At 42.9% G+C, this 288358-nt stretch overlaps 11 protein-coding genes, 2 long non-coding RNA genes and 1 pseudogene across 22 annotated transcripts in view; 11 read left to right on the top strand and 3 right to left on the bottom strand.

Annotated features, from left to right (window-relative positions):
* Positions 1–2169, top strand: part of LOC127907295 (uncharacterized) — a 2487-nt gene extending 318 nt beyond the window's left edge. Inside the window, exons 1-5 of one of the 7 annotated variants that reach the window (XR_008064086.1) lie at positions 1–831; positions 871–936; positions 1007–1084; positions 1176–1421; positions 1459–2169. The exon at positions 1–831 is cut by the window's left edge and continues 318 nt beyond it. This is a non-coding gene — a long non-coding RNA (uncharacterized LOC127907295). Of the gene's footprint in view, positions 937–979; positions 1085–1148; positions 1422–1458 lie in introns of all 7 variants that reach the window. The other 6 variants (XR_008064087.1, XR_008064083.1, XR_008064089.1 and 3 more) reach the window with 6 other exon arrangements.
* The window catches only part of aebp1b (AE binding protein 1b), a 25433-nt gene extending 7497 nt beyond the window's left edge, over positions 1–17936 (top strand). Inside the window, exons 5-23 of the mRNA XM_052461796.1 lie at positions 2183–2266; positions 3636–3713; positions 4631–4687; positions 8585–8662; positions 8797–8906; positions 9332–9471; positions 9803–9887; positions 10040–10184; positions 10289–10380; positions 10655–10778; positions 11033–11229; positions 12766–12942; positions 13375–13559; positions 13672–14175; positions 14481–14611; positions 14839–14978; positions 15885–15984; positions 16245–16411; positions 16501–17936. Coding sequence (XP_052317756.1) covers positions 2183–2266; positions 3636–3713; positions 4631–4687; positions 8585–8662; positions 8797–8906; positions 9332–9471; positions 9803–9887; positions 10040–10184; positions 10289–10380; positions 10655–10778; positions 11033–11229; positions 12766–12942; positions 13375–13559; positions 13672–14175; positions 14481–14611; positions 14839–14978; positions 15885–15984; positions 16245–16411; positions 16501–16878 — 2972 coding nt within the window. The 3' untranslated portion in view covers positions 16879–17936. The remainder of the gene's footprint in view (positions 1–2182; positions 2267–3635; positions 3714–4630; positions 4688–8584; positions 8663–8796; positions 8907–9331; positions 9472–9802; positions 9888–10039; positions 10185–10288; positions 10381–10654; positions 10779–11032; positions 11230–12765; positions 12943–13374; positions 13560–13671; positions 14176–14480; positions 14612–14838; positions 14979–15884; positions 15985–16244; positions 16412–16500) is intronic.
* A 12553-nt stretch (positions 17937–30489) lies between these two features.
* npc1l1 (NPC1-like 1) lies at positions 30490–41979 on the top strand. Its single transcript, XM_035786146.2, has 20 exons — positions 30490–30857; positions 32019–32180; positions 32326–33531; positions 33742–33965; positions 34127–34227; positions 34577–34749; positions 34989–35117; positions 35522–35704; positions 35940–36054; positions 36420–36685; positions 36802–36891; positions 37033–37223; positions 38769–38896; positions 39034–39163; positions 39360–39415; positions 39512–39662; positions 39811–40042; positions 40284–40397; positions 40551–40713; positions 40851–41979. The coding sequence occupies exons 1-20, from the start codon at positions 30801–30803 to the stop codon at positions 41021–41023; spliced, it is 4044 nt and encodes a 1347-aa protein (XP_035642039.1). The 5' UTR covers positions 30490–30800; the 3' UTR covers positions 41024–41979.
* A 1074-nt stretch (positions 41980–43053) lies between these two features.
* On the top strand, positions 43054–50623 carry LOC118394096 (cytochrome P450 2J1-like; annotated as a pseudogene).
* A 7745-nt stretch (positions 50624–58368) lies between these two features.
* Positions 58369–63358, bottom strand: LOC118393458 (synaptobrevin homolog YKT6-like). 2 transcript variants are annotated; one of them, XM_035786145.2, is made up of 8 exons: positions 63209–63358; positions 62656–62826; positions 62347–62429; positions 62158–62258; positions 61880–61984; positions 60627–60692; positions 60335–60436; positions 58369–60138 (listed from the first exon to the last, which is right to left on the bottom strand). In XM_035786145.2, exons 2-8 carry the CDS (start codon positions 62757–62759, stop codon positions 60103–60105), a joined length of 597 nt encoding a protein of 198 aa, XP_035642038.1. In that variant the 5' UTR covers positions 62760–62826; positions 63209–63358; the 3' UTR covers positions 58369–60102. The 2 variants fall into 2 exon arrangements, with proteins under 2 accessions (XP_035642038.1, XP_035642037.1); XM_035786144.2 differs by having other exon boundaries at positions 63122–63300.
* Positions 63359–74811: 11453 nt separating this feature from the next.
* LOC118393457 (hexokinase-4-like) lies at positions 74812–79997 on the top strand. Its single transcript, XM_035786142.2, has 10 exons — positions 74812–75000; positions 75591–75753; positions 76008–76162; positions 76303–76422; positions 76556–76651; positions 76802–76901; positions 77112–77295; positions 78112–78267; positions 78436–78669; positions 78775–79997. Exons 1-10 carry the CDS (start codon positions 74920–74922, stop codon positions 78920–78922), a joined length of 1437 nt encoding a protein of 478 aa, XP_035642035.1. The 5' UTR covers positions 74812–74919; the 3' UTR covers positions 78923–79997.
* Positions 79998–80967: 970 nt separating this feature from the next.
* Positions 80968–85050, top strand: LOC118393456 (myosin regulatory light chain 2, atrial isoform-like). The gene is made up of 7 exons (XM_035786141.1): positions 80968–81115; positions 83808–83909; positions 84081–84156; positions 84234–84338; positions 84431–84509; positions 84601–84649; positions 84839–85050. Exons 1-7 carry the CDS (start codon positions 81113–81115, stop codon positions 84941–84943), a joined length of 519 nt encoding a protein of 172 aa, XP_035642034.1. The 5' UTR covers positions 80968–81112; the 3' UTR covers positions 84944–85050.
* A 2840-nt stretch (positions 85051–87890) lies between these two features.
* LOC118393454 (glycerol-3-phosphate acyltransferase 3-like) lies at positions 87891–107102 on the bottom strand. The gene is made up of 14 exons (XM_052461799.1): positions 106902–107102; positions 100097–100264; positions 99343–99409; positions 95586–95734; positions 94228–94373; positions 93920–93994; positions 93688–93777; positions 93410–93503; positions 91321–91430; positions 89690–89745; positions 89324–89409; positions 89061–89189; positions 88882–88961; positions 87891–88715 (listed from the first exon to the last, which is right to left on the bottom strand). The coding sequence occupies exons 1-14, from the start codon at positions 106965–106967 to the stop codon at positions 88601–88603; spliced, it is 1431 nt and encodes a 476-aa protein (XP_052317759.1). The 5' UTR covers positions 106968–107102; the 3' UTR covers positions 87891–88600.
* A 6579-nt stretch (positions 107103–113681) lies between these two features.
* On the top strand, positions 113682–159545 carry LOC118393451 (A disintegrin and metalloproteinase with thrombospondin motifs 12-like). The gene is made up of 25 exons (XM_035786134.1): positions 113682–114023; positions 114345–114706; positions 140662–140845; positions 141057–141186; positions 142593–142686; positions 142813–142896; positions 143525–143649; positions 143781–143930; positions 144064–144207; positions 144378–144522; positions 144599–144691; positions 144816–144961; positions 145100–145269; positions 145510–145643; positions 146339–146459; positions 149316–149560; positions 149679–149820; positions 150183–150309; positions 152564–152774; positions 153585–154844; positions 155648–155800; positions 157778–157954; positions 158089–158235; positions 158427–158577; positions 158762–159545. The coding sequence occupies exons 1-25, from the start codon at positions 113909–113911 to the stop codon at positions 158875–158877; spliced, it is 4926 nt and encodes a 1641-aa protein (XP_035642027.1). The 5' UTR covers positions 113682–113908; the 3' UTR covers positions 158878–159545.
* A 16726-nt stretch (positions 159546–176271) lies between these two features.
* LOC118394095 (fibroblast growth factor 10-like) lies at positions 176272–188568 on the top strand. The gene is made up of 3 exons (XM_052461798.1): positions 176272–177414; positions 185340–185443; positions 187984–188568. The coding sequence occupies exons 1-3, from the start codon at positions 176925–176927 to the stop codon at positions 188173–188175; spliced, it is 786 nt and encodes a 261-aa protein (XP_052317758.1). The 5' UTR covers positions 176272–176924; the 3' UTR covers positions 188176–188568.
* Positions 188569–191366: 2798 nt separating this feature from the next.
* On the top strand, positions 191367–207548 carry LOC118393452 (polyadenylate-binding protein-interacting protein 1-like). The gene is made up of 11 exons (XM_035786135.2): positions 191367–191803; positions 200436–200584; positions 201064–201261; positions 201392–201504; positions 201660–201771; positions 204053–204178; positions 204388–204494; positions 204652–204766; positions 204981–205035; positions 205117–205198; positions 205914–207548. Exons 1-11 carry the CDS (start codon positions 191614–191616, stop codon positions 206002–206004), a joined length of 1338 nt encoding a protein of 445 aa, XP_035642028.1. The 5' UTR covers positions 191367–191613; the 3' UTR covers positions 206005–207548.
* A 400-nt stretch (positions 207549–207948) lies between these two features.
* Positions 207949–215489, top strand: LOC118394256 (uncharacterized). The gene is made up of 4 exons (XR_004827704.1): positions 207949–208124; positions 208277–208594; positions 213898–213965; positions 214524–215489. It is a non-coding gene; the product is annotated as an uncharacterized LOC118394256 (long non-coding RNA).
* Positions 215490–223046: 7557 nt separating this feature from the next.
* Positions 223047–251694, top strand: LOC118393449 (rapamycin-insensitive companion of mTOR-like). Of its 3 annotated transcripts, XM_035786130.2 has the most exons (39): positions 223047–223204; positions 223331–223378; positions 225098–225195; positions 227835–227899; positions 228117–228248; positions 229070–229133; positions 232464–232590; positions 232687–232856; positions 233606–233673; positions 233781–233848; positions 234111–234193; positions 234308–234395; positions 234532–234622; positions 234869–234935; positions 235057–235137; positions 235341–235441; positions 235534–235699; positions 235805–235906; positions 236015–236061; positions 236158–236293; positions 236470–236669; positions 236911–237037; positions 237184–237348; positions 237549–237625; positions 237852–237930; positions 238497–238606; positions 238915–239002; positions 239085–239177; positions 239411–239517; positions 239595–239824; positions 242493–243525; positions 243874–244041; positions 244292–244360; positions 245595–245854; positions 245978–246196; positions 246287–246436; positions 246581–246704; positions 247648–247786; positions 248132–251694. In XM_035786130.2, exons 1-39 carry the CDS (start codon positions 223156–223158, stop codon positions 248210–248212), a joined length of 5370 nt encoding a protein of 1789 aa, XP_035642023.1. In that variant the 5' UTR covers positions 223047–223155; the 3' UTR covers positions 248213–251694. The 3 variants fall into 3 exon arrangements, with proteins under 3 accessions (XP_035642023.1, XP_035642024.1, XP_035642025.1); XM_035786131.2 differs by lacking the exon at positions 244292–244360; XM_035786132.2 differs by lacking the exons at positions 243874–244041; positions 244292–244360 and having other exon boundaries at positions 223048–223204.
* LOC118393450 (elongation of very long chain fatty acids protein 7-like) lies at positions 251695–267935 on the bottom strand. The gene is made up of 8 exons (XM_035786133.2): positions 267751–267935; positions 258929–259017; positions 258384–258574; positions 258049–258129; positions 257660–257716; positions 254787–254892; positions 252556–252692; positions 251695–252426 (listed from the first exon to the last, which is right to left on the bottom strand). The coding sequence occupies exons 1-8, from the start codon at positions 267768–267770 to the stop codon at positions 252163–252165; spliced, it is 945 nt and encodes a 314-aa protein (XP_035642026.1). The 5' UTR covers positions 267771–267935; the 3' UTR covers positions 251695–252162.
* Positions 267936–288358: the final 20423 nt, after the last annotated feature.

Genomic DNA, 288358 nt, shown 5'->3' with positions numbered 1-288358 from the left:
ACATTAAGAACACCTGCTCTTTCCATGACATAGACTGACCAGGTGAATCCAGGTGAAACTATGATCCCTTATTGACGTCACTTGTTAAATCCACTTCAATCAGTGTAGATAAAGGGGAGGATTCAGGTTAAAGAATGATTTTTAAGCCTTGAGACAATTGAGACATAGATTGTGTATGTGTGCCATTCAAAGGGTGAATAGGCAAGACAAAAGATTTAAGTGCCTTTGAATGGCATATGGTAATACGTGCCAGGCACACCGGTTTGTGTCAAGAACTGCAATGCTTCTGGGTTTTTCACGCTCAGCTGTTTCCCGTGTGTATCAAGAATGGTCCACAACCCAAAGGACATCCAGCCAACTTGAAGCATTGGAGTCAATTCGGGCCAGCATCCCTGTGGAACGCTTTAGACACCTTATAGAGTCCATGCCCCGACGTCCATGCGCAACTCAATATTAGGAAGGTGTTCCTAATGTTTAGTATACTGTGTATATATGCAGTCTATGGATGGAATAAATGAATGAATGTAACAAAGGCATCAATGACAAAAAATTACAATTTCAATTAACTTTACTAACTACTTCAAAATTATTATTATAAATTAAGTATTTTTTCAAACACTAGCTATTAGTTTAAACGTGTACTATAGGTGTATAACCTACCAGCCCTCACAGTCTCTCGTCTTAATTAGATGTCCATCCATTTTTCTCAAATGTTAAATTGCTAAGTTGTTCCAAATGTTGAATTTCGAAGTGTTAAAGGTTAAGTTTGGGCATTAACTCCAAATTCTTAAGGTTTGGCATGAACTCTGAATGGTTAAGGTAAGGGTTAAGGTTTGGCATGAGCTCTGAATGGTTAAGGTAAGGGTTAAGGTTTGGCATGAACTCTGAATGGTTAAGGTAAGGGTTAAGGTTTGGCATGAACTCTGAATGGTTAAGGTAAGGGTTAATGAACTCTGAATGGTTAAGGTGAAGGGTTAAGGTTTGGCATGAACTCTGAATGGTTAAGGTAAGGGTTAAGGTTTGGCATGAACTCTGAATGGTTAAGGTAAGGGTTAAGGTTTGGCATGAACTCTGAATGGTTAAGGTAAGGGAATGGTTGAATGGTTAAGGTAAGGGTTAAGGTTTGGCATGAACTCTGAATGGTTAAGGTTTGGCATGAACTCTGAATGGTTAAGGTAAGGGTTAAGGTTTGGCATGAACTCTGAATGGTTAAGGTAAGGGTTAAGGTTTGGCATGAACTCTGAATGGTTAAGGTAAGGGTTAAGGTTTGGCATGAACTCTGAATGGTTAAGGTAAGGGTTAAGGTTTGGCATGAACTCTGAATGGTTAAGGTAAGGGTTAAGGTTTGGCATGAACTCTGAATGGTTAAGGTAAGGGTTAAGGTTTGGCATGAACTCTGAATGGTTAAGGTAAGGGTTAAGGTTTGGTGAACTCTGAATGGTTAAGGTAAGGGTTAAGGTTTGGCATGAACTCTGAATGGTTAAGGTAAGGGTTAAGGTTTGGCATGAACTCTGAATGGTTAAGGTAAGGGTTAAGGTTTGGCATGAACTCTGAATGGTTAAGGTAAGGGTTAAGGTTTGGCATGAACTCTGAATGGTTAAGGTAAGGGTTAAGGTTTGGCATGAACTCTGAATGGTTAAGGTAAGGGTTAAGGTTTGGGATGGGATGGGGTTAAAATTCAATAACTTTTTATCTCTCGATTTCTCATCTCGATCCACTCTAAATCGAACCCTTAATGATATTTGCCAACTGGACCCTTTAACCAATGAGTCAGGTTTTCCACCTTATATGATGGAAATCTCATCTCATGTGAAGGTTTGTCAGTGACATTCATTGCAAAGCTCAGCTCATCTGAACTTTGTGGGATAGCTGCAACAGGTTTTCATTACTTTTGCTGTGTCCATAACTCCACTACTGTTTCACTCTACCATTCCTCCAGCTTTTCACTCCTACAGTATCTCACTCTCCTGCACCTCTCCATTTCTCTCTGTTCTCACTCCACCATCTCTCTCCATTCTCACCCTCTCCTTTCTCTTATTTCTCTACTCTTACTTCTTCATCTGCCTCCTTCCTTACTCTCATGTGCCTCTTCGATCTTGCTCTCTCTTTTCTCTTTTCTGCTCTCTTTCTTCTCTGAGATCTCCATTCTCACTTTCTCGTTTTCTCCGTTCTCCAATAACAGACGAGATGCCCGAGAATCTTCCTTTCCCTGATGGTACAGAGGTCGTCCCCACAGAGAAAGATGACTGGAGCTATGCTGTTACAGGTGACTTACATCTCAATTAATCAATCAGTCAGTCAGTCGGTCAATCAGGCAGTCAGTCACCGTTTAGAGGGCCACAGTGTATGCTGCTATTCCTCCTTTCTAAGAATGAAAGACAACCCCTGTTTTAGGGTTTATAGTGTGGAAGTCGATCCTGTAAACCATACGCTTAGACCTAGATTCACTCAGATCAGTTGATGTTTTGTCGGTGTCTGAGGTGTACAGCAGGGGTAGACAGCAGGGGTTCAAACTGTAGAACCCAGTTCCTACATTTTAATATAAAAATCGATTTTATCAAACAAAACTCTGCTACATTTTATCTCTGGGACCATCAGGAAGACAAATCAGAGCAAGATTACTGAATGTAAGTACATTATTTACCTTCAGAGTTGAATGTATCAAACCAGTTGCCGTGATAAGTGTTTTGTTGTTGTGCACTCTCTTCAAACAATAGCATGGTATTTTTTCACTGTAATAGCTACTGTAAATTGGACACAGGAGTTAGATTATACAGAATTTTTTAAGCTTTCTACCCATATAAGACATGTCTATGTCCTGGAAAGTTGTCTGTTACTCACAACGTCATTCTAGTAACATTAGTGAATGTTAGCAACAACCGTCCCGGTTTAGGGACACCGATTCCGTAGAGGTTAATGCAACTCTGTGCAGCCAATGCCAATGTCTGCTTTAGATATAATGCCTGGAGACGCTTGTAGATTTGATAGCTCTAATGCAGTTCCACCTCCAACGCCGTCAAAACAACCGCTACGCTGATGTCGGCTAAAGCGGATCAGATTGAATAGAGCTCTTAGTCCAGGGAATGACAGAGTAGGAGGCTAGATCATCACCCTGTTTTTTTAGAGGAGAGTGAGTGGGTGAGAGTGTAGTTCTAAACAGCCAAAGGCTTTTCATGGTTTTGTTTTTGAGCGAGAAGCCTTTCACAAGATGGCTGCTCTGGGATATTCCTTGTAAACTTAAATGAAACATTTAACTAGGCAAATAACAGGCAGCGTGTTATGCTAGCTTTATGTGGGTCCAAACAGAGTGTCTGTTGTCGCTGCAGAAATAAAGGCTCTGTTCCACCATCACTGTAGTGGAAGATTACTGTATTAATGTTTTGAAACTACATACTGCATTTCAGCTTCAGAGAGCTTTGGAAGGCACACATGAAACCAAAGAGACTCTCTCTGTGATGTTGTTTAGTAAAAAATAGATTAGTACTACTAGACAGGCTGCAAGTCTGTTTCTGCTTGAGCCAGGTTGCTGTGGCTTTGCCATGGCGGTTATGTACTGTTGAATCAATGCAGAAACAGTGTGCTACTCAATCTAGGATACTGTAATGATGGGTTTGTGTTTTCTCCTTCCAATACAGAGGAGCTTGTTACACCACCACCCACCTATGAAAGCCCATGGTACGAGGAGTATGACTACGGGCATAGTGGTGGACAGAGTACGTACACACACACACACTGTCCTTGTGGGGACCAAACAATTGATTCCCATTCAAAATCCTATTTTCCCTAACCCCTAAACCTAAACCTAACCCTTAACCGAACCCTAACCCATGAACCTAAACCTAACCCTAACCCCTAAACCTAACCCTTAAACCTAATTCTAACCTTAACCATAATTGCAACCCTAAACATAACCCTTAAGCCTAAAATAGCATTGCGAAATGTCTCCACTTGTCTGTATTGTTCTTGATTTACTATCCTTGTGAGGTAAAACCAAAAAAACACACACACACACACACTCTGCACTGTAAAATAAACCCTTGGCCAAATCTTCAATAGAAATATGTTTTTCATTTCAATGGGACCCTGTGGTGAAATAAAGATTAGATAGACACAATAAAGAACTGGGCCTTTACCACCGAGTCAAAAGTAATTGGGCCAACACTTCTCATTCCCCACAAGAATGAAAAAAAAAGAAGTGTATCCTGTTTCAATTATATGGTCTGTTGTCTAAGTTTGGGTTAAGCAAGACTTTGGCAGCTGATGTTCCAAACTCCCAAGTAAGAAAATACCAAGTAACTGGAACAAACAACAGTCAGATCAAGATTATTACCCCCTTCAAACACTTTGTCATGTTTATCATTTGGATATTGTGGCAAACCTTAAGAAACACCTGGGCCTGTTCAGGAGGGGGAAACTTTACAGAATGTTTGTGTGTATTATGATTGGTTGTCTGTCAGGTACAATAGGAAATCATGACGTTATCTTTTATTCTATCTGCAACGTTCTAAATGTTTCACTCCACTGAAAACACCCCACATACACGGTATACTGGTACATGTAATGGGGAGGTGGGGGAAAGTAACCTCAAATTCAGCCATGATTGTTTTTTTCCCTCCTTTGTTTACCACAGCGAAAAAACAGGAGGAGAGAGAGATCCAAAGGAGAGAAAAGGAGAGAGAGGATAGAGGTATTGTGCACAGACTATTTTTCCATTATGATCTGAATGACAGTGATCTATCTATCTTCAGTTGTAGATACTTCACATATACAGTAACATTTACATGTTGGTCATTAAGCAGACACTCTTATCCAGAGCAACTTACAGTCAATGCACTGACAAAAAAAATGCTGGGTTAAAAACAACCCAATTTGGGGTTTTTGGTAAATATGGGTACATATTGGATAGAACACACACTGGGTTATTTTGACCCAGTCAACCGATTGGGTTGCGTGAATAACCCAACATGTTGGGTTGTTGGGATTACCCAAACATTAATTTAACGATCAGTCGTTTAAAAAGAATTAACTTTCATTTTGGGTTGACGAGCAATTTTTGGAATCACGTTGTTGATTTTCATAACAAAGTCCACGAGACACAGAACTCCCTTTTGCAGAACAGAAAATGCGTAGTCAAAATGTAGTTGCCGTCTCAAAACGTAAATACATTCATCAAAACGATATTACACCATCGAAATTGCAAATACATTCATCAAAAGGAACACAACTGTCCTGCAAAAAGATCAACGCAACCACACTTCTGTCCAAACAGACAAAACAGAAAGTTAGTCTTTCTTTTAAAAATCCCAGTAGATCAAAACATTTTCTTTGCAGTCACTAAATCATGATGATCAAAATTGGAAGTACAAAAGTATACTAAAGTGCAGAATTATGGGCAATTACTCTCCTTTTATGCATATTTCACCAAACAATTTCATATATATCAAATCAAATTTGATCCCTGATTAAAAAATAATAAAACAAGCACATTGTGCAGCAGTCATTCATGGGTATCATCACAATCCATTTCCATCGTTTTTTAGTTTCCAATTGGGCACAGAAACACAATCCCACATTAGAAATAGGAAAGTTGAATACAACGGAGGAACACAACTGATATGAATGTACAGTATAGGCCTCAATCCACATCAAAGCAAAATTCTATAATGGAAGGTCACAATGTAAAAAAACACGAAAAAAAACAGTGACCCAATGTCTGCAACCCAGCAGATGGGTCAGCCAAACAACCCAGCAGATGGGTCAGCCAAACAACCCAGCAGATGGGTCAGCCAAACAACCCAGCAGATGGGTCAGCCAAACAACCCAGCAGATGGGTCAGCCAAACAACCCAGCAGATGGGTCAGCCAAACAACCCAGCAGATGGGTCAGCCAAACAACCCAGCAGATGGGTCAGTCAAACAACCCAGCAGATGGGTCAGCCAAACAACCCAGCAGATGGGTCAGCCAAACAACCCAGCAGATGGGTCAGCCAAACAACCCAGCAGATGGGTCAGTCAAACAACCCAGCAGATGGGTCAGCCAAACAACCCAGCAGATGGGTCAGTCAAACAACCCAGCAGATGGGTCAGTCAAACAACCCAGCAGATGGGTCAGCCAAACAACCCAGCAGATGGGTCAGCCAAACAACCCAGCAGATGGGTCAGTCAAACAACCCAGCAGATGGGTCAGCCAAACAACCCAGCAGATGGGTCAGCCAAACAACCCAGCAGATGGGTCAGTCAAACAACCCAGCAGATGGGTCAGTCAAACAACCCAGCAGATGGGTCAGCCAAACAACCCAGCAGATGGGTCAGCCAAACAACCCAGCAGATGGGTCAGTCAAACAACCCAGCAGATGGGTCAGTCAAACAACCCAGCAGATGGGTCAGCCAAACAACCCAGCAGATGGGTCAGCCAAACAACCCAGCAGATGGGTCAGCCAAACAACCCAGCAGATGGGTCAGTCAAACAACCCAGCAGATGGGTCAGCCAAACAACCCAGCAGATGGGTCAGCCAAACAACCCAGCAGATGGGTCAGTCAAACAACCCAGCAGATGGGTCAGTCAAACAACCCAGCAGATTTGATTTCAGATGGGTCAGCCAAACAACCCAGCAGATGGGTCAGTCAAACAACCCAGCAGATGGGTCAGCCAAACAACCCAGCAGATGGGTCAGTCAAACAACCCAGCAGATGGGTCAGTCAAACAACCCAGCAGATTTGATTTGATTTGATTTCAGATGGGTCAGCCAAACAACCCAGCAGATGGGTCATTCAAACAACCCAGCAGATTTGATTTGATTTGATTTCAGATGGGTCAGCCAAACAACCCAGCAGATGGGTCAGCCAAACAACCCAGCATTTTTTGTGTCCATTAAACTAAGGTAGGTAAAACAACCACATATCAGAGTCATTGCAAGTAAAACTTAGTAACACTGCGATGTCATACTTTGCACTGTCAAAGCTCCCAGTCAAGCAGATGAACATATGACCATGTCACTCACAGATTCATAATGTAGTGGAGGAATATCAGTCCCTAATGGTTCATGTTTCCGCTTAAAGGGAATGAGGAAAAAAAACACAGATATCCGTCTCTACCTGGGCATTGCAAACATGTAGCTGTGAAGCTTCAGTATGGCTCCACTTGCTAAGACTCTATCTAGAGCAGGACAAATCTGAACCATAGAGATGTGTTGTGAGGGAAGGTAGGGAAGGAAAGGTCGCTGGTTCGAATCCCAGAGTCAATTAGGTGAAAAATCTGTTGCTGTGCCATTGAGCAAGGCACTTAGCCCTAATTGCTTCTGTAAGTCCCTCTGGATAACAGAGTCTGCTTAATGACTCAAATGTAAATGTCTTTAACCTGTATTGGTGCATGGAAGAAGCTTTGAGCTGGAGCAGAAAGAAAGGAAGAGACAGGACAGCAGAGAGAGGTTACAGAACATGCTGGAAGGAAAGATGAGGGGGAGAGAGAAACAACATAAGGGATAAAAACAGAGTAGAGAGTCAAACAGTAATGGAGGGGAGAGATGTTGAAATCATGAGCTTAGAATGAAGATCGAAACACTCGTGATAAGAACCAACAGCTGTTGCCACATGTTCCATTCTGTACTGTACCTCCGAGGAGAGGAGAGTAGAACCAGCTAAATGTATCATCAGAATGGAACCAGGGACTTTTGTCTATGGGAGATTACACTGAGTCTACAAACATTAAGGACACCTGCTCTTTCCATGACAGACTGACCAGGTAAAAGCTATGATCCCTTAGTGATGTCACTTGTTTAATCCAATTTAATCAGTGTAGATGAATGGGAGACACAGGTTAAAGAAGGATTTCTAGGGCCTTGAGACATGGATTGAGTATGTGTGCCATTCAGAGGGTGAATGGGCAAGACAAAATATTGAAGTGCCTTTGAATGGGGTATGGTAGTAGGTTGCCAGGCGCACCGGTTTGTGTCAAGAACTGCAACGCTGCTGGGTTTTTCACGCACAACAGTTTCCCGTGTGTATCAAGAATGGTCTGCCACCCAAAGGACATCCAGCCAACTTAACACAACTGTGGGAAGCATTGGAGTCAACATGGGCCAGCATCCCTGTGGAACGCTTTCAACACCTTGTAGAATGGGGGCGGGGATACTCTGTCCACCACTAGCCGTGATTGCACATGTGTATGCAGAACAAAATCACATTTAATACAAAATGTGACAGCTTTCACATCCAGTTAGAGATAGACACTTTAAGCAGGGTTACCCATAAAATGTGACTGGTGGTTATGAAAGTTCGGATACAACAGTGTGCGGCCTGTCTTAGATTTACTGAAGAAAAAAAGAACAATCTGAATTTAATCGGCACATTCCTGAATTTGGAGAAACATAATACATCTGGTTTCCTGCCTATCTGCAATGTGGATCCTCTGAGGCATTACTGCAGTTGTCGATAAATACACACACACACACACACACACACACACACACACACACACACACACACACACACACACACACACACACACACACACACACACACACACACACAGAGAGAATCCATTACTGGAATTGTAGTTAGTGATTGACTATGGTCCTGTTTGACAGAGAGAGCTCAGCAGAGGAGGGAGGAGGAAGAGAGGGCCAAAGCCAAGAAGAGACCACACGTATTCAAGGAGCCCAAAAGTAAGTAACTTGCTACCATCCAATGATACTATACTCAGTTAGTCAAAGTTTTAGCAAGAGCTTCAGAGGTTTTCCATTGTGGTTTGAAGTTTTTGTGATGTGTGTGTGACTGAGATGTTTTCCCCTGGTGGCAGAGTGTCCTCCCCTGGGTATGGAGTCTCATAGGATAGAATCAGACCAGCTGCTGGCCTCCTCCATGTCTCACTACCGCTACAGCCAAGCCAGGGCACGACTCAACATACAGGTAACCCTAACCCTTACACACTAACACTAACCTTCACACACTGACCCTCACCCTCACCCACTAACCTTAAGACACTAACCCTCACACACTGACCTTAAACCTTCACACACACACTAACCTTAACCTTCACACACACTAACCTTAACCTTCACACACACTAACCTTAACCTTCACACACACTAACCCTCACACTCTAACCTTAACCTTCACACACTAACTCTCACATGCTAAGTCTAACCCTCTCACACTAACCCATAACCCTTATACACTAACCCTAACACATTGACGAACCCTAAGTCTCAGTACTGCTCCAGCCAACACAGAGCATGACTCAACATGCAGGTACACTCCTCACACTAATTTGAACCCGACGGTAAGCCCCCTTACACTCATCTCCAACAATGTATGGTTTCCATGGTTTCCAGGCTTCGGATGATGAGGAGGACATGCATGGTGGGGCGTGGTGTCCTAACCCAGAGGACAATATTCACTGGTTTGAGATGGACGCTCGCAGATCAACAGAGTTTACTGGGATCATAACACAGGGACGAGACTCACGCAACGAGTAAGACACACAAGCACACACACGTTTATTTTACTATCCTTGTGGGGACCAAAACATGAGTTCCCATTCCTATTTTCCCTAACTCCTAACCCTTAATCTTAACCCTGAAACTGAATCTAACCCTAACAGATCACCCTAAACCTAATCCCTAACCTTAATCCTAACACTAAAATAGACTTTTTACTTGTTTTACCCTCCTTGTGAGGACTTCTGGTCCCCACAAGGATAGTGAAACCAAACCAAACACACACACACACAGTGAATTTCAGAAATTATCAGAAACATCAAAGACAAAATGGTGACAAAATGTGTGCGCGTCTTTCTGTTTCAGGAGTGACTTTGTGACATCGTACTACGTGCAATTCAGTAATGACAGCAGAGAATGGAAAACCATCCATGACGGTTACTCTGACTGGGTGAGTCTGTCAGCCTCGCTGCTTCAAATGTACTTTGGTCCCAGGGTTCACTCTCATGCTTTTTTTAATGGGGCACAAAAGTTCACCATGTCAAATATATTTGTCTCTCCCTCTCTTTTTACCCCCCTCCTCCCCCCTCTCTCTGTCTCTAGTTGTTTTTTGGTAACTCCGATAAGGATACCCCTGTGCTGAATCAGTTAGCTGAGCCCATACTAGCACGCTACATCAGAGTTATCCCTCAGAGCTGGAATGGTAGTTGCTGTATGAGGCTGGAGGTACTAGGCTGCCCACTGCCTGGTGAGTGACACATGCACCCACCCTACTAGACTTCTGGTCCCCACAAGGATAGTAAAACGTAAAACACATGCAAACGTTCACACTGTGCATTTTTATTTCCTCAGACCCCACCAGTGCCTATCAGAGGCTGCAGAATGAGGTGACTCCAGTCCAGTACCTGGACTTCAGACATCACAACTACTCAGACATGGTCACGGTGAGACGGAACACTCCCATTTCAGGGGACTTACATTTACATTTAAGTCATTTAGCAGACGCTAAGGTCATCAGTGCCACCTATTTGAACTTGAATCAGGTGTAATGTTTTGTCTGACAGATTGTGACAACTGACTTCAACTCTGTCGTGACTCTTTGGGGATTCATTTAATAAGATTTGTTGGGCTTGAACAAAGACTTGCACAGACCCCACTGAAGGTGTCCCGGACCAGGGTTGGTAAATGCTGCTTTCCCCTGTGCGTCTCTTCTGGTAGATGATGAAGTCCGTGTCTGAGGAGTGTCCCAACATCACCAGTATGTACAGCCTGGGTCGCAGCTCCAACGGACTGGACATCCTGGCCATGGTGATATCAGGCAACCCCACAGAACACGAGATAGGTAGGATGAAACAAATATTGTGTCTGTGTCCACAGTTTTCAGAACATGCACCCATTAGTTATTCCAGGCTAACTGCACCCATTAGTTGTTCCAGGCTAACTGCACCCATTAGTTGTTCCAGGCTAACTGCACCCATTAGTTGTTCCAGGCTAACTGCACCCGTTTGTTATTCCAGGCTAACCTTCATAGAAAGCTCTGTACTCATGTCCTCTCAAGCATGGAAAGACAATGACAATCTGTGTTTTTCTCCTTAGGTGAGCCGGAGTTCCGCTACACGGCCGGTCTCCATGGAAACGAGGCGACGGGGCGGGAGATGGTTCTTCTTCTGTTGCAGTACCTGTGTAAGGAGTACAATGATGGCAACCCCAGAGTGCGCCGCCTGGTGGAGGGAATACGTATCCACCTGGTGCCCTCACTCAACCCAGATGGGCAGGAGAAAGCCCTGACAGTGGTCAGTACTGGATATAATAATATAATAATATATGCCATTTAGCTGACGCTTTTATCCAAAGCGACTTACAGTCATGTGTGCATACATTCTACGTATGGGTGGTCCCGGGAATCGAACCCACTACCCTGGCGTTACAAGCGCCATGCTCTACCAACTGAGCCACAGAAGGACCACCGATATCATACGGTTCATTCTTGGATTGCGGTGGTAAATGTTGTCCCTTGACTTTGACACCATGTAAAAACAATTAAAAATTACCAAAACATTTAAAATAATACATTCTAATTTTATTTCATTGTTATTTAATAAGAAAACATATGTGAGTCCTTTGTACTGAAAAACAACTATTATGCATTGTTGAAACTACAGGGGGCTAGCAAATTGGCTTGTCCCACTGGTGATGTGTAGGGGTGTAGTGACATGTTTTGGTGTTTAGAGATGCTGTATCTATTATTTTGAATGCTAGACAGTAAACAAAAGTATTTCATATACTTTTGATCTCCCAAACTCAACTCTGGACCTTGAAGTCAGTTCTACTGTATTGTTTCATTGTTCCCCTCTAATCAGGGATTGATTTAGACCTGAGACACCAGGTGGGTGCAATTAATTATCAGGTAGAACAGAAAACCAGCAGGCTCTGGACCTCGTAGGGTCAGAGTTGAATAACCTTGCTGTAGATCAATAAAAACACCTATTGTTTTACTAGTAGATTGTGTGTCCCTCAGTTTTATGTCGTTGGTGTTACCACTTTGAAAATCGCTGATTACAAAGATATACCGAGACCTTGAGCATTTTCTCCCGTGGCAAACTGTTATTGAGGGAGGGTTCTATATTAAAGAAAATTATTATCTTATCACGACCTTTCAGTATGTCATACATTTGAGAATTTCATGTATCATTTTGTGTCAGCCAATTTAAATAAATGAAATAATGAATCACTTCAGTAAATTATTAATTTAAGGATTAACCTTAAATTAATTAAATTAACCTTAGATTTGAGCATTTGTGGCCTCCATTTCACAAAATCCTCATTGGTGTTACTACTCCACTGGTGGCACAATGTTAACATAATGGTAAAACATATTTTAAGTCATTAAGCTACCATATTAGTTGATTTAAATTGGGAAGATGTACCCAACTACATTTCAATGAAAAATCAAGTAATTATTTTCCAAAATGCCATGCCAAAATGCCATGCCAAAATGCCACCGTTATTCAAGAACGACCCTTACAGGGAAATACAGCCTGTATTTATACTTTACACTTCCAGGGTGCAAATCTGTTTTCTTCTATTAAGGAAAAGGGGTGCCAGACAGTTTCTGATTTAGCCAACTTGTTGTCCTGTAGGAAAGTATTGTTGTATGCAGGAACAGTCTAGCACCCAACTTTATTTTCCTCAAGAGAAGAAAACATGTCTCAAGTCAAGACTAGAGACATTCAAACAAATCCTAAGACGTTTGGTTTTAACACATTGATATTACTGCAGTAAAAATGCAGCCCATATCTCCATAACATCCTGTCCCATTGACACCATAGGGTTCCGAGCTGAGTGGTTGGACAACAGGCCACTGGACGGAGGACGGCTATGACATCTTCCAGAACTTCCCAGACCTGAACAGTGTTTTGTGGGAGGCCGAGGACAAGGGCATGGTGCCCAAACTGATCCCCAATCACCATGTCAAGATCCCTGCAGATCAAGAGGGGGATGACAGGGTGTGTGGAGGAAGGAGGTGGAGGGAGGGAGAGGGGAGGGAGGGAGGGGATGGTAAGGGAGAAAGAGAGGGGATGAAGACAGGAGGGGAGAAAAAGGAGAGAAGGAAATGTAGATGGTGTGAAGAGCAGAGACAGTACAAGCAAGTCCATTTCTCTGTTTATCAACTTAACAAGGGGACCCGAGAGGCACAGTGGTCAAAGTCACTGCATCTCAGTGCTAGGGGTGTCACTACAGACCCTGGTTCGATTCCAGGCTGTATCACATCCAGCCATGATTGGGAGTCCTATAGGGCAGCACACAATTGGCCCAACATCCTTCGGGTTAGGGTTTGGCCGGGGTATGCCGTCATTGTAAATAAGAATTTGTTCTTAACTGACTTGCCTAGTTACATTTTAAAAAGACGGCTGCTGTTTGTTCTTCTTGTTCTGCAGATTGCTGTGGAGACTCGAGCCATCATCTTGTGGATGGAGAGCCACCCATTCGTACTGGGGGCCAACTTCCAGGGGGGGGAGAGGTTCGTGGCGTACCCATACGACAATCACCACCTAACCAAGACCGCCGGCACCAGCACCAGAGAGGGCAAGAGAGAGAGGGCACAGAGTCGCAAGAAGAGACAGTACGAGGCGCTTCTTCTCTCTTTCTCTTCCTGCACTCTTGGTATTTTTGGCAGGAATAATAATGATATGAAACCAAATAAGCAATCAACTCCATTTAAATCATTCTTCTAGGTACGAGGAGTTTGACGTGACGGAGTGGGGGAGGGACTACGACCGCGAGGAGCCGGAGGAAGACGATAGAAACAGGGGATACCAGCAGCCAGAAGAAGACCAGTGGAACAGGGGATACCAGGAGCCAGAAGAGGACCAGTGGAACAGGGGATACCAGCAGCCAGAAGAAGACCAGTGGAACAGGGGATACCAGCAGCCAGAAGAAGACCAGTGGAACAGGGGATACCAGCAGCCAGAAGAAGACCAGTGGAACAGGGGATACCAGCAGCCAGAAGAAGACCAGTGGAACAGGGGATACCAGCAGCGAGAAGAAGATCAGTATAACAGAGGATACCATCAGCCGGAGGAGGAGTGGAGGGGACATGGCTATGGCCACAGGGAAGAGGAGGATGACAGAGGGAGAGGGGAGGATGACAGAGGGAGAGGGGAGGATGACAGTGGGAGAGGGTGGTACTCAGAGCCTGAGGATGAACCCAGGGCCACAGCAGACGCCTCATTTTTCAGGTGTGTAGCATGAAGTAAATGTTTTTATTTAACTATGCAAGTCAGTTAAGAACTCATTCTTATTTACAATGACGGCCTACACCGGTCAAACCCGGACGACGCTGGGTCAATTGTGCGCCGCCGTATGGGACTCCAAATCACAGCCGGTTGTTATACAGCCTGGATTCAAACCAGAGTGTCTGCAGTGACACCTCTAGCACTGAGATGTAGTCCCTTAGATCTCCGTGCCGCTCGGGAGCCCAAGTTAACCACAGATCTAGGATCAGATTACCCTATCTGACTGTGTGTGTGTTTGTGTGTTATAGGTGGTTGGCCATCTCTTATGCCTCTACTCACCTGTCGATGACATACACTTCCCAAGGCTCCTGTCACGGCAATGACATCACTGGAGGCGTTGGAATCGTCAATCGCGCCAAGTGGCAGCCCGTCACAGGAAGTAAGGACTGACAACATCCCTTTTTTATTCCATTGTTGTCTGCTGTTCATTAAGCCATTTTTTATGATAGTCGACATTACATACAGTAGTTCAAAAAGGTTGAAACCTGTAATGTAACATTGATTAGAGTAAAGGACCCAGTTTTGGGGATAATGGCGCTCTCTGGTGGTTCATCATTTGCATTGCGGGTTCTCACCTATCTTCTCCCCCTCTCCCTCCATCCTCAGGTATGAATGACTTCAGCTACCTGCACACTAACTGTCTGGAGCTGTCAGTGTTCCTTGGCTGTGATAAGTTCCCCCATCAGAGTGAGCTGGTCATTGAGTGGGAGAAGAACAGAGAGGCCATGCTCACCTTCATGGAGCAGGTACACAGAGACACACGTATGCACACACAGAGAAATTATTAACACATTTTGAGAGTATACCAAACACACACACAGTCCTGGAGTGTGGCCGTAGAGCAGTGGTATTCAAATCTGGGGTCGCCAAAATGTAATATTATGTATATATACAGTGCATTCGGAAAGTATTCAGACCCCTTGAATTTTTCCACATTTTGTTACGTTATAGCCTTATTCTAAAATGGAATAAATAAAAATGTTTCCTCAATCTACACACAATACCCCATAATGACAAAGTGAAAATATTTTTTTTTTGCAAATGTATATAAAAAAATGACCTAACTTATATAAGTATTCAGACCCTTTTCTATTTTTCTATGAGACTCGAAATTGAGCTTAGGTGCATCCTGTCTTCATTGATCGTCCTTGAGATGTTTCTACTTGAGTGGAGTCCACTTGTGGTAAATTGGACATGATTTGGAAAGGCACACACCTGTTTATATAAGGTCCCGCATTTGAATGTGTATGTCAGAGAAAAAAACCAAGCCATGAAGTCAAAGGAATTGTTCGTAGAGCTCCGAGACGGGATTGTGTCGAGGCACAGATCTGGGGAAGGGTAACCAAAAAATGCCTGCCGCATTGAAGGTCTGAAGAAGTTTGGAACCACCAACACTCTTCCTAGAGCTGGCTGCCTAGCCAAACTAAGCCATCGGGGGAGAAGAGCCTTGATCAGGGAGGTGACCAAGACCCCAATGGTCACTCTGACAGAGTTCCAGAGTTCCTCTGTGGAGATGGGAGAACCTTCCAGAAGGACAACCATCTCTGGGATCGCAAGAAATTGTGGGAAAAATGGGGTCCCCACTGAAAAAGTTTGTATACCACTTCTGTAGAGTGACTGACCTTTTGAACCCTGGTTTTCACCCCACTCAGGTGCAGCGTGGGATCAGGGGCGTAGTAAAAGACAATGAGGGGAACCCCATCGCTAATGCTACAGTTTCTGTAGAGGGGGTCAACCATGATGTCTCTACAGGTGGGTACAGTGTCTGGCTTTGTGTTAACCATGTACCATAGCCTACTGCCCTTGGCATTCTGACTGCTGTGCACACATGAATGTAGCTATGCACTGTTATATTGGTATATTCATTAAACTACAGCTGGGGTAGATATTGGTAACAACCTGTTGTCCCTTCCCCCTGAACAAACATACATGCAGTGGATGTCCAGGAGCCTGCAAGTGCCATCTTTAGTGAGTGTGCAGTCTAAGCCCTCTCCTCTCTGCTCCCTACACAGCTGTAACAGGGGACTACTGGCGCTTGTTGAACCCAGGTGAGTACCGTGTGACGGTGCGGGCAGAAGGCTTCGCCCCCCTGACCAAGCTGTGTGTGGTGGGCTACGAGGCAGGGGCAACTACCTGCAGCTTTAACCTGGCCAAGTCCAACTGGGACCGCATCAAACAAGTGGGTACTGCTACACCCGTAATTATATTGCCTATTAGCCACTTTAGAGCCATTGAAGCACTATATAAATGCCATCTATTCATCCACAGATCATGGCCCTGCACGGCAACAAGCCCATACGCCTGCTCAGCCACGGCAACGGCGGAACAAGACAGAACACGGTCTCCAATGGCAACAGGCATGTGGGGCATCCCGACAGGGTCTCCGCCATAGATCCTAATGTGCGTCGCAAGCAAATGCAAAAGCTAGAGCTCGACCGCCGTCGTCGTCTACGGCAACAGAGACTGATGAGATCGACAACAACGTTGCCCCCGACGACCACGCCAGTTCCCACGACAATAGAGGCGGAGCCCACCACTGCTTGGTACGACTCCTGGTTCATAGGAGAGGGGCAAACGTCGGCACCGGAAAATTTCACGGACTCCATCTTGGATTACAAATACGAGTACAAGATCGACGATTACTAAACTAAACACCAAGGCCTTGCTCAAATACAGGTATTTGAACAGGAACAATGTCATAGTCCTGAGCCCAGGCTGTTAACTCAATTCTTAGAGTAGACAACTAAGTGACCCCTTAAAGGGATATTTGGCAATGATGCCCTGTATCTACTTCCCCAGAGTCAGAGGAACTCGTAGATACCATTTTTATGTCTCTGTGTCAAGTATGAAGGAAGTTCGAGTTAGTTTTGCAAGCCAATGCTAACTAGCATTAACACAATGACTAGAAAGATGCTAGCAGATACCCATAGACTTCCAGTCATTGCGCTAAAGCTAGTTAGCAATTGCGCTAGCACTAGTTAAGAACTTCCATCAAACTGCACACAGATACATAAAAATGGTATCCACGAGTTCATCTGACTCTGGGGAAGTAGATAAATCCCAAAGTATCCCTTTAAAGAACTGACAGGTTCTTGAAACTCCAATAACTCTGGAAGCCCCCCAGCCATCCATTCTTTCAGATCAACAAAGGGGCCACAAGAAGTGTTTAGGTATATCTGCAAAAACTGATCCAAGGAACAATGCAGTGTTGAATGCAAAAACAGTCAGGCACACAAGCTAATGCCAGTGGTCTGTATAAATGCTCGAGTAGGTATTTTGATACAACGTTAACACACACAAAAATGTCAGTTTCGAGTAGAAAAATAGAACCACTGATATCTGGAAAACACATTTTATACCAATTCAATTTGAAAGGTTGTTGCAAAGCTTTCCTGGAGAATGTACTTCAGAGATCATGTAGATCTGGTGGTTGTAGATTACGCACATGTTTTACTATCACCTCCCACCCTTGAAGAGTCAAAACAAAGAATCAAAGTTTCTATTTTTCTTATAAATTGTGGATTAATGTACATTATTTTCACACATTGACAGCAAAGTCATAATATCGACATACAGTAACTTGACAAAAATGTTTGTTGAATAGTAAGAGAGAAATCAAAAGAGATTTCCTGAAATGTTCCTCATAATTTAGCTGAGGTAGAGGAAAGACATTTTTTCAATTAATAAAGGCTTGTTTACATACAGCATTTGTGTTTTGTTCTTCATGTCCACACTGAGCAAAAATGTGACCGACCCCCTCAATTTGGTCTTATGTGGCAGAATTGGAATTTCTGTTTTTTATTTTATTTTTTACATTGGATAAAAGTAGAGACTCAGAACTAGAAAATGGTATAGCATACACTGCATTTGAGGAATAATGGGAAAGTAATTCTGCTTTGAAAGTTGATAAAGTTGGTCCTTGAATATTTTGGTATACTTACTGGAGAGCTCTGTCTCCACCCATTCAGCATCTCTGAAGCCTTAGCCCCACCCATTTCTGTGGGTGGGACTAAGGATTCACATGTGAGGCCATGTGCTAAACAGAGTGCGTAGTTTAGTAAACAACCAAAGATTAAGACTAAAAGTGGTAAAAGTAGTAGCCTGCAATAAGGAAAAACCCAGGTAAAAATACACTTTCTCGTCCTTGGCCTATATCCTAACATGACTTTAGTGCAGGTAATGTTGTTCTTCACATTACCGTCTCTGGTAAACACACACTATATCAAATAACATCTAAGTTTATTTGTCACATGCACAGGACACAGAAGGTGTAAGTAAACTGCTCAGTGAAATGGTAACTAGCATAGTAGCAATAGCAAAACCAGAAAGTGTCTAGGTAAAAAATTGTATAATTATTAGATTAAGCTTCTCCGACACACTTGTCTAAATTGATGGGTCATGTGAAGAAAATTCTATAACCACCCCCAAGCCACATCTAGCAGATGTGGATGGGTCACTATTGTCTAGAGATGTACACATGTTCATGAAATACATTAGATGGCCGTAATCACCCCCAGATACAACATGCTAACTTGATGGGTCATGTAATCATCTGGCGAAGTGGAGACTTTTGTTAGACTAGCTAGTTAGCTAAACAACGAACCGGCATAATCCCAACTCATACTACTACCAATACAAACATTGTCATAGGGATAGTATGAATCTGCAGGTGGCTAAAGCTAACAACTAGAGTCAACATTAGCTAGCTAACATTAGGCTATAACTAGCAATCCAAATGAATTTCTGATTTAAATAATATTACTACACAGACACATACCATTATCTAGCGAGCCAGCAAGCTAACGGTCGCTAGCTAGCTAGCTAACAGTACGCTTTAACTTGCAATGAACATGACTGAGTAAATTAGAAAAGTATAATATCTGAAAATGTAGCTAGACATACTCATATACATGGATGAATGCTTTACGGTAGACTGGAACCATTTAACTCAGTTTTGTTTGTAGCTACATCTTGTTTGGACAGCGTTGTGTCAAGTCACTCCGGTTCACACTGACCATGGCACGTGGACAAGCCCATCACTTTTTCCAACTGATCTGTCGATAGTGCATGCTAAATTCAAGGCCTCAATGTCTTTGAGAAAAGTAGCAATACTTTTGTAGTTCTTGAGGACTAACGTTATGTCTTTCAAAAACGGCCCGGTAGAAAGGACTATCAACACATACTGAACAGCTCATGTTATAGACAGACAAATCCAAACTCATCTCCTGATATGTCCAGCCCATCCATTATCTCAGCCAATCATGGTCCCATGCTTCATGAGCTGAAATAAAATATCCCAGAAATTTTCCATAGACACAAAAAGCTTGTTGTGCCCAATTTTTTTTACATCCTTGTTAGTGAGCATTTCTCCTTTGCCAATATTAATCCATCCACCTGACACCTGTGGCATATCATGAAGCTGATTAAATGGCATGATCCTTACACAGATGCACCTTGTGCTGGGGACAATAAAAGACCCCTCTAAAATGTGCAGTTTTTGTCACACAACACAATGCCACAGATGTCTCAAGTTTTGAGGAAGCACGCAATTGGCATGCTGACTGCAGGAATGTCCAAGGTATCTGAGACCAACAGATGCATATATGTATTCCCAGTCATGTGAAATCCATAGATTAGGGCCTAATGCATTTATTTCAATTGACTGATTTCCTTATATGAACTATAACTCAGTAAAATCTTTGAAATTGTTGCATGTTGCATATATATGCTTGTTCAGTATAAATTGGGAACCATGTGTTGACAAATACAGGAGTCTGGGCACTGGCACAGATACAAAACACTTCATTTGAAATGAAGTTCCATCACAATCCTGTTCACACCACACACCTTTCATTCATAAGATCTTTCAACTCAAACCGTACTGGGATACTGGGATGACTGCAGAGCATTGTTGAACTAACATATTCACTAAATACTTGTGTCATTGCTTGTCTTTGCTGATCAAGATAAACCAACGAGAGACTTCAGACACTATGTCCCAGTCTATGAAGTCAAATGCATTTCGAAAAGCTTTCTGAACACTGCAAGGAACATGTTTCAATGTACATTATCTCTCTGTCTGTGGCTTCTGCCAGGGCATTAGATATGAATTCTCTGTAAAACTTGTGGTTAGCCTTTGGTCCAAACATCGAAATTTGTAGGAGGTGAAACGTGTTAAGTTTATCTGTCAACACTGTGAAGGACAGTCCTTTGCTGAGCCATGTCCCATGAAAGATGAGTCCAGGTAGTGTGTGGTAACCTTGTTGATTGTGGGGTTTAAAAACCTTACGTGAACATCCATTTGCTTTAGCTTGTTAGGTTCAACATTTTCAGAGTAAATAACTCACGGACACTAGAGAAGCTTAACCAAGTTTAATTATTCCCAAAGGGTCGTTACAGATGTAATTCAGACAAAAAAAACATTTTTCTCACCATCACAAATATATATACTCCACTTTAGACACCCCTCCTTCTCTCCAATCCTCACATCTTATGGTTCAACAGTAAGAGGGTAACAGGATAATATAACAATTATTTCTCCCTTTGGGGGATCTGACCTGACCTCCTCAACTCAACCCCTCCTTCACCTAATCCACAGATGTCCTCTCGTATCACCAGTCGCACTCGGTGACTCTCTCCCGTCCACCCAGCACATTCCACAGCAACTGTCTTTCTACAGATCACACTCCTTTATATACTATGCGTCTGATCTGTCATGTCTTTAATATCTCAATGTTCAAAGTTTAGCCCGAATCCAACAAGCTGAAGTGGCTTGTTCTGCGATTCGTCAAAAAGCAGCACATTACAGTCCCGTGTGGCTCAGTTGGTAGAGCATGGCGCTTGCAACGTCAGGGTTGTGAATTTGATTCCCACGGGGGACAGTTACGAAAAATGTATCCGCTCACTACTGTAAGTTGCTCTGAATAAGAGTGTCCGCTAAATTACTAAAATGTTAAATGTTATTTTGCAACTTGTCCAGGAGGTGGTGCCGCAAGTAAGGTGCAAGACTATAATTGATCTTGTAGGCTCTGTTTGATCTTCTCCCCACAGGCATATTACTTTTCTATTATACTGTCTGGAAACATCGAGTGGGAAATTGTGGTGTTGTCATCTGAACTTTTGCAAGAGTAGTGGGAGACCACACTTCATTGTCCATAGGATCTCTGCACGCCATGAAATCGTTGTTTCGGATTCATGAAGAGAGTTTTGAACAAATCAAAATCAAATCAAATCAAATAAAATTGTATTTGTCACATACACATGGTTAGCAGATGTTAGTGCGAGTGTAGCGAAATGCTTGTGCTTCTAGTTCCGACAATGCAGTAATAACCAACAAGTAATCTAGCTAACAATTCCAAAACTACTACCTTACAGACAAGTGTAAGGGGATAAAGAATATGTACATAAAGATATATGAATGAGTGATGGTATAGAGCGGCATAGGCAAGATACAGTAGATGGTATTGAGTGCAGTATATACATATGAGATGATTATGTAAACAAAGTGGCATAGTTAAAGTGGCTAGTGATACATGTATTACATAAAGATGCAGTAGATGATATAGAGTACAGTATATACGTATACATATGAGATTAATAATGTAGGGTATGTAAACATTATATTAGGTAGCATTGTTTAAAGTGGCTAGTGATATATTTTACATAATTTCCCATCAATTCCCATTATTAAAGTGGCTGGAGTTGAGTCAGTGTGTTGGCAGCAGCCACTCAATGTTAGTGGTGGCTGTTTAACAGTCTGATGGCCTTGAGATAGAAGCTGTTTTTCAGTCTCTCGGTCCCAGCTTTGATGCACCTGTACTGACCTCGCCTTCTGGATGATAGCGGGGTGAACAGGCAGTGGCTCGGGTGGTTGCTGTCCTTGATGATCTTTATGGCCTTCCTTTGACATCGGGTGGTGTAGGTGTCCTGGAGGGCAGGTAGTTTGCCCCCGGTGATGCGTTGTGCAGACCTCACTGCCCTCTGGAGAGCCAAACGGTTGTGGGCGGAGCAGTTGCCGTACCAGGCGGTGATACAGCCCGACAGGATGCTCTCGATTGTGCATCTGTAGAAGTTTGTGAGTGCTTTTGGTGACAAGCCGAATTTCTTCAGCCTCCTGAGGTTGAAGAGGCGCTGCTGCGCCTTCTTCACGATGCTGTCTGTGTGGGTGGACCAATTCAGTTTGTCTGTGATGTGTACGCCGAGGAACTTAAAACTTACTACCCTCTCCACTACTGTTCCATCGATGTGGATAGGGGGTTCCCTCTGCTGTTTCCTGAAGTCCACAATCATCTCCTTAGTTTTGTTGACATTGAGTGAGAGGTTATTTTCCTGACACCACACTCCGAGGGCCCTCACCTCCTCCCTGTAGGCCGTCTCGTCGTTGTTGGTAATCAAGCCTACCACTGTTGTGTCGTCCGCAAACTTGATGATTGAGTTGGAGGCGTGCGTGGCCACGCAGTCGTGGGTGAACAGGGAGTACAGGAGAGGGCTCAGAATGCACCCTTGTGGGGCCCCAGTGTTGAGGATCAGCGGGGTGGAGATGTTGTTGCCTACCCTCACCACCTGGGGGCGGCCCGTCAGGAAGTCCAGTACCCAGTTGCACAGGGCGGGGTCGAGACCCAGGGTCTCGAGCTTGATGACGAGCTTGGAGGGTACTATGGTGTTAAATGCCGAGCTGTAGTCGATGAACAGCATTCTCACATAGGTATTCCTCTTGTCCAGATGGGTTAGGGCAGTGTGCAGTGTGGTTGAGATTGCATCGTCTGTGGACCTATTTGGGCGGTAAGCAAATTGGAGTGGGTCTAGGGTGTCAGGTAGGGTGGAGGTGATATGGTCCTTGACTAGTCTCTCAAAGCACTTCATGATGACGGAAGTGAGTGCTACGGGGCGGTAGTCATTTAGCTCAGTTACCTTAGCTTTATTGGGAACAGGAACAATGGTGGCCCTCTTGAAGCATGTGGGAACAACAGACTGGGATAGGGATTGATTGAATATGTCCGTAAACACACCCGCCAGCTGGTCTGCGCATGCTCTGAGGCGCGGCTGGGGATGCCATCTGGGCCTGCAGCCTTGCGAGGGTTGACACGTTTAAATGTTTTCCTCACGTCTGCTGCAGTGAAGGAGAGTCTGCATGTTTTAGTTGCGGGCAGTGTCAGTGGCACTGTATTGTCCTCAAAGCGGGCAAAAAAAGTTATTTAGTCTGCCTGGGAGCAAGACATCCTGGTCCGTGACGGTGCTGGTTTTCTTTTTGTAATCCGTGATTGACTGTAGACCCTGCCACATACCTCTTGTGTCTGAGCCGTTGAATTGAGATTCTACTTTGTCTCTATACTGACGCTTAGCTTGTTTGATTGCCTTGCGGAGGGAATAGTTACACTGTTTGTATTCGGTCATGTTTCCAGTCACCTTGCCCTGATTAAAAGCAGTGGTTCGCGCTTTCAGTTTCAGGCGAATGCTGCCATCAATCCACGGTTTCTGGTTTGGGAATGTTGCTATGGGAACGACATCTTCAACGCACGTTCTAATGAACTCGCGCACCGAATCAGCGTATTCGTCAATGTTGTCGTCTGACGCAATACGGAACATATCCCAGTCCACGTGATGGAAGCAGTCTTGGAGTGTGGAATCGGATTGGTCGGACCAGCGTTGAACAGACCTCAGCGCGGGAGCTTCTTGTTTTAGTTTCTGTCTGTAGGCAGAGATCAACAAAATGGAGTCGTGGTCAGCTTTTCTGAAAGGAGGGTGGGGCAGGGCCTTATATGCGTCGCGGAAGTTGGAATAGCAATGATCCAAGGTTTTTCCATCCCTGGTTGCGCAATCGATATGCTGATAAAATTTAGGGAGTCTTGTTTTCAGATTAGCCTTGTTAAAATCCCCAGCTACAATGACTGCAGCCTCCGGATATATGGATTCCAGTTTGCAAAGAGTCAAATAAAATTTGTTCAGAGCCATCGATGTGTCTGCTTGGGGGGGAATATATACGGCTGTGATTATAATCGAAGAGAATTCCCTTGGTAGATAATGCGGTCTACATTTGATTGTGAGGAATTCTAAATCAGGTGAACAGAAGGACTTGAGTTCCTGTATGTTGTTTTGGCCACACCACGTCACGTTAACTATAAAGCATACGCCCCCGCTCCTCTTCTTACCAGAAAGATTTTTGTTTCTGTCGGCGTGATGCGTGGAGAAACCAGCTGGCTGCACCGTCTCCGATAGCGTCTCTCCAGTGAGCCATGTTTCCGTGAAGCAAAGAACGTTACAGTCTCTGATGTCCCTCTGGAATGCTACCCTTGCTCGGATTTCATCAACCTTGTTGTCAAGAGACTGGACATTGGCGAGGAGAATGCTAGGGAGTGGTGCACAATGTGCCCGTCTCTGGAGTCTGACCAGAAGACCGCTTCGTTTTCCCCTTTTTCGAAGTCGCGAGGCGGCCATCTCTGTCGGCGCCGGAAATTAGTGGAGGACTCAGGTTGAGGATTCTGCATGCAAGAAAACTAATAACAATTCGGAACTTTTCTCAGTATTACCGTGGTGTCTCATTCTTTCTGAAAAGATGTCCACAACACAATACTTTCCGAATGCTCTGTATCAACCATACAATGCCCCCGGACATTGCAATACAGTACTCCCCTTATCCTGTTAATTGGTGTGGGGTCATGACTTTTCCACTCTATCACACCAGAATATCTCCACACAACTTTCAGATCTCCCATACAGGTGAAGTGTGCCTGCGATATTAGGTATCAGATGAGCGATGTTACCTAGCTATCTAGTGATTAGACCTTTACACTACACAGATAGACAGAGCCAGGGGTCCTTCTATCTCTGCACAGACCACAGGGGTCTTATATCAGTGGGTTTACACATTGTTCAATTTGATCATAACAATTATTGGATAACCAGGCATTTAGAAGTATAGGCTGCTTGTGCTGCAAGATTGCATGTTTAAATCAGGATTAGTTAGGTTAAAGTTATCATTGAAATAAAATATTATTTGTGATACAATTGGTTTTGTTGATGCAATTGGAACAAACATTTCCTAGTGCAAGAGGAATGTTAACTTGTCAAGCATATAAAAACCATAGCGTAGAATAGCCTGGCCTGACCATAATAAAGTTATGTTAATTATGATGTTTAATTTTGTATGTGGTATACTTTTAGATTGGCCTGTAGGCTGTTCAAAGGCTACTGGCTGCATAGGAGATGAACGATAGACTGTAAAGTTTATGACTTTAGGGCAGCCACAGTATAGGTACTTTAGCAATAAACCGATTATTATGTTAGAGTTTTCCTATCATGGGAAGTAAACAAATATACACATTTTTGTTTGGAGACTTATGTATTACATCACTTTTTTAATAGAAATTATAGCTAAGTGCATGAGTAATTGTGTGTGAGTGTGTGAGTGTGTGAGTGTGTGTGTGCATCCGTGCAGGCGTGTGTCCATGACTTACCATTGAAGATGTCGGCCTACACAGCATCACGCTATCATGATTTCTGTGGGATGATAGGAGCCATGACGCTGTTTAGAATGAGAAAGAAAGGAGTGGCCTTCACAGTTGTGCTCTAAAGGACATGTGCCAGGGTTGTACCTTCTCTCACACACGCACACACTGGCAGGACGAAGAGGAAATTGTTATATTGCTGATGAGAATGGTATAAAAACCCGAAAGATTACTTTGGCATCAAATTGTGTTGGCCAATAAAGGATAGTCACCCTGTTTAATGACTTTTTTGCTCTGTCACCCTTCTACTCATTCAACTTTTCTTAAATATTTGATTTATTATGAAATTAGTTCACACTTTCAAAGTAAAAACATAATAATGGTAACACTTAATTTTACAGCCCACTAATTACCTACAAACTATAACAGTGTGATTACATAATTATTACTCGATAATACTTAATAATAGTATTCACATCGAACACCAGAAAGTACCAATTGTCACCAAGACGTTACCAAATATTGTTGTGTGTTTGCATATGGGGAGTGTGCCAGACAGGGCTTTCATAGATACAGTATAAAGAGTGTGTGGAAAAAGAGCCCCATAAAGACAACAATATAAGTACACTGAACCCTGCTCAAGGACAAGCCTGCTGAGGAAAAGATAGAGCGAGATAAGAGGAAAGCAATATAGACTACAATACCGCTGGATTTCACACATCAGTCTTGGGATTTCAACCGAAAACCCTCTATTAGGCTCTCTAGCCTTCTGGTATTTGTAGTTCAGCACAACAGTGGTACAAGCGGCACTTGTGTCAATGAACCCTAATGAGACCAGACTAAGAGCAGCATTTGTAAAAATGTCCCTTAGTTGTTCAATATAGGGACCATTACTATGAAACACTGCACCTGACATCACCAGTGGACTGTCCCCTATATCCACTGTTGAGGAAGAACTATCTCTGGCAGATCACCTCTTGTCTGATAACCCATATCTGTGTATTATCACAGAGAGATTGAAGCATCTTTTGGTTCCCCATAGCCTCAGTCATGGAGCTGCAGAGGCTGTACCTCACAGATTACCTTTACATGTAACAGTGATGGACACAGTCCAGGCAGGCCAAACATAAGCATAGATCTTATGATGAGATGACTCTTGTCCTGTTATAATAGCACGATAGGTTGCTACTGTCCTTTGGTCTAATTACCTACCTGAGAAGTGAGTGATAGATAGTGATCGCCCAGTTCCAAAAACATCCCCTTAGCCCTGAACCCTTGGCAACTCAAGGTTTGATAATGTGATGATTCCTACCTCCCACTTCAGATGGCTTGCCAACATTTTCATCAGTCATTTTTGAAAAAGAACAGACCCCAGTATTTTCTAATAAGAAATATGTGAACCACCAAGTAAACTGAACCATATAGTGAAGCATGAGCGCAAACACAAGTGCAATCGCCGCTGTGTTTCTGGGCCATGTCATGCGTCTCTTTCTGCTGATATGTTCTGCTACCCTGTGAGCCTGAAAGGAATGCCCTAACTGATAACAATCTAACATTCCTGCCCCTTTTTGCAGCAGCTCAGGGTATGACAACCATGTGGACAGAGAAAGTAGTCTCTGGCCATCATTATTACTTGATTATATATGGGTGAGAGAATAACAGACTAAGCTTTGTCAGACTGTATAAGGTGTGTGCAGAGAATGATCAGTGATCGCCCAGTGTCATCCCTCCCTCCTCTCCCACACAACGGGCACTATGGCCGGGAACAGGAATGGGACCTTGAGCCTTCCTCAGGCCATGGTCTAAGGTTCACACTCTTGGAGTAGAGACCATATCCCAAGCAGGCCCTGATAAGATTCATGAGAAAGGCTTTAGCTACACTAGAAAATCAAAAGTTAGGACACACCTACTCATTCCATGTTTTTTCTTTATTTGTACTATTTATACATTGTAGAATAAGACATCAAAACTATGAAATAACACATATGGAATCATGTAGTAACAAAAATGTGTTAAACAAATCTTCAAAGTAGCCATCCTTTGCTTTGATGACAGCTTTGCACACTCTTGGCATTCTCTCAACCAGCTTCATGAGGTAGTCACCTGGAATGCATTTCAATTAACAGGTGTGCCTTGTTAAAAGTTCATTTGTGGAATTTCTTTCCTTCTTAATGCGTTTGTGCCAATCAGTTGTATTGTGACAAGGTAGGGGTGGTATACAGAAGATAGCCCTATTTGGTAAAAGACCAAGTCCATATTATGGCAAGAACAGCTGAAATAAGCAAAGAGAAACGACAGTCCGTCATTACTTTAAGACATAAAGGTGGTCTAGGGCACTGCATCGCAGTGCTAGCTGTGCCACCAGAGACTCTGGATTCGTGCCCAGGCTCTGTCGCAGCCGGCCGTGACCGGGAGGTCCGTGGGGCGATGCACAATTGGCCTAGTGCCCTCCGGGTTAGGGAGGGTTTGACCGGTAGGGATATCCTTGTCTCATAGCGCACCAGCGATTCCTGTGCCGGGCTGGGCGCAGTGCACACTAACCAGGTCGCCAGGTGAACAGTGTTTCTTCAGACACATTGGTGTGGCTGGCTTCCGGGTTGGATGAGCGATGTGTTAAGAAGCAGTGCAGCTTGGTTGGGTTGTGTTTCGGAGGACGCATGGCTTTTGACCTTCGTCTCTTCCGAGCCCGTACGAGAGTTGTAGCGATGAGACAAGATAGTAATTACTAACAATTGGATACCAAGAAAATGGGGAGAAAAATGGGGTAAAATATATATTTTTTTTACAGATAAAAAAAGACATAAAGGTCAGTTAATCCAGAACATTTCAAGATATCAGAGGGATTCTCATCACAAAATTGTCCAAGTTCAACTTTTCCCCTGATGCCTTGAGATGGATGAAATCATACCTTGAAGGCAGAACTCAGTGTGTCAGAGTGAGCAATGAGCTGTCGCCCACTCGTAGCTATGATGTGGGCATGCCCCAAGGGTCAATACTGAGGCCCCTCCTGTTCAGCCTGTACATTAATGATCTGCCTTCTGTCTGTACTGGGTCTGAAGTTCAAATGTATGCAGATGATACAGTGATATATGTGCATGCAAAGAGCAAACAACAAGCTGCACAAGAACTCACTACTGTAATGGTCCAGGTTACAAAGTGGCTCAGTGACTCGTGTTTGCATCTCAATGTGAAAAAAAACTGTTTGCATGTTCTTCACAAAGAGGGCAACAGATGCTACTGAGCCAGATGTCTATGTGTCAGGGGAGAAGCTCCAGGTGGTATCCGATTTTAAGTACCTTGGCATCATACTTGATTCCAACCTCTCTTTTAAAAAGCATGTGAAAAAGGTAATTCAAATAACTAAATTCAATCTAGCTCATTTTCGATTTATACGAAATTGTTTGACTACAGAGGTAGCAAAACTGTACTTCAAATCTATGATACTCCCCCACTTAACATACTGCTTGACTAGTTGGGCCCAAGCTTGCTGTACAACATTAAAACCTATTCAGTCTGTCTACAAACAGGCTCTCAAAGTGCTTGATAGGAAGCCCAATAGCCATCATCATTGTCACATCCTTAGAAAACATGAGCTCTTGAGTTGGGAAAATCTTGTGCAATACACCGACGCATGTCTTGTATTCAAGATCCTTAATGGCCTGGCTCCCCCTCCACTCAATATTTTTGTTAAACAGAAAACCCAGACATATGGCAGCAGATCCACAAGGTCTGCCATGAGAGGTGACTGTATAGTTCCCCTAAGGAAAAGCACCTTTAGTAAATCTGCATTCTCTGTGAGAGCTTCCCATGTCTGGAATACACTGCCATCAGACACACATAACTGCACCACATATCACACTTTCACAAAATGCTTGAAGACATGGCTAAAGGTCAATCAGATTTGTGAACATGGTCCCTAGCTGTGTGTTGCCACTTTCCATGTTGTCTGTAGCTTGTGAGGTGTGGAAACACTTTGTTGCTTTTATGAATTTTGTCTTGCTGCTTTTTGTTCTATGTTGCTCTGTCTGTATGCTATGTCTTGCTTGTCCTATGTTGCTATGTTGCTATGTCTATGGTGCTATTGTCTATATTGTAATTGTTTTTAATAACCTGCCCAGGGACTGCGGTTGAAAATTAGCCGGCTGGCTAAAACCGGCACTTTTACTGAAACGTTGATTAATGTGCACTGTCCCTGTAAAAAAAAAAAAATTTAATAAAAAAAAAAAAAAAAAAAAAACAAACACAACGTTAAACTAATCTCTGATACCACCTGTCCAACTGTAGGTCATAAAGTGCTCTGGAATTGAAGCTCCCATCGACCCAGAAGTATTTACATTCAGTTAAACAAACACACGTGCTCAGGAGATGGACATCAGCCTAGGAATTACAGCAACTCTCTCTCTCACTACCCCTCTCTCTCTCTCCTAACTTTTCACTCTTTCTCTCTTGTAAACTCCTTTCCGCCACCCTCTTTCTCTTTCTCTGTTTCTCCCTCGCTGTCTCCTTCTCGTTTCCTCCCTATTCATTGACACAAATACAAGTGAGGCAAACCTTGAGTTAATGGGGTAAAGCTGTAATAGGGGTAAGGGGGATAAGCGCAGGGGTTTTGTGGGCCGTAGAGGGCGGTGGCGGTATGTTTGTTATTTTGTTTTCCCAGTTTCTCTGTCTCCTGGTAACATTCTACCATCCTCATTGCCCCAGTTAATTATCAATCAGATGAATGTCTCTTTGCTCGTTCTGATTGGCATTTGCTGCATCAGGCCAGATAAAACAGGTGACATCACACCACTGATACTAGTCATGGGGTGGGGTGGCTGATGGCTTCGCCTTTTCCTGCCCCTGGCTGTCACCCCTGGGACTTACAGACAGACAGGCAGGCAGACAGACAGACAGAGAACGAGAGAGAGGACTAACACACAGAGGCCTCTCTCACTATATCATCCCTTCACTGGAAAAAAAAACATCTAATTTTTGTTATTTATTCAAGTGATCGTATTGAGATTAAAACTCTCTTTTGAAAGGGGAGACCTGCAATAGTACGACGGCAACTAAACCGACACTACATCCTAATATACCTGGAGTTCCAGGCTCTTTCTAAGCTGTGAGGTGCTGTGGAATAGCAGCATGGGTAGACCCACTATGAGCCGTGCCACTGCCCTGCTCACACTCCTGGCCTGTCTGGTAAGTCCTTCTGTTTCTCCCCGATGGCTGTTACCCAGAGGTAGAGACGGAACATTTTGTGTTGATGGCGTTTCCATTTCCACCACTGGTGTTACAGGGTGTGCTAGTTAAACAACTTGCAAGTGTCTACGTTGCCATTCAACACTAACAGAATCACAATAACTCAGAATCCAGTACTCGAATGAGACTATATTTCTTTGAATATAATAATAGACTTAAAGGAAAGTGTAACTGTAATATCTACTGGGATGTGTTTATGTTAATGCAAAGTTTAGGTGTATTTAATATTATACAATTCATTGTAAAATAGAGGGACTGTAGTTTTTATACTTATTCACTAAGGGGCGACCGTCATGTTTACTTAGTGGTCATAGTCCAATAACGTTTGCTCTATTTTTATAAAACAGAGATGCCGGGAACTTGACTGTATTGATGCAGACGAATGGACTAATTGAGGGAGTGAAGATATTCTTTCACTACCAATTTATTGCCACCTTACTAAACAAGGCAAACATATAATCCAGTGATTTAGCCATGTTGAATGCAGAAACAGTCAGGTACTCAGAAATAGTGAGCTGATCTGACATTTTGTTTCCTTCTGTTGAAAATTGTCTCTCTATTCCTGTACATACGAATACTATCTGTGCTGGTGATTAAGCCTTGAAACATACAGTAACTTACTCTCTCCACCCCCTTATTGTCATTACGCACAAACAGCAAAGAGCAAGGTAAAAAAAAAACAAGGCGAATACAGAATAATATTTGTAGGCCAGAAATCAGTTGAAAAATAGATAGTGGAAATTAGAAGAGTATCCCAACCAGAAGGATGAAAAGGTGAAAGTGTATTATGGCTACACCACCACTATCTCCCCTCAGTCATACTGACTCTGTCATTTCACTAGGATCTTCATTTGAGCCAGTTTGCTCCAGCAGGAAATAATCCTCCAGCAACAGGAAATGTGAATTATTATGTGGATTATAATTAATGGACATTTTTGTAGGGCTTGATACACTTTTCGTTAGGGCAAATCAAGTCAAAGTGGTAATGACAATATTTTTAAAACTCAAATACACTACAAGTTTGCATTTCCTGCTGTGCAGGACAATACTCAGCAACAAATAGTGATCAAATTGAGATCCTACTGTGTATGTCTCCCCCAGGTTGTTTTAGAGGCCCGTCATGAGCCAGGATACTGTGCCTTCTACGAGGAGTGTGGTAGAAACCCAACGGTGGTGGGATCCCTCCTCCCCCCCATAATCCCCTGCCTCAACTACAGCCGTGCTCGAGCCCTCGAGGGGGAGCACTACCAGCAACTCAAAAAGGTCAGTGGTTCTGGCCCAGTAACTCTCTGGGTGGTTCTGTCTGTTTGCTCTGGAGAGCGCGCGCACGAGAGAGAGAGAGAGAGAGCTGACATTGGCAGTGTTTTAAAGCGACAGGTAAATGACCTTACTGTTGCTATGATTCTAGGTGTGCCCCATGCTGGACTATGGAGAGGGCAGCACCACCGCCTGCTGCTCTATAAAGCAGCTCAAGTCCCTGGAAATGAGCCTGATGCTGTCCAAGGCAGTGCTCATGCGCTGCCCCTCCTGTGCTGACAACTTTGCCCACCTCCACTGCATCAACACCTGCAGCCCTGATCAGACCACAACCATTAACGTGACACGCACCATCAACATCACCACGTTGGGGATTGTCAAAGAGGCTGTGGTGGGTTACCAGGCCTACTTGTCCACCTCGTTTGCCGACAAATCCTTTGAGTCCTGCAAGAACGTGAGGATTCCCGCCACGGGGGGGTATGCCATCGCTACCATGTGCGGACGCTATGGCGCAGCACTGTGTACGGCTCAGCGCTGGTATGACTTCCAGGGAGACTCCAGTAATGGCCTGGCCCCATTGGACATCGACTTCAGGCTGATCCCAGAAGGGGTCACCGAGGGGATACCCGATGGGGTAGTGCCTTACGCCGGGAGGGCGCTGGGGTGTAACGAGATGACCCCAACAGGGGCAGAGGTTTGCTCCTGCCAGGACTGCCAGGCCTCGTGCCCGGTCGTACCCTCTCCCCCACCCCCCGCAGAACCCTTCACCATCGGGGGGGTGGACGGCTACCTGGTGCTATGTGTGATCTTCCTCTGCGTTCTCATTCTAGCCTTCCTGCTCTTTGTGCTCTCCACCTACCTCCTGAGGAAGGAAGAGGGCAAGGACTCTGAGAAAGGGAAAGGAAAGGGGAAAGGGATGGATAAGAATGGGAACAACGTGAGTGAGAGGCTGATTGAACCGTGGGAGGTGACGTTTACAGACAAGAACAGCCTGGCTACTCAGGAGTTCCTGGGTTCTGGGTTCCGGGCATGGGGCACCCTCATGGCCTCACACCCCCTCAAGGTGCTGCTAGCGTCGGCTGTGGTCACAGCTGCCTTCGCCACAGGACTCATGCACATTGAACTGACCACCGACCCGGTCCAGCTGTGGTCAGCCCCAAACAGCCGTGCCCGTATGGAGAAGGACTTCCATGACAAGCACTTTGACCCATTCTTTAGAACCAACCAGATGATCCTAACAGCGCCTGGCCGACCTGGTCACTTTTACGACTCGTTGCTGTTCGGGAAGCAGAACTTCAGTGGAATCATTGCCAAAGACCTGATCCTGGAACTTCTAAAGCTGCAGAAAAAGATTCAGGTAGAGTAGAACAGACACCAACACTAATGGCACTACAATTGGTATTTCTGAAATATCATGAACATTGTGTTAGTAGTAGTTCTACCAGTTCTATGATAGAGAACATGTGATTATTGACATATTGTATTTATTCTTAATGATTGTGATAATCAGAAATCACTAAAGTAATGCAATACTAAACTCCTTTATTGTTTCAACTCTTATCTGCAGAACATTGAGTTCTGGTCGAATGATCTGAACCGTATGGCAAGTCTGAAGGATGTGTGCTTCGCGCCCCTCAACCCCTCCAACCCCTCCCTGACTGACTGTGCTGTCAACAGCCTGCCCCAGTACTTCCAGAACAGTGTGGCCAACCTCAACGCTAAAGTCAACATGACGGAGCTGGGAGTGACCAAGGAGGTGGACTGGAGAGACCACTTCATCTACTGCGTCAAGTAAGTCTGATTTGTGACGTGCCTCCCTTTCTGTCAGTGAAAACACAATCAGATTCTAGGGCCGTTTTTAAATATTCATTTATCGTTGTTCAAATATGTTTATATCATTTACAGTAAGGCAGCTAAATGAAACATGATCTTGTATGCCCCATTCCCTGCAGCTCTCCCCTGTCGTTCAAAGACATCACTGACCTGCAGTTGAGCTGCATGGCTGATTATGGAGCACCAGTCTTCCCCTTCCTCGCAGTGGGAGGATACAAGAGTAAGTCTTCATGTCGTTTCATTTTTTTGTAATAATACTTTAATTAGTCCCTAGATTGCATTCTCCTTTGGCTCTGCTACCAATCCCGCAGAACAGATGCCGACACTAACCTAGTAGCTTGACGACACTTCATAGACTAGGTGACTAGTGGTTCTCCATAGCTCAGTCGGGTCGAGCATAGCACAGCTTTGGCGCTTGCAACGCCAGTATAGTGGGTTCGATTCCCGGGACCAACCGTATGTAAAATGTGAGTCGCTTTGGATAAAACCATCTGCTAAATGGCATTTGTTATTATATATCAGATGAATCCTGTGTATTAACCAGGCTTTCGTAATCTCCCTCCTCTCAGATGAAGGCTACACTACAGCAGAAGCTCTCATCCTGACATTCTCCCTCAATAACTACCCTCGAGACAACGTTAAGTTCAAGGTGGCCCTGGAGTGGGAGCAAAGGTTCCTGGACATAGTCCAAGAGTACCAGAAGAGTCCAGGCAACCCGTTCACCTTTGCGTACATGGCTGAGGTATGTACGTAAGCACACAGCCAGGGATATCTCCCATACAGACAGTCTACTTATTGATTACCTGCTATTTACCTTGGAAGACATTACATGGTCATAATATTGAAATACATTGCTTTATTAGCCTATAATTACCTCTCTCTGTTCTCTACCCTCTCTCCTTTTCTTTCATATCCTTCTCTGCCACTGCTCTCTTCCATCTCTCACCCCTTCTCCGAACCCCTCTATTTCTCTCTCTGTAGAGGTCACTGGAGGATGAGATTAACAGGACGACAGCGGAGGACATCCCCATCTTCATGATCAGCTATGCTGTTATCTTTGTGTACATCGCTGTGGCTCTGGGGGATTACACCTCCTTCAGTCGAATACTGGTGAGACCGCTCTGGGAAATACAATGTGCCAATTTGCCTTTCAACTGCTGCCATGTTAGCCGGACACACACAGAAAACACTTGGCCCGAAACAGAAAGTCAAATCAATAACCTTAGTAGTTACACAAGGAAAGAAAGGAGGAAACGACTGTATAGATACAGCATGTCCAGATGCAGGCAGTCATATTCTCTAAAATTGCAGATTCTTATGCCTGCTTAGCCTTTTGGAGGGCAAGATGGAACACAAATGGAATTCTCCGTAATGTCAAAAACTGTAACGCTAGTTTGTAAAATAGATGAAGCCCTGTACTGTAAATGACTAGAGTGGATTAAAAGGTTTTCCTATGCCATACAGGAAACTGTGGTCAACAGGAGCTGCCCCTGACCTCTGTGGTGTCCCTACAGGTGGACTCAAAGTTCCTGGTTGGTCTGGGTGGTATCCTGGTGGTGGGCTGCTCTGTCCTGGCCTCCATGGGTTTCTACGCCTGGATCGGTATCCCCTCCTCTCTGATCATCCTCCAGGTTGTCCCCTTTCTGGTGCTGGCCGTAGGAGCTGACAACATCTTTATCTTCGTCCTGGAGTACCAGGTGTGTGTGTTTTAAACCTGCTTATCACTCATCTGGGCATGGCCCACGGTCTCATACTCCTACTGCTCAGCTGCTTTGAGTGTGTGCGTGCGCGGCTGCGTGTGCGTGTGGCTGTAAGTCACTTGACTGTTTTGGTATTCCACAACGACCGGTTGTTCAGTTGGTTCACTCATAATGTTCTTCGTCAGGTGGCAGTATTTTCTCTCTCCGGTAATAGTAAAACTCTCTCTCCCAGAGGGACGCACGGAGGCCAGGCGAGAAGAGGGAGGAGCGGATCGGACGTGTCCTTGGAAATGTAGCTCCCAGCATGCTCCTGTGCTCTCTCTCCGAGTCTGTCTGCTTCTTCCTGGGTGAGCTCCCACTGGCGCACTCTAGAACATAGGAACAGAGCACACAGAAAAGACACGGGTATTTCTTGTCCGAGAGACCCTAACCCTGTAGTAATTCATCAGGTGTGCAAATATGTAGACCCGTCCACCAGCCGACTCGCTCTGTCAAACCTATGTGGTAGCAATGAGCCTGGGTACAAGGTTAGCAACAACGTGTTCTTTCAAAAGTCGCCGTCAATGGCAATGACAATAGTGGTCTATACATACCAGGATGTAGCCGACATTCCATCCGTTTAATCAATTCCATACACATGGCGCCTGCGAAGGGGGTTTACATACTCTATGTTAATGACTAACCACTCCTGTTCCTCACCTCTGTCCCCCAGGCGCTCTGAGCACCATGCCCGCTGTCAAGTCCTTTGCTCTGTACGCTGCCCTGGCTGTGCTCATGGACTTTGTGCTGCAGATGACGGCCTTCGTGGCGCTGCTGTCCCTGGACGCCAGGCGGCAGGACGGGAACCGCTGCGAGCTGGCCTGCTGCGTCACCGTCAAGACCACGGCCCCCTCCAAACCCAACGAGGGTTTCCTTCTGCCCGCCATGAGGAAATACTATGCCCCTGTCCTCCTCCACCCCGTCACCAGGGTCATAGTGGTAAATAAACGATTGTCTTTTGACCTTTTATACACTGGTGTTCCCTCCAGTTAGCTCAGTTGGCTGGTTTTGGTTGCGGTTGTGGTTGAAGTCCTCCTCCTCTCTCCCTCTGCCAGATTGTTGTGTTCATCTTTATGTTCATCTCCTCCATCTACCTGATGTTCTATGTGACAGTGGGTCTGGATCAGGAGCTGGCTATGCCCCAGGTGAGTGACACTTTCATTCATTCATGAATAACATATAACAACAGTACAACAGTATGGACGACAGGAAACAGCCTAAATAACAGTAGATTTCCATCCATGTACTGGCCACGTGACACCTTCTCCTCTCATCCTCTGTCTCAGGGTTCCTACATGTTGGAGTATTTCAAGTACCTGTATGCGTACTTTGAGGTGGGCGTCCCAACCTATTTTGTCACGACAAAGGGCTTTAACTTCACCAGCATAGCGGGTATGAATGCAACCTGCTCCAGTGTGGGCTGTGACCCCTTCTCTCTCACTCAGAAGATCCAGTACGCCACTGAATACCCTGACCTGTGAGTAGTCATTAGATTTTAAATGAAATATAATATAAAAATAATAATAATAATTACATTTAGAAAGCTAGTTATTTTCACCTGGTCTCAAAGCACTTTATATTGGGTGTGGGTAAATTGGCTTGTATACACTAAGTGTTCAAAACATTATGAACACTTGCTCTTTCCATGACACAGACTGACCAGGTGAACCCAGGTGAAAGCTATGATTACTTATTGATGTCACTTTAATCCACTTCAATCAGTGTAGATGAAGGGGAGGATACAGGTTAAACTTATTTTTAAGTCTTGAGACAATTGAGACATGGATTGTGTGAGTGCCATTCAGAGGGTGAATTGGCAAGACAAAAGATTGAAGTGCCTTTTAATTGGGTATGGTAGTAGGTGCCAGGCACATCCGGTTTGTGTCAAGAACTGCAATGCTGCTGTATTTTTATGCTCAACCGTTTCCCGAGTGTACCAAGAATGATTCACCACACACAAAAAAAGTGCTATCTAAAACATTAAAGGTTTCTTCTTCAGCTGTCCCCACAGGAAAACCCTTTGAAGAACCCTTTTCCGTTCCAGATTGAACCCTTTTGGTTCCAGGTAGAACCCTATTGGGTTCAATTTAAAACCCTTTCCCTAGAGGGTTCTGCATGGAACCCAAAATAATTCTAACTGGAACCAAAAAGTGTTCTAACTGGAAACAAAAAGGGTTGCCCAATGGGGACAGCTGAAGAACCCTTTTGCAAAGGACATTCAGCCAACTTGACTGTGGGATGTCTTGGAGTCAACATGGGCCAGCATCCCTATGTAACGCTTTCGACACGTTGTAGAGTCCATGCCCTGACGAATTGAGGCTGTTCTGAGGGAAAAGGGGGGGTGCAACTCAAGATTAGGAAGGTGTTCTTAATGTTTTGTATACTCAGTGTATATTCAAACACTACTTCCTTCTAACGGTGTTGTTGTTCTGTTTCCAGTCTGTCTCTCTGACTCCTCCCTCACCCTTTTCCCCACTGCACTCAACCTTTAACTTATTGATATCCGCAAGGCCACCTCACACACAGCCAATCACAACGCTTACTGATCAACCCAGTTACGCAAAACACATTCAAGAATAGATCAGAGTCTAGATGGATAGAAAGGCTATATCATGACAACTGATGAGCAAACTATTCATTCTTAATCTAGGGTTAGGATTTAGGTTAATGTTAGGGGTAAGGGTTAAGGTTAAGCTTAGTGGTAAAATAGCCTTTGTGGTCAGGTCAGAAAGCGCCACACTTCTGTCCTCTCTAGCATGGAGATAAGGTCTCAGGGCTGCTGGTATCACCACCTCATTAATGCACCTTCATTTTCGATTTGCCATATCAGCAGCTGGTGTTGTAAACGTAAAAGGTAGTACTCCAAAGCCAAAGTTCGGCTGACTCTGGGGGTTTGCGTGAACGTTGATGAAAGTGAAATAAAATAAGGGGGAAGTTCGTAACGATGCCAGAATGATGGGTACTTTCTGATACATAACGGTGCTTGTTTTAATGAGTCCCAACTCATTGATATGATTAACAGATCTTACATGGCCATCCCAGCAAACTCGTGGGTGGACGACTTCATTGACTGGCTAAACCCTGGATCCAAATGCTGTCGGCTTTATTCCATCGGTCCTAACAAAGGGAAATTCTGTCCCGCGAGCGAATGTGAGTACCAAGTACCTCAGAGACAGCCGGACAACGGGGACTAAAAACAAAGAACATTATCCTCTCTGTTTGTTATGCATGAATAAAACATAAAGAAACATGTATCTAACCTGATGTATAATGTGTTGTGTGCGCAGCGGCCTTCCTGTGTGGGCAGAAGTGTATGAAGAATCCCAATAACGGGGTACTGAGGCCCGACAAGGAGCAATTCAACCGCTTCCTACCAGACTTCCTGGGCAACAGGCCCGACCTGCAGTGCCCTAAGGGGTGAGTGTCACACACACACACATACACACACACACACACACACACACACACACACACACACACACACACACACACACACACACACACACACACACACACACACACACACACACACACACACACACACACACACACACACACACACACACACACACACACGTGCATGTGTGTAATGGTCTGTTTCTCTTCCTAACAGAGGTCTTGGAGCCTATGATAAGGCTGTGATCACAGATGAGAGTGGAGAAATTATAGGTGAGGAATACTGGATATTATTTATCACATTTTAACCTAATACACAGACAATAAAGCTTCAGAAGTCAAAGGTGACCTGTGTCTCTGTGTTGTTAGCCACCAGGTTCATGGCGTACCACACGGCCCTGACCACCTCCAAGGAGTTCACTGCAGCTCTAAAAATAGCCAGAGAGCTGGCCCACAACATCACCCTCAGCATGAGATCCATACCTGGCACATCCCAGGACTTTGAGGTCTTCCCCTACACGTATGTTAGCTCAGCGTCCTCCTCCTTTCTCCTCGTCTTTTTCTCCACTTCTCACATCTTTCCGTATACATCTTTTCCTCCTTTCCCCTCTGGGAGAGGCTGTGGACAAGCATCAGTTAATCAGACTGTCCTCCTCCTCTCCTTCCAGGGTGACCTATGTGTTCTATGAACAGTACCTGACCATTGTGTCTGAGGGACTGTTTAACATCTCCCTGTGCCTTCTGCCAACCTTTGTGGTGTGCTGTCTGCTGCTGGGCATGGACCTGCGCTCTGGCGCTCTCAACCTCCTCACCATCGTCATGATCACCGTGGATACCGTGGGCGTCATGACACTGTGGGGCATCGACTACAACGCTGTGGCTCTTATCAACCTGGTCACGGTATGGAACCAGAGCACTACTTGTGTTGGCGCGGGTGCAACTTCTTGCAACGTGTCTCAACTTCAGCACCAGTTTGAAACCTCATAAATCCTGTTTGTAAACGTGCTGTAGATAGTGTCCCCTATCTTTACTCCCTGAAATGGACTATAAGCCACTGTCCCCACCCAAGTTGCACTTGACATAAGCAAACATGCGTTTTTACACCCTAACCCTCCCCCTTCCCTCTCTGTCTGGTCCGCAGGCGGTGGGTATCTCTGTGGAGTTTGTATCTCACATGACACGATCCTTTGCCATGAGCATCCAGCCTACACATGTAGAGAGAGCCAAGGAGGCTACTGCTACTATGGGCAGTGCGGTGAGTCCAAGTGCCAGACCACACAATCCCTGTACAGCCATTAGATACATGGCCTTGTCAAAACCACAAAGATATATGTGGACACTTAATGGACTTTATTTTTACATTTTTTATTTACGCTGAACGTATGTTTGTCCCTGTGCGGTTCTACAGGTGTTTGCTGGCGTCGCCATGACGAACCTGCCTGGCATAGTTGTGTTGGCATTTGCCAAAGCCCAGCTCATCCAGATATTCTTCTTCCGTTTAAACCTGGTTATCACTCTGCTGGGCATGGCCCATGGCCTCATATTCCTGCCTGTGCTGCTCAGCTACTTTGGTAAGAGTGTGTGCGTATGTGCGTGCGTGTGTGTGTAGGCGCGTGTCAACCAACAGATTAGTCACTGAATGAAGGTTTTTTCACTCTGTGACCTTTTTTGGACTGATACCTTTTTCCCAATCCTGTGTGTCTCTCAGGTCCTGGAGTGAATAAAGCAGTGTTGCTACGGCTACAGCAGGCCAAGGCCCAGGAGCTGGAGCTGAGTAGCCATGCCAAGAACATCTACGACAACATCGGCTATGAAGACCAGGAGAACAGCCCCAACCCAGACACCACCCCCCATCACCCCGTACGAACCCCGCACCACTGAGAACCGCAAAAAGGTTGTGATAGAAGAGACAATACCCCCCTCCCCACACAGAGACAATCTCTGAGGAACAGCTGGATAAAGTGGTGAGAGTGGGCCATTTCTGAACACCACCACCTAACCAACTGTTTCCAGTTTATCTACATATACCTCCATAACCATAGGAACCGCAAGAGCCCGAAGCAAGGACAATGTATGTGGCAAAGCAGGGTCTAATAGAGATTCTATATATTGAGCCATATGTGCAGATCTTCATTTATGGCACTAGCGGCAATATCCCATTATTCAGGAAAGGCAGGACTGAAGGCCGCAATAGACACGACCGTGCAATATCTACTACCAGATGAACTGTGTGGAGTGGAGATACATAAAACACGTACTGAGCTGAGGGACCTATTGGTCGTTCAACAGAGACATCACTTATAATAGTATACTGTGTAATGTAAACATGTAGTCTCTCATCTCCATATTCTGTATGTGACAGTTTCTGCCTGGGCAGGAGGAACTGGCAGGATGATTTCTGCATTGCAAATTAGGCAGGCACAAAGTGGTTCCTAGTGAGAAATTACATACAAATATGCTAACAAAATTATTTTTTTATACTATTAGAATTGTTTTGTGTCAGTTAAATGTAAATGTATGAACAAAATCTGTTCATCAAGTATTCCCACGAATAAAAAAGAGATGTGATCGTGTCTGAATGTAATCAAGGTAAGAAAGTATAGTTATTTTCAAATACAATCTCTTTTTGGTTGTGGTCAATTTGCAGTGTACAAATTATTATGATTATGTTTCGGTTCCCCTACCATCCACCCCGACAAAAATTCGGCCAGCAGCTGAATCTAGTTGCTTTCCCCTAAATTACAGTAAGAGAAAACACTCCAGTAAATAATTATTTTCTGTATTGTTTGTAAAAAAAAAAATTGTGAAATGACTATTAAACATGTCTGTAAAGTATGCGTGACTTGACTTTGTAGGCTGTGGTAAACCCAGGAATAAAATGGCATAATGTGTACCAGTGTACCTACCGTTTCCAAGTGAAACAAGCATCTATAAAAACAAATGTCATTAAAAACAACACCATTGTCCATGCACTGTGATTTACAACTTGATAAGTGCTATTGATAAGAGCAGTAAACGAGTAATCCATTTGGATCAGGGAATTGCAAATATAAATTAATCTTGTTTTAGATATATTTTACCTTATAATCGCTTAAGACAAATGTGAAACCAGTCATATGGCATTAAACTGACGCATATTAACACATCAACTTTCCGACATTAAGGTTTATGAAATGCTGTGCCATTATGCAGAATTGAAATTGTACGCCTATTAACATTCAGGAATGGGAACTCTCGAATGTCTTAATTATAGGCTACCCCCGATTTTTTTAATATCTTAAATATTAGCCATTATCAGTATCGACCGTCAGTAGGCCTAATAACCACACATATTTAACTCGTGGTGGTTCCAAACTTCTTCCATTTAAGAATGATGGAGGCCACTGTGTTCTTGGGGACCTTCAATGCTGCAAACATGTTTCGGTACCCTTCCCCGGATCTGTGCCTCGACAGACAATTCTTTCGACCTCATGTCTTGGTTTTTGCTCTGACATGCACTGTCAACTGTGGGACCTTATATTGACAGGTGTGTGTTCGCCTTTCCAAATCATGTCCAATCAACTTAATTTACCACAGGTGGACTCCAATCAAGTTGTTGAAACATCTCAAGGATGATCAATGGAAACAGGATGCACCTGTGCTCAATGTCGAGTTTCAAAGCAAAGGATCTGAATACCTATGCACAAAAGGTATTTCTGTTTAGAGTTTTTTTTATAAATTTGCACACATTTCTAAAAACCTGTTTTCGCTTTGTCATTATGGGGTTTGTATTTAATCAATTTCAGAAGGCTGTAACGTAACAAAACCTGGAAAAAGTCAAGGGGTCTGAATACTTTCCGAATGCACTGTAGGCTAGTTAACTTGTTATGGAGTGGAGCACAGACCAAGCTGTAACAGTTTGAACCCGACCCATGGCGCAGTACTTTGCCATGTCATCACAAACGTCCATGGTTAGTGCAGGCAACTGGCCTACTATTGTACACTGTTCTCCCTATTATAATTACATGTACACTAAACTTCCAACATTACCATGGGTTGAAGACCTGAATGTGGCAATTTTCTAAATTAATCAAACCACCTTTTTCTTTCTTTAGTGCTTAAAGGCTCTCCAAACCAGTTTTTAATGATTCACAAAAACATTCCTATACCTAAATAATCTACAAGATCAGGGTATTTTTAAATCTACCAATTGATGCTGAAACTGAGACAAATATGCACATATTTAGATGGCTAAGTCTAAATACCAAATACTGAGAAGTGCGCAGGAAAGACATCAATCTCTGTCTGAATCGTCCCCAACATCAAACATTAAATCAAATGTTATTTGTCACATGCGCCGAATACAACAGGTATTCAATTTCACCTTACAGTGAAATGCTTACTTACAAGCCCTTAACCAACAATGCAGTTTTAAGAAAATTCCTAAATAAGTAAAAGATAAAAGTAAAAAATAATTAAAAAGCAGCAGTAAAATAACAATAGTGAGGCTATATACAGGGGGTACCGGTACAGAGTCAATGTGCGGGGGCACCGGTGTCGAGGTAATTGAGGTAATATGTACATGTAGGTAGAGTTATTAAAGTGAAAATGCATAGATGGCAGGAAGCTTGGCACCAGTGATGTACTGGGCCGTACGTACTACCATCTGTAGTGTCTTGCGGTCGGAGGCTGAGCAGTTGCCATACCAGGCAGTGATGCAACCCGTCAGGATGCTCTCGATGGTGCAACTGTAAAAACCTTTTGAGGATCTGAGGACCCATGCCAAATCTTTTCAGTCTCCTCAGGGGGAATAGGTTTTGTTGTGCCCTCTTCACGACTATCTTGGTGTGATTGGACCATGTTAGTGTGTTGGTGATGTGGACGACAAGAAACTTGAATTTCTCAACCTGCTCCACTACAGCCTCGTTGATGAGAATGGGGGCGTGCTCGGCCCTCCTTTTCCTGTAGTCCACAATCATCTCCTTTATCTTGATCACGTTGAGGGTGAGGTTGTTGTCCTTGCACCACACGGTTAGGTCTCTGACCTCCTCCCTATGGGATGTCTCATCGTGGTCGGTGATCAGGCCTACCACTGCTGTGTCATCAACAAATGTAGTGATGGTGTTGGAGTCATGCCTGGCCATGCTTAGGCCATGTTTAGTTCCAGGGTCCTTAGCTTAGTGATGAGCTTTGAGGGCACTATGGTGTTGAACACTGAGCTGTAGTCAAAGAATAGCATTCTCAATGAACGTGACATACCAGCTATAGCTGTTATATAGCTATGACTGTAAAGATAGCTGATGTGTGGTGAGCTTCGTAGCACAGAGTCATCATCCAGTTGGGTGTTACACATATGAGCTGAGATCCATTGCTTTAGTATCTGGAAAAGCTCAAATCTTTATTACGTGAAGTCTCTTGAATTCAGACTGTCACTCTCTACCTGCTCCTACCCTACTAAGGCGATACAATGTATAGTGCCAGACTCCCAGGCTTTGGCAGCTGAAATGTATTTGACGGGTGAAGTTACAGGCAGGTTGCGTCAGTCAGCCCTAAAAGTAAACAGTGAAAGTCCACTGTGGACTTAGTTGAGCTGATACATGACTAATAGTTAGTGGTACCTGATGTGGCTCTATGATCTTCAGGTGAGTCTGGATTTTGTTTTCCTCTTCCTCCTCATCGCTGACATCAATAACTTCCGACAGGAGTTGGCTCTGGTAATTAAATATGAATGCTGTTTGTCAACCTTGTATTTCCAAGTTTCAACAACAGACAGCTGTAGTAGTGAGCGGACGTTTACTTTTTATTACAATCGCCCTTCTCCTTCTACCCAGGTGAGCCTTTTGGCCCTGTGTCTCTCCTGAACTATTGCTATGTCTAATATCAGCTGGAGTTTGGGAGGCGCAGTGACTACAGCGACCACAGCTTCCAGACCCTGCTACACTACCTATCTGGGGCCATGCTGATAGTGGGATCCCTATGGACCCAGGTTGGGCATGATCAGTAAAACACCAGCAGTAGAACACAAACAGTAGGACACTAGCAGTAGGACCTGATCAGGTAGGACCCCAACAGGTTGGACACCATCAGTAGAACAGTAACAGTAGGACACTAGCAGGTAGGTCCCCACCAGGTAGGACCCCAATAGGTTGGACACCATCAGTAGAACAGTAACAGTAGGACACTAGCAGGTAGGTCCCCACCAGGTAGGACACCAGCAGTAGAACCGTAACAGTAGGACACTAGCAGGTAGGTCCCCACCAGGTAGGACACCAGCAGTAGAACACTAACAGTAGGACACTAGCAGTAGGACCTGACCAGGTAGGACCCCAACAGGTTGGACACCATCAGTAGAACAGTAACAGTAGGACCCGACCAGGTAGGTCCCCACCAGGTAGGACACCAGCAGTAGAACACTAACAGTAGGACTCTAGCAGTAGGACACCATCAGTAGAACAGTAACAGTAGGACACTAGCAGGTAGGACCCCACCAGGTAGGACACCAACAGTAGAACACTAACAGTAGGACACTAGCAGTAGGACCTGATCAGATAGGACCCCAACAGGGAGGACACCAGCAGCAGAACAGTAACAGTAGGACACTTAGCAGTAGGACCAGACCAAGTAGGACACCAGCAGTAGAACAGTAACAGTAGGACCCGACCAGGTAGGACCCCAAAAGGTAGGACACCAGCAGCAGAACAGTAACAGTAGGACACTTAGCAGTAGGACCAGACCAAGTAGGACACCAGCAGTAGAACAGTAACAGTAGCACACTAGAAGGTAGGACCCCATCAGGTAGGACACCAGCAGTAGAACACCAGCAGTAGGACACCAGCAGGTAGGACACCAGCAGGTAGGACACCAGCAGTAGGACACCAGCAGTAGGACATCCACAGGTAGGACACCAGCATTAGGACACCAGCAGTAGGACATCCACAGGTAGAACACCAGCATTAGGACCCCACCAGGTAGGACACCAGCAGTAGAACCGTAACAGTAGGACCCGACCAGGTAGGACCCCAAAAGGTAGGACACCAGCAGCAGAACAGTAACAGTAGGACACTTAGCAGTAGACCAGACCAAGTAGGACATCAGCAGTAGAACAGTAACAGTAGCACACTAGCAGGTAGGACACCAGCAGCAGAACAGTAACAGTAGGACACTTAGCAGTAGGACCAGACCAAGTAGGACACCAGCAATAGAACAGTAACAGTAGCACACTAGAAGGTAGGACCCCATCAGGTAGGACACCAGCAGTAGGACACCAGCAGGTAGGACACCAGCAGGTAGGACACCAGCAGTAGGACACCAGCAGTAGGACATCAGCAGGTAGGACACCAGCATTAGGACACCAGCAGTAGGACACCAGCAGTAGGACATCAACAGGTAGGATACCAGCAGTAGGACACCAGCAGTAGGACACCAGCAGTAGGACATCAACAGGTAGGATACCAGCAGTAGGACACCAGCAGTAGGACATCAACAGGTAGGATACCAGCAGTAGGACACCAGCAGTAGGACACCAGCAGTAGGACATCAACAGGTAGGATACCAGCAGTAGGACACCAGCAGTAGGACACCAGCAGTAGGACATCAACAGGTAGGATACCAGCAGTAGGACATGAGTGGAAGGACACCATCAGCAGCAGTGAGACATGGATGGCATAGGCCATTATCAGTCTTCTTTATTTTCAGGGGCAGCTCCCACTCAGAAGAGTCTATTTCTGCCCGTAAAGTTTACTGACCGATTACACCTTTAATGAAGGTGGTGTCCTTCCTCATTGAGATAAACAATCCCACTGAAGCTCCATGTTTTATCCCTGTAGCTGTACGAGGCATTCCCTGGCATGATGAAGCACCTCCCAGGACCTCACAATGCCATCTTCAGCCATCGCAAGGCCATAGAGGCTTTCATCGGGGAGGAGGTGGAGAGACACAGGCGGGACCTGGATCCCAGCGCACCGCCTGTTACATTTGGGTCTTTTAGCAGACCCTCTAAAACAGGAGGCTGCTGAGGGGAGGACGGCTCATAATAATGGCCGGAATAGATCGAATGGAATGCCATCAAACCCACGTGTGTGATGTATTTGACACCATTCCACTAACTCCCCTCTAGCCATTACCACGAGTCCGTCCTCACCAATTAAGGTGCCACCAACCTTTAAAACCTTAATTTGGGTTTGAGGCCTTCACATCGTGAGATGATGAACCCCTCCCCCGACAGCACAATTTAAGGCTTGTTCCTGCCTGGCACAGAGACCACCACCACCCTGCTCCACATGATCACACACCCACACATACAGGGTGTGCGCCTGATAGACATTTAACTGACTATACAAAACATTAAGAACACCTGCTCTTTCCACGACAGACTGACCAGGTGAAAGCTATGATCCCTTATTGATGTTAATCCACTTCAGGAAGGTGTGCCTAATGTTTGGTATGTCTCCCTCATTGAGATCTATGCTAAGGTTGACAGTTATCAGAACTGAAGCTGATATTCCTCCACAGAGAAGGTCCTGAGAACCACTGATTGATTGATTTTGATTGATTGGTTAAGCCCTCTGTTGTGACACACGGATAAGGTCCAGGCTGAGATAGACAGCGATAGGCCTGTCCCTCCAGTCCAATATACACAGAGCCAAGATGCCCTTCACGGACGCTGTCATCCACGAGATCCAGAGGATGGGCAACATGGTACCTCTCAACGCACCCAGGATGTCACACAAAGACACTACGCTGTGTGGGGGTACTTCATACCAAAGGTGTGTATGTGTTGTGTTGTGTTATGTGTAGGGCAGTTTTTGGAGTTTGTTCTTATGCGTGTTTGTTGTTGTATTTCTATTCATTACCAAGGCAGCAGCTACTCTCCCTGGGGTTCGAAACACATTCAGGCACTTAAATCACGCATAAAAGAAAAGATAAAACAGTACATCATATAACATTATTACACCACTACATGTCTACAATACAGAATGTACAATACAAAATGTATAATGCCACCATACAACAATATTACAACGTACATGTGTGTAGAGTGCGTGTGATAGCACTTTTGTGCGTATGTGTGTGTCTGTAACTTTGTATGTGTCTCTTCACAGTCCCCACTGTTCCATAAGGTGTATTTTTGCCTGTTTTTTAAAATCTGATTCGACTGCTGGCATCAGTTACTTGATGTGGAATAGAGTTCCATGTAGTCATGGCTCTATGTAGTACTGTGTGCCTCCCATAGTCTGTTCTCACGTCTGGTGAAATGTCTTGTGGGGTATGCATGGGTGTCCGAGTTGTGTGCAAGTAGTTTAAACAGACATTCAGCTTGTCAACTCTTCTTACAAAAACAAGTAGTGATGAAGACAATCTCTCTTCCACTTTGAGCCATGAGAGATTGACATGCATATCATGAATGTTGGCTCTACGTGTACTTTTAAGGGCCAGCCGTACTGCCCTGTTCTGAGCCAATTGTAATTTTCCTAAGTACCTCTTTGTGGCACCTGACCACACTACTGAACAGTAGTCCAGATACGACAAAACTAGGGCCACTAGGACCTGGCTTGTTGATAGTGTTGTTAAAACCTCTTAAGGATCCACCCCTTTTTTCCCATTTTCGCCTAAAATGACATAGCCAAATGGATCTGCCTGTAGCAAGGATATGCATATTATTGATACCATTTGAAAAGAAACACTTTGAAGTTTGTGTAAATGTTTAAGGAATGTAGGAGAATATAACACATTAGTCTGGTAAAAGATGATACATAGAAAAAAACAACCTTTTCTTTCAATTTTTTTTGTACCATCATCTTTGAAATGCAAGAGAAAGGCCATAATGTATTATTCCAGCCCAGGTGCAATTTACATTTTGGACACTAGATGGCAGCAGTGTATGTGCAGTGTATGAACATTTCTGTTCAAAATGTTGCATCAAGACTGCCCAAATGTGCCTAATTGTTTTATTAATAACTTTTCAAGTTCAAAATTGTGCACTCTCCTCAAACAATAGCATAGTATTAATTCACTGTAATAGCTACTGTAAATTGGACAGTGCAGTTAGAGTAACAAGACTTTAAGCTTTCTGCCAATATCAGATATGTCTATGTCCTGGGAAATGTTCTTGTTACTTACCCCATGTTAATCACATTAGCCTACGTTAGCTCACCAATCCTGAATTAAGGCAGAGCAGCGCTTTATTATAGACAGACTTATCCCCATTTTAGCTACTGTTGTATAATTTTGTTTTGAACATGACAAATTTACAATCCAGAGTTACTCCAAGCAGTTTAATCCCCTCAATTTGCTAAATTTCCAAATGATTCATTATGAGATGTTGCTTCTAGGGTACGATGTTGATGACCAACCTGAACTCAGTGCAGTTTGATCACACTGAATGGGAGACACCTTCAACCCACAACACTTCCTGGATGCTGAGGGACACTTTAGAAGGCAGGACCCATTCATGATCTTCTCTGCATGTAACAATCCTAAGGTATGCATGTCTCCTCCTCGGGTACGTGTGTGTGTCTGGGGGAGGGTCTGGCCAGTACAGAACTCTTCCTATTCTTCGTCAGCCTGTTCCAGAAGTTTATTTTATCTTCACTGGATGGAGTGGAGCCGAGTCTGGAAGGAGCCACAAGAACACCACACCCCTTTAAGATCCACACCAGACCAAGATAAACTTCCCACTGTCCTGTAGGAACCCCTCTCCCCAGACACTGTGCACCCACACTGTGCTAAACACAGCTGAGACCAAATATTGACAACAGCCCTCTTTTGTTGTCTTTGAGGGACATGCTCCTTTAATTATAACAAGACAGTTTGAAGAGGACTTGTACAAGTATTGGTATTTGACAGAGCGAATTTGGAGCTGATCTGATTCACTTCAAACCTCTCCTTTCCTAGCACTGTTGGGTAATTTGCATGGTTGTCAATCAGTAAATGTACAATCATCAGAACCTTAAATAGTCTCTCTGGTGCAATTTTTCCAACTGTTAATGATGTTGACATGCAAAGCACTTTATATCTGTGGCAAATCATTTGAAAGATTCATATCTCCTCCTACTTACAGCACTAGGCTTAGGCATTTGTTAAGTTTTTAAATGTTGCCTTTTTAAAATGTATTTTATATATTTTTTATTTTACCCCCTTTTCTCCCCAATTTCATGGTATCCAATTGTTAGTAGTTACCAACTTGTGTCATCGCTACAACTCCCGTACGGGCTCGGGAGAGACGAAGGTCGAAAGCCATGCATCCTCCGAAACACAACCCAACCAAGCCACACTGCTTCTTAACACAGCGCGCATCCAACCCGGAAGCCAGCCGCACCAATGTGTCGGTGTTCCGTGCACCTGGCGACCTGGTTAGTGTGCACTGTGCCCGGCCCACCACAGGAGTTGCCATTGCGCGATAAGACAAGGATATCCCTAACGGCCAAACCCTCCCTAACCTGGACGACGCTCGACCACTTGTGCGTCGCTCCACGGAACTCCCGGTCGCCGCCGAATGTTGCCTTTTTGATGATGATCGGGACCTGTTAGTGATTGTTTTGTGATAACTGTACTGTGATTAAAATGTTGTAAAAAGAGTATGTTTTTTTCTAAACGTTAATGATCCCAAACGTCACCACTAACAGGAATATTTATGTTGGTTAAATTATATATATAATAATTATATTATACATACTGACTTATCCCACATTTTGTTGTGCCACAGCCTGAATTCAAAATGTATTACATATATTCTCTCACCCATCTACACACAATACCCTCATGAGAAAGTGAAAACATGTTTTTTTTTTGCACATTTATTGAAAAAGAAATACAGAAATCTACATAATTTACATAAGTATTCACACCCCTGAGTCAAAACATGTTAGAATCACCTTTGGCAGCAATTACAGATGTGACTATTTCTAGGTAAGTCTAAGAGCTTTGCACAGCTGGATTGTACAGTATTTGCCCATTAGTCTTTCAAAATTCTTCAATCTCTGTCAAGTTGGTTGTTGATCATGCTAGACAACCATTTTCAAGTCTTGCCATAGACTTTCAAGCAGATTGAGGTCAAAACTGTAAGTGCCATTCACTGTCTTCTAAGCAACTCCAGTGTAGATTTTGCCTTGTGTTTTAGGTTATTGTTCTGCTGAAAGGTGAATTGATCTCAGAATATCTGGTGGAAAGCAGACTGAAACGTTTTTTCCTCTAGGATTTTGCCTGTGCTTGGGTGCAATCAAGCTAATTGATTGCACCCAAATTGGCCATTTCAATTTGTTGAATTTGTATAACATTTAATAAATATAGTATCCAACATCCAATTTGGACAATGATTAAGACATGAGGATTCAAAATAAAGGGTCAAAAGCCACTCACGGATGCACCAAACCCCACACCAAGACCAACCCAAAGGCCAGTACACACTGAGTGAACAAACATTCGGAACACCTACTCTTTCCATGACAGACTGACGAGGTGAATCCAGGTGAAAGCTATGATCCCTTATTGATGTCACCTGTTAAATCCACTTCATTGTAGATGAAGGGAGACAAGTTAAAGACAGACTTTTAAACCTTGAGACAGATTATTTATGTGTGCCATTCAGAAGGTGAATGGGCAAGACAAAAGATTTAAGTGCCTTTGAACGGGGTATGGTAGTAGTTGCCAGGCACACCGGTTTGTGTCAAGAACTGCAATGCTGCGGTATTTTTATGCTCAACTGTCTCCTGGGGGTTGCAACTCAATATTAGGAAAGTGTACTCTCAGTGTACAGTATCAATTCTCCATGTTAGACAAGTAGTATGAAGCTGCAGCTTGGACTATTGTTTATTCATACTATGTAATGTGTTCCCAGTGAATTTGGTGATGGGGTTTATCTCCTGTTCGGAGAAATTAGCTTTCTAAGTTGCTAGCATTTTCCCCTCGAATGAATGTTAAAGCGTCAGGTTTTGTCCTCACAATTCAAGCCAGTCCTCCATGAAAACAATCCAGTTTGTCTTTCCCTTAGGCTTAATCTGTGTCCAGGAAATGGCCCCTTTGTGTGTGGTTTATTCACTTCAAAAAAGGTCTGGAATAGTTGGACCATTCCTGGTGAACATTGAACATGCAAACCATTAGGCCACAGCAGGTATAATGGTTTCAATGATATGGTCTCTAACTGTCTAACTAATCCGGACATATACAGTTGAAGTTGGGAGTTTACATACACCTTCGCCAAATAAATTCAAACTCAGTTTTTTCACAATTCCTGACATTTAATCCAATAAATATTCCCTGTTTTAGGTCAGTTAATGTGAAATGTCAGAATAATTGTAGAGAGAATGATTTATTTCAGCTTTTATTTCTTTCATCACATTACCAGTAGGTCAGAAGTAGGCCCATTCCTCCTGACAGAGCTGGTGTAACTGAGTCAGGTTTCTAGGCCTCCTTGCTCGCACACGCTTTTTCAGTTCTGACCACAAATGTTCTATAGGATTGAGGTCAGGGCTTTGTGAAGGCCCCTTCAATACCTTGACTTTGTTGTCCTTAAGCCATTTTGCCACAACTTTGAAAGTATTCTTGGGGTCATTGTCCATTTGGAAGACCTATTTGCGAGCTAGCTTTAACTTAGTGATTGATGTCTTGAGATGTTGCTTCAATATATCCACATAATTTTGCTTCTTCGTGATGCCATCTATTTTGTGAAGTGCACCAGTCCCTCCTGTAGCAAAGCACCCACACAACATGATGCTGCCACCCCCGTGCTTCACGGTTGGGATTGTGTTCTTCGGCTTGCAAGCCTCCCCCTTTCTCCTCAAAACATAACAATGGTCATTATGGCCAAACAGTTCTATTTTTGTTTCATCAGACCAGAGGATATTTCTCCAAAAAGTACGATCTTTGTCCCAATGTGCAGTTGCAAACCGTGGTCTGGCTTTTTATGGCAGTTTTGGAGCAGTGGCTTCTTCCTTGTTAAGCGGCCTTTCAGGTTATGTCGATATAGGACTCGGTTTTACTGTTGTTCTGGGATTGATTTGCACTTTTCACACCACAGTATGTTCATCTCTAGGAGACAGAGTTGTCTAAGTTGTCTCCTTCCTGAGCGGTATGACGGTTATGTGGTCCCATGGTGTTTATACTTGTGTACTATTGTTTGTGCAGATGAACATGGTACCTTCAGTTGTTTGTAAATTGCTCCCAAGGATGAACCAGACTTGTGGAGGTCTACAATTATTTTTCAGAGGTCTTGTCTGATTTCTTTTGATGTTCCCATGATGTCAAGCAAAGAGGCCCTGGGTTTGAAGGTAGGCCTTGAAATACATCCACAGGTACACCTCCAATTGACTCAAATGATGCCATGTCTAAAGCCATGACATCATTTTCTGGAATTTTCCAAGCTGTTTAAAGGCACAGTCAACTTATTGTATGTAAACTTCTGACACGCTGGAATTGTGATACAGTGAATTATAAGTGAAATAATCTGTCTGTAAACAAATGTTGGAAAAATGACTTGTGTCATGCAAAAGTAAATGTCCTAACCGACTTGCCAAAACTATTGTTTGTTCACAAGACATTTGTGGAGTAGTGGAAAAACAAGTTTTAATGACTCCAATCTAAGTGTATGTAAACTTCCGACTTCAACTGTAACATAGAGATGTTTTCTAATAATTTTATTGAAAAACATGGCTGGCAATGCAATGGTTTATAATTGTGTTATTTTAATTAGGGTTGTCACAACATTTTAGTCACTAGCCCATTTCTCCATCAAATTGTTTGGCCTATATTATCAGAATGGCACCATAGGGATAGCCCTCTCGGAGAGAGCTGTCACTTGTTGAGCTATTCAAGGAGAGTTGGGTTGAATGATTAGGTTGCTAAGAGAAGCAACAACTTAATGTATTTCCTGGAGGACTGGCTTGACCACAAAATGTAGTAACAATTGGTTTTCTACACAAAGTTGTAAAGGTCATGATGGGATACATTTGATAAACACAAGAGACTAAACAAAAGTATAAAAGCTGTGTGGCAGGATCTAGTGGGCAAAACTGGGGCACTTTCACATTAATTAATAGGCGGAAACGCCAGCAATTTCAATAGCTAATTGCATTGAACAGGGGGGGAAATCACCAAATTCACTGAGAATACATTACATAGTAAGAATATACATTACTCCAAGATGCAGCTTCATACTAGTTGTCAAATAGAGAACTGATACTGTATACTGGCCACTGGGGTGTGCTTGGTGTGGGGTTTGGGGGGGTCTGTGGGTGACTTTAGACCATTCATTTGTTTGGATTCCTCACATCTTAATCATTGTTTAGAAGACGTGTGGTACAAATCGGATGTTGGATACTATATTTATTGAATATTATATGAATCCTATCAATTTAAATATCCAATTTGGGTTCAACCAATTAGCTTAATTTCAAATGATCTTACAACAAAATAATGTTTCGGGAATGCTTGTCTTATCTGTTTCTAAGTACAGAAACCATTTCAGAACAATCTGAGATGGTGACTTGCTGAAATGAAATGGAACCCACCAGGGAAACATTGAGAATGTTCCAACTAAAAGCTTAAAATCAGATAAGAGGATAGCAAGAGAGAGACAGAAAGTGTGAGAGGAGAGGCAAACTGAGCTATGGCTTGTTTAATCTGCCTGACAGATCAATGCACCAATGAAACTGTTATCTTCGTCTCACATAGGCAACACAGACATGCCTTTGTCAATGCAAACAAGTGATGAGTGTGTGTCACCTGGGATGATGCCACTGCCTCTGGCCGGTGAGTCATCTGTGTTCGAGGGACGAGGAAGGGCCGTTGAACCTTGAGAATCTGAAAAAATACATACTTGAATAATATTTAGATGCATATATGCTGTGTGCAGGGCCGGTCCTTGCTGTTCTGTCGCCCTAGGCGAGACCAAAAAATGCTGCCCCACAAAACTAAGCAAAATGACGTTGAAAATATGTCTAAAAGGCATATTTTTCAGACGTTGAAATTCAGTTTGATTTAGGTTCTGAATGAAAGGTGAAGAGACGTATTTTCCGTAAGTTTGAAATACGTATTTTCCTGGACGTTGAAAATATATATTTTGCGGGTGTTGAAAAATAAGTATTTTCCGGACAATGAAATCAGGTTCATTTTCGGGTTCTGCATGAAAGTGGAAAATATACTTATTCTCCAGATGTTGAAGAATATCTATTTTCCAGATGTTGAAATCAGGCTCATTTCTGGTTCTGAATGAAAGTTGAAAATACAAAATTTATAGACGTCTATGTTTGGGCCAAATCAAGGCTGGACAAAAGCTGAATCAAACATAAAGTAGACGACTATGATTGGTTGAGATCCGCACTGGACCAAAAATCTATGACGTTGAAATCAAGGCCTGTCTAGACCGCACCAAATCTGAACCAAACATAGACATCTATGATGAGTTTAGATTTGGTCCAGACCAGACCAAAAACCAATGTCCGTGGATGTCGAAATCAAGGCCGGTCTGGACTGCACCAAAAAAAGACGTCCAAAAGGTGCAGTCGGTCAGTGCTTACTACAGTGTTGCCTGAATTTAATTATTCATTTTTTCCCTACTGTATGAGGTAAGCCTACCATTTGTAAAACACACAAAAAAAGACATCCGGTCTGGACAGGACCAAAAAAAGACGTTGGCTCGTACTTACTGGGGTGTAGCCTACCATGTCAGCCCTCAACGGAATTTTATGAATGCCCATCCATGTTGTAGGCCCACCATTTGTAGAACAGGCAGTTGCATTGGCTTTATTAGTCCTGATTCCTGTGACTGATAAATTTGGCTATTTAAGCTCTGAATATCAGCTACCCAACTTTATCATAAGTTATCGTGAGCGTTGCAATGTGATTACACAGTGATTGAGAAAGCATATAGGACACACAAACACAATCCCAGTACACACACACAAAAGTTCCTGGAAAAATCACACCAGAGGCGTTCAGTGACATCTTCTTGTTTGTCCATTTCATAGACTTATCCTCAACCTACACCACTCTGATTCAACTCGAAAATATGCTTACTTTAACTCCACCGACCCGTACCTGCTATATGTTTTTTGTCTAGAAGGGATACAGCTATTGTCAAAATGTACTTTTCATAACAGGTTTAAGAAAACCTACGCTGCAGGTTAGTAGAATTAACATAGCTGATTATGATCATTAGGATAAGGTTTGGAGAAGGGTTATGGTTAGCTAAAATGTTTTTAAAAAGAAGAAAGTTTTATGTCAATTTTACAAAAGCTGTACCCCATCTAGACATGACCTGCCATATTGGCAGTCAGAAGAAGCAGTCCTCCTTATGAATTAATGGAATTCTACAGTATTTAAATTAACTGTTTCAAAGATAAAATTGCATGTATATAAATATTTTTGTCGTGGGGACAGTAACACTATAATACTTTCAAAAAAATTATACTTCAAGAAAAATGTTTTTACATATGTTTAGTTCATAATATATACTGAACAAAAACATAAACTCAACAATTTCAAAGATTTTACCCAGTTACAGTTCATATAAGGAAATCAGTCAATTGAAATAAATTCATTAGGCCCTAATCTATGGATTTCATATGACTGGGCAGGGGTGCAGCCATGAGTTGGCCTGGGAGGGCATAGGCCTACCAACTGGGGAGCCAGGCACAGCCAATCAGAATTCTTTATTACAGACATAAATACTCCGTTTTATCAATGTCCAGTCTTAGACGATCCCGCAGGTGAAGAAGCCGGATGTGGAGTAGTTACACATGGTCTGCGGTTGTGAGGCCGGTTGGATGTACTGCCAAATTCTCTAAAATGACAGAGGCGGCTTATGGTAAGGAAATGAACAATTAATTATCTGGCAACAGCTATGGTGGACATTCCTGCAGTCAGCATGCCAATTTGGTACACTCCGTCAAAACCTGAGACATCTGTGGCATTGTTGTGACAAAACAGCACATTTTAGTTGCCTTTTATTGTCCACAGCACAATGTGCACCTGTGTAATGGTCATGCTGTTTAATCAGCTTCTTAATCAATTACCTGACAAGTGTGGCATGTCATCTTGGCAAAGGAGAAATTCTCACAAACAGTGATGTAAACAAGTTTGTACACAACATTTGAGAGAAATGTGCTTTTTGTGCATATGGAAACTGTGGGATCTTTTATTCCATCTTATGAAACATGGGATCAACACTTTATATGTTGCGTTTTTATATTTTTTTTGTTCAGTATAATTTTAAAGTATGCATTAAGGTAGGGATGGGCAACTCCAGTCCTCAGGGGCCTTATTGGTGTCACACTTCTGATTCCAATAATGAACTAATCATGATCTTCAGTTTAAAACGCAATTAGCTAAATCAGCTGTGTTTTGTAAGGCTGGGGGAAAAGTGTGACATCACTCGGCCCCTGCAGACTGGAGTTGCACATCCCTGCATTTAAGGGGACTGTAATAGAATAAAGGTGGCAAAAACAAATGTAGACATTCTATAGCTTAAAAACTATTTTTTACAATAGTGGGGGAGTGCCAAGATGGAGGCACGGTGGTGTCAAAACAGTGCTCCATCAGTCATCTAATGTAGCCTATATAAATCATTGGTTAACACCAAAAAGCAGGTTTAACAAAAACATTTGAGGAAATGAAAGTAGGACTGTGCTGCAGGTCGCGACTGTTTCGCGAAGATAAGAACTGGGCCAACCAAGACCGATTTTCCAGAACATCAGAGTGAACGAAATAGTCTACAAACTGCCTATGATTAATCTATTAACATTTCAATCTATGCAGCTAGTAGGAGACTTGTATAAGAATTGTCTGACATTTGTAGTTCTTTATGATAGCCACATTAACAGCTAATTAGCATTTCATTTTTGAGGGGTAAATACAGGTGGATGTATTTGTCACCTTGCCCAAGAGATTTACACGGTTCTCAAGACGCTATGCCAGGATAAGCCTACACTAAACACAGCCTAATGCTGCGTTTCTAAAATCCCCATTGGGAAAAATGATTGGTAGAAAAACAATTGGAACCATTGCCTTATTTGACCACTAGGTTTTATGAGTATGACGACTCATACTGCGGTACTCTATGGCAAATGTTTTTTTTTTCACCCATAGTTTATGCGTCCTTTACGCGCAAATCGAAACACTGAAGTTTCCAATTTGCTCATTTATACACGTGCCATGTTCAACTAGTTAACAAGTCGGACATTTTAGATTTCAGATTAGCACATGATAATTTGGAGATTACAGTTTTGAGAGTTTGACATAAGCACGTACAAGGGTCGTAGAAGTATCTTTCATTGGAAACACGGGTCAAATGAACTGTTTCCCTACTCAAATGAGAAACAGGTTTCAAGATACAACATTATCTGGAGAGAATATATAGTCGGCCTACGATTGCACAGACGTTGTGACGTAAAGCAATAAGAGCAGTTAAAGTCTGACTAATTATGCCTTTGCACACAGTCACAAACAATTACACATACACACAACCAGGTCATACACACAAAATAAGGCAGCAAGATATACTACATCTAAAATATCAAAGGCCTCTCTTTATCTCACATATCCGCTGGGGTCTGGAGACACAATGACAACCTGAAGCCATTTCTGCTAAAAAAAGAAAATCAAATGGGTATGTTTAATACTGATCACAACAAATGAGTGATCTGTGAGTGTGTTGTGCACACAAAGCTGAGGCTGTTACAGAAAACAGAATACATTGATAGAAATATTTGTAAAACGCACACGATTCAGTGTTATGCTGAAAAGGGAATCTTGTCTGTTCTATACATTACATTTCTACCTGCAACATTACAAGCATTGCTCACCATGAAATAATAACCTCCGGTAGTAATTTCCTTGTTCCAAAAGTGAAGTTAACTACCCAACAATGTGTTGTCATGATCATTCAGTTAAGAGTTGAAATCCAATCCAGATGTAGTATGTTCACACTGCCAACAGGGGGCAGAGCTGCAGAAATAAGGCTGCAGTAGAACACCTAATGGTGGAGCAAAACCCATTGGTGGGTCGTGGCTGATTCATTGTGTGCCATGGCTTACGCCTTTGTCCAGACTAGAAACACAACAGCTTTAGAAGGATTACAAAGTCAGAGTTCCCCTCCAATAGGACACTTTCCAAACACATACTCATACGTAGGGGGACTTCAATCTAACCCCATATTTTAATAAGGCTTTGTCTATCAATGAGAATCTGTAGACATCACTACACAATGCTCTATAAGTACAGGCCACCCCATTTTAGTTCAACATAAGTTCACCCGCTTGTGCTACAATACCAATAAACTTTTATGAATTTGAAAAACCTGGGAATGTTTCAAAGTTTTCACGTCTTCATAGAGAACAACAAAACATCAATGGGTTACATATTGTTGTTTTGATTAGGTTACATAATCAAAACACTACTCCAATTAATGTCCTGTAGAAATGAGCTTTGAAAACAAACTCAAGAGGATTTGATCATGGAGTTCTGTTGTCTCAGGCCCTGAACCACAAATGTGAGGACGTGTCATCTACAGGGCAGAGGAAATAAAATGTCACTACCAGACCTTAATGAGATCACCAGCATCCTGCGAGTTACTGCATTGAGTACAGAGGGAGATTGTCAGGGTTTCTTTAACGCCAAGCATGAGATAAACTCCCAGAAAGCTGAGATCAAACTCAGATTAAGACTCTGATACAGTCTGAATTCAGGAAACGGTTTAAGACATTTTGAACAACAAACACGTCCTGGCTGGCTATGAACATCCTCAAAACACCTTTTGAACTGTTACAATGAAGCCAATATGTATATCTTCCTGATGAAACCCCACCAGTCCCGCAGCCCCACATCCTCTCCTCTTCCCCAGTAAGCATGTAAAGAAATTCCAGAGATCCCACTTGCGCCCTCCCAGAGACTGAGTGGAGGCCATTCGGTCTCCTGGAGGCTGGGGCACGATGTAAGTTGTAGAATGAGCAGAAAGGCCAAGAGATATATCCAAGAAGACACTCAGAACATCACATGACCTCACAGCATGAGTTCTGCTTCCGTGCCTGTTGGATAGAAAACACAGACAAAGTGACTGATCAGCGATTACAATATCAATTTCACACTGAGAAGGATACATATGTAATAGAAATTAGCCTTAATAAAATGTGTAGCAAATTAAATTGGGATAAAAGTAGCCCAAGTTTAATCTAAGATGCTGTGATTATTTGAACTGGAGAGTGCAGTTCAGTCACCACTCACAGTCTTATAAAAGACTTTAGACTGGTTCCCCAAGTGTTCAGACTTCTGCACCAGGTCATCCAGCTTCTCCCCTCTCTCCAACAGAGACTCCATGGTGTTGTGCTGCAGAGACAATCACAGCCCAGTCCACTTCATATACAGCATCCTACCAACCACAGGCACTAACAGTATCAGACATGCAGTAGTGCAAGCTTCCTACACAGGGGGGAAATGTTCTAAGCTTATCTAAATCTTATCCCCATTATGGGAGATGTTTTGGAGTTGTACGCGAGTGTCGACTAAAGTGTCTCACCAAAATGATTTTTGTCTCGTCTAGCTCAGCCTGCACTTTGGTCATCGCATCTGCCTCTCTGGGGTTCTGAGGAGAGAACACAAATTCTGTCAAACTTTCACAATCATCCAAGAAGAAAACATGAAGGACTCAAAGTAGGGTTGGTTATTCAAGTGTTATTTTATTAATCTATGTGCAACGTACACTACTGTTCAAAAGTTAGGGTCACTTAAATGTCCTTGTTTTTAGAAAAGCATTTTTTTTGTTTATTAAAATAACATCAAATTGATCAGTAACACAGTGTAGACATTGTTAATGTTGTAAATGACCATTTGTAGCTGGAAACGGCTGATAAAAAAAAATAAAACAAATGGAATATCTACATAAGTGTACAGAGGCCCATTATCAGTAACCATCACTCCTGTGTTCCAATGACACACTGTGTTGATCCAAGTTGATCATTTTAAAAGGCTAATTGATCATTAGAAAACCCTTTTGCAATTGTGTTAGAACAGCTGAAAACTGTTGTTCTGATTAAAGAATAAATAAAACTGGCCTTCTGACTAGTTGAGTATCTGGAGCAGCAGCATTTGTGGGTTCGATTACAGGCTCAAAATGGCCAGAAACAAAGAACTTTCTGAGGAAACTCAGTCTATTCTTGTTCTGATAAATAAAGGCTATTCCATGAGAAATTGCCAAGAATCTGAAGATCTCGTACAACGCTGTGTAATACTCCCTTCACAGAACAGCGCAAACTGGCTCTAACCGGAATAGAAAGAGGAATGGGAGGCCCCGGTGCACAACTGAGCAAGAGGACAAGTACATTTAGTGTCTAGTTTGAGAAACAGACGCCTCACAAGTCCTCAACTGGCAGCTTCATTAAATAGTGCCCGCATAACACCAATCTCAACGTCAACAGTGAAGAGGCGACTCCGGGATGCTGGCCCTCTAGGCAGAGTTGCAAAGAAAGAGACATATCTCAGACTGGCCAATAAAAAAGAAAAGATTAAGATGGGCAAAAGAACAGACACTGGACAGAAGAACTCTGCCTAGAAGGCCAGCATGCCGGAGTCGCCTCCTCACTGCTGATGTTGAGACTGGTGTTTTGCGGGTAAGATTAACAATGTCTACACGGTATTTCTGATCAATTTGATATTTTAATGAACAAAAAATGTGATTTTCTTTAAAAAACAAGGACATTTCTAAGTGACCCCAAACATTTGAATGGTAGTGCATTTAATGTGTCTATTTCAGAGACAGGATGACATGTGTACCTGGTATTTGGCCAGGTAGATGTCCAGGGCTTTGTAGTTTATGGTGTCTGGGTTTCCAGATAGCCAGTCTATACTTTCCACTTGCCTGGAGAACTCCTCTAGCACCTACATGATCAAACATCAATCTAGAACAGCTGAAAACATAAAAAATAAAGCCGAAAGGGCCTGGCGAGGAGCAATAACTTTGGAAGAAACCTTGAGAGGAACAAGACCCAGAACAGAGTAATATTCTTCACTTGTTGCTAAGGAGGCAATGCACCTCTTGGCAGTGTACCCACTTTGTCTAGTAGTGTGAAGGCGACTCTTTGGGGGTACTCGCTGTCTGCTATCACCACTGCACTCAGACTGTCATTCCTCACATACACATGGCACAGGTACTCTAGAGGGAGGAAAGGGTAGAAATGATAGGTGTCCTCACATAACAAATAAACTCCCATATGCTATAGCCCAATGTATCAGGGCTTAACCTTGTTCTTTGACTGAGGCTCGGCTGCCGTGTGCAGAACGCTCCACAATCAAGGCGCTGGTGAAGGTCATGAACTCTTGGACACTGCCAAAACCAAACACAAACAATCGTGAAAACATTTTTGGATTTCTTGTCAATTCTAATGAAGTCTAAACCCATGACAGGTTTAAGATAGGCTATTATTAATGACAGGGGTGTTAACTTCTTCATCTGCCCTGATGTACAAGTTCAAATCAGTGAAGATGGAGGGAAGGAACCCCCTTCAACTATTGAGATGCACTTCAGCCCATGTGCCAAGAGGAAGACCCACCTGGAGCGCTGGAAGAAACTGAAGGAGGAGAGGTCATATGCGGATTTGAGGAGATTGGATTTAGTCGCTCCTTTGTGGAGAACGCTTAGGCTGTACAGCTTCATGATGACGCAGACAGTCCCTGGGCTATGACTGGCGTGTCCCCGCGCAGCAGCCGAGAGGGCTCAATGTCTACATGTCAAGAAAGGGACACAAATTCAAATCACGAGCCAAACCATCCGTACAGCCACACAATACATAAGCTGCAAGGTAGCTTACTGTCTACTACACACATACTCTACAATCGAAACGATTGCCGAACTAACTAACGCTACCACGATAGACTAACGTTTATCGACATGTAGCTACCGTTCTCGCCATATTTTTGTGCTGCTTGCTAGCTAACGTTAGCACAATTGTTGTTGTTGTTAGCTAAACTAAGTGCCAAGAACGATGGAGCTAGCTCAAGTTCCCTTGTCGTACTTACTTGCCAGAGAAGACTGCACTAAATGGTTTGTTAACTGTTGAGAATAAAATACCAACTGAATTATTCCATAATAACTTAGTGAACGACCTGTAGGAAGTTATCAGTATTATGACCAGTTCGTCTCTTTCTTGCCACACCAACCACGTCACGATCGAAGCAATGTCCCACAGGGTAATTGTTCCGGAATGCAACACGGCCTCATTACAATTCTGTGTACAGTTCCTACTTCCAGATCGCTTGTGCTTGAGTGTGAAAAAGTAAGCATAGGAAAATGTTGTGTTGCGTGTAGGCTTACTATCAGCATTTTTTTACGTCTATTTGCTGAGCGGTTCTAATAAAATACAATAAATACATGGGACACAATGTATATTTTGTTTTTATAACTGATTTATGCATAGGCCTAGTTTTCACAATTTCAGCCAGCAGCAGGTAGACTATTCTTATTACCCATATTATCTACAATCCCAGCCACACAACCAAATGTACAGATGTATTTGTGACTATATAATAAATAGTTTACTATAGGTACTGGCCTAAATTATGATGCCTAATGTTTTCATGTATATCTTTTCTATAGGCCTACTGTAACATGTCAACAACATAGGCTGCGGGTAAATCAAATCATCAAATCAAATTGTATTTGTCACATACACATGGTTAGCAGATGTTAATGTGAGTGTAGCGAAATGCTTGTGCTTCTAGTTCCGACAATGCAGTAATAACCAACAAGTAATCTAACTAACAATTCCAAAACTACTGTCTTATACACAGTGTAAGGGGATAAAGAATATGTACATAAAGATATATGAATGAGTGATGGTACAGAGCAGCATAGTCAAGATACAGTAGATGGTATCGAGTACAGTATATACATATGAGATGAGTATGTAAACAAAGTGGCATAGTTAAAGTGGCTAGTGATACATGTATTACATAAGGATGCAGTAGATGATATAGAGTACAGTATATACGTATGCATATGAGATGAATAATGTAGGGTATGTAACATTATATAAGGTAGCATTGTTTAAAGTGGCTAGTGATATATTTTACATAATTTCCCATCAATTCCCATTATTAAAGTGGCTGGAGTTGAGTCCGTGTCAGTGTCAGTGTGTTGGCAGCAGCCACTCAATGTTAGTGGTGGCTGTTTAACAGTCTGATGGCTGTTAAACAGCCATCTCTCGGTCCCAGCTTTGATGCACCTGTACTGACCTCGCCTTCTGGATGATAGCGGGGTGAACAGGCAGTAGCTCGGGTGGTTGTTGTCCTTGATGATCTTTATGGCCTTGCTGTAACATCGGGTGGTGTAGGTGTCCTAGAGGGCAGGTAGTTTGCCCCCGGTAATGCGTTGTGCAGACCTCACTACCCTCTGGAGAGCCTTTCGGTTGTGGGCGGAGCAGTTGCCATACCAGGCGGTGATACAGCCCGCCAGGATGCTCTCGACTGTGCATCTATAGAAGTTTGTGAGTGCTTTTGGTGACAAGCCAAATTTCTTCAGCCTCCTGAGGTTGAAGAGGCGCTGCTGCGCCTTCTTCACGATGCTGTCTGTGTGAGTGGACCAATTCAGTTTGTCTGTGATGTGTATGCCGAGGAACTTAAAACTTGCTACCCTCTCCACTACTGTTCCATCGATGTGGATAGGGGGGGTGTTCCCTCTGCTGTTTCCTGAAGTCCACAATCATCTCCTTAGTTTTCTTGACGTTAAGTGTGAGGTTATTTTCCTGACACCACATTCCGAGGGCCCTCACCCTGTAGGCCGTCTCATCGTTGTTGGTAATCAAGCCTACCACTGTTGTGTCGTCCACAAACTTGATGATTGAGTTGGAGGCGTGCATGGCCACGCAGTCGTGGGTGAACAGGGGAGTACAGGAGAGGGCTCAGAACGCACCCTTGTGGGGCCCCAGTGTTGAGGATCAGTGGGGTGGAGATGTTGTTGCCTACCCTCACCACCTGGGGGCGGCCCATCAGGAAGTCCAGTACCCAGTTGCACAGGGCGGGGTCGAGCCTCTATAACATTCTCACTCATCATCATTCACAATTTATTCATTCATGATTATCTGTAATCATGGCAGCATACTAGTGTTCAGAAACATATTCTATTCTTATTTCGAATAAAAGTGCGTCCAAAATGCCACATGATTTACCATTCATTTCTATTGGACACAATATAATCCGGAACACAACCAAAACAAACTGCAAATCCATCCAAGAAGTTTGGAGATGTATGTAATGATTGCGTGCTAGGAATTTGGGACCATACTCAACTTTTGACTGCTTTAATACACTACACTATAAGTGAATTTGTCCAAATACTCATAACACCTTCAAATGGGAGGGACTAGATACAAAACTAACTTTAATTTCTAAATGGTAAAACAGACATATATGAAAAAACCCTCAAATAAAAGGTGACATTCTGTACTATTGCCTCATATTAAACATTTTGTAACGGCTCTCTTCTATCTCGGACCAAAATGCAGCGTGATGGTGATTCATGATATTTTAATGAAGGAAAAACTATACATACAGAAACTACAAAAATAACGAAATGAAATAACGAAAACCGAAACAGCCCTATCTGGTGCAAACACAAAGACAGGAACAATCACCCACGAAACACTCACAGAATATGGCTGCCTGAATATGGCTCCCAATCAGAGACAACGAAAATCACCTGACTCTGATTGAGAACCGCCTCAGGCAGCCATAGACTACGTAGACACCCCACAAAAACCCCAAGACAAAAAAGACACCACAATAACCCATGTCACACCCTGGCCTGACCAAATAAATAAATAAAACACAAAATACTAAGACCAAGGCGTGACAGAACCCCCCCTAAGGTGCGGACTCCCGGACGCACCTCAAAACCATAGGGAGGGTCCGGGTGGGCGTCTGTCCATGGTGGCGACTCTGGGTCGGGACGTGGACCCCACTCCATAAATGTCTTAGTTCCTCCCCCTCGCGTCCTGGGATAGTCCACCCTCGCCGCCGACCATGGCCTAGTAGTCCTCACCCAGAACCCCACTGGACTGAGAGCAGCTCGTGACTGAGGGGCAGCTCGGGACTGAGGGGCAGCTCGGGACTGAGGGGCAGCTCGGGACTGAGGGGCAGCTCGGGACTGAGGGGAAGCTCGGGACTGAGGGGCAGCTCGGGACTGAGGGGCAGCTCGGGACTGAGGGGAAGCCCGGCACTGAGGGGAAGCCCGGCACTGAGGGGAAGCCCGGCACTGAGGGGAAGCCCAGCACTGAGAGGAAGCTCAGCACTGAGAGGAAGCTCAGGCAGGTAGTTGGCTCCGGCAGATCCTGGCTGGCTGGCGGATCTGGAAGAGTCTGGTTGACTGGCAGATCTGGAAGATTCTGGTTGACTGGCAGATCTGGAAGAGTCTGGTTGACTGGCAGATCTGGAAGAGTCTGGTTGACTGGCAGATCTGGAAGAGTCTGGTTGACTGGCAGATCTGGAAGAGTCTGGTTGACTGGCAGATCTGGAAGAGTCTGGCTGACTGGCAGATCTGGAAGAATCTGGCTGACTGGCAGATCTGGAAGAGTCTGGCTGACTGGCGGATCTAGCTGCTCTGGCTGCTCCATGCAGACTGGCATCTCTGGCTGCTCCATGCAGACTGGCAGCTCTGGCTGCTCCATGCAGACTGGCAGCTCTGGCTGCTCTATGCAGACTGGCAGCTCCATGCAGACTGGCAGCTCTGGCTGCTCTATGCAGACTGGCAGCTCTATGCAGACTGGCAGCTCTGGCTGCTCCATGCAACCTGGCAGCTCTGGCTGCTCCATGCAGACTGGCAGCTCTGGCTGCTCCATGCAGACTGGCAGCTCTGGCTGCTCCATGCAGACTGGCAGCTCTGGCTGCTCCATGTAGACTGGCACCTCTGGCTGCTCTATGCAGACTGGCAGCTCCATGCAGACTGGCAGCTCTGGCTGCTCCATGCAGACTGGCAGCCCTGGCTGCTCCATGCAACCTGGCAGCTCTGTCTGCTCCATGCAGACTGGCAGCTCTGGCTGCTCCATGCAGACTGGCAGCTCAGGCTGCTCCATGCAGTCTGACAGCTCAGGCTGCTCCATGCAGTCTGACAGCTCAGGCTGCTCCATGCAGACTGGCAGCTCAGGCTGCGCTGAACAGGCAGGAGACTCCAGCAGCACTGTAGAGGAGGAAGGCTCTGGAAGCGCTGAACAGGCGGGAGACTCCAGCAGCGCTGTAGAGGAGAAAGGCTCTGATAGCGCTAGACAGGCGGGAGACTCCGACAGCGCTGGAGAGGCGAGGCGCACTGTAGGCCTGATGCGTGGTGCTGGCACTGGTGGAACTGGACTGGCAACTCTGGCTGCTCCATGCAGACTGGCAGCTCTGGCTGCTCTATGCAGACTGGCAGCTCCATGCAGACTGGCAGCTCTGGCTGCTCTATGCAGACTGGCAGCTCTATGCAGACTGGCAGCTCTGGCTGCTCCATGCAGACTGGCAGCTCTGGTTGCTCCATGCAGACTGGCAGCTCTGGTTGCTCCATGCAGACTGGCAGCTCTGGCTGCTCCATGCAGACTGGCAGCTCAGGCTGCTCCATGCAGTCTGACAGCTCAGGCTGCTCCATGCAGACTGGCAGCTCAGGCTGCGCTGAACAGGCAGGAGACTCCAGCAGCGCTGTAGAGGAGGAAGGCTCTGGAAGCGCTGAACAGGCGGGAGACTCCAGCAGCGCTGTAGAGGAGAAAGGCTCTGATAGCGCTAGACAGGCGGGAGACTCCGACAGCGCTGGAGAGGCGAGGCGCACTGTAGGCCTGATGCGTGGTGCTGGCACTGGTGGAACTGGACTGAGAACACGCACAGGAAGCCTGGTGCGGGGAGCTGCCACCGGAGGACTGGTGTGTGGAGGTGGCTCTGGATAGACCGGACCATGCAGGCGCACTGGAGCTCTTGAACACCAAGCCTGCCCAACCTTACCTGGCTCGATGACCACTCTAGCCCGGCCAATACGAAGAGCTGGTATGAACCGCACCGGGCTATGCACCCGCACTGGAAACACCATGCGCTCCATAGCATAACACGGTGCCTGCCCGGTCTCTCTAGCCCCCCGGTAAGCACAGGGAGTTTGCGCAGGTCTCCTACCTGGCATAGCCATACTCCCTGTGAGCCCCCCCAATACATTTTTGGGGCTGACTCTCAGGCTTCCATCCGCGTCGCCGTGTTGCCTCCTCATACCAGCGCCGCTCCGCTTTCACCGCCTCCAGTTCTTCCTTGGGGCGGCGATATTCTCCATGCTGAGCCCAAGGTCCTTCACCGTCCAGTTCGTCCTCCCATGTCCAGTCCCTCTCTCGCTGCACCTTGGTGCGGCTGCACTCCCCTGGTTTAGCCCAGGGTCCTCTCCCGTCAAGGATTTCCTCCCAAGTCCAGAAATTATTGTCGCGCTGCTGCTGCTGCTGCTGCTGCTGCTGCAGTTGCCTGTTACCACGCCACTTGGTCCGGGTGTGGTGGGTGATTCTGTAACGGCTTTCTTCTATCTCCTCCTCTGACGATGAGGTAGAACAAGGATCGGACCAAAATGCAGCGTGATGGTGATTCATGATATTTTATTGAAGGAAAAACTATACATACAGAAACTACAAAAATAACTAAATGAAATAACGAAAACCGAAACAGCCCTATCTGGTGCAAACACAAAGACAGGAACAATCACCCACGAAACACTCACAGAATATGGCTGCCTAAATATGGCTCCCAATCAGAGACAACGAAAATCACCTGACTCTGATTGAGAACCGCCTCAGGCAGCCATAGACTACGTAAACACCCCACAAAACCCCAAGACAAAAAAGACACCACAATAACCCATGTCACACCCTGGCCTAACCAAATAAAGAAAGAAAACACAAAATACTAAGACCAAGGCGTGACACATTTGGGGTTCTATTTTGACAATCTTAATGCAATGGTAAATCTAAGCACTGGCGGTAGAGCTATAAATCAGGGGGTGTGTCTGAAATATGTTTTTGCTATTTGTACAGCCGGAATTATTAGCGCAATAGCTGGCGTTGGCTCAATGGTCAATCAAAGTGTTCCATGGCTTACAGCTGCATGTATTTGTCTCAAGTTCTCTAGGTTATTGACAGTCTTTGCATTGTCATCATCTCCAATTCCACTGGGGGCAAGGAATATTCTCGTCCTAGTCCATTGCGGATTAATACTACTGTTTATTAAATAGCATAGGCAACAGTAACGACTTGTAGAATGGTGCCAGAGGGGATAGTTGATGTTTTATGTGCTCCCAACCAACTGTTTTATTTTATTTATATTTTTGTGTTGTTTGTAACTTATTTTTTAACATATTTTTAAACTTATTTTGTACATTATGTTGCTGCTAACATCTCTTATGACCGAAAATAACTTCGGATTAACAGTGATTACCCACCACGAACTGGTAGCAGCTTTTTCCTTTAACAAGTCTGTAGGGTCCGACGTGAAGGAAAAACTGCTTTCCCGGGAACAGGCCCAAATCCTCATCATTTGCGTGAAGAGAAGACAATGAAAAAGGGGGCGGAGGTCGGGCTGCCTTCTGAGAATTTGTAGGCGACTGAGTAAGCCCCCACTGCCATATGTTCTATTGGCAAACATGCAATAATTGGACAATAACATTGATGACCTACGAGCAAGCTTAAACTACCAACGGGACATTTAAAACTGTAATATCTTTTGTTTCACCGAGTTGTGGCTAAACAACGACATGAACAACATACAGTTGGTAGGTTTTACACTGTATCGCCACGATAGAACAGTAACCTCTGGTAAGACAAGGGGTGGCGGTTTATGTATATTTGTAAACAACAGCTGGTGCACGATATCTAAGGAAGTCACAAGGTTTTGCTCACCTGAGGTAGAGTATCTCATGATGAGCTGTAGACCACACTATCTACCTAGAGAGTTTTCATTAAAAAAAATTGTAGCTGTTTACATACCACCACAGACCGATGCTGGCACTAAGACCGCACTCAAAGAGCAGTATACGGTCATAAGCAAACAGTAAAACGCTCTTCCAGAGGTGTCGCTCTTAGTGGCCGGGGACCTTAATGCAGGGAAAATTAAATCCGTCTTACCAAATTACTATCAGCATGTTAAATGTGCAACCAGAGAGAAAACAACTCTAGACCACATTTACTCCACACACAGAGATGCGTACAAAGCTCTCCCTTGCCCTCCATTTGGCATATCTGACCATAATTCTATCCTCCTGATTCCTGCATACAAGCCAAAATTAAGCAGGAAGCACCAGTGACTAGATCAATAAAAAAGTGGTCAGTTTAAGCAGATGTTAAGCTACAGGACTGTTTTGCTAGCACAGACAGGAATATGTTCCGGGATTCTTCCGATGGCATTGAGGAGTACACCACATCAGTCGCTGCTGCTACTCACTGTTATTATCTATGCATAGTCATTTTAATAACTCTTTAATATTACCTCGAGTAACCGGTGCCCCCGCACATTGACTCTGTACAGGCAACCCCGTATATAGCCTATTATTGTTATTATTATTATTTTTTCGTATTTGTTTATTTTTTTTTAACTGTGTTTTTGATTAGGGCTTTTACTGTAAGTAAGTATTTCACTGTAAGGTCTACAGCTGTTGTATTCGGGGCATGTGACAAATTAAATTTGATTTGACTTGACTGATAGCAAAAAAAATCCCTGATCTCAAATCCAAAATGCTGGAGTATATATCCACATTAAACGTTTTAGCTTCACTGTCCAAATAAATAAGTATAAATAAGTAAAGGAGTGTATAAAACCCCCACAAATTATTATTATTAGGCTTATTAGGACAGTAGACAGTGACCTTTCGATCGGGTATAGGCCTTGCCACTTCTGATTTCTCACCACTCTCATTTGTTGTTTTCCTAAGTAATTTTGCTTAATTTAACAATTTCCTCCTGGCCACTTAACTCGGTGCTAAGTGCTTTCCATACTAGAAGTGTGCAGATAAATTATTGACTCCCAGGGCAGCGAATTGAAAACGTTGGGCACGGAGACAGTGAAAGAAAGCTATTGTGAGCATATGTTGACAGGGTGGTTGTGGCAGGATAAGGGGTGTTTGCCCCCCCTTTAATTTGACAGTTTTGGTTGCTATAGATTTTGAGAAAAACAAATGTAGGCTAAGGGGTTCGGAGGTGTATGTGAAATTGTTTTCTCAAATGGAAAAGCAATACAACATTTATTTTTGGATATACATTGAGGTTACTTGGATGGAGATTATTTGAATGTTACTGCTACATTTTGGGATCTGAGGACCATGGTGAGAAGGACTTGATTTTATCTGAGGTTGAATCGTTTTTTTTTGGGCCAGTGCACTTCTGTTATTGATGGCCGCAGTGGATGCGTCATGAACTACAAAAGCGCACAAATGAAAAAAAAAAGTTTATTTTAGGACTTGCCTATACAGACTTTTCCAGGCATTTGAGTGAACACTTTTAACTGAAATAGTGTTTGTTTATTTATATAGGCCTTTAGTGTGTATTATTCGACAGAATAACTAGCCTAACAGCAGACAATGTTGTCCACTGAGGAACTGGTTGGACATAAATCATTTGGACACTCCTCAAACACATGTTCAATAGGCCTGTATTCACAGATGAAGATTCAAGACCAACTGCTACTTTCCAACCTGCTCTCGTAGCCCAACTGGACAACACGCTTACTGTTCCACAGCAGACAGCACCCATGACCGGGCAGGACATGTATGATATGGATCCTCATAAGATGGATAAGGTAAAAAATATTGGGATGATTTTATCCATTTAATGGAAGATTCCCTGAAGGGCCGCTTTAAGTTGTCTTATTTAGAAAGTATCCTTCCAGGGCAATGGAAAATCCTACTTTCTAGCAAACTGAGTTTGCATAAAAATAAATCACTCCCAAAGTCCATGAAAGCATGAAACAGGGTATCAGATAAGGTGTATATGAAAAATGAATTATCAGGCTATTTATATTACTTGCCTACAGTATTTAACATTCTAAATGTGGCATTGTACAAGTAGTACTATTTTTGCTTTACTTTTGAGAGATGACTTTTGCAATTTTTGTTTTTTAAGAAGGTGGATGTGTTAGCTGAATGACTGTAGACAGTTGTTATGAATAAAAAGTGGGTGGTTTTATGTGGTCTCATCTGAGGAGTGAGGCAGGTGAATGGAAGCCTTGCCCATCAGGCCATCTCAGCAAACAGCCCAGTAGGAGAGCTCTAACTGGGTTAAATTAGCCGTCAAAGTCAGCTATGGAGAAGTACTTGGCACACATTCAAGTTCCATCCATAAAAGGACCTGACACCAATCAAACATGGATGGATTTGTCAAACAGCATCATGCATGTGTGTGTGTGTGTGTGTGTGTGTGCGTGTGTGTGCCTGTGTGTGTGCCTGTGTGTGTGTGTGTGTGTGTGTGTGTGTGTGTGTGTGTGTGTGTGTGTGTGTGTGTGTGTGTGTGTGTGTGTGTGTGTGTGTGTGTGTGTGTGTGTGTGTGTGTTACAGTAACACCTATAGCATCATTGGAAGGTTGAATTAAGATCCTCACCTCTTTTCTGATTTATGTTGCACATGTGCATGTTGGGGGGGGTGGCTATTCAATCAAACTTTACACACAATAAAACATATTCTTCATGTTTGAATTCATAATACAGTACAATGATTTATTACACAAGATTATACTGATAAAGAATATGGAATGTTTGAATGAACTCAATCTCTTATTATTGTGGAAACAGGCCGAGTCAAATATAATCTGGACTTGTGCCAGCCTCTACTGAAGATCTTTGTTCATGCAGTTGTGTACATGCGTGAGCTACCAATTAATTTAGCTAATTCAGTTTCTATCTTTGAGATTCTCCCTGTAAGTGCTATATAAACTAAAGCGCTATTTGAATTAAATCCATGATTAATCTCCCGATAAGGCAAGTTGTAGTTGACAAAGTGTGTGTCAGCCTGTTGGTAAGAGTTACTGTTGCATTTATTCTGAAATCAGGAGAAAGGGGCACTCAGGAAAGGGTCACCACAGCTATTTTTGGAGTTGTTTTTGACAGTACCATTGGTCATGTCTAAAATTAAACCTTTTCGGGTGATAAGCACAGGAGACCTTTGCCTACAAAGCTTCATTATTGATTTTAGCGGTCATTCAACTTTGCAGTGCGCTAAATTTAGATGCTTTGACATCTAATATTGAGCTAGTTAAACAATGACTAAGACTTTGAATACAGCAATATTACACACTTTATACCAGTGTCTGATCTGCCTCCCTATGTGAAGATATATTAGTACTGTAGGTACATATATACATATATATATATACCTACTGTAAATCATGTTCCTGTGAGAGGCTTCTGTTGAACCCAATGAAATAGGTCACACCTTTGCCACGTTTTCTAAGCAAACACAGTCATCTATGAATGTCAACTACTTCTATGTCAATGACTAAGCTCAAATGACCATGTTACCTGTTCTACTAACCAGACAAACTTCCAAGTCTGGTCATTCATGCCATCAAATGGATATAGAGTGGAAATTAATGTAGGTTACTTGTACTAGAAATTCTGTTAAATAGCAACAGTAATAGTTAGCTGTATGTCTTTTCAAAGGTTTTAGTTTAGATCAACCTTACCCTGTCTGATTAAATGTCTTTTTTGCCTGCTTTTGGGTTTGTCATTACGCATATGAAAGATTTTCTCACTGTAATACTTTGCTGTTCAAATTGACCTGTGGTGATAATTCACATTCTATAGCATAGCAAGCTACAGTGCCTTCAGGAAGTATTCACACCCCCTTGACTTTTTCCACATTTTGTTGTGTTATAAAATGGGATTGAAATGGTTTGAATTGTATTTTTTTTTTGTCAACAATCTACATAAAATACTATGTAATGTCAAAGTGGACAATGTATGAAAAATCAAACCCTAATACATCTTGATTAGACACGGTAAGTATTCAACCCCCTGAGTCAATACATGTTAGGATCACCTTTGGCAGTGATTAGAGCTGTGAGCCTTTCTGGGTGAGTCTAAGAGCTTTACAAACCTGTATTGTTCAACATTTGCCCAATTCTTCAAGCTCTGTCATATTGGTTGTTGATAATTGCTAGACAACCATTTTCAGGTCTTTCCATAGATTTTCAAGCAGATTTAAGTCAACTCCGTAACTAGGCCACGCAGGAACATTCACTGTCTTCTTGGTAAAACCTCTGTCCTCTGAAAATGTGTCCTTGTGTTTTAGGTTATTGTCCTGCTGAAAGGTGAATTCATCTCCCAGTGTCTGGTGGAAAACAGACTGAACCAGCTTTTTCTCTAGGATTGTGCCTGTGCTTAGCTGATTCTGTTTCTTTTTTATCCTGAAAAACTCCCCAGTCCTTAACGATTACAAGCATACCCATAACATGATGCATCCACCACTATACTTTAAAATATGGAAAGTGGTACTCGGTAATGTGTTCTATTGGATTTGCCCCAAACATAAAACATTGTATTCAGGAAAAAAATTGAATTGTTTTGTCAATTTCTTTTGCAGTATTACTAGAGTCATATTGTCTCAGAAATTGTAGATATAATCTGACCACATGCCCTTGGCTAGATGGGGTGAAGGGTTAGGGGGTGGGCATTTGTGTGGGCCTCCATCTTCCCCCGGCCAGCCCCCTTTACCAGAGCATAAAAACAGCCGAGGTCCTCATTCAACTACATTTACAGTTCACTGACTCTGCATACACACACACTCATGCCAAACACACACTCACCACACACCTAGATACACACACGAGTGATTTAGAGAGCTAGACAAGATGCTGTGCGTCAGCTCCTTCATGGGCCAGATGGGGAAGATGCCTTGTAGCCTCAGCTCTGTGCTAGAGACAGTCATCATGGTAAGACATTGCCTTAACAATGTTATAATTTGACTTTCTACTCTGCATGAATGTTGTCTGAATTAACTCAAGTCTTCACACATATACTGCTCCATGTTGTTTGAGAGGAAGTTATGGGTGAGAAGGTTTGTCAGACGTTCAGTTTACTACTTTGTCCTCTTTGTGAAATACCTGGATGAAACTGTGTATCTTGGTGGCGAAATGTATTTCAGAGCCACCATAACACAGAGCATACAGCATGACGCAACTTATATGTCTGAAATTATTCAACTTTTTAAAAATTGGTTTTCAAAGCTTCTGTTTCCGCAGCTGATATTTTAGATGAATAAACATTAGAGAGAGAAAGGGCTGAAGTTAAACATGAAATAGATCTTCCTTATCCTTACCCTTACTGTCATTCTTCACACTTTCCTTTACTGTGCTTTAAATTCTGTACTCTACTCATGACGTGCGTATGTAAAGTGTCCTTGGACTTGAGAAATGCCACACCTGAAGTTCCGTTGGGTGAATCATGTTATTCTATTCTCAAGGTATTCTAGGAATGAATATTATGATGGTTACTTGTGAGGGCTCTGTCCCTCCCTCCCCAGGTGGAGCAGATCCTGTCGGAGTTCAGGCTGAAGAAGGAGCAGTTGAAGGAGGTGATGAAGAGGATGATGAGGGAGATGGACCGGGGACTGCGTGTAGAGACGCACCAGGAGGCCAGTGTCAAAATGCTGCCCACCTACGTCTGTTCTACCCCTGAAGGATCAGGTAGAGGCATATACCTCGTTTATATCATGCTTTCTTGTGAAATAACAATGTAAATGCATGATACCTAGGCTATTTGTACTAAATGGGTGATGGCACATGAAAGAACATGACATTTCTTATTAGATTTATTTGACATTCAATTTGTAGTGCTTTAAAAAACAAAAAATAAGATAGAACAATGTTCTTATTCCAGAAACCCCTGCTGTGTGTGTTTGATCCTATATGACACCGTTCTGTGTGTTGCGCTGTGTCAGAGGTGGGTGATTTCCTGGCCCTGGACCTGGGGGGGACTAACTTCCGTGTGATGTTGGTGAAGGTGGGGGAGGATGAGGAGAGGGGATGGAAGGTGGAGACCAAACACCAGATGTACTCCATCCCTGAGGACGCCATGACAGGCACGGCTGAGATGGTGAGAGTGCAGTGTACTTAGAAGTGTTCACCCAGAACTGCACTGTGTCGACTCGTGTAATCAGTGTCCCCCATAAATCATCATGACTCACCATCCTCTCTCTCCCTTCATCCTTTTCCCTCCTTCCCCTCTCTTTTCAGCTCTTTGACTACATTGCTGAGTGTATATCAGACTTCCTGAACAGACAACACATCAAGCACAAGAAGCTTCCTCTGGGATTCACCTTCTCCTTTCCTGTACGACACGAGAACATAGACAAGGTTGGAGATGGACTAAGTACAAGATCTGCACAGGGCACAGACTTCAGATTATTTGATACGCAAGTGACTATCTGAGTATCTGAGTTAGTGTCTGAGCCCTGCTACCAACCCAAACCCTCTGTGTTCCTCCCAGGGCATCCTACTGAACTGGACCAAAGGGTTCAAGGCGTCTGGAGCAGAGGGTAACAACGTGGTGGGACTACTGAGAGATGCCATCAAGAGGAGAGGGGTAGGATTTTCACTTCAGGATTAGGATTCTATGTTTATGATACATAGAATAATAGATATGTTGTGATGGACATGCTATGGTACATTTGTAAAACATGCGTATTAGATTCATGCAAATAGAGCCGGACTGAAATGTTCCTTTACTCTTCAGGACTTTGAGATGGACGTCGTTGCCATGGTGAACGATACAGTTGCCACCATGATATCCTGTTACTATGAGGACCGCAGCTGCGAAGTGGGAATGATTGTGGGTAAGGATGCACACGCACGCGCGCACGGACGCACGCACGCACGCACGCACGCACGCACGCACGCACACACACACACACACACAGGTTTATCAGCAATTTATCTCATGTTACCTACCAGCTCTCTACCTCTCCTTATAGCCTACTATGTTGCTATTTGTCTGTAATACGACACACAAATCAAATGTAATATGAGCATTGTCCTGTCCTCAGGTACTGGGTGTAACGCTTGCTACATGGAGGAGATGCGGACAGTGGAGCTGGTGGAGGGGGAAGAGGGGAGGATGTGTGTGAACACAGAGTGGGGGGCCTTCGGAGCCAACGGAGAGCTGGTGGAGTTTAGATTGGAGTACGACAGGGTGGTGGACGAGACATCACTCAACCCTGGACAACAACTGTGAGTATTGGGCCTTACACTGTTTATCTCAGCACAATAACCTAATTAGGCCTTCCAAAGTTTAGGAATCTCCACTGGTGATAAAACTACCTTTTAACTGGCATAAAATGGCTAAAATAATTGATTACTTTCCAGGAATTTGCAGAAATTTGAAAGTAGTACCTAGTTTTTCTTGTGCAGTACTGGTTGCATGTATATCCAGACATGTATAAATGTGTCCATTCTTAGAGCTCAAAGTATGTGAGAGTCAAGTTTCTGAAAGACCTGTACTTTCCTGTGACACAATGCACATGCAGCCTGAGGATGAGTACAGGTGAAAATGTGCCTCTCTCTCTCACCTGTCTACAACACTCACCTGACACTAACCTGCAGCCTATGTGTGGTCACTAGGTAACCCTCTTGTTTTCCAAGTCGAGGCTAGTGGCAGCCCAGTCACTACACATCAGGGTCAGATTAATGAGCTCCTGTCCAGCGCTAGCTAATGTCAGCCAGGCTAATGGCTGTTTACCGTCTACTCTGACAGGCCCTTGACACGGGCAACCGCTGAGCTGAGCCTCACTCACCCTAGCACTTTATCTCTCTCTCCGCCCCACAGCGACCACACCGAGAGATCGCTCTCCTGCTTTTCAATCTCTCACTTTCTTGTTTCTCCCCGGCCTAGCTGGGAAATGATGATGACAGGGATGTCGGTTCACGTGTTGTGTGACGCACAGCTCTTTTTCTCTCTTCCTCCATCCACTTGCTCTGCCCCGCTGCTTCCCTCAACTCTCCTTTCTGCCCCCTTTCTCTCTTCCTTCCTCGCCATCGCTCCCGTAGCTATGAGAAGCTGATCAGTGGGAAGTACATGGGAGAGCTGGTGCGGCTGGTATTGTTGAAGCTGGTGAACGAGGAGTTGCTGTTTAACGGAGAAGCCTCTGACCTGCTGAAGACTCGCGGCAGCTTTGAGACGCGCTACGTCTCCCAGATAGAGAGGTGAGGGGTCACGACACAACAATGACATTAGAATTACAACTGTCACCACTATTACAATGCCATCGACACAGTTCCAACTCTTTGTGTCAGTGACTGTCTTCTGTCCGAGCCAGTCAAAGCTTCCCTCACTAAGTCTAAGCCTGTGTTCTCTCCCTGTGTGTTCCTCAGTGACTCTGGAGACAGGAAGCAGATCTACAACATCCTGTCTACGCTGGGCGTGTTGCCGTCGGAGCTGGACTGTGACATAGTGCGTCTAGCTTGTGAGAGCGTGTCCACGCGGGCAGCACACATGTGTGGGGCGGGGTTAGCCGGCGTCATCAACCGTATGAGAGAACGCCGCAGCCAGGCGGTGTTGAAGATCACTGTGGGCATCGACGGCTCCGTCTACAAACTCCACCCCTGGTGAGGAGGGAGGAGGGAGAGGGAGTCACCAAGTATAATGTTAGTCATATCTAGCGTCAATGTCATGTTTTTTATTCTAACTCTGACATTAATCTCCCTCCACAGTTTCCAGGACAGGTTCCACAAAGTTGTGCGGGAGCTGACGCCTCACTGTGACATCACCTTCATCCAATCAGAGGAAGGGAGTGGCCGGGGGGCGGCACTTATCTCGGCAGTAGCCTGTAAGATGGCAGCGTGCATGCTGACACCCTGAGAGTCGTAACAGCCTCCCACCTATAGGGGACGATGCAGGTGAACCAGGCTTAACTCTGACCTCATACAGTAAATTATACCTCATCTACGGTGATCCAGCTCTGGCCTCCTCTTGAAGCTTTCACAGAGTAATCTGTAACTCCTCATTGGTGAGAGAAGCAATACGGGTGTGGATAACTCACTGTACATAGAAATAACCCCACCACACAGCACACACAACATGGGAAACACAGAGACAGATTCAATCATCACTTTTCCCAGTGTACAGTATTATACAGATGTCTTTTTGAACTGATGAGCCTCTGAAAATTCCCTGCAGTCCCACAATGCATAAGTGGTGAGTCCCAGAAAGTAATGAACCCTTGTTTAAACATGTTCTCAAGCTTCCACTGATTGCAGGTATTTAAAGCTTGATTAATAATGTAACATAATGTTAAAGGGAAAAAGATTGGCATTGATTTATAGCATCAGTATGTTTTTTAGTTTGATGCTTTTTGTTTAATCCAGAGATGTTACCGTATATAATTTAAAACTAAGGGATTATCCATTTCAAATGTATTGCAGTGCAGTCTTTCACTTACTGTTCGTGGGAAATTAAATATTTCTTTGATAGTGTAAAAGTTCTGTATCTGTGATGAGCGTAAAGGTCTTAATTCCTATTATGTATATCTAAGAATGATAATGTGCTTTGTAATGTGACAATTTTTTATTGTTGTAAGTAAAGTTGCTGCAACATACAAATATTTTGTTGTGTGCCTATCATCATTTGAAATTGAAGGGGCCAAATAACTGAAGTGGCTTTAGTGTACATGACCACATCCTGTCATAAAAACTGTCAAGTTTCTGTTTCTGTTTAGTAAAGTGAGCAACTCAACACAAAGTTTCCCAATGCAACTAAATAGGACTGTAAACTACAGTCATACTCAGTGGTGTAAAGTACTTAAGTAAAAATGCTTGAAAGTTCTACTTAAGTCGTTTTTTAGGGTATCGCTACTTTACTTTACTATATATATTTTTGACTACTTTTACTTTTACTTCACTACATTCCTAATAAAAATGATGTACTTTTAACTCCATACATTTTCCCTGACACCCAAAAGGACTCATTACATTTTGAATGCTTAGCAGGACAAGAAATGGTCTAATTCACAAACTTATCAAGAGAACATCCCTGGTCATGGCTGATACCTCTGATCTGGCGGACTCACTAAACACATGATTCATTTGTAAATGATGTCTGAGTGTCGGAGCGTGCCCCTGGCCAGTGGCGGATTTAGGCAGCCGCCCAGGGCAACATCTTGCCGGAGGAAGGAACGGGGCGCCTGCACTAAAAAGAAATGTGACATTTGAGCAATCCGTTTTCTATCGCTCATTTGCACGTTACTTCAATGATATCATGTCACCTTGTGGGACTGTGGGTCAATTAACCTTGTCGGAGTGGGCACCCTGATTCTAGTTTGTGAGCTAGACTGGCTACTGCCTGGGAAGGTCTCCCACTCAGAAGTACGACATGGGGAGGGGGGCGGGGGTAGGTTGACCTCAGCTCTCCCAACTGGAAGCCCGAGGGAGAATCTATCAAATAGCGCGCCTTTAACTTTGTACAGTGCTAATACAATTAGTAAAATCAGTCACAATACGAAATGTTACCAAATAAACCACAATTCATTCATAATATTGTGAATATATAGTTTCACAGACATATTGTTGCATTTTTTTCTGGTTTGTGCGAAATCTTTAAGAAAAATCGCTGAGGAAGCCTTACAAGGTAGAACCGCCACTGCCCCTGGCTATCGATAAATAAATAAAAAACAAGAAATTTATGCCGTCTGGTTTGCTTAATATAAGTAATTTTAAATTATTTATACTTTTGATACTTATCCCATATCCCACTGGCTCCTCTCTCACACCATTTTGTCCAAAGCCACCTCCCCCTCTGTCTCCCTTCTCGTCTCTCCTTCTCCCTATCTCCTTTTTCCACCCCCAGTGGAATGAGAGAGAGAGAGAGAGAGAGAGAGAGAGAGAGAGAGAGAGAGAGAGAGAGAGAGAGAGAATGAATATGGCCATGTATGAGACTGTGGTACACACTGCAGGCCTATTATAAGAGGGCAGAGGATAACATGAGCCATACATAAACTCTACCCAGCATCACACCTAGTCCTGGGCACAGAGAGCCACTATACCACACACAGACATGGTGAGTACTAGAACAATGACTCAATATTATACATCATTTGCCATCTTTATGTAACGTTTATCTGGAATTTATTGTTTAATCTGGAGTTCATTGTTGTGATGAAATATTAGGGTCATTCCACGAAAAGAGTGCCCTTTGCGTCCCTTTGATATTTTAAGTAGAAATCGTGCACTGATATTGGATTTTAAAAGCCTGTTATATTAAATGAAGTGCCCTTTAATATACACCACATACAGACTTCAATAAATCAGATTTGATATAATATAAGAAATATTTTACATGTCCTTCTGTCAACCCTGTGTCAGTTCTAGGAATTGCATCATTGCATCATTACTTATTTTGTTGCTTTGACAAAGTAACTTCTGAGGATTCTGAGCATTTTTAAGGTCAACTCTGATAGGTGAACTTTACTCTTGTTTTAATATAGTGAAACTACTTGTTTGTTTTTTATTTTATTCAAAAGAAACATTGAATAATAAAATCATAGAGCTGGTTGTGCTATTTGCAGCAATTATTTTGTATTTTGTGATGGAAAATTGTGGGTGGAGCATAAGACCTATCTATGGGTAACAACCCTGTTTGTTACCCATAGATAGGCTAGAAATGTTTTAACAATTACATTGTTAAAACGTGCATTCAAGTGCACATTCAATTGCCATTCCCTGTTGCACACAACAAGCTTCCATTTCCCCAGTCACAACCCAATCGCACAACCCTGTTACCTTATTTGGCACTTAATAGGCACTTCTATAATCCTTTTTAAAATGTATTATTATTTAACCTCTTGAAAAACATGTTTTTTTATGAAGTTGAACATGTGCTCTTTATGACAGAATGTTAAAATTAGGTGAAATAATAAATAAATAAATATTTGACCAAGTTACACTTCTCAAAAGGCACTGAATTGGTGGAATGACCCTAGAATGTTTTTAACTGTAGAGAGAAAGCCTAGATTTAGGTTTCAAATTTTAACTAAAAAGTATGACTTCGACAGTCAAAAACACGTTTATAAACTCAGCAAAAAAAGAAACGTCCTCTCACTGTCAACTGCGTTTATTTTCAGCAAACTTAACATGTGTAAATATTTGTATGAACATAAGATTCAACAACTGAGACATAAACTGAACAAGTTTCACAGTCATGTAACTATCATAAATGGAATAATGTGTCCCTGGACAAAGGGGGGGTTCAAAATCAAAAGTAACAGTCAGTATCTGGAGTGGCCACCAGCTGCATTAAGTACTGCAGTGCATCTCCTCCACATGGACTGCACCAGTTTTGTCAGTTCTTGCTGTAAGATGTTACCCCACTCTTCCACCAGGGCACCTGCAAGTTCCTGGATATTTCTGGGGGGAATGGCACTAGCCCCCCCCTCCGATCCAACAGGTCCCAGATGTGCTCAATGGGATTGAGATCCGGGCTCTTCGCTGGCCATGGCAGAACACTGACATTCCTGTCTTGCAGGAAATCACACACAGATCGAGCAGTATGCCTGGTGGCATTGTCATGCTGGAGGGTCATGTCAGGTTGAGCCTGCAGGAAGGATACCACATGAGGGAGGAGGATGTCTTCCCTGTAACGCACAGCGTTGAGATTGCCTGCAATGACAACAAGCTCAGTCTGAGGATATTGTGACACACCGCCCCAGACCATGATGGACCCTCCACCTCCAAATCAATCCTGCTTCAGAGTACAGGCCTCGGTATAACACTCATTCCTTCGACGATAAACGCAAATCCGACCATCACCCCTGGTGAGACAAAACCATGACTCATCAGTGAAGAGCACTTCTTACCAGTTCTGTCTGGTCCAGCAACGGTGGGATTGTGCCCATAGGCAACATTGTTGCCGGTGATGTCTGGTGAGAACCTGCCTTACAATAGGCCTACAAGCCCTCAGTTCAGCCTCTCTCAGCCTATTGCAGACAGTCTGAGCACTGATGGAGGGATTGTGCGTTTCTGGTGTAACTCGGGCAGTTGTTGTTGCCATCCTGTACCTGTCCCACAGGTGCTATGTTCGGATGTACCGATCCTGTGCAGGTGTTACACGTGATCTGCCAGTGCAAGGACGATCAGCTGTTCATCTTGCCTCCCTGTAGCGCTGACGTAGGCGTCTCACAGTACGGACATTGCAATTTATTGCCCTGGCCACATCTGCAGTCCTCATGCCTCATTGCAGCATGCCTAAGGCACGTTCACGCAGTGTCTAAACAACCGTTCCACAGGTGCATGTTCATTAATTAATTAATCAACAATCATGGGAAACGGTGTTTAAACCCTTTACAATGAAGATCTGTGAAGTATTTTGGATTTTTTACAAATTATCTTTGAAAGACAGGGTCCTGAAAAAGGGAAGTATCTTTTTATGCGGAGTTTAGTATGTGTCCTATTTTAATTAGAAATTAGAAATGACTAATCCCTTAGAAAGTCATTAGTACTTATTTATATTGAAATCAACTCCGGATGACCTTGGTCAAGTAAACCTGGGTGTTTTACTGTAAAACTCTGTGTTAAATGTATGTGACATGTGACCTTATTACTCATTTTTATTCTTTCACATAGAATACATGGTTTCCATTGTTACGTGTTGACGTGGTTATTATTCTTTTGGATTCCTCTGTTCTCATTCGTTTACGACTGGTGGCAGTGATATGGCCATGTGTAACATCCTGTCTATTTTTCTGGTTTCTCAGGCCAGTAAGACGGCTGCTAATAAGAGACAGAGAGGAGCCCAGAAGAGCTGCTCCAATGTCTTCTCCATGTTCGAACAGTGTCAGATACAGGAGTTGAAGGAGGTGCGCGGCTACAGTACACTTACACTGGCTGGTCCATAGACATTAGACAGAGGAAATGGCTCATAATATTAGACATAAATACATTTTGGATATTCGTTATTTATTTTACGATAAAGGTACAATTCTGAGGGGGGAATCTATTAACAATGGATGCACTGTGTTTATCTCCAGGCTTTCGGCTGTATTGACCAAGACAGAGATGGTGTGATCAAAAAACAGGACCTGAGAGAAACCTATGGACAGCTAGGTATTTTAATTGTCTCACTATACAAAATGTGTGTATGTGCATGCGTGTGTATGTCGATTTATGTTTTTGTCTACCAGGGAAGTTGAACGTTAAGGATGTGGAACTGGATGAGATGTTGAACGAGGGGAAGGGTCCCATCAACTTTACTGTGTTCCTCACTCTATTTGGAGAGAAACTCAACGGTAAGACCCCATCCCTCTGCTTCTCCATCCTTCTGCTGTATGCGTCTTTGGATTCGGTTCATGTTAACGGAACTATAACCCTCCCTTTACAGGCACAGACGCCGAGGACATCATCCTCGCTGCCTTCAAGCTCTTCGACCCAAACGGCACAGGTTTCGTCAACAAGGATGAGTCAGTATCATTTGAACCTATACACAGATTGCCAAAATAGGCAATGACAATGTGGTCAATTAATTATTCATTAGCTGTGTATTCTTCAAAGGTTTAAACGGTTACTGATGAACCAGGCGTATAAATTCACAGCAGAGGAGGTTGGTATTCTTTTTTCTCCTTTTAACCTACCTTTTTTCTTTAAAATAGTACATTAACAAATCACACAGTTGACATTACTTGGGAGAGAGAGATAAACCATCCTATCAGCAGTCCTCCATAGAAAGTAGGCCTTTGGTCAATTCACATTGTTGCCTTAATCCCTCTCTGTCTTCTGATGAAATCCTCAGGTGGACCAGGCGTTCTCTGTGGCGCCAATTGACGTGGCCGGCAACATCGATTACAAGTCACTGGGTTACAACATCACCCACGGAGACGAGAAGGAGGAGTCCTAAAGGCCCTCAGCAAAAAAACCTGACCCCCCTACCCATAGCCCCTGAAAGGGCAGAATTGGAATCTCCTCTGGTTGTCTTTTGCCAATCCAGTAAAGAAATCAAATCAACACCTGTCCGTAAAATGTTTATTTGTGGTTACATTTAGAGACAGTACAGTTAGTATTTGTACTATCACACAGTTGAATGAAAGTGTTGTCCTCTTTACAGTCATACAAACTCTTGTTTCTGACAGCTGTCGACAGCTGCCGATACTGGGACCAGAACACTCAAACTACACTTAACCACTACAAAACATGTTCAAGTCAACCTAATTACCCCCCTCCCCCCACATCCATCTCCCCTCAAACACAGCACGATTTAGATTAAAAGGTTCAATGCAGCCATTTTTATATCAATGTCAAATCATTTCTGGGACACAATTAGGTACCTTGCTGTGATTGTTTTCAATTAAAATGGTCAAAACAAAACGTTCCTTAGCAAGAGCAATTTCTCAAGCAATAATTTTTTCTAGGACTGTCTGGGAGTGGTCTGAGTAGGGAGGGGAAAACTGAAAACTAGCTGTGATGATCTGCCTGGTGATGTCACCAAAACAGCCAGAAATGCCAGGCTCTTACACTAAAAGGGAATTATTATCATTTTCACAAATTATTCCAACCTCAACGAGGATTTACAGTATATCTAAAACACAGACAAATCATATTGTTAACTGCGCTGGGCCTTTAATACCCCAAATGTGATCTGTAAGGTGCATCCAGGAGAAAGGGCAGACTGCAATGAGCCTGTGTAGTTCCAGTCAGAGCTATGCATTTAGAATACAATTCTAAATATATGGCTCTGGTTCCAGTCATTTAGGCCTCGGTTGCCGTGGATACAACAACAAACCCGTTAACTCCACTGCCAAACAGCCACCGCATCTATTGGTCAAACAGAGCTAGACAGACAAGGTTCACCCAAATTTGTAAGCCAGGCTGGGGATACAAGCTACCTAAGTCCCTGCTTCTAAGTCCCTACGGTTAGGTGTTTGTAAGATTTTTGTAGTTTTTTGCCGTGTGAGATGTAGTTGTTGCAGAAGAAGCAGAGATGCCTATATCTTCTGGAGCTGAGGGTAGAGTAGATGTGGGGGTAGATACATCCATAGCGTGGACACCAGATGGGGTGAAGAAAGAGGCAAAGCCGGTCAAGAACTGTGATTCCTATTTAAGAAGGTGGGTGGATTGATCTTTACTCTGTTGAATTAAAGTGACATCTTGGTTGAAAACAAAATGTTGCATCCTCATGAAACACACCATACTGTATTCATGTCCATGTGTCCACTACAATTAACATTAAGAACAATAGTAAAAAAATATATATTAAAAAAATGTAATGAATTAATGCATCACATAATTTTAGGCTATTTCAATAACTTTGCTGTTATCATCTGAAGGCATTTTATTGCTGGTCAACAAAAGCTGTTTTAGTCTCACCGTCCATCCGATAGTACCCTCTCTTACATGTGAACTATGCAGCAGGACGTAGGAATGGCAGGCACGAAACAGGCTCCTTCATGTTTCAACTGGCCAAGCTCTTCCCTCAGACAATGATACAATTTCTCTTGCACAGTGCGTCTTCAATTACTTGTGCACCTTGGTTGGACTGCAAGGTAGCGACAGTCCACTTACTCTGAAATGCAATACGTTTAGTGAGTCTGATCTGATGTTAACAGGCATCTGGAAAGCCAGGCACGGAAGAAAGAGCACAATAGCACCATTTTGGGGGTAAGTGTCATCATTGTTAATAACAGGCCAAATATACATTTATACATGAACTGATGCAATACATCAACACGTTAGATGTTGTTCTGTGTTTTCGCGTAGTTAAATAACATTTGCTTAGATGTTGTTCTGTGTTTTCGCGTAGTTAAATAACATTTGCTTAGATGTTGTTCTGTGTTTTCACGTAGTTAAATAACATTTGCTTAGATGTTGTTCTGTGTTTTCACGTCGTTAAATAACATTTGCTTAGATGTTGTTCTGTGTTTTCACGTCGTTAAATAACATTTGCTTAGATGTTGTTCTGTGTTTTCACGTAGTTAAATAACATTTGCTTAGATGTTGTTCTGTGTTTTCACGTCGTTAAATAACATTTGCTTAGATGTTGTTCTGTGTTTTCACGTAGTTAAATAACATTTGCTTAGATGTTGTTCTGTGTTTTCACATAGTTAAATAACATTTGCTTAGATGTTGTTCTGTGTTTTCACGTAGTTAAATAACATTTGCTTAATCTAAAAGCAGGATACCAGTCAACACCGTGCTGGTCCAGACGGAGAGAACATGGACACTTTCTCACCCGGTAAGTTAGTAAGGAAGAGGGAATTTCTTGCACCTTATATGCTAGTGTTAACATACATTTTTACCGAAATATGAATGACTTAATTGGTTCAACTCTTCCAGGTGTGAGCAGAGATCCTAACACGCAACAGAAGAATGGAGGCAGTGACGAAGGCAAAGCCTCAGGAAAACAAACCAACGAGAAGAGCTCGAAAAAATCCCAAACATGTACCCTTCTTTAGAGACACAGCACTATGAATGGGACGCCCAACACCACGTTTTACTTAGTGCCATATAATCCCATCGTATTGAGTCTTTATGATCACCCCAAGTTCTCTTCCTTGCCTGTTACTGTGATGAATCATAGAAACAACATAGGGAGAGGGAGAATATATGTTTTGAGGGGAATGACTGTGTAACTGCAATCCATGCCTATCACTTTGCCTACCGAACAATCGCCTTTTGTTATTATTGTACTGTCTGGCTCCCTTTCATAACCCATGTACGACTCGTGTCGACAGTACAGTAAGCAAAACATTTCAAAGCGTCAACTGACAAGTGTTTTTCTGATTCTGACTACCTTGTTCTGGTAGCTTAGCTTGCTAATGAACACACCACTAAAAAAAAGAGAGAACAGCTGTGGGCTCATGTTTATTTCCAAACGATTGGCAGTAATGATTGATCGACAGGATTGATCAACTGGCTCTGAACGTTTCAGCAGCTCATACCAATCATAAACGACAGGGGGGACACACGAAGAAAAAAAAAATAACCTCAGATAGTCATCGCATAACCCTGACATTTAGAAGTTTGTGATCAAAAAGGCTCTACAGTCACAATTGCACTATTCACAAAGATTTTAAAGTAATTTTCCAGCAGAGAATTAGAACAGTGTTTTTATAGCAGAACAAGAAAGAGCTATTCAAAATCCCAAACTGATGCTATTGGACTTGACACCTCATCTCCTTTACAGTTCCGCTACACTGTGTTGTCACAGTAGACGAGAGTAATTGTAATGCAATTGGCTAATCAGTTATAACCCTCTACAGTCCGCAACGCACTTTAAAACGGTTCATTCACTCGATGGCAGTCTAGTCCAGGGTCATCAGCAGTGCAGTATTCAGGCAGTGATGGCCAAGCTCCTTTCCAAACTCCCAGCTAAGAGCTTTTGGATGGTCCTACGCCCACCTTCTGTACACTGTGAAAGCTAAATGTATTCACGCCGCGTGATCATGGGAGAAACCGAAATGCGACGCGACCCCTGCCAAAGTAAAACTCCCGTCTCCAGCGGTCGCGATGCAGGTTGCTCGAGAACGAGCTGCCCTTTTCACATGTTTAGAGGAGGGTGTCAGTCACTGTTACCGCTGCGCTCCTCCTCGCTACCCACCACCATGCTGCTGTACTTCCTCTGCTGCTCCTCTCTATACGTGTCCTTCACCTTAGCCCTCTTTAGGCCTCCGTCCCTACAGGGGAACAAACACGTGGTCTAGGAGATACGAACACAAAATAATCTGTGTGCAAAAGAGATACTGCAAATGTGTCCATTCTGAGGTGTAAGAGATGCATAGCAGAGGGCCAGTATGAGACAGTTAGGATGCCATTCATAGTAAGATGGGAGGAGATTCTTACCAGGACAGGTCCACTAGTCCCCCCTGATGTGCGATGACAGACTTGACTCTGTTGGCAAACTGGACAGCATCCTCCCCTTCCTGAAAACATGCAATAAGTTAGTGGCACTTAGTGATTAATTGGTAGGTACTGTGTAAGTGTGTGTTTGTGTGTGTGTGTGTGTGGTGTTGTATACACACCTGTTGGTGCATGGCTGGCAGGTACCAGACGTTACAGACTATAGCCCAACTAGTCATCATCCTGAGCAGGTAGCTCACCATGTTGTACTTGGCACTGTTCCAGAACGCATCCCCAAACTGAGGGTCATACTGAGGGAAGGAGACAGAAAACCTCTTCAAATCTATGCTGACTTTGTCACGCAACTTTTCATTTGTCACGTTATCTTTTCATGATTTAGGGAAAAGTCAAATACTGTACAGAAGTACCTTACAGAGTACCTTACCTTGATGGCTACCGGGTATATCGTTCCTCCGATTTCAAAACTTCCCTTTTTGAACATCATGACAGATGTGTTGTTGATACAGGTCCCTGAGGAAACCAGAAATATGGACTGCAGATAAGCCATAAACAGAACGACCAGAGATGTATAAAATATCAAATCAAATTTCATTGGTCAGATAGGATCTCTATGATAACAACAACGCTCTCCAAAATCACAGATAAGGGAGAGAAATGCATTCTAGCAGATGCTACTCATATGTACAGGTATAGGATGACCTTACTGTATATAACCAATGCAATATCAATGCAGCTTATCCAAACCAATGCTAAACTCACTGACTTCATTCTACTCCATTGTAGCACTTACCTTCCGGAAAGAGCAATATAGGAAGCTTAGTCTTGTCATTCACGTGATCCCTCAACCTGTAAACATGAACAACAATTAGAAAACCTAACTTTATATCTGGGAGGAGCGTGAACATACATTATATGGTTTTAGTTAAAGCTATGTCCATACCAGGAAATCTTAGTATTAAATTATATCACCAATTGTCAAATGGCAATGACATTTATGTCAAATGGCAATGTCATCGGACTGGCATGAGGGTTTTATCTGGATAAGGAAATAAGATAGGTATTTACTTATGATTGTATTTGATGTGTATTATTGCGCTAAACAGGGCTCATCTGGAAAATATATCTTGGTCTCAGCATTGACACCCTGTCAAAATAAAGGTTAAATAAAAAAGATGACAGAATTATTTGCAGTGGTGTAAAGTACTTAAGTTGTTTTTTGGGGGTATCTGTACTTTACTATTTATATTTGACAACTTTTACTTCACTACATTCCGAAAGAAAATATTGGGCCAAAAACCAGCAACAGTGTGTGGAAACCTTGTGAAGACTTACAGAAAACATTTGACCTCTGTCATTTCCAACAAAAGGTATATAACAAAGTATTGAGATAAACTTTTGTTATTGACTAAATACTTATTTTCCACCATAATTTGCAAATAAATTCATTAAAAATCCTACAATGTGATTTTCAGGATTGTATTTCTTCATTTTGTCTGTCATAGTTGAAGTGTACCTATGATGTTAATTACAGGCCTCTCACATCTTTTTAAGTGGGTGAACTTGCACAATTGGTGGCTGACTAAATACTTTTTTGCCCCACTGTATTAGGGATTATATTTATGTAGCAGGTATAATAAATAATTAAAGTATTAACGTAAACGTAAGTCCAACAAGGATCAGAAGAGACCTGTAAGGGAGAGAAATGTGTGTGCCTAAGAAAATACTGAGCACAATTAAACTGTGTTTGACCCGACCCGGCTAGAACTCTGAGAAACTTATGATAGGACAGGGAGTACTCCTCAAGGTGTCCCTAATCTCGGGGGAATGGAACTGTCGGCTGGGTAGTGATATACAGTGGTGAGAACTCTGGAGAAGAAGATAACTCACCTACTGTTCGTGTGTATGTATGTGCGTAAGTAAGGAGCATGGTATAAAATGGATGTCTTTGTATAATGGACTGGAGAGTGCTCTCGTGAATAAACTTTTGGACTATTGTAAGCTGGGAACTCTTGTCTGTTTCATTTAAACCATGAACCTTACAAACTCTGGGTTGCAGAGAGTAGGTTAATTGAAGTTTATGATCATTGATAATGAAATTCTCATATCAAGTATATTTTAGCAATTACATTTACTTTTGATTCTTAAGTATATTTAAAACCAAATACTTTCAGACTTTTACTCAAATACTACTTTACTGGGTGACTTTCACTTTTACTTCAGTAACTTTCTATTAGGGTATCAATACTTTTAATCAAGTATGGCAATTAGGTACTTTTTCCACCACTGTTTATTGGTCTGTAGCAATTTTCCACAGGCATATCAGTGCTTGTCTGAAGAGTGTTGGCAGTCAGAATACCAGTGTCTGGTGCCAGGAACATGTCCAACCCACTGGCTGATAAGATAGCAAACAGATAAGCTCACCTTTTGGTCACTAGGTGGCGATCTTTCATATCAGCTCTCTCAAACCAGATGTGAGGACAGGACCTCGCCATGGCCCTCTGCATCACTCCCATCAGACCCCCCTGGCCCACCTCATCTCAAACCTTTATTTAACCAGATAGTTGAGCATAGCAGTGTGAACAGGTCAATAACACAGTAGAAAAAAATGGGCAGTCTATATACAATGTGTGCAAAAGGCATGAGGAGGTAGGCGAATAATACAATTTTGCAGATTAACACCAGATGGGCATGTACAGGTAGAGATATTGGTGTGCAAAAAGAGCAGAAAAGTAAATAAATAAAAACAGTATAAAAACAGTATGGGAATGAGGTAGGTGAAAAAGGGTGAGCTATTTACCTATAGACTATGTACAGCTGCACACATAGCTGATGTTTGAAGTTGGTGAGGGAGATAAAAGATCATTTTTGCAAGTCGTTCAGTCAGCATCAGGTGTTGGCTTTAGGGATGATCAGTGAGATACACCTGCTGGAGCGCCCGGATGGGTGTTGCCATCGTGACCAGTGAACATTTACCTAGCATGGACTTGTAAATGACCTGGAGCCACCTAGAGCATACAAGTCGCAGTGGTGGGTGGTATAAGGTGCTTTAGTGACAAAACGGATGGCACAGACTGCATCCAGTTTGCTGAGTAGAGTGTTGGAAGCCATTTTGTAAGTCGAGGATCGGTAGGATAGTCAGTTTTACTAGGGTAAGCTTGGCAGCGTGAGTGAAGGAGGCTTTGTTGCGGAATAGAAAGCCGACTCTGGATTTGATTTTTGATTGGAGATGTTTGATGTGAGTCTGGAAGGAGAGTTTGCAGTCTAGCCAGACACCTAGGTACTTATAGATGTCCACATATTCAAGGTTGGAACCATCCAGGGTGGTGATGCTAGTCGGGCAATCGGTTAGCATGCATTTGGTTTTACTCGCGTTTAAGAGCAGTTGGAGGCCACGGAAGGATAATTGAACGTTTGGAGGTTTTAGCACAGACAAATCGTAGAGGTGGATCAGGGAATCGCCCGCAGCAAGAGACATCAGGATTAAAGAACCTAATACATTTAGACAAATCAACAGGATAAACAGATAAACTGAGACGGCACTTTCTTTATACATGCTACCCCATGGCAATGTCATCCATAAGCACAACATGCACTTTCATTGCCATGGTGATGATCATGACACCCAATTGTATTTATCTTTTAAACAAGACAATACTTTACAGTCAGCCCACCTTGAGACATGCCCCACTTACGTCAAACACTGGATGACAACCAACGTATTGCTTTTAAACTCTGACAAGACAGAAATGAAGCTACTTGGCTACAAGAAACTCACAAAGTGTCAGACCTCACTCTAAACATTTATGGTTGCCTCATTACACCAAACACGGTTGTTAAAAAACTTGGTGTTACCTTTGAGCCTGGTCTAACTTTTGACAACGCATATCCAAAACAGCATACTTCCATCTCAGGAACATTCCAGAATTAGACTACATGCAGGTCTGGCTTTGATCTCAAAACAAGTGCATCTATTCACAACCACTCACGCTGTAAACACAGTCCAGTTCAATGTGAATGGCACAGATCCATATATGGCAATGGTCTACTTGCATATAGGCCTACTGCAGCTCTGATTGGTTATGCTGCACTGGTCTGTGTAGAGTATGGGCTGAGTGGTGTGTGTCAATGCAATAGAATCCTACCCGATGCATTCTGCCTACAACAAAATCTCTTGCATCGTTAATTTTGCATACTAAGTCTTGCATCGTTTGTTTTGTTTTGGTACATTGTATTGAAAGTGGCTAATATTGCATTGATTTGATCACAATTCCCACAGTAAAGAGAAATGTTGATGGTGTTAACTAAGGCGGAAAACTCTAGAAAGTTGAGTGTAGTTCAATCTCCTGCTTCTCTGCACAGGTTGATATTTATTCTGCGCGGCAGTCCTGGGGGAGCTGCGTGCCCAAACATGTGTGCAGCTTAGAAGGAACGTTGATTATATAGGTATAAAAAAATATTTAAAAGTTGAGCTATTTCAAGTTAGGCTTATTTTCTGCTTTATTTCACATACCATGGCGTAACACCCATCGTTGCAGAGAATGACAATATCAATCGGGGAGGTGTGATTGGCCACACAGATTCCTCCTTTTCTGGGTCTGTTTTCTCTGTAAAACACAAGACAGAGAACACATGCAGACACACGGTAAAGTGGCAGACGTGCGTCTTACGTCAAAACAAAGCTCTGTGCACATATCACGAGGACCTCCCGTAGAGTCACTGGGGGACATGACGGTGTGTGTGAAAGCCTGCTGTGTTTGCATGTGTCAGAGGAGAGGAGCGTTCACCGACTTGTTGTGGTAGTGGATGGTGCAGGAGAGGCCTCGAGCACAGATCCTGTAGCACATCACATGGACCCACTCACTCAGCCAGGACTTGAGCCTAGAAAACACACACACACACGTGCAAACACGTAAGAAGCTACCATGAAGCTGATTAAATACAAAAATCAAACAAGACAAACATCTCAGTTTTTAAAAACAATACCGTGTGAACCTGTAGATTCAAAGCAGTGTTATTGTACCTCCAGTTAGGGAGGAATCCTACAGCAGTGGTTCCTATCACCAGCCAGGTCAGGCCTATAGACGCCAGCATGATCCTGAAAGAAAACATTCGGACTCAGAAACATACACGAGACACGACAACACAGGTCCTGGATTAACGCACTGTCGAACGCTACGTGGTTTAAATCCTGCCTGTAAATCATGTCTATTCAGCAACATAAATGTCGGTCAGCGCTTGGTTTATGGATGTGAACCGTAAGAGAGCTAAGGCCTTATTAAAAAAGGTGAGCACAGTGATGATGACTGATTTCACACTCTCAGTAATGACCTGAGCGGAGTCAGGATGCAGTAGCGTATGAACACGCCCAGGCCCCAGACCATGGTCAGTTTGAGGCTGATGTACTGGAAGTCGATGTTGGTCCGAGTTAGCAGGTTCCACGACACCAGCTCCTCTGACGAAAACCTCTGGGTCACCTGGAGGTCAGAGGAACAACATGAAAAACAACTTAGTAGGCCTACCTGTACAGAAAGTAAGTCTGGATTTTTAAAATTGATGTTGTACTCTTTTGCCCAATCCTGAATCAATGCCTATTTCCTGGGCCCTAAGCACTTCCTGATAGCCATTCAACGACCACGTTTATATGCGCACAGTATTCCGGGATAATATCTCATATCCTGGTTAAGGTCTTATTCAGAATAACATGTTTACATGCAACTTTGATATATCCTGCTCACAGGGATCCCTGTAAACATGAATAAACAGAAAAGTCCTAATTTTCCCAGTGATGACGGAACGATTTTTTGAAGGGGGTGCTGAAAATAAAGCTAAGCCTTATTTAGATATTGTTCTGCTTATAATTTCCGGCATTAGGTCGGCTTCTGTCATTACTTGATCCTCTAGAATGCTAAATAAAGCCTCGCTCACCAGAATAATGTAATAAAATCGATAGAAGGAAAGCGGTAAAGTTCTCTTTCATTTCTGCTTCTCTTGTAGAGAAGACGTTTAGGGCCCCGGGAAGATTTTCCACACAAAATGTCCAAATGGCATCGGTTTGTTGACCAGTTTCAGGGAAATTAAAATATGTAATAACAATCCAACACGTTTCTGATAGTAACTCGGTCCATTTTGGAATATTATTTGAATTGATAGTGAAATACTGTCAGCTTTTATGTCGCAGTAGAAAATTGCACATTCACATTTCCTCAAGATGAAATAAATCAATAATATTTCTCGATTCCTGTTACTGAGACAGAATATACAGTTGGTCTATCATTTTACAGCAAGAAAACAACAGCAAACGGGATAAGATGTTTACATGCCAAATTATCCGTCCAAGACCAGCATATCCCAGGCATCTTATTCGGGTTTCTCAAAACTGGGATACAAGCTTATTCGGGTTATTGCAAAACGGGATTATGACATTTGTATGCGTCAACTCACAACAGAATACTAGAGTATCCCGAATAACAACGGGATATTGGTGTGCATGTAAACGTGATCATTGATTTGAAAGGACTGGAGGGGTGTGCAGTAGGCAATAAATTACAAAACTCATCCTAGACTACCAGAGGGTTAGGTGAAGCTACAGGTTTGACTCATTTCTATTAGGGGCCCATCGTGGAATGTCTGGGGTTAGAGATACATTTGGAATTAGGCATCAATCTTATTCTAGCCTGTGGACTCACCTCATCCTCAACGATATCCTCGATGCCTCGTCTGTAGAAGTAGAAACAGTCGCTGAGGGTGAAGTCTCCCCCCACTGGTGGTTTGGGGCGACTGCGCCTTAACCCCCTCAGCTCCTCCTCCATAGAACCATCATCCCTCTGGACGAGGCCTGGGGAAAAACACACACGCTCAACTAATCCACCTCATCATTTTTAGATTGGATTGTATCATACCAAATATTTCTATTTGATAAGGAAGATGATTCCGTGTTATATTTTACCATTGATAAAAGACAACATTGACAGTGTTACAAATCCTAGAATCAATAGGCTTAGAATTGTCATACATTTTGAATGAAAGGAGGACAAATTGGTCAAACCACTGTGGACTTGTTAGGAGCTGGTGAGGAAGGAAATGAATCAGAGGATTGCAACGCACTTGTGTCACTAACTCTCACACTGTTGCCCCATATTGAGAAAACAAGATATCCTGGGCTGATATGAGTAATCCTTATTTAAACTTATTTAAATCAATGAAATCCAGAGTTTATCACTGTGGGCAAGGCCTCACCAATAGAATTGTCATACAGAATCCATTTTAAATGACAGGCCATCAAACAGAGAAAATGTCAGTGGCCTTGCACTTTACAAACTGGGACCACTTCAGATAACAGCTATCAGAGAGCAGTGTTCACTGATAAATGAGGCTCCTTTCTTTCCTTAAAAGGGCCTCCCTTTGTGTGTCTGTCATCGAGGTAATCACAGTTCTAGGATCAGATTACTCAACTCCAACCCAAAGTGTATCCCTCCCTCCAGCAAATCAAATCAAATTTTTATTTGTCACATACACATGGTTAGCAGATGTTAAATGCGAGTGTAGCGAAATGCTTGTGCTTCTAGTTCCGACAATGCAGTGATAACCAACAAGTAATCTAACTAACAATTCCAAAACTACTGTCTTATACACAGTGTAAGGGGATAAGGAACATGTACATAAGGATATATGAATGAGTGATGGTACAGAGCAGCATACAGTAGATGGTATCGAGTACAGTATATACATATGAGATGAGTGTGTAGACAAAGTAAACAAAGTGGCATAGTTAAAGTGGCTAGTGATACATGTGTTACATAAGGATGCAGTCGATGATGTAGAGTACAGTATATACATATGCATATGAGATGAATAATGTAGGGTAAGTAACATTATATAAGGTAGCATTGTTTAAAGTGGCTAGTGATATATTTACATAATTCCCATCAATTCCCATTATTAAAATGGCTGGAGTTGGGTCAGTGTCAATGACAGTGTGTTGGCAGCAGCCACTCACTGTTAGTGGTGGCTGTTTAACAGTCTGATGGCCTTGAGATAGAAGCTGTTTTTCAGTCTCTCGGTCCCAGCTTTGATGCACCTGTACTGACCTCGCCTTCTGGATGATAGCGGGGTGAACAGGCAGTGGTTCGGGTGGTTGATGTCCTTGATGATCTTTATGGCCTTCCTGTAACAACGGGTGGTGTAGGTGTCCTGGAGGGCAGGTAGTTTGCCCCGGTGATGCGTTGTGCAGTCCTCACTACCCTCTGGAGAGCCTTACGGTTGAGGGCGGAGCAGTTGCCGTACCAGGCGGTGATACAGCCCGCCAGGATGCTCTCGATTGTGCATCTGTAGAAGTTTGTGAGTGCTTTTGGTGACAAGCCAAATTTCTTCAGCCTCCTGAGGTTGAATAGGCGCTGCTGCGCCTTCTTCACGACGCTGTCAGTGTGAGTGGACCAATTCAGTTTGTCTGTGATGTGTATGCCGAGGAACTTAAAACTAGCTACCCTCTCCACTACTGTTCCATCGATGTGGATAGGGGGTGTTCCCTCTGCTGTTTCCTGAAGTCCACAATCATCTCCTTAGTTTTGTTGACGTTGAGTGTGAGGTTATTTTCCTGACACCACACTCCGAGGGCCCTTACCTCCTCCCTGTAGGCCGTCTCGTCGTTGTTGGTAATCAAGCCTACCACTGTTGTGTCGTCCGCAAACTTGATGATTGAGTTGGAGGCGTGCGTGGCCACGCAGTCGTGGGTGAACAGGGAGTACAGGAGAGGGCTCAGAACGCACCCTTGTGGGGCCCCGTGTTGAGGATCAGCGGGGAGGAGATGTTGTTGCCTACCCTCACCACCTGGGGGCGGCCCGTCAGGAAGTCCAGTACCCAGTTGCACAGGGGCGGGGTCGAGACCCAGGGTCTCGAGCTTGATGACGAGCTTGGAGGGTACTATGGTGTTGAATGCCGAGCTGTAGTCGATGAACAGCATTCTCACATAGGTATTCCTCTTGTCCAGGTGGGTTAGGGCAGTGTGCAGTGTGGTTGAGATTGCATCGTCTGTGGACCTATTTGGGCGGTAAGCAAATTGGAGTGGGTCTAGGGTGTCAGGTAGGATGGAGGTGATATGGTCCTTGACTAGTCTCTCAAAGCACTTCATGATGACGGAAGTGAGTGCTACGGGCGGTAGTCGTTTAGCTCAGTTACCTTAGCTTTCTTGGGAACAGGAACAATGGTGGCCCTCTTGAAGCATGTGGGAACAGCAGACTGGTATAGGGATTGATTGAATATGTCCGTAAACACACCGGCCAGCTGGTCTGCGCATGCTCTGAGGGCGCGGCTGGGGATGCCGTCTGGGCCTGCAGCCTTGCGAGGGTTAACACGTTTAAATGTCTTACTCACCTCGGCTGCAGTGAAGGAGAGACCGCATGTTTCCGTTGCAGGCCGTGTCAGTGGCACTGTATTGTCCTCAAAGCGGGCAAAAAAGTTATTTAGTCTGCCTGGGAGCAAGACATCCTGGTCCGTGACTGGGCTGGATTTCATCTTGTAGTCCGTGATTGACTGTAGACCCAGCAGGTCTGAAGACAGTGGGATCAGCTAAGGATTCACTATCTGATAACACAGGACAAAGTCCAGGAGAGAGAGACTGAGTGACTGACTGACTGTGTTGAATTCAATCCACCCTTTGCTTTCTTTGAAACCTAGGCAAACTCTTTATTTTAGGAAAACTTCAGTACAGTACAAGTGAGGGGTCTATGGTATCCATATAATACAGAAACCATCCTGCGAGTTGATATGCTAACAAATAAAAAGAGCACATTGATGTGCTGTGCTAGCTAGTGAACACCGCACTGCGAGTTTAATCGAATTGCCCCCCGACTAGCCTATATGACTGCTGATTGTGAGGGGAGGAATTGCGTCAGCCCGACAGATAGGCAGCAAGCCCAGCGCCACATAATACCGTATATCACATCGGAAATGCTCTGGGGAGTGAGCTGGACCAAATACCGTCTTCTATTCAACAAACACTGCTCCAAGCCATCTTCACTGCAATCCCCTGCCCAGCACTATAAACAGGTTTACACGGTCTCTAGGTTCTCAGAGGTATCGTTTTATATACATGTACCACTCCCATACCGTTTAACGTGGCTTGGGCACATTGAGAAGCTGTATACTTCAAATGCAACCTATTATCAACTCGCAGTCAACCATTGACACCTGAGCGAAACTCATGTCAGGACTGATTTCCATGCACTCAACCCTTCTAACTACACTAACACACTTCATTTATTCTAGGGCACTTTACGTCTGAGCTTCTGAACACAGCAGATGAACAAGAGCGGATGTGAGTGGATGTCATTATCATAGAGCAATGAATAAATCAATCAATCCCTTCATCTTGCTATCCATCATTCAACCAATAAACCAATCAAATGAATCTATTGATCGGTGTGAGAGCTCTGCTCATTGACTCACTATTGAATGAGGAGGATTGGAGTATCCGCTGCGCTTTGTTGACTGTCTGGATCCTCAACGTGGCCCACTGGAGGACAGGAGAAATGAGAAACACCTTTAGCCTTTGACCTCTCACTCCCTGGACCCACACAAGGACAGTAGAGAAAGGACACACACATTTACCCCTGAACTCTCATGCCAGAAAACCTTTCAATCACTGTCCAGAGGCTTATTCAGAAGGTCGTAAGGTTACAGGACAATTACAAAAAATATAACATATTACACTGTAGAACATACATGCTTTTCTGTCAAAAAACATACATACATTCCATGTCTATACGTCACAAATGCAGAGTTGTGCTAATTGATTGTTGTGTACAGTAGACTTTCCCTACAGTAAATATTTGACAGGTTATCATGACAGCGCACTGACAATGCATTTCTTGTTCCCGCATTCCTGAAACTGATACAATCTCCAATGTAAATAAAATTAAGGACCATGGCTAGCCAAGTCATGTGTACTGTATCTTATTATATTGTGTAGTATGAAAACAGCATACATTTAGGACACCAGGCTTATATTTAGAACATGACGCATAAGAAACATTTAAGACAATTATAGACACATGCAGCTGTGCACCTCATATTGTCTGAGTGAGGCAGTTTACCAGCCTTTAAACAGTGTGTAGGTATTAGAATTCCTCTTTCCCATTTGTTGTACCATTGTGCGAGTAAATGTTTGATGGATGGCAACTTCTGGACAGACGCATTTTACCTCCAAGATTTTGACCAGGATCTTCATGTATGTCTCGGAGATGCCCAGGGAGAAGCCAAACATTGCAGGCACCATGAGAAGAGCCACAATGAGGCAGACCCACACCTTCAGCCCTGCCAGGACAATGGCCCAGAAATCCTCCATCGCTACAGATCTCTCTCTGTCACCCTGCGGAAATAGCAACAGGAGAAAGATAGTAGTAGTAGTAGTAGTAGTATACACATAGAGGGCTAGGGGACATAAATACACACAACATTCAACCAAGCGTGTCAGAGTAACCTTCCTTTTAGCTGATTTTAGCAATGCTAGTATTTACACACGAGCGTTGCTAGAAATTGGCTTGCAAAAAAACGGAATAGTCCACCAATTGTCCATAGGGTTGGTCCGTGTGCAGGGGGGAATGGAGAAAAAACATCTAATAGAGCATAAATTAAACAGACTTTCCAAATGTGAGTCTGTTGTAGAGCCACTTCCTCTCCGTTTACCTTATGTCAAAATAAAGAAGTCCGGCACGTGCACATAACTGCAAAAAAGCAAGAACTTGTGGGGGACTTTTATTTTGGAATGAGGTAAGCAGAGAGAAACTGACCATGCTGAGGAACTGCATGGGTCTACAACAGACCCCCCTGTAATTACACGTTCCATTAGATGTTTTTTCCTCAAATTCACCCCTGCATAAGGACCGAGCCTACAGGCAATTGAGAGAGTAAGTTGACATTTTATTTTATTTAACTTCTGGAAAACGATTCCTTTTTTCCCCCAAGCTAATTCGCAGCAATGCTAGTGTGTAAATACTAGTGTTGCTAAGAGCCACTACCTCTCCGTATGTAAGTGTACTTTAGCCCATGTCTGGCATGCTGACTGGTCTTTTATGACACAGGAGTTCAGGATGTTGTTGGTTCAATATCTGACAGTACTACCTCAATTGCTACAGTTAAAGATATAGTTCACCCAAATTATATACCCTGTAAGCAGTTTATGGGCAGGGTTGGGTAGTTACTTTCTAAATGTAATCTGTTGTTACCTGTCCAAAAGTGTAATCATTAACGTAATTTTTGGATTACCCAAACTCAGTAATGTAATCTGATTACATTGTTACTTTTAGATGACTTTCCCCTTTTAAGAGGCATCAGAAGACAACAATGTTACCAAATAGAATGATTTATCCTGCAATAGATGTCAATGTTAAAGTTTACATCGTGGGCCATATATGCATGTTACATGGATGGGTTGGTTATGTAGGCTTCTTCTAACCCATGGCTTTCAACTACATATAATAATACAATTAAATTATATCTTCACATTAAAAAAAGTCTATCAGAATTCCAGTCATTCCAATAAATGTTAGAACCCTTGATCTTCAAGAATAGGACTTGGAAATATGGAAGAATAGATTAGCCAAACGTTTTACCTGAGCATGACCCCAAAACTAAGGACATATTAGCCAGCCCTACTCTGTTGTTTATGATTTTGTTGTCATGGAGGACTAGGCTACCTGATTCAAGGTGACAAATAAATGCTGCACTCATGGAATGACATGCTTTGAGCACTATTGAAAAGTGCAGTTTACATGTGAAAAATGAATTCCATAAGCTGCATTTGCTATAGGCCTATTGTTTACCTTTTTGTTGGTGACACTTTGATATCTTGATAATATGCAGCCGTTTAAAGGACAAATCCACAGATGAAACAATAACCAAATGTCCACCCCGCCTCGGTTTGGTAAAAAGGGTAGGGATAGAGATAGGGATAGGCCTGGAGAAATATAACCACACTCAGATTAATAGACAGAGCTATGGATGCAAGGACAGACTGTCCATTGTTACGAATATTACCGAAGGTGACTCCCCTTCTTGTTCGGGTGGCGCTCGGCGGTCGTCTTCGCCGGTCTACTAGCTATCACTGATCCGTTGTTCTGTCTGATTGGTATCACCTGTTTCTTGTTTGGTTGTTAGGGTAAGGTTATATAAGTTTGTTCAGCCCGCTTCTGTTTCGTGCGAGCTTGTTCGTCTGTTTTGTGTTAGAGTGTATTTTGTTTGCATTTTTGAGTTTCGCGCTGTCTGTTAATATTTCTGTTCATTTGTTTTACTACTTTTGTTCATGTTATTTTTCCTGGACATTAAAGCGTGTTTTTCCCACATCCTTTTGCTCTCTGCGCCTGACTCCACACCTCTTCACTCATTAATCGTAACATCCATGATATAAAATAATTATTCAAATCATGTTATGAGGTTATACAGTGTTTGTTTACATTTACTATGTTTAAACATTGGAGAAAAACAAGCTTATATTTTGGGTTCTCATGAGGTGCAGCAGTTGAACTAAGCTCATGAGGCATTTATAAGTAATATTCTTCAAGAATCATATATATATATATATATGTAGATATCAATAATAAGTGATCTAGTTATGGTAAGAGGTGAAATAAGTATAGCCAGTTATAATTGTAATGGTTTATCAGATTATTTAAAAAAAGATCAGTCTTTACGTGGCTAAAAGAAAAGGAATATAACATATACTGTTTACAGGAAACTCACTCTACATCCTTATATTAAGATACTGTAACGGCGTTCTTCTATCTCCTCCTCTGACGAAGAGGTAGAATAAGGATCGGACCAAAATGCAGCGTGGTGGTTACTCATGTTCTTTAATGAAAGTGAACGAGACATGAAATAACTTATAATATTACGGAACGAGAAAACCTATACAGCCTGTCTGGTGAACAACTACACAGAGACAGGAACAATCACCCACGAAAACACTCACAGAATATGGCTGCCTAAATATGGTTCCCAATCAGAGACAACGATAAATCACCTGACTCTGATTGAGAACCGCCTCAGGCAGCCATAGACTAATTAGTCACCCCACAACACCCCAAGACAAAAAACACACCACAATAACCCATGTCACACCCTGGGCTGACCAAACAAATAAAGAAAACGCAAAATACTAAGACCAAGGCGTGACAGATACGTAGAAAAGCAGTATGGGTGGTGAAATACATTTTCTGTTATGGACAAAGGAACTCAAAATGTGTGATGATATTAATTAACAAGAATGTCAATTTGTTTGTTTTTTGCCGTGTGGTTCTCAATCAGAGGCAACTGTTTATCGTTTTCTCTGATTGGGGATCACATAATAGTTGACATTCTCCTTTTGGTGTTTGTGGGATCTTGTTTTTGTCAGCTCTATGAAGCCTGCAGAACGTGACGTTCGTTATTCTTTTGTTGTTTTTTGTTTGGTGTTCACAGTAATTAAAGAATCATGAACACTTACCACGCTGCACCTTGGACTCCTTCCGATGACAAACGTTACAGAAGATCCCACCACAAACAGACCAAGCAGCATGGTCAGGGGGACTGGACATGGGAGGACAGCCTGGATGGCAAAGGATCCTGGACGTGGGAGGAGATCCTGGCCGGAAGGGATCGCCTCCCATGGGAACAGGTGGAAGCAGCGAGGGAGTCATGGCAACGAAGCAAGCACGAGAGGCAGCCCCCCCCCAAAAAAATGGTTGGGGCACACGGGGAGATTGGCGGAGTCAGGTTGTAGACCTGAGCCAACTCCCCGTTCTTACCATGGGGAGAGAATGACTGGTCAAGCACCGTGTTATCCGGTTCTGCGCACTATGCCTTCGGTGTGCAGCCACAGCCCGGTGCGCTCTGTGCAAGCTCCCCACAGTGGTCGTGCTAGAGTGGGCATTCAGCCAGGACGGATTGTGCCGGCTCAGCGTTCCTGGCCTCCGGTGCGTCTCTTCGGACCAGGTTATCCTGCGTCAGCTCTACGCACGGTGTCCCCGGTTCGCCAGCAAAGCCCAGTGCGGCCTGTTCCTGCTCCCCGCACTTGCCGGACTAAGAGGGGTATCCAGCCAGGACGAGTTATGCCAGATCTTCGCTCCAGACCTCCGGTGCGCCTCCACGGCCCAGGATATCCTGCGCCGGCTCTGCGCACTGTGTCTCCGGTGCTTCTGCACAGCCCAGTGCGTCTGGTGCCAGCACTTCACACTCACCGAGCTAGAGTGGGTATCCAGCCAGGACATGTTGTGGCAGCTCCACTCACTAGGCTGCCAGTACGTCTCCTCAGTCCAGGGGGAACCTGTTCCGGCTCCACGTTCGAAGCCTCCAGCGACGATCCCCGGCCCGAAGCGACGGTTCCCGGTCCGGAGCCTCCAGCGACGGTCCCCGGTCAGGAGCCTCCAGCGACGATCCCCGGCCCGAAGCCTGCAGCCACGGTCCCCGGTCAGGAACCTCCAGCGACGGTCCCCGGTCAGGAGCCTGCAGCGACGGTCCCCGGGTCAGGAGCCTGCAGCGACGGTCCCCGGTCCGGAGCCTGCAGCGACGGTCCCCGGTCCGGAGCCTGCAGCGACGGTCCCCGGGTCAGGAGCCTGCAGCGACGGTCCCCGGGTCAGGAGCCTCCAGCGACGGTCCCCGGGTCAGGAGCCTCCAGCGACGGTAGCCGGGTCAGGAGCCTCCAGCGACGGTCGCCGGGTCAGGAGCCTCCAGCGACGGTCCCCGGGTCAGGAGAGGAGCCTCCAGCGACGGTCCCCGGGTCAGGAGCCTCCAGCGACGGTCCCCGGGTCAGGAGCCTCCAGCGACGGTCCCCGGGTCAGGAGCCTCCAGCGACGGTCCCCGGGTCAGGAGCCTGCAGCGACGGTCCCCGGGTCAGGAGCCTGCAGCGACGGTCCCCGGGTCAGGAGCCTGCAGCGACGGTCCCCGGTCCGGAGCCTGCAGCGACGGTCCCCGGTCCGGAGCCTGCAGCGACGGTCCCCGGTCCGGAGCCTGCAGCGACGGTCCCCGGTCCGGAGCCCCCGGTGATGATTGGTGGTCTGGTTCCTCCGGCGATGATCGTTCCTCCAGTGAAGGTCCATGCACCAGGGCCACCACCAAAGCGAAAGGATCTGCGGGCAGAGGGGGGTCTACGTCCCGCACCGGAGCCGCCGCCGTGAAGAGACCCTCCCCTTTAGAGTCAAGTTTTGCGGCCGGAGTCCGCACCTTTTTTGGGGGGGGGGGCTTTTATTCTTTATTTTGGTTAGGCCAGGGGTGTGACTAGGGTGGGCATTCTAGTTTCTTTATTTCTATTTCTTTGTTTTTTGCAGAGTGTGGTTCCCAAATCAGAGGCAGCTGTTTATCATTGTAATTCTCCTTTTGGTGTTTGTGGGATCTTGTTTTTGTTAGCTCTGTGAAGCCTCGTTATTCTTTTGTTGTTTTTTGTTTGGTGTTCTGAGTAATTAAAGAATCATGAACACTTACCACGCTGCACCTTGGTCTCCTTCTGACGACAAACGTTACAATGATATTGTAAATTGGAACGGTTGAGTTGTGTCTTTCATGGAGTTATCAGAATTGTACAGGAAGGTCTACTCAATCCAAGAGTACAACCAATTGATTACAGCATTACCCCAAAAATGGAGGAGGCAGGTGGCAGCGGGATGAGGTAGGGAACTGGTCAGTCTGACCAATGTAAAGGATACAAACTGGTTGAGGAATAAAAATAGCATAAATAGGAAAGTATACCAGTTTCATTTGAGGACCAGAATGTTGACAACTGTGCCATACAGATTGCAAAATAGTTCGGAAGAGATTTATGATGTACCAATTCCATGTTCCAAGGTGTATGAGTTGATTTATAAAACGATGTAAGATTCAAGACTGTGCTTTTCAGCTAAAATTATTATATAGAATTCTTGCCACCAACAAAATATTAAATATTTAGGGCATAAAATCATCGAAACTCTGCAGATTTGTTTGTGAGGATAGAGAATCAAAATACCATTTATTTTTGTATTGCCCTCAGGTAGCCTGTTTCTGGTCTCAGGTTCAGGAATGGCTGAAAATGCACAGCATTTATCTAAAATTGACCCTAGAAATAGTACTGTTAGGAGATCTGGAGAGACCGGGTCAGTCAATCAGTAATAATCTTAGTACAAGTATTTATCTTCAACTCGCAATCTGTGGATTCTATTTGATTAGATAGATAGAAATGGTACGTTAAACATCACAGCATAGTTGAAAGATGTATGGTGCATAGAAATCCGAAGAGGGTGGCCAGCAGAGATAGGTGGGATGAGCTGAGGGAAGCTGAGGGTTGGGATGTGGAATTGAAGACAAGTGGGAGTGGAGTTGCTGGGCGGAAGATAGAATGATGGTCAAAGATAAAAGTATAAAAAATAAAGTACAAATATAACATAATAAAAAGTATGTTTGAATGACCGTGTTTTTACAGCTAATGCCGGTTTGCCTGAGGCTGATGCCGTGCAGAGGTTTGTACACATGCATATATACACACACTCTCATTCAAATACACACATACACATGTAAATAGTGCCAGACATGCACGCAAACATATACAGTTGGCCTTGCTGTTATGATTTTAGTTGTCCTTGATGTGCTTTGGTTTTTTTCTGTTTTCCATTGTCTTTTCCCTATTTAGTTCATTTTCTTGGTTGTTGGTGCATTGGGAGGGTTCTTGGGGGTGGGGAATGGAATAAAAAAAATACGTTCTTGGGGGGACTGCGGGAGGGGTCTCAGATGGTTGATGGGCTGCTATTGGGGAACAGTGTGGGGGGGATCTTGGGGGTTCGGGTCCCCGTTTTTGGCCTTGTGGGAGATCTGTCGACATGCCCTTGAGCAGGGCATTGACCATGGATACTTCTGTGTGTCGCTCTGAATGGGAGTCTGTTGGATGACTGCTGTGGTGTAGTTGTTGAGCAGCTTCACTGCAAGTATATTGTATGTTTTGGATTCAATAAAAAAATGAGTGATATCCTTATCGCCAAAGAATACAACACTGCTGTCATCCTTACCTCGAAGTGTTTATTCAAGTTGGATAATCTTTGGATTTCGATACCAGTTGCACCATTGGAAGACATAGCTTGGACTGAAGCCTACAAAAGCATATTCCTGCTCTTTTCCCGCGATCCATCAAACACATTTGTGATGTCGTCATAGTGGTCTCTGATTTGTGGTCAGACTTGCTTAGGTGGAACAAACATAAAAACGTGAGCCTTTTTTTCAAGGTTGATTTGAATGTCAGAGAAAAGCGAGAAGTGTCAAAGATTTTTTTCCGCAAACATCCTTTCTGAATTTAAAAGTAATCCTCGAAGTAATCATCTAGTTTTTCAAAAGTATCTGTTATCTGATTACAATATTTTTGCTGGTAACATAACGCATTAGTTACAGTTCATGTAACGGGTTACATGCAATCGGTTACTCCCCAACACAATCTATGGGCATGCTTTAATCAATGATGCTTTGGACAAGCTCTTGTTTTGGTTTTGGAAACCTTTGGAAGTTTGCTTTCAAAAATCAAGAAAGATGTTTCATAAAACAAAAGGTTCAATTACTACACACATTTATAAGGTTTAGCTTCTCACACGATCATATTTCCATGTTACAGCGCTTGTTTACGGAAGAGAGGCGAGGCCACCTGTTCTAATGAGCTATCTTGTCTCCGAATACCTGTTTGGAACAAGTGTTGTGAGTACTAATTGGCTGCAACTGTATTACAACAGTGTACAATAAGTGTATATTTAGCATTTGTGAAAATGTTTTGATATGATATGAAAGTATAAGCCTTTATATTTCTAAAACCGTATAGTAATTAAGAATCCATTCAAGTTTAGACAAAGTAATGGCTGTCAACGCCTGTTTACCAATGAACATAACATTTAATAAGGTCATTGGATGTTACAAGGAGTAGGCTTGTCTACACTCCTAAACAGTAAATCTTGGGCTAGCTTTTGACATGAAATGTGAAAAATACCAATAGACATATTGACTTGGTAGACAAATTGACTGCCACAAAAGCATAGATCGCTGTCTTGTCCATAGACTGCTTACCGGGTAAAGAAACCAACCTGTCATTTTGGTTTTGGGGTGAAGTATCCCTTTAACTATAGGCTAGATAAGGTAGAAAATGATACAACTAAGATTCAGGAAGAACACAGAACATGGGCTCACGGAAGGTTCGTACGTGACTACGTAAAGCTGAATGAAACAAACATGAATAACATAGCAAGGTTCAATTTGACCAAACGCAAAATGAGCGTTCATCAACACATCCAAGGCGCATGTCGAAAACAGCAACACGTGACGATTTCAAAAGCGATAGAAAAAAGCCCAACGTTTAATTATATCAGAAATGTTGGTAGGCTGAGTGGTCAATGACATTTAAAAGAAAGCCTACCAACTTAATTTAGCTTGAACAACGTATACGCACGTCATCAAAAACCTAATTCAACAACAATAGTCAATCATATTAATTAACAGTCAAATTAATATACAACTACACCAAATACCTAAACAAAGAACCGTGGGCGAATCTTACAGACCTGGCCGGACAATCATACAGTTTTTCCTTGATATTCAGCCCTGCGTGTAGTGGATCTTACCTTTCAAACTTCAGTCCATACTACCATGCCCTTCCCTGTTGTAGAACTCATACAAATAACTGTGACAGAGGGTGAGACGGCAAGCCACCGCTGTAGTGAAAGCGCGCCTACTTGTAGAACAGCGCCATCCATTGGCCAAATAAAATAAACGTTTATTGGTCATATACGCATATTTGCAGACGTTATCTCAGGTGCAGCGAAATTATTGTTTTTCTAGCTCCAAAGGTGCAGTAATACCTAGCAATAAAAAATATATATATACATGCAATCCATAAAAATGAACAAATACGTTATGAAGGATGAGCCATGATTAGAATACAGTAAATACATACAAAGTGGGTATAGCATGTAAACATTATTCAAGCAATGACTCTAGGCACATAGGGCAGTATGTAGTATGTAGCACACATAGGGCAGTAGTCTCTAAGGTGCAGGGTAGAGTACTGGGTGGTAGCCAGCTAGAACAATGACGAAGGTTCGGGGCAGGGCACTGGGCAGAGGTCGAATAATGGTAACTATTTAACAGTACGATGGACTGGAGATAGAAGCTGTTTCTCAGTCTCTCGTTCCCAGCTTTGATGCACATGTACTGTCTCCACCTTCTAGATGCTAGTAGGGGGAACAGGCAGTGGCTCGGGTGGCTGAGGTTCTTGATGATCTTCTTGGCCTTCCTGTGATACCGGATGTGACACGGTAGATGGCTGGCAGGGGTGTCCTGGAGGACAGGCAGTGTGACCCCGCTGATGCGTTGGGCTTACCGCACCACCACCCGGTGCAATTGCCATACCACGCAGTGATACAGTCTGACAGGATGCTCTCAATGGTGCATCTGTAGAAGTTTACGAGGGTCATAGGGGCCAAGCCGCATTTCTTCAGCCTCCAGAGGTTGAAGAGGCACCTTTTCACCTCGCTGTCTGTGTGAAGGGGCCATTTCAGGTTGTCAGTGATGTGCATGCCGAGGAACATGAATCTTTTGACCCTCTACACTGCGGCCCGTCGATGTGGATAAGGGTGTGTTCTCTCTGCTGTCTGCTGTAGCCCACGATCAGCGCCTTTGTTTTGTTGGCGGATGTGAGAGGGATGTGAGATGCCCATCGGCAAGCTCCTGCTGAAGTGCCCGTTGCCAAAACCTGAGGGTGGATAGCACTTTGATGTGCACCGGAATGGCATGCGATTGCCTTTCTAAAGTATGTCTTAATCCTCGCAAAGATCCTATAAAATTGGCTCATCAGATATCCTTTCCCAAAACCAATCTGTACTTTCTGCAAAAACGTCCCACCTGTCTCACAAAATGTGCTCTCTGCGAAATGCAGCTTGTTCCAAATCTTCCAACAGGGCAAGATCAGGCATCTCTCATTCGATTTCCCATTATCTCAGTCTTTTATAGTATTTACACAATGGTTTCACTTTCACACGTGCCCTGTCATTTAACAAATGACTGTACATTATATGGATTATTATCGTAAAAATTTACTGATTGGGAATATTAGTAAATCGGAAAATTATTAAATTATTAGGCCTACAATTTCACACATTTTCAAAATATATTTTCCCTATTCTATAGTTGACAAGCAGTTCCTTCATTCCACCACTTGGTACTGTGCGTACACATGGTAATGTCTGTACGTACACACTCAAGCAAACATTTATATTGATAAATCCAAAGATTACGGATATACTGACACGATGAATATCTCTCTGCCCTAACAATGGGAGTCATTGTCCACAAAGCGGCACAGCAGGCTGTCTAGCTCCCGCCTATCCTTTCTTTGGATTGGTGGATACATCTCATTATTGTGATAATTGTTTGGATGAGGGTTGTTGACGCCAACCGACTGTATTCCATGGAGGGAGAGGCTATGCTACTAGCCTCATGGCATGAATATGCATAGCCATCTTGAGACGACTCTGATATAAAGGTTTTTTTCTCAAAGTTTCTGGGATGTCATGTGTCCTACTTACAGTATGTCAGTACACTTGTAACAACTTAAGCATTACGAAAATTCTATTCGATCAAATAAACCTAAAGTAGCAAATAAGCCCTACATTGTTATGTTGACCAAATTCAAAACTCTCATTGACCTCCATACAAAAACTCCTTGCTTGGTTGGTGAAACAACAAAAACGCTGGAGAGAGACAGATTTTCCCCCGAGTTGGGCCTCTCTCTTCCTCTCTGATAAATCTCACACTTTGCATTGAAATGAGCTCATGCATGGCTTACACACAGATTTGTGCCTATGCATGATTGATAAATGAAGCCTCAGAAGAGTTATTACTGTGAATCCTTGTAATGTTGTATCAGTTAATATTTGTTTATGTGTCAATTAATCCTGAAATGGATGGGTCACTAACTGCCGATTTGACACAAAAATAAAATGTAATTCATTCATTAATTTAACACACACATACTTCTACACTTTTTACAGTCTGTTTCACAATAAACAGCAGCTTTTTGGAGGTCTGTTTGGGAAACAGCTCTGGGACTGATAATTGAAAAAATACTGTGATCATAATTCGGATTTAAGAAACATTTTGGGATAAGCCAGAGCCATATATTTAGATATATTGCTGTAGGATAAGACAGATACTTATATTTAGATATATTGATATGTCAGCCCTGACCTTAGAGATCCTTATTTATTCTCTATGTTTGGTTAGGTCAGGGTGTGACTCGGGTGGGAATATCTATGTTTTCTATTTCTTTGTTGGTTTTGCCAAGTGTGGTTCCCAATCAGAGGTAGGTGTCTATTGTTGTCTCTGATTGGGGATCATACACTATATAAGTTGTGATTTTCCGTTTGGGTTTTGTTGGGGTGTTATTTTCTGTTTAGTGTCTGTCTGTGCCTGACGGAACTGTTCGCTTTCGTTTTTGGTTTTGTTATTTTTGTTTGAGTGTTTCTTGAAAATAAATATCATGAACACTTTCCACGCTGCGCTTTGGTCCACTCTTCCTTCCACCGACGACGAGTGTTACACTATAGGATAATAGATACATATATTTAGATATATTGCTATAGGATAACAGATACATATATTTAGATATATTGCTATAGGATAATAGATACATATATTTAGATATATTGCTATAGGATAACAGATACATATATTTAGATATATTGCTATAGGATAACAGATACATATATTTAGATATATTGCTATAGGATAACATATACATATATTTAGATACATTTCTATGGGATAAGACAGAATCTGGTGCCTTGGCAGAGGATCAAGTTTCAACTGAATTCCAAGTATGGCTTCCATTTAGGTCGTTACAGTACAAGAGATTCCATGGACATAAAACAATAATGGTTTTCATTGAAAGCAGCCTAAACACATACAATTACTTGTTTAGGCAAGCAATTGATTATAGGTTATTTAGTCTAAAGTTTAAACAACATATCAAACCAACAAATTCACCAAGTTGGCCCCTTGCCCCAACTCAATTTATAATCAGTCAAACTAGATATTGAATGTATTGAACCTGCAAGTAAGCCTTTCAGTGTACTTTACCATGTGTATCCTGTGCCTATGACAAACGTCATAATCAGCAGGACATTACAAAACAATAATGCCACACCATCTCTCTTTGATGTGTATAATAGATTATATATCTCTATTGCCCAGCTTTGAGTATGTGGGTGTGGTAGGCTACCACTCCACTACTTACCAGGACTGAAATAGCTGGAGGTTGCTATTTCTGTCATTACATAAACGTCTCAATAAAATTGCTTTATTACTACAGATGTATATTTGTTTAGTGGCTGGTGTGTGTGTGTGTGTGTGTGTGTGTGTGTGTGTGTGTGTGTGTGTGTGTGTGTGTGTGTGTGCATGCATGCAGAGTAGACACACAAACACTCCACCCCCACCCCCACACTCCTCCAGACAGACCCCATAAATTTAACAATTAACAGGGCTTCTTGCTCGACAAACAGGTGAGTATGTTGGGAATGTAGCACATCCCACTGTGTAGTCTGGGCCAGGACGTATCAATTTGCATAAAACACCACTCTGACTCTTGATTGGGTGGAGGAGTAGCTCTCAAATTAAACTCTGCAGAGACTTAACAGCAAAGCCTACTGAGAATGAAAAGGGAAGCAATTCTACACAGTTATAATACAAATTATAGGCCTACCAAGACATCGAGTTCAAATGAAATATTGAATAAACAGTTTAGAGCGTGAAGTTTGCAGCGGTTACTTTCTAAAAGATAACCCATTCATAGAATAACTACCTTTAGTGCCTATTGATGAAGGTATCTTCTGGCGGGGGAGTTTTGTTAATTCATTATGAGCCCCGACGCTTGTTCTGAACGTTAAAATGCATCGCTTGCGGTATGGTTTTGGAAACATAAGGAACGTATATTTAATATCAGTAAGAAATAATAATATATTTTTTTAAAGGTTCAATTACTACACACCTTTATAGGGTTAAGGTTCCCATACGGTCATTTTTTCATGTTACAGCACTTGTTTACAGAAAAACTAACGTAATACAGAGGTGTAACTTTGCTAATTAGCTATCTGCGTCTCAGAACAAATGTGTTGTCACTGAAAAATACTATTGGTTGCAACTGTGTTAAAACCGAGACAGATTTTGGCATTTTGTGAAGTTATTTTAAAGTGGTATTTAAGTAGAGGGCTTTATGTTTCTAGAACCTTACCGCAATTGTGAATCTATTCACGTTTAGATGGACTATTTGGCTGTTTTGGTTTCCAGAGCCATTTCGCCTCTCAACAGAACATGTAAGGTCCTAGGACTATAAGGAGGCATGTTAGGCTACTGTAGTACATTATTAGACGAGGGAGAAGATGGCATAGTCCAGTGATAGGCAACTAGATTCAGTCACAGGACGATTTTTGTCTGAGCGCATGGTCAGAGGGCCTGAACATATTTATAGAAATTTGCAGCAAATTGACCACAAGTAAACCCAAAAATATATTGTATTTGAAAATAACAAACATTTCATAACTTGATTACATTGAGACATGATCACGTAAGTCTCTCTTTTTATTCGTAGGAATACTTGTAACTACAGATTTACTAAATTATTGATGAAGACAAAACGTCAATATTGGGACGGTTTTGGCCCGGGGCCGCCTGTGGCCTATTCTGTTTGAATTATCTCCCACTGCGTCGCAGCTGCAAACCACACTGCTCCTGCTCCCCTCTCGCCCATGGAAAGAAATTAGACACTATCCTCACAACACTCCTCCCTCTCAAACTTGGAGCTTTCTCCCACTTTTACAATGTTCTTCTGTAGCCTATACCCGGTCTTCTTCGATGCAGCCTATGTTTTCCTCCTTATCATGGCTGGCTGTTGATGGAACAAACAGGTCGCTGGACCGCCTCTAAAGCACAATTGAAACACCAATGCCAGTGAAATTTTTTCAATCTCTTGATTTTGGTTAGATGAAATATGCGATGTCCGCGTGTGAGCCGGGTTCTTTTTCTGCTACGTTCTGTTTTGTTTTTGGCTGCCAGCCATGTCGAGTTCTCGCTGCCTGGTAACCTCTCTCCAGACGAAGAACAAGGTCAGTGTGTCTGTCTCTGTTGTTACAACTAGCCTAGGCTATAATTACTGCAACAATGTTGCGATTTTATTGTTGCAATTTCACTTTACATGCATAGATTCAATGCAACAAACAGCACACATCGTAGTTAGCCATTACAAGGTTAGTGCATGCATTTGTGCATAATTTTAGCCAAGTGACAGGTTGATCAATTAATTTATAATTTGATAAATGATTAACTGATTGATCTGGAAATTATAATTTAAGTATTGGATCAATTCAGTGTAGTGGTTATTTGTATCCAAATTGCCTAATGTTATTAATTTTCCATGTTATCCTCAGGTCGCTTTCTCCAGTCCCAGTCGGATGTGTCCATGGTTCATCCAGTCAAAGTTGACAGCGATGGACAGTTTCTCTCCCACTCTCTAGCACACCGCTTTGAGCGCGTGCGGCACAAGCGAGACTTGGGGCCTTTGGAGGGACGCGTTTATTATAAGGTGACCTACAAAGGTCGCAATTTGTTTTTTAATCTAACAGTCAACAACTATTTGGTGTCAAACAAATATGTTCTGGAGTGGCGGAACGGAAGTCTGAACCGGACTGAGCACCGTACCACAGGGGAGAATGCGTGCCACCTGATCGGAACCGTGACGGATCCTACTAATGCGCGCGGGACAGCCGCCATCAGCACCTGTGAAGGCTTGGTAAGAAACCAGGATACTGACCATGATTGGAATTTAACTCCATGTCATCTTTAATTATTTTCACTGGTTTTAAGACATATCCATACAGGACGTATACGTCTCGCCAATGTCCGCACGATGTAACATGATACATCGCGCTGATGTAAAATCAGCGTGACATAAATAAACACAAATAAAATGTAGTATGGAGAGATGTCACCGAGGTGTCGGCATTAGATAACGTTTGCCCTTCAGGCGCGGTTTGGAGGATGCATGTCAAAGCTGTTAAATCATACTGGCAATAATGAAAAACAATAAGCTTTATATTTTAGTCATTTAGCCGACCCAACTTACGAGTGAGCGCATACATTTTTGTATTTTTCATACTTATCCCCGTGGAATCGAACCCACAAGCACCATGCTCTACCAACTGAGCTACATGGGACTATACTAGACTATACGTAATTTTGTTTGGGGGTAAACTGAAGAGAGAAGATTCAAGTTTATTAGGCTATTGCTATACCATGTTAAAACTCTTAAGGATCCGCCCCTTTTTTTCAATCTTTGCCTGAAATGACATACTCAAATCTAACTGCCTGTAGCTCAGGCCCTGAAGCAAGGATATGCATATTCGTGGTACCATTTGAAAGGAAACACTTTGAAGTTTGTGGAAATGTGAAATGAATGTAGGAGAATATAACACAATATATCTGGTAAAAGATAATACAAAGAAAAAACCAACTGTTCTTTTGTGACACTTGTCCCCAGTCAGCTCGCACACTTTTGGCCGAGGTATCAAAATGCGTAGGGAATATATCGTTTAGAGAGCGTTTTTGCACATTGGCAACACAACCCCCGAGACATTTGAATAGAATGTTGATGCCTGGCCGACATATAAACATCTGTAAGACATCATGTCAATGTGCTAACGCTCTCCATACTACAGCTTCCCGATGTATCATGTATACATTGTTACTACTTTGGGCAGACGTACAATACCAGTCAAAAGTTTGGACACACCTACTCATTCAAGGGTTTTTCTTTATTTGTACTTTTTTCTACATTGTAGAATAATAGTGAAGACATCAAATCTATGAAATAACACATATGGAATCATGTAGTAACCAAAAAAATGTTAAACAAATCTAAATATATTTGAGATTCTTCAAAGTAGCCACCCTTTGCCTTGATGACAGCTTTGAACACTCTTCACATTCTCTCAACAAGCTTCATGAGATAGTCACCTGGAATGCTTTTCCAACTGTCTTGAAGGAGTTCCCACACATTCTGAGCACTTTTTGGATACTTTTCCTTCACTCTGCGGTTCAACTCATCCCAAACCATCTCAACTGGGATGAAGTTGGGTGACTGTGGAGGCCAGGTCATCTGATGCAGCGCTCCATCACTCTCCTTCTTGGTCAAATAGCCCTTACACAGCCTGGAGGTGTGTTTTAGGTCATTGTTTTGTTGAAAAATAAATGATAGTCTCACAAAGCGCAAACCAGATGAGATGGTGTATCACTGCAGAATGCTGTGGTAGCCATGCTGGTGAAGTGTGCCTTGAATTCTAAATAATCATTGACAGTGTCGCCAGCAAAGCACCATCACACCTCTTCCTCCATGCTTCATGGTGGGAACCATACATGTGGAGATCATCCGTTCACCTACTCTGCGTCTCACAAAGACACAGCAGTTGGAACCAAAAATCGCAAATTTGGACTTGTTTGTCTGCTTATTTGAACTGTTCTTGCCATAATATAGACTTGGCTTTTTACCAAATAGGACTATATTCTGTATACCAACCCTACCTTGTCACAACTAAACTGATTGGTTCAAACGCATTAAGAAGGAAAGAAATTCCACAACTTAACTTTTAACAAGGCACACCTGTTAATTGAAATGCATTCCAGGTGACTACCTCATGAAGCTGGTTGAGACAATGCCAAGAGTGTGCAAAGCTGTCATCAAGACAAAAGGTGGCTACTTTGAAGAATCTCAAATATAAAATAAGATTTTGATTTGTTTAACATTTTTTTGGTTACTGTATGATTCCATATTTGTTATTTCATAGTTTTGATGTCTTTACTATTATTCTACAATAATAAAAATAAAGAAAAACCATAGAATGAGTAAGTGTGTCCAAATGTTTGACTGGTACTGGTATGTGTGCTATCTGGGTCCCAATGTTGATGTCTACCGGATCTACGGCCAACTCTGTGATGCTGAGCGGCCATGTGACGGTGCAGCGCGAAATGCATTTCGACCTCCTACACTCGCAGCCGCCCTCCCGCCAACCTTCTAAATGGAACGCAATCTACTAACTATATACCGCTGTCAGGCCGACATCGGCGAGGTGTATGTGCGCCGTCTGAGTAGTTGGGCCAGTGTAATCCTTCTCCAATGCATCCTTCTACTTTTCTCTGTCATTCAGTGATCAATATAAGGCTTCACAAATGAACCACATTGAGAAGCAGGTAAAGATAATTGAAATAAGGAGATATGTACCCTCATTATGATTTAGCCACATTGATTTAGCTTAGATAGGACATTTTGTATGTGTAATTTCTTGCCCTGTTTACCATTCACATATTATAGAAGCGGCTGCCTCCCCAAGGTCAGTCTAACTTCTTTAAAATATACAGGAGAGAGACATCAGAGAAGTAGTAAAATATGCAGTAGAGGATGTGGTCTGGCTGGTCACAGTTGAGCAAACCCTCAGACTGACAGTACTTTGTCTGTTGGTCCGGCCTTCAAAGATTTCCTGACTGTTTGCAGAAGGACTTTAGCTTCGTAGCCCCCAAACGCCTGCATCCGCCGCCTCTTCTCGGTCTACTGGGAGACTCTGGCTCTCTTGCATGCTCTTTCTCTCCTCCTTCTCTCCCTTCTTCTCCCACATTTGTCTTCTACTCTCAGCTCTCTCTCTCTCCCTGAATCTGCAGTGTTATGTTTCTCTTTGTTTGACCACAGAGACTAAGTTTGAGAATGTGGCTTCTATGGCTACTACTTACAAAGAGGCTGAAGTAAAACTTGGATTAGTGTCACACACAAACACACACACGCAAGGTGGCAGTATTTTTAGAATTCTTGTATGTTTCTTATAAGAAACCTACTTTTATCTACAAAGGAAAGGAAGACTTACATTTTATCACAATGACAGTTGAGCTTTTCTCTCTGTCTGCTGACCAGAAAACAGCTGGACAGCAGAGAGCGACAAAGGGGAGACTTCCGTATTGTCCCTGATTTATTTACCGTAGTAGAATTACCAAGAGGATAAGGAAGAGGAGGAACTTCCCTCTGTATTTGATCAGACTTGTCAGTAAATGGCCTGTGATGGATGTCTCTCAGTGTTTACTCTTGTCACATCAAGAATGCCTCTGCTGCAAGGTCTTGTCTCAGTGTCTGTCAGTCATGTTTGGTTTGCAGTCGCTCAGTAAGCCAAACCTTGTAAATACATGTCATTGAGTATATACAGCTGTTGTGATTGTGAATGCGTTTGGGTTAGAGTAAAGAGACAGGGAATGTGCAAAGACCTCCCTGCATTTGTTATCCAGTTGCTCCTAAATGTTTCCTAGGCTGTGACCCCAGTGAGATCACACCAGATCGACTTCAGTATTCAACGTTTCTCCAGATCCCCAGGACGTTAGGAGATGCTGTCAATGCTGTCCACTAGGGGCAATGTGAGCGCATATTGCCATCTCGTTGTGGATGGGGATAGAGGATGGGCTTAAACCATGTGCTTTGGCTTTGAGGATCGCAGGTTCAATCCCGGTGGCGGGTAATCATAATGTTCTTTCTTCCCGTTTTATCCTTATCCCATACCTTAACCATTACTTAACCTTAACCGTTATGTTTTTTTATGCATAACCGTCAACTTTCTTCTGCTTTAACCTCAACTCTTACCTACATTCACTTCACTTTCACTTTTTTAATCATTTCCATGTAAAGGACCCATGAGAACCAATATGTGAAGTTCATAGAAGCATATTCAATTGTGTGTCTAATGAAAGCTAAGAGTATATAGTTCTGGGAAATGAAGGCATAGATACATTTTTCAACCATTTTCCTTAGAAATTAGGCTTAAGTAATGGCTTGGATTTTTTGGTCAAACGGATGAAAAAGGGGTCACAGAAAACATCTACCAGAAAAAGTCTTAAAAGGTATTAGAAATACATCAAAACACAATAATGTTGAAGTAAAGACCCCTGCCAGCTAATATGAACACTTTTATCATTTGAATAAATTATTTACCTTCTGTAAGTTTAAGAAACATTAGCTTGTGCCTTGTAATTCCATTAACAAAACCCACATATCTTTAAGATATTTTCTCATTTCTCTCCCTCATGAGGAGGGAGGATAATGCAAGTTCAGGTAGACCTACCAATTAGTGTCTTTAATTCGGCAACATAATTATAAGTAACGGAATTACTGCAATTGATTGGCTACGATGGGAATTCATAGTAGTCACAAACCACAGTTGGGTCACCTGCTACTGTCCCCCCTTCCACTGGCATACTGTTATGTTCAGCTTATAGGGTCTCCTGCTACTGTCCTCCCTTCCACTGGCATACTGTTATGTTCAGCTCATAAATGTTTTCTCTCTCCTTCTGTCATCTGGTGGTCAAAGCGAGAGTGTAAAAACAGTCTGGACAACCTCTCCTTCCCTCCTCTCTCTTTTCTCTCTCTCCAGTTAATGTTACCTGTCCCGGCTTACTGGCACCTACCCATGTGAGCCCCCTCTCTTTCCATTTACTGTAACCAGTATGCGCACCCACTAAGCACCAGACGACCATGGATGTTGAAAAGTAGTTGAAGATTTTTGGTCCGGTGCTTACTTGCGTGTCCTTTTCCAACAATGTAGAGTTAAATATGAAATAGTGGCAGGAGGAATAAGTACACAGTGAAAAACAATAACGAGTAAAAAATAACATGGCTATATACAGGGAATAAAAACCATTACCAAGTCGATGTGCAGGGGTACGAGGTCATTGAGATAGTTACAGTATGTACATTTCGGTAGGGGTAAAGTGACTAGGCAACAGGACAGATAACAGACTGATAATAGACTGAGCTGTAGCAGCAGCGTATTATGTATGGTGTGTGTGGCAGTGTAAGTATGTGTGAGTGTAAGTATGTGTGAGTGTGTAGGTAGAGACCAGTGGGTGTGCGTAGAATAATAGCCTGTGTGTAGAATAATACCCATATACATTATATATACAGAAAAGTATATGGACACAGCTTCAAATGAGTGGATTTGGCTATTCCAGCCACACCGTTGCTGACAGGTGTATAACATCGAGCACAAAGTCATGCAATCTCCATAGACAAACATTGACATTAGAATGGCCTTACTGAAGAGCTCAGTGACTTTCAATGTGGCACCGTCAATGAATGCCACCTTTCCAACAAGTCAGTTCATCAAATGTCTGCCCTGCTAGAGCTGCCCTTGTCAACTGTAAGGTCTGTTATTGGGAAGTGGAAATGTCTAGGAGCAGCAATGGCTCAGCCATGAAGTGGTAGGCCACACAAGCTCACAGAACGGGACCGCTGAGTGCTGAAGCGCGTAGCGCGTTAAAATAGTCTGTCCTCGGTTGCAACTCTCACTACCGAGTTCCAAACTGCCTCTGGAAGCAAGGTCAGCACAATAACTGTTCATCTTGAGCTTCATGAAATAAGTTTCCATGGACGATCAGCCGCACACAAGCCTAAGATCACCATCCGCAATGCCAAGCGTAAGCTTGAGTGGTGTAAAGCTGGCTGTCATTGGACTCTGGAGCAGTGGAAAAGCGTTCTCTGGAGTGATGAATCACGCTTCACCATCTGGCAGTCTGACGGACAAATCTGGTTTTGGAGGATGTCCGGAGAACGCGACCTGCCCGATTGCATAGCTCCAACTGTAAAGTTTGGTGGAGGAGGAATAATGGTCTGGTGCTGTTTTTCATTGTTCTGACTCTGCCCCTTAGTTCCAGTGAAGGGACATCTTAACGCTACAGCATACAATGACGTTCTAGACAATTCTGTGCTTCCAACTTTGTGGCAACAGTTTGGGGAAGGCCCTTTCTTCCACAAAGTGAGGTCCATACAGAAATGGTTTGTTGAGATTGGTGTGGAAGTACTTGACTGGCCTGCACTGATCCCTAACCACAACCCCATCGAACACTTTTGGGATGAATTGGTACGCTGTCTGTGAGCCAGGCCTAATCTCCCAACATCAGTTCCCGACCTTACTAATGCTCTTGTGGCTGAATGGAAGCAAGTCCCCGCAGCGATGTTCCAACATCTAGTGGAAAGCCTTCCCAGAAGAGTGCAGGCTGTTATAGCAGCAAAGGGGGGACCAACTCCATATTAATGCCCATGGTTTTGAAATGAGATGTTCAATGAGCAGGTCTCCACATACGTTTGGTCATGTAGTGTATGTAGGGCGTTTACTCACAGCTGTACAATGTAGAGAAAAACGGGTTAATTCAAGAGGCTGCTATGAAATGTATTTCATAATGTAGTTTTATTTGCTCTATGTCATAAATTACATTGAATTAATCATTAGATTGTTCTCTGAAATATTATAACCTTAATATATTTGTACTTGACAGTGTTGATTAAATTAAAATGTTATTTGCTGTGATTGTTGCTAGTTTAGACTGCGCCTCTCTTGGTTGTATCTCTTCCATATTTGGTGTTGTGAGGTGGTACCATTTGAAGGTGTTTCCACTGGTTGGACCATTCAAAATCAGCTTCATACTTTGTAATTTTCACCTCCAGATCCTTGGCTTTCATTGCCTATAATCGTGATCAATTAACATTGAGAGGGGCCATTTCTATGCCGATTTAAAGGGAAAGACTCAGGCATACACAATGAAAACAGGAACAGATTGTCTTTGCAGAGGGTGGATCCTGAAATTCAGTCTGTTTAGCTTTGTAAATAAATATATATTTAGTCTCCTATATCATTTTGTATTCAGCGGATTTCATTTCAAAAAAGCCCATGTTTTCACTCACAAATCTGCAGCTTGTTACTTGACGTTCGAAAGTTAGTGCCGTTCTGCAGAAGAGCAGCACCACAGAGTTCTATTGAGCATTATAAACTGGGTGATTTGAGCCCTAAATTCTGAAAGCCATGGTATTTCAGACCATATACCACGAGTATGACAAAACATTTAGTATTACAGCTCTAATGATGTTGGTAACCAGTTTATAATAGCAATAAGGCTCCTCAGGGGTGTGATATATGGCCAATATACCACGGCTAAGGACTGTGTCCAGGCACTCCGCGTTGCGTCGTGGATAAGAACATCCATTAGCCGTGTTATATTGGTCATATACCACACCTCCTTTGGCCTTATTGCTTAATTATACAATGTGTGGTTCTAATCCTGAATGCTGATTGGTTATAACCGCATTCCAGTCGGTGTCTATTCCACAAGTTACCACCGGCTAAATATATGACGTTAAAATGCCTATTTACTCTGTTCCATCTGACTGTGCAATCCACTGTCTTATCAGCCCAGCCAGGCAATTTATAAACTTGCTCTCCACTATAAAAAGCATCTAGACATTATCTCACATTTCTTTTAGACTAACATTTTGTGTTCAACAGCGGAGATTTGTATAAACCTTTCTGTGTGTCTCCGACATTTGCAACATTGTTTCAATATTCAAATTCGATCTCCAGCTGTACCATAGTAATGAAGGTGTCGAGAAGAGACAGACAGTCAGGCAGCTTGTCTCAGCCAGTCGAAATCACGAATCAGCATCATTTTTATGGATATATACAAAGAAATGTCAATTGAAAAAAGGTCAAATGAAACAAAGTGCAGCTAGTTTACTGCGCTTCATTAGCTCATTGTTTTGGATGTATCCAAAAAACAGCTTAAACAAATGCAAAGGCAGCTACAGTTGTTATTCTGGCTGCACTGTTTGACGTGACTGTTGTTGGCTAGCGAGAAAGCAAGGGATAATAATGTTGCCACCCAGTATGACAATGGAACATTTAGAACGAACGACTGGGTCACGTCCATAGATACAGAACAAAAAGACTGAACGACTGCGTCTCTGGCAACCGAACCAATAGAACAAACGACCAGACGGCTTGGATAGCAACCCTAGATGTGTGTCGGGACTATATCTTGTGGAAGGATGAAATAGTATTGTTTTTAAAAAATATGTCAACCATTATTTGAATATTTTGGTAGCCCGTTGTAAAGAAGTGATAATGCCCTAGAAGCCGGGGTTTGGAGGATATATTGGCATGGTTTGCAGGCCTAACAACATCCATGCCAATATATCCTCCAAACACCGGCTTCGAGGGTATTATCACTTAAGTGACCACTATGACCATGGCTGTGATGACATTCCATTCACTCGAAATATGCTATAGTCAAATCAAATCACATTTTATTGGTCACATACACAGGGTTAGCAGATGTTAATGCGAGTTTAGCAAAATGCTTGTGCTTTTAGTTCTAACCGTGCAGTAATATCTAACAAGTAATCTAACAATTTCACAACAGCTACCTTATTCACACAAGTGTAAAGGAATGAATAAGAATATGTACTGTACATATAAATATATGGATGAGCGATGGCCCGAACGGCATAGGCAAGATGCAGTAGATGCTATACAGTACAGTATATACATATGAGATGAGTAATGTAGGGTATGTAAACATTATATAAAGGGGCATTGTTTAAAGTGACTAGTGATACATTTATTTGAGTCAGTATGATGTCAGTGTCTCGGTCCACGCTTTGATGCACCTGTACTGACCTCGCCTTCTGGATGATAGCGGGGTGAACAGGCAGTGGCTCGGTTGGTTGTTGTCCTTGATGATCTTTTTGGCCTTCCTGTGACATCGGGTGGTGTAGGTGTCCTGGAGGGCAGGTAGTTTGCCTTTAACCCTGACAGTAACCTAATTTTAACCATGATATATGATATCCTGTAAATTATATCAGCCAATAGGCAGTACAGCAAAATGAAAGATATACTTTGAAATAAAAATGAACACTAATCCGATTTGATATTTGACCATTCATTTCTGCAAAACGTGCAGTATTCTATTAATGGAATTGTTGTAGCTAGGTTGCTTGCTAGCTAGCATATTTCATCCCCAAACACCATGCTAGATCTTCATTTTTGATAATGATCTACTAGGAACATAATATAACAAAACTCTTTGGGCACTTTAGTACTTACCCAGTTCACATCCATCACCGAAGCCGCCCCCCCCCCCGTGGTGCTGTAAGACCGATGGTGTCAGTGGACTTGGAGTCTGCTGTAGGCAAAGAACTGGTTTTAGCCTCAACTACATGGCAAAAACATTCTTGCACTGTTGGTAATCATTTGGGACAAAGAGCCAGGGGTACCCTTTGATTGAATATCATCAATCTACGTTTTTAGGTTTGTGGTAATATATTGTGCAACCTGGCCTTCAATTCGGAGCAGATATTTAACAGCGTTTTGGGAAAATGTGTTCCCAATAAAAAACAGAGGGAGATTTTACCGTAATTCTGTTACCAAACTTTGCGTCTGCACAGTTCTTCCAGTAAATGTGGTTTTGTGAAATGGTCTGTGTAAATGGTTCAAAGTAGTCCTTGTACATAGAGATGATTAGTTTGTTAAATGTTGAAATCAGTGGTTTTTGTTTGGCCAAAATGTTTAAGTGAACAAATAAACTAGTAATATAGGGTGTGCAACTTTAATCTTTTTTTTTTACAGCTAGTCTTCAGCCACCATTTGGAATACACTGCCCTAATCCTCAGGGCTAATCTACTATAGTGTTCCTTAGTAAGGAAGGAGGTCAGTGAATGACCAGACCACAGGGCAGGCAGCCAGCTGTGGGAGGAAACACTGCCAGGTCCAAGCTGCAGTAGAGGCCATGAGCACTCTCCAGAGACACGGAGGCACTAGAGGCACTTCTCCAAGTATGAAATGATGGGCCAGATTTAACAGCGGTTGCTCCACTGTCCAATTTTATTTTCTGTTTTCAGGAAAGAAAACAATGAAACAGTTTTATCAAGAAAGTCTCAAGGAAACCACACCGGCCACGCTGAATGGGCGAGCCTTGCAAAATAATTGTACACATACATGTTATTCACTTACACTGCTCGCACAACTGCATTATCCAGCACTAAAATATAACTTCTATTTGAGACGCTCCACAAGTCCCCTCAATATTGGATAACAGGAAGACACAAACCCGTGTGGATGCTGGAAAAATAAACAAAGGAGAGATGTATTAAAGATGTTTCTAAAAAAACTGTCTAGGTTTCCATTTTTATCTGTGCATTAATCGTCAGAGTAGACAAACACACGATTTTGTATGACTCCGGTTCAAAAATTCTACAAAGAACCAGCTAAAAAGAGGACCATGTGCTTGTCAGGTCAAATAACAACCCGATGCTCATCTCCCAGGACAAACTTGCTAGCAACAGCTACCTAGCTAAATGTCCACGAGTCTGTGTGTTTCGAACTGCCCCCAAATTAATATCACTGATTCACAGTTGATTTTGGTATTTAAACCTTAGTGTCATTATCACGTCTAGTGGGTATAGACAAAAATCAACATGTGCATGATGGCGGAGGCCCCACGCGTGGCTGGTGTAGTCAGCATGTAATGTTAAGGTGCTCATAGTGTGCACTTCCACCATGGTAAAACACATCACCCTGAGCTAGGTTTGCATAACACAACTGCCTAGGAAATAGCTACATACCTGCCTTGACCTACAGTAAGAGAAGGCCTGTTTTTTCTTTATGCTTATTGGTTGTAAGGCTTTTGAGGGTTAGCTGTGGTTGGTGAACTGAATGGAATGCGTGTAGCTTGGCATGGACTAGGCGTCAGCCCAGGCAACAGCACAGGGACATACATGCCTCTGGATTGATAAAAAAAAGATACAGCGTGGTTACTAAATGAACACCCTGCAACCTCTGATTCCAGCCCACTTCTTTTGGTAGAGCAAATAATGACCAGATGAAGTCAAATCCACATGGTCTCAGGGCAATTTGTATTTTTCTGTATGTAATTCGGACACTCCATTTATTATGATATGTTACGTTGGGTTAGGTTACATTATGAATAGCGGCCTTACAACAACATACAAATTGGATGATGTAAGTTATCATACATCTTGGGTGAGACCAGGTTGCTTGATTACGTTGGTGGTTAGGTGAACTAATGACAAAGGTTAGGATCATTTACATAACAGGTTCGGTGAATTGGGTTAATTTCAGAATAAGGGTTAGGGGAAGGGTTAGCTACGTACATTTGACATTTACATTTTATTACTTAACAGACGCTCTTACCCAGAGCGACTTACAGTTAGTGAATTAATCTTAAAATAGCTAGGTGGGACAACCATATATCACGGGCATAGACGGGTGTGGGGGGGGGTCAAGTGCAAGTGCTGGTTCAGTGTTTTATTGGTATTTTAGAGGGGGGTCAAGGTGAGGAGGATTATTATTTAAGATACTGTTTGAAGACAAGGTTTCAGATGTATTTGGAAGATGGGCAGAGACTCTGATGTTCTGTAAGCACAGTGGTCTTGTAGAGGATGCAAGTTTCGACTGGAAGCCAGTGGAGTGTTGCGAAGGTGCGTGATGACATGAGAGAACTTGGGAAGGTTGAAAACCAGGCAGGCTGCAGAATTCTGGATAAGTGGCAGTGTAAAATGGTACAGTTGTCCCCGACACGACTTTCAACATGCAACCTTTGGATTGCTAGAGTCGCAGAAAACGCCTACCCATCCTCCCTGTCAACCTCCCTACTTTCGTTTCTGTCTAAAGTAACTGGACCATTACTAGGGATCATACTTCTTGGCGGTGCTCAGAAATACGTAAAATACAGTGCCTTGCGAAAGTATTCGGCCCCCTTGAACTTTGCGACCTTTTGCCACATTTCAGGCTTCAAACATAAAGATATAAAACTGTATTTTTTTGTGAAGAATCAACAACAAGTGGGACACAATCATGAAGTGGAACGACATTTATTGGATATTTCAAACTTTTTTAACAAATCAAAAACTGAAAAATTGGGCGTGCAAAATTATTCAGCCCCCTTAAGTTAATACTTTGTAGCGCCATCTTTTGCTGCAATTACAGCTGTAAGTCGCTTGGGGTATGTCTCATTCAGTTTTGCACATCGAGAGACTGAATTTTTTCCCCATTCCTCCTTGCAAAACAGCTCGAGCCCAGTGAGGTTGGATGGAGAGCATTTGTGAACAGCAATTTTCAGTTCTTTCCACAGATTCTCGATTTGATTCAGGTCTGGACTTTGACTTGGCCATTCTAACACCTGGATATGTTTATTTTTGAACCATTCCATTGTAGATGTTGCTTTATGTTTTGGATCATTGTCTTGTTGGAAGACAAATCTCCGTCCCAGTCTCAGGTCTTTTGCAGACTCCATCAGGTTTTCTTCCAGAATGGTCCTGTATTTGGCTCCATCCATCTTCCCATCAATTTTAACCATCTTCCCTGTCCCTGCGGAAGAAAAACAGGCCCAAACCATGATGCTGCCACCACCATGTTTTACAGTGGGGATGGTGTGTTCAGGGTGATGAGCTGTGTTGCTTTTACGCCAAACATAACGTTTTGCATTGTTGCCAAAAAGTTCAATTTTGGTTTCATCTGACCAGGGCACCTTCTTTCACATGTTTGGTGTGTCTCCCAGGTGGCTTGTGGCAAACTTTAAACAACACTTTTTATGGATATCTTTAAGAAATGGCTTTCTTCTTGCCACTCTTCCATAAAGGCCAGATTTGTGCAATATACGACTGATTGTTGTCCTATGGACAGAGTCTCCCACCTCAGCTGTACATCTCTGCAGTTCATCCAGAGTGATCATGGGCCTCTTGGCTGCATCTCTGATCAGTCTTCTCCTTGTATGAGCTGAAAGGTTAGAGGGACGGCCAGGTCTTGGTAGATTTGCAGTGGTCTGATACTCCTTCCATTTCAATATTATCGCTTGCACAGTGCTCCTTGGGATGTTTAAAGCTTGGGAAATATTTTTGTATCCAAATCCGGCTTTAAACTTCTTCACAACAGTATCTCGGACCTGCCTGGTGTGTTCCTTGTTCTTCATGATACTCTCTGCGCTTTTAACGGACCTCTGAGACTATCACAGTGCAGGTGCATTTATACGGAGACTTGATTACACACAGGTGGATTGTATTTATCATAATTAGTCATTTAGGTCAACATTGGATCATTCAGAGATCCTCACTGAACTTCTGGAGAGAGTTTGCTGCACTGAAAGTAAAGGGGCTGAATAATTTTGCACGCCCAATTTTTCAGTTTTTGATTTGTTAAAAAAGTTTGAAATATCCAATAAATGTCGTTCCACTTCATGATTGTGTCCCACCTGTTGTTGATTCTTCGCAAAAAAATACAGTTTTATATCTTTATGTTTGAAGCCTGAAATGTGGCAAAAGGTCGCAAAGTTCAAGGGGGCCGAATACTTTCGCAAGGCACTGTATGTTCTGTATGGCTCTGAGGCCAGGCTGGTCAAATGGGCACAACCAACTTGAACTAGCAGTTGAAGGGGTTTTAGTATAACATTATTCATATCTAAGGAACTTAATTTCCATGTGTCCTATCTGTGCTTAGAGTTGAAAAAAGTTGTAAACTAGCAATGTTATTAAGTCATATTGAAGTTAGAATTTATTTATTTTTGAACTATAATTTCCGTTTTGAGAGAGTTAATAAAACTTCTCAGGAAAGCTATGAAGGAACCAGTTAAATGTTCTCAGAACCTCCCTGCAACCTAAAAAATAAACGTACCCTGGCAACCAACTCCTTAATTGAAAAAGTATTCTGAACTTTTCCAATAAATGGGCAAAAAGATCAGAATACTTTTCAATTAAGGAGTTGGTTGCCAGGGTACGTTAATTTTTTTATCTGATGAGATCTGATTAGTCAAAAGACCAATAGTTGGGCAGAAGACCAGAATTGGACTGTCTGTGTAAAGGCAGGCAATGTCATATAGAGAAATTCACAAGACATAGCCTTTGAAAAAAAAATTGTGTTCCAGCTCAGTAGTCAAACCAAACCTAATGCTTTTTCAATGGAGGTGTTGGTCGCCCCAAGGCACTACATGGAACAAGTATTTGCATGTTCAGTGCCATTATTTCGGCACATTATCTTTTGTGAAATGCCTATCTCCTCATGCTGTCTAAAGCCACATATTCATTCCCCAGCAAGCACATTTGGTTCCTTGGAAATTATGGGAACGTATGTTTTTGGTTTGACATAGGTTGTTGGAATGAAGCCATACGTTTCCTGACCGGTAAAATTTTACATTTTTTTAAATGTTCTGAGAACAGAAAAGAAAATTACACCTGTTCTGGGAATGTTTATTTTTAGGTTTCTGGGAAGTTTTTATTAACGTTCCCTGCAAATTTGGAGGTTTTTGAATAACTTCCTTAATACTTTAACTAAATCTTTCAATGAGACTTAATTACACTGCTAGATTATTTTGGGGAACCTTTTTGAACTCTAAGCACAGATAGTACACATGGAAATTAATTTCCTTAGATATGAATCATGCAATTTATTGTGGCACAGCGTCAGTGAGATTCGAACGTATGATCTTGTGTTCTCTATCCATGGAATTATTCTACTGCTCCACCAGGATGGAGCTACAGATGTCAGATCTTAATTTGAACACTCTTTTGTCACAGAAAAATATCCTGCACATCAGGAAATTCAAATGAGCCTTTTGATTTAGATATGTTCATTGAAAAGTTCTCTTTTTCTCCATGCAGGGGCAGTCGAGTCATTCAGACCTGTGCCAACTATCAAAATCATCCTCACTTTCTCACGGTTGTCACTAGTTACCACAGTCACAAAATCAAAATTGGCTATTGTAAAATTTAATGGAAACAAAAATGTGCTTAATTTAGGGTTAGGCATAAGGTTAGCAGTGTGGTTAAGGTTAGGGTTAGCCTATGACTTTAAACCTAAATATAAATGAATGATCTGATGGTGGCACTGCAAGGGCAAACTTGCAATGTATTCAAGGTTAAAAGTCCTCTGAAGTTTTGAATTTTCACCTCAAAATCACCAACCTGAATCTCAACATATAGTTTTACTTTCAATTTATTTTCTTTGTTTTTGGTTTCAATGGTGGAATCAGTTCACATAGCATCTGTTGTTGTTTTCTAGGTCTGTGTTTATTCACGTTCTGAGAATGGAATATATATGCTTTTTAATGACATTCTTAGAACGTTCTCTGAATGTTCAAGTTTTCTTGTGGTTTTAATGTAAGGTTTTCTTCATGTTCTGAGAACGTAATTAAGTTCTTATTGGCGCTCGTGGGAATTGGCGATTTGGACTATATGGATAGGGTTAAATTGAAATATTTCTTACAGAAGAAATATGGAAAGCATATGCATAACCATGGTAGAAATTACACAGAACAAAAATGTAATCACAACATGTAAAGTATTGGTCCCATGTGTCATGAGCTGGAAACCCCCCCAGAAATATTCCATATGGACAAAAAGTTTTTCTCTCAAATGTTTTGCATACAATTGTTTATATCCCTGTTAGTGAGCATTTCTCCTTTGCCAATATAATCCATCCACCTGACAGGTGTGGCATATCAAGAAGCTGATTCAACAACATGATCATTACACAGGTGCACCTTGTACTGGGAAAAGAAAATGCCACTTTAAAATATGCAGTTTTGTAACACAACACAATGACACAGATGTCTCAAGTTTTAAGGGAGCGTGCAATTGGCACGCTGACTGCAGGAATGTCCACCAGAGCTGTTGCCAGAGAATTTAATGTTAATATCTCTACCATAAGCTGCCTCCAATGTCGTTTTAGAGAATGACCGGCCTCACAACTGCAGGCCACGTGAAACTTTGCCAGGCCAGAACCTCCACATCCGGCTTCTTCACCTGTGGGATCATCTGGGGGGGGGTTATTCCCTAAGAGTCTTCAACTATAAGGTGCTTTTTGAGCTCCCCTAGTTGTGCTATTGCGGAACTAGAGAAAGCACACTTGGAGTTGTTTTAAGGCTTTTACACAATTACTGTTGTTTATGCGATCCAAAGAACAGTCCATTATAAATTGCAATCTGGGTCAGGTGGGCATAATTTGAAAGCTTGTTCTATGGCCAACATGACTAGCGACATTTATAAATTATGATCTTATCGTGTTAGGCTTTCACAAGACAATTCAGAGAAGCGGGTCATTTTGGTGAGCATAAAATGGACTCATGAGTTCATTCAAATGTGTGGTCTGCGCCGTATTTTCTATACAATACAACAAACAGGCTCATTCCGTTCAGGACAACCCAGGGTATAATGCCATGTCATCTTGTAACTGTACATCAAACATAGTTATCATAATCATTAACACTCTATATTACTTGAGTTTTATGATATGGAAATGTGATGTGCACATTTGGACTCATGGGTGTTTGGCTTGCTTTTATGACATCAAAGTGGTATTTCTTATAATCCTTGTAATTTACAGCATTTCCCTCACTCGGACAACAAAACATTTGCAAAAACCCAATTAGCGGAGGGATTAGGGCAACTTCTTGTCACGCGCAGTGCTCAAGTTCAGAACGGCTGTCAGTTAAAACCCATATAGAGCGTGGAGACACTAAGCTCTGATGTCATGTATAGCAGTGGTTCCCAACCAGAGTACCCGAAGTACCAGTAAGTTTATGGGCTCATGAGTCTTCTCAAGTACACACTCTGTTACAGCATTCAAATGTAGGTGCTTATCAGTGTCAAAATATGCTATTTATACCTTCTATGAGTATAAAGGGCTACTGTGGACATTTACATTTTTTGGAACATTACCATAATATTGGCAAGAACGGACATGAAAGAGAACCATACATTCCCTGAACGTTCTGAGAATATCGCTTGAGAACTTTCCCAAAATGTAGTAAAAATTACATTCAACAGAACCACATGTGAACTTGTGTGGAATGTTCTGTGGAAGTACTAAAATTACCACAGAAGAACGTTGTTTCTTAACGTTCGAGGAACATTTTTAGAACATGACTTATAGAACTGTGCGGAAACCCGGAAGTACTGAAATTCCCACAGAATAAAGTTTCTTAAAGTTCTCAGAACTATCACAGCTAAGGAAAATACCCAGATGCATACAGTTCAAATAAAGGACATTTATTATATAAACAGGGGGCAGGCAAAGGACAGGCAGGGGTCGGTAGTCCAGGTCAGAGTCCGAAAGGTACAGAGCGGCAGGCGGACTGAGTGTCGGGTGCAGGCAGAGGTCAGTAATCCAGGGCAGTGGCAAAAGGTACAGAACGACAGACAGGCTCAGGGCAGTCAGAATGATCAAAAACCCGGAAAACTAGAAAACGGGCTCAAGGAAACAGGAGTAAGAAAAACACGCTGGTAGGATTGACTCAAGAAGAACTGGCAACAGACAAACAGAGAACACAGGTAAAAATGCACAGGGGATAATGGAGAAGATGGGCGACACCTGGAGAGGGGTGGAGACAAGCACAAAGACAGGTGAAACCGATCATGGTGTGACAGACAACATTCCCAATGTCAAACTAGTTGGAGAACGTTCCTAGAACATTACCAAAATTAAATGTTTGAACTTTTAGGAAACGTTCTGTTAAAGTAAGGACAATAGGAAATACCAAAAGTTTTTTTTTTGTCAAGCAACTATCCTGCACCATTCCCAGAAAGTTGTGGGAAGGTTGTATGCAAAATAACCATAGGACAACCACACTCTTGCCAAGCTCTAAGAAACATATAGTTCTCATAACTTCATGTGCTAGCTGGGTATGGTGAGCTGGAAAGAAAAGTTGTGTGTTTAATCATCGTCCACACCATCCCTCCCCAGTCCCCACCTCCCCCTCCCCATGTGTCCCAGTAAGGAGTGGAAGGCCACAGACACACTCTGTTACAGCAGTCAAGCAGCCAGCCAGGCAGGAGGCAGCTTACCCCTGGCCACCCGTCCCTCTTGGCCTGCACTCCAAAGCCCAGCAGAAGCAGGAAGCAGAGCTAAAACAGTTCCACATGGCTACTGTATTACAGCTTCCCTGGCTCTGGCACCTCACACTAACACACACACTTCCTCTCAGATACTCAAAGGGGAGGAGGAGGATTAGGGGGAAGAGGAAGAGGAGGAGGAAATGGTGAGGCTTAGAGAAGGCAGGCTGGGTCAGTTGGCAGAATTTACGATGAGCAATTTAGGACTCCCAGTCTGTCCTAATGAGTTTAGGACTTTCCGAGTTGATCTCTTTGTTTGTTTGTTCTCAATATCCATGTTTGTTTCCTGAAATTCTCTTAAAGTACATTGAAGGCACTTTGAATGAGGAACATCGCCATTATTTCTTCCTTTCATGTTCTGTGTTGTTGAATGTTAGTAGAGTAATAGATGCCTTGACAGCTTGTGGATGGTAGTTTAAGGATTACAGGTAGTACCATGCATTGATCCCTATGCAGATCACTTCTGAGTCAGGGTGAATGTTTGGATGGGCCTCTCTTGATTCCTTACCAGCTGATCTGCAACCCTCCATCTAGTTTTTTCTTTTGGGACTGAAATAATAACTGATTGAGGGAAACATCTAGAGGAAACCGCCTCCAACCATAACCCAGATTGATATGGAGTGCTGGAGGTATAAAAACAAAACAAGCATGTATTAGTCTATAATGTGTTTATTTTGGTATCTATAGAAATAGATACAACACAGAGAAACAGTCAAAACACCAGCATTCATCTGGGCTTCGTAACTGACCATATAACTATGACCGACTGAGTCACTGCATGCTTTCTCAATGAGTCCACTGAGCTGTGAGAGCCCTGGCTTGCTTCCACTCTCTTTGGCTCAGTGTTGCAGAGCTCTTGGTAGAACTGAATCACTCCCATGATCTAACCATTGCGGCGTTTCCCAAACTCGGTCCTGGGGACTCCAAGAAGTGGGGTTAAGTTGACTAGTTCATTTTTTAAAATCGGCTGTGTGATGCTAGGGCAAAAACCTATCTGCGCCTCTTTGGGATCCCCAGGACCAAGTTTGGGAAATGCTGATCTAACCACTAATCAGAGAGAACACAGTCAGAGCCAAATATACATGGAGAGTTTGGCTCAGAGAAATTAATAAAGGTATCTATGGTTTGGCCATTGTGATTCCAATCAAAAAGTGTCATGGTGCCCGATGACATCAAACAAGTCTGTGAGAGCCATGTTCGTGCCTCAAAAAGCTCTCACAGACTCACGTCAGAATTAGACAATCATCCATGTTTCACAAATGTAAAAATTCAAAGGGTCAAATTTCAAAGTTAAGTTTAGGCATTAACTCTGAAATATTTTATTTATACCCCCAATTGGTAGTTAGAGTCTTGTCTCATCTGTGCAACTCCCGTACGGACTCGGGAGAGGTGAAGGTCGAGAGCCGCGTGTCCTCTGAAAAACCCAACCCAACTGCACTGCTTCTTAACACAATGCCCACTTAACCCAGAAGCACCAATGTGTCAGAGGAAACACTGTACACCTGGCAACCATGTACTGCGCCCGGCCCACCACAGGAGTCACGATGGGACAAGGACATCCCTGCCGGCCAAACCCTCCCCTAACCCAGACGACACTGGGCCAATTGTGCGCCGCCCCATGGGTCTCCCGGTCACGGCCAGCTGCGACAGAGCCTGGACTCGAACCCAGAATCTCTAGTGACACAGCTAGCACTTAGACCATTGCACCACTCGGGAGGTCTAACTCTGAAATCTTAAGGTTAGGCATTAACTCTGAATGGTTAAGGTAAGGGTTAAGGTCTGGGATAGGCTTAAAACAAACATGCAACCGTTAGCACCACAGACGGATGCTTACTCCCATCCGCCATCCCATCTGCTGGTATGCCAGCAGCATACCACCCTGCATACCACTGCTGGCTTGCTTCTGCAGCTAAGCAGGATTGGTCCTGGTCATGTCCTGGTCAGTCCCTGGATGGGAGACCAGATGCTGCTGGAAGTGGTGTTGGAGGGCCAGTAGGAGGCACTCTTTCCTCTGATTTAACAAATATCCCAATGCCCCAGGGCAGTGATTGGGCGTACTGCCCTGTGTAGGGTGCTGTCTTTTGGATGGGACGTTAAACGGGAGTCCTGACTCTCTGAGGTCATTAAAGATCCCAAGGCACTTATCGTAAGAGTAGGGGTGTGAACCCTGGTGTCCTGACTAAATTCCCAATCTGGCCCCCAAACCATCATGGTCACCTAATAATCCCCAGTTTACAATTGGCTCCTTCATCCTGTAACTATTCCCCAGGTCGTTGCTGTAAATGAGAACGTGTTTTTTTTTAAATATTTTTTTGTTTTTTAAATCCCTGTCCACAACACCCTAGCTAAATGGAAACCTATTTGAAGGTAACAGCGCTTGCCCCTAGTGGCCGGTTTCCACATCATCTCCCGGCGTCCTCGGACATGGATGGACGTCTAATACTGACTTGTATCACAGGTGACCAGGCTGCATCCTCTCTGGTTAACTTTGACAAATAGCAGTTCACAGAATTGGCAACCAAACTAGAAACCTGAACCGCTAGAATCAGAAATACATTTGAAGCAGTCATTGTGAATGGGTGAATGGATTGCTATTGCTTTATAGGATTCTCTGACCATGGTTCACCTGTGATACCTGTGATTGTGTTTGTTGTGTCCCTGACTGGGGGATCCGCCATAAGCACAGAGTCAGGTGCTCTGACATAGTGGTTGCTGAGGGATGCCTAAAGTATTTTGCACTCGCTGAACCCTCAGCGCACAGGAACTAGAAAACTCAAACCTTGCCTCCTGAGACATAAACTTGGCTGGAGAGAGTAGCAGATTTTCTAGATAGAGACGTGCAGTAGACTGCAGGAGGCGTAAGAGCAGAACAGCACAGCACTTGGATGAGTGGACTTGAGTGGATGGCAACGCTTGCTCTCCATTGGTCATAAGTGGATGCCCCCCTCCCTCTCTCTCGCTCCCTCTTTTTCTTTTTTGCATGTTGAATTGGAGATGCAGAGAAGGGCACACCCATGTTCAGTTTGGGCTTGTTAGTATATACATTTGACACACACACACACTTTGCACTCTCTGCATGAGGGAATGTGCCCCAGGGCAGTGGTGGATGCCTCCCTCAAGTGAATAACTCTGCCCTGACCTTAGCTGTAGGTGTTTAATGAGGGACCGTGAAGAATACAGATAAAGATACAGAACTGCAGCACGAGCTTCTTTACTGACTTTCATGGCTCAGAGATTATATATCAGAGTTGTAGGAATGTTGTACCTCACATTTTTCCTTTTTAGTCATAGCAAGTTACAATGTGTTGGATCGGTACTCTGTCTCTACACACACACACACGTCAAATCAAATGTTATTGGTCACAAACATGTGTTTAGCAGATATTATTGCGGGTGTAGCGAAATGCTTGTGTTTCTAGCTCCGACAGTGCAGTAATATCTAACAATTTCACAACATATACCCAATACACACACATCTAAGTAAAGGAATGTAATTAAGAACATATAAATATACGGACAAAAAATGACAGAGCGGCATAGACTAAGATACAGTAGATAGTATAGAATACAGTATATACATATGAGATGGGTAATGCAAAATATGTAGAGGCGAAAGAAATGCACACCTATATAGGCGAGGTGCTGGCTAGCGGAGTTTGTGTATGCTATTTTAATACATGTGAATTAACCAATGATATCAGGCCACACCCGGCCATGATCACAGACACTATATACAGTGGGGCAAAAAAGTATTTAGTCAGCCACCAATTGTGCAAGTTCTCCCACTTAAAAAGATGAGAGATTTTCATCATAGATACACTTCAACTATGACAGACAAAATGAGAAGAAAAACAATCCAGAAAATCACATTGTAGGATTTTTTATGAATTTATTTGCAAATTATCATTATTATTATTATGGTGGAAAATAAGTATTTGGTCAATAACAAAAGTTTATCTCAATACTTTGTTATATACGCTTTGTTGGCAATGACAGAGGTCAAACGGGCCTGGACCTGTACTGGCTTAAGCAGGGGGACACGTCTGGCACTGCAGGATTTGAGTCCCTGGCGGCGTAGGTAGGCATTTGTTACTTTGGTCCCAGCTCTCTGCATGTCATTCACTAGGTCCCCCCGTGTGGTTCTGGGATTTTTGCTCACCGTTCTTGTGATCATTTTGACCCCACGGGGTGAGATCTTGCGTGGAGCCCCAGATCGAGGGAGATTATCAGTGGTCTTGTATGTCTTCCATTTCCTAATAATTGCTCCCACAGTTGATTTCTTCAAACCAAACTGCTTACCTATTGCAGATTCAGTCTTCCCAGCCTGGTGCAGGTCTACAATTTTGTTTCTGGTGTCCTTTGACAGCTCTTTGGTCTTGGCCATAGTGGAGTTTGGAGTGTGACTGCTTGAGGTTGTGGACAGGTGTCTTTTATACTGATAACACGTTCAAACAGGTGCCATTAATACAGGTAACGAGTGGAGGACAGAGGAACCTCTTAAAGAAGAAGTTACAGGTCTGTGAGAGCAAGAAATCTTGCTTGTTTGCAGGTGACCAAATACTTATTTTCCACCATAATTTGCAAATAAATTCATAAAAAATCCTACATGTGATTTTCTGGATTTCTTTCTTCTCATTTTGTCTGTCATAGTTGAAGTGTACCTATGATGAGAATTATAGGCCTCTCTCATCTTTTTAAGTGGGAGAACTTGCACAATTGGTGACTGGCTAAATACTTTTTTGCCCCACTATAAATGAGTCATCCTCTAGCTCGATCCCTCCGATGTCATCAACTACAGACCAGTATCCATTCTTTCTTTTCTCTCCAAAACTATTGAACGTGCCGTCCTTGGCCAGCTCTCCCGCTATCTCTCTCAGAATGACCTTTTTGATCCAAATCAGTCAGGTTTCAAGACTAGTCATTCAACTGAGACTGCTCTTCTCTGTATCACGGAGGCGCTCCGCACTGCTAAAGCTAACTCTCTCTCCTCTGCTCTCATCCTTCTAGACCTATCGGCTGCCTTCGATACTGTGAACCATCAGATCCTCCTCTCCACCCTCTCCGAGTTGGGCATCTCCGGCGCGGCCCACGCTTGGATTGCGTCCTACCTAACAGGTCGCTCCTACCAGGTGGCGTGGCGAGAATCTGTCTCCTCACCACGCGCTCTCACCACTGGTGTCCCCCAGGGCTCTGTTCTAGGCCCTCTCCTATTCTCGCTATACACCAAGTCACTTGGCTCTGTCATAACCTCACATGGTCTCTCCTATCATTGCTATGCAGACGACACACAATTAATCTTCTCCTTTCCCCCTTCTGATGACCAGGTGGCGAATCGCATCTCTGCATGTCTGGCAGACATATCAGTGTGGATGACGGATCACCACCTCAAGCTGAACCTCGGCAAGACGGAGCTGCTCTTCCTCCCGGGGAAGGACTGCCCGTTCCATGATCTCGCCATCACGGTTGACAACTCCATTGTGTCCTCCTCCCAGAGCGCTAAGAACCTTGGCGTGATCCTGGACAACACCCTGTCGTTCTCAACTAACATCAAGGCGGTGGCCCGTTCCTGTAGGTTCATGCTCTACAACATCCGCAGAGTACGACCCTGCCTCATACAGGAAGCGGCGCAGGTCCTAATCCAGGCACTTGTCATCTCCCGTCTGGATTACTGCAACTCGCTGTTGGCTGGGCTCCCTGCCTGTGCCATTAACCCCTACAACTCATCCAGAACGCCGCAGCCCGTCTGGTGTTCAACCTTCCCAAGTTCTCTCACGTCACCCTGCTCCTCCGCTCTCTCCACTGGCTTCCAGTTGAAGCTCGCATCCGCTACAAGACCATGGTGCTTGCCTACGGAGCTGTGAGGGGAACGGTACCTCAGTACCTCCAGGCTCTGATCAGGCCCTACACCCAAACAAGGGCACTGCGTTCATCCACCTCTGGCCTGCTCGCCTCCCTACCACTGAGGAAGTACAGTTCCCCCTCAGCCCAGTCAAAACTGTTCGCTGCTCTGGCCCCCCAATGGTGGAACAAACTCCCCCACGACGCCAGGACAGCGGAGTCAATCACCACCTTCCGGAGACACCTGAAACCCCACCTCTTTAAGGAATACCTAGGATAGGATAAAGTAATCCTTCTCATCCCCCCCCCCCTTAAAAGATTTAGATGCACTATTGTAAAGTGGCTGTTCCACTGGATGTCATAAGGTGAATGCATCAATTTGTAAGTCGCTCTGGATAAGAGCGTCTGCTAAATGACTTAAATGTAAATGTAATGTAAATGTTTGTCATACCCTGATGAAGACAGCTTATCTGTCAAAACGTTGGACATAAATATTTTTGCATCTGAGCTCCTAGAGTGTGCGGCTCTCCTTTTATTTACATTTTTAAATGCAAAATATGTAAACATTATTAAAGTGGCTAGTGTTCCATTTATTAAAGTGGCCAGCGATTTCAAGATTATGTATATAAGGCAGCAACTTCTAAGGGGATAGTGAGGGCTATTTAACAGGCTGGTGGCCTTGAGATAGAAGCTATTTTTCAGTCTCTCGGTCCCAGCTTTGATGCACTGTACTGACCTTGCCTTCTGGATGATAGCAGGTTGAATAGGCAGTGGCTTTGGTAGTTGTTGCCCTTTATTCACTTTTTGGCCTTCCTGTGACATCAGGTGCTGTAGGTGTCCTGGAGGACAGGTCATTTGCCCACGGTGATGCTTTGGGCAGACCGCACCACCCTCTGGAGAGCCCTGCAGTTGCGGGCAGTGCAGTTGCCATTCCAGACGGTGATACAACCTGACAGGATGCTCTCAGTTGTGCATCTGTAAAAGTTTGTGAGGGTTTTAGGTGCCAAGACAAATTTCTTCAGCCTCCTGATGTTGAAAAGGCGCTGATGCGCCTTCTTCACCACACTGTCTATGTGGGTGGACCATTTCAGTATGTCCGTGATGTGTACACCGAGGAACTTGAATCTTTCCTCCTTCTCCACTGCGTTCCCATCGATGTGGATAGGGGGGTGCTCCCTCTGCTGTTTCCTGAAGTCTACGATCAGCTCCTTTGTTTTGTTAACGTTGAGTGAGAGGTTCCTGGCAGCACACTCCCAGAGCCCTCACCTCCTCCCTATAGGCTGTCTCGTCATTGTTGGTAATCAAGCCTACTGTTGTGTCGTCTGCAAACTTGATGATTGAGTTGGAGGCGTGCATGGCCAAGCAGTCATGGGTGAACAGGGAGTACAGGAGGGAGATGAGCACGCACTCCTGTGGGGCCCCAGTGTTGAGGATCAGCAAAGTGTAGGTGTTGTTTCCCTCCTTCACCACCTGGGGGTGGCCCGTCAGGAAGTCCAGGACCCAGTTGCACAGGGCGGTGTTCAGACCCAAAGCCTTGAGCTTAACGATGAGCTTGCAGGGTACTATGGTGTTGAATGCTGAGCTATAGTCAGTGAACAGCATTCTTACATAGGTATTCCTCTTTCCCAGAATGTATGGGGTAGTGTGCAGTGCGATGGCGATTTCATCTTCTGTGGATATATTGGGACGGTATGCAAATTGAAGAGGGTCTAGGGTGACAGGTAAGGAAGTAGAGGTGATATGATCCTTGACTTGTCTCTCAAAGCACTTCATGATGACAGAAGTGAGTGCTACGGGTCGATAGTCATTTAGTTCAGTTTCCTTTGCCTTCCTGGCTACAGGAACAATGGTGACCATCTTGAAGCATTTGGGGACAGCAGACTGGGATAGGGAGAGATTGAATTTGTCCGTAAACACTCCAGCCAGCTGATCTGCGCATACTCTTAGTACGCGGCTAGGGATGCCGTCTGGGCCGGCAACCTTACAAGGGTTAACACGCTTAAATGTCTTACTCACGTCGGCAACAGAGAAGAAGAGCCCACAGTCCTTGGTAACGGGCTGCGCCGGTGGCACTGTGGGTGAAGGTGTTTAGCTTGTCCACACACACACGCAGTGTACATATACTGTACCGTTTGTTTGTGTTTCCCCCACCACAGAAAGGACTCTTTACCTTGCCTGAAGGACCCCACTTAATTCAACCAGTCCAGGGGTCCACTGATGGGGCTGTCGAAAGGGAGGGACCAGGGCTCCATGTGGTCTATCCCAGCGTAACCACGGCACCACACAGATACCGACGCAGCTCTGAGGCCCGGGACACACACAACCCCTGTGGGGTCAGAGGTGAGTAGAATATATTAGAACATAACTCAATTAAATAGACTTGAACACAATGAAATATAATATAATTGAATATAGTTTGTTTTGTTAGATAGGTTTGGCTTTTGTAAATGTTTTGTATGAGCATGAGGAGTGCTCAAGGTCCTATTTTTCCTCTTGTCTAATACAGTCGATTGTTTTACCTCATATCTCTGTGCTGCTGTCCATCCTGCAGACGCACCAGGTGATTCCCTAGTGGTGGAGAGGGAAAGAGAGGACTGGGAGAGGGAACAGCAGAAAGAAGAGAGGGAGAGAGAGGAGGAGACGGCTCAACATCGCTCCCAACGCTCCATCAGCAGAGATAGGTGCACAGCATTGTTTCTCCTACCATTGTATAGGCGGGTCGGGTGGCAGAAAAGAGTTTGGCTTCTATTGACACATTTTATTCCAGTAGGAATCAAATTAGGCAACTGGTGCATCTTTTTTCCCCTGGAATTCTTAGAAAATTAGGCATTTTTTGGAATGTGTTGTTTTACGACATTCTGGACTTCCTGACGGGCCGCCCAGCCAGGTGGTAAGGGTAGGTAACAACACATCTGCCACGCTGATCCTCAACACGGGGGTCCCTCAGGGGTGCGTGCTCAGTCCCCTCCTGTACTCCCTGTTCACTCCTGACTGCATGTCCAGGCACGACTCCAACACCATCATTAAGTTTGCCGATGACACAACAGTGGTAGTTCTGATCACCAACAACGACGAGACAGCCCATAGGGAGGAGGTCAGAGACCTGACCGTGTGGTGCCAGGACAACAACTTCTCATGCAACGTGATCAAGACTAAGGAGATGATTGTGGACAGGTAAAGGAGGACCGAGCACGCCTCCATTCTCATCGACAGGGCTGTAGTGGAGCAGGTTGAGAGCTTCGAGTTCCTTGGTGTCCATATCACCAAAAAACAAGCATGGTCCAAGCACACCGAGACAGTCGTGAAGAGGGCACAACAAAACCTATTCTCTCTCAGGAGACTGAAAAGATTTGTCATGGGTCCTCAGACCCTAAAAAGGTTCTACAGCTGCACCATCGAGGGCATCCTGACTGGTTGCATCACTGCCTGGTATGGCAACTGCACGGCCTCCGACCGCAAGGTACTACAGAGGGTAGTGCGTACGGCCAAGTACATCACTGGGGCCAACCATCCAGGACCTCTATACCAGGTGGTGTCAGAGGAAGGCCCTTAAAATTGTCAAAGACTCCAGCCATAGTCATAGACTGTTCTCTCTGCTACCGCACGGCAAGCATTACTGGAGCGCCAAGTCTAGGTCCAAGAGGCTTCTTAACAGCTTCTACCCCCAAGCCATAAGACTACTGAACATCTAATCTAATAGCTACCCAGACTATTTGCATTGCCCCCCCTTACCCCTTTTATGCTGCATCTACTCTCTGTTATTATCTATGCATAGTCACTTTAATAACCCAACCCATGTGTATATATTACCCCAATTACCTTGACTAACCGGTGCCTCCGCACATTGACTCTGTACCGGTACCCCCTGTATATAGCCTCACCATTGTTATTTTACTGCTACTCTTTAATTATTTGTTACTTTTCATTTATTATATTTTTAGGTATTTTTCTTAAAACTGCATTGTTGGTTAATGGCTTGTAAGTAAGTATTTTACCGTAAGGTCTACCTGTTGTTAGGTTTTATTTGATAATCAACTGTAACTGAAATCGACCTCTCTTTCTTTGTGTTTCTCTGTCCTGTTTGAAGGTGGGTAGAGACCATGGTGGTGGCAGACACTAAACTGATCGACTACCACGGCAGTGACAACGTTGAGTCTTACATCTTCACCATCATGAACATGGTGAGTAGGGAGGGTCAACCCTTTACCTGAAACCCCGTCCGCACAAGACATATACACAGCAACAGTGTCATGTCATGACAGCAGTGTGTGTGTGTGTGTGTGTGTGTGTGTGTCTGTCTGTGTCAGGTGGCAGGGATATTCCATGATGCCAGTATAGGAAATGCCATCCACATCACCTTGGTCCGCCTGATCCTCCTGCAGGGCGAGGAGGTAAAATCAACACTTCGCGTTAAACCGGACATACGATGAAGGCTCTTCATCAATTTTTTCATTGGCAAAAAAAAAAAAAGTTAGGAGCACCAAACAGTAGCCTATAGGAGCACCAGAAAAATGTATTAGGCCCTTTGGAATCCCATCTTTTGAGCTAGCTATCCAGCCCCTTTTCTTTCTTCCAGTGCTTTCTTAAACCGTACTGGGCAAGTTACCAGGTTTTTAGCCAGCTAGGTTTGCTAGCCAGTTAGCAAATTAGAGCCCAGCATATGTTGTCTGTTGACATATAATCCTACATTTCTATGATTTACATAATTCATATAAGAGGAGTGCACCAGGGTGGCAGGTAGCCTTGCGGTTAAGAGCTTTGGGCCAGTAACCCGAAAGTTCGCTGGTTCAAATCCATTAACTGACGAGAAAAAAAACATGTTTTTATGTGCCCTTAAGCAAGGCACTTAACCTTAATTGTTCTTGTAAGACGCTCTGGACAACAGTGTCTGCTGAATGACTCAAATGGAAATGCACACTATCAAAAACAACTCAAACATCCATGTCTTCAGTTGATGTGTTGTGTTGCCTTTTATCTGTGCCTCTATGATGATGGTGTTGTTCATGTTGTCTACTTTAGAAAGGGTTGAAGATCATCCACCATGCAGACACCTCTCTGGCCAGTTTCTGTGCCTGGCAGAAGAAACTCAACCCACTAAGTGACACACACCCTGCTCACCACGACGTGGCAGTGCTGGTCACCAGGCAAGACTGCAGCCGTACGCACATGAACACCCATACACTACACTGTACAACTGTGGATTGTGTATGACGATGCTAAGGTCCCTGTGTGTGTGTGTGTGTGTGTGTGTGTGTGTGTGAATTTCGACCACCAGGAAGGACATCTGTGCAGGGCTCAACGAGCCGTGTGAGACCCTTGGTCTGTCCCATCTGTCAGGGATGTGCCAGCCTCACCGTAGCTGCAACATCAACGAAGACTCAGGATTACCTGTAGCCTTCACCGTTGCACACGAGCTGGGACACAGGTTTGTGGCTGTGTGTGTGTTTGTTACCCATTTCTACTTCGATCTAAGTCAAGACTGTCTAAGAATTCTTATCTAAGCCTATTGCTTCGATAGGTCAAATTCAAAAGGACCATCTCGTCTTTGTTTTCCTCAGCTTTGGGATCCACCATGATGGTCAGGGGAATGACTGTGAGCTGGACGGCAGACACCCCTTCATCATGTCCAGACAGCTAATGTACGACACCTCCCCACTTACCTGGTCCTCCTGCTCCAAAGACTACATCACACGCTTCCTAGAGTGAGTCTCTTTCTCTCCCTGTCTGTCTGTCTCTCTCCCTGTCTGCTGTCTGTCTGTCTCTGTATCTTTCTCTCTTCCTCTCTCTCTCTCCTTCTCTTTGTCTCACCCTCTCACCTCTGTGTAGTTTTTTGATGCTAACATGGATGAGGTGATTCTCTCTGATTCCCTAGTCGTGGTTGGGGCTTCTGTCTGGACGACCGTCCCTCAAAGAAGGATCTGACCACCCCACTGGCCCGTCTGGGGGTCCGCTACACCACACAGCACCAGTGTCAACTACAGTACGGCCCCAATGCCACCTACTGCCACGAAATCGACGTGAGTTACACACACACCAGCACCAGTTCCTAGTCTGGATGGGAACTTACTTAGCCTGGGTTTGTCTTCCTTCTAGAATGTGTGCCAGATCCTGTGGTGTTCAGTGAATGGGTCCTGCCGTTCTAAACTGGACTCCCCCATAGATGGCACTAGCTGTGGCCCTGAGAAGGTAGGTTGAGACTGTGAATCTGTGTGTTTGTACGTGTGTGTGTTGTGGGGCACCGTTTCACTGGCAAGTTTGCGATTGTGTTTAGAATGTCCTCTCTTATGTGTGTATGTGTTCTCTCTGTCAGTGGTGTATCTCAGGGGAGTGTGTTATCATAGGGAAGCTACCGGAGACAGTGAATGGGAACTGGGGACAGTGGAGTAGCTGGTCTCACTGTTCCAGGACCTGTGGGGCCGGGGTGCAGTCTGCTCACAGGGAGTGTAACCACCCCAAGTAAGAACTGATCCCACATCTGTCTCTCCTTTCCTATCCTCGCTTATTCTCTCCTCCATCTCCTCTTCCCTCTTTTACTTTTTCCACCTCCCCTCTTTCCATATTTGATTCAAATGTGTGGTCCTTTGTTTCCCTCAGACCAGAGTTTGGTGGGAAGTACTGTACAGGCGAGAGGAGGCGTTACCATATCTGTAACACCAAACCATGCCAAAAGGCCAAACCCACCTTCAGAGAAATGCTGTGTAGTGAATTTGACACAGTGCCCTACCAGAACGAACTCTACGAGTGGGTCCCTGTGGCCAGCCTATGTAAGAGCTAAAATCATCACACACACATACCACAGTAAACACACCGAGACACATATATATATATATATATACACAGACATCATTCCAAGAGTTGTGGTTATATGTATCTAGCAGCAGGGGGCAGCATATACATGCATTTCCAATACTGAAAAGGGAATTAAACTTTTTAATACTTCGACTGATCCAACCCCCCCTCCCTGGTTCCATCTCTTATCCATCTCTCTTCCGTGCCTTGCCCAGCGAGTCCGTGTGAGCTGCATTGTCGTCCTGTGGATGAGCATTTCTCTGAGAAGATGCTGGATGCTGTGACAGATGGAACTCCCTGCTTCATGAACAACAACTCCAGAAGCCTCTGTGTCAACGGAGTGTGCAAGGTAGTGTGGCTGGGTAAGAGAGAGAGACAGAGGGAAGGGGGGGAAAGGGGAGGGTGGAAGAAAGTAGGTATTATGCTGCGTTCATAACCATGTGGGAATGTGGTAATTACCAGTTGTGAAGTCGTAAATGCAAGTTGGATGCATTCACGTTCTTTGAACCTGTTGAGAAATGCAGATTGGCTAATGGCAAACACGCCTCTTCAACCATAAACTAGAAGTACAGCTATCATGCTTGTAAACAAATGATAGTGTTTAAAACCATATTAATGCTATGCTTTTTATAAAGAATGTTTTGTTGTTGCATTTAACTGCTGAAGTCCTTTCCTTAGTAGGTGACGTCAGAGGTCAGCGTGTGGGAGAAGTCGGCGCTCAGGGATGATAGATGAGTTTTCCACTAGTATTTACGATTTGGAGGGATTTTTTTCCCAGTCGTATGCTCATATTTACCAAATTACGAGATGTTATGACCGCAGCATAAGTCCTGGCTCTGCAAGTAGAGAGCATTTGGGCCTGAGATAGATTTAACATAGGGTCTATGCCTGTTGGAGTTGAGAGGTAATCTGTTCGTTTTTTCCCTTCCGTCTGTGTATCTCTGTGTGTACCTGATCTGATGACCTTGAATCTTTACCTTATCCGTGTGTGTGTGTGTCTGTGTGTGTGCGCACGCATGCATCATTCTTGACCTGTGTGTGTAGGAGGTGGGCTGTGACTATGGTATAGACTCTAACGCTGTAGAGGATCGTTGTGGAGTGTGCCTGGGCGATGGTTCCTCCTGTGAGACTGTCCAGATGACCTTTGATGGGGGGGATAGCTTCGGTGAGTCTCCTATCTCCTTCCTAAATATCTCCATGAGGTCTCATCTCTCCTCTCATACCCCCAAAACATCTCCCACAACGTCTTCACGCACTGGTCACAGGATTGTCATTGTGTTGTTGCCATGTGGTTGTCATGGTAGCGCTCTGTATGGGAGTATACAGCTGTTCTGCTGTTTTTGGCAGCTACCCTCCGTGTGTGTGTGTGTGTGTGTGTGTGTGTGTGTGTGTACAGTTATTTGTCTTGCTGTCTTTGGCATATTTCACTGTCTGACTCCAGTACAACTGCATTTTTGAGAGAATGACTCACTAGTGACCTCCGTGACCTCACAGCCAGAGAGAAAGATAGATTGATAGGTGTCCTCTTCAGAGTAGGACATTATTGTAGCTTACTATACTGTCCTACCAAGCAAAAAGGCAGTAACTGCTCATATGGTCGAAGAATTAGTTGTTGTCATTTTCGCTACATAAAATACATGCTTAATCATGTGGACTAGTATCCTGCCTCTACTGTATTGTGTTTTGGAGAAAATGGGGGTCATATTAGCAGTAACTGCAAGAAGTTACTGTGAAACCAAGGTAAATGGAGCATTTACTGCCTTTTACCTTGGTATCATATCATTCTATTTTGAAAGTGATACAATTGAACCTATATGACACTAACGAGCTAGCGAACATAGACTAACAATGCTACCTGCTCCCATGAGAGGAGATCCGCAATTGATACCAATTTCAATCTATTAGCCCTATAATGAATTATATTCAGAGATTTAATCTGATGGTTACTTTGAATCAATACCACACATACCATTTCTAGCCAGCGACTGCCACCTAGCTAGAACTGGCACGGCCCGACAAAAAATGTCAAAACCTACCCAGCTAGCATTAGCACAAATCAATAGATTTGTGCTACCTGCTCCCATATGAGGCTATTAGCAGTTTATACTATCTTCAATCTATTATCCTTAAAATTAATATAATCCCTATCATTTTATTATGACATTCCATGGGTTATTTGAATGAGTAACGTTCACCACACACACGGTCTCACGTCAGTGGGACGTGCACCCCATACTTTCAGTTACTGAGTTGTCAAAAGCCACTCACATCTACTCACATATCCAGGGTTTCTGGACATCCTTTAGATTCCAGTACTGAGTGATTGTCCCGGTCAGGAAAGTTCAAATCCAAAATTGTGTCTATCACCTTTGTTGGTGGTGTATGTAATTAGTACAATGCCAAATTTGCGCTCAATGTGTCCGCTTCAGTGCCATCATTACATGAATGCGGGGGGAAAAAACTGTTTTGCCAAAATGACTTCCACCAATCCCCGTGGCCTTGATGATTATAGTATCTATGCGGATCAAAGTTGCCATGTGAGGGTGCATTAGAATTGTACAACCGTGTCAATATTAGGTTTTATTCCTGTCAATGTCCATCCATGCAATTTGTTTTGATTTGTAAATAAAGATGCAAATTGAATAGCCTTTTTGGGAGCAGGTACGAAATGAATAGATTAACTGATTTATGACAGTGAAAATGATGATCATAATGTTTGCAAAAGATACAATCCACATTGATTCTATCCCATATTATAGAATAAAATAACTGAAAAGGATTATGATCATATGTTTGCACACCACCAAATGTCAGTATTCATTATTATCATCCATGACAGAATAAAATCATTCCCTGATTATATTTGCTCTATTTATTTTAGTTGATTGTGAGGGCCACATTTCAACAAAGATTCCTGATCTGCCCCCTTCACCTGAAGTCACCGTTATTATTTATAATAAATCTCCAAGCAGCTGTTCCTCACATGTCACATTCAGATGTTATTCAAGCCTTGAATATATGGCGACAACTCCACTCAGCACTTTGGAGGGCCCAGTCCCCAATTGACCCCTTAGACCCGGGTTGGGTTGTGGGCCCCCCAGATAGCATATAGAATTGTGTATAATTGCATGAAATTAGCTTTAAAACCGCAAAATGTTCTCTCTTGCCTCATGGCAAAATGTGAACAATAGCGTTAGATGAGCTATAAAACAGCACATATTTCTCTCTGCCCATGGCAAAAAGTGTAGAATTGCAGCACATAAGCTTTCAAACTGCAGGTAGTAGGCAGATCCATTCCAGTGCTGGCCGCATGATCCCTTCATATCTGGTAGGACAAGTCATCCAGGGCTGGGAGAAGGGAGTGAGCTTTATGTTTGGAATGCAGACCCAGATCTCAACCTTACCTCCCAGACATCCACTGTGTGTGTGTGTGTGTGTGTGTGTGTGTGTGTGTGTGTGTGTGTGTGTGTGTGTGTGTGTCTCCAGTGCCCTTTTACGGACACCCTCCGGCTCAGATGTATGAAACTTCAAAGGGCAGAGCTGAGATCCAAAGTAATGCTTACCCCCCTTTACCCTCACAAACAGACACACATCAACACCTCCCCCACACATCCACACACTATTAAAAACCAGAGACCCTAACAGAGCAGTGCCCTCCCACACACACTGTTACAGACGAGAGACAGGGTTACCCCACCCCGCCACCCAAGGCACACACACACACGCCACTCTCCCACCCTCTATTAAAGATCACAGAGAGTCTGGAAGTCTGGATGTTGGTGTAACCATATAGCTGGCTGCCATGGTGGCCTCTCTGTAAGCTCTGGCCTCTCCCACGTTGCGACCTGCAACCATGATTCATTCTGTGTTTTAACAGTGTATTTGTCATGCCTCTGCTTGCATTTCATTTCTTTCGCTTTGATACCATTGTAGGTTTAGGGTCCCACAGGGTTTTCAGGCTTTTATTCCAGCCCAGCACTAACACAACTGATTCGCCTTCTTCTCCTTCCTCCTGTCACAGGCTACGTGGACGTGGGAGTGATCCCAGAGGGGGCACGTGACATTGTGGTCCAGGAAATGGAGGAGGCGGGGAACTTTCTGGCTCTGCGGGGTCAGGGGTCAGAGGAGTATTTCCTGAATGGCGAGTACATCATCCAATGGAATGGCGAGTACAAGGCAGGCGGAACTACCTTCTACTACGAACGCAGCGGAAACCTGGAGAACCTTACCTCCCCTGGACCCACCAAACAACCAGTCATGATCCAGGTATACACACCATACACACTATACCCATGAAAAAATCCAGTTAGATATTGAGCAGCTAGATAAGGATTCAGATATGATACACACAGCCTAACCGTTTAGTGTGTTTCCTGTTGTCCAGTTGCTGTACCAGGAAAAGAATCCAGGTATAAAGTATGAGTACACCATCAAGAGGAACCGCCAGACAGGAAATGAGGTCATCAAGTCGGAGTACAGGTGGAGGCATGGGGCCTGGACAGACTGCAGCACCACCTGTGGGCTTGGTGAGGGGTTGTCTTTTAAACAACTTATGATATGCTTTTTATTTCTAGTCCCTGTGTTAACTTGTCATATGTTGAGAGTTGTGGATGTTGGAATCTGATGGTCTGGACTTATTACATTCTAATCAGACAGTTGAGCAGTATTGAGTGTCAGAGCATACAGTGTGATTATTCAGACAGAAACCTTTTGCTATATATGCTAAGTGGGATGCTTTGGACACACCAACCCCATTGAAGTTTACATTTAACAGGTTAGGGTTAGGTAAGGGGTAGGGATTAAGGTCAGGGTTTAAGGTAGGGTCATCCCACGGATCCCACTTAGCATCTACCGAAAACTTTCCCTACCTGTGTTCTGTGACGTCCAGGTGAGCAGCAGCAGCCTGTCAGGTGTTTTGAGTTGGAGGTGGGCGTGGTCGATGAGGCTCTTTGTGACCAAGAGAGCCGCCCGGAGGACCGACACCGCAAGTGCAAGAACATGGACTGCCCTGCCAGGTTCCTTAGTTTCCTGATTACTATGACGAATACTCTATAACACCTGTCTTATTTCTACTATGGTACTATGTTATTAACACTGTAACTCAGTTACATTGTTAATAACTATGGATAATCTCTCATAGGCAAAAGTAATGTACAACAATCCTTTATGTAGAATATTAAATAACGGTTACTTCTCTGAGAACTTTGAATTGTCAAGAGGCATTAAACAAGGTTGCCCTCTGTCACCATACCTATTTATTATGAACTGTTAGCTTTAAAAATCTAATGATAACATTAAGGGGCTAAAAATGTATGGATTAGAGACGAAAGTATCAATGTACGCAGATGATTCAAGTGATTCTCTTGAGTCCTCAGTCTTCAACCTTGAAGGGCCTCATTGAGGACCTGGATAATTTCTCCAGTTTCTCTGGACTCAAACCCAACTATGATAAGTGTACTATATTAGGGGTTGTAAAAGATATAAACTTTTAAATTGCCATGTGGCCTCCCAATGAAATGGGTGGATAGTAAAGTAGTAAAGTCTATGTACATATCCAGGAAAAGTTGAGCGATCTAGCAAACTTAGGAAAATAGATCGAATTTTGAAACCGTGGAGAGGGAAACACCTATCCACATCCGGGAAGATCACACCGATTCATTCTCTAGAGATATCGCAGTTTATATATTTATTCATGGCTCTACCAACTCCAGAATAATATTTTTTCAAATCAGGAAAAAATATTTCACTTTTTTTGGAATGGCAAATCAGACAAAGTTAAACGAACATATTTATGTAACGAACATAAGGGTTTGGAGAGTTAAAACTATTAAATATTAAGACATTAAACCTCTCTCTTAAAGTCTCCATTGTATCTAAATCCAAACTGGGTTTCAAGCAAGATACTAAGAAAGGCCCATCCTATGTTTAAAAGTATTACAGCAAATAATATGGCAAAATATATATATATATATATATTGGACAAAATTGTACAAGAAGGGTATAATATTTATGAAGAACATTTTAAACAAGGACGTAAAATGATGTCATACAAGCAACTAACAACAGTGTATAGATGTGTATGCTCAATACATTATCAACTCATCTACATAGCTTGCTCTTTGGGGTTTTAGGCTGAGTTTCTGTATAAACACTGTGACATCTGCTGATGTAAAAAGGGCTTTATAAATATATTTGATTGATTGGTAGCTGCTCTGCCACAAAATTGGAAGAGACCGTTACTTAAAGAAGGAATTAAATCATTTGTCTCTCTGACACCCATTAAAAATCATAAATGGCTAAAAATGATTAGCATAATTAGCATGCTGTATAACATTCAAGTCAGTTGGGAACAGGTCTTTGATGTTCTCATACCTTGGCAACACGTCTATGAACTGACATATAAATAAACAATTGACACAATTCCATTTGTTTTAATTTACGCTATTATATAAAATACTTGCTACAAAAATAATGTTCAATATATGGGGCATTGAACAGTCAGCCTTGTGCAGACTCTGCAGAGTCAGGTCCAGACATGGTTGTTATGTCATATCAGGGTTCAGATCAACATGCAGACTGTATAGTTACGGGATCCGAAAAACCACGATCTGTCAATGGGAAATGTCATTATACTCTTGGGTAAAGTATTTATTTTTAGGGCAATATTGGTAATGTTACAAATAAGGAGGTTCACTACCCTAATAAGACATCATAGTAAAATGGAGGAATGTATTAAAAATGAAATAACAAAATTACATTATACTGGGAAAGATGGGTTCGTCTGTGGACATCGGGAGGGTTGGAGTTAAAATCAGAATGAATGGTGGATTGGTCGCTGTGGGTGAAAATCCAGCACTTGAAGAAATAAGAAATTAGGAATATATGTATAATTATTTAACTACAGGTACCGTAGATGTGAGAGAAAATAGCTATAAGTAGCAGTAGAAGTATTGTTGTCCGTTAGTTTACTCCAATTAGGGTAGGGATGGTAGGGTTGGAGGGGAGTATAAATAAAACATGTAAATAAATGTGATTAGAAATTACGCAAACAATCAAACTGATGGAACCCACAATCTATCTGCAATATTAATGCTGATCTCAAAATAAATACAGTTAAAAAGCTCTGTAACTCAACAGGTGTTATTAGTGTTTGTTATGACTGTTGGCCCTGTTGTCTTTTGACAGCTATTCATTTCCGAAGCAAATCAGACCAACGCAAATTTGTTCAGGGCCCTTATCTCACACTCTCTCCCCTCTCCCCCTGTGTAGGTGGTGGGTGGGGGGCTGGCAGCTGTGCTCTGCCACCTGTGGTTCGAGAGGGGTGAGGAATCGCACAGTGCTGTGTGTGCGCACGGTGGCCGGGGAGGAGAGGGTGCTCCACCCTGGGGACTGTAAACAGCTGCTCAAACCCAAACCTGTAGTTCCCTGCAACAGAGACCAGCTCTGTGGACCCGACTGGGCCGCGGGCAACTGGAGCATGGTACTATTCTCTTCTTCTCCTTTCTCTACCATTCTCTGCCACTCTCTCTATCTCTCCTTGTTCAAGTTAATAACCTCTTTAATCTTGCTCCTTGTTCTGTTAATAACCTATTTAATCTCTCTCTCCTTGTTCTGTTAATAACCTATTTAATCTCTCTCTCTCTCCTTGTTCTGTTAATAACCTATTTAATCTCTCTCTCCCCTTGTTGTTTTTTAATCTCTCTCTCTCCTTGTTCTGTTAATAACCTATTTAATCTCTCTCTCCTTGTTCTGTTAATAACCTATTTAATCTCTCTCTCCTTGTTCTGTTAATAACCTATTTAATCTCTCTCTCCCCTTGTTGTTTTAAAAATAACCTATTTAGTCTCTCTCTCCTTGTTGTGTTAATAACCTATTTAAACTCTCTCTCTCCTTGTTGTGTTAATAACCTATTTAATCTCTCTCTCTCCTTGTTGTGTTAATAACCTATTTAATCTCTCTCTCCTTGTTCTGTTAATAACCTATTTAATCTATCTCTCCTTGTTCTGTTAATAACCTATTTAATCTCTCTCTCTCTCCTTGTTCTGTTAATAACCTATTTAATCTCTCTCTCCCCTTGTTCTGTTAATAACCTATTTAATCTCTCTCTCCTTGTTCTGTTAATAACCTATTTAATCTCTCTCTCCTTGTGTTAATAACCTATTTAAACTCTCTCTCTCCTTGTTGTGTTAATAACCTATTTAATCTCTCTCTCTCCTTGTTGTGTTAATAACCTATTTAATCTCTCTCTCCTTGTTGTGTTAATAACCTATTTAATCTCTCTCTCTCTCAGTGCCCAGTGACATGTGGTGGTAGTGTGCGCACCCGGACGGTCACCTGCCTGACCGCACCCCCAAAAAAGTGTGACATCAAAACCATGCCCCGCTCCAAGTCGCTGTGTGCCCTGCAGAGCTGCCCAAGCGCAGGCCTCCGACGGCGCCCGGGAACACCCCCTAAATACCGCCGTTTCTACCTGCCCAAGAGACACCCAACCAGGCAGCCAGTTACACACACCTGGGGCCCCAAAAGCACCAGCAACGCTACACCCAGGACCAGCACTGTTACAGTGACTGAGAGAACTACAACCCCCATCACCACCTCAACCACCAAGTCCCTCCCACGGTCCTCCACAGCCACTGATATCATTGACGTCGATGATCATGTGGTGAAGAATGGGCGTGTGGAGGACAAGGACGGGGCATTTATTACGACCAGTCCTACTGACACGGAGAACAGGGAGAGGGACATGAGAGAGAAAGAAGAGGAGGATGAGAAAAAGGAGGAGGGGAGTGCAGCTGATTTTGTGTTTCCAGATGTGGGGGTTACGTACACCCCGGGGTATGACTATGTAGTGGAGGATGTGACTGCAGAAGAGGAGGGGCTTACAGATCTCGACATTTTTACCACGGAATCCTCTCTCAGGACCCCCATCCAATCACCGCCCACCGTGACCACCGCCAGGTTACACCCTACATCCACACCACACATACCACACACAAGTGTCCCAACAACATCACGTACAACCCAACACACAAACAGAGTACCCCTCACTACCTCCCCCTCAACCCCACAAACCAGCACTGCGCACTGGGCTATGAACACCAGCCACTACACCCTCACTCACCCCAACACCACCCCTTCTATCAACCCTTTCACCAAACGGACAACCAGGGTGCCCCACACCACCCCTATACCCCGGGCACACGCAGCGGAGATGAGGAGTACACTTATAGCACCTTACCACACTACACAAGGACTGTATCCCAATACAGAAGGCATTTTCCACACTAGCGATGCCCCGTATTTCAGCAGCCCAACCCCAGAGGCCCCCGGTCCCACTGTGAGGATCATTAAACGGAAGAAGCCCATTGAGACCCCCAAGAGTGGCAGCCCTGCTCCCCATTCTAAAAAGCCAGGCCCACGTTCAAAGGGCAAAGGTCAGGAGCAGAGACCAGGAAGTCCCGTAGTGACCTTCGCCAGTGATTATGGCTACCTGAACGCCCAAGAGCCAATCAGCATGGAGGTGTTCTGGTTGGTGGGTAATTGGAGCGAGGTGAGTACAGATGAAAATAACCCTCTGTGTTTATGAGCTTGTTGATGACCCTATAGGCCAGGGTTGGGCAACTTTGATGGGGATGGGGGTCACAAAAAAATCTGAACTCATCATGAGGGGCCGCAGTTGCTGGTGGATCTGCATACCCACGCCCATACCATAGTTAATTTCGTGCAAATCTACACATTTTGCCATGGGCTGTAGAGAAAATGTTTGCAGTTTTAAAGCAGGTTTGCTGCAATTCTACACATTTTTACATGGGGCGGAAAGAAGATTTTGCAATTGTACAACAAATTTCATGCAATTCTAAACATTTTTTTATAGGTTGCCATTTTAAATATGATACCTGAGTGAAACTGGCTAATAAAATCAACAGTAATTCGACCATGATAACAAGTTTAGATAGCTGGCCACTAAACTAACTTAGCAATCTAAAAAATATTTAGTTGACATGGGCTAATTGACTGACTGTCAGTGACTGAAAAACTGCTTCTAAATGGCACCTTACGTATTCTACTATTCTAACTCACAACAGTAAGTTGAGACACCGACTGAGTTGCTACATTTGTTTTATTTGTATAATTGATTTATTTCTGGGGGTGTGGGAATTGACCCGAAGGCCTTCAAAAAGTGGGGTGGACCGCCAGTTGCCCATCCCTGCTATAATCATACAATGCATTTTGGTTATTAGAATCGCTAATGTAACAATCAACACCCTTGTCGTGAACAATCCCAAGGCAGAAATGTTTCTATGCTGTACTACATACTTTCTGTCTTCCTCTCTCACCTGTTGTCTGGGCCAGTGCTCAACGTCGTGTGGCCTGGGGGCAGTGTGGAGGCCAGTGCTGTGTAGCTCCCAGCAGGAATCGGACTGTGCCAACCTGAAGAGACCAGAACCAGCTCGCACCTGCCACCTGCGCCCCTGTGCCACCTGGCTGAGTGGCGACTGGAGCAAGGTCAGTAGCCTGGATACACTGTACCTGGCTGTCTCTGCTTTCTATAGCTCATCTAATAATAATATGACATTTAGCAGACGCTTTTATCCAAAGCGGCTTAGTCATGTGTGCATACATTTTACATATGGCTGGTCCCGGGGAGTTTTACCCACAATCCTGTGGGTAACTTTTCTACAAGTTTCTACAACTTGCCTTGTGAAACTACGCAAGACAGCAACACGTCAGCTACAGCAGAAGCAAGTGTATTAGTGACATTATTGAATAGCCCTATGAAATGTGTATTAGTGACATTATTGAATAGCCCTATGAAATGTGTATTAGTGACATTATTGAATAGCCATATGAAATGTGTATTAGTGACATTATTGAATAGCCCTATGAAATGTGTATTAGTGACATTATTGAATAGCCCTATGAAATGTGTATTAGTGACATTATTGAATAGCCATATGAAATGTGTATTAGTGACATTATTGAATAGCCCTATGAAATGTGTATTAGTGACATTATTGAATAGCCATATGAAATGTGTATTAGTGACATTATTGAATAGCCATATGAAATGTGTATTAGTGACATTATTGAATAGCCATATGAAATGTGTATTAGTGACATTATTGAATAGCCCTATGAAATGTGTATTAGTGACATTATTGAATAGCCATATGAAATGTGTATTAGTGTCATCATTGAATAGCCATATTAAATGTGTATTAGTGACATTATTGAATAGCCATATGAAATGTGTATTAGTAACATTATTTAATAGCCATATGAAATGTGTATTAGTGACATTATTGAATAGCCATATGAAATGTGTATTAGTGACATTATTGAATAGCCATATGAAATGTGTATTAGTGACATTATTGAATAGCCATATGAAATGTGTATTAGTGACATTATTGAATAGCCATATGAAATGTGTATTAGTGACATTATTGAATAGCCCTATGAAATGTGTATTAGTGACATTATTTAATAGCCATATGAAATGTGTATTAGTGACATTATTGAATAGCCCTATGAAATGTGTATTAGTGACATTATTGAATAGCCATATGAAATGTGTATTAGTGACATTATTGAATAGCCATATGAAATGTGTATTAGTGACATTATTGAATAGCCATATGAAATGTGTATTAGTGACATTATTGAATAGCCATATGAAATGTGTATTAGTGACATCATTGAATAGCCATATGAAATGTGTATTAGTGACATTATTGAATAGCCCTATGAAATGTTTATTAGTGACATTATTTAATAGCCATATGAAATGTGTATTAGTGACATTATTGAATAGCCATATGAAATGTGTATTAGTGACATTATTGAATAGCCATATGAAATGTGTATTAGTGACATTATTGAATAGCCATATGAAATGTGTATTAGTGACATTATTGAATAGCCCTATGAAATGTGTATTAGTGACATTATTGAATAGCCATATGAAATGTGTATTAGTGACATTATTGAATAGCCCTATGAAATGTGTATTAGTGACATTATTGAATAGCCATATGAAATGTGTATTAGTGACATTATTGACATTATTGACATTAATAGCCATATGAAATGTGTATTAGTGTCATCATTGAATAGCCATATTAAATGTGTATTAGTGACATTATTGAATAGCCATATGAAATGTGTATTAGTAACATTATTTAATAGCCATATGAAATGTGTATTAGTGACATTATTGAATAGCCATATGAAATGTGTATTAGTGACATTATTGAATAGCCATATGAAATGTGTATTAGTGACATTATTGAATAGCCATATGAAATGCGATGTCCTTTACATGCCGAGGCGAGGACCACTCTAAAATAAAAACCTACAACTCACATAATAAGAAGAACAGATAAGGTATTATACTAACTCTCTCCCTCTCTCCCTCTCTTTCTCCCTCTCTTTCTCCCTCTCTCTCCCTCTCCCTCTCCCTCTCTCTCTCTCTCTCTGTAGTGTCCGAAGGGGTGTGAGGTGGCGGGGAGGAGGCAGCGTGAGGTGCAGTGTGTGGACGAGCAGAAGGGGCGTCCACTGAGACCGTTCCACTGCCAAGTCCTGTCCTCCAGGCCGCCCAGCACCCTGTCCTGTCGTCTCCAACCCTGCCAGCCCTGGAGAACCTCCCCCTGGGGACAGGTACACACACACAGACACAGACACACATATATTGACACATGCTGACTGGCTTTGGTCCATATGCTATTTTCTAGTATTAATAAGAATAAATGAGTTTGAATATGATTGTAGATATGAACTCCTTTCATCGCCAGTGCTCACGTAGCTGTAGTGGTGGATTGAGGGAGCGGCTGGTATACTGCCCTGAGCCGCAGCGCTGTAGCGCCACCCAGAGGCCAAACGACACAGAGACCTGCAACCTGCAGCCCTGCAGCTACTGGGACCCACAGGACTGGGAGGAGGTAAAGGTTCCCGGGGAACATATTTACTTACAGTTCATGACTTGCAGCATATTTATTTCCCTACAGTATGTGCAGACTCTCTGACTGTTGCATGTTCAGAGTGTGCGTTGCATGGTGCGATTTGTCAGTGGGGACTAGTGTGTCTGTGTGTGTTAGTAATTTCGGTGGTCTTCTCTGTGTGTGTGTGTCAGTGCTCTGTGAGTTGTGGTGAGGGGTTGCAGCATCGTGTGGTGCTGTGTGTTGTTGAGGACTCCGACTCTGTGGAGAACAGTCTGTGTGAGCCGAGCAGCAGGCCTGACACACTCAGGAAATGCCACATGCAGGAGTGTCAGACTAACACCGGTAAGACAAACACCCATCCCTCCCTGTTGGCTATTTAGCAAGGACATTTCACCATAAGATAAAGAAATAGTTCCTACTGAAGCTATATTTGTTTGAGATGTATGCTGTTGATCGACGTACCGTATATTACAGTTGAACTAAGCCAGTGGTCTGTCCTGTCCTCTCCTGCGTTGTGATTGTGTAGGTCCGCTGTGTAGGAAGAACAGCATGTCGTCTCGGTTCTGTGACAAGCTGAAGCTGCTGGGCCGATGCTCCCTCAGGTCCATCCAGAAACAGTGCTGTATCACCTGTAGAGGGTAACTCTGACACTCACTACCTGCCTCATGGACCTCAAACGCATACATACAGGGCATCCACACTGCGATCCTATTGGTGGATCTCATCTCTAGTGCAATCAGCTGGCAATAGCCTTTTCTTCTTCCTCATCATCGTCATAACATCCGCAGACCGTTACCTATATGGGGTGGGAATTCGAGAAGCTAAAGTACTGTATATTGCTGCTGTATGCAGTTGGTCTGAGCCTTGCACCTTCCCAGCTCATACTGTGTATCCCAGGGTATCGGGCCTCCAACAGCCTCTAAAGACTTAGTTATGTGAACTTCTCACCCATGTCCCACCTGCTTTCCAATACGGTTGAATGTCAGTCAGAATGTCAAGCTGTGTAAAAGCCTGTTTGGTGTTCATTTTGTTTTCTATTCCAAGTTCCCCCACTAATACAGAAATGATGGTGACAGCCAGTAACACCCCCTTTCAGCTGGTATTTGCCTGGTATTTACACATAAATTATGTGGTGACAATGGGTCTTTTCTGGCGCTTACTTTAATGGTGCTGGATTTAATGGATCCCCCAAAACATGAATTATTAATGAAATGGTAACTGTTATGTAATGAACATTTTACTATGACACTTCTAAGAAAATACTTGGTAAATAGTAGACTGTACAATAAAGATTCTTGTTTTTAATTGTAGTGTTTTTTGTTGTTGCGTTATTGTGTTTTTATTGCTCTTGTTCTCAGAGCTCTCGGGGGTACTGTGGCTCTGGACAGTTGTTTCCCTCAAGCACAGATCTGGGATCACCTTTACGCACCTCAAATCCTAACTTTAACATTCAGGGGAAATCATACACCTGACCAGGGGTAACTTCCTCCTACTCTGGTGCTGTGTGTCTATTCAGTGGTGCTCCTCCCCTTTATTAGGCTGGCCAATGAGAACGAGGCGTTGCAGGGCATCCCTCTCAGGCCTCAGTTAAGATGGCCACCGTGTTGATATGATGGTGTACAGATGCTATCATCTTCCTAAAAAGCCTTCAGCAATAAATGCAATGATGAAAGAAGAAGCATGCGGCGTGACTCATTTGTGCTTTGAATGTCCAACGAGATTGTATCATCATCATGCACTGTTATTCCCCTGCAGTACATCCTCAGTAGGTGTTAGTTCAGATGACGACGCAGCCTTTAACGCGAGTGTAGTGGGAAATGTTTTTTTTGTAGGAGGAAATGAAGAGAAGGAAGACATGGTGGTAATATCCTCAAACAGTCGGGAATTAACACTCTTACCAGCTACTCTTCTCAACCAAAACTGACTTCATACTTGGTAACGGAAGCAGATACTTTATAGGACATGGCTCCTCCCCTCTTCTGTTTCACTGAGGGGTTTTGTGGCGCGGCACATTTTCTAGTATAATTTACTGCAATGACTTTGCATGCTAAAAAGGAGTGGTTAAAGAGGCAAATCAGAAGTTGCCACGTCAGTCTTTGAACTTCCACATTCACGATATGTACCCCTTGATTCTTGAAGAATATAACTTGTAAATGCCCCGGGAGCTCAGTTCAACTGTCGCACCCCACCAGAACCCTAAATATGGTTGTTGTTGTTTTTTAAACTCCAATGTTTGTAAACAAAAGTACATGTAAACAGACACTGTATAGCCTCAAAACATGCTATGTATACGAATTTGAGAGTGGTTACATTTCTCAAGCCCCATCCCTTTTTACTGACACGGGGACGGAGAGGACGCGTTGTTATTGTTTCCACTGCGGATTGCTGCTTTAACGTAATGAAATTGGGACCGAAGCTGTCATTCATCTGAAAAAGCGCAATTAGGACTCAGCTGTATATAGTATGTGCACTTGACTATGTAAATACCTCCCGCTTGGTCTACATGCTGTAGCATGACATTGGATAGGACCGATTTACCACACGTCTTTAGAGGAAAAAAAAGTAACACACCCACCACTGATGTGGAGCACGTACTCAGCTCAGCCACACCACACATGGCCTATGACCGTGGAGAGGTGAGGGGTGAATATTCGCAGCGGGTGATTAGCTACTAGCTGTATAACACTCAGTACTGTAGTACCAGCTTATGTTTCAGGGATCATGTTGAACTGGCCCAGATAACCTGGAAAACTGCTCTCTGCTGCTGACACACGCACACAAATTAGTCAGCAGTAATGGAACACCGGCCCAATGTGGAGCACAGTGTTGTGTGTGTGTGGTGGGTGAGTCTTTAGTTTGTAGACGTTATCATCTTTTGTGCATTATTACTCCACACCATACCTCATTTTCAGTAAATAATATTATCCTACCTTGGCCTGTCCATTTTAGTTCTGATGATGCAATTCATGTTTGGCGTCTGTGTTAATGTTACTGTGTCATTACCTCTTGTTACCCGAGGTAATGACCACTACCGCTCGTTACCCGAGGTAATGACCACTACCTCTTGTTACCCGAGGTAATGACCACTACCGCTCGTTACAGGTGAGCGGATCCAGTTTTTGACCTGTAAATAAACTCCTTTGGCCTGCTGCAACCGACCCGTGGGCGGCGGCCATGCTGATAATGTAAGTGTCCCATCCTGGATGTGAGATAACATGGCAAGCATCTATCGCTCAGCATAAGACCGGGACCTCATTTGGGTTACCAGACACCCAACCGCCGCACACCCGCCTGGGACACATCAAATATTTACATCTGATGACTGGCTAAAAGGGGCCTCAGGTCACCTACAAACATAGGAGAACAGTTGCTAAGGGAAGTGTCTTCTGTTCAAAATGAATGGAAACCAATTAGGGGCCAACTTCACAGGCCGATCCATCACCTATCAAGGTGAGGTGAGTATAGGAATGGATGCGTTGGACGCCGAGGTGTAGCCCAGTCCCTCCCATCTGGGCCAATCAGACTGTGTACCTACACAGTAACACAGGCATCCCTGTCTGTACTGTACTGTACTGTACCAGCCCTGTTCCTTTAGCAAAGAGAACATATTGCCCACCTGTCAAATCGCTGACATTGTCCTTTTGAACAGTCCATCGGAATCATTCCATAAATGCTCTGCTCTGATTTCAAATCCACGTTTAGTATGAGGAACGTTGTCAACTCAAATCCTATTTGATGCCCGTGTATCTATGGTGGTTTTCCATTTCGGTGTTCTTTTGTAATGGTGTTTTTGTTTCTGCACGGTACAGGGCCAGCTGCTGCAGCCTTCAGCTGTGGAGATCAGAAACACATTGGCCTGTTGCATTATCTTTGCTTTTTGAACTTCAAGAGCAATACTCTGAGATGGATCAATAAAGATAGGGTAAACACTACATCCAGGGAGAGAGATGAGACCCTGGCCGCTCTCCAGTAACTCCAAAGCCTACTTATATTGTTATAGGATGAAAATAAAACACAGGCATGGTGGCATTTACATGGAATTTTGCTCTTCGAATTTGCTCCTCCGCTTCTCAGCTCGGATGCACCTGCAAAGGACAGTGTCCTCTGTCTGAAGGGAAAGAAAAACCACTCGATAGGAGTATCACCATACTTTAAAAAAAACGTCACCTTTTACCTAGAAAAAGAGATATGCCCACCAGAAACCAGGGTACAGTGCCTTCGGAAAGTATTCAGTCCTCTTGACCTTTTCCACTTTTCCACAGTTTTCCCCCCTCATCAATCTGCACACATTACCTCATAATGACAAAGCAAAAACAGGATTTTAGATTTTTTTTTGCTGAAATGTTTTTTTTTTTTAAATAAACTGAAATATCACATTTACATAAGTATTCAGACCCTTTACCAAGTACTTTGTTAAAGCACCTTTGGCAGCAATTACAGCCTAGTCTTCTTTTTGAAACTTTTTTTACGGGGTGGATCAGCTTAATATTGCGGAAAGATTGTTGCTTCCATCAATGTAATTGTCTGCATCATTTCCAGTCCCCCATATATATTTTTTGTAAATATATAAATCCATATACATACACGTATGCATACATATACACATATATACATACACCTACCTATATAGATACACATACTTTTTTAAGAATGTACCTTTATTATTCCCCCAAACCCTAACACCCCCAATTGGAGTAAACTAATAAACACTTAGGCTATTTTTCTATTTGCAACTGTGCTATTTCACAAAATTTGTGAACCTATATACATTTTACAGACCCTGTATGTTTCACATTGGTTATCTTGTTATTAGTCCCACCCTTCAGCTCCATTCAACTCCTCCCATCTTTCTCTCAACATCATCCATTTTGGATTTCTATTTGCCATATATTTTTCAACTGTGCTGTGATGCTTCACAAAAGTTATGAACCTTTCTATTCTCATAGCTTCTACAGATGGTAAATTTAAAATATATTTTTTTGCTAAAATAATTATTATATTATTGAATTACTATTTCTTTTCAAATTACCCAGTATTGCTATCTGCAGCGTTAGTTCTAGGCAAAATGTTGCAATTCTTCAGCCATACCTGGACCTGTGACCAAAAACGAGCTACATATGGACAATACCAAAATAAATTATGTAATGAATCTGCCTCCTTGCAGCAAAATCTGCAGAGCTGGGAAGATTGTATCCCACATATTTATAACATTCTATTGATTGCAAGAATCTTGTGTAGTAATTTAAATAGAAAAATTTGAAGTTTTGAATCCGGCGTTGTTTTGCGTGTCAATACATAAACCATGTGCCATGGAAAGGGTACATCGAAAATCTCTTCATAACTATTTTACAATTTATATGGATGGCACAGCTGTCCGTTTTTTGGTCCTTAAATGAAATTGGTATATGTTTTTATTTATCACACTTTTCTTTAACCATTTATTTTCTTTAATACAGGACCGACATACAAGTTCCTTACTTTTTACCCCTTCTACTTGCCTCTTCCATTTTTGTGGTAATACTGTAATTAATTGGTTGTAATTTTGGGTAGAGCAGGCATTTCCATATGTCTGTGTTAGCTGCATGTGTGACATAACTCCACCACTCCTATTTATGATATCATTCACTAAAATTATACTTTTAAAAAAAAAATCTTCGAAAAATACATTTACATTTTTTTTATTTGAGTTTAACCACAATATTTGTTGTATTATTTGTTCTGTCTTTTCAGGTGGATTAAACTGAAATCGCAACCAACTTTCTAAGGCTTGTTTAAAAAATAATGATATTTTGGAGATGATTTCCTTTTCAAACAACTGAAAGTGAGCAGGTGTAATCTGAATAGTGAAAAAGGCCATTTTTGAACATAGGATGAGACATTCCTACCAATTTACTAGAGAACCAGTTTGGATTTAACTATAACTTTTGTATGACTGATGCCTTTAGTGAGAGGTCTAATGCTTTAATATTTAATCATTTCTGCCCTCCGAAATTCATATTCATTATATAAATAGGCCCTTTTAATTTTGTCTGGTTTGCCGTTCCAAACAAAATGGTATATTTTTTATTCATATAATTTAAAAAGCAGGTGTAAGCAAAACCATAAGCAAATGGGTAAACTGTGATATGACTAAAGAGTTAATCAGGGTGATTTTTCCACAAATAGACAGGTATTTCCCATACCATGGTAGCAAGAGCTTATCTATTTTTACTAACTTTCTATAAAAATGTATTGGAGTGAGATCATATCTTTCTTTGGGGATTTGTAGAGTATGTCCACATCTCCGTCAGGACCATTTAATTAGCATTTCTTTTGTGATCCAATACGTAAAATAGTACACTTATCATCATTTGGTTTTAATCCAGAGAGGATAGAAAAATATCTAGATCCTCTATGAGGCCATGGAGAGATTCTAATTGTGGTTTTAAAAGAATCAAATCAAATCAAATTTATTTATATAGCCCTTCGTACATCAGCTGATATCTCAAAGTGCTGTACAGAAACCCAGCCTAAAACCCCAAACAGCAAACAATGCAGGTGTAAAAGCACGGTGGCTAGGAAAAACTCCCTAGAAAGGCCAAAACCTAGGAAGAAACCTAGAGAGGAACCGGGCTATGTGGGGTGGCCAGTCCTCTTCTGGCTGTGCCGGGTAGAGATTATAACAGAACATGACCAAGATGTTCAAATGTTCATAAATGACCAGCATGGTCGAATAATAATAAGGCAGAACAGTTGAAACTGGAGCAGCAGCACAGTCAGGTGGACTGGGGACAGCAAGGAGCCTTCATGTCAGGTAGTCCTGGGGCACGGTCCTAGGGCTCAGGTCAGTTGAAACTGCATGGCCAGGTGGACTGGGGACAGCAAGGAGTCCTCATGTCAGGTAGTCCTGGGACATGGTCCTAGGGCTCAGGTCCTCCGAGAGAGAGAAAGAAAGAGAGAAGGAGAGAATTAGAGAACGCACATTAGATTCACACAGGACACCGAATAGGACAGGAGAAGTACTCCAGATATAACAAACTGACCCTAGCCCCCCGACACATAAACTACTGCAGCATAAATACTGGAGGCTGAGACAGGAGGGGTCAGGAGACACTGTGGCCCCATCCGAGGACACCCCGGACAGGGCCAAACAGGAAGGATATAACCCCACCCACTTTGCCAAAGCACATCCCCCACACCACTAGAGGGATATCTTCAACCACCAACTTACCATCCTGAGACCGTATAGCCCACAAAGATCTCGGTACAACCCAAGGGGGGCAACCCAGACAGGCCGACCACAACAGTGAATCAACCCACCCAGGTGACGCACCCCCCAGGGACGGCACGAGAGAGCCCCAGCAAGCCAGTGACTCAGCCCCCGTAACAGGGTTAGAGGCAGAGAATCCCAGTCAGAGACAGCAAGGGCGGTTCGTTGCTCCAGAGCCTTTCCGTTCACCTTCCCACTCCTGGGCCAGACTACACTCAATCATATGACCCACTGAAGAGATGAGTCTTCAGTAAAGACTTAAAGGTTGAGACCGAGTTTGCGTCTCTGACATGGGTAGGCAGACCGTTCCATAAAAATGGAGCTCTATAGGAGAAAGCCCTGCCTCAGCTGTTTGCTTAGAAATTCTAGGGACAATTAGGAGGCCTGCGTCTTGTGACCGTAGCGTACGTGTAGGTATGTCAGGACCAAATCAGAGAGGTAGGTAGGAGCAAGCCCATGTAATGCTTTGTAGGTTAGCAGTAAAACCTTGAAATCAGCCCTTGCTTTGACAGGAAGCCAGTGTAGAGAGGCTAGCACTGGAGTAATATGATCAAATTTTTGGTTCTAGTCAGGATTCTAGCAGCCGTATTTAGCACTAACTGAAGTTTATTTAGTGCTTTATCAGTGAAAATAGAGCATTGCAGTAGTCTAACCTAGAAGTGACAAAAGCATGGATTAATTTTTTCTGCATCATTTTTGGACAGAAAGTTTCTGATTTTTGCAATGTTACGTAGATGGAAAAAGCTGTCCTCGAAATGGTCTTGATATGTTCTTCAAAGAGAGATCAGGGTTGTCCTTCACAGTTTTATTTGAGACGACTGTACAACCATTAAGATTAATTGTCAGATTCAACAGAAGATCTCTTTGTTTCTTGGGACCTGCATCTCTGTTTTGTCCGAGTTTAATAGTAGAAAGTTTGCTTATGTCTGAAACACATGCTTCTAGCGAGGGCAATTTTGGGGCTTCACCATGTTTCATTGAAATGTACAGCTGGTGTCATCCGCATAGCAGTGAAAGTTTACATTATGTTTTCGAATAACATCCCCAAGAGGTAAAATATAAAGTGAAAACAATAGTGGTCCTAAAACAGAACCTTGAGGAACACCGAAATGTACAGTTGATTTGTCAGAGGACAAACCATTCACAGAGACAAACACAGAGACAAACCTTCAACCCAGTCTGAGGTTCTGAGCACTCTGGAGCAGGTTCTCATCAAGGATCTCTCTGTACTTTGCTCCGTTCATCTTTCCCTCGATCCTGACTAGACTTCCAGTCCCTGCCGCTAAAAAACATCCCCACAGCATGATGCTGCCACCACCATGCTTCCCCGTAGGGATGGTGCCAGGTTTCCTCCAGATGTGACGCTTGGCATTCAGGCCAAAGAGTTCAATCTTGGTTTCACCAGACCAGAGAATCTTGTTTCTCATGGTCTGAGAGTCTTTAGGTGGCTTTTGGCAAACTCCAAGCGGGCTGTCATGTGCCTTTTACTAAGGAGTGGCTTCTGTCTGGCCACTACCATAAATGCCTGATTGGTGGAGTGCTGCAGAGATGGTTGTTCTTTTGGAAGCTCCTCCCATCTCCACAGAGGAACTCTAGACCTCTATCAGGGTGACCATCAGTTTCTTGGTCACCTCCCCGACCAAGGCCCTTTTCCCCCCGATTGCTCAGTTTGGCTTGGAGTCCTTCAATACTGCAAAAATGTTTTGGTACCCTTCCCCAGATCTGTGCCTTGACACAATCCTGTCTTGGAGCTTTACGGACATTTTTCTTGTCCTCATGGCTTGGTTTTTGCTCTGACATGCACTGTCAACTGTGGGACCTTATATAGACCGGTGTGTGCCTTTTACAAATCATGTCAAATCTATTGAATTTACCACATATGGACTCCAATCAAGTTGTAGAAACATCTCAAGGATGATCAATGTAGACAGGATGTACCTGAGTCTCATAGAAAAGGGTCTGAATACTTATGTAAATAAGGTATTTATTTTTATTACATTTGCAAAATTGTCTAAAAACCTGTTTACACTTTGTCATTATGGGGTATTGTGTGTAGATTGCTGAGGATTTTTTTTTCATCCATTTTAGAATAAAGCTGTAACGTAACAAAATGTGGAAAAAGTCAAGGGGTCTGAATACTTTCTGAATGCACTGTATATGAGGAGATTTGGGATTATGATGTCTGGTTAAAGGTTTTCAAAAACATACCTTCTGTATCTAATGGGGCGATAACTATAGATGGGGCATTCAGTCTGTCAGAGAGAGAATGTTATATTGGCTCTCACATTTTCCATGAGAGGAACACAGGTTGTGCTTTAGCAATTGATAGGAATCAAAAAAATACTTAACAACTATCAGAACCAGTGGTGGAAAAAGTACCCAATTGTCATACTTGAGTAAAAGTAAAGATATCTTTATAGAAAATGACTCAAGTAAAAGTGAAGTCACCCAGTAAAAAATTACTTAAGTTAATTGGTTTTAAATATACTTAAGTATCAAAATAAAATAAAAATAAAAAATATACTTAAATATCAAGTGTCATCATTTCAAATTCCTTATATTAAGCAAACCAGACCGCACAAGTTTCTTGTTTTATTTATTTATTTACGGATAGCCAGGGGCACACTCCAACAATAAAACATAATTTACAAACTAAGCATTTGTGTTTAGTGAGTCCGTCAGACCAGAGGCAGTAGGGATGACCAGGGATGTTGTCTTGACAAGTGCGTGAATTGGACCATTTTCCTTTCCTGCTAAGCATTCAGAATGCAACAAGTACAGTGGGGCAAAAAAGTATTTAGGCAGCCACCAATTGTGCAAGTTCTCCCACTTAAGAAGATGAGAGGCCTGTAATTTTCATCATAGGTACACTTCAACTATGACAGACAAAATGAGAAAAAAATCCAGAAAATCACATTTTAGGATTTTTTATTCATTAATTTGCAAATTATGGTTGAAAATAAGTATTTGGTCACCTACAAACAAGCAAGATTTCTGTCTCTCGCAGACCTGTAACTTCTTCTTTAAGAGGCTCTTCTGTCCTCCACTTGTTACCTGTATTAATGGCACCTGTTTGAACTTGTTATCAGTATAAAATACACCTGTCCACAACCTCAAACAGTCACACTCCAAACTCTACTATGGCCAAGACCAAAGAGCTGTCAAAGGACACTAGAAACAAAATTGTAGACCTGCACCAGGCTGAGAAGACTGAATCTGCAATAGGTAAGCAGCTTGGTTTGAAGAAATCAACTGTGGAAGAAAATATTAGGAAATGGAAGACATACAAAACCACTGATAATCTCCCTCGATCTGGGGCTCTACGCAAGATCTCACCCCGTGGGGTCAAAATGACCACAAGAACGGTGAGCAAAAATCCCAGAACCACACGGGGGGACCTAGTGAATGACCTGCAGAGAGCTGGGACCAAAGTAACAAAGCCTACCATCAGTAACACACTACGCCGCCAGGGACTCAAATCCTGCAGTGCCAGACGTGTCCCCCTGCTTAAGCCAGTACATATACAGGCCCGTCTGAAGTTTGCTAGAGAGCATTTGGATGATCCAGAAGAAGATTGGTTTCATATGACCATATGACATTCTCCCAAAATATAACTTTTTGGTAAAAACTCAACTCGTCGTGTTTGGAGGACAAAGAATGCTGAGTTGCATCCAAAGAACACCATACCTACTGTGAAGCATGGGGGTGGAAACATCATGCTTTGGGGCTGTTTTTCTGCAAAGGGACCAGGACGACTGATCCGTGTAAAGGAAAGAATGAATGGGGCCATGTATCGTGAGATTTTGAGTGAAAACCTCCTTCCATCAGCAAGGGCATTGAAGATGAAATGTGGCTGGGTCTTTCAGCATGACAATGATCCCAAACAAGTCTCCAGATCTCAACCCCATAGAAAATCTTTGGAGGGAGTTGAAAGTCCGTGTTGCCCAGCAACAGCCCCAAAACATCACTGCTTTAGAGGAGATCTGCATGGAGGAATGGGCCAAAAACCAGCAACAGTGTGTGGAAACCTTGTGAAGACTTACAGAAAACGCTTGACCTCTGTCATTGCCAACAAAGGGTGTATAACAAAGTATTGAGATAAACTTTTGTTATTGACCAAATACTTATTTTCCACCATAATTTGCAAATAAATTCATGAAAAATCCTACAATGTGATTTTCTGGATTTTTTTTCTCATTTTGTCTGTCATAGTTGAAGTGTACCTATGATGACAATTACAGGCCTCTCTCATCTTTTTAAGTGGGAGAACATGCACAATTGGTGGCTAACTAAATACTTTTTTGCCCCACCTACTTTTGGGTGTCAGGGCAAATGTATGGAGTACAGACTCACCCCGTCGCAACGTCCCCCAAAGGTTAACTCTCTAGCCCTCGCTATCTCCCTGCTTGCTAATTCGGCCTGCTAACGGCTAGCTTGTCTAGCCCGGGCCTACGAACTGTTAGCTTGTTAGCACAGGCCTGCTAACCATCTGAATCACCGCATCCCAAACACTCTGAACCCATTTACTTTCTATCTCTTTTTTATTTTTATTTTGTTTATACCTTCCGGAAACCTGCCTCACCCACTGTGATACGGAATCGCTATTACTTTTAATTTTTATTTTATTTTTATGACACACTCAAGAACCTCCAGACGCTAACCAGCTAACAAGCTACAAGCTATTTAGTCATTGTTAGTTTTTTTAAAACCTGGATAACACTCGCCAGTCCAGCTTCCCTGCCCCCATCCACCACTGCCCCCTGGACACTGATCTCTTGGCTACATAGCTGACGCACGCTGGACTGTCCATTAATCACGGTACTCCATTCTGCTTGTTTGTTTATCTGTCGGCCCAGTTGCCTAGTCAACGCCATTTTACCTGCTGTTTGTTATGCTAGCTGATTAGCCTCGCCTACTGTTTTTAGCTAGCTTTCCCAATTCAACACCTGTGATTACTGTATGCCTCGCTGTATGTCTCTCTCAAATGTCAATATGCCTTGTATACTGTTGTTCAGGTTAGTTATCATTGTTTTAGTTCACAATGGAGCCCCTAGATCCACTCTGCATACCCCTGTTACCTCCTTTGTCCCACCTCCCACACATGCGGTGACCTCACCCATTACAACCAGCATGTCCAGAGATACAACCTCTCTCATCATCACCCAGTGCCTGGGCTTACCTCCGATGTACCCGCACCCCACCATACCCCTGTCTGCGCATTATGCCCTGAATATATTCTACCATGCCCAGAAACCTGCTCCTCTTATCCTCTGCCCCCCAACGCTCTAGGCGACCAGTTTTGATAGCCTTTAGCCGCACCCTCATACTACTCCTTCTCTGTTCCGCGGGTGATGTGGAGGTAAACCCAGGCCCTGCATGTCCCCAGGTACCCTCATTTGTTGACTTCTGTGATCGAAAAGCCTTGGTTTTATGCATGTCAACATCAGAAGCCTCCTCCCTAAGTTTGTTTTACTCACTGCTTTAGCACACTCTGCTAACCCTGATGTCCTTGCCGTGTCTGAATCCTGGCTCAGGAAGGCCACCAAAAATTCAGAGATTTCCATACCCAACTATAACATCTTCCGTCAAGATAGAACTGCCAAAGGGGGCGGAGTCGCAGTCTACTGCAGAGATAGCCTGCAAAGTAATGTCATACTTTCCAGGTCCATACCCAAACAGTTTGAACTACTAATTTTGAAAATTACTCTCTCCAGAAACAAGTCTCTCACTGTTGCCGCCTGCTACCGACCACCCTCAGCTCCCAGCTGTGCCCTGGACACCATTTGTGAATTGATCGCCCCCCATCTAGCTTCAGAGTTTGTTCTGTTAGGTGACCTAAACTGGGATATGCTTAACACCCCGGCAGTCCTACAATCTAAGCTAGATGCCCTCAATCTCACTCAAATCATCAAGGAACCCACCAGATACAACCCTAACTCTGTAAACAAGGGCACCCTCATAGACGTCATCCTGACCAACTGGCCCTCCAAATATACCTCCGCTGTCTTCAACCAGGATCTCAGCGATCACTGCCTCATTGCCTGTATCCGCCACGGAGCCGCAGTCAAACGACCACCCCTCATCACTGTCAAACGCTCCCTAAAACACTTCTGTGAGCAGGCCTTTCTAATCGACCTGGCCTGGGTATCCTGGAAGGACATCGACCTCATCCCGTCAGTTGAGGATGCATGGTCATTCTTTAAAAGTAACTTCCTCACCATTTTAGATAAGCATGCTCCGTTCAAAAAATGCAGAACCAAGAACAGATACAGCCCTTGGTTCACTCCAGACCTGACTGCCCTCGACCAGCACAAAAACATCCTGTGGCGGACTGCAATAGCATCGAATAGCCCCCGTGATATGCAACTGTTCAGGGAAGTCAGGAACCAATACACGCAGTCAGTCAGGAAAGCTAAGGCCCGCTTCTTCAGGCAGAAGTTTGCATCCTGTAGCTCCAACTCCAAAAAGTTCTGGGACACTGTGAAGTCCATGGAGAACAAGAGCACCTCCTCCCAGCTGCACACTGCACTGAGGCTAGGAAACACGGTCTCCACCGATAAATCCATGATTATCGAAAACTTCAATAAGCACTTCTCAACGGCTGGCCATGCCTTCCGCCTGGCTACTCCAACCTCGGCCAACAGCTCCGCCCCCCCCGTAGCTCCTCACCCAAGCCACTCCAGGTTCTCCTTTACCCAAATCCAGATAGCAGATGTTCTGAAAGAGCTGCAAAACCTGGACCCGTACAAATCAGCTGGGCTTGACAATCTGGACCCGCTATTTCTGAAACTATCTGCCGCCATTGTTGCAACCCCTATTACCAGCCTGTTCAACCTCTCTTTCATATCGCCTGAGATCCCCAAGGATTGGAAAGCTGCCGCAGTCATCCCACTCTTCAAAGGGGGAGACACCCTGGACCCAAACTGTTATAGACCTATATCCATCCTGCCCTGCCTATCTAAGGTCTTCGAAAGCCAAGTCAACAAACAGGTCACTGACCATCTCGAATCCCACCGTACCTTCTCCGCTGTGCAATCTGGTTTCCGAGCCGGTCACGGGTGCACCTCAGCCACACTCAAGGTACTAAACGATATCATAACCGCCATCGATAAAAGACAGTACTGTGCAGCAGTCTTCATCGACCTCGCCAAGGCTTTCGACTCTGTCAATCACCATATTCTTATCGGCAGACTCAACAGCCTCGGTTTTTCGGATGACTGCCTTGCCTGGTTCACCAATTACTTTGCAGACAGAGGTCAGTGTGTCAAATCGGAGGGCATGCTGTCCGGTCCTCTGGCAGTCTCTATGGGGGTGCCACGGGGTTCAATTCTCAGGCCGACTCTTTTCTCTGTATATATCAATGATGTTGCTCTTGCTGCGGGCGATTCCCTGATCCACCTCTACGCAGACGACACCATTCTATATACTTTCGGCCCGTCATTGGACACTGTGCTATCTAACCTCCAAACGAGCTTCAATGCCATACAGCACTCCTTCCGTGGCCTCCAACTGCTCTTAAACGCGAGTAAAACCAAATGCATGCTTTTCAACCGATTGCTGCCTGCACCCGCATGCCCGACTAGCATCACCACCCTGGATGGTTCCGACCTTGAATATGTGGACATCTATAAGTACCTAGGTGTCTGGCTAGACTGCAAACTCTCCTTCCAGACTCACATCAAACATCTCCAATCAAAAATCAAATCAAGAGTCGGCTTTCTATTCCGCAACAAAGCCTCCTTCACTCACGCTGCCAAGCTTACCCTAGTAAAACTGACTATCCTACCGATCCTCGACTTCGGCGATGTCATCTACAAAATGGCTTCCAACACTCTACTCAGCAAACTGGATGCAGTCTATCACAGTGCCATCCGTTTTGTCACTAAAGCACCTTATACCACCCACCACTGCGACTTGTATGCTCTAGTCGGCTGGCCCTCACTACATATTCGTCGCCAGACCCACTGGCTCCAGGTCATCTACAAGTCCATGCTAGGTAAAGCTCCGCCTTATCTCAGTTCACTGGTCACGATGGCAACTCCCATCCGTAGCACGCGCTCCAGCAGGTGTATCTCACTGATCATCCCTAAAGCCAACACCTCATTTGGCCGCCTTTCGTTCCAGTACTCTGCTGCCTGTGACTGGAACGAATTGCAAAAATCGCTGAAGTTGGAGACTTTTATCTCCTCACCAACTTCAAACATCAGCTATCCGAGCAGCTAACCGATCGCTGCAGCTGTACATAGTCTATAGGTAAATAGCCCACCCATTTTCACCTACCTCATTCCCATATTGTTTTTATACTGTTTTTTTATTTATTTACTATTCTGCTCTTTTGCACACCAATATCTCTACCTGTACATGACCATCTGATCATTTATCACTCCAGTGTTAATCTGCAAAATTGTATTATTCGCCTACCTCCTCATGCCTTTTGCACACATTGTATATAGACTGCCCATTTTTTCTACTGTGTTATTGACTTGTTAATTGTTTCCTCCATGTGTAACTCTGTGTTGTCTGTTCACACTGCTATGCTTTATCTTGGCCAGGTCGCAGTTGCAAATGAGAACTTGTTCTCAACTAGCCTACCTGGTGAAATAAAGGTGAAATAAAAATTTAAAAAAGTAAAAGTTGCGAGAAATATAAATAGTAAAGTAACGTACAGATACCCCACAAAACAACTTAAGTAGTACTTAAAGTATTTTTACTTCAGTACTTTATACCACTGATCAGAACATACAGTGTAAGGAAGGGCCTCAAATGCGGTGCGGTTAAGAAATAAATGCAGTTATGTAAATTCCATGGGAATCGTATGGATGTTCATTATAATTCGCTCAATAATCAATACCAACTTATTCCCTGCTCCTCCCAGCTCTGTTTCCTTTAAGTGCTGATTCCGGCTATCATGGTGGGAAGGTAGACAACAAAGGAAGTAGTCTACTGATAAGATCTTGTTTGTGGGGTACCTGATGAACACAGATGGCTAGCTTAAGACCAGACTTAGGACCTGACCAATGCTCTGGCAGCATGTCAGACAGACATTAAAGCAGCCACTAAGAAAACCGTAGGGACTTCAGGAGAGAAAGCAGAAGGCAAGACATGGCATCAACTTCTAAAGGGATGAGAGGAGGAGTCAAGGACATAAAGGTGGTTTCAGAAGTATAATTTACAGTTACACTCAGCAAGATGATGGTTTACAACCAACCAATTAACACTGGCAGTCTTGACAGATTTGAATTCTTGTTTTTTTCTCTAAGTAGGAAATGACTCCCCTGTGTATGATGATGTCATCTTGCTGAGTCTACCTTTAATTCCTTACAGTTTCAGTAACAGTCTCAGAAACCACCAATTCACAGATTGGAAATGTAGTTGAATACCGTTAAATGGACTAAGTAATATTCTCCAACTAAATTGAATTACTGAACATTTGACAACGTGACACAGTTCTGAGTAGGGGGGTAAAAGAGCTTCTACTTGGCTGTGGGCCATGTGACACCTGACTCTCAGAGGAAGGTAGGTGAGATGAGAGAGGCCTGACAGATTCTCTTAGAGCAATTGGATTGAAACCAGCAGTGGTAACCTTATAGTGTGTTTTATCAGGAGAGATAAGAAATGACACACACACACACACACAGACACACACACACACACACACCATGCGCACTAAAACAGCCTACTCAGTAAAGTGTTTGAAACACCGATGTAACTGGTCTATTACTACCACACATACCTCTATGTTATCTACCCAGATAAATCCTATCCTACCCTGGTCTCCTTTCCCACCACCACCCTTGTCGTTCCGCCCCTTATTCTCTCTCTCACACACACACACACACACACACACACACACACACACACACACACACACATCACCCTGACACAGCCCACTCCAATATTTTACAGGGAGTGATGGGAAATGAGAGAACGGTAGGTGGAGTGGAGTGGGAGGGAATGCACGAGAGAAAGAGAACATATGTAAACATATGTTTCGCATGCCCATAAAGCCCTTTGAAAGTCATTTAATTTAGAGAGAGAGAGAGAGAGAGAGAGATGTGGAGCGATGAGAGAGGTGGAGGGGAAGGGAGAGAGAACGAGAGGTTGGGAGTCTCATATTCACATACACAAACACGAACACACATCTTTCAGTGACAGGTAAAGAGGTCAGACCAGGCGTCCTCCTATCCAGCCTGGCCTCAGAGCCATACGAAAAAAGAAAAGGAAATGGAGCACTTCCAAGACTTATGATACTTACAAATAGTGTAGTTACTTTAGACAGAAATGAAAGCAAGGAGGTTGGTCGGGGTGGTTGTAATCCATGACAATTCACCTAACCTGCTATGTAAATTCACCTAACCTTTGTTGTTTTAGTTCCCCTAACCTTTCACGTAAATTATCGTAACATTTTTGTTAGTTCTCCTAACCACCAATTCTCCCAGTAATTCTTATTTGTTGTTATGAGGCAACAAGCAACCTGGTTTCAGAGAAAGACGTATAATACTACACGTCATCCAAGATGTATAATAAGTTATGCCATCCAATTTGTATGCTATTGTTCGACCGAGTAAGACGTATGATACTATAAGTCCTATAATTCGTATGTTATTGTATGACTGCTATCCCATTCACTTTGTAACCTAGCGTTACGTATCATACTAAAAGTTGTGTCACAGATTTACTTCCTGAAAAATACAAATTACCCTGAGACCATGTCACGTCAAACCCAGCAAGGGGAGCAAAACATCTTTAACACACACACACCCCTCCTCAGCCTGTCACCTCGGTGAAGGTGGAGCCACTGTAGAGAGCGGGAGAGAGAGCGAGTCCACTCCACACTCATCCATGGAGAGAGAAAGAGAGGAGAGAGCAGCGGAGGATTTCACACTCAAATGTATTTGACCTTCTTTGTGAAATCTGGAAATCTGTGGAGGGTATCTGGCAGCAATGAGCTGTTGAATGTTTGAGACTTGAGGGATGGACCTGGAGAAAGTGTTATAGCAGAGCGGTCCTACATCAGTGGACCTTTCATTATTTGGAGTAATCATCTGAGGAACTCTGGTTTGGAATTAAACTCAGCGGGACATAGGACGTCTGCTTGATTTGTCATTGCAATTCACTGACAGTATATGCACTGGTAAAAAAATACGGTGGGTGTTTTTATTTATCTACCTGGACATCTGTATGGGAAGAAATGTGAAAGAGAGGACTCTCAGATTGGTCATTGGAATTCATTGACTTTCAGTACAGTAACTGCTCTAGCTACCAAAAAAACAGGAGGAACAGAAGGACATCTCTTTTTGCGTAGAGACCTGGTAGAAAAGGTATCAGATAGCCCCATTTCCCAGGAGGGCTCCCCTCCCTGCCCTCCTAGCCTCCCCTGTCCCCAGCAGCATGTCCCAGGCTGTGAGGCTGATTCCAGTCCTCCCCAAACCACTCTACCATGAGCACATGGGCTGCTGGAGGGAGTAAGGCTGCCTCTGCCTGGTCCACCTCTGGGTCTTGGTTTAGGTCTGGCTCTGGGTCCAGGTTTAGGTCTGGGTCTGGGCTAAGGTCTGGCTCCAGCTCCATCTCTGGGTCCTCCTTTTCCAGCCTGTCACTGTCTCTGCTGCTAGCACTGCTGCTCTCCCTTTCTGTCCCTTTGGTTGTCTGTCATCAACCTCTCTACAAAGGCAGGAGCCAGCCCCACAGCCCCAACAGCACTCTTAGTGCCCCGGTGAACAGTTCCCTGGCTGGGTCCAGGATTGGAGGAACTGGGCAGACTGGGGATCCCTTAGGAAGAACAGGGGGTCCACTTGGGAGGCATGTACGCAGCTACAACCACCTGCAGGGAGATGTGCGGCGGAGAAAGCTCTTCTCCTTCCAGAAGTTCTTCCTGCGGATCGATAAGTATGGCAGAGTCAACGGGACCAAGAGCAAAGATGACCCACTCAGTAAGTAATCACAAGAGTATGTTTTTCAATTTGTAGGAAAGTGAAAGAAGGGGAAACACAGGTTCAACCATAGTGTATTAAAAATGAACCATTGTGTTGTTCAGGCTTTCTCAAACCTGGCACGGTCTTCACTACAGAATATCATACAAATTACAGGGGAAAAAAGGAAACCAATTCAAATGATTGACTTGAGTTGAATAACTTTAATGAATAACTGTTTTTTTTTGCATTGATCATTTCAAATACTGTATGTTGAATCAAAATGGCAAGATTTGTCTCCTGGCAGTTCACAGACGTTAAACCTTTTAGTTTCGTTCACATTCCTGATTAGAAGCTCCTTTTTTCCATCTCTAGCAAACATCCATGTGATATCTGGCCTCTCCAAACATTCAGCACAATGATGGTAGATCTCAGATGTCTAAAACAGGACAAGGGAGGAATAGATTACCAACCTGTTATCTGTCATTATTCACTGCCCAGGGTAAATAGCCCTGATAACAACTAGACAGGAGCAGGACTGGGGGAAGGAGAGGAAACGTCAATCACTACCATGCTCTGAGACTCTAACACACACAAGCCAGTCTGCTACATAATGCTGATTACCGTCTGGTTTATGATCAATGCAGTATAATGTGATTGTGATCGGATACATTTACACAGGTGCCCGTAACATAAATGGGGATGTTTTTTTTACTCGCGCCAAATTTTTGTGCCTTGAATATCCTATTGTAAACTGTGTGGCATGACTAGTAACGCGTCTAAACAGATCGTTGCCGTCTTCACTGCAGCTCTTTTGATTTAGTGTTCTCAGTGATCACTTGGAGAGAAGAAAAAAATAAACCTTTCTGTCAACCCACTTCCCAATTAGCTACGTGTGTGAGCCTATCTGTGTGCTGGCACTCACATGCTCAAGTGGGTGTGTGTTCGGATGTAGAAACCAAGGAACCAGCCGCACATGTGCCCACTTAAACTACAACCTCCACCCACCCACCCACCACACCTACCACCCCCCCCCCATCCCCTGTATATGGTACTCAAACATTTCTCCTGGGAGTTCTTAACCACACATTCAATCAAAGACACTTATGGGAAACAGTAAGGGATGTAAAAAATGCCACTAATGGTGTTTGTTTTGGCAAGAATATGACAGAAATGTCTTTATAGACTCGACCCTTTTATATAAATGCATTTATAGACTTTAAACTGTCTTTATTTGACAGTGAGGCAAAAATGCAATGAATTTCAATGTGCCCCTTTCGGGTAGTTGTGAAATAGTACAACAGCCAGGCTAGCAATGTCTTTACTAAGATGATTGGTGGGTTCAACTTGACGCTATAGTACGTGTAAACCTATTGAACTTATCAATTATCTCTCACCATTACTCATCACAATTCTTTACATTTCTAGGCTACAATACTACTGTACTAGTAGTATATATTAGTAATATTCTGTCTTATATATTACTAAGCATTTGCAAAAGGTGACCAAGTTTATCTTTGGGATGGGTATGAATGCAGTGGTAGGGGGGTTGGGCGGACACTAATTCATGAATGACATGGTTAACGTCATTGCGGTCACATCAAAGCTACGAGTGTTCAGTATCAACGGTGGTGCCGTCACAAAGCCGTGTCCTGGGGGGGACTGGGGACAGTGTGTGTGGATTATATGGCCCACGATCAGGTTCACAGGGAAAGGGATACTACAGAAGAGCAGCTCTAGTTTCTGCTCTGGACCAGGGGCTAGACATGATCCCTGGGAGGATGTCCTTGACATGATCCCAGGGAGGATGTCCTTTGTGGGCCCTTGAAATGGCACTAGATCAGGTTTTTGGCACTGATTCTGTGGTAATGCCCAGCTCAACACTCCGGGTTGATAGAAAATAATAACATCGGATCGATATACTGTATGAATAAAACTAGAAAAGGCCATTTCCTAAACTAAATCTGTGTGCTTGTTCTTGCTAGGGTCTGGTAATCTTTCCATAGATATGTTAAATCATGATTATGTTTATGCACTACAAAAGCATATCTGTAGACAATGTTACCAGTTTTGATAAAAAAAATTAAAAAACATCCCTCACTCTCTCACTAGTCATTCTCATTACTTCTCTTTGGAGATATGGTTTGCGTCAAGTTTGCTTGTGTGCAAGGCTGAGCCCCGACCTTTGAACCCTGGTTACAACAGTGCAGCAATAGAAGGGAAACAACTGGTTTGGGGTTTGAAATACCAACCTTGCTAGCACAGATCTCTACAGATGTAGAGGTGGTGGTTTTGGGGGCTGCCCATGGTCCTGTGAGGACCCTGCTCTGTTTAAGAGCCTGTATCCAACCTCCCACAGATTTATAGGGATGCCAGTGCAAAACTGTCCCACATGGCACTCCATCATGCTGGGATTCTGCTGGGAGCTGACAGAGAGACGGGGCTGGAATGGAAACCCCGGAAATATGGAGCTCTGCTAAAATAAGCACATGGGTATAAAGCGACACAAGCTAGCCGGCATGCAGAGTAACAAAAAATGTGCTTATCGATAACCTAATTTGCTATACATTGTTACATTTCGCCAAATTTGAACAACCTAAAGCATTTCTAATGAATTGTACATTGCTACTGAGAACAGTAATGGTGGACTCTAGCAGTGCTAACTGAGGCACTAACAGATGTGTGGCGGCAGACGGATTAGTCTAATTACACCCAAACTGGGATTGTGTGAGTATGAGCCCAGCCTGTCAAGAGCGCAGGAGGCAAATATAGGAGGCCACCAAACGTGTCTGTGTGTCTCTCTCTCTCTGCCAGGGGCCATGTGTGCTGAGGTGTCAACGGACTTGGCCTGACATGGTCCCCACTTGCTCTCTCTGTGTGTGTGTGTGTGTGTGTGTGTGTGTGTGTGTGTGTGTGTGTGTGTGTGTGTGTGTGTGTGTGTCCCACAGAAGGGAAACCACAGCCAGTACTCTCAGGGACACTGAGATAGAGATGTAAAGTTGTTTATGGACGTGGATAGAGGAAGGATATGAGCAAACTAATTACATTCATTGTGGTCCTCCTCTGCTTAACAGCTGATTTATGTTTCCATCAATCCCATATTTCAACATGAGATTACAGTTCGAATGTTCCAGATCTCTGTGTATATTTTTCCTCATTCTTAAATCAAGCAGTCTACCGTATCTGTACTGTAAGCTCTGTCAAATTCTTCTCAGACAACACATATTTTTCAAAGAGTAAACTTCCAGTTACCAAGAATAACAATGCAAACTGCAAAACACATCTGAACTTGGCAACCCACTGTGGAAAATCCACCTTTAATTCACTTTGGCATTGTCTGCACCCCTTCGACCCTAACGCACCATTTGCTGTAGTAACTACAAACAGAGCGTATCAAATGAGCAACACATTAGGAAAAGGAATCCAGTATGCAACAGATATTTCCTTAAATAAACAGATGGAAATGTGTGGTTGACCCAGGGCTATGTTTTTATGTGTGGTGTATCAGTATCAGAATCACCACAACACAACACACAGGTGTCACATTTGGTGCTGGGTGTTGTGATGTGTAGTATGTTAAATGAAGAACACATTTGACCTCGTGGCTTTGTTTTGTGGCATTGTGGATATCATTCCTAAGTGAGCAAGTAGACATGAATCGTCACAGACTGAGTGGATACAGGTGGGAACTACTATAGACTCGAGTGTGTGTATGTGCATGTGTGTGTTCACGCATACAGATGTGGGTCTTAATTTGAACCCATTTGCTACAGCAGGAAAGTGATCCTGCAGCAACAGGAAATGAGAATTATTATGTGGATTATAATTAATGGACATTTTTCGTTAGGGAAAATGACATTTTAAAGTGGAAATTACAAACCATGAAAGCCTTTTTAAACCTTGAATACACTACAAGTTTGCATTTTCTGCAGGGAAATTCTCAACAACAAGAGTGATCCAATTAAGATCCTACATCCGAATGGGTGTGTGTACACAATGTGTACAATGTATACTCTATGTTTGTGTGGGGGGAGAGACTCTTTGTATGTGTGTGTGTGTGTGTGTGTATGTGTGTGTGTGCTCAAACTTTATAAGAGCCGTCTCGCCCCAGCCTCCGGCGTGTGTCTTTGATCAGTGGTCATTAAGTTATTTCTAATCCTCATCTCTCTGTCATGGCCTCTGTTCTCCTCTGTTCTTTCTTCTTTCATCCCTAGCATGTTTACAGAGGGGCCAGAGACAGCCTTAGATAGTCTTACATCCTCACACGATACCGGACACCTGATCCCTTACAGAAGCAACTCTCAGATCTTCAATGGCCGTTGTGTCATAGTCCCCACCACCACTTCACCTAACGGTAGAGCTGGGCGATATGGACAAAAGTCCATATCACTGTAAATGTACTGACTGATCATGGTAACGATACATTTAACGATAAGTTTACAACATTAAAGTGCACCACATTTTTTTTTTTAGATATAACCCTAAAAACGACTACTACTTTGAATGTTGTCGCTGTCAATAGTCCCATTAACAATCACACATATTAGCAAACGTATATCATTTCAAACTTGTCAGCCAACCATCCTCGCTGACAATGTCACAAAAATGACCACCTTTACTCCACACACAGAGAAGCGTACAAAGATCTCCTTCGCCCTCCATTTGGCAAATCTGACCATAAATCTATCCTGATTCCTGCTTACAAGAAAAAATAAAAGCAGGAAGCAACAGTGACTCGGTCAAATAAAAAGTTTTCAGTTGAAGCAGATGCTAAGCTACAGGACTGTTTTGCTAGCACAGACTAGAATATGTTCCGGGACTCCACATCAGTCATTGGCTTCATCAATAAGTTCATCGATGATGTCGTCCCCACAGTAACTGTACGTACATACCACAACCAGAAGCCATGGATTGCAGGCAACATCCTCACTGAGCCAAAGGCTAGAGCTGCCGCTTTCAAGGAGTGGGATTCTAACCCGGAAGCTTAAAAGAAATCCCTCCGACGAACCATCAATCAGGCAAAGCGTCAATACAGGACTAAGATAAAAAATCGTACTACACCGGCTCCGACGCTTGTCGGATGTGGCAGGGCTTGCAATCCATTACAGACTACATAGGGAAGCACAGCCGAGAGCTGCCCAGTGACACGAGCCTACCAGACGTGTGTGTGTGTGTGCGTGCGTGTGTGTATTGCAAGATAGGATAACAACACCACACAGGAAATGGGAAGAAGAAGTCAAGGAGTGAGGCATGAAATCAAACGTGCCATGGGAAACAGAGAGGGGTCATTAACACACACCAGCATCAGATTAGATAAATGTGTGTGTGTGTGTGTGTGTGTGTGTGTGTGTGTGTGTGTGTGTGTGTGTGTGTGTGTGTGTGTGTGTGTGTGTGTGGATGATAAGTGGGCTCTCTGGTCAAAGGACACATTAGGAAGCTATATCTCTCTGACCTCTGATACTACGAGCACAATTAATAACCTCAGCTGTCTACAACAACAGCATGCTATGGTTACTAGGGTATAATTCAACCTTTTCGAATGGCTTTTTTTTTCCAACTGGCTTCCAGTTGAAGCTCGCATCCGCTACAAGACCATGGTGCTTGCCTACGGAGCTGTGAGGGGAACGGCACCTCAGTACCTCCAGGCTCTGATCAGGCCCTACACCCAAACAAGGGCACTGCGTTCATCCACCTCTGGCCTGCTCGCCTCCCTACCACTGAGGAAGTACAGTTCCCGCTCAGCCCAGTCAAAACTGTTCGCTGCTCTGGCCCCCCAATGGTGGAACAAACTCCCCCACGACGTCAGGACAGCGGAGTCAATCACCACCTTCCGGAGACACCTGAAACCCCACCTCTTTAAGGAATACCTAGGATAGGATAAAGTAATCCTTCTCACCCCCTCCCCTTAAAAGATTTAGATGCACTATTGTAAAGTGGCTGTTCCACTGGATGTCATAAGGTGAATGCACCAATTTGTAAGTCGCTCTGGATAAGAGCGTCTGCTAAATGACTTAAATGTAATGTAAATGTAATGTAAAATGCTTTTAGGTAACCAGAATATTTGCACTGTGAATTGATGGCCTACATACCAAACAAGCCAAACTGTTCACACATAAATCTAATCTGCAACTGTTATAATCCTTATGCCAAATGTAATGTTTGTACCATGTTTTGTGCTGCTACCATGTTGTGGTGCTACCATGTTGTTGTTATGTTGTGTTGCTACCATGCTGGGTTGTCATGTGTTGCTGCCTTGCTATGTTGTTGTCTTAGGTCTCTCTTTATGTAGTGTTGTGTTGTCTCTCCTGTCGTGATGTGTATTTTATCCTATATTTATATTTTATTTGTTAATCCCAGCCCCTGTCCCTGCTGGAGTTCTTTTGGTAGGCTGTCATTGTCAATAAGAATTTGTTCTTAACTGACTTGCCTAGTTAAATAAAGGTTAAATAAATTTAAAAATTAAAATGAGTTAAGGTGAAGTCTGTTGTTTTGTGTAGAGGAGATGTAGATGAAGCAAGCTTATTTGGATGAAATCATGGATGGATGATGGATGAATGGATGAAAACTCTACCCTACAGTTGAAGAGATTCTTTAGGATTTTCTATGACTATTAACTAGAGTATTTTATGTATCTACTGAGCACCATAAGTAGCATAACAGTTGAAATAGGGGGTGCTGATACCTGTCCTGATATCTGTCCTGTTGATATCTGCCCTTTTTCACACATGAACAACCTGTACAAGTGTGTGGTGTGAAATTGAAATGTGTTTTTTGAATATCCCACTTCCCCTGCCATTATTGATGCGACCCTGGAGCAATTAGGGTTAAAGCTGCAATATGTAACTTTTTGGGAGACCAAACAAAATTCACATAGAAATATGAGTTACAGCTCTGTCATTCTCATTGAAAGACAGTCTAAGAAATGGTAGATATGTTCTATGTGCGCTATTCTTGCTTGTTTTGTCACAAACAGAAATTAGGCAAACTATAGGATTTTTTGCCACCGGGAAATGGATTTCTACATAGTGCATCGTTAGGTGCCTTGCTCAAAGGCAGATCGACAGATTTTTTACCTAGTTGGCTCTAGGATTTGAACTCACAACTTTTTGGTTACTGGTCCAATGCTCCAACTGCTAGGCTACCTGGCACCTAGTTGGCTATGAACCCACACAATTTCACCTAGAGGCTTTCTCAAACCCATCCAGCCAATGTATTGTCTTAAGAAAGGCTCTAGCCGGAACATTTAATGTGTCAATTATTGATGGGCTTGGCTTGGGTAACAATGGATGTATTCCTATCACCTCACTTGACAGTCTGTGCTGCTGTCCATGGACCATATAGATCTGTCCATGGACCATATAGATCTGTCCATGGACCATATAGATCTGTCCATGGACCATATAGATATGTCCATGGACCATATAGATCTGTCCATGGACCATATAGATCTGTCCATGGACCATATAGATCTGTCCATGGACCATATATATCTGTCCATGGACCATATAGATCTGTCCATGGACCATATAGATCTGTCCATGGACCATATATATCTGTCCATGGACCATATAGATCTGTCCATTTCCCTTTACATTTACATTACATTTAAGTCATTTAGCAGACGCTCTTATCCAGAGCGACTTACAAATTGGTGCATACACCTTATGACAACCAGTGGAACAGCCACTTGCATCTAAATGATTACTTACCCTTACTTACCCTTTATCACAGCTGGTGGCTGGGCCTTTGTCTTCCTCAATCAGGAGGGGCAGGCAGACTGCTGACTGTTTTACAAACTCTTATCTGCAGTGTATATGACTACAGCAGATTCGGAACACTAGCTTCTATTTCCTCTGCCTCTGATGTCCCTTAAATCCTCCCCTACAAGTGGTCATGGTGATTATAAATGGCTTATATAAATGTGTTTTTTTTGTGTTTATTCTCAGGTATTCTGGAGATCACATCAGTGGATGTGGGCGTGGTGGCTATCAAAGGACTGGGCAGTAACTACTACCTGGCTATCAGCACCAAGGGAGAGCTGTATGGATCGGTCAGTATCCGTGTCAGAGTTCATTCAACAAGCCTCAAAGAGATTCCCTTAGATTCTTCCGTCTTTATCACAAGATTGTTTAACTATGTCGCTGCTTTCACGTTCAACCAATGGTGCAGTGGAAACTATGAAAAGTGCTAAGAGTACACAAGCATTTAATGACGAAATTGGAAGTCAGCAAGTCATGACTATAGTTCTAAGGGACACAGACATTAGATTGCATCACATTTATCACTGATTTGAATAATTAACCATCTCTATTGAATGTACCCCTCTGGTACATCTTGACTAAGTTTAATTGGTTCCCACTGAGCAAAATCAATGTTGTTTTCAACTTCATTTTTCAACGTATTGTGACGTGGAAACTATGTGGAAAATATATTGGATTTGAAAAATAGCCATCAACTGTTGTTTTTAGATGAAATTTCAACCACAGGATTATTTTCAACATTGACCAGCATTGTATAACATGTGTTGAATTTGTACCTTTGAAACAATGTCAGATCTTCAACTCAATATCCACTATAAGAAAGAAAGAAAATGCTGGTCAGCACATCCTACTGGGTAGTTGATATATATTAGTCTCCCATCCAGGGTTTTAACCAAGCCTGGCTTTGATATTTATCACCAATGCGCTTTTGCGAGAATGTTTGTTGAGAAATCTCCACTTAATAGATTCACTGTTGCTATCATAGTCATTCCCAAGCGTAGGTTTAAGAGAGCAAATTAGATGTAACCATATATTTTCAATCATGTATCATCAATGATGCTATTTAGGCCTATATAGCATTTTGGAAGTCATCAATAGCTATGGTTTAAATTCAACCCAGGGTTCACCTAAAACTAGACAATACCTATAGGTCTAGGCCTAGGATTTTAAGCTTTGGTTGATTTCAAAAGTAATCTACAAGTTAGTAAAACACATATGTTGGATTCACATCTCCATCCAAACCAAACATTGAAGTTAAAGAATATAACTGTATTTAAAGTGCCTTTAAAAGTTAGATTTTATTTGATTGAATCCTATTAATTAGCTTAGATTTTTGGTTTTAATGGAGACATTAATCCATTATTTCAATTATTCATGTGCAGACAAACTGGAAGTAAGCCAGACACAGTGGCACAGACAGAACTACCCAAGGACACACATCCTTCAAATGTTGCTATTTGGTTGCGTTGACAACCAAACACAATTCAAGTATTACATTTACATTTAAGTCATTTAGCAGACGCTCTTATCCAGAGCGACTTACAAATTGGTGCATTCACCTTATGACATCCAGTGGAACAGCCACTTTACAATAGTGCATCTAAATCTTTTAAGGGGGGGGAGGATTACTTTATCCTATCCTAGGTATTCCTTAAAGAGGTGGGGTTTCAGGTGTCTCCGGAAGGTGGTGATTGACTCCGCTGTCCTGGCGTCGCGGGGGAGTTTGTTCCACCATTGGGGGGCCAGAGCAGCGAACAGTTTTGACTAAAAAGTATCACTTTTGACATTCAAAAGTAAATACTGTATTAACTTGTTGACCAGTTAAACAAGCATATGTTGGATTCAGGTCTCAATCTCAACCAAAAATGAAAGTTAAAGAATAGGACTAAGCCCGTTGCTCAGATGGGACTACCCAAGCAGTAGATACATCTCCTTTAAACGTTGATATTTGGTTGCATGGTTAACCAAACACAATTCAATATTACTTTTGTAATACAATAATGTAAACGTATTTATTCAACACATCCCATGCCACATTCTAAGGTTACTGTAACAATACATGTCTTTTTATGTAATCATAGAAAGCGGCATGTTCAAGATAGCGCGCAAATGTCACAGGTCTGTAGAGACTTTCAAAATTGATATAATAATATGCGTAGAATCTCCGTTGACCACTTGCACTATATATTTAAGTAATCTCAATTGCAATCCAGGTCACTTGGTTGCGCTATTAGATGAAGCACAATGTTGACACATTAATTTGTACAAATAAACGAAATATCTAACGTTGTATTCCCATTTAAACGTTGTTGTGTTCCCATTTAAACGTTGTTGTGTTTTTAAATGGTTGACCGCGCAGTAATGACAAATTTAGGTGACAACTAAAACAAAAATCGGACATTGATTTTCGATCGGAATTTCGTTGTGCTTTTAGATTGTTGAAAGCATAGCGACAACACATTGGGAATTAAAACAAACGTTTGACTGTCTTTTTGAGTGGCTGAAAATAGGTTGTAATATAATTGATCAATCTATCAATCAAATATTACCCAATTCTCCACGTCGGAATTACGTTATGTACCCAGTGGGATATCAGTTAGCTAATTAGAATGAATTAGGTTGAATAAACACCGGGAAATATTTGGATTTGGATTTAAACTCTTGTATGAACCGTACACCACTGGATGAACTATAGTGGCAGTATTTTTACATCCTTTGCCAGTGTATGCACTTCAAAAATGGAAATGGTTGAATCAGTATAACATGGATTCAGTCAGTATCCAAATACACATATGTGAATGTAACCCAATAATGTCCCTTGTTCTTCCAGAAAGAGTTTGGCATTGACTGCACACTGAAGGAACGTATTGAAGAGAACGGCTATAACACCTACGCCTCAGCCGAGTGGAGGAACAAGAAGAGACAGATGTTTGTGGGCCTGAGTGTCCACGGGAGGCCACTGAGAGGGAAGAAAACACGGAGGAGGAATACGGCCACACACTTCCTCCCCATCATGGTGTGATGACGATGAGGAGCTTTTTACTGGACTAGACCCTGTCGGAGAGCTAATTCAGCACTGAACAATCTTTCAACTAAGGACAAGAAAGGAATCTGGACAGAGAGCATCTGAACTCAAATACATATTTTGTCTAAGGAAGTTACTTAACTGCGCAGATGCTGCCTCCCACTGGGCACGGACGTCAATTCAACGTCTATTCCACGTTGGTTCAATGTGATTTCATTGAAATTACATGGAGCTACGTTGATTCAACCAGCTGTGCCCAGTGGGGCTGCTTCTGACTTTGCTTGAGATGGTTTATTGTTTTGGGGGATGGACAGTGTTTTCTGTGGCACATGGTGAAATATAAACTCTATTCTGTGCCAAATCATTGGAAAGAGGTGGACTGAAGGAGGACGTGACATTGGGGGAAGCACTGGTTGAGGAAGCACTGGTTTTGTGTGTACAAAACACTTGTTACATACAAAAAAACAGCGAAAACAGCAATAAACTCTTGAGCAAGATCCTCGTGCTCATTTTAAGGCTGAAACCATAACAAAAGTGAATATATAATGTATACTTAAACCACTGAGTTCTGACTGTGTTGAAGCAAATTATTTATTTTGTGTAATATTTAACTGTTAGGTGGAAAGAAGGTGAACATTTATTTTGCATTCTTTTACACCTCTAATGTCTGTAAGAGAAAATAAAACGAGACGTTTCCTCCTCTGCATCCAGATGTTCTCATGTCCATCACTAAAGTGTGCAACTCAAACTGGTTGACTCAGTAAACATCCGACCAGTACACATATGAGAATGGGAACTTATCCCTCTTGTACTATAGAATATCAAGTAGATGTCTACATAGGTAACAGGTTGCGCTAAAAGAAAGACAACCCAGAGCACAGAAAACAAGTGTAGTTTTCGAATGACCAAAAGGTAACCATTACAGGCCCACCAGATATTCCATGTGGCAACCATTGCGCTAATGATTAGAGTTCCCAAACAAACTGGAAACATACAGGCCAACCACATCAAAACGCAAGGGAGGTAACTACCCTGGTATGGGCTGTAGATGCTTACATCATTTTTTTTTTCAACTATCACCCCATTACCGTGGAGTCGAATGTTGCGGAGGCCTTGGGCCACATGGATACAGAAAGAAAGCCTTTTTTTCAGACAGTAAGTAATATGAAGAAAAATTTACAGTATGTAGACCACACGTTTCTGCATTGTATTGTCCCACATCGAGCCCTTACTAGAATGTGGTGCAGGGTATGTGGGGTAGGAGGCTGTGAGTGTGTGTGTGCGTGCATGTGCGTACACGATGCGTGCGTGAGAGAGATGTCCGTATGACCTGTGTCTCGCCAACACACGTCCTCCTGTAATCGTCAACAAACGCTCTAATCGATGACAGCTGTCAGATGCCAGATCAAAAGACCAGGGGGGAGAATGTTAACACCACGAACGCTCCGTCCTGTGCCTCTCTCATCTAAATAGATTTGTATGTAAGGGCGTGAAATTGGGAAAAGAGCACAAAGTGTGTGCAAAACAAACATGAAAATGTCCAGATTTATCCCATTCAACTAGAGACTGTGATTCCTGGCCTGGAACGATTGTAAAATGCTTGGAGATACTGTAGGATGCCAGGGATCATGACGGTATTTGTTTTGAGCTAGAAATGCTAATATTGTCCCCGTAATGATGGCGTATAGACTCACAACAAATTATTTTGTGGTGTTGCAATGCATTTCCAACATACTGCAATGGTCCTTGCTATATGAGCCAAGTTGAATTCCCACCACATGGGGTTAACCCTATTGATGCAACGCGTAGGGTGTTTGCCTTTCCCGCCAGCGACACAGATTTGATTCCCTGCCGTGCCGTGCCGTTCGCTACGTTGGTGTCAGAAGTGGAATGGTGACTGTGAGGCCATTGGAGCGCATGGCTTAGATGTGTGAGGTGGCTGAATAGTCGAGGTCTGCCTTCCCATTCCGAGGGGGCAGTATAGCAATCCTCGCTGAGCTACGTAACAAATTCCACCGTGGCCTTGATATCGTCCCTTGATTATCGTCCTCTTTTCACTGCATTTCCTTGGATTTTAACATTATGCTACATTGTTACTTGGTCACAGATAGTGGGGGTATTTTTACATCCTTTGCCAGTGTATGCAATTCAAAAATGACGTTTTAACGATTTAATGAGCCATTCGCAGTTTCACTGTACCGGCCGTGTCTACTTAGACTTGCATGACTTAATCTTTGAGACAAGCATATGCTACTGGCAGGATCAACCAGGTAGCCAATCACAACATAGAGGTTGTACCTATAAACTATTTGCCCTGAACACACAGCCAGTGCCCCCCCCCCCCCCCACACACACACACCCCAGCTAGCAAGGACTCCAAAAGGCATTGTCATCTTCTATGCGTTCCTAAGACTTGACTTGTGAATGTTTGAACTCCCTCCAAGACACCCATTTGGGGGAAAAACAGCAATACCAGAAAATAGGGGAAGTAATCTTTTATCAAAGTGTGTCTCCACATTTCTGGAACGGGAATGCTCTTTGACATAATGTGATCCAGCTTTGGGAAACATGTGGAAAATGACTGAAGGCTAAACAACTAATGAATGCTTATTGTTTATGTCTGGTGAAACACACATGTTTGTAGTGGGCAGCTACTGAGAGAGCAGCAGAGGGAGAGTGGCACATGTGAGAGGGTTTGATCCACAAGGATCCTGATTCTGCTCTCTGATGCATGCGTCTGTGGTTGTATTGTAGTGTGGGAGGTGGGTGGTAAGTTTATATTATTCGACCACCCCACTCTCTTTCATTGCTAAATAACTTGGGTCACATCTATCATGATATGTATATTAGATTAACTTACTTTTTTTTGCTTCAGATCAATGTAGTCCTCCTGGGACTTTTTTCCAGTTTGCTTCCGTTCGGTTGTCACTAGTTACCACAGCCACAAAAGAAACATGGACTATATCGTACAAATGTATGAAAACAAACATTTGAGGTTAGTTTAAGGTTAGGACTAGGCATAATGTTAGTAGTGTGGTTATAGTTCAACTCAGATGATAAGAAGATACATTTTAAAAATGTATATTGGCTATGATAACTAGTCTACCGACGACCCACTCCGCTCCAAGTTGATGCTCTGCCACTCCCTTCCCCTAGAGGTCACCAATACCTTCACTTGCAAATGAATAATCAGCCGATATCCTGATTTGTTGTGGAAGGAAGTGGCCTTACAGAAATATGTTTTAATATCCGATCGAGAAAAATAAACGTAAATATTAAAGTGAGATAGGTTAGTGTTTGAGGCCAAACTAAATAATTATTTAATAGCACGTTATTGGAATTACCAAACCGCTTCACATTTGTTTGGAGGGAATGCCAGGTGTTCTGTAGTGTTGTGCTTTACCAAACAGGCCGTAGTACAAACAAGCAGCAGAGATGACTGAGAATTTCGACCGAGCCCCAGGCGCAGGTAGAGCCCGTATAAAGCCAACAAGCCCCGGACTCGCAGATGTAGGAGACGGGGACGCAAACTCTGTTTTCAACCAGTGTGAGCCTCTACGACAGCCTCGGACGTCTCCACCTTTGACTGAGAACAACACAAACACTTGTGAGGCTATCGGCGGAGGTAAGATGTGCGGTCAGTTCAAATATGCCTTTACTGTAAGTCATTTGCATTAGTTAGCTATTAGACAAGAAGGAAAACCTTATAAGTTACTGGATACTGTTTTAGTTACCAGTATCTTTGCCTACATTTTAACAGCTATTTATCTAGACCTGTGTGAAGCTAGCCACAATAACGATTAGCCAAAATAGTTTAATTTAGGGTTTCGCCTCCAAAATAAAAGTCCCTCATTGAATGTGATTCAAACTGATACAAATAGTGGAATCATGCCATTTGGACTAGATAATACTAAACAAGACCGGAATGTTGTATGAATTCAACACAATACATAGTTAATTTGATACTAAAAAAAGTTCAAGTCAGTTGAAATCGCACTGGATTGTATTAGACTTTAGATTTTCATTGGAGGCATACTTGTATCAGAGAGGAAAATGAAGAGAGAGGTCAAACTCGGCAGAAAATCTCTGTACAGCAGGTAACGTTGTTTCGCCCACCAAGGAAGGTGTTTTTGTATGGAGTTCAATAGAGCCCCACAGTGGTGTAATAATTCCCTGTTTGACCACTAGGTTTTATGGGTAAGGGTTCCAATAGTTTTTCCACCATTCATTTTTCCCATAGGGTATTTTAGAAAACACTTCAAATATGGGCTGTGTTTCATGTAGACTTACCTTGGTGTGACATTTTGATAACCATTTAAATCACTTGGACAAGGTGACTTATAAATATATTCAGCTCTATTTACTCTGAATTGAAAATGCTAATTAGCACCAAAGTTGACATGCAAGACTACAAATCCCTGCAAGCTCCTGCACGTCATCTGTAGTTGACACCTTTGCTAACAGGTATTGTCAAATTAAAACTTGCACAAGATGGTTCACAGAATTGTCCATTTTAAAGAAATGTAGCCAATTTATTCATTACTACGTTTAGCTAGCATTAGATAGTAGAGGTGGACCGATTTATGATTTTTCAACGCCGGTACCGATTATTGGAGGACCAAAAAGAGCCGATACTGATTAATCGGCCAATTTTTGTTTTTTTGTTTTTTTGTTTTTTGTAATGATGACAATTGCAACAATACTGAATGAACACTTATTTTAACTTTATATAATACATCAATAAAATCAATTTAGCTTCAAGTAAATAGAGAAACATGTTCAACTTGGTTTAAATAATGCAAAAACAAAGTGTTGGAGAAGAAAGTAAAAGTGCAATATGTGCCATGTAAGAGAGCTAACGTTTAAGTTCTTTGATCAGAACATGAGGACATATGAAAGCTGGTGGTTCCTTTTAACATGAGTCTTCAATATTCCCAGGTAAGAAGTTTTAGGTTGTAGTTATTATAGGAATTATAGGACTATTTCTCTCTATACGATTTTTATTTCATATACCTTTGACTATTGGATGTTCTTATAGGCACTTTAGTATTGCCAGTGTAACAGTATAGCTTCCGTCCCTCTCCTCGCTCCTACCTGGGCTCGAACCTGGAACATCGCTCCACAAAAGCCGCGGCCCTTGCAGAGCAAGGGGAGCAACTACTTCAAGGCCTCAGAGCGAGTGACGTTTGAAACGCTATTCGTGCGCACCCCGCTAACTAGCTAGCCATTTCACATCGGTTACACCAGCCTAATCTCGGGAGTTGATAGGCTTGAAGTCATAAACAGCTCAATGCTTGAAGCACAGGGAAGAGCTGCTGGCAAAACGCATGAAAGTGCTGTTTGAATGAATGCTTACGAGCCTGCTGGTGCCTACAATCTGTCAGACTGCTCTATCAAATCATAGACTTAATTATAACATAATAACACACAGAAATACAAGCCGTAGGTCATTAATATGGTCGAATCCGGAAACTATCACCTCGAAAACAAGACGTTTATTTTTTCAGTGAAATACGGAATTGTTCCGTATTTTATCTAACGGGTGGCATCCATAAGTCTAAATATTCCTGTTACATTGCACAACCTTCAATTTTATGTCATAATTATGTCAAATTCTGGCAAATTAGTTCGCAACGAGCCAGGCGGCCCAAACTGTTGCATATACCCTGTGCAATGAACGCAAGAGAAGTGACACAATTTCAACTGGTTAATATTGCCTGCTAACCTGGATTTCTTTTAGCTAAATATGCAGGTTTAAAAATATATACTTCTGTGTATTGATTTTAAGAAAGGGATTGATGTTTAGGGTTAAGTACACATTGGTGCAACGACAGTCGTTGATTGATTGTTTTTTATAAGATAAGTTTAATGCTAGCTAGCAACTTACCTTGGCTTACTACATTCGAGTAACTGGCGGGCTCCTCATGAGGCAGGTCGTTATTGCGTTGGACTAGTTAACTGTAAGGTTGTAAGATTGGATCCCCCGAGCTGACACGGTAAAGATCTGTCGTTCTGCCTTGTTCCTAGGCCGTCATTGAAAATGAGAATGTGTTCTTAACTGACTTGCCTAGTTAAATAAAGATTAAATAAAGGTATAAAAAAATATATATATATATTTTTTTAAATCGGCGCCCAAAAATACAGATTTCCGATTGTTATGAAAACTTGAAATCCGCCCTAATTAATCGGCCATTACGATTTTATTTATTTATTTATTTCACCTTTATTTAACCAGGTAGGCTAGTTGAGAACAAGTTCTCATTTGCAACTGCGACCTGGCCAAGATAAAGCATAGCAGTGTGAACAGACAACACAGAGTTACACATGGAGTAAACAATTAACAAGTCAATAACACAGTAGAAAAAAAGGGGAGTCTATATACAATGTGTGCAAAAGGCATGAGGAGGTAGGCAAATGATTACAATATTGCAGATTAACACTGGAGTGATAAATGATCAGATGATCATGTACAGGTAGAGATATTGGTGTGCAAAAGAGCAGAAAAGTAAATAAAAACTGTGGGGATGAGGTAGGTGAAAATGGGTGGGCTATTTACCAATAGGTTATGTACAGCTGCAGAGATCGGTTAGCTGCTCAGATAGCTGATGTTTGAAGTTGGTGAGGGAGATAAAAGTATCCAACTTCAGCGATTTTTGCAATTCGTTCCAGTCACAGGCAGCAGAGTACTGGAATGAAAGGCGGCCGAATGAGGTGTTGGCTTTAGGGATGATCAGTGAGATACACCTGCTGGAGTGCGTGCTATGGATGGGTGTTGCCATCGTGACCAGTGAACTGAGATAAGGCGGAGCTTTACCTAGCATGGCCTTGTAGATGACCTGGAGCCAGTGGGTCTGGCGACGAATATGTAGCGAGGGCCAGCCGACTAGAGTATACAAGTCGCAGTGGTGGGTAGTATAAGGTGCTTTAGTGACAAAACGGATGGCACTGTGATAAACTGCATCCAGTTTGCTGAGTAGAGTGTTGGAAGCGATTTTGTAGATGACATCGCCGAAGTCGAGGATCTGTAGGATAGTCAGTTTTACTAGGGTAAGCTTGGCAGCGTGAGTGAAGGAGGCTTTGTTGCGGAATAGAAAGCCGACTCTTGATTTGATTTTCGATTGGAGATGTTTGATATGGGTCTGGAAGGAGAGTTTGCAGTCTAGCCAGACACCTAGGTACTTATAGGTGTCCACATATTCAAGGTCGGAACCATCCAGTGTGGTGATGCTAGTCGGGCATGCGGGTGCAGGCAGCGATCGGTTGAAAACCATGCATTTGGTTTTACTAGCGTTTAAGAGCAGTTGGAGGCCACGGAAGGAGTGTTGTATGGCATTGAAGCTCGTTTGGAGGTTAGATAGCACAGTGTCCAATGACGGGCCGAAAGTATATAGAATGGTGTCGTCTGCGTAGAGGTGGATCAGGGAATCGCCCGCAGCAAGACCAACATCATTGATATATACAGAGAAAAGAGTCGGCCCGAGAATTGAACCCTGTGGCACCCCCATAGAGACTGCCAGAGGACCGGACAGCATGCCCTCCGATTTGACACACTGAACTCTGTCTGCAAAGTAATTGGTGAACCAGGCAAGGCAGTCATCCGAAAAACTGAGGCTACTGAGTCTGCCGATAAGAATATGGTGATTGACAGTCGAAAGCCTTGGCCAGGTCAATGAAGACGGCTGCACAGTACTGTCTTTTATCGATGGCGGTTATGATGTCGTTTAGTACCTTGAGTGTGGCTGAGGTGCACCCGTGACCGGCTCGGAAACCAGATTGCATAGCGGAGAAGGTACGGTGGGATTCGAGATGGTCAGTGACCTGTTTGTTGACTTGGCTTTCGAAGACCTTAGATAGGCAGGGCAGAATGGATATAGGTCTGTAACAGTTTGGGTCCAGGGTGTCTCCCCCTTTGAAGAGAGGGATGACTGCAGCAGCTTTCCAATCCTTGGGGATCTCAGACGATATGAGAGGTTGAACAGGCTGGTAATAGGGGTTGCGACAATGGCGGCGGATAGTTTCAGAAATAGAGGGTCCAGATTGTCAAGCCCAGCTGATTTATACGGGTCCAGGTTTTGCAGCTCTTTCAGAACATCTGTTATCTGGATTTGGGTAAAGGAGAACCTGGAGAGGCTTGGGCGAGGAGCTGCGGGGGGGCCGGAGCTGTTGGCCGAGGTAGGAGTAGCCAGGCGGAAGGCATGGCCAGCCGTTGAAAAATGCTTGTTGAAGTTTTCGATAATCATGGATTTGTCGGTGGTGACCGTGTTCCCTAGCCTCAGTGCAGTGGGCAGCTGGGAGGAGGTGCTCTTGTTCTCCATGGACTTCACAGTGTCCCAGAACTTTTTGGAGTTGGAGCTACAGGATGCAAACTTCTGCCTGAAGAAGCTGGCCTTAGCTTTCCTGACTGACTGCGTGTATTGGTTCCTGACTTCCCTGAACAGTTGCATATCGCGGGGACTGTTCGATGCTATTGCAGTCCGCCACAGGATGTTTTTGTGCTGGTCGAGGGTTTAATCGGTCGACCTCTAGTCTCCTCTGTTCTGTGAACGATTTATTTGGGATACACTCTGAGGTGCACTTAACTCTGCAGCAGAGGTAACTCTGGGTCTTACTTTCCTGTGGCTGTCCTCATAAGAGCCAGTTTGGTCTTTTCCCAAATAGGGCTATCTTCTGTATACCACCCCTACCTTGTCACAACACAACTGATTGGCTTAAATGCATTAAGAAGTAAAGAAATTCCACAGATGAACTTTTAACAAGGCACACCTGTTAATTTAAATGCATTCCAGGTGACTACCTCATGAAGCTGGTTGAGGTAATGCCAACAGTGTGCAAAGCTGTCATCAAGGCAAAGGGTGGCTACTCTGAAGAAACTCAAATATAAAGTATATTTTCAGTTAACTATTTTTATAGTTACTGGTTAGTTTTGATTTCACTATTGTTCTACAATGTAGAAATTTATAATATAAAGAAAAACCCTTGAGTACGCGTGTCCAAACTTTTAATTGGTTCTGTATTTTAATTTAGTTTATTTGAGCTTTTTCTGTTTTTCACTTTAGTTCATTTAGTAAATATTTTCTTAACTCTATTTTCTTAAAATGCCATTGTTGGTTAAGGGCTTGTTAGTAAGCATTTCATGGAAAGGTACACATACCTGTTGTATTCAGCATATGTGACAAATAAAATTAGATTTGGATTTGATACTCAGTGATTCATTGTGTTGGATTTGGCCTAAACATAGTGCTTTGAATTCAGGGCCGGTCCCGGCGACTCCGGGTTGCTGGCCTTCTAGGTGGTGTTCCTCCGTCCAGTGTCTGTGTTCTTTTTCCTATCTTAATCTTTTCTTTTTAATGGCCAGTCTGAGATATGGTGTTTTCTTCGCAACCCTGCTAATTTTTGTATCTATGAACATTTGATCTCAATACAGTTTTCTGTTCCCAAAACTAGAATATATTATGAACAGAGAGGAAAAAGTTTTGTAGACTTTACTCTTTGCCAAAGTTTTTTAAAATTCCATTGTTTAGAAATGCAAGGGTGAATTGAGTTATTGCAGACGTGAACTTCAGAGTAGGCGTTCACTAATGGAAATATGCTAATACATGCTAGAACGCGCCAATAGGATCTCGCTAGCTTGTGTCTGGCTCTTCCCACCTCCTTGCTTGTACTGCCCACTGATTCATTTGCTCAAATTGGAAACAACAGGTTGTGGTCTATCTTGGGTTAGTTATAAAATCTTTGGCAGTACAGTTCCTATACATTGCCTTCAGAAAGTATTCACACCCCTTTACTTTTCCAAATGTTTTTGTGTTACAGCCTGAATTTAAAAGGGATCAAATTAAGTCACTGACCTACACACAATACCCTATAATTTAAAAAAGAACATTTTCTTCTAGATTTTAACTCTGTTGCCAGAGAGAGAGAACCGCTCAGGGGTTTCACCATGAGGTCAATAATGGTGACTTTAAAAATGTTAGAGATTAATGGCTGTGATAACTGAGGATGGATCAATAACATTGTAGTTACTCCCCAATTGTAACATAAATTACAGAGTGATAAGAAAGCCTGGACAGAATAAAAGTATTCCAAAACATGCATCCTGTTTTGCAACAAGGCACTATAGAAAACTGTAAAAAATGTGGCAAAGCAATTTCTTTTTTGTCCTGAATACATAGTATTATGTTTGGGGCAAATCCAACACAACACTGAGTACCACTCTTCATATTTTCAAGTATATTGGGGGCTGCATCATGTTATTGGTATGATTGTAATCTTTAAGGACTGGAGAGTTTTTCAGGATATGACAAATGGAATGGAGCTAAGCACAGGCAAAATCCTCGAGGAAAACCAGGTTCAGTCTGCTTTCCACCAGATACTGGGAGATGAATTCACCTTCCTGCAGGACCATAATCTAAAACCCTACACTGGAGTTGCTTACCAAGAAGACAGTGAATGTTCCTGAGTGGCCAATTTACAGTTTTGACTTTAGTGTAATTGAAAATCTATGGCAAGACCTTAAAATAGTTGTCTAGCAATGATCAACAACCAATTTGACTGAGCTTGAAGACTTTCGAAAAGAATAAAGGGGAAATGTTGCACAACCCAGATGTGGAAAGCGCTTAAGACGTGTTCACATAGGCAGTTTGAAGTGACTAAAATCCTATTTATTTGCATATCCAATTTGAATCTGTTATTTTTCCTACAGTCTGAACAGCCAAAAAGCACATTTCAAAGCACCTTTTGTAGGTGTTTTGAAGTCTGAAACAAATCTGATTCCTGGCCATAAGACTTGTCTGACTGGTCAAATCAGATTATAATTTTTTGGCCCTCAAGTGATATTTAGACTGTTATTTGGCATATTTAGTTGCTGGGGCAGCAGGGTAGCCTAGTGGTTAGAGCGTTGGACTAGTAACCGGTAGGTTGCAAGTTCAAACCCCTGAGCTGACAAGGTACAAATCTTCGTTCTGCCCCTGAACAGTTAACCCACTATTCCTAGGCCATCATTGAAAATAAGAATTTGTTCTTAACTGACTTACCTAGTTAAATAAAGGTAAAATAAATAAAAAAATGTATACCACATGTTCTTGTCAAACTAACTAACTAGCTTGTTAATTGTTTACAAACACATTTGTGAATGTGCTATAAAGCTAATCAGCTAGCTAGTTGACTGCTTTGGCTAGCCAAAAAATACCATTTGAAAGTTGGATCATTATCCTTTGAGGCTTTGAAGGTGTTCTTACCCTATGATTTTGAACAATCAAAGCAATTAGGAAACGTCTATGGCAGGTTGTTGTTTTTTTTTCACCTTCGCTTGCTACATAACTTCTGAGTGATGGCAAGCAAAACCAACAATCAGCCTACACTATTTACACACACTGATGTTGGTACTATGACAAGCGTAACCATGTCAGCAAATGACTGCTGTCTGAACACACACACATCCAATTTGGTCACTTGTAACTTGCTGCTTGGACAGTCAGTGGTCAAAAACGGATTTGAAAAACAAACTGATGAGCATCAAGGCCTGCGGTGTGAACAAGGCTTTAGATACTTCAATTATAAAGTCTAATACATCCAGTGTGATTTCAACTCTGCCAAGTAAACTAATTGTGCTTTGTTGAATTTATGTAACATTCTGACCTTGTTTAGCATTATCTAGGCCAAACATAATATGAATCCACTATTTGAATCCGTTTGAATCACTTTCAAAGGGGAACTTGTATTTTGAAGGCGAAACGGAAAATCCACTTGTGGCTCATACTTATTATGGCTAGCTTCACACAGGTGCTAGTAAGTAGCTAGCTAGCATAGGCAACAAACTGGTGAATTTCCTGACAGTGGACCTCTAGCGTGAATCTACCATTCTCTCACGGGCATGGGTTGAGCGCGCCCCGTTTGCTCACGTCAGCAATAGCTGACAAGCTATACTTTTAGACGACTCAAGAAGGCTGCGCACGTTTCAGACAAACATTAGTAGCTACACAATTTAAACGTCAATTGAATTACGTCACTAAATAAATTATACTAAAAACGCGAACAACTTGAGTCACACCGACAAAAATTCGCCATTCGTCGCACGAATTACCCATAGCTAAATTGTAAGTCTTATTTTAGACATTGGTCAGTGAGCTAACTGCTAAATAAAGCGCAAGGACGGCGGCCAAATCAGGTCACATGACTAGTTATGTACATGTCACCCAGTGTCCATCGTGCCAGACTATTGCTAGCTATGGTCTTCAGTATTTCCTTCATTTCCCACTCAGAAAGCAGAAGACCAAGCAAACCCCACCAGGTCATTCACAACAACAGCACTCCTGCCTCCAAAGTGAAAAGGGTGGACTCTCTGGTGAACACCTCCACTCTGTCAGCCAATGCACCCGAGTTCTACCCTTCCAGCTCCCCCCCCTATGAGGTATTAAAGCAGTGTCCCCCCCCCCCTACTACTAACACCTGGCTGGTTTAACTTGGTCAGGGTTTCCCAAACTCAGTCCAGGGGCCCCTTCTGGGTGCACATTTTAGTTTTTGCCTTAGCACCCCTACAAAGCTGATTAAAAATAGTCAAAGCTTGGTTATTTTATTATTTTTAACCAGCTGTGTAGTGAGTGCTAGGGCACAAACTAAAATGTGCACCCAGGAGGGGCCCCTGGACTGAGTTTGGGAAACACTGAACTAGGTTAACCAAGTAATAAAGCCCCTTTATTAAATTAGGTGTTGTGGTGCTGGGTTCACACCCTGTACAAATGGATAAGGATAATGGGTTGCATAGTACCTCATAAACTGCACTTTACATTATAAGGACTGAACTAGTGAATCACCTCATCCACTACCAATGTCTAGCTAGTATCCATATTTTTCACCAGTCCTTGATTACCGGTATTCTCAATTTTAAAGGAATCTGTTTCGGAGGATGGCAGCGATGGCTATTATACTGAGACAACATTGGCTGAATTGGTTGAGGAGTTTCTCAGCCACCTAAACTCCTCGCCGGGGTCCTTTGAGAACGACATTGAGCACATAGCAAACATGCTGAACAGCTGGGTCACTACAGAGGAGACGCTGCAGGAATTGGTGGAACTCCTCTACACACAAGTATGTGTATCAACACACGCCCGGTTCGGCCATCTACCTGCTTATGAATTTTATAGCACTGTCTATCTTTTTTAATTTTTTTATTTAAATTTTACAAAATTTGTTATGTTGTGTGATTCCTGTTTTGCAGTCTACTGTTATCCCCAATTTCTCTTACACGGGGGCAAGGCTCTGTAACTTTCTATCTCACAACCTTGCACTCAGCCCAGCAAGTGGCAACTTCCGTCAGCTGTTACTAAAACGGTGAGCTTTGTTTATGTTAGTAACATTCTATCAAGTAGGCCTAACATCTACTTCATCACTTTTGTCATCATGGGCTTCGTGCTGATGCTTTATGCCTAACATAATGAACACTTGTAGCCATTCATACAGAAACACACTCTCTCTTCCCTTGGTAGGTGTCAGACAGAGTATGAACAGAGGGGTGTAGCGGTGCGGGGGGATGCGGAGACTCAGAAGAAGTTCCATGCCTATGTGCTCTTCCTGGGGGAGCTTTACCTCAGACTGGAGGTGAGCAGGAGCTCCTCTGTCCTGTCCCAATCTTTTGGGGTTCTTTGTCTCTGTGGATCTGTGCCATTTCAACCCCTCAACTTTGACACTTGCTTCCCATAACCCAATTTCCAATACCCCTCCCCCTAGATACATTTTGAGTTGATAATAAACTCTAGACAGAATCTATTCTCTTGTGGATAGACTACCTAAACATAACTGGTACAGTAGATCTGTCGGCATGCTATGGGATCTGTGAGATAACAAGCAACAGTTGGGTTTTTGTCACTGGTTATTTGGACGTATCAGGATTGGGTGAAGGAGTTGCTTAAAACAGATTCATTTTGACTGATGATGAACACAGTTGAAAATATTGGAGGTGGGGGGCTTTGGCTGAGTTTCCTTTTGCAAGGGTGGAGACTTTGAAAACCGGAAATCTTCATTTGTAACTAGGGCTGGCACAATTATCTTATAATCGTGTAATCAACCATTCTGGACATTAGCCATGTGTTTTTTTTTTTTTTTTTTACAAATATCTTAATAGGGGGGATCCAACTTTATATTCAAGTAGATGCAGTCCTTTCAGAAAGTATTTATATCCCTTGACTTATTCCACATTTTGTTACAGACTGAATTCTAAACGGATTAATGATTTTAGAATTATTTGCAAATGTATTGATAATGAAATACAGATCTCATGAGCATAAGTATTCAGACTCCTGAGTCAATACTTTGTAGAAGAACCTTTGGCAGCGATTACTGATTTGAATTTTTCTGGGTAAGTCTCTAAGAGCAGGAACATTCACTGTCTTCTTGGTAAGCAACTCCAGTGTGTAGATTTGGCCTTGTGTTTTAGGTTATTGTCCTGCAGGAAGGTTAAATCATCTCCCAGTGTCTGATGAAAAGCAGACTGAACCTGGTTTTCCTCTAAGATTTTACCTGTGCTTAGCTCATTACCTTTATTTTTTATCCTGAAAAACTCCCCCGTCCTTAACGATTACAAGCACACCCATAACATGATGCATTCACCACTATGCTTGAAAATATGGAGAGTGGTTTTCAGTAATGTATTGGATTTGCCCCAAACATAACTTTGTATTCAGGACAAAAACTTAATTGCTTTGCCATATAACTTTAGTGACTTGTTGCAAACATGATGCATGTTTTGGAATATTTTTAATTCCTGCTTTTCACTCTGTAATGATACTACAATGATGTTGATGTATCCTTAGTTTCCACCTATCATAGCCAATAAACTCTTACGGTTTTAAAGTCACCATTGACCTCATGGTGAAATCCCTGAGCGGTTTCCTTCCTCTCTGTCAACGGAGCCAGGAAGGACGCCTGTATCTTTGTCGTGACTGAGTATTACTAAACCAACCAAAGAGTAAATAACAAATTCACCATGCTCAAAGGGATATTTAATGTCTTCTTCTTTTTTTATACCAATACCTACCAATAGGTGCCCTTCTTTGCGAGCATTGGGAAATTTCCCTGGTCTTTGTGGTTGAATCTGTTTTGAAATTCACTGCTCGACTGAGGGACCTTAAAGATGATTGTATGTGTGGGGTACAGACATGGGGTAGTCATTAAAAAAATCATGTTAAACACTATTGCACACACTGAGTCCATGTGACTTGTTAAGCATATGTTTACCCCTGCACTTATTTAGGCTTGCCATAACAAAGGGGTTGAATACTTATTGACTCAAGACATTTAACCTGACATTTTAGAAATAATTTGTACAAAATCTTGAAACATGTCATTCTACTTTGACATTATGTAGTATTGTGTGTTGGCCAGTGACAAAACAAGTCAATTTAATCAATTTTAAATTCATGCTTTAACAAAATGTGAAAAAAAGTCAAGGGGTGTGAATACTTTCTGACGTGACTATAGTTTATCCAATAGCAGTTTTCATTTTGACATGAAATGGGTTATGTTGGTAATCATTTTATGAGCAGAACAGCAGTGTCTGGAGGAGCAGAATCATTTCCCAATGTGATAGGGGTGTCACCAAGCTGTGTTGTATTCATTGTGTATGTCGTAGCTATTTTTGTAAGATGCATTATAAATTGAAAACATCTTTCAACAAAAATGACAATTTACGACAATAACAGAGGCCATTTTTGCATGACAATTCATCTTCTCCCAAAATTCCATATTTGTCACAGCCCTATTTTTTTAAGCACGCCCCCAGAACGTATCCGAGCATCTGTCCAAATGGTGCTAGATTTTAAATGATGGGTTAACTGAGATTAGACCGAACCTGACTGCTGTCTTGTATTATTGGTTGTCTCAGCTTAAGAGTGCGAAAGGGCCTCCGTCTCGAGCTGAGATCCTGCTTACTGCCCTGAGAGAATTGATGAATGCCCTCTTCTCCCACCCCGTGGATGGAAACCTCATCTGTGCTGTCAAACTGCTCAAGGTGATTTCACATGTTTTCTGATCTCTAATGTCAAGTTGATTCAGTATTCCACATCTGTGGTACACCGTTAATTACTGTCTATTGAAAGAAATCTGCAGGCCACAATCCAAATGATACTATATTACAATAATGTAATGTCAAGCTTGTTGTAATGTGCAAGAAAAATTCCCCTGTGTTACAATGACGTTTACCTGTGATGTCATCTGTAGTTGACAGGCTCGGTTTTGGAGGATACGTGGAAAGAGAGCGGGAAGTCTGACATGGACCAGATAGTCCAGAGGATTGAGAACATTGTGCTGGATGCCCAGTGCAGCAGGTTGGTGTGTGTTACCTCTGCCAGATTCAGAAGTAAAATGAATGCTTCTTCTATTAGGTAAAAGATGGTAGGATGAATGACTGCCTGTTGTGTGAAGAAGATGCTGTTGACGCCGAGTGAGTGATTTTTACATACGACTGTCATGTGTTTTCATCAGAGATGTGAAGCAGATGTTATTGCGACTGGTGGAGCTGAGGTCTAGTAACTGGGGCAGAGTCCATGCTGCCGCTGCTGCTGACGCTACACCTGACAACGATCCCAACTACTTCATGGTGAGGAGTGGGGGCTAGGGCCAGAGAACAACAAGCTTTTAAAATGTTTCACTCGTGTCTCAAAGCCAACTCCTGCTTAAAGCCATGGCACAAAAGGAATTGCGGGGGATCCAACATTTGGGCGAAACTGGTTTAAATGTTCAAATGGAAGTTCATGCCCACCAACCTTTCACCTGTGTTCCTTGTGTTTGTCTTTGTGTGTTTCTCCTGTCAGAATGAGCCTACGTTCTACACTGCAGATGGCACTCCCTTTACAGCAGCCGACCCTGGTAAGTATCATCCTCAGCCTTCATCAAGGTGAAACCCTGCAAGCTACACATTGTCCCTAAATGTATGTTTCGGTGTTACAGAATATTCTGAAAAATACCAAGAGATCCTGGATCGGGAAGATGACTATTTCCCAGAGGCCTATGAAGAGAATGGAAATGAATCGTGAGTATTTATTGTCTGTGATTTCGTTTTGGTCATGTTCCCTTGCTTTTTCAGTTGACTTGGTTCCCATGTGTGTGAGTCATACTGGAATCTAATCCGTAAAATATTCCTATGTTCTAGAATGCTATTCTGGTCTAGAGAATTCCCCTATAGTTCTAGAATGCTGTTCTGTAGTTCTAGAATATTCTTCTGTGAGAACCATCAGACCACAGAAAATAAGTCACAATCCAGTGCTATTGTCACAAATGCCACTAGTATTTGTCTTGTGACCTTTCTGCCTCACTCCTGTGTGCATATGCCAATGCAGTGTTTCCCCTAAGATTTCTCAGCAGCGGAAGCAGAGTTAGCGGGGGTTTGTGTCTGTAATACGTAGATCTCCTTTTTTTGTGTTTTTTTTTTGTTGCATTGGCGGCCATGATTTAGCAGTGCAAAATGTCACCCAGGTCACATAAACTGAGAGCCACATGAGGTTGACGACTTGTGTGTAATTGTTTAGCCCACAATTGAACAGGGGAAGCCAGAACCTCCGAGTCAGATGAGTCCGCAGACGAAACAGAAAGAGCGCTTAGTTGACCCATCTACCTCCCACTCAACTGTGTGTGCATGCCTTTTCCTTTAGAGGACTGTGACTTTGATATTTAGTGGTACACTGAATGGCATTTGAAACAAACCTTTATATTCCCTTAATAATTTTGCCTGCGTTTTGGTGTTCCAGATCATTCAATGACGAGGATGAGATGGACCCTGAGATCGAGGAAGCTTTTGAGAAGTTCTGCTTAGAGTCTGAGAGAAAAAGACGACCATGACACTAGTATGAGAGCATAGCGGGAGACTGAACTTACACATATGTTTCGTGTTCGACTTGCTGGAGTTTTTGCGACTGGGGAAAAATCAAAGATAACCAGCAATTGATATGTTTCAAAAATATATATTTTTTCGCAAAATAAACTGTGCATAGTTTGCACTTCAGTTACAGGTTATTTTCTGGCTGGAATTTGTGTTGGTTGGAAGATTGGGGACAATCAACTGAATCATTATTTCCTCTGAGTTGTAGCGACTGTTCTGAGTGGGGGAGTTAGTTTTCTGCTTCTTGATTATTTCATAAATGCTACTTTCCCTCAATCTTCCTCATAACGCCGTTGGAAAAAAAAGTGTGTGAGGTGGATTTTAGACTACTAAGTAGCATCATCAAATGTGTGCGTAGTTTGATTTCATACTAACTGTATAAGCAACAACAGAATATGGGGTTCAGCTACAGGGAGTAGTGCAGGGGAGGCAACACTCAGAACATTTACAATACAGGGCATTTTCGGAAGAAGAAAAAAAACATGCTTAGACAGGCCACCAAGTATAAAAATAAATAACGTTTTCAGGAAATTAGCTTGAAAACTGAAAAAAATGTATCCCCGCTCCATGGAGAAGTCTGCAGAATTGCAGGAAATTGGATAAATGTTGCTTTTTTTTACAATCTATACCGCCAATATGAGCCCGACAGGCCAACCGTGCTCATTGCCATGCTTCCTGCCACACCATCACCTAAGTCCCTTTTTTGATCTAGAAAAAAAACCTTGCAATAGAAATGTGATGTATAGAACGAACACTGGAATGCGTACAATTTTGCTACATGGGGCTTATAAATACAGTATTCAAGAGAATTGTCTGTTCTATATGGTACTTCTTTGTTTTCAGTGTTCTGAATGTTGCACCCTACTGACCTCCAGGGAAATTGTGTTAAATTGCACATTGAGGATTTGGCCAATTAGTTGGTCAACCACCCTTTAACAAGCTATGCATTTAAGGAGGTGGGTTTGTGAAACTAATAAAAGAGCTAGAAATACTGAATACCGTCAAGTGGCAGCAAACTGTCTGCAAAAGAGAGCTCCAGTTGTTTCCACTTTAGCGGTGTTTTTGTTATTTTACTGGTTCAAATGAGCCTTTTTAGAATTGTAATTTATTGGAAAATTGTTGAGGAGTACAGTACTGGGGTTTATTCATTACGGAAACTGTTTTAAGAACCAAACGGAGCAAAACAAACAAGTTTATTTTGGACAGGTCCCTCCTGTTCCATTTGCTTCAGTTTAAGAAACGTTTTGCAACAGAATTGGCGGAATGAATACACCCCTGGCTCTGGTATCGTTTTTAATGCAATTTGTCTATTGAACACTGCTTTAAACCTTTTGTAGTCCTGCAGTTTGGACCTGTCATTGAGAAACACCACTAAAACAGTAATCTCTCAAAGGATGTACCTGAAGAAAAATTTGAACTTGCATCAGCAATTAATCAATCCCATACAAAGGAATGTTTGTACATATTAACAGTATTGTTTGCCTGCAATAAATTATTTAAAGTATGAGTATTTCACTGCCTGATTCTTATTTTGAGTGTGTGCAGGGTGTTGCGAAATGTAAGTTACCTGAAAAGCACAGTAGATGACGCGAATCCTTTTGTCCACTACTAAAATGTTCACTAGAAGAAGAATGAGCATCCATCCAATGGGACACAGTATAGTGCACCTTTGCAAGTTGCGGGAATTTTGTTGACAGTGTTGCACACCAGCAGAAAATTATTTTGTTTATTTACTAGCTAGCTAAATCAACAACACCAATATCAAGCTCATTCCATGGAGGGCCTAGTGTCTGCTGGGTTTTGGTTTTCACTTTCAATTAAGACAAACAGGTGAGGGGAGTTCCTTACTAATCAGCGTCCTTAATTAATCAATCAAGTACAAGGGAGGAGCGAAATCCAGCAGACACTCGGCCCTCCGTGGAATGAGTTTGACACATTCTTAATTAACGCCATGAAAAACAATAAAACAGCCCTTTACTAATCGTGACTTGTCAATATTCTAGGACCTGAATGTTTGATGCTTTGAATAAGTATGCGACTTTACCTGCCAGAATAAATCATCCCTGATGACCACAGAAAGGTACCAGCTAACAAACAGTTTTGCTTGCAATTTGTTTTGAAATTCATTACCACATTATGCCTTCGCTTAATGTTTGTGTAATTGGGACATTTTTTAAATCATATCGTCACATACAATTTCACCTGTGTAACACTACATTATTTTGCCAACAGTTGTACAATTGCCAACAGGAAACTAGTTAACATTTCACCATTGAGGATATGCATTGACTCCGGTGGAGTGGTCTGCATGTCATTCCAGTAACGCTGTGGTGAAATCAAACGGAGAGAACATTGTCAGCTCAGTGGAGGGGAGGCCCAGTCTGCTGCTTTCTCCCTCTGGAGAAGAGTTCTCCGTAGGCTTCACCTGCACGTTTAGTCACAATGCCATAGGCCTCGGAGCCAAGAGCCAGTCACTGAACACACAAGACAACCAAACCTGTAGGTCAAAGACTCCTTCTCAAAGAAGTAACACGTGCTGAGCAGCCCAAGGTAAGGCTTGCCGTGGAGAGCAATGCTCAAAGTGCTCTGTATTCTTGAATGTTTTTTTTTTTAAATTGTAATGTGAAGCCAATGGCAAGTTTCTTCATGTGGACAATAAACTATCCTATTCTAAGCCAAGAGGGGTATATCTGTCCACCAGAGTGGTCCAGCACTATGTCTCCTGTGTTCCTTTGGTGTGGTGCTGCCCTTGCTCTCTCCTCTGGAGCACGCAGCCCTCTGGCGAGAAGAGCAGGGGAGACGGCAGAAGAGCTAGGCAGGGAGCGTGAGCCCCTACTTCGGTCAATCCGATCATGCCTCTCTATTCCTACTCACCGCTTACAAGCAGAAACTCAAGAGGGAGCCACCAACACAGAGAATAGTGAGGCGCTGGACAGAGGCAAAATCAGTGCTGCATGACTGTTTTGAGAATACTGATTGAAAAGGTTCATCCACCCAGGACTCATCCAACAACATTGAGGATAATATAAGGAACAAAAATATAAATGCAACATGTGAAGTGTTGGTCCCATGTTTAATGAGCTGAAATAAAAGATCCTAGAACTTGTCCATATGTATAAAAGCTTATTTCTCTCAAATTTTGTTCACAAATTGGTTTACATCCCTGTTAGTGAGCATCCCTCCTTTGCCAAGATAATCCATCCACCTGATAGGTGAGGCATATCAAAAAGCTGATTAAACAGCATGCTCATTACACAGGTGCACCTTGTGCTGGGAACAATAAAATGCCACTCAAATGTGCAGTTTTGTCAATACCACAGATGTCTCAAGTTTTGAGGAAGCGTGCAATTGAGCATGCACCGGAGCTGCATGTTAATGTTGAACGTTAATTTCTCTACCATAAGCCAGCCTCACAACTGCAGACCACGTGTAACCACACCAGCCTAGGACCTCCACATCTGGCTTCTTCACCTGCGGGATCGTCAGAGACCAAACTGTGGTTTTGCACAACCTGTCAGAAAATGTTACAGGTAAGCTCATCAGCATCCTCACCAGCGTATTGACCTGACTGCAATTTGGCATCATAACCGACTTCAGTGGGAAAATGCTCACCTTCGATTGCCAGTGGCACGCTAGAGAAGTGTGCTTCTCACAGATGAATCCCAGTTTCAACTGTACTGAGCAGAAGTCAGACCACGTGTATGGTGTTGTCAACGTTGTGAACAGAGTGCCCCATGGTGGCAGTGGGGTTATGGTATGGTCCGGCATAAGCTACGGACATCGAAAGTAAATACATTTTATCGATGGCAATTTGATTGAACAGAGATACCGTGACGAGATCCTGAGGCCCATTGTCGTGTTATTCATCCGCCGCCATCACCTCATGTTTCAGCATGATCAAGCATGGCCCCATGTCGCAAGGATCTGTACGCAATTCCTGGAAACTGAAAATGTCCCAGTTCTTCCATGGCCTGCATACTCACCGGACATGTCACCCATTGAATCGACTTGTATGACAGCGTGTTCCAGTTCCCGCCAATATCCAGCAACTTCACACAGTCATGGAAGAGGAGTTGGACAGTATTCCACAAGCTACAATCAACAACCTGATCAACTTTATGTGAAGGAGATGTGTTGTGCTGAATGAGGTAAATGGTGGTCCCACCAGATACTGACTGTTTTTATGATCCATGCTCCTAATTTTAAAAAAAAGGTATCTTTGACTAACAGATGCACGTCTGTATTCCCAGTCATGTGAAATCCATATATTAGGGCCTAATGAACTTATTTTAATTGATTGATTTTCCTTATGAACTGTAACTTTGTAAAATCTTTGAAATTGTTATGTGTGGGTTTTATATTTTTGTTCAGTATACATTGTCAGTCACAGGCTTCATTAGGAAATGTGTTTTTTTTGTACCCGCAATAACAATCCAGACATACCCCAACCAAAAACCCTGGATGAACGGAGATATCCGCACCATGCTGAGAGGCCATACTGCAGCATTCATACAGTATGTTGCAACACCACAGAATATTACAGACTTCAAAACAAATTCAGCTGTGTGGTGCCCACCGACGCCTCACTCCCAGACGAGCTTAACACATTCTATACTCGCTTCGAGGCAGACCATACTGAACCATCCAGGAAGATTTGCTTCTCCAGACGACCAGGTGCTTTCCCTCTCCGAGGCTGACGTGAGTAAAACTCTCAAAAGAGTGAATACGTTCAAAGCAGCCGGCCCAGATGGAATTACTGATCGCGTCCTCAGAGCGTGTGCTGGCGAGCGTCTTCTCAGACATCTTCAACCTGTCCCAGGCTGCTTCCAGGAGACCATCATCCCAGTGCTTAAGAAAAACAAGGTGACATGCCCAAATGACTATCGACCCTTCGCACTCATGAAGTGCTTCGAGAAGCTGGTCATGGCCCACCTCAAGGCCAGCATGCCAGGCACACTGTACCCACTCCAATTTGCCTACCTAGCCAACAGATCCATGGAAAATGCCATTTACATCGCGATTCACACGGCCATAACACATCTGGACAAGAGGAACACCTATGTAAGAATGCTGTTCATTGGCTACAGTTCAGTATTCAACAATATTGATTCCTCCAAGCTCAACACCAGGCCCTGGGTCTGGACACCATCCTCTGCGACAGATTGTGAGGATAGGCAACAACACCTTTTCCACACTGACTCTTAACACAGGGCCCCGACAGGGGTGGGTCCTCAGCTCTCTGCTGAACTCACTGTTCACGTACGCCTGCGTGGCTTTGCAAGACACCAACTCCAAGTTTTCTGATGACACCACGGTTGTAGGCCCGATAACCAACAGCAATGAGTCGGCCTATAGGGCGGAGGCAAGTGAACAAGTATTATGCTGCCAGGACAACAACCTCTCCCTCAATGTCAGCAAAACAAAGGAGTTGATTGTGACTTCAGGAAGCAGAGGAGGGAACATGTGGGACAGCAGTAAAGAGAGTCAGCAGTTTTAAGTTTCTCAGCGTCTACATCACTGAGGACTTGACATGGACCACCAACAACCCCACCACTCTTTTCAAGAGGGTGCAACAGTGACCCTACTTCCTAAGGAGACTGAAGAAACCGGTTGCATCAACGCCCTCCAGCTGATGGTGAAGCCGGCCCAATACATCACTTGGGCGTGTTTTTACTGTAGGTGGAAGCTCAGGGACTCTCTGGTACAAGGTGAACAGGAGCCGGACCAAAACCTACCTACAGAACTGGTTAGATTGATGTTGTGCCAAGGGGTGCTGTACAGGTCCACAGTATGCAGTATGATACATATTAACTTGATACGGTTCAATGATTAGTTAATAAATATACTATATTCTGCTTTTTAAATCATAGAAAGCATGTTACACCTTAACTCTTTTAGAAAGACAGGAAATAAAAATAGATGTTTCTTAGTCGACTAACCTTGTCCAGATATTTTCTTCTCTTTAACCATTTGATCGGTCCATCTGTCCCTGTCTGTCTCCTGTCCAGGATAGTGTATGGGGGAATCCCAGTCAAGGTAGTTTCTCCAGGGGATAGTTCAGTCATTCGGTCTAACTGAGTGCTGGCTACTTCACCCACCACAGAGCTGGCCATGGGCCAAATCTCACTTAATCACACTTCAAATGACAAATTGACTCTTGAGGGTGCCCTAAAAATAGCTGTTAATACCCTGTATATACAAAAGTATGTGGACAGCCCTTCAAATTAGTGACTTTGGACATTTCAGCCACACCCATGGCTGACAGGTATATAAACATTGAGTACACAGCCATGCAATCTCTCTATAGACAAACATTGGCAGTAGAATGGTCTTACTGAAGAGCTCAGTGACTTTCCACCTAGCACCATCATAGGATGCCACCTTTCCAACAAGTCAGTTTGTCAAATCTCTGCCCTGCTAGAGCTGCCCGTCAACTGTAAGTGCTGTTATTGTGAAGTGGATACATCTAAGAGCAACAATGGTTCAGCTGCGAAGTGGTAGGCAACACAAGCTCACAGAACGGCACCACCGAGTGCTGTAGCACATACAAATCTTCTGTCCTTAGTTGCAACACTTGTTGCCTCTGGAAGCAACGTCAGCACAAGAACTGTTCGTCGGGAGCTTCATGAAATGGGTTTCCATGCCCAAGCAGCCCACACAAACCTAAGATCACCATGCGCAATGCCAAGCGTCGTCTGGAGGGGTGTTAAGCTCGCCGCCATTGTACTGGAGCAGAGAAAACGCATTTGCTGAAGTGATGAATCACGCTTCACCATATGGCAGTTTGATAGACAAATCTGGTTTTGGCGGAGGCCAGGAGAATGCTACCTGCATGAATGCATAGTGCCAACTCTGAAGTTTGGTGGAGGAATAGGGGAAATCTTAACGCTACAGCATACAATGACATTCTAGACAATTCTATGCTTCTAACTTTGTGGCTGCAATTTGGGGGAAGGCCCGTTTTCTGTTTCAGCATGACAATGCCCCCGTGCACAAAGCGAGGTCCATACAGAAATGGTTAGTCGAAATTGGTGTGGAAGAACTTGACTGGCCTGTACAGAGCCCTGACCTCAACCCCCATCGAACACCTTTGGGATGAATTGGAATCGGCCAACATCAGTGCCCAACCTCTTTAATGCTCGTTGGGCTGAATGGAAGCAAGTCCCCGCAGCAATGTTCCAACATCTAGTGGAAAGTCTTCCCAGAAGAGTGGAGGCTGTTGTAGCAACAATGGGGGGACTAACTATATTAATGCCCATGATTTTGAAATGAGATGTTCAAGCGAGTTTCCACATTCTTTTGGTCATGTGTATTTCCTTGAGACTTGTGCTGCCCTGTGTGCACCCTGTAATTTGAACCGTGCACTGAGTTGAAGTCTGTCCTCCATTTATGCGGGCTATATTCTATCCTTCAGTATAAAGCCATCTTTCTTTATTATCATCTTATTCTGCTTTTATTGGCAGTACAGACTTTTACAGATGCTCCCATGATTATTTGTGGAATCTTAAACAGATATTTGGGATGCTGCTGACACATCTAATAGGAAGTGCAGTATTTCTGGAGCTATATGTTCTAGGACAGACGAAAAGCAATGCTCATGGCATTTCACCTCTGGTAAAGGATGTGACCTACCACCTGAGCAGTCTCCCTCCTGACGCACCTGTGCAGGACTAATCTGCGTGCTCCATGGTGACTCTAAGGCTAGCTCACCTGTAGTCACCAGGCAGTGCTACTACCTTGCTATTAATCATCAGTAATGATAAATTACTGTACATCAACAATACCGTCCATGATTGTGGCTAATTCCATTTGAACTATTTGTGAGTATAGCGTTATTGCCATTGTTTTGACAGGATCCTGAACTTCTACAACCAGCCAAGGCACTCTGAAGCTCCCTGCTACACCGAGCTGTTTGAACAAGGTTAGACCATGCACATGTTTCATCCATCCATCTTTTAAATGTTTTTATTTAACCTTTATTTAACTAGGCAAGTCAGTTAAGAACAAATTCTTATTTACAATGACAGCCCAAACCCAGGCGAAGGCTTTCTATCATCTTGTGCAATTTAGTCCATTTTGTATTGGCCCATAGAGATACGTTGTATTTATCTCTGTGCAGGTGACTAGTTCAGCACCAATGTCATGGACAAAGCAGGTACCTAAGACATCGAAGTGTTGCACTTGCTAGCATAGCTATTTTTATTAGGGGTTTGACTGTTACCGTTTGTTTTCAGTTTCAGGCCTAACTGTGTTGTTGGAGAAGATCAAACACTTCAACTGTATCCTTAGTGTCACTATTCTGAGTGGTGGTCATGGATGATGATCCTGGGTAGGGTACATGACTGTTCTGCATTCTACAAGACATTTCTGTCTTTAGCAAGACAGCACCAAAGTTGGCCTTAGAAGAAACAGACCAGGCTAATGCATCAAGGCTAACAGGTACCTGTCCTTGATTAGCAATCTGTGTTCCTTTATCCAGCTCTGTCCAGTTCTATTGGAGAACCGTCATCTTCTCGAGAGGGGTTCTACAGGGGTGGGCTGTGGTTCGAGCGGTTCTAAAGAGAACGTGGCCCACTGTGAGCCGGTCAGCAGGAGCAGCATCGAGGAGGCCCTCCAGAACCAGGATATCGACAACCTCCTCCCTGTATGATGGGTAAAACAGTCCTGCATAAAACAAGACTTCTTGAAAATGAGGAACATAAATATGAATTGGATTCAGTTTCATCAAGTAACACTTGTCAGCATCAAATGCAACATCATCTAGTGCAGTTTTATCGCTTCTTTACTTGCAGTTGAAGTACAGACTGCAGAAAAAATTAAGTTTCCCATGATTGAGAGGCTTAGATACAGCTCAGTTGGTAGAGCATAGTGCTTGCCACGCCAAGATAGTGGGTTTGATTCCCGGGACCAACCATACATAAAATGTATGCATGTATGACTAACTCGCTTTGGGTAAAAGTGTGTGCTAAATATTATATATAGAAGGTCATGGTATTGGCGCCTGTAACTTTAATGTTCAGCCTCAACCCATGGATGGTTAGACAGTGGTTAGACCAGATTCAATGGAAAGAGGATGGTGTGTCGTGTTGACACTAGGCAGCAGTTAGACAATTTTATTGGAATAATTATTTTACAATCTGCACTGTCTTCATATCATGAGGTTTCTTATAGAGTGACAATCATGACTAATAAGTCATTTAAATAAATTAAACTCATCTCATCTGTGTGGTTCCATTTGACCTAGAGTTGTCAGTGCTCTGTGAAGAGTACAGTTTGATAATAAAAGAACGAACAAGCGACATGATGCCCCATTTTAAAAAAATCCAATTCCTCTGTTTTTGGTGGTCTCGTAAAATAGAAATGCAAAAAAAGAACTCAAAGTACTGGACTATAATGTATATTTGAAACGGTTGAACTTGAAAAATAAAGCTATGTTTAAAATAAATGATGGAAATTACTTTGTGTGCTGTAAGTCTACAGCATGTGTGTGTAATTGTATATTTTTATGAATGAAAGGAAGAATGCCTTACAGTAGAATAAGCTAGATGTGTTTTTTTTGTGTTTCTTTTGCTGTGACAATTTTAGCATGTAAATACCCCAAAATGTTTTGTTGATGCATACCAGCACAGCCACTACACAACACTGAACAATACATGAATTGGACTATAATGGTGACAAACCGTGGACACAAACTGTTAGGGCCTTCATAAAGCTGTACCAACAGCAGTCCCAACACCTTACCGCTGTTACTAATAGCGAAGCCTTGCCTGGCAGCAAAACAGTTAATTCAGCCTCATTTACTGCCTTTAAAAAAACATCTATGGCAGACTTGCTTTTAACAGATGTGGTTTCTACTGACGATTAAGATGTCAGTAGATAAGAGGCAATCGCTAATTTCGATTAAGACAATGAGCAAGCTAGGACGCACGTAATATAATTATTTTTTTCAGCTCTTGAAATGTACAGCGACAGAATTCAGAACATGGGCCGTTCTTACAGTATTCTCCCTGTACACCAAGTCAGAACCGTAGGATAAATAAAGGTGGCACATAAGCAGACAATGAAAGCTCTTAAAATATTCGGTGAGGACATTTCTCTAAAACAGGCTATAGGCTACATGCGCACCACCAAGTCAGAACAGTAAGCTAAGTTATGCCTGGGAAAGGGACCAAATGATTAGGGTGAGGCACATGGACTACTAACAGCTTACTACACAATATACACTTAGGTATACTGTAGCTAAGAATGTAATACTATCTCCCTGGCATTTCACATTTATGCAGCAGCACACAAGACATTTTTGGACTTGTGCTGTGTTCACTAGAACAGGAAGGTGGCACCGCTGTCCTTAGTGGGCACATTTTGTGATCAAACTTTGACATCAAAGTCTGGCATTCTCTGGATTTATGGTGTTTTCAAGACAACTGTGAACAAAGAAAAAAACAAGGTTGAATCATGACGTTAGTGATCTTCAGGTGGGAGCTCTGAAAAGAGACCCGACTTCGAGACTTGGAATTCTGAGTTGCATGACCGTTCAAAACTTATTTTCCCAGTTCGAGCTAGTTTTTTCCCTCAAGTTCCCAGTTCTCTTGAACTCACTGAAGTCTAAGATTTCCCAGTTCTGAGTTTCCAGTTGTTTTGAAAGTGGCAGAAGTCATGTTGGATTGACAGCATGACCAATGTGGAATGTTTATCTTTTTAAGCTTGGAAAAGAGACCCTTAAACCCAGACTTGGACCACACATCCACTCCACTGAATAGCGGGCTAGGGATTGCTCTGCAATGCTTGCAGTTAGCCACTGATTCCTTCCAAATCACTTATTATTGAATTTGAGATTTCCAACTTGTTGTGTGATGTTTATGTCCAATGGATGTTGAGCACTGATACGTTTTATCTATAATTTCTCTTCATAAGACAAACATTGAAAAGGATTTGCCAGTAGATTGTCGACTTGATTCATGATGACGACTGCTAGCTTGCGAGCTAAGATTTTGAAAGTATGATGTTGACATGATCAGCCCAATCAAAACTATTGTAGATATAATGTGATTTGACATCATTTTCTCTGTGGCCAATGATCTTCAGCCTTCTTGGATGGGCGCTTCTAATGTAACTCTATGGCAGCACCCAAGGGGCTTGAATTCTCGAGCTCTCCCGGTAGATTTTGCGGTGACATAGTGTCCCCATGAGTGACAGAACACTGAGCCAATCATGGCCAGACTTCATCAACGCAACTATTTTCCTACAGTCCCAATGGATTGCTGATACATAGAAATATAGGCTACTATACCTACTAGAGATGCCTACTAGTTCGAGCTACTATACCTACTAGAGATGCCTACTAGTTAAGCAGCTATTCTGATATTACAGAATCTTCATTAAGAGTCTAGGTGTCAATCTAATGAAAATCCCCATCAAAATCTGACAATTTAAGCTAGAGATATCTTGTATATCATATAGAGATATGTTTTTGCATGTGGTGCGTCTCAAGCCACCTCATCCGAATATGTCGCCCTTATGCATCTGTGGTGGAAAATGACAGCTCAACAGGCTGTTTGTCAGACCAGGAGACATTCCGAAAATCGGTCTTCTCAGGAAAACGGAAGCATTATTCTATTCTATGTGACAGGTCCAAGGTTGAGGACTGTGGGCCCTCCTCCCTCACCTCCTGCCCCCCATGCCAGCAGTTTTCCTGTCCCTCTGCCACCTCGCCTTCTCTCTCACTCCCCTGCAGCTTTGTAAGTACACTACTCTTCTTGTGAGAATCACGTATTCAAGAATGAACTCCTATAGCATACTACAGTTACTGGGTTAGACTTTTGGTTATTATTCCCAAAATGGCTATAACTGTAGAAGTACAACTATGTTTATAAATTAGCGTAGTGGAGAAACATGTATCCCTGTATGTAGCTTTCAGGGCCAATTCAGGTGATTCACACAGCCAAGGCTTGGGCGGACTATGAAGAAGGAAAGACTGACTTGCCACTAAAGCAGGGAGAGACTATGGATAGCATACGCATCACTGACAACCCAGAGGGATGTTGGCTGGCCAGGAACAATGTTGTAAACTGTGTGTTTACAACATTGTGTATACACATTAGAGGTCGACCGATTCTGATTTTTCAACGCCAATACTGATACCGATTATTGGAGGACCAAAATAAGCCGATAACGATTATTCGCCCAATTTTTTTATTTCTTTATTTGTAATAATGACAATTACAACAACACTGAATGAACACTTATTTTAACTTAATATAATACATCAATAAAAATCTATTTTGCCTCAAATAAATAATGAAACATGATCAATTTGGTTTAAATAATGCAAAAACAAAGTGTTGGAGAAGAAAGTAAAAGTGCAATATGTGCCATGTAAAAAAGCTAACGTTTGAGTTCCTTTCTCAGAACATGAGAACACATGAATGTTGGTGCTTCCTTTTAACATGAGACTTTAATATTCCAAGGTAAGAGGTTTTAGGTTGTAGTTAATATAGTATTTATAGGACTATTTCTCTCTATACCATTTGTATTTCATATACCTTTGACTATTGGATGTTCTTATAGGCACTTTACTATTGCCAATGTAACAGTATAGCTTCCGTTCCTCTCCTCGCCCCTACCTGGGCTCGAACCAGGAACACATCGACAACAGCCACACTCGAAGCAGCGTTAACCATGCAGAGCAAGGGGAATAACTACTCCAAGTCTCAGAGCGAGTGACGTTTGAAACGTTATTAGCGCGCACACCGCTAACTAGCTAGCCATTTCACATCGGTTAAACGAGCCTAATCTCGGGAGTTGATAGGCTTGAAGTCATAAATAGCGATGTGCTTGCGAAGAGCTGCTGGCAAAATGCACGAAAGTGCTGTTTGAATGAATGCTTACAAGCCTGCTGCTGCCTACCATCGCTCAGTCAGATTGCTCTATCAAATCACAGACGTAGTTATAACATAATAACACACAGAAATACGAGCCTTATGTCATTAATATGGTCGAATCCGGAAACTATAATTTCGAAAACAAAACGTTTATTATTTCAGTGAAATACGGAACCGTTGGGTATTTTATCTTACGGGTGGCATCCCTAAGTCTAAATATTCCTGTTACATTGTACAACCTTCAATGTTATGTCATAATTACGTAACATTCTGGCAAATTAGTTCGCAATGAGCCAGGCTGCCCAAACTGTTGCATATACCCTGACTCTGCATGTAATGAACGCAAGAGAAGTGACACAATTTCACCTGGTTAATATTGCCTGCTAACATGGATTTCTTTTAGCTAAATATGCAGGTTTAAAAATATATACTTCTGTGTATGGATTTTAAGCAAGGTATTGGTGTTTATGGTTAGGTACAGTCGTGCAACGATTGTGCTTATTTCGCACTAGCGCTTTTGTTAAATCATCCCCCAGCGTTGCATCGATTATATGCAATGCAGGACACGCTAGATAAACTAGTAATATCATCAACCATGTGTAGTTATTACTAGTGATTATGATTGATTGATTGTTTTTTATAAGATAAGTTTAATTCTAGCTAGCAACATACCTTGGCTTCTAACAGGCCGGCTCCTTGTGGAGTGCAATGAGAGGCAGGTGGTTAGAGCATTGGACTTGTTAACTGTAAGGTTGCAAGATTAAATCCCCCCGAGCTGACAAGGTAAAAATCTGTCGTTCTGCCCCTGAACAAGGCAGTTAACCCACCGTTCCTAGGCCGTCATTGAAAATAAGAATGTGTTCTTAGCTGACTTGCCTGGTTAAATAAAGGTGTAAAAAAAATTGTTATGAAAACTTTAAATCGGCCCTAATTAATCGGCCATTCTGATGAATCGGTCGACCTCTAATACACATACCGGTAGATATTCAGCAAATGCACACACATAAACACACACGGCAAGCACAAACTCACACACACGAACACACGCCACCCTCCACCCTCTCTTTACCTGTTCTTAATGCCTCCTGCTCCTTGTGGGTTCTAGATGGGTATGTATGGACCAGTGGTGTAAAGTGCTGAAGTAAAAATACTTTAAAGTACTACTTAAGTAGTTTTTTGGGGGTATTTGTACTTTACTTTACTATTATATTTTTGACAACTTTTACTTTTACTTCACTACATTCCTTGAGAAAATTATGTACTTTTTACATAGTCTGACACTCAAAAGTACTAGTTACAATTTCAATGCTTAGCAATACAGGACATTGGTCCAATTCACACACTTATCAAGAGAACGTCCCTGGTCCTCCCTACTGCCTCACATCTGGTGGACTCACCATACATAAATGCTTCCTTTGTAAATGATGTTGGAGTGTGCCCCTGGCTGTCAAAAAAGTTATAAAAAAGGAAATTGCATTATATGGTTTGCTAAAAACAAGGAATTTGATGTATAGCATTTACTTTTACTTTGTTCTTTTACTCAAGTACGACAATTTTTTACTTTTTCCACCACTGTATTTAAGTACATTTAAAATCTGATACTTTTAGACTTTTACTCAAGTAGTATTTTACTGGGTTACTTTCTCTTTTACTTGAGTTGTTTTATATTTATGTTACTCAAGAATGACAATTGAGTACTTTTTCTACCTCTGGTAAAGACTAAGTCAGTGGACCTTGATTTTGACCTTCTGAAGCAGGTTTACAATGACTAGCCATCCAGGACAAAACCTGCAGGTAAAATAAACAAAATAAATTACGTGTTAAATGTTTGAGGAATATTTGTCAATATTTGTCAATGTATGACAGTTTCTTATCTTTGTATAGTATTTGACTGGCATCTAGCGGTCAGAAATTGTATTGCAAAAGTCATGCTGAAACAGTGGTGCATTGACAAATAGTTGAGTCTTTATCCCTTCTTTCCTTTATGAAAGCCCCTGAGCCCTTTCCCACATATAATCTCAATACAGTGAATACACCATCTGGATCTTTTTGTTCAATAACGGTTTAATCTCGATTCTCAGATTTCCCCTTCCACCACCTCCCCTGTTTACAGATGGAGTTAATGATATGATCACTTGTTCATTAGGAAAGTGAAGAGCAACCATTTCTTTCCCAGTCAAATTATTTCCCTGTATTCTATAAATAAAACCCCTATTATATTTGTTGTTCTGTACAGTGTAAACTGTCAAATCGAGTTAAAGAAGTGTGTTGCTTCATTGGTTTAAAATATGTGTTCAACAGTACTACTGATGACCTTTTTGGCTTTATGTCCATAGACAAGATATATATATAACAGTGTGGAGTCCCAGAACGTCCCTGCCCCTCCGCCTCTCAACAGGTGAGAAGATGGTCACAGTGACATAGTTGGGTCGACCAACTCTACTCTCGAATAGTCAGCTCAGACACAAATGAGCATGAAATCAATTCCTGAGTTGAATAATTTTGTGTTTCTCCATTTCAGTCTCCTTCAGCTGACACCTAGGGAAAAGCAAGGGGGATTAGACCATAAGAAGAAGAAGAAGAAGTTTGAGAAAGAGGAAAAGGAAACCAGAAGAAATTTATAAGGATGTATAATTTTGACTGGAGAAAACATAGTAACTTAATGTAGTTTAGGCTGGCACATAACTGTCTCACTTCTCATTTCATACTATCCATATCTGATTAAAGTGAAAATACAGAAAAAAATATATTTAAAAAACAATGTAGTTACTCCCAGATAACATTCTTAAATGTTGATAAACAATTTATATTTTTTATGTGATCAGATTGATATTGTACATGATTTGTAGTAACACTGTTGACATTTTCCACTGTCAGTTTGAAGGGGAGATCCAGGTGTTATAGGATGTTACTATAGCTCCTACATTGGCCAGTAAGAAATTGGGGAACAAATACTTGCAGTTAATGGCAGGAGAGGTGATCGATGTCATTGTGAAGGCAACAGACGGCAAACTGATCGTCAGGAACAGAGACGGGAAGTGTAAGTTGGCATCAGTTGTGATTGCTGTGGATGAATTATTCACAATCAATATGAATGAACCTTGAAGTTTGATTAATTGCAATATTTATCCCTCTTTTCCACTTGGTTATGTGTCCATGGTCAATGTTGGACAGTGAGTTCAAGAGTTATTTCTGTTTGTAGAAGCACACATGCATGCATGGGCTCACTCAAAAAACATTTACACGTACATGCGGACACACACACGCACAGAAATGATAGACAACTAATGTTTTGATATATGATTTTACTTCATCAGGGATGGTGGAGATATTTATAATGACATTGGAGAAGGTATGCCTCTTAAACATTCTAGAAAATGTTTTGGACTAACTGGACAAAAATTGGTGGAAACATTTGCATTGCCAGCTGTACAGACTGCTTTCAATATGTTTGTTTGCAGTGAAAATTGGCCTACCTATAGAATCATGACTGCGTCTCAGTGCAAGGTGCGTCACTACAGTCCCTGGTTTGAATCCAGGCTGTATCACATCTGGCTGGGATTGGGCGGCGTACAATTGGCCCCACGCCATCTGAGTTTGGCCAGGGTAGGCCATCATTGTAAATAATAATTTGTTCTTAACTGATTTGCCTAGTTAAGTAAAAGTTCAATTTTAAAAAAAGAAAATGACAGCTTCTTCAAATCAAATCAAATTTTATTAGTCACATGCGCCGAATACAACAGGTGTATTTTATGGTACTATGTGTTTATTTCTGCTGAAAAAACAATGTACTTCAAATGTGTAATTTGATTGTGTTGAAATAATTACAGATACATGTGCCTTGACTACTATTGTTGTTGTGTTTATTCAATTTGAATGAATGGGTTGCAATGTAAATTAATGTGTTTAAGAAAAATTGCTCTCTCAGCATGTGAAACATTTGCTGTGTATTTTAGTTGGTGTCTTTATATTAAAATAGGCTCTCAGACCGGAAAAGGCTATAAAAGGACACTCCTGACCTGCAAAACAATATTTAATTTCAGAATTGGTTCAAATTAGGTTACGGTCAGGGTTAAAGGTTTGGTTAAGGTCAGTCGTTTTACAAGTCAGGAATGTCCTTATTATTGCCTCTCCCTAAGACCATTCGTACAAGTCAATGCGCGATAAACCAATCCCTATTATCTCGCGAGATTTCACGAAGTTTCCGGTGTTGTGTATGTTCCTGGAAACATGGCGGTCAGCATCCGCGGCCGTCCGATCCGAAGTCTTCGGATGCGAGGTAAAGCTTGAAATACTCACCCCGACATAGGCTTTATAAACTTGAAATTGTAAATTACTATTTACTCTAGTTTATTTAGACCCAGGTGTGTTTCATTACAATGTCCCCGTTGTCTATTTTTGACAGGTCGGAATGACAGTGGGGAAGAGAACGTACCGCTCGATCTGACCAGAGGTAACGTTAAGCAGAAAGTATTCACGCGAAGTGAAAGCGATTATTGTACAAATGGATGCTAATGTTTGCAGCAATATATGATGATGGGACTGGAAAATGGCTGAAAATACCTTATGCGGCTTATTGGTTGTTGAATACTTTGATAACCAGCTTGCAGAATCTTAAGGAACACCAAAGAGGCGTAACGTCAGCAAGGGTGTATGTTTTACGCCGATTATGTTAAAAAACGTTCTTAAACGGATGCAAACTGAACGAAACCGGGAGCGAACTAACTGATTTTGTCCAACACAAAATCTATTTTTAGTTGCAAAACACAGCTGTTTGGACTAATAAAACCCCAGAGCGTATTTATTACTCCGATTTTGTTGCAGAACGTGTCTTAAACGGAGCGAAACGGGGAGGGACCTAACGTTGTCTTAATATGCCGAATAAACGCTCGTTTTGCTCTGTTTGGTTCTTCAACGGTTTCCGTAATGAATACGCCCTAGCTATCATAGGCAAGATAATGCTCCTGTGTTGTTTTGATTAGTGACTAGTATTAGCTTGCTTTGCTATACAATGTATTTGTTATGACTGGGTTGAGTTAGCTGGCTAATTATTTGGGCGTGTGGCTAGTTATATAGCTAGCTACATTCATAGGATTATAATGTGGTAAGCTAGCAAGCTTTTAAAATATTGTAGCTAGCTAACGTAAACACGGTCAATCATACAGCCGCTAGGTTTGTCTGAAGGTCGTTCACAACTCAGTTGCTAGCTAACTTCCAGCTGAAACCGGCGGTGGGCGTCTCACATTTTGACAACTGGAGTTCATGGTTAGATAGACATTGAGTATGAGTATTTACTAGCCAGAAGCTAATACACTGATGACTTTTCCAGCACAGTCTGTCAACTCCTGTCCTGCCAGCGTTTCACATTTCCTGTGATGGAAGCCCCTGACTCAGTAATGTCCCTATGCAATCACTTGCATCCTACAACCATGCCCTCAAATTGTTCCCGATGCTGCTTCTACTCCTGTGACAGATTGTAAACAGATGAATAGGAGTTCATCAATCATGTTTTTAATAAGGATAGAGTTAATAGGATAACGTTAATTGTGAACAACTGCCTTCAAGCGTTGCACTATGTATCTTCGCTAACACAAGTTCTACCCTCACAGTATTTCATGTATGAGATGGAAGGGGGGTACCTCGTCAGTTGAACAACTGAATGCATTCAACCAAAATGTGTCTTCCGCATTTAACCCAACCCCTCTGAATCGGGGGGCAGAGCATGGATATACCTGTGGGAAGTTAAATTGCATCACATTTTCACTGTGTCATAGAATAGGTTGCAGTTTGGGATCCAAAGCAGCTTAGTTGAGTGGCTGCCTGAGCACCCTTTTCCTCTGGTACATTATCATTAACAACCCCAGCCTGACACAGATGGAATTATATGAGATACTGTAGCTAGGTGTGTTTATGTGCATGTATCTTTTAGCTACCATGTCATGGTTGAGGTGAATGAGATGAAAAACAGAAGGAACTTCCTACTTTTGACCCTGCCTAAACATGCCTTCTATTTAGATGTTCAGGGTGTGTTTACTGTTCACAGTGCATTGGTGTGACCAGCTAAAACAAGTTCATGTTCGATACCGATTATATGTGCATTGGTTCAGTGTTACTGGAATATCAAAAAGATTTTATGTTTTGTTAGTATTTCAACTCCCTTCTTTTTTTACAGAACCCTCTGACAACTTGCGTGAAATTCTTCAAAATGTTGCCAAGCCACACGGCGTCACCAACATGCGGAAACTGGGCCACCTGAACAATTTCATAAAGGTATTACTGATTTATGTAATGATGGTCATGGCAGTTGCCCTCATTATTGAAGTGCATGGTTTAGCTTTGCTGTATTGTGCCCCAACGTAACATTGTTGGACTGTCTATAATAGGTTTAGGGTCAAAGTTAAAATATCACAGCTTATAAGTGCCGACATGGTCATACTCGTAATCATATCTGTAAATTGACATTCGGATCGGATGATACTCGTAATCGGGGAATAAATGAAGTGTTTTAATATAGGTAGCGCAATTGCTAACTAGCGTCAGCGCAATGACTGGAAGTCCAATCATTGCAATAACGCTGGTTAGCAATTGCGCTAGCCACAATGGTTGATTGCGCTAAGACACAATGGTATCCACGATTTCATCTGACTCTGGGGAAGTGGATAAAGGGCCTCATTGCCAAAATCTGAAAGTATCCCTTTAACATGAGATCAAACTAATGAAAAGCACAAATGGGACTAGTAAGATCACGATTAATGTGGATAATCAGAGGAAGCGTTTGGTCTGCTGAAGCTGGTCATGAAGATCCAGTGTTGGTCAATATGGACTGGAGATGGTATATTGTTAATCGTATGGCCTATTAATGACACACACACTGAGTGTACAAAACATTAAGGACACCTTCCTAATATTGAGTTGCACTACCCCCTTTTGCCCTTAGAACACCCTCAATTAATCGGGGCATGGACTCTACAAGGTGTTGAAAGCGTTCCACAGGGATGCTGGCCCATGTTGACTCCAATGCCTCCCACAGTTGTGACAAGTTGGCTGGATGTCCTTTGGATGGTGGACTGTTCTTGACACACACAGGAAACTGTTGAGCGTGAAACACTGTAACGCTGCTGGGTTTTTGACAGTGCGCCTGGCACATACTACCATACCCCGTTCAAAGGCACTTAAATCTATTGTCCTGCCTATTCACCCTCTGAATGCCACACAATCCATGGCTCAATTGTCTCAAGGCTTAAACATCTTTTATCATGTCTTCTCCCCCTCATCTACACTGATTTGAAGTGGTTTTAACAAGTGACACCAATAAGGGATCAGAGCTTTCACCTGGATTCACCTGGTCAGTCTGTCATGGAAAGAACAGGTGTCCTTAATGTTTTGTGCACCCAGTGTATAGCTGCATCTTAAGTAGTCAACGTTTTGTTTGGTTTAGGTGTCTGGTGCTACATTGTGCATTCAAGCTCTTAGTTGGGTCAAATGTCACTTCTACCTATCTTCACCTAGTGGCTTCATCCTGACCAACGTAATACAACTGGTCAGGGGACAGTTAATTACCGGCAGATATACACTATTGCTTTCACCTAGCTTTTCAAATCAGTGCTGACGAAGGAGAGGAGATTAAACTACTTTAGGCTGCTGATATCCACCTAGGGCTGATCAAAGCCACATGAAATGCAACCTTCATTTAGGTTCATTTAGCTTTTATTTAGGAAGCAACTTTAAGAGTATTGAGATGCGTCTGCTGAACATATTCTTCTATGTGTAGCCGTTGACCTCTCCTTGGCCCGCTGTTCCTTAGCTCCTGCAGTCAGGCCTAGCTGAGTTTGTCATTGTGATGCTGACAGTGATGGTAATAGGAGCTCTGGCCATGGGGCAGAGCTGTAACCTCATGTGCGTCAACAGCACTCTGACTTTGAAACCAGAGATTGTTGGTAATTGTTGTTCTTTTGAAACTGGAGATGTTGCATGTGGTCTCTGTTTTCCAAGGTTGTAGCAAGTAGATCTGCAGGCTTAGTGTCCCTCCAGGTGCCACACCATGTCACGGATATTATTCTGATAGTTGCGGCGAGGTTATCGACAATCAGATGTTTAATGGAAGATGTTTAGTCAAATTGTATGGTGACTTTTTGAAACGTTCATGTCAAAAGATAAACATTGGTATTCCAAGCCTGTGACATCCCCACTATAACTTAGCATGTCCTGTCCTGATAGGTTAGTGTCAGTGTTATTGTCCTATGTAAGATTAGAGAGGTGAAGGCAGCTACCAGATACAGTTGGTCTGAGCTGTGTGTATACACCTGACTCTCGGTTTACCGCTGGACTGAGTGAGTGAGTGTGGTGTTGAGGCCTGCAGCTCCTTTTAAGGATTCCAGGACAGCGAGAGGTGACCTAATCCCCCTGTAGCATGTTCAGTGCCCCCCTTTCCCGACCTCTCCTGCCTGCCTGGGCTCTGACATCACTGCTGATTCCAAACTCACTCACACACTGACCTACTCCCTATCCCTCTCACTCCGCTCCCACCCTGCACTGGGGTTTACGGAGTGTGAACGGTGACTTCTTTTCAACCCTACAGCAAACTGTTTAAGCGCATTGATTTAAAGCATTAAAACACTATGAATTGAAGATTTTGTCAGTTTGTCGCACTGTGCAAAAGATGCCATGGCCATACGAGCTATGAACAAGTAATAAACATGTCCTTGTTGTAATGTTGCCTTGCTAAATATCAGGGAAAAAATCCTCGTGACTGTAAATGTAATGTACATACCCCAAATATATGGGTCTCTGTCACAATACATATTTTCGCTATATATTCAAATGTCTTCGGTCTGTATTGTTATGGACAGCCATAGGACACAATGCACCCTCTGTCAACTGATTGTAAGTCCAGTCTTTCTCTGTTTCAGCTGCTAATCAGCATTGGCCACTGCGAGGAGAAGTTTGGGTTTACATATGAAGAAATCATCATCTGGTAAGTAGTCCCATATAGTGTAACCTAGAACACTTTAAATGCTATTTTACAGATGATTTTTATCCAAGCACTTCCATTGTCTGTGGAACATATCCAAATTCGTGATAGGTCATTGTAACCAATTTTTGGGACCATCTGTGCGAGTGTCCATTTTGTGTCCGTAAGTGTACGTTGCCATTTCGTGTCAATCTAAGCTGTGTTTTGTGTCCCTCCCCAGCCTGCGGTTAGCCCTGCTGAATGAGGCCAAGGAGGTGCGTGCTGCAGGTCTGAGGGTTCTGAGGTACCTCATCAGAGACAGCAACGTGCTGCAAAAGGTCCTCAGATTGCAGGTGGACTACTTGATTGCCAGGTGAGAGAGATACTCTGTCGCGTCACCACACCTGCACAGGGACACACTGGATTCATCTTGTACAATTTAGCATGCAGGTAACTGCCAAAATAAAGGAAACACCAACATAGTGTCTTAGTAGGGCTTTGGCTAGCATGACACAGAACAGCTTCAATTTGCATTGGCATAGATTCTACAAGTGTCTGAAACTATATTGTTGGGATGCGACACCGTTCTTCCATAAGAGATTCCATAATTTGGGTTTTGTTGTTGATGGTGGTGGACAACGCTGTCTTAGGCGCTGCTCCAAAAATCTCCCGTAATTGCTGAATTGGGTTGAGATCTGGTGACTGAGACAAATACACACAACCTTTAAACCCTGTATGCTCCTTTGAGACCCCTCTTTTTAAGTCACTGAGATCTCTTCTAGCAATGGTAGCCAAAATAATGGGCAACTGGGCATTTTTATATATGACCCTAAGCATGATGGGACTGTTTAATTGCTAAATTAACTCAGGATTCACTCCTGTGTAGAAGCACCTGCTTTCCATATACTTAGTATCCCTCATTTACCCAAGTGTTTCCTTTATTTTGACAGTTACCTGTATGTTACATATGTTTAACATATTTTACAACAATGTAGTTCATCAAATTAAGGGAGTTCAAATTTGTTGCACTAGAGTATTACTACTGTGGTAGTAGTCTGTTGCTTGCAAAGCTGTTACTCCATCAGAGGTAGCATAGAATCATGGGGACTATTATTCCATAGTGGTAGCATGATGATGTATAACCTGGTGTGATATGAACCGTGGCTGTGATGTCATACTGTGTGCTTTGATCAGGTGCATTGACATCCAGCAGAGCAATGAGGGGGAGAGGACTCAGGCCCTCCGACTGGTCAGAAAGGTAAATCTGCTTTCTTCATATTGCACTAATTTCATATTTTGTTCTGTAAAATCATGTGTATAATTAAGCAATAAGGCCCGAGGCGGTGTGGTATATGGCCAATATAACATGGCTAAGGGATGTTCTTGTGAACGACGCAACGCGGAGTGCCTGGACCCTGCCCTTAGCCTTGGTTTCTTGGCCATATATCACAAACCCCGTGGTGCCTTATTGCTATTATAAACTGGTTACCAACAAAATTAGAGCAGTAAAAATAAATATTTGTCATACCTGTGGTACACGGTCTGATATACCATGGCTGTCAGCCAATCAGCATTCAGGGCTTGAACCACCCAGTTTATAATTTAAATGATTGCATAGGCATAGGGGACCAGCCAACATGCATGCATTTTGCGTACCAACTACGCAATTCTCTGTCCATGTAAGCAGATACGAGATCGAGTTAAAAGTACAGCAGAAATGAATGGGGCCTGATTTGTATTTTTTAAACATTTTAATAAAAAAATAAATCCACTTAGTAAATATAACATCCTGATTCTCGAGCTGCAACACACAAACATGTATGGAGTTTGTGTCAACCTACATGGAGATGAATACATCGCTATTCGACATAGCTATCCCGTGTCTGCCCCTCCTGTTTATTGTGATGCTGAGTTTGCAACTGTCAGCTGTACGTAAAACACATGGACAAATCCCTTTCGACTCCGTGTGTTGTAGAAAGGTCAACACTAATTATTTCAAGCTAACGTTAGCGAACATAAGATAGTGGGCTCTAAAGTGCCAGCAGTTCACTCGCATTTGCTAGTGAAATAAATAAATAAATGCAAATACGACAAATAACTGCTCGCATTTGTGCGAGTGTGATATGCATTTAATTCTGCGGCCCATTAGTTGTATTTCCCACGTAACATTGCGAGGATCACGCAACCTGGGACTGTAACTGTAATTATGATCCACGTATAAGTATAATCAAAAATAAATATAAACATTTTGGCATTAAATTGAGTCGGGAGTTTAGAAAACTGCGCGATGAAGAATGGAGTGTCGATTATTAGCTATAGAGGTAATACTTGTATTTGCACTAGATTTGAGATTATATCAATTTCGAACATCTGAAATTATGTATGCGCTGCAAGGAAATACGATAGGCACCTTTACATCGGCTGAAACACCAGACTCTTCGAGCGAATATCGTTCAGATTCACTTTGCGGTAGCCTACTTAACCTTCGTGTAGCCAGTTTGCGGTCTGTGTCGATGTACTCATTTGTTTTTGTTATGTTTTCAAAATTATTTTGCTTTTAGTGTTAATTGGGAACAGTGTCTAAAAAGCCAATACTTGTGATTGGCCCTGTTTGAGAGGTGACCAGCGTTCTACTAGAAAAATGTAACAGATAATGATCTCAATTCTACACTGTACATGTAATCTCCAACAATAAAGGCCCTTTGTGTGTTCTTTCTAATTAGATCTTGTTAGTGACTTTTACTATATGTGTAAATGGAATGCTGTCAAGAAAGTATTCCAACCTTTTATAGACTTGATTTGGTACACGAGCGGGAAAGAACCCCAATTCAACACGTGCGAGTTGAATCTCGGATTTGCAGTGCACGTCAGGTTCTCTTAAATTGGCAGGTTTACTTGATTTTCGTATGTTCACTGGCAGCACAGAATAGGAGCATAGTACCAGCATTGGCTGTTATTGGGTTATCTGCGTTGGTGTGAGTGTGTGGACAGTTTGCACATGTCTGGAGTATTTTTTATTTTTTTTCCCCCTGCATTCTCTGCAGTTTACTGTAAATGCTAACACACACAACTATTACAAGTCATTCTAACTTTAAACAATGAATACTATATAGGCCTAAATACTGAACATGGTCTTAGTGTTGTCAATGGGTTAATCTTGGATATCAGAGAGAAACCTGAAGAAGCTACTGGTAACTGCCAAAATAAAGGAAACGCCAACAAGTTTCTTCACATTGCCTTGGGCCACCACAAGCCAGAGGAGCAGCTTCAATGCGCCTTGGCATAGATTCTACAAGTGCCTGCAACTATTGGAGTGATGCGACGCCATTCTTCCATGAGAAATTGAATAATTTGGTATTTAGTTGATGGGGGTGGAAAACGCTGTCTTAAGCACCTCTCTAGAATGTCCCATAAGTGTTTAATTTAGTTTAGGGGTGGGCACTGTTATTCGAATATCTGTCCAATCATTGCATACACTGAGTGCACAAAACATTAAGGACAACTGTTCTTTCCATGACAGACTGACCAGGTGAAAGCTATGATCCCTTATTGGTGTCACTTGTTAAAACCACTTCAAATCAGTGTAGATGAGGGGGAGAAGACAGGATAAAGAAGGATTTTTAAGCCTTGAGACAATTGAGACATGGATTCCATTTGACATCGTTTAGAAATCTCTCACTTCACTTTCTACTCATGGAACCTCTGACTGTAGCGCTGCTTTTGATTGACAGACAACAACAATCTACACTTGTGAAACGGAAATATTGAAAGTAGTGGTCTATCCTTGTAGGCTATGTAGCAGTGTCACATAGAGGAATTTTAGACAAAGCCTTTCATTCTTAAAATAGGCCTATTTTAATTTCTAAAGAAAATGAATACTAATGTCCGTTCTGAGTTTTGAATATTCGAATAACCGTGCCCATCCCTATATCTGAGAAAATATCATGGTATTATTTGAATAGTGAAATCATTTTAAAATGCTCATCCCTAAATTGGGTTGAGCTCTGGTGACTGACACATACACACACCCTTTAAACCTCCTATGCTCCTTTGAGACCCCACTTTCAAAGTCGGTGAGATCTCCTCTTCTAGCCATGGTAGCCAAAATAATGGGCAACTAGGCAGTTTTGTGCGTGACCCTAAGCATGATAGGATGCTAATTGCTGAACTCAGGAACCGCAACTGTGTGGAAGCACCTTCTTTCAATATATTTTGTATCCCCAATTTACTCAAGTACATTTTATTTTGGCAGCTACCTATAATACTAAGCTACATTGACAGTCGCCTACTTAACCCAGGTTGGTTACCCAGCTGGCCTCTTCCAGATGGTGGTCTGTGTCCTTGCCAGTTAATGTGGCTTAGCTTGATTAGATTAATCCGGAGAAAGTGTCTGGGAGGAAGGGCCTAGACTTTAAAGACGTTCTCTACTCACACACAGATTAGACCCACCACCTTCTGAAAGTGGCACTCACGCTGTGTGACCTATTTGCTGTAATGTTGCTTCTAAAATAAACTGAAGTGCAAAATTAGTGCTGTAACCTTTGCTCTCAATCTCTTTCTCTCTCTCTCTCTCTCTCGTTGTCTCTAGATGATCACAGTGAACGCTCTACTGTTCCCCAGTTCTGTCACCAACTCTCTGATTGCCGTGGGAACAGACGGGCTGCAGGAGAGGGACCGCATGGTGCGCGCTGCCATTGCCATCGTCTGCGAACTTGGTGTGTGTGGAGCCTCGGCACTGAGAGAACCATCCTGAAGTTACACACATAGTTACTGTTTAATAACACTGTCTTTATGTCCACCATACTATGCAGCGTTGAAGAACCCAGAGGTAGTGGCCAATAGGGGGGGTCTCAGCACCATATTAAAGAGTGTGATCGACTGTCAGCTGAGCCGCATCAACGAGGCTCTGATCACCACCATCCTCCACCTGCTCAACCATCCACACACCAGGCAATATGTTCGCAATGATGTGGAGCTGGAGGTACGCACAGCCGCCATGCACGTGTCAGTATGTACACACAGGCATCAAACTAGTGGTTCACACACTCCCAGTCACACATCACACTATGTCAGTCGGCGGTGACTGTCTCTCCTCGTCTCCAGGATAGGTAAAAGCAATATGGTGTGTTCTTACTCATTTTCATGGGAAGCCTCTTGGGAATTGGCTTTCACCTGTACCGTTCTTTCTCATGAGTGCAGAGTGCAGGCTGAGGAACAGAGCCTAGGAGAGGAGGTCAGTGTAGACTATTTAGACACAGCCACTAACCATGCCAGTGAGGATTCACCCGTGGGTTGTTTTTCTCTTTCCCAGGGAGATTACAGTGATCAGTTACATCAGCCCTCTAAAGCCTCTCTCTCCAACACATCCTGTCTGTGTGTAAACTGATACCCCCCCCTTTCATACTTGCAGCATGGCCACTCCAGTAACCACTCAGTCTTAACAAGCTTATGGAAGAAGAATGCAAATATTATAATATGGATTATGTGATCATATGGATCAATACGGATAATGTATGTGATCTGTTTGGAGAAATATCTGAGTCCCTATGACTTGGAATGTCCAACCAGGAAAAAGTGGAACCATGGAAAAGTGGAATTTAAGTGGAATCTCAGCAATAGGAGAAAAAAAATCCACTCATGATATTGGGAGATTATTTAGCCTTGCTGATAATGAATACATAGAGAAATGTTTTGTTGTTCTGTGTATGAACCTGTGTTCTGCTCTTTCAGCAAATCCTAGCCCCTTTCACAGACTTCCACTACCGTCACAATGCAGACACATCAGAGATCCAGCTCAAGTAAGTGGTGTGTGTGTGTTGTAAACAGAGGCTCTGTTCCAATGTTCTGTTTAGTCTGTTATGTGTCCCTATGTCGTGTAGATTGATCCTGTTGTGTGTGTAACCAGGGAGGACCGCGATGCTCGTTTCCTGTCCAGCAGGATGGCTATAGTAGCTGCCTTCCGCTCCTGGTCTGGTGAGTCGCTTTCTCTTCAGCTTTCCATTCAGTTTGGCTCGGCTGGTTCTCTTTGCATTGTGGATCCTGACTTGAAACTGTACCGTTAGTATTTGTTTAATGCCAACAGCTTTGAATGGGTCAACGCTCAAATACCCCTCTGAAGAGAGTGCTGAGTAGATTCCCTTTTTAATCTAGTATCGCATTGTTTGCTCTCTGTCTTCACTTTTGCTGCCAAGTCATGAATGTGTTAATGGTAGATTCTGTCTCCGTTGCGATCCAGGGATCATTAACCTCTGTAGGGCTGGGAACTCTGGGATCCAATCCCTTATTGGTCTGCTGTCTATACCAAATGTGGAAGTGAGGGTGGGTACTGAAATATGAGATTTGTTTAAATAAATATAATAAAATGATACCCTCTCGATCTGTTCTTTGAGAACGACTATTTTTGTCTCTGACCTTTCTCCTTGCCCCCTGCAGAAAGGTCTGCTGGAGGTATTGTATGAGATATTTAGGCTACCTCTCCCCATTGTAACCCAGGACTTTACGGAAGCACTTCTCAGCGTGGGTGAGTGATATTAGCTTTTCTTATTTCTTTACCCCCCCCCCCAATGCCCTGGTTATAAACATTTATCAAACATGCATCCAAAAACTGCTAGGTTTAAATGGTTTATTTTGTTGATGCGTGTTGTGTTCCCCTGTAGACCCCAGTAGGTGCCAGGACAGCTGGAGACTGTCTGATGGCTTTGTGGCTGCGGAGGCTAAAGTCCTCCTGCCTCATCGAGCCAGATCCAGGTAACGCATGACACCACAGATAATAAATATATATATTTTTAAATAAATTAATCAATATCGCTTTATGCTCCCAGGTAGGAAATGCATTCTACCCACAGGAATGTACAATATAGAATGTATAGAATAGCATGTTATACCTTTTACTACACACTTGACAAAAACTGTGAATATGGGTGCCTCTCAGATCCAACCACCATCTCTCCTGTGGCTATAATGTCTGCTTGTTTGTCCTGCTGTGTTTTTCAGGCCTGACCTGATGGATAACTACCTGGCTTTGGTACTGGCTGCCTTCATCTCCAGTTGCCTGCTAGAGGTAAGGAGACAGGAAATCCCAAACATGAGATTTAATTTTTTTCACGGGTTGTGGATATTATTTTATTATTTCTCGCTCGTGCTTTCATTTTCTCCTTCTCTTCTTTTTCTCCACCCTGTAGGGTCTGGTAGAAGTTGTGACCAGCAGTGAGGACCAGATCTCAGTGAGAGCCACCATCCTACTGGGAGAACTGCTACACATGGTAACACACAGGGACACGGCTCTCTGATATACCGTATATAGCCACTGTAGCTCCTTCTGAGGAGCGTGCTGCTCTGCTGTTGATTTGAGGACCTGTATGTACTTCGTAGTTGCCTTCATTCAGCTGTGCATAAATGTTTTTTTTTATGTGTTTGCTTCACGTTCTCTCACGTTTTCTCTCTTGCGCTCTCTTTCTATTGCTAGGCCAACACCATCCTCCCTCACTCCCACAGTCACCACCTGCACTGTCTGCCCACCCTTATCAACATGGCTGCCTCTTTTGACATCCCCAAGGAGAAACGCCTGTGAGTGTACACACACACACATGCACGCAATCACTCACTTTTTCACTGCTCTGGTTTAAAAAAAAAATTGGTCTACTTTTCTGTATTTTTAGACGGGCGAGTGCGGCTGTCAACCACTTGAAACGTTTCCATGACAAGAAGAAACAAGGACCCAAACCCCATAGTCTGTATCTGGACCACATTGTCCGCAAGTCTGTGTCTGCACACCACCGGAGAGAGACTCACACACGCGTACACCGAGACATCAATGCTATTAAGGTATGCCTCACACAGACATCTTTGCCATCTAGGTTCATTGTTCACCTATAGCCCCAAAGCCTTCCTTAGCAACATTCAGTGACACAAACTGCGTGTGTGTTGTAGGACACGGAGGAAGCCCTGATGTTGAACCTGAGAGACAGTCAGATCCTTAACCATAAACAGAACCTTGACTGGAACTGGCTCCTCATCGCAACTATCCTCAAGGTCAGTCATAGCAATACTATAAAACTTGTAGAAGACTGACTGGGAGTGTGTTTCAGTTGGTTGATTTGCTATTGCCACATTTCATATGTTTTGGATTTCCCCTCCCAGTGGCCTAACGTTAACCTCAGGAACAACAAAGATGAACAGATGCACAAGTAAGACCCACCTTCCATTCACTACGACAACTCGTGAAATACTGAGCTTGACTGTGGTAAGGTGTCCCCTTTTATAACTGTGTATGTGTGGTCCAGGTTTGTGCGGAGACTGCTGTACTTCTATAAGCCCAGCAGTAAGCTGTATGCAGGGCTGGAGCTGGACCATCCTAAAGCCAGACAGCTCACTGTGGTGGGATGCCAGTTCATCGAGTTCCTCATAGAGTCTGACGAGGTGAGGAAATAGAGCAGAAAAATAAAGGTGCTGAGGAAACTTCTATGTCGGACACATTCTTATTTTGGTGTCAGCGTTTTTTAAAGAAAGGTAGCTTTGAAATTGACCTAGCACCAAACCAATAGCCTTTTTTCCCTCATGGCTTTTGTCCACCCTCCACCTCTCCCCTCTCCCAGGATGGTCAGGCGTACCTGGAGGAGCTGGTGAAGGACATGGTGGCCTGGCTGTCCTTGTCCTCTGGTCTGAAGCCTGACCGCTGTCTCCAGAGCAACGGGCTGCTCACCACCCTCAGCCAGCACTACTACTTGTTCCTGGGGACCCTCTCGGCCCACCCACACGGGGTTAAACTGCTGGAGAAGTGCGGCCTCTTTCAGAGGTCAGTCTGGACTATTGCCCGTTTAACAATTGTCAACTTGAACAGGAGGAAAACACTGATTGGTTTAAATAACAGCAGCTCCATTTTTATTGGCCAGATGAGTCAGGCAGTAGGTTATTGAGTGCCAAAAATCCATTGCTTGGACTGGGTTCCTACTGAATGTCTAGGTTATGGGGAATAGAGTTCCTGTTGAGACACAGCTCAGACAACTGCCTGATTCTGTGCGTGTTCTCCTCCTCAGTCTGCTGAACCTGTGCTCTGTGAAGAATCAGGACGCTGTGTTGAAGCTGGCTGTGTCTACTCTGGACTACAGCACGGATGGACTGGCCAGAGTCATTCTCTCCAAGATCCTCACTGCTGCCACTGATGTAAGGCTTTACCCAGGCGGGAGGGATGGATGAATGGATGCATGAATGGATGCACGGGCTTCAATGTGGGTGATGATGGATAGGTTGTTGCTGAAACAATACTGATCCTGAACAACCTCTTTTCCACCCTCTGTGTCAATACACAGACGTGCAGGCTGTATGCCACCAAGCACCTGCGTGTGTTGCTGAGGGCAGGGGTGGAGTTCTTCAGTAACTGGGGCATGGAACTGCTGGTCACCCAGCTGCACGACCACAGCAAGGCAGTCTCCATGGAAGCCCTGGACATACTGGACGAAGCCTGCGAGGACAAGGTGGGAGAGGGGCTGGTGGGAGAGGGGCTGGTGGGAGAGGGGCTGGTGGGAGAGGGGCTGGTGGGAGAGGGGCTGGTGGGAGTGTTGGAGAGGGCTGACGATGGGCAGAAGGCTGGGGAATGGAAGAACGAGGGGTATGGAGTGGATGTTATATTTTGTTGTTCTTTACGGCTCCATGATGTTTTATTGTGTCGCCCCAGGCTAACCTCCATGCTCTGATCCAACTCAAACCGGCTCTGACCCACCTGGGAGACAAGGGCCTTCTGCTGCTCCTCAGGTCAGTCTGACACACACACACACACACACACACACACACACACACACACACACACACACACACACACACACACACACACACACACACACACACACACACACACACACACACACACACACACACACACACACACACACACACACATACACACACAAATGAATACACAGACACACAGGTGTGCTGAGAGGTTGTGTGCCACCTCTAAAAACCAGTGTCCTTTGTGCAGGTTTCTGTCTATTCCTAAGGGCTTCTCCTACCTCAATGAGAGGGGCTACGTCAGCAAACAGTTGGACAGATGGCAAAAGGTAAGCCTGCTCGTTCATTCATTTCCCCATTAGCAGCAACTGTCTTTTTTGGTTTGTTCCTTGTTTTGTCTCTTCCATTGGTCCACACAAAACACAGTACAAAACAATCATTCACAGATAGTAAACAAGAACATAAAGACAGATTTCTAAATCAAATGACATTTAAAGCTGCAATATAACTTTTTGGGCGACTCGACCAAATTCACATAGAAATGTGTTATAGAACCAGTTTTAGAAGTGATAGATCTGTTCAATGTGCGCTATGCTTTCCTTTAAGTTTTTGCATCTTTTACTTTCGATTTTGTACACCAGCTGAACATACAATGTTGTTGTTGGTTATGGAAAAGATATATTTGACAGCGGTTTAGATGGTATAATGATTCTCTACACTGTGTTGCTTATTTTGTCGCACAATATTTGAAGTTCAGCAACCAGGAAATGGAAGAGCGATTTCTGCGTAGTGCAACTTTAACTGTCTTGATTGTTTTTAAAACTCTCAATATCAGTACAAATGTAATCCACTAATGATTCGTTTTCTGTACCCCCACCCCGACTGTGGTGAACAGGAATACAACCTGAAGTATGTAGATCTGATCGAGGAGCAGTTGAATGAAGCGTTAACTACATACCGGAAACCTGTGGACGGAGACAACTACGTCAGACGTAGCAACCAAAGGTGAGACTGCTTATCTTGCTAAGCTGGACAGTTAGCCATGATCCAGTGGTCACCAGCCCTGGTCCTGGAGGGTTACAGGCACTGTGTGCAGGCCTTTGTCCTGCCCCAGCACTAACTTGCCTGATTTGGCGCTTCATAGTCTTGTTTAGATAAGTGGAAGCTGTGCTGGGCTAAAACAACTGTAAAGTCTACATACCTTGTTTCTCTCCCACTACCCAAAAAAATCCATCGGCTGTGATCTTGAGCCAACTGTATTTATTTTTGTCAGTTGAACATGAGTATATTGTCTTTGTGTTTTTTGTCTCTAGGTTACAGAGACCAAATGTTTATCTTCCTGTGCACTTGTATGGTCAGCTAGTCCATGACAAGACAGGCTGCCACCTACTAGAGACTCAGGTAACTCTGCTTTACAAAGGGCTTTCTTAATGTGACGAATCTATGGGTTTTGGTGTCTTACCGACTGTCTCGCGCTCTCCAGAGCGTGGTCCCTGACCTCAGCTACACGGTTCGCTCCCCGATGCTGGACACCTGGGAGGGCATCAAACAGCTGAAGGCAGCCCTCTGGGCTCTGGTCAGTCCCCCCTAACCACTCGGCACACACATCACAACGTCGAATGATGAGTACACGTGTTGTCAGTTACAGTAAAAGAAGAAGAAAAACACACCACTGGTTCATAATGGTCTTTATTTTCTCTTGGGTAGACGTTATAGACCGTCTGCATCCTCCAGTGCTCTGACATTGGTTCCGACTGTGGTTCCCAGGGTCTGTTGTGTTAATGATAGTGAATGTATGTCTGTTTCCAGGGTAACATTGGGTCATCAAACTGGGGTCTGAACCTGCTTCAGGAGGAGAACGTCATCCCTGACATCCTGGCCTTGGCACAACACTGCGAGGTCCTGTCCGTACGGGGGTAAGGGGACACACGCACACACAGAGATGAACCTGATGTCTCGCCAACAGTCTCATGTCTGTTTTCTCTCCCTCCAGAACGTGCGTGTACGTCGTTGGCGTGATCTCCAAGACGCGGCAGGGCTGTGAAGTGTTGAAACAGTATGGCTGGGATACAGTCAGACACAGTCGCCAGACACTGTGGCCCGTCACCCCAGACGAGGTGGACAAACCGATGACCTCTGAACTTTCCTCCGTACCGAGCACGCTCAGTCTCAACTCTGAGTCCACCAGCTCCCGGCACAATAGCGAGAGCGAGTCCCAACCCAGTGAGTTATAACCATGAAACTCTTCACCAGGCAACAAGGACAGTTTCTGTTAAACACATCCTCAGTAGCACTTTCTTTTACTATTTTGTTAAATTGTGTAAGTTCTTTCCTTAATGCATTTTAGTTGATGCATCAGTTTTGTTGTGAGAAGGTAGGGGCGTATACAGAAGATAGCCCTGTTTGGTAAAAGTCCATGTCCATATTATGGCAAGAACAGCTCAAATAAGCAAAGAGAAATGACAGTCCATCATTACTTTAAGACATGAAGGTCAGTCAACATGGAAAATGTTAAGAACTTTGAAAGTGTCTTCAAGTGCAGTCTCAAAAACCATCAAGCACTATGATGAAACTGGTTCTCATGCGGACCGCCACAGGAATAGAAGACCCAGAGTTACCTCTGCTGCAAAGTATATGTTCATTAGAGTTACCAGCCTCAGAATTTGCAGCCCAAATAACTGCTTCACATAGTTCAAGTAACAGACAGATATCAACATCAACTGTTCAGAGTAGAGGTCGACCGATTTAATTAGGGCCGATTTCAAGTTTTCATAACAATCGGAAATCGGTATTTTTGGGCGCCGATTTGCCTATTTTTATTTTATTTTTTATTTATTTTTAAAATTATTATTATTTTTTTTTAACACCTTTATTTAATCCTTATTTAACTAGGCAAGTCAGTTAAGAAAACATTCTTATTTTCAATGACGGCCTAGGAACGTTGGGTTAACTGCCTCGTTCAAGGGCAGAAAGACAGATTTTCACCTTGTCAGCTCGGGGGATCCAATCTTGCAACCTTACAGTTAACTAGTCCAACGCAATAACGACCTGCCTCTCTCTCGTTGCACTCCACAAGGAGCCTGTTACGCAAATGCAGTAAGCCAAGGTAAGTTGCTAGCTAGCATTAAACTTATCTTATAAAAAAACAATCAGTCATAATCACTAGTTAACGACACATGGTTGATGATATTACTAGATATTATCTAGCGTGTCCTGTGTCGCATATAATCTGACTGAGCATACAAGCATACACGTATCTGACTGAGCGGTGGTAGGCAGAAGCAGGCGCGTAAACATGAATTCAAACAGCACTTTTGTGCGTTTTGCCAGCAGCTCCTCGTTGTGCGTCAAGCATTGCGCTGTTTATGACTTCAAACCTATCAACTCCCGAGATTAGGCTGGTGTGACCAAAGTGAAATGGCTGGCTAGTTAGCGCGCGCTAATAGTGTTTCAAACTTCACTCGCTCTGAGCCTTGAGGTGGTTGTTTCCCTTGCTCTGCATGGGTAACGCTGCTTCGATGTGGTGGCTGTTGTCCTTGTGTTGCTGGTTCGAGCCCAGGGAAGAGCGAGGAGAGGGACAGAAGCTATACTGTTACACTGGCAATATTAAAGTGCCTATAAGAACATCTAATAGTCAAAGGTTAATGAAATACAAATGGTATAGAGGGAAATAGTCCTATAATAACTACAACCTAAAACTTCTTGCCTGGGAATATTGAAGTCTCATTTTAAAAGGAACCACCAGCTTTCATATGTTCTGAGCAAGGAACTGAAACGTTAGCTTTCTTACGTAGCACATATTGCTCTTTTACATTCTTCTCCAACACTGTTTTTGCATTATTTAAACCATAATGAACATGTTTCATTATCTACTTGAGGCTAAATTGATTTTATTGATGTATTATATTAAGTTAAAATAAGTGTTAATTCAGTATTGTTGTAATTGTCATTATATATATATATATATATATATATTTAATCGTCCAATTAATCGGTATCGGCTTTTTTGGTCCTCCACTAATAGGTATCAGCGTCGAAAAATCATAATCGGTCGACCTCTAGTTCAGAGGAGACTGTGTGAATCAGGCCTTCATGGTTGAATTGCTGCAAAGAAACCACTACTAAAGGACAACAATAATAAAATAAAAAGAGACTTACTTGGGACAAGAAACATGAGAAATGGACATTAGACCGGTAGGATATCTGTCCTTTGGTCTGAGTCCAAATATTACATTTTTGGTTCCAACCGCTGTGTCTTTATGAGACGCAGAGTAGGTGAATGGATGATCTCTGCATGTGTAGTTTCCACTGTGAAGCATGGAGGTAGGGGTGCTTTGCTGGTGACACTGTCAGTGATGTATTTTAAATTCAAGACCCACTTAACCAGTATGGCTACCACAGCATTCTGCAGCGATACGCCATCCCATCTGGTTTACTGGTTTGCGCTTAATCCCACTATCACAATGACCCCAAACACACCTCCAGGCTGTGTAAGGGCTATTTGACCAAAAAGGAGAGTGATGGAGGGTTGCATCAGATGACCTGGCCTCCACAATCACCTGACCTCAACCCAATTGAGATAGTTTGAGATGAGTTGGACTGCAGAGTGAAGGAAAAGCAGCCAACAAGTGCTCATCACATAGGAACTCCTTCTAGACTGTTGGAAAAGCATTCCAGGTGAAGCTGGTTGAGAGAATGCCAGGAGTGTGCAAAGCTGTCTCGGCAAAGGGTGGCTACTTTGAAGAATCTTTAACAATTGTTTGGTTTCTACATGATTCCATACTATTCTACAACGTAGAGAAAAGTACAAATAGAAAACCCCTTGAATGAGTAGGTGTGTCAGCTTTTGACTGGTACTTTATGTTGTGTAATGTTTGTCATGTGTATTTAGACATGTACATCCTGGATGATGACAAGTCTGAGATGTTGGACCAATCAGACGACGCCTCCCTCTACCTGCGTTCCAAACCCATGAAGGACCGCAGCCCCTTCACCATCCTGGCCTCCACCCGTTTTGTACGCAACCGCTTCCTCAACTCCCTGTCGCTCCCCAGCAAAAAGTTGCGCTCCACCAGTGACCCCAAGTCAATGGGGGGCAGCCGCACCCCCACCGAGCCCAAACTGGGAGGGCTGAGGAGGAACAGGACGGTAACGGAGCCCTCCATCTACTCCTCGTCGCAAGGCGATGTGTTCAATGGGAGAGGCATACCCAAGAGTCCCACAATCAGCCTGGAAACCTCTTTTGTGGGTATCAGGGACTCTGTGGGGGGGTCTGAGGAGCAGCTGGGAGAGGGGAGGCTATCCCGGGCTGGTGGAGGAGGGTCTGGGCTGGGGGGTCCTGGAGAGCCCCCATCCAGGGAGCAGAGTAGCCGGGAACGTCTAGCGGGAGGAGATGGGGGAGGGACTCAGTTTAAAAGCCGCAGTCAGAGCTTCAACACAGACACCACCACAAGCGGCATCAGCTCCATGAGCTCCAGCCCCTCCCGCGAGACTGTGGGAAACCCTGAGCATGCCGAGCCAGACTCGTCTGACTGTGTCAGCCTCGACACAGTGGTCTCGGCCAAGACGGTCAAAACGCTGTACACCCTCGCCCCAACCCAGGCCCACACCAACCACCTGCCTCTCTCCAAGTCGAACTCTGTCTCACTGGTCCCCCCTGGCTCCTCACACACCCTCCCCCGCAGAGCCCAGAGCCTCAAGTCTCCCTCGGTGGCGGCCATTAAGAGCCTTGCAGACTGCAGTTTCATGTACACCAGCCCGCGGGATGCACTGGGCTATGCTACTCTGAAGAGGCTGCAGCAGCAGAGGATCCACCCGTCTCTGTCTCATAGTGAGTCGTTATCGTCGCCCGCTAAAGACGTGCTCTTCACTGACACGATCACCATGAAGACCGGTAGTCTGGACTCGAGGCTCACGCCGCGCAGGTAAGATACGTCGAACACTACACGTAAGGTATCTGAACGCTGCACACATATATGGGAAATGCAATATGCATATACAAACGCACACCTATATTGTCACTCGCACATTGAACCCGCACAAGTAAGGACAACTTCTCCTGGTGGGTTTTCACTGCCCGTCATGGCTGCTGGCTGCCATTGCTCATGCTTTTCTCAGTCATAGGTCATAGGTGTCTGTCTGTATGTGACTGGTCATATCAATGTTCTACTCTGTCTAATCATTCTCCACTCTCCTTTTAATCTGTTTGTCTTTTATGTGGGTGGGTGTCGTGTGCTGGTTTGTGAGGTCATTGAACTCTCTGTTCTTTCTAGCTCAGCTTGGGCTCCTGAAGGGTTCTTCCCCACAGCCCAGTCTTGGTCGGTAGACAGAGAGAAGCAGACTGAGGTGGAGTATCTCAGGTTGTCTGCTAAGAGAGTGAGCTGTCCAGCCCCCCGCCCCTCTGATGCCCACCGCAGGCCATCCAGAGCCTACGTCCCTCGGTGGGTGGACCACTCCAGTAGTGTCCACCCCTTCCCCCTTTAGATACCTGGATGTGCTGGTCTGTCAGCTTGTCTGAGGGTTAGCTGTAGTCTCTAGCTGTAACGGTGGCGTGTGTGTTTAGAGGTAATGACTCTGTGTGCTTGTGTGTTGTAACTCCGGTTATTAGTCATCTTTAGCAGCAACGGTGTCTCTCTCTTCTGGTTCAGAGCAGTAACAGCTGTGTGTGTGTGTGTGCTGGTGGTCTCTCAGGTTGTCTGCTAAGAGGGTCAGCTGTCCAGCTGTCCAGCCACTCCGCAGGATGTCCATCTCTATGCCTTGGTGGGTGGACCAACCTAGCCTCCATTTTGTAGAGCAGTTTCCCTCCTATGTTGAAATTGGTGTCCTTAAATGCTTAATGTTAAAGAAAATCACTCACCCAAAAAAAACGATACAGAAAGTAGATGCAGGAAGTAAACGACGTAGTGGTTCAATTTCCGCAACTAAGGGCGTCGACGATCGAAGCTCAACTTCTCCACTGTTTTGGTAACCTGACTACCACTCTGTGAACAGCGTGAAGTGAACCCGGTGTACATGCGCAGAAACTGTGACTGAGAGAGAGGTGTTGCATCTCAATATCCTAGCCTATTCATTGGTGATATACCCTGAAATTGCAAGCGAAGAAATTGCGAGAGTTTTTGATTGCCGATAGATAGGCCAAGTGCACGGTTTGACTCTGCCTAGTGGCCGACCTGCCTATACTGTGCCCCTCCACACTCTGTCCTCTCTCTCGCCGTGAAAGATGCAAGTGTTTGTTTTCTCGGAACTAATCAAGTGTCCTCCGTTCCGAATCGAATCTTGACGCACATAAATGGGAGTTGACACCGGCAGTCGACGTGCCAGGAGTCGAGGAATCAATCATTTTGGTGTTTGACGCTCCAACACTGTCATCGTTGGTAACAGTTAGAAAAAGGGCAAAGGCAAGAGACAGCAGCGAAGTCCAGTATGGCAATACTTTGAGAAGGAAATGCAAACGTTGCTAGGTGGAATTGGGGTACAGTAATGGTAGTACAGGTGCAATGCTTAACCATCTGAATGGGACGTACCGTGAGACCCAAACTGTTGCTGGCAGCAGCGTTGTGAATTCATGTGGAATTGTATTCATTTTTCTTATCGAAAAAACGAATTGCAGTTCAAACGGTAAGATTTTTTTTCTCCCAATTGTCACATCCCTACTACTCAGTTTCTGCTTATGCAACACAGTTTCTTAGGTATTTCTTAGTGTTGATTGTCCTTCCCACAGTTTTGTTTTGGAGTATATTGATAAGACTAGGAGGCTAGATTCCCTTTATAGATTCAAGCAGATGACCCTGCTGTCGTATAGATGGCACTGTGTAGTTGTGGTGTGGATTAGGAGCCCAACATTTCCATGTGTTTATGTGTGTTTCTCTCTTTGTCAGTTTTTCCATTCTCTCTCTACTTCTCTCGCCATATAGCTACGTCTGTCTGTGTCTGCCCTCACTCCCCTCGCCCTCTTGTCACCCCTCTCTCTCACCCGTCTCCCTCCGCCCGGCAGGTTTCTGAAGGCGTTGAGCTTTGCGTCTCTGGACAAGGAAGATCTGCTGAGTCCCATCAACCAGATCACTCTGCAGCGTTGCTCGTCGGTGCGCTCCATGGTGCCCAGCGCCACCTACGGCTGTAACGACGACTACGTGGGCCTGGCGCTGCCCATGGACATCAACGACATGTTCTACATCCGAGACACGCCCTACTTCCAACAGAGGACGAGCCCGCCTGCCGACGAGAAGTGTCCGTTCTACTTTGGAGACTCAGACAGTAAGGAAGGAGAGGGAGGGATTGAGAGATGGGTGGATAGTGATGATCATTTAACGTGAATGGTAGAGATGGTTTACTGCCAGTTTCAGTAGGTGTGACTGTTCTATGCCCTGTGTACTGTAGGTGACGGTGGTCGTCCCTATCCTCCTATCCCACTGCTGAAGCAGCAGTTCAGTATCTCAGAGCTGATGGCCAGCAGAGAGAACAACCAGAACCATATCCTGGGTCCAGAGGAGACTGGTCTACAGGAACACACTGATGACAACTGTCTCTACTGCGTAGGAGCTACTGTACTGGGCTACCACGCACAGCCTCAGATCAACAATGCACACACCCGCACTGGTGAGAACACGCACACCAACTACTCGGAACACACACACACACACTCACTCAGAGTGGTTGCTTTACCCCCCGCCCTATCTCTCTTCATAGACTACATAGACTTTCCGTGGTCTAGTCAGACCAGCCATCGTCTGGAGGTGATGCCTCAGTCCAAGTTCTCTGGCGTCTCCGGCTGCAGCGACGCTGCTGTGTCACAGGGATCCGTCGGCAGCACACCTACTCCCGCTGACATAGTGCTAGGTATGCACGCACGCACGCATACACATGCACACACACACTGCAGCCTCAGGAGGCTGTCTGCAGCACACGTACAGACTACATATTGTACACCTTTGTTGAATATTCGCGAGTGGGCTCCGATAGGCTGTTGTGTATGTCCGTCAGGTGGCAAGGCAATATCTGAAGACGGCCCAGCCTGTCGGGTTCTGCTGAGGAAGGAGGTGCTTCGCCTCGTCATCAACCTCAGCTCTTCTGTAGGAACCAAGGGCCACGAGACGGGACTACTGACGTAAGACACACACTCACAATAACCCCCCCCCACACACACAGATTTTCCTGTGTTTTATATGCAGTTCCACACGGAGTTTGGAGTAATACTGTGAAATTGTGAGAATTATGATAGTGGCCTTCCATGGTGACATCATCATGCGGTAAATTAGTTAATAGACCAATAAGAGTTTGAAACCTCTTTGCCAATAGATGTGGTAAAGAGGTCAATGGAACGCAGACTGGGGGGATAGAAGAATGCTGATTGGCCCACATACAACAAATCTGATCGAAGTGGATATTTGTCAAATCCGTCATGATTGATACATTGTAAAAGGTCCACACTGTGGTTAATAAAGTCCGTTTTTGGATATATTTGGCTGTTTTCGCTGCATAACATTTAGAAGTAGTCCCTTTTCAGGTTTAGAAGAAGTGACTGCTAAATGCTAACTCTTGTTCGTATAAGCTGGTAGTATAGCTAGCATAGAGAAATCAGTAAATGTTAGTAATTTTTAACTGCAATGCAGTTGGTTGGTGACGATGACATGAAAATGTATTGAGGTTGACAAGCATTACACAGATTTAAAAATAAATACATAAATAGATTATTTTAAAAAACAGTAGCCTAAATGTAGGCTAATTTTCTTGAGGGGCAGTGAGGAGATTCAGGATCTTTCCCCCACACGTTTCCATGGCATTTCCATTGTTTTGGTCGAGTTCCAGTGACCTATTTACCGCATCCATAGCTCATTTTCAGTTTTCCACTCCCAGATAGTCCTAGCAGAATTCTTGCTTGAGAAATTGCCCTTTGCTGTGAAGGGATTTGTTTATTTTTGACCATTTAAATCGAAAACATTCCCTGAAAGGTTCTTAATTGTTACCCAGAAATTATTTTGATATTAAGATACAAAACAAAAATGGCTGCATTGGAGCTTTAATGGTGTCTGCTTTCTCTTTCTCTCCAGGATAAAAGAGAAGTTTCCCTATGCGTTTGATGATATCTGTTTGTACTCTGAGGTGTCTCACCTGCTGGCCCACTGTATGTTCCGCTTGCCCTCTCGACGCTTCATACAGGAACTCTTTCAGGACGTACACTTCATACCGGTAAGTTCCTCTTCTATACGGTCTCCATTTCTCCCCAGTCCCAAATTCATTCCTAGCCCCTATCTCTAGTTACTTATGTTGTTCTGGAAGAATTAGATGGGTTTATGGTAATAGCTCCAGGTCTTTGTTAGGTTAGGTGGATTTGTTCTCGCTATATTGCATATACATCCTTTCAGATCTTCTCTAGTAGTTAGGATGTATGGGTGATGGGTTGAGTGGCAGAGAGAGGAGACCGACGCTCCTCAACCCTTACACTTCCGAGTATGTTAGTGGTTACAACAGTAATATGACAGTCATCTCCTGTGACCTCTGACCTCATGCTCATGTCACATCCTGTCCCCTCAGATGTACGAGGAAGCAGAAGCGATCCTGTCGAAGCCACCAAAGCCCGTCGGAGTGGATATAGACCCTCCCACGAAGTTCTGACTTTCCTCGTCTCTGTCCTCCCCTCCCTGTTTAGACGCTGCTTTCCCTCCAACCCTCACATAGAGATACAGAGAGCAAGATAGTGAAAAAAGGGAGGGATGGAGAGAATAGGGGAGAAAGGATAAAAAAGAGGGGATAAGTTTAGCTGAAGTTCAAGATGGAGGGAGCATGGGTGTTAAAGAAGGTGTGAAAGTGTTGTCTCCAGTTGCTTGAGAAAGAGATCCAACTGTCTGAACAAATGAAACCTGACGCGTCTAGTTTTGTTCCTGCCTATGGCCAACAGGGGGAGCATTTTTACCAAATGCTGTTTTCAGACGGATGTACGAGCCTGACCAACAGACATCACAGGAGACGCATCAACTACATAACACATCACACTTAACCTAAACACAAGCTGGATGAAATATGACTAAGTCTTGAAGAATTTGATCTTGCTCTGGTGTATGCTGATATGAAATGAAAAGGGCATGTTCAGTCCATCCTAGTCAGTGCTGGACTCATCCTCTTCTCCCTCATAATGGAAACACTACAGAAGGTTCTAGAAGCCTCCCTCATAGTCATACCCTCAGTCGGTTTCTGCTAGAGATGGTTGTGCTGTGATCTCATAAGTTTATTATTTCCAACTCTGCTTATGATCAAAAGACTCATTCTTGTTTAAACGACCATTTTTCTATTTGTCTATAGACTGTCAGACAATCAAACATCAGTAGTGTTTTTAAAACATTTTTCCCCCATCTGGACATATGGAACATAACTGCTGTGGCTTGCTCTCTGTCACCCTTTCTGTATTCCTCTCTATCTCTGACCCTGGTTTGGAAGGACACTGCCTCTGACAGTGGCAACAGCTGGGTTCTCACACCTTTTCATTGATTCTTTTTTTATGGAGGTTGTCAGAAACCCTACCTCCGTGCTTCGCTCTCACTGCATGTACAAACGGCATGTCAAAACTGTAATATTAGATCATTGTCACTGTTTCTGAAAAGTGTTAATTTATTTCTTCCAAATGCTTCTAATAGTTTCATTGTCTTAAATCATAATAGGTTGCCATCACTTGTTTGCAAACTGGGGAAAGTAATTGTCCCCAAGTTGTTTTCACAATGCAGATATTGCTGTCGATCATTGGCTGAGATGAGAGGACAGGGTGACGTGATCATTTATGGATTGCTGTAAGGTTTCCATGGGAACAGGTTTCTGTTTCTATTGGTTAGTTTTGCTATTATGCTGCTACACAAGTGGACTCCTAGGGTGATTTATAGGTCTGTTGAGTGATGTCGGATCTATTTATTATATCTGTACCATAGCAGAGTGACTGAGAAGAGTTATTTATATTTTTTTTCCTTGAGACTGTATTATAATTCAATGATTTTTTTTGTGTGTTTTTTGCTTGAATCATGGTTTCCCTTGTATAATGTGTATAGTGTGTTTTGGGGCATTGCTGACCTAAAGAAGCATACAATCTTATTAAAGGGATACATTGTTAATAAAAAACAATCTTGAACTCCACAAACTGAGTGATGGTCTATTTTTATTTGTCTATGACAGCCTGTTAAAGTTGTTGATAGTTGGTATTATGCATTTTAATCAGCTTTCACATTGTCATTCTCAAATATTAAGGGCTTGTAAGTAAGCATTTCACGGTAAGGTGAATTCGTGTTGTATTCGGCTCATGTGACAAATAAAAATGGATCTGGAGAATGGTGTTATTACTATCAAAAGAATAAAGATGCTTTTCCCACATGGAACCGGTAGGTTCGCTAGACCTTCATTGGTTTCCTCGCACATAAAGGTGGCGGAATTAGCCTAAATCAAGGTCAGCATATGGCATATCTGTAAACACCTCCGCCACACCTTCATTTAAAGGTCTGAATTGGGCCCATAGTGTCATTTCGTGGGATTAATGCTCAGGCTCTAATCAATGTCCACAACCAATTTCAGTTCTGAAAAGGTTGTGTTAAGACAATTCTGAATTTTAAAATGAACAGAAACTGATTTAAATAAGTAGTTCCAGACCAGTGTAAAACATGACACTGTTTCAAAGCACCTCCCAGTAGAAAAATGTTTTCATGTTCTCAGAGTAGTGTTCATGTGCCTCAGGTCAGCTGTGCTGCTTTCCTATCATTCCAGTGTCTAAAATTGTCAACATGTGGACTCCAGATTCATTCAGCCATTTCAAAAAGTTATACTACTTATATCCGGCATTTACTGTTGAAAACAGTAAAAAATAAAATATTTGAACTGCTACAAACGAAGCCCCAATAATATAACACAGGTGATGTATAAAAACAGCATTTTATTTTTATATAAATACAAAAATAATTACTTTACACATGACTGTTTTTATACAGAATTAGCGGCATCATGGCCGGAGGGGCTTAGACAAAGGCACTGAACAGTAACCCATGGTGGATAACACGCTCACACTGGAGCTAACATCAGCAAATACATTTCAAATCAGCTAGATCGCTGTTGCTTATTGGACTCAGCCTACACCCCAGGCACTGGGGTTTTACTACACCTGTGGAGGCCCATCCTACACTTAGCTAATGCTGTGTCCTCAATCACCAGTTGAGCAGAGCTCGGAGGCGAAAACCAAAATGTGAACACACCCAGTGAGAAAGCATACTAACTGTCATACGCATGGCATAAGCACTGAACTCAATTTGGAAGAGTGGATATACAACTAATATGCATGCAGTGGTAAACAATGGCTACAATTAAAAAATAAAAAAAATTATGTGTCGTTCTTTGCTTGCGACAGAGCTAAAGTGAAATGTGCACTCTGCTCCGGTTCCTGTAAGAACAGTTGCTACACTTTTCTCTCTGGCTTCAAATGTCACACCGTCACTTCTGTTGGACATAATACAGACAGATTTCAATGAGATTCAAGTAGGCCTACAGCTCTTTAACAGTAGGAGCAGGTTGGCTTCCAAAGTTTCTCAGCACCAGTAGAGGCTGTGTCTCAAACCAGAGAGAAATGGGTGCAGAATTGATGAAAAGGTGTGTGGGGGGGGGTCAACACCAATACACTCCACTCAGTATACATGTAAACATCGGTTCTTACTGGCAAAATTGTTATCCTGTATCCTTCCACTATTACAGGTATACTATGGGTAGGGCCCAGAGTTTTTCCCAGCCATGTGACCAGACCCAGGAAATACATCAGGCCTCAACTATGGAGGATGGCTCACATACTCAAGACAGACAAAATCCTGCTACACTTTCAGTAGCAGAATATACAAATTGTTTACAATTAAATGCATAGAAAATGTATTAACATGATTTTTTAAAGTACAGGTATTGAAATATAGAAACCAGCTGAAATCAAGGTCACATTATAAAGTTGAATTCTACAGCCTAAGCTAGAGAGGTTCAGCACCAACTCTAAACGGCAAAGGTAATTTGGGCTGGTGGGACAAAGCTACTGAACTGCCCCAACATTGACTAACCTAACACACGTCTAACATCAACTATCTGTTTATAAATTTAAAACACTCAACTTGTGCTTTCACCCTGAACAGGAAAGAAAAGCACAGGTATAAAAGTTTAAAATATCTAATACAAAAAGTCCAGTAGAGCTTTGGTTCATAACTCTGAGAGATTGCTGTAGCAGAGAGAAAAGAAAATATCAGAAGGTCCAAAGGTGAGGGGTCAATTCTCTTTGAGTTCAATAATAGTGCACTGACTTTTATACTGGAAAACAAAACTCCTGCATACCTAACCTGGGATGAAATCAATAGTACAAAAAAATGTTACAATGGAAACCGTTTACGCCAAATGGAAAAAGACCATTTCTAGTAGACAAATTCACGTAGGTACCTATCCGTTTGGTTCCTAGTGAATACACCCCAGTACTCTAAATTCTAAATTCCATGTCTAATTTCAGTTCATGAATAGGCTCATATTCAAATGAGATCGACCCTTGATCCTGAGCCTGATTGACTGATCTCCTGTCACTTATCCTTGTCACAGTGGAAACCATTCCCGTTGGTTATTTCGCCGTTGGTTTTGTTGTAGGGGTGGGCCCAGGTTTTGGCCTGAAGTACCTTGGGAAGCCTCTTGCCCTTGGTGTAGGCGTGGTACCAGAAGTTGAGGAAGAGGAGGAGGAAGACCAGGCCATAGAGGCCAATTATGTAGATGAAGATGGGGAACTGGTAGGGACAGTCCTTCATGAAGAAGTACTGCCAGATGTGGGTGGTAACGATCACAAACTGGATCTGGAGGACAGACAGAGGAAGGTCAAATATGACTTGTTTTTAACATAATCCTATCCTTGTTCATAAGAACATATGACTTCTGATTCAAATTCAATTTCAACTCCCACACTAGTCTAGTGCAGTACGTACCAGCTGAATGGTGGTGAGGTACTTCTTCCACCAGAGGTACTTCTGGTAGGCGGGGCCCAGGGCAGACAGGCCGTAGTAGGAGTACATGATGACATGGACCACACAGTTCAACAGGGCATGGAATGTCCCCTGGCCACCTAGAGGACGAGATGAGCAATTAGCAGTTAGGATTTTTTTTGTTCTACAGGGCAGTGGTTCCCAAACTGTTTAGTCCCGTACCCCTTCAAAACATTCAACCTCCAGCTGCGTACCCACTGTAGCACCAGGGTCAGTGCACTCTCAAAAATGTTTGGTTTTTTTGCCATCATTGTAAGCCTGCCACACAAACACACTATACGATACATTTATTAAACATAAGAATGAGTTTGTCACAACCCGGCTCGTGGGAGGTGACAAAGATCTCTTATAGGACTAGGGCGCAAATAATAAATCAATAATTTTGCTCTTTATTTAACCATTTTACATATAAAACCTTATTTGTTCATTGACAATTGTGAATAACTCACCAGAGGGTGTGCTTGAAAGGATGCATATAACTCTGCAGTGTTGGGTTGTATTGGAGAGTCTTAGTCTTAAATCATTTTCCACACACAGTCTGTGCCTTGTATTTAGTTTTCATGCTAGTGAGGGCCGAGAATCCACTCTCACATAGGTACGTGGCTGCAAAGGGCATCAGTGTTTTAACTGCGCGATTTGCCAAGGCAGAACACTATTTGGCAACCCAGAAATCTGTCTGTGGCTTCTGATTAAATTCAATTTTCATAGAACCACTTGTTGCAATTTCGATGAGGCTCTCTTGTTCAGATATCGGTAAGAGGACCCGAGGCAGGACATGAAAGGGATAACGAATCCAGTTATATGTGTCATCCGTTTCGGGAAAGTACCTGCGTAATTGCGCACCCATCTCACTCAGGTCCTTCGCTATATCACATTTGACATTGTTCGTAAGCTTGAGTTAATTTGCACACAAAAAAATTATACAATGATGGAAAGACCTGTCTGTTGTCCTTGTTAATACAGACAGAGAAGAGAAGAGCTCCTTAACTCCTTAATCATAGCCTCAATTTTGTCCCACACATTGAATAGTTGCAGGGAGTCCCTGTAATCCTAGATTCAGATCATTCAGGCGAGAAAAAAACATCACCCAGATAGGCCAGTCGTGTGAGAAACTCGTCATCATGCAAGCGGTCAGACAAGTGAAAATTATGGTCAGTAAAGGAAACTTTTAAGTTTGTCTCTCAATTCAAAAAAACGTGTCAATACTTTGCCCCTTGATAACCAGCGCACTTCTGTATGTTTTAAAAGCGTTACATGGTTGCTGCCCATATCATTGCATAGTGCAGAAAATACACGAGTTCAGGGGCCTTGCTTTTACAAAGTTAACCATTTTCACTGTAGTGTCCAAAATAGTATTTAAGCTGTCAGGCATTCCCTTGGCAGCAAGAGCCTCTTGTGGATGCTGCAGTGTACCCAAGTGTTGTCGGGAGCAACTGCTTGCCAGTGAGGCTATGATTAAGGCAAAGTTAACTGGAGTGTTAACACTTGGGTACACTGCAGCATCCACGAAAGGCTCTCGCTGCCAAGGGAATGCATGACAGCTTGAAATACTATTTTGGATACTATACTAACTTTGTCTTCCTGTCATGGCTTTTGCATCATCAGTACAGATACCAACATGAGCAGCAGTCACGTTTGGCCACATACGAACCGTTAGTGGAATTCCCGCGAGAGAGTAACGGTTAATGTGATTGGATGTTAATTATTTGACTGTATTTGACATTGTGTTGTTATTTCGCTGAACACTAGATGGTTTAATTTGATTTTTGGCAGTGAAACGAGGCCACTCTGGTGAGAAAAAAACTCACACAAATGTATAGCCCTGTTGGAAAATATAAATGAACTGTTTGAAAAAAAAACATTTGAAAAAAATAAACACTTTTTTAATGTGGATCACATTTTTATTGGGCGTACCCCCGACGGCATTGCGCGTACCCCTGAAGGTACACGCACCCCAGTTTGAGAATAACTGCTATAAGGCAATGCTATCCCTAAGTGGCCATGTTTCTGTGTTCCAATTTGACAACAGCTACTAAGGAAGACAACATGCTTAATGAATACTGACATTTTCCTGGTAGAGACCATCACTAATCTGCTGGTATAATCCATTAGGAGTTATGACACCAATGTGCTAATACAGTCACTGTACCAATTCAAGCCCTTGTATACTGTACCTGGAGCGAACCGGACCCCAAACCACCAGGTAAAGGGCATGATAGAGTGATGATAGACATGGAGGAACGTAACCTGACTGTTCTTCTTCCTCAGAACAAAGAAGATCTGAAAGAAAGGGAGAATTCAGCCATTTAACTTAAAGGCCCAGTGCAATCAAAATTCATTTTTTTCCTGTGGTTTATATCATATTGTACAGCAGCTAATGAAACTAACACTGTGAAAGTCTGAAAAAATGTGATCAGTGTAATTTCCTAAAAAGTTGCTGGTTGAAAATACAATCTACACAGAACCTTCTAAATCAGCAGATTTGAACGGGGGGTCTGCTTTCCATGGTGTAAATAGGTGAATAAACCAATAAAGAGCGTTCCAAACCGCTTTGCCAATAACAGCTATTTTTCAGTTTCTCTCTCCCCACTCAGACCACTTACAGACAGTCCTAGTAAAATTATTGCTTGAGAAGTAATTTACCAAAAAAGCTATTTTTGCTCAAATTAATGGAAATCTATTACAAATCAAATCAAATTGTATTCGTCATATGCGCCGAATACAACAGGTGTAGACCTAACAGTGAAATGCTTGCATACGGGCCCCTAACCAACAATGCAGGTAAAAAAATACAGATAAGAATAAGAAATAAAAGTAAAAAGTAATTAAAGAGCAGCAGTAAAATAACAACAACGAGACTATATACAGGGGGGTACCAGTACAGAGTCACTGTGCGGGGACACCGGTTAGTTGAGGTAATACGTACATGTAGGTAGAGTTATTAAAGTGACAATGCAAAGATGATAAAAACAGAGAGTAGCAGCGGTGTAAAAGAGGGAGAGTCGGGGGGGGGGCAATGCAAATAGTTTGGGTAGCCATTTCATTAGATGTAGAAGCTGTTTAGAAGCCTCTTGGACCTAGACTTGGCGCTCCGGTAATACTTGCCGTGCGGTAGCAGAGAGAACAGTCTATGACTAGGGTGGCTGGAGTCTGACTATTTTTAGGGCCTTCCTCTGACACCACCTGGTATAGAGGTCCTGGATGGCAGGAAGCTTGGCCCCAGTGATGTACTGGGCTGTACGCACTACCCTCTATAGTACCTTGCGGTCGGAGGCCAAGCAGTTTCCATACCAGGCAGTGATGCAACCAGTCAGGATGCTCTCGATGGTGCAGCTGTAGAAGCTTTTGAGGATCTGAGGACCCATGCCAAATCTCTTCAGGGAATAGGCTGTGTCGTGCCCTGTTCACGACTAGCTTGGTGTGCTTGGACCATGTTAGTTTGTTGGTGATGTGGACAGCAGGGAACTTGAAGCTCTCAACCTGCTCCACTACAGCCCCATCGATAAGAATGGAGGCGTGCTTGGTCCTCCTTTTTCTGTAGTCCACAATCATCTCCTTTGTCTTGATCACGTTGAGGGAGAGGTTGTTGTCCAGGCACCACACAGCCAGGTCTCTGACCGCCTCCCTATATGTTGTCTCGTCATTGTTGGTGATCAGACCTACCACTGTTGTGTCTTCGGCAAAACTTAGTGATGGTTCTGGAGTCATGCCTGGCCGTGCAGTCATGAGTGAACAGGGACTAAGCAAGCACCCCTGAGGGGCCCCTGTGTTGAGGATCAGCGTGGCGGATGTGTTGCTACCTACAGTTACCACCTGGGAGCGGCCTGTGAGGAAGACCAGTTGCAGAGGGGGGTGTTTTGTCCCAGGGTCCTTTGCTTATTGATGAGCTTTGAGGGCACTATGGTGTTGAAGACTGAGCTGTAGTCAATGAATAGCACTCCTATGTAGGTGTTCCTTTCGTCCAGGTGGAAAGGGCCATGTGGAGTGCAATAGAGATTGCATCATCTGTGGATCTGTTGGGGCGGTATGAAAGTTGGAGTGGGTCTAGGGTTTCTGGGATAATGGTGTTGATGGGAGCTATGACCAGCCTTTCAAAGCACTTCATGGCTACAGATTTGAGTGCTACGGGTCGGTAGTCATTTAGGCAGGTTATCTTAATGTTCTTGGGCACAAGGACTATGGTGGTCTGCTTAAAACATGTTGGTATTATAGACCCCGACAGGGAGAGGTTGAAAATGTCAGTGAAGCCACTTGCCAGTTGGTCAGCGCATGCTCGCTGCACACATCGTGGTAATCCGTCTGGCCCTGCGGCCATGTGAATGTTGACCTGTTTAAAAGGCCTTACATCGGCTGCGGACAGTCTTCCGGAACAGCTGGTGCTCTCATGCAGGTTTCAGTGTTATTTTCCTCGAAGCGAGCATTTAAGTAGTTCAGCTCGTGTCACCAGGCAGTTCTCGGCTGTGCTTCCCTTTGTAGCATGTAATGGTTTGCAAGCCCTGCCACGTCCAACGAGCGTCAGAGCTGGTCTTGTACAATTCGAACTTAGTCCTGTATTGACGCTTTGCTTGTTTGATGGTAAATCAGAGGGCATAGCGGGATTTCTTATAAGCTTCTGGGTTAGAGTACCGCTCCTTGAAAGCAGCAGCCTCTAGCCTTTAGCTCAGTGTGGGTGTTGCCTGTAATCCATGGCTTCTGGTTGGGGTATGTAGAAATGGTCACTGTTGGGACAACGTCATTGATGCACTTATTGATGAAGCCAATGACTGATGTGGTGTACTCCTCAATACCATAGGAAGAATTCCGGAACATATTCTAGTCTGTACTAGCAAAACAGTCCTGTAGCTTAGCATATGCTTCATCTGACCACTTTTGTATTGATCTAGTCACTGGTGCTTCCTGCTTCAAGTACAGTAAGGTACTTGATTGTTACCCAGAGATGATTTCATATTGATATAAAAACAGCTGCATTGGGACAAAGAAAAAAACAGACAACTGAACAAGCGAGACACAGACAGTCAGAAAGCTGTACTAAAGGGAATCAGCTTACTGTGTCCAACATCTCTATGAACTTTGAGAAGTAGTAGAGCCAACAGGTCCCAGCCATCTAAAAGGAGGAGAGCGAGGTTAGCAAGACAGGAATAATTACATTTCTTACAGATAAGCAAAACCATCCAATTCAAAATGGTGGTGACCTGACAGGCCTCACCACACGACTAATGACATTATGCAACACAGAAAACGTGGTGTGAGTCACGGCTATGGTATGGCCTGCTCTCAATGATTCTTTGTTCCAAAAGTTTGTTAGCATTCTAGAGTCAGTGGAGGAATCCACAGGTGAATGGGTGTTAATAGAGACAAAGGAACTACCAGAACTAGTAGTTTGAAGATGTCTTCCTGTACTGTATAGCAGGTTGCGTCACATTCTACCGCTCTTACCCTCAATGCCTGCGGCGAGTCCGAGTAGTCCACTAGGTCGCAGTGGAACGTGTAGCCCGTCCCCCAGCCCGACATCACATACTACATACAGTAAGAGACAATTCGTTCAAATCAACAGACTCCTAATCACAACACAGTTGTCGTTGCGCTTGCTCTCCTTTAAACAAAGACTAGACGCCAACTGAAACGCACATTGAAACTAAAGAATGTAGTGGAAAGTATTACAAAGTGGAAACCACGGTGGTTGAGTTTTTTTGCTAAACAAGATTGTATTGCTAGATGAGGCAGTAACAAACACTAGAGCCTGTCAGAAGTCCATTGAGAAAGAGACCCACCTCATAGCACATGTAGAGGGACAAGGCGACCACGCTGAAGTTGTAGAAAATGAGAATTTCTTTGAGTTGGAAAGCCTTGCGGTTCTCCATGAGTCTGGGCCCCAGCCGGGTGACAAAGTAGATGTACGCCACGATTATTATGGTTTGGGGGAGCGGCGATGACATGAGAAACCAGTCCTCTGTCCTGGGGTCTGGAAAGCAGAGAAGGGTTGAGTGTGATTCCACATAACTCAATACATCATGCTATCTAGCCAACCATTTTCTCTCAGATACACCAATATGAACAAGTTTAAGAGGGTAGATTTAGAGTCGATTCCTATGGCTTGTAATTATCAGCACCATTTCATCAACCCCAAAAGACCAACCATGGCTAGATGAAGAGTCTATATCTGTCCGTTTCCACCAAGTAACACAATGGAAGAGAATGTTGCATAAGGCTTTTATGCATTATCCTCTGGCTTCCACCGGAATTGAACATTTACCTTTTTAATACCAAAACTAAAAATCTATGCGTCGCTGGACAGTAGTTAGTGATGGATCCTCACCTGCATTCTTCATGAAGTTTTCATACCAGAGTCCGGCCCTGTCCGTTAGATCCCTGAACTCCATATCTCTCTGAGCTCCTGTAGCCGTCCTGGAGGAGGACACACACAGGTAAGAGGTTAGAGATCAGTGCTGTGACAGAGGTAAGACAGTGGTTCTTGCTTATCCGGGATCCTTGGGACATCCAACTATGACGTCACCCAATTGAAGTAGAAATGTAAAAGAGTTCGGGTTCGGTCAGGGTTAAGGGTTAAGGGTTAAGGGTTAAGGATGTCCCAAGAATTCCGTATAGCACTAACCCAGAGATCAGATGTATACGTTCAGGCAGTCCTACAGTAGTTTTCTTGGATGGGATGATCCACCTGAAATTAACATCCCTTCAATTTCAATCGTACTCTCTTGACTTAAATGGTCATAACATTTGCATGTTCTAGTTCTAGATCACCCCATTTCCCTCTAATAAATAAGCATGCACCATATTCAAATACTCTGTGACCAAAGTGGATGGGCCATATACAATTATACCAGCCCTGAATGAAAGGCTGTATTGTTGAAGTAAAATGAGTCCAATCAGCATCTCGCTCTCTCCTCTTGGTCAGTATCTCATTGGAAGACAAGGGATGGAGTGTTGACAGTACAATGGCCATCAGTCAGGCTTCCTCACCCATAGGGTTCTGGTGCACTAAATAGTGAATAGGGTGCCATTTGGAAATACAGACAGTCAGCATGCAGGGAACAGCAAAGCACTCATTCACTGGAGTGTGTGGCACACGTGCACACAGGGACAGTCATTATAATGAAGACAATACTATAATAATTCTGTTATACAACTAACGTCAGCTTTGGGAAAGGTAAACTGATATTTAGAATGCAGGTCATCTTGAATGGGAAGATGTTGAGTAGGACGACATGGGCTATTAGTCGTACAACAGAATTTGGCGGGAGGGAAGATTAGGATCCACACAGACAGATTAAGGAGCAACACTGGATCGGTCAACCAATGATACCCATTATTAACATGGAGGGAGCTAAGGATAAATGGCATTCACAGAGAACAGCTACATGAGGCTAGGGTTACTGTCCTGACATCTCTCTATTCAATACAATTACAACCTGGAAGGGTGGGGGGGGGGGGAAGACGGGCTGAACCCTTGTTCTCTTTCCCATCACTGGAGACACCAAGAAACCTACCGATTCTACAGATCCACACAATGCAAGATCATCCTACATGCCTGAAACTATAAATTCAGTCTTTTGGAAGTACTTTACTTAAAAGTATTCCAAAATACAAACAAGTACTGTGCGCTGCTTGTCGTTGAGAAGAGACTTCTTCAACTCAAACCCGCAGTCTACAAAATCCAACAGAACAGACCGCGTAGAAAGTTCCAGACTACGGGATACACAGGGTTATCTGGGAAAGCCTGCCATTTGAAACTTCCAAGATAAGTAGGCTTTAAAAAGGTGCATTATACAGATATCGCTCTGCCATTTCCTGGTTGCTACAATTCTGATAGTTTGCCTAATTTCAGTTAATGTGACAAAACAAGCAAGTATAGTGTAGCGAATCATTGTACCATCTAAAACGGCGTGAAATATATTTTCCATAACCAAAAATATTGTATTTTCAGCTGTTTGATGCAAAAAGGAACCTTTACAGGAAGCACAGAAATAGCACACATAGAACAGATCTACCACTTCTTAGACCTGGCAATGAGTGAGATCTATAGCTCACATTTCTATGTGAAATTGTTCAGGTCGCCCAAAAAGTTAAATATTGAGATTTAACAATCAAATGATATCTGACTGGTTTTGGGGGGAAAAAGTCCAATGCAACCGTTTTTATCTCAATATCAAATCATTTCTGGTTAAAAATTAAGTACCTTACTGTGATATTTTTAAATTAAAATGGTCAAAAAGAAACAAAAGCTTCTAGCTTCTTAGCAAAGAGCAATTTCTCAAGCAAGAATTTTGCTTGAGGGGGAAGAGGAAAACTAAAAACTAGTAGTTATTGGCAGATGTTTGGAACTATTTCTTATTGGTCTATTAAGACAAATGAAATTCACAGGCTGGAATCCCCCAAAATATGTATATAGTGATCAAAACAAATTACTTTGATAAATAGATAAGTAGCATATCGTTTTTAAATGTTTGCATGCTTTCTCCTTCGAGAAAACAATAGCTGATTCAAAGGGGGTGTGGCAGATTTCTAAACTCTTCGGTGAAGAACTCCGGTAGGATACACTTGTGCTTCCTCGCCAAAAGGAGGCTATCGAAGTGGGGAGGACCGTCTTCTGTTTGCCTACTAACGAATTTCCTCACTCCTCGGTTACCGGGTCAAGGAGGAGAGAGGATGGGCTTCTGCTCAAACGGGAAAATGCCATCGTCTTAGTGGAGCAGCTCCCTTTAACGGCACAAATCCCCAGGGCCATCACTACACCCAGACAAGGGGATGATTCATGGGCCATTCAACACTAGATTTACCTGTATAATTTAGATACGAGTACAAGTAAGCCTACAGGATATGCCCTGAACTGGCTGTACATGTTCAAGCACCAGGTTTCCCTGTATAAAACGTACATCCATTAAAGCCACCATTGTTCCTGTACCCAAGAGTGCAAAGGTAACTGAACTAAATGACTACCGCCCTAATAGGTCCACAGACGATGCAATCGCCATCACACTGCCCTATCCCATCTGGACAAGAGGAATACCTATGTAAAAATGCTGTTCATTAACAATAGCTCAGCATACAACAAACACCATAGTAACCTCCAAGCTTATCAATAAGCTTGAGGCCCTGGGTCTCAACCCCACCCTGTGCAACTGGGTCCTGGACTTCCTGACGGGCTGCCCCCAGGTGGTGAAGGTAGTTCCTCGGCGTACACATCATAGACAAACTGAAATGGTCCACCCACACAGACAGCGTCGTGAAGAAGGCACAGCAGCACCTCTTCAACCTCAGTAGGCTGTAGAAATTTGGCTTGTCACCAAAAACCATTAAACCTTTACAGATGCACAATTGAGAGCATCCTCTCGGGCTGTATCACAGCCTGGTACGGCAACTGCATCGCCCACAACCGCAGGGCTCTCAAGAGGGTGGTGAGGTCTGCACAATGCATCACCAGGGGCAAACTACCTGCCCTCCAGGACATCTACACCACCCGATGTCACAGGAAGGCCAAAAAGATCATCAAGGACAACAACCACCGAGCCACTGCCTGTTTCCCCCGCTACCACCCAGAAGGCGAGGTCAGTACGGGTGCATCAAAGCCGGGACCGAGAGACTGAAAAACAGCTCCTATCTCAAGGCCATCAGACTGTTAAACAGCCATCACTAGCACAGAGAGGCTGCTGCCTACATACAGACATGAAATCATTGACCACTTTAATACATGGAACACTAGGCACTTTAATAATGTTTACATATCTTGCATTACTCATCTCATATGTATATACTGTATTCTATCTATTGCATCTTAGCCTATGCCGCTCTGTCATTGCTCATCCATATATTTATATATTCTTATTCCATTCCTTTACTTAGATTTGTGTGTATTAGGTATTTGTTGTGGAATTGTTAAATAACACTTGTTAGACGTTGCACAAGCATTTCGCTACACTTGCAAAAAATCTGCTAACCATGTGTATGTGACCAATACATTTTTATTTGAAATCACTTGAGTTGAGCTGAGGGCAAGTAATGTTACTACTGCCGGGCTAGACAATCTGGACCCTCTCTTTCTAAAATTATCAGCCTCCATTGTTACAACCCCTATTACCCGTCTGTTCAAACTCTCTTTCGTATCGTCCAAGATTACTACAGATTGGAAAGCTGCCACGGTCATCCCCCTCTTCCAAAGGGGGTGACACTCTCTACCCAAACTGTTACAGACCTATATCCATCCTGCCCTGCCTTTCTAAAGTCTTCAAAAGCCAAGTTAACAAACAGATCACTGGCCATTTCGAATCCCACTGTACCTTCTCCGCTGTGCAATCCGGTTTCCGAGCTGGTCAATGGTGCACCTCAGCCACGCTCAAGGTACTAAATGATATCATAACCGCCATCGATAATTGACAGTACTGTGCAGCAGTCTTCATCGACCTGGCCAAGACTCTGTCAATCACTGTATTCTTATTGGCAGACTCAACAGCCTTGGTTTCTCAAATGACTGCCTCACCTGGTTCACCAACTACTCTCAGATAGAGTTCAGTGTGTCAAATCAGAGGGCCTGTTGTTCGACCTCTGGCAGTCTCTATGGGAGTACCACAGGGATTCAATTCTCGGGCCGACTCTTTTCTCTGTATATATCAACAATGTCGCTCTTGCTGCAGGTGATTCCTTGATCCACCTCTACGCAGACAACACCATTCTGTATACATCTGGCCCTTCTTTGGACACTGTGTTAACAAACTTGCAAACAAGCTTCAAAGCCATAGAAGACTCATTGGCCCCCAACTGCTCTTAAACGGTAGTAAATCTAAATGCATGCTCTTCAACCGATCGCTGCCCACACCCGCCTGCCCGACTAGCATCACTACTCTGGACGGTTCTGACTTAGAATATGTGGACAACTACAAATACCTAGGTGTCTGGCAAGACTGTAAATTCTCCTTCCAGACTCATATTAAACATCTCCAATCCAAAATTAAATCTAGAATCGGCTTCCTATTTAGCAACAAAGCCTCCTTCACTCTTGCTGCCAAACATACCCTCGTAAAACTGACTATCCTACCGATCCTCGAAGATGTCATTTACAAAATAGCCTCAAACACTCTGCCATCCGTTTTGTCACCAAAGCCCCATATACCACCCACCACTGCAACCTGTATGCTCTCGCCAGCTGGCCCTCACTACATAATCGTCGCCAGACCCACTGGCTCCAGGTCATCTACAAGTCTTTGCTAGGTAAAGCTCCGCCTTAACTCAGCTCACTGGTCACCATAACAACACCCACCCGTAGCATGCGCTCCAGTAGGTATATCTCACTGGTCATCCCCAAAGCCAAGACCCCCTTTGGCAGACTTCCCTTCCAGTTCTCTGCTGCAAATGAATGGAACGAATTGCAAAAATCATGGAAGTAGGAGACTTATATCTCAACTCGCTAACTTTAAGCATCAGCTATCTAAGCAGCTTACCGATCACTGCAGCTGTACACAGCCCATCTGTAAATAGCCCATTCAAACTTCCTACCTCATCCCCATATTGTTTTTATTTACTTTTTTTGCACACCAGTATTTCTACTTGCACATCATCTGCACATCCATCACTCCAGTGTTAATTACTTCGCTACTATGGCCAATTTATTGCCTTACCTCCTTACGCCATTTGCACTCACTGTATATATACTTTTTTATTGTGTTGACTGTACGTTTGTTTATTCCATGTGTAACTCTGTGTTTTTATTTGTGTCACACTGCTTTGCTTTATCTTGACCAGGTCGCAGTTGTAAATGAGAACTTGTTCTCAACTGGCCTACCTGGTTAAATAAAAGGTGAAAGAAAAACAAAAAACTTATGGCATCAACATAAGATCAACATAATAAAATGAGGTGATTCCTTGGGCAAACTGCACTACCATGTGGATCTACACAACACTTTACAGGTCATGCAGGTTTCCTGTTTTACTGATAAGGTGTGGTGCCACACAATGGGATAGCACTGGATGTCTGAGTCATTCAAACCTTTGGTTGACACCATTATAAGACACACACACACACACACACACACACACACACAAGCTTTCACATGTTAATTTCAGTTTATGCAATTGACACCTTTCCTGTCTGACAGCTCCCAACCCTTACAAAAAAAGATTGCAGACAAAGTGCAGTATAACTGCAGTATGCTGCAAATACAGTGTCCAAAATACACGTTTTTTTACTGCAGTAATTTTCAGTTCAACTGCAGTTATTCTGCAATGACTGCTTCCAAAATAACACATTCGACTGCAGTTACTGCACTTTTATTGCAGTTTCAAAACGGCAATCTTTTTTTGTAAGGGACCCTGATGAAGCTAGTCCAACTGGCCACCAGATGGCACTAATATTCCTTTGACATAATTTGTCATCTGCGTCTGACTTTAAAGTGCCCAGGCAGCTAAACACTCATGTCCCCCTGGCAGCCTGACAGCCTGCTTGTACATAAATAAATAATCCTACATAAATTCAGGCTGCAAAGGTGTCAGTTTCCTCCTTAACTCGATTCGACAGGGAAAATATGCGGAACGTCTTAATAAAACAATTTTCCACCACTATTTTCAGACAACTTCTAGATGTTGCACACTCTTTTCAGTGCAGCAGTCTTTTTTACCCATGAAAATGGTGCTGGAAAATGGTGTTTTATTATGACAGTATGCATATTTTCCCAGCTCTTTTAGGCAGGTGGGCCATTAAATCGAGTTGAGGAGGACCCGACACCTTTGCAGCCTGAATGGAGGATGCTTTATGTACTAGCCGGACTCTGGGGGACACGAGTGTAAAGCTGGATGGGCTGAGAAGGGTAACAATTCCCCCACCTGTTGGGCATTGCTTTCCTGCAGGTCTGTCAACGACGGCAGGTGTTTGGTAGGCAGGAGCGAAAGACATTGTGTGCGTCGGTACACAGCAGGCAGGATAGGTAGCTAGCTAGGACACGGTAAACTGTTTCCTTCAACCCCCGCCTGCTGGGCACTACTTTCCCACAGTTCTGTTAACAACGGTGAGGGCAGATGTTCAGCAGGTGTTAGCGAAGGACATTGTGTGCTAGCTAGCAAAGACACCGGTAGACTGTCCTTTACCCCCAAAAGACTGATAATACTTGTATTTTCTTTTTGACCCACATCTTTAAATCTTAGACAATGAGGGGAAATCCAGGAAACCAGTCAGTATCTGGTGTGACCACCATTTGCTTCATTTTCGACATCTCCTTCACATACGAGTTGATCAAGCTGTTGATTGTGGTCTGTGGATTTTTCTCCCAGTCTTCTTCAATGGCTGTGCAAAGTTGCTGGATATTGGCGGGAAATGGAACACGCTGTCATACACGTCGATCCAGAGCATCCCAAGCACGCTCAATGGGTGACATGTCTGGTGAGAATGCAGACCATGGAAGACCTGGGCCATTTTCAGCTTCCAGGAATTGTGTACAGATCCTTGCGACATGGGGTCATGCATTATAATGCTGAAACATGTGGTGATGAAGGCGGATGAATGGCATGACAATGGACTTCAGGATCTCGTCACGGTATCTCTGTGCATTCAAATTGCCATCAATAAAATGCAATTGTCTTTGTTGTCTGTAGCTTATGCCTGCCCATACCGTAATCCCACTGTCACCATGGGTTCACAACATTGACGTCAGCAAACCACTTGCCCACATGACACCATACACGTGGTCTGCGACTGGTTGGAAGCCAAATTCTCTAAAATGATGTTGGAGGCAGCTTATGGTAGAGAAATTAACATGACATTCTATAGCAACAGCGCTGGTGGACATCCCTGCAGTTAGCATGCCAATTACACCCTCCCTCAAAACTTGAGACATCTGAGGCATTGTGTTGTGAGAAAACAGCACATTTTAGTGGCCTTTTTTCCCCAGCACAAGGTGCAACGATCATACTGTTGAATCAGCTTCTTGATATGCCACACCAGTCAGGTGGATGGATTATTTTTGCAAAGGAGAAATGCTCACTATCAGGGACTTAAATTAGTTTGGAACATTTCTGGCATCTTTTATTTCAGCTACTGAAATAAAGTAAGGGTTTATGAATGTCATTTTTAAAGTATAGATTGCATAGCGACTTGGAAGAATTCGGAGGTTCATACAAAAACAAACTGGTCTTGAAATACTTGTCTATTTAAATACAGGACTGGGTTGGTGAAAGGGGAACCCTTACTGTCACCTCTCCAGACACGTAAAATCAGTGAGTGATTACTTCAAGTGAGAATGCATGCATTTAAAGTACTCAAATAAGGCCCAGTAGCATAAAACGTCTTACGTGTATTTCCTTAACTTTAAATCAGTCGCACAAAACATTTTCGGGGGAATTACCCCCTTAAATTAAGTGATCAAGTTAAGGGTGCCCATTATGTCCCTTAACTGAATCATTCAGTATGGATATCAATGTAAACATGCATTTGTGGAGATGAATGTCGCTTTCTTCTGCCCTGATTTCAAAAGGAATACAGTCACCAGTTAGCTAGCTAAATAATGGAAGGTGCTTAACCCAAGCCCCTACAAAGCTACCTACTCTTAATTAGCTTGACGTGCTAGAAAGTAATAGAAACAAGTTGAGAACTAAAATAAATGGTTTAATATCTTCGGGAATCAATTCGTTTCTCCTTTCTTGAACGCAGAAGTTCTATTTTACGATCTCGTTGACAAGACCTTCAGTAAGTGATTCAAGTAGTCTCCATGGTACCCGGAGTCTTTCTTGCCGTACCTGCCTTCAAACTACCGTAAAACCCTTAAATGATGTCCTTACTTAAGGAAATGTTTGAGGGGCTCTATGCAACACCCTTAGGTATAAGGAAGTTATTCCTTAATGGAACACGTAAGATGTTTTATGCAATTAGTCTTCACAGAAAGGAATTCCGTCATAGTAATCCCGGTAGTAACTCGTCGGTCAAGACTCATCACCCGCCCATGTCAACCAGCCCTAGAGGACTGGCACGAGACCTGATGAAAACAGGAATCGTTCAGCGATGCAGCAACACAGAAAAAACAGGCATCCCAAAAATATGTTTAGCCTATCACATACGGTAATATGACAGCCTCCCAGTGTATACTGCTGAAGTAAAGTTATTATTCAGTGTATCAATGCCGTAACATAGCCTTATTCACAAACCTCCAATTTTGTGAGAGCATCCTACTACTCCGTCCTACGTTACTTCTCCTCCAGTGCTTTTGCCAGTGGGTCAGCTGTGAGCGTTTGACGAATGGGGTGTCAAACTCTAGCAATTTGCAAAAAGAGTCCCATAGTCCCCTCCCTGTGTAACTGCTGTGCGTTGATACGGAAAGAGGGCGGGGAATGAGCCTGACGTTTGCTTTCTTCGAGAAACCGGTCGAAACGGATTGGCAACATTGGGGAAACCTGTCGTTATGAACTTTGAATAATACTTTTAAGATACACTGTGCTAAACATTTCTTAAAGAACAACTTCAATTTGGAATTTCATCCCTCATTATATATTCTCCCATTTTGGTGGCTTCGGTTTTGTTACTTTGTAACTAACTAATAACATTGATAAGATTCCTACAAAATTATCTGTTTTTCAAAGACAACTGGCTCAATAATATCCTGCTGGTGAGTCAGCTTTTTATTGCATGATTGTTACTCAATTATGAGGACATTTGTATCACGTTACAATATCCCTGTTACACCTAGAGTTCGCCATAGTCTTTGATGCTATTCCATCTGGAACTCTCATGTTGTTTATAGGTGTAACCAGACCTCACCTTCTTGACCTACCCTCCCTTAATCCAGTTGACTCTTCAATAGGAAAAATGTGTTTCTCCTTGCTCCCTCAGAACAACAGATCTATACCTGCTTTATTTCAAAGGGATATTGTATCCATTCCTTATGTCACAATTTACTGGAATACATTTGTCAATAATATCTGTTGGAAAAAAAGTCTGGTTATTACCACACAAATACCTGCTTGTTAACAAGGTCAAAGAGGTCTCTTTCAGAATGATCCAGAAATATTACCCTGCGAATCATTACCTGAAGAAACTCAAAAAAACATTAACTGTACTCTTTGTGGTGAGCATCCAGAAACAGCTTTGCATATATATATGTTAAGATATTCATAGTTTTATAATTGTTAATATTCTTGATTACTTTTGTTTTTCATGGGAGAATGTGCTGCTCAGTTTCCTTAACCATCAGAAGGATAAAGAAAAACAATTTTACCTCCACTCTAATTGTGCTAATTGAAAAATGTCATATTCATAAATGTAAATTCACTAATAAAAAAAACATCCATGTTTTCTATAAGGAATTTGAGCAGTACATTAAGACCATTCTACATTCTTCTAATTAGAAAGCTGTTAAAACAATCCATGTGTGTTTCTTTTAAGGTCTTTGTATAATCTGTCATTTGTTGTACCCCCTAGCGTATGTTTTCATTGTCTGTTTGTATACTTCTTGTATGCATACTGGTTTTTATAACGGATTGGCTAAATCCACATTTATCAAAGAAGGTTAAAGACGTACATTAGAACCGGAATATCAATCACTCCTATTATTATAATCATTTTTATGTATGATGACCCATATTTTGCGATCAGTCACTTACATACTTCAACAATCACCTCCAGGTCTGTCTCAAGCACAGTGGAATGATATACAAGCATAAGGAACAAATGTCAAATCAATCAAACTGCAAACATTTGGCCAACATGTTTAGACAGAGGACTGACAGTGCAAAGCACTTGATCTGTTTAAGTGTAGTAGGGTATCCTACAGGTTATAGGTATTCCTACGTAAACATGAAGCTGCCAGTAGGAGGCAACACCAATGCAGTGCTGATTTCAGCTAAAACAAAGAGGACAGAATAAATAATGCAAATGTCCGGGGGGCAAGAGAGAGACAGAAACATGGCTGACTGACACATTTGTGTGTGAATGGATGACAGAAAGGTGTGTCTCTTGAGCTTCATGTTCAAAGAGGCTTTGAGGACTGGTTTGGCTCCAGTTCTGTGGTTTTACTCTGCTCATCATTGGAATAATGGAAAGCTGATATGAACACCACAGATTCTATATCTCAATGTACAATGCAGATACCCATCCATAGGTTTATCTATGTATAGTCACTTTACCACTACCCACATGTGACCTCGACTAACCTGTGCCCCGCACATGAACTCTGTACCAGTACTCCCCGTATATAGCCTTGTTATTTTATTATTGCTCTTTAATTACTTGTTATTTTTCTATTTTATTTTTATTTATTTACTGTTTACTTCAGTTTATTTAGTAAATACTTTCTTAACACTTATTTTTTCATAAAACGGCATTGTTGGTTAAGGGCTTGTAAGTAAGCATTTCTACACCTGTTGTATTCAACGCATGTGACAAATAACATTTTATTTGAAATGCACAAATCACCAAAGCTATACATTTCCATTTTTGTATAAAACATGTAAATGATAAATCAGTTATTACAACAGACATTCAAATTCTGTTAAGGTTTATTCTCTAACACCACAGTAGGTGTTAAACTGCATTTGTCGTTTTAGAGAAGTCTTCAGTAGCACCATGATTATATTCTTAACCCCCCTACATATTTGGACATTGAAGCGAAAACGTTTAATTTGCCACTATACTCCAGTATTTGAGATCCAATGTTTCCTATAAAGGGACAGTGCAATATATCAACTTTTATTTGAGGGTATTTTTTATTACATATCTGTTATACCATTTAGAAATTAAAGAAGTTTATCTATCTAGTCCCCCCATTTGACGGTGTCATAAGAATTTGGACAAATTCACTTTATAGTCTATTAAATTTTGTCAAGTTTAGTATTTGGTCCCATATTCCTAGCCATTCATAGAAATGAATGGTAAATAACGTAATGTGTTATTTTGGAGAAACTTTTATTATAAGATTACAATTATGTTTCTGAAAACGTATACATTAATGTGGATGCTACCATGATTATGGATAATCATGAATGAATCGTGAATAATGATGAGTAATAATGTTTGAGGCATAAATGTCATTCCCCAAATAAATGTGATTGGTAATGGTGAGAGGTTAGCATGTCTTGTCTAACTTTATTTTTCATCATTATTCCTGATTCATTCATGATTATCCGTAATCATCCACATTAAATGTAGATTTAAAAACAATATTGAACCTTTTGTTTAACTAGGGAAGTAAGTTAAGAACAAATTCTTATTTACAATGACGGCCTACACCGGCCAAACCCGGATGCCGCTGGGCCAATTGTACAGGTAGGTGTGTTTATGCATCAGTCCTCATCACGACTCCATGCATCATCAAAAGCAGGGTACACTGTAGCCTGGCTCCCACCCTGGAACAGAAAAATACCTCGCTCCTTTGTTGTTTTGAGTGAATGCGATTAGGTAATCAGGAAAGCATTACATACATTTCCTAAGTGCAAGCAATTGCAGTCATTGTAAATAATAATTTGTTCTTAATTGATGCACCTGGATAAATACATGTTTAAAAATATATCATTCCGTTTCCAAAGCTAAATATAAAAACCAGTGAAGCTGGATAGAGAGGTGGCTTGAGATACTTACACACACAATTTTATCAGTTCCTGGGAAATGTAGCCAAGGTGAGGCAGCATGTGTGTGTGTCTGTGTGTGCGTGCACCTGGTTACCCGAGTAAGGTGCAGCACAAGCCACAACCCCTATGATCTCATTCCTGTGTCCACAAAGGCTTGGTTGGTCTGCATTGTTGTGACTGGAATCAAAGAATAAGTCCCTAATAGAGGTCTGTCTATTAGCTTGGCTAATGCGATTGCATTTTACAACGAGAACAGGGACCTGCCATCCCCCAAACGTTTTTCAATTGTTCCTGCTTATTCAGCCTCCTACTTTCTTGGTGGCTGGCCCTTCTTTCATGTCTGGGGTCGGAGAACAGGAACCCAGGATAGGATGTTAGTCTTTATCCCCACTGGTCATTGGTACCCCCCTGGACACACAGAGGAGAGCAGTGCTTTAGCCTGGGTATCAATACTCTCTGCTATTTAATTCCTGGCCAGAGCCATATACAGTCAGGTCCATAACTATTGGCACCCTTGATAAAGTTGAGCAAAAAAGACTATAAAAATAAATAATACAAATACTGAGCTGTATTGTACGCACACAAAAAAAGGGGGGAAATTATTTTATACCAATACAATTGCTCAGAGAAAGAGATTTTGTTTAAAAAGTAATAAAAGATAAGGGTCAAAATTATTGGCACCCTGTTTTCAATACTCTAGCATCCTCCCCCTGGAGAACACGTTGGGAGGGATCTTAGACCATTCCTCCATACTGAACCTTTCCAGATCCTTGTTATCCTTCAGCTGCTCTTATGGGCTGCCATAAGAGCAGCCCAAAACCACAGGTTTTCAATGGGATTAATGTCTGAAGACAGATGGCCATTGCAAAAAAAAATATTTTTGTGGATTTTGATTAGTGCTTGGGGTTATTGTCTTGGTGGAAGATCCACTTGTGGCCAAGTGTCAGCCTCCCGGCAGAGGCAACCAGGTTTTGGGCTAAAATGTCCTGTTACTTGGTCAAGTTCATGATGCCGTTGACCTTACAAAGGATCCCAGGACCAGTGGAAGCAAAACAGCACCGTAACATCAAAGATCCACCACCATATTTTACTCTAGGTATGAGTTATTTGTCTGCATACAGGTATGTTTCCATTTTGATGCCAAACCCACCACTGGTGTGCGTAGACAAAGAGGTATATTTCCATGCCATCTGACCATAGAACCAGTTCTAATCCAAGTGCCATTGAGTTTATCAAACTCCAGGCTGTGCTACATTTCCTCATCAATCTACACACAATACCCCATAATGACAACAGGTTTCAAGAAATGTATAAAAAAAAATAATTACATAAGTATTCAGACCCTTTTCTATGAGACTCGAAATTGAGCCCTGGTGCATCCTGTTTCTATTGATCATCCTTGAGATGTTTCTACAACTTGATTGGACATGATTTGGAAAGGCACAAAACTGTCTATATAAGGTCCCATAGTTGACAGTGCATGTGCAGAGCAAAGACCAAGCCATGAGGTCGAAGGAATTGTCTTGTAGAGCTCCGAGACATGATTGTGTTGAGGCACAAGGGTACCAAAAAATGTCTGCAGCATTGAAGGTTCCCAAGAACACCGTGGTCTCCATCATTCTTAAATGGAAGAAGTTTGGAAGCACCGAGACTCTTCCAAGAGCAGGTTGCCCTGCAAAACTGAGCAATTGGGGGAGACAGGCCTTGGTCAGGGAGGTGACCAAGAACCTGATGGTCACTCTGAAAAGGCCCCAGATGTCTTCTGTGGAGATGGGAGAACCTTCCAGACGGACAACCATCTTTGCAGCACTTTATGGTATAGTGGCCAGATGGAAGACACTCCCCAGTAAAAGGCACATGCCATTCCGCTTGGAGTTTGGCAAAAAGCACCTAAAGGACTCTCCAACTATGAGTAACAAGATTCTCTGGTCTAATGAAACCAAGATTGAATGCCAAGCGTCACGTCTGGAGGAAACATGGCACCATCCCTACGGTGAAGTATGGTGGTGGTGGCAGCATCATGTTGTGGGGATGTTTTTCAGCAGCAGGGACTGGGAGACTAGTCAGGATCGAGGCAAAGATGAACGGAGCAAAGTACAGAAAGATCCTGGATGAAAACCTGCGCCAGAGAGCTCGGGACCTCAGACTGGGGCGAAGGTTCACCTCCCAACAGGACAATGACCCTAAGCACACAGCCAAGTTGACACCGGAGCAGCTTCGGGACAAGTCTCTGAATGTCCTTGAGTGGCCCAACCAGAGCCTGGACTTGAACACGATCGAACATCTCTGGAGAGACCTGGAAATAGCTGTGCAGCGACACTCCTCATCCAACCTTACAGAGCTTGAGAGGTTCTGCAGAAAATAATGGGAGGAACTTCCCAAATACATGTGTGCCAAGTTTGTTGCTTCATACCCAAGAAGCCTCGAGGCTGTAATCGTTGCCAAAGGTGCTTCAACAAAGTACTGAGTAAAGGGTCTGAAAACGTATGTAAATGTGATATTTCCATGTATTTTATTTTTTGTTAATACATTTGCAAAAATGTATAACTTGTTTTTGCTTTGTCATTATGGGGTATTGTGTGTAGATTGATGAGAAGAAAAAAATATTGAATCCATTTTAGAACAAAGCTGTAACAAAATGTGGGAAAAGTCAAGGGGTCTGAATACTTTCCGAATGCACTGTATGCAGAAAAGTACTTAATGTTAGAATTTGGTCCTAAATTAGCCAAGGTAGTCAAGTGGAAAGAAACATGTTGAGGAAGTATCCTGTCACTCAAGTGTTGATGGCAGGAGGAAGTCAAAAGGTATTACAGCAGTGTCTACCTTTATGAAACAGTAGACTCAAAACAATGACAATCTTTATCCGGGGAGAGAACAACAGAAACAAACAATAGAAGTTCAAACCTGCCAATCATTTGAGGTGGTGTAAGTGGCATTAGCCTACTTCAACTAAAAAAGATAAGAAGCAAACATTAATTCCAGAACTGTGTGTTCTTTCTAATGAAAAAAATAACTCTGACAAGTTGCGCTGCCACATTCTTACAACTTACATTTTTATTTAATTTAACCTTTCTTTTGACAGGGAGTCCTGCTGAAACCAAGGTCTGTTTTACAAATGAGCCCTGTAATTACAAAAATATACACATCCAATGCAAATTGAAACAGTACAATAAGTACGGCATTAGGTGGGTAGACTAACAACATAACTAGTATTTCCTCTGATTAACAGTAGTAGAAGGCTACAGTGTTCCTTGCCATGTCAGATTATCTGTGCCGACTATATACCATAAACTGACAAGGCGTCAGCTATCTACTGATAACATTGTCAGGATCCTGATAATGTGGGCAGAATATGTGGCCAGGGTTGTGTTCATTTGGAACCAAACGGAAGCAAATTGGTCGAAACAGGAAGGGACCTACTGGGTTTTCCATCGCAAAAATGTTTGCTATGGTTCGCTAGAATGGGCACTAATGAATACAACCCAGGTCTCAGAGACCTTGGTTCATCTTAGGAACAATATGACTGCACATGAGCCGATTTACATGAACATGCATAAGGTATTGATAATGAATGAACATAATATTGATATGCTGATAACACTGTAAATTCTTAGTGCCTTCAGAAAATATTCTCACCCCTTGACTTTATCCACATTTTGTTGTGTTATAGCCTGAATTGAAAATGGATTTTATTTATCACTGGCTTATACAAAATACCCCATAATGTCAAAGTGGAATTATGTTTTTTACATTTTTACAAATGAATTACAAATGAAAAGCTGAAATGTGAAATAATTGAATGGAATAATTGGACGGGGAAACGTGCATCCAGCCAACCTGAAAGCAAGGCGAAGCAATTCAGGCATCCTTGAATGTCAGGACAATCCTTGTCCTGCAAAGAAACATTTATTTTTACAGTTGAAACATTTATTTAGCAAGCTTGGCATCACGTGCCAAGCCCCGCGTACCTTTTAATTATTCGGCAATCATAATTTATTTGAAGAAAAAAAACACAGTTTCCATCAACATTGCCACAATACAGAGTTACACACAAAAGAAAATCCACCCGTCGAACAAATAAACAATGTCGAGCTTTGGAAATGTGACATTGTTTTTGTCGTTTTAAACCTGGGTCAATGGAAACCTGCCTAGTGACAGACCAACCAAGTCTTACCTACTTATTTATTTTCTTATTGATTAAAATTTCTAATACAACCCCATCCCCCCCAAACCCTTGATTATTGTTGTTACTGTTGATCCTGTCTGTGACAATATTTATTACCTTTAAGGATTTTGATATAATCCCATAACAGTCGCACTGGATAAGAGCGTCTGCTAAATTACACTTTTTAAAATATATTGTTAATGAATCATTCCATTTGCAATAGGTACATTGTTACATTACGTCAATAAAGAAAATGGGACAAACACCAAATTGAGACTGCATGCAGAATTAGGCCAATAACCGTTAATTTTAAAAATCCAGAAAAGAGCCGGTAAATTCTACAACCACCGAAAAGGAAGCGATTCCCAAACCTTCCATAACAAAGCCATCATCTACAGAGAGATTAACCCAGAGAAGTGTCCCCTAAGCAAGATAATTACTTGACACATTGGAAAGAATTAACAAAAAAACAGAGCAAACTAGAATGCTAATTGGTCCTAAACAGAGAGTACACAGCTGCAGAATACCTGACCACTGTGACTGACCCAAAATTAAGGAAAGCTTTGACTATGTACAGACTCAGTGAGCATAGCCTTGCTATTGAGAGAGGCCGCTGCAGGCAGACCTGGCTTTTGAGAAGACAGGCTATGTGCACACTGCCCACAAAATTAGTTGGAAACTGAGCTGCACTTCCTAACCTCCTGCCAAATGTATGGCCATATTAGAGAAACATATTTCTCTCCGATTACACAAACACACAAAGAATTTGAAAACAAATCAAATGTCGATAATCTCATATCTATTGGGTGAAATACCAGTGTGTAATCACAGCAGCAAGATTTGTGACCTGTTGCCACGAGAAAAGGGCAACCAGTGAAGAACAAATAATTGTAAATACAACCCATATTTTGATTTATTTTCCCTTTTGTACATTAACTATTTGCACATCGTTACTCTATATATAGCCATACTATGACATTTGATGTCTCTTCCTTTGGAACTGAGTGTAATGTTTTCTGTTCTTTTTATATTGTTTATTTTATAATCTCTTTCACTTGCTTTAGCAATGTAAACATGCCAAATAAAGCCTGTTGAATTGAGAGCGAGAGAGGAGATGTTACGGTTTTCTTCTGTTGAAAGAGAGGAGGACCAAAATGCAGCGTGGTTATTTATAAACATCTTTAATAAAGATGATAACGTGAACAATAAACATATACAAACCAAGAAACCGTGGAAAACCAGTCCTAACTGGTGCAAAACACAGACAAGAACAATCACCCACAAAACACTCAAAGAATATGGCTGCCTAAATATGGTTCCCAATCAGAGACAACGATAAACACCTGCCTCTGATAGAGAATCACTCTAGGCAACCATAGACTTACCTAGACTACTTCACTAACCACAATCCCATTACCTACAAAAAAAACCTAGACAAAACACACCACATAAATACCCATGTTACACCCTGGCCTGACAAAAATAATAAAGAAAACACAAAATACTAAGGCCAGGGTGTGACAGGAGAGAACCCTAAATCAACAGCTTTCTATTTCTCACCTATCCCTCAGGGGACATGTGACAGCACCCTCGGGCCGATAGGTACATATAAAGGGCCCTTACATAAACGTCCTCTAACTGGTCTGCGGGTGAAGGTTCACATCACTGGGCATAAACATCGTACAGATGTAGGATCTTATTTTGATCACTCTTTTGTTGCTGAGAATTTTCCTGTACTACAGCAAATGCAAACTAGAGTAGTCAAGGTTTAAAAAGGCTTCGGAAGTTTGTAATTTCCACCTTAAAGTGTGAGTTGATTTGCCAGAACAACAAATGTCAATGAATTATAATCCACATAATTCACATTTCTTGTTGCTGCAGGACTATTTTCCTGCTGTAGCAAACTGGCTCAAATTAAGACGGCATCTGAGGTTGAGTTTATTTTTATTTTACTGGGATGGTGCACAATAATCAATGTTTCAGTAAAACTGCTGGTTTTAGCCAGCCGGCTAATTTTCCACCGCAGTCCCTGGGCAGGTTATTAAAAACAATTACAATAACAAAACAGACAATCGATGAGCAGTGAGCACACGCAGAGCAACATAAGACAAGCAAGGCAGAGCACAAAAAGCAACAAGACAAAATCCATAAAAGCAACAAAGTATTTCCACACCTCACAAGCTACAGACAACAGACAACATGGAAAGCAGCAATACACAACTAGGGATTATGTTCACAAGTCTGATTGGCCTTTAGCCAAGCCTTCATGTTTTTTGTGAACGTGTGATAGGTGGTGTGTGTGTGTGTGTGTGTGTGTGTGTGTGTGTGTGTGTGTGTGTGTGTGTGTGTGTGTGTGTGTGTGTGTGTGTGTGTGTGTGTGTGTGTGTGTGTGTGTGTGTGTGTGTGTGTGTGTGTGTGTGTTTGTGTGTGTGTCTGATGGCAGTGTATTCCAAACATGGGAAGCTCTCACAGAGAAAGAAGATTGACTAAAGGTGCTTTTCCTTATGGGAACTATACAGTCACCTCCCGTGGCGGACCTTGTGGATCTGCTGCCATATGTTTGGGTTTTCTGTTTAACAAAAGTACTGAGTGGAGGTGTTTGTAGACAGACTGAATGGGTTTTAGTGTTGTACAGCAAGCTTGGGCACAACTAGTCAAGCAGTATGTTAAGCGGGGGAGTATCATAGATTTGAAGTACAGTCTTGCTACCTCTGTAGTCAATCGGAAATGAGCTAGGTTGAATTTGTTTATTTGAGTTACCTTTTTCACCTGCTTTTTAAAAGAGAAGTTGGAATCAAGTATGATGCCAAGGTACTTAAAATCAGATACCACCTGGAGGTTCTCCCCTGACACATATACATCTGGCTCAGTAGCATCTGTTGCCCTCTTTGTGAAGAACATGCAGACAGTTGTTTTTCACATTGAGATGCAAACATGAGTCACTGAGCCGCTTTGTAACCTGGACCATTACAGTAGTGAGTTCTTGTGCAGCTTGTTGTTTGCTCTTTGCATGCACATATATCATTGTACCATCTGCATACATTTGAACGTCAGACCCAGTACAGACAGAAGGCAGATAATTTAATGTACATACTGAACAGGAGGGGCCCCAGTAATGATCCTTGGGGCATGCCCACATCATAGCTAAGAGTGGGCGACAGCTCATTGCTCACTCTGACAAACAGAGTTCTGCCTTCAAGGTATGATTTCATCCATCTCAAGGTATCGAGGGAAAAGTTGAATTTGGACAATTTTGTGATGATAACCTCATGGTTAACAGTATCAAAAGCATTCCTTAGGTCCACAAACACAGCCCCAACAACACCCCCTTTGTCCATCTTGGACTTCACATTTTCCAGAAGAAAGCAGTTGGCTGTTTCTGTGGAGTGTTTTGCTCTGAAGCCAAACTGCATGGAGAGTAATGTGAAGGGGCTATTGTTGAGGTGGGCAATCAGTTGTTCTGCTACACACTTTTCAACAACCTTCGACACCACAGGTAGTATACTAATGGGCCTGTAGTTACTCACGTCAGCAGGGTCACCCGATTTAAAGATTGACGTTATTATCGCAGACTTCCAGACCCTTGGAAACACCCCCTGACCAATAGATGTGTTGGTGATCTTAGTAATGGGGCCAATGAGTGACTCTGGGCTGGACTCTACCTTTCTTAAAAACTACAAACACATCTTTTGCTTTAGAGTTCTTTAGTGAGCTAATCACCTTGTTCCCCTCTGAAGACCGGTTGAGTGTCATTCACTAGCACTGAGCCCAAGAAACAAGTGGAGGGGTTCTGTGTCAGTACCCTGACAGTCAACAAACTAGGAATTGAAGGCTATTGCTATTTAGACTGCATCCTGTGTTAGATTGTCATTCACTGTGATTTCTAGTCTTTTTGCAGTGTCACTATGCTCTTTCCCTGTTAACGTTTTTAGATTCTCCCAGATCAATTTAGAATTTCCCTTTGCTCACCAATTATTTTAATATAAAAGTTTGCCTTTGCCTGTGATTTCTTTCATCACCTTATTTCTCAACATGGTAAACCTACATCTGTCATGCTCTAATTTGGACTTTAGGGATGTTTTTACAGCATAATTTAGTTCTTTCATCAGTTTCCAGATTTCTCCATTTAGCCAAGGAAGAGTGCTCTTTTGGCCAGGTTTGGATTTTCTTTAGGAAGCCATTTATTGTAGTCTGGATTGTGGATAGAAAACCTGACTATCTGCTTCCACATCTGTATCGGACAAGAGATCATTCCATTAATTGCGGTTTTCAAAATAATTTTGTTCACTCTTAGGTATTCTGAGTTGATCAGGCTTTCTAACAGTAGAGGTTAAACCTGTTCTGTAACACTACAACCACCAAAATGCCACATTGTCCCTTCAATTTTCCAGCTCTAGTGCCTCAAATTTCCTGAAAATAGCCCTCCATATTAAAAAAGAACATCACTCCATACATTTCCAAGGACAGTGTCCAATTGCCCATGTTATCAGGAGCAGTTCAAGCATGCCCGGATGTTTTTTGAATCACTTACAGCCCAAAGGGACAGTGATATGATCCCAATGGCTTAATTAGCTGATCTAATAAATGGGTATCCTGCCTGCCTGAGCTGTGGTGGCACTCCCTGGGAATAGAGGCTAGTTCCTAGGCAATGCCACGGTCTCTTGGTGTGCCAGAGGGAGGTACATGTATCTAAAGGCGTGACACCGAGGTTGTTGTTGTATCACTTCAGGTGTGGTGTTAATTGGCCTACCTGGCTGTAGCTAAAATGTGCTCATATCTTGGCGACCACCGGACAGATAGGACCTACACCTCTGTGACCTGAGGTGTGTGTGTGTGTGTGTTTGTGTGGCACACTCACCCTGTAGAACCTAGACGCATGAGCCAGACTTCAGGTCACAGAACTGTACTTTCTGGTCTTTGGTACCCACTGAGAACACACAGATCAAGGGATTCATTGAGAGGCTACATACATGACTAAGACAAAGGAAAAACATCTTTACTTTCACTTTGTGTGTAAATGCTTTGTGACCGAGAGGAGAAACTGGAGGTCCCGGTTTTCTCAGATGAGACAGGAATGTAGCTATATAAGAGCGCACTTATGCCAGCCATTGATATACATGAGCTCACAACACAGATCACTATTCACACAGAGGGTGTGAGCATTCAGGGAGCAAGATAATTGACAGGGATAGACACAAGATAACCAGGTTTGAGTCCATTTGTTTCAAACCCGGCAGAAATAAAATGATAATTCTGGTCCGAATAGCACCAGGGGGGTGGGCGGACAAAGGGAGTGTCAGTGACCTTAACATGGAGAAAGTGAGTGAAAAACACACACGCACACAGAGAGAGTGAGAGACCCTTTGAAATGCATTGAGAAAGAGAGCAGTGTGGGTGTTAAACAAGTGATTTGGCAGGTATGTACAACCAGTCTGTCCTGCTCTGTCAGCAGGGGGGCACCGCCTGGATTCCTATCATGTCTATCCAAACTGTTCCGGAGTCATTTCCAACTCCTGAGACCCCAAGGGCATACACTTTGTTAACCCACCACACCGCAGTTTCACAATCAGCCGTCATGCGAACAGCTTTCACAATCTATGGAGAGAATCATTGCTGCAGGCCTTGCATCAGAACAGAGGTATGCTGTGGAATGAGCAAAGCAAAAGGTGCAAAGGAATACCTTGTTTACAGAATGGACTGCCTGGAGAGTAGAGACAATGTTCATTCTTAGATTATATCAGTAAGACAGACTGTTCCTTGTAGCGTCCGCTGTGTTCTTTGTGTCAGTTGTCTAGTTGTGTCCATTATTTTCTCTAGGTTTTTATTTTATGCACTTTGAGATGATTCTGTATAATGAAAAGAGCTTTACAAATGTAATCACTGATTATTATAGACAGTAAATAATATTTTAAGCGCACAAACATACTATTATTGGTCTGATTGGTCAAAAGATGAATAATTGGAAAAAAAGATCAGAATTGGGCTGCGTAAACGCAGCACACACACACACACACACACACACACACACACACACACACACACACACACACACACACACACACACACACACACACACACACACACACACACACACACACACACACACACACACACACACACACACACACCTGCAATGAGGCTGTGTTCCCTGGAGATGGGGGACATGTGGTGGCAGTAGACGTTCCCTTCAAACTGGAACACTTCATTGGGCTACAGACACACAGGAAGGAGAAAGAACTATCAGCTTTAGTTCACCCTGAACATAAACCTGATATTGATGTGCTGTAGAGAGACAACAATACTGTTCAGTCAGTCGGTCAGCATGACAGGAAAGAACACTGCCGTGACTGACACAATGAATGGGACCAGGAGACAGAAATGAAGAATGTGGCTGTGAGAGAGATGGAGGGGAGGAATGGAGGGGAATGGAGGAGAGCAGAGAAGGACATGGCAGTGTGGGAGAACTAAGCACGGCAGTGGACTAAGAGGCTGGAGGAAGGCGGCAGAGCGACAGTTAGAATGCAAATCCATCTGCAAACACAAGTGCCCGCTCTGGTGCCTTGGCTGCCACTGTGTGCCAATACTAGCAAGGGCTGACCCAATGGGTACACACAGAGGGGGCTCTGTGTCAACACACTCAGTCACATACACTTATCTCTTAACCTTTCATGGGCTCTGAAAATGTCAGTTTAATATAAATGAGATACAATGCTGATGCTTATCCAGGACATAGCTAACCAACCCATACATACTGTAGCTAGCTAGACCTTTTCTATTATACACGGCACTTCTTAGCTGCTTAAGTGTGGTGCAGGTACTGGATACTGATTCCTGGATCTGAATTCCTGTGTGTGCACCTGTGTGTGTATGTTTTCCTGTCCTTTAGCTGACCCTTTGAGGTAACCATGGAACCAGTGTAACTCTAGCTCAGCATAGAGTGCACCATATGAGGCAGAGAGAGCGAGAGAGAATGAGACTAAAAGAAAGTGAGAAACAAAGGATGTATGTGAGAGAAAAACAACGTAAGAGAGAGAGTGAGAAACAAAGAGTGAAAGAGTATGTACAGTGGGGAGAACAAGTATTTGATACACTGCCGATTTTACAGGTTTTCCTACTTACAAAGCTTGTAGAGGTCTGTAATTTTTTTTAATCATAGGTACACTTCAACTGTGAAAGACAGAATCTAAAACAAAAATCCAGAAAATCACATTGTATGATTTTTAAGCAATTCATGTGCATTTTATTGCATGCCATAAGTATTTGATCACCTACCAACCAGTAAGAATCCCAGCTCTCACAGACCTGTTATTTTTTCTTTAAGAAGCTCTCCTGTTCTCCACTCATTACCTGTATTAACTGCACCTGTTTGAACTCGTTACCTGTATAAAAGACACCTGTCCACACACTCAATCAAGCAGACCGCAACCTCTCCATAATGGTCAAGACCAGAGAGCTGTGTAAGGACATCAGGGATAAAATGGTAGACCTGCACAAGGCTGGGATGGGCTACAGGACAATAGGCAAGCAGCTTGGTGAGAAGGCAACAACTGTTGGCGCAATTATTAGAAGATGGAAGAAGTTCAAGATGACGGTCAATCACCCTCGGTCTGGGGCTCCATGCAAGATCTCACCTCGTGGGGCATCAATGAATCAATGATCGTGAGGGATCAGCCCAGAACTACACGGCAGGACATGGTCAATGACCTGAAGAGAGCTAGGAGCACAGTCTCAAAGAAAACCATTAGTAACACACTACGCCGTCATGGATTAAAATCCTGCAGCGCATGCAAGGTCCCCTGCTCAAGCCAGCGCATGTCCAGGCCCGTCTGAAGTTTGCCAATGACCATCTAGATGATCCAGAGGAGGAATGGGAGAAGGTAATGTGGTCTGATGAGACAAAATATAGCTTTTTGGTCTAAACTCCACTCGCCGTGTTTGGAGGAAGAAGAAGGATGAGTACAACCCCAAGAACACCATCCCAACCGTGAAGCATGGAGGTGGAAACAATAATATATGAAAATAATAATAATAATATAATAATAATATAATAATATATAATAATAATATAATATAATAATATAATATAATAATAATAATATATATAATAATATAATAATATAATAATAATAATAATAATAATATAATAATAATATAATAATATATGCCATTTAGCAGACGCTTTATCCAAAGCGACTTACAGTCAGTCATGTGTGCATACATTCTACGTATGGGTGGTCCCGGGGATCGAACCCACTACCCTGGCGTTACAAGCGCCATGCTCTACCAACTGAGCTACAGAAGGGTTAGGGTTACAGGGTTACAGAAGGACAACATTCTTTGTGGATGCTTTTCTGCAAAGGGGACAGGACGACTGCACCGTATTGAGGGGAGGATGTATGGGGCCATGTATCGTGAGATCTTGGCCAACAACCTCCTTCCCTCAGTAAGAGCATTGAAGATGGGTCGTGGCTGGGTCTTCCAGCATGACAACGACCCGAAACACACAGCCAGGGCAACTAAGGAGTGGCTCCGTAAGAAGCATCTCAAGGTCCTGGAGTGGCCTAGCCAGTCTCCAGACCTGAAAATCCGTATTGCCCAGCGACAGCCCCGAAACCTGAAGGATCTGGAGAAGGTCTGTATGGAGGAGTGGGCCAAAATCCTTGCTGCAGTGTGTGCAAACCTGGTCAAGAACTACAGGAAACGTATGATCTCTGTAATTGCAAACAAAGGTTTCTGTACCAAATATTAGGTTTTTCTAATGTATCAAATACTTGTCATGCAATAAAATGCTAATTAATTACTTAAAAATCATACAATGTACGATGTGATTTTCTGGATTTTAGTTTTAGATTCCGCCTCTCACAAATTGAAGTGTACCTATGATAAAAATGACATTCCTCTACATGCTTTGTAAGTAGGAAAACCTGCAAAATCGGCAGTGTATCAAATACTTGTTCTCCCCAATGTAGGTATAGAGTCAGTGTCCCAGGCCTTCATGGTTTTGTCGAAGGAGCTGGACATAATTATTCCCGTGTCGTACGGGTACCACTGCACACTGAACCTGTGGACATACCGACTGGACCTGCAACACACACGCACAGTGACCATCTGAGCCTCTCTCTCACGCAACACACACGCAGTGACCATCTGAGCCTCTCTCTCACGCAACACACACGCAGTGACCATCTGAGCCGCTCTCTCACACTCGCTTGCTCTCCTCACACACTCGCTCTCTCCCACACTTTCTCTCACACACACTCGCTCTCTCTCACACACTCGCCCTCTATCTCTTATACTCTCTCACACACTCTCTCTCTCAAACCACATTTGTAACACCACAGGCTCTAGTTTGATCTAATCTTGACTATTGCCCAATGATATGGTCAAGTGCTGAGCAGCAGATTTGCCCTTCAATGTACACATTGGGCTAATGTCAACAGTATGTACAGTACCCGTCAAAAGTTTGGACACACCTACTCATTCAAGGGTTTTTCTTTATTTTTTTTCTACATTGTAGAATAATGGTGAAGACAAACTATGAACAGCTTTGCACACTCTTAATGAGCTTAATGAGGAACGCTTTTCCAACAGTCTTGAAGGAGTTCCCACATACAGTGGGGCAAAAAAAGTATTTAGTCAGCCACCAATTGTGTAAGTTCTCCCACTTAAAAAGATGAGAGAGGCCTGTAATTTTCATCATAGGTACACTTCAATTATGACAGACAAAATGAGAAAAAACTCCACTTATTTTCCACCATAATTTGCAAATAAATTCATTAAAAATCCTACAATGTGATTTTCTGGATTTTTTCTCTCATTTTGTCTGTCATAGTTGAAGTGTACCTATGATGAAAATGACAGGCCTCTCATCTTTCTACGTGGGAGAACTTGCACAATTGGTGGCTGACTAAATACTTTTTTGCCTCACTGTATGCTGAGCACTTGTTGGCTGCTTTTCCTTCACTCTGCGGTCCAACTCATCCCAAACCATCTCAATTGGGTTGAGGTTGGGTGATTGTGGAGGCCAGGTCATCTGATGCAGCACTCCATCACTCTCCTTCGTCAAATGGCCCTTACACAGCCTGGAGGTGTGCTTTGGATCATTGTCCTGTTGAAAAACAAATGATAGTCCCACTAAGAACAAACCATATGGGATGGTGTATCGCTGCAGAATACTATGTTAGCCATGCTGGTTAAGTATGCATTTGAATTCTAAATAAATCACTGACAGTGTCACCAGAAAAGCACCCCCACACAATCACACCTCCTCCTCCATGCTTCATGGTGTGGCGATCATCCATTCACCTACTCTACATCTCACAAAGACACAGTGGTTGGAACCAAAAATCTCAAATTTGGACTCATCAGACCAAAGAACAGATTTCCACCGGTCTAATGTCCATTGCTCGTGTTTCTTGGCCCAAGCAAGTCTCTTCTTTTTGGTGTCCTTTGGCAGTGGTTTCTTTGCAGCAATTTGACCATTAAGGCCGGATTCACACAGTCTCCTCTGAATAGTTTATTTTGAGATGTCTGTTACTTGAACCCTGCGAAGCATTTATTTGGTAAAATCAAATCAAATCAAATCACATTTTATTTGTCACATACACATGGTTAGCAGATGTTAATGCGAGTGTAGCGAAATGCTTGTGCTTCTAGTTCCGACAATGCAGTAATAACCAACAAGTAATCAAACTAACCATTCCAAAATTACTGTCTTATACACAGTGTAAGGGGATAAAGAATATGTACATAAAGATATATGAATGAGTGATGGTACAGAGCAGCATAGGCAAGATACAGTAGATGGTATCGAGTACAGTATATACATATGAGATGAGTATGTAAACAAAGTGGCATAGTAAAAGTGGCTAGTGATACATGTATTACATGAGGATGCAGTAGATGTATACAGTATAAATGCATATGAGAAGAATAATGTGGCATTATATAAGGTAGCATTGTTTAAAGTGGCTAGTGATATATTTTACATAATTTCCCATCAATTCCCATTATTAAAGTGGCTGGAGTTGAGTCAGTGTCAGTGTCAGTGTGTTGGCAGCAGCAGTTAACTCTAAGGAACTTATCATCTGCAGCAGAGGTAACTTTGGGTCTTCCTTCCCTGTGGCTGTCCTCATGAGAGCCAGATTCATCATAGCGCTTGATGGTTTTTGCGACTGCACTTGAAGAAACTTTCAAAGTTCTTAACATTTTCCGCATTGACTGACCTTCATGTCTTAATGGACTGTCGTTTCTCTTTGTTTATTTGAGCTGGACTTGGTCTTTTACCAAATAGGGCTATCTTCTGTATACCAGCCCTACCATGTCACAACACAACTGATTGGCTCAAACAAATTAACTTTTAACAAGACACACCTGTTAATTGAAATGCATTCCAGGTGACTACCTCATGAAGCTGGTTGAGAGAATTCCAAGAGCGTGCAAAGCTGTCAAGGCAAAGGGTGGCTACTTTGAAGAATCTTAAATATAAAATATATTTGGATTTGTTTGACACTTTTGTAGTTACATGATTCCATATGTGTGAGTTCATAGTTTTGATATCTTCACTATTATTCTACAATGTAGAAAATAGTAAAAAATAAAGAAAAACCCTTGAATGTGGAGGTGTGTCAACTTTTGACTGGTACCCCTCAATCTACACACAATACCCCATAATGACAATACAAAAACAGGTTTTAGAAATTTGTACAAATTGATTAAAAAAATAAGTATTCAGACCCTTTACTCAGTACTTTGTTGAAGCACCTTTGGCAGTGATTACAGCTTTGAGTCTTCTTGGGTATGAAGCTACAAGCTTGGCACATCTGTATTTGGGGAGTTTCTCCCATTCTTCTCTGCAGATCCTCGTAAGCTCTGCCAGGTTGGATGGGGAGCGTCACTGCACAGCTATTTTCAGGTCTCTCCAGAGAAGTTCGACCGGGTTCAAGTCTGGGCCTTATCAAGGACATTCAGACTTGTCCCAAAGCCACTCCTGTGTTGTCTTGGCTATGTGCTCTCCAGAGAAGTTCGACCGGGTTCAAAATGATGGAGGCCACTGTGTTCTTGGGGACCTTCAATGTTGCATACATTTTCTCGTATCCTTCCCCAGATCTGTGCCTTGACACAATTCTGTCTCAAAGCTCTATGGAGAAATCCTTTGACCTCATGGCTTGGTTTTTGCTCGGACATGCACTGTCAAATACATACACTACTGCTTGCACACTCATCATTGGCAGATAAGTGCTTTCGAGGAAGCACAATAGCACATACCCTCTCTCTCACACCACTCCTGTCCACCAATACCTAGTGAAGTACACAGTTATAGTGATGCTGCCATCTAGTGGGTGCCATCAGATATGTGAGCCACACACACAACTGTCTACCGTGCACACTGCTTTACAGGGGTACTGTGGTTTCCTGCTTTTGTTCTCCAGGTCAACCACCACAATCACTCCATCTGCCCCTCTAGATAGCATGCTACAGAACAGACAAGAGGAGAGGGTTAGCTTCCAACAGCTCCAGGACTCTAAAGATGTGCTACCTAGGCAACACATGTCCATGTTGAGTTGTTGTAGGTTGCTTGCTCATGTATCAAGTTATGTTGAAATCAGGTTATGAAGGAAGCATGCATTACGTTATAGGCCTAGGCTATATGGTAATCATAAAAAAATAATGTTCTCAATTGTCAGACCTACAACCAATGACAGAGTGTGAATTGAGATTTCATATTTAATGATACAAATAAACTTTGATTTTACGTACTAAATAGGCTACACATCAGGAAACGAGCATCTTTTTTTCATTTTAGGAAACAAGCATCCTTCAAACCCACGTATAAAAGGGAATCCATCAAAAAAACAATGGAATAGTGTTCAGATGGGATGATAATTTGGCCAACTTTCCCCCTCATTGTTGACTCTGCCCGTCTCAGGCAAAGTGTGTCATCGAGTCCAGCCTTTCTTGCTGTTAGAAACCCCAAAAACGTCCCTCAATATATGTATATTTAAATAATTTAGCTAGCTAGCATGACTG

This window comes from Oncorhynchus keta, chromosome 14 (genome assembly GCF_023373465.1).
Source record: "Oncorhynchus keta strain PuntledgeMale-10-30-2019 chromosome 14, Oket_V2, whole genome shotgun sequence".
NCBI classification, from domain to species: Eukaryota; Metazoa; Chordata; class Actinopteri; order Salmoniformes; family Salmonidae; genus Oncorhynchus; species Oncorhynchus keta.
Note: the sequence above shows the minus strand (reverse complement) of the source record. Positions and strands in the feature narration are given on the sequence as shown.

Excerpts from the sequence above, each read along its gene's own strand:
- npc1l1 (XM_035786146.2), top strand. The coding sequence starts at position 30,801 with ATGGGTAGACCCACTATGAGCCGTGCCACTGCCCTGCTCACACTCCTG. Across the intron at positions 36,055-36,419 it reads GTCTGTCTGCTTCTTCCTGG|GCGCTCTGAGCACCATGCCC; the intron begins GTGAGCTCCCAC and ends TCTGTCCCCCAG. Across the intron at positions 40,398-40,550 it reads CTGCTACTATGGGCAGTGCG|GTGTTTGCTGGCGTCGCCAT; the intron begins GTGAGTCCAAGT and ends GCGGTTCTACAG.
- LOC118393458 (XM_035786145.2), bottom strand. The coding sequence starts at position 62,759 with ATGAAGCTGTACAGCCTAAGCGTTCTCCACAAAGGAGCGACTAAATCC. Across the intron at positions 62,259-62,346 it reads AGCCTCAGTCAAAGAACAAG|AGTACCTGTGCCATGTGTAT; the intron begins GTTAAGCCCTGA and ends TCCTCCCTCTAG. Across the intron at positions 61,985-62,157 it reads CCTTCACACTACTAGACAAA|GTGCTAGAGGAGTTCTCCAG; the intron begins GTGGGTACACTG and ends TTGATCATGTAG.
- LOC118393457 (XM_035786142.2), top strand. The coding sequence starts at position 74,920 with ATGCTGTGCGTCAGCTCCTTCATGGGCCAGATGGGGAAGATGCCTTGT. Across the intron at positions 77,296-78,111 it reads CTCAACCCTGGACAACAACT|CTATGAGAAGCTGATCAGTG; the intron begins GTGAGTATTGGG and ends TCGCTCCCGTAG. Across the intron at positions 78,670-78,774 it reads GTCTACAAACTCCACCCCTG|TTTCCAGGACAGGTTCCACA; the intron begins GTGAGGAGGGAG and ends CTCCCTCCACAG.
- LOC118393456 (XM_035786141.1), top strand. Across the intron at positions 84,157-84,233 it reads AGAAACCTATGGACAGCTAG|GGAAGTTGAACGTTAAGGAT; the intron begins GTATTTTAATTG and ends TTTGTCTACCAG. Across the intron at positions 84,510-84,600 it reads GGTTTCGTCAACAAGGATGA|GTTTAAACGGTTACTGATGA; the intron begins GTCAGTATCATT and ends TATTCTTCAAAG.
- LOC118393454 (XM_052461799.1), bottom strand. The coding sequence starts at position 106,967 with ATGTCTTCCAATGGTGCAACTGGTATCGAAATCCAAAGATTATCCAAC. Across the intron at positions 93,504-93,687 it reads ACCATCCACTACCACAACAA|AGAAAACAGACCCAGAAAAG; the intron begins GTCGGTGAACGC and ends TGTGTTTTACAG. Across the intron at positions 88,962-89,060 it reads TGCCAGCCATGCACCAACAG|GAAGGGGAGGATGCTGTCCA; the intron begins GTGTGTATACAA and ends GCATGTTTTCAG.
- LOC118393451 (XM_035786134.1), top strand. The coding sequence starts at position 113,909 with ATGCGATGTCCGCGTGTGAGCCGGGTTCTTTTTCTGCTACGTTCTGTT. Across the intron at positions 146,460-149,315 it reads TGATGGGGGGGATAGCTTCG|GCTACGTGGACGTGGGAGTG; the intron begins GTGAGTCTCCTA and ends CTCCTGTCACAG. Across the intron at positions 155,801-157,777 it reads TGAGTGGCGACTGGAGCAAG|TGTCCGAAGGGGTGTGAGGT; the intron begins GTCAGTAGCCTG and ends CTCTCTCTGTAG.
- LOC118394095 (XM_052461798.1), top strand. The coding sequence starts at position 176,925 with ATGAGCACATGGGCTGCTGGAGGGAGTAAGGCTGCCTCTGCCTGGTCC. Across the intron at positions 177,415-185,339 it reads GAGCAAAGATGACCCACTCA|GTATTCTGGAGATCACATCA; the intron begins GTAAGTAATCAC and ends GTTTATTCTCAG. Across the intron at positions 185,444-187,983 it reads AGGGAGAGCTGTATGGATCG|AAAGAGTTTGGCATTGACTG; the intron begins GTCAGTATCCGT and ends TTGTTCTTCCAG.
- LOC118393452 (XM_035786135.2), top strand. The coding sequence starts at position 191,614 with ATGACTGAGAATTTCGACCGAGCCCCAGGCGCAGGTAGAGCCCGTATA. Across the intron at positions 200,585-201,063 it reads CCAGCTCCCCCCCCTATGAG|GAATCTGTTTCGGAGGATGG; the intron begins GTATTAAAGCAG and ends TCAATTTTAAAG. Across the intron at positions 201,505-201,659 it reads CGTCAGCTGTTACTAAAACG|GTGTCAGACAGAGTATGAAC; the intron begins GTGAGCTTTGTT and ends TTCCCTTGGTAG.
- LOC118393449 (XM_035786130.2), top strand. The coding sequence starts at position 223,156 with ATGGCGGTCAGCATCCGCGGCCGTCCGATCCGAAGTCTTCGGATGCGA. Across the intron at positions 223,379-225,097 it reads ACCGCTCGATCTGACCAGAG|AACCCTCTGACAACTTGCGT; the intron begins GTAACGTTAAGC and ends CTTTTTTTACAG. Across the intron at positions 246,437-246,580 it reads TCCCGCTGACATAGTGCTAG|GTGGCAAGGCAATATCTGAA; the intron begins GTATGCACGCAC and ends TATGTCCGTCAG.
- LOC118393450 (XM_035786133.2), bottom strand. The coding sequence starts at position 267,770 with ATGCTCTCACAAAATTGGAG. Across the intron at positions 259,018-267,750 it reads ATGCTCTCACAAAATTGGAG|GACGGCTACAGGAGCTCAGA; the intron begins GTTTGTGAATAA and ends GTCCTCCTCCAG. Across the intron at positions 258,130-258,383 it reads CCCTCTACATGTGCTATGAG|TATGTGATGTCGGGCTGGGG; the intron begins GTGGGTCTCTTT and ends TACTGTATGTAG.